The sequence below is a fragment of the Bos indicus x Bos taurus genome, chromosome 9, assembly GCF_003369695.1.
Source record: "Bos indicus x Bos taurus breed Angus x Brahman F1 hybrid chromosome 9, Bos_hybrid_MaternalHap_v2.0, whole genome shotgun sequence".
NCBI lineage: Eukaryota > Metazoa > Chordata > Mammalia > Artiodactyla > Bovidae > Bos > Bos indicus x Bos taurus.
Window position 1 is genome coordinate 80,174,607 of NC_040084.1, and position 269,200 is coordinate 80,443,806.

Consider the following 269,200-nt stretch of genomic DNA (forward strand, 5'->3'; position numbering starts at 1 on the left):
GAGTGTGTCATTTAGTTTGCTGATTGAGGACCAGGGTCTAGTTGACCCTGGTCAACTTGTCTGCCATCTTGGACCCATTTGATCCTAATCAGTTTATGTTGTGTCCTTGGGCTATGTTCTTCTCTCAAAACTTGTGCCCTGCCCCTTTCCCTCCTGTTTCAAAACTAGCACTAATGTGTTGGAATTTGGAGGAGAGGCCTTTGGGAGGTGATTAGGTCAGGAATCTCTCCCTGGTGGTCTACTGGTTTGAATTCAGTGCTCTCACGGCTATGGCCCAGGTTTGATTCCCAGTCAGGAAAGCCTTTCTTCTTTCTCTGCCCCTGCCACCTACTGATCTTCCCAGCGTGACCATACCACCCTTTAGCTTCCCTGGGGTGCAACCATACCATCGTCTAACTTCCCTGGTGGCTCAGACAGTAAAGAATCTGCATGCAACTCAGGAGACTAGAGTTCAATCCCTGGGTTGGGAAGATCCCCTGGAGAAGGAGATGGCACCCACTCTAGAATCCTTGGCTGGAGAATTTCATGGACAGAGGAGCTTGGAGGGCTATAATCTATGGGGTCACAAAGAGTTGGACATGACTGAGTGACAAACACTTTCACTTTCACTTAAATCAGAAAGGCAGAATCTTCATGAATGGAATTTTTTTCCTGCTGTTCTTAATCTCCACTTATAGTCTGGGTAATGACTATGAAACTAGTTGAAGGCCATCCTCTCAGGAGGCAGGAGGGAAAGGCACCATTACAGCCAGAAGACTGAGCTCATCCCTAAAGTGTGAGGCAAAGGGAGATTATAGGAATCCTGATGAGATGGTTGGATGGTATCATAGGACATGAGTTTGAGTAAACTCTAGGACATGGTGAAGGACAGGGAAGCCTGACCTGCTGCAGTCCATGGGGTTGCAAAGAGTCAGACACAACTGAGCAACTGATCAACAACTTATGTCAGTGGACTGGTCCATTGAACAGAAGAGAGAGCCAGAAGCCCCAGATGACGAGGACAAGGATCCTGTTCTCCTGGCCCTCCACTCCTGAAACATGGGCAGACACAGCTCTAAAAGGTGCCTCATGGGCCGAGCTTCCCCAGGGCATTAAATCACAAGTACAGCTTCTGCAGTTGAAGCTGTATTTTGTCACTGGGTCTTGGAATATCCTGGATGTCAGGGAAACTCCCAACACCTTCTCAGCCAAGAGCAACAAAATGTTCCACTGCTCTTGAACTTCTTGAAACCCTAAGTGCATAGGGTGGTTACCTTCCCAGATGACAGGTCCTCTTTTGTCAAGTTATTTTATCCAGCTTTCAACCAGGTTCCTTCCAGGATTTATTTTCTCTACTCATACAGTATTATGGACTGAATGTTTGTGTTTTCCTTAAAGTTCATGTGACAAAACACTAACTCCAATGTGATGGTATGTGCAAATGGATCCTTTAGGAGATAATTAGGTTTAGATGAAGTCATGAGGGTAGGGCTCTCATGATGGGATTAGTGACTTCTGTAAGAAGAGGAGGAGACACCAGAGATCTTTGTCTACTGTGTATTGACAGTGAGAAGACAGCCTCTGCAAGCCAAGGAGAGGGTTCTCACCAGGAACAGAATCAGTTGGAACCTTGATCTTGGACTTCCTAGCCTCCAGAAGTATGAGAAATAAGTATCTTTGGTTTGACCACTCAGTCTATGATATTCAATTATAGCGCCCCAAGCAGACTAATGGCTTCCCCGGTGGCTCAGCAGTAAAACTTCCACCTGCAATGCAGGAGCAGCAGGACACTTAGGTTTGATCCCTGGGTCGGAAAGATCGCCTGGAGCAGGAAATGGCAACCCGCTCCAGTATTCTTGCTTGGAGAATCCCAGGGACAAAGAAGCCTGGGGGGCTACAGTCCATGGGGTGTCAAAGAGTCAGATACGACTGAAGCGACTGAGCACACAAGTACAAACGGACTAATATATACAGTTACAGAAGTAGGTCAGGTAACTCTTGACAATATGTTGGTATCTGTTACATTCCTTTTATTTTCACAGATCCATTGAAAATTCTTTTGAGACTAGAAAGAGATATGTGAAGAGCTCTCGAAAGATTCCCTCAGCTCTTAGAAATCAATGCTCTAAGCACTGTGAGGACTGGTTTGGGTGAGCTCATGCTCACTAATTTTTCTGGTTCAGAGAGTATATAAGAGGATCTTTGAGAACTAAGCAGAAAAGAATTGTACCAAACTGGATTAACTGGGGCTCCTCAAGTGAGGGCAAGCCCAGAACACCTGCCAACAGTTAAAGATTGTGACCTACAGTCATTGTAACAAATTGCATAAGACTGATTTGGCAGAATTCCAAGTAACACCTCACTGAGAACTGCTACCAGGAAATTGCTTAACAAAATGCCAAAAAAAGTGGCTGTGAGTTGCAAGTTGCAGTCTCTTTCCTCCAATGTAAGAAATTTATTTTTTATTCCCATACGTGTGTCCTATCTTGGATTTAGAGGTTCAATTTTTGATCTGTTTGGTAGAATTCTCTCAGAATAAATGTTAAAATCCTTTGCCTCGTATATAAACATATCACCTCCTGAGCAAGGGCATTGAGGGGAGCATGCAAGGAACAGGCTATAATGGGAAAACAAGTATGAACTCACATTCCCACAGACTTTGCAGTTTTAAAACAATTGGCTTTAAGTTTTGTGTTGTTTCCTTTGCCTTAACTTCCTCCTCATATCAGTAAACCCGAATCAGGGTTCTCAAGTGATGGAAGGTCAACATGTCAGCATCTATTTGACACCCAAAGAATCTCTCTTGATGTTTTTGTGGTGAGTCCATCCTGGACCTTAGTGTTTCCGGAAGCAGAGGAGATCAGCAGCCACACAGAACATCAGGGGGCATAATGATGCACAGGCTGTGCATGAAGCATCTTTAATAAATCATCTGCACTGAGTTTCCTGTTCCCGTAGTGCAGGAAGTACTGGTTCCACAGGCCCCTGTGCACTCAGAGATAAGGCAGGTTCCGCACTACTCAGGATTTTAGAAAGACCATTGGAATTTTGCACGAGAAGAGGAGTAGGCGGTCCTAAACCTACCAGACAAGAAGTCGTTCTTCAGATGTCATCACCCACTGGAACTCCCTATCAGGACTTGGGAAACATGGATAGCTGGGATTCCTCCCCGGGCTTGTGGTGTGTTTGTATAGATAACTGACATGGATGTGCCTATCTGGCCATTGCTGTGGAATTTCATTCATGGGAGCAATGCCCACACTAAATGAAGCAGATCAAACTGTGTTTGGTTTATTCTGCAGATAAGAAAGCAGGCTTAGATTTGACAGCTCAGCGTCTAGTTAGAGGATCAAATGAATCAGTAGATAAATTATTAATCATTTTTCTTTCTGTGACTTGAAACACATTCCCACCCTGAAGCGAGGAAGGATATAAGCAATAAGGTAAAGCATGATGATAAGAGTTGGAATGACTGCATTCTGGGAACCCTTTTTTTTTTTTGGAGAGTTATTGTGGGGGCAGGGCTGGGAGGATGGGTGGGGACAGGACTGAATACCTACATTATGAGAAGATGACACGAAACGTCTCAAATGGGATATTCAGAAAGTTAAACTGCCTCTATAACAACGTTCAATAAATATAAAAGCAGAAAATGGGGGTTAAACATATCATAAAGCATGCAATGATGAGTTCACTTTAGAAACTGTATGTTTGTCAATGTGGCTTGAAGGGAAACACAAGAAATGAAAGTAGCTATATTCTTGGAGGATAGTGGGTCCCACAGGACTGTCATACTCAGGAGACACAACTGTTGAAACAGTGGACAATGCAACTTCTGCTTTCTTTGCAATCTCTTTGGATTGTACACCGAGTGTGTTCTGATGTTATGGAATCATTTAGCAATCTGCTGTACAACATTATACCAAGATACAACAATACTGTGTTGTTGTTCACTTAAATTTCTGAAGATGGTAAATCTCATGTTAAGTGCTGTCCTCTGTCCATGGGGTTCTCCAAGCAAAAATACTGGAGTGGGTTGCCATGCCTCCTTCAGGGGATCTTCCCAATCCAGGGATCAAACCCCCACCTCTTACATCTCCTGCATTGGCAAATGGGTTCTTTACCACTACCACATAAAATTAATTAAAAAAAAAAAATAAATTGAAGGAATACCTGGGAAGCAGGCTGGTTTTCTTGCTTTGCTTCTGGAACTTGTTCATATTGGGAATATCAGCATATTTCCCTCAGCCACACAGCGCCCCACTCCAGGATTCCTGTATCCCAAACACTTCCCTGAAGTGGGTAAAGGAGGTATTTAAATGTTAGCTTTTTAAAAATATTTTCCCACTGATAGACTCAAGGTTTGAGGGGCCTTCTTTGGTCATAGAGATGTGTTCTCACTTCTGCATCCTGTATGGATATACTAATAAAGGCTATTTTTCTACTCTTTAAGTGTCAAATCAATGCTGCTGAGCCAATTAAATCATATCCACAGCTGAGATTAAATCTCTCAGAGTAATGCATGGTTTCTTTCCATTTCTCGGCTGCTACAGTGTGTCCTTACAGCACAACCTATACCTTTGGAATAAGTCTGGGGTTTCTCTGGTGGCTCAGTGGTAAAGAATCCTCCTGCCAATGCAGGAGACACAGGCTTGATCCTTGATCCGGGAAGATCCCACATGCTGTGGAACAACTAAGCCCATGTCCCAACTACTGATCCTGTCATCTGAAGCCCGGGAGCCACAACTACTGAAGTCCGTGTGCCCATGCTCTGCAACAAGGGAAACCACCACATTGAGAAGACTGCGTACTGCAACGAAGAGTAGCTACTGCTTGCGACAACTAGAGAAAACCTGCACAGCAATGAAGACCCAGCACAGCCAAACATAAATAAATAAATAATTTTTAAAAATATGTTTGACTACTCCTCCCTAAACCTAGTCCAAGTCGCCATCATTCGTCCCCTGAACTGCTACAATGGCTCCTAATTGGTCTCCCTGCTTCCACACTTGCCCTGGAGGATAGTCTATGGAGTTGTCTGCAGAAACATACAAAGATATTTTGACCTCTTATTATTACCCTGCTAAAGGCAGGAGAGACCTTGAGAAAATGGATATCTGGAGATTTTGATGTGAACTTGTGATTTCTAAAATGTGTTCATGTTTGAATATATGTATGTATTGTATGCATGCATGGATTTGGACAAATACACACATTTCCTGGTTCTATCTGCTGAAAGAACCTTGGGAGCAATGACACTCCCAGTAGCAAAATGATCACATTTCCCAGCTAGAACCTGACTTCTGATACCACCTCCATGCAAAGGAATCAGGGATCTCAGAGAAATGATTGTTTACTGGGCTGGGCAAGGGAAATTCAAGATACAAGTTTTCTCTTTACATGAAAGATTAAGGAAATGTTGCCTCAAAAGTGACAAAGACTTGTCACAAGAACAAAGTGAAAAATTTGAAGGAACTTTCCCTGGGACAATTTGAGAAATAGTAAAATAATTCAGAGCTGTGATTAACCATAAACCATTAAACAATAGGAATCCACAAGTCCGTACTGATGATAAATCATGAATCAAGGAATAAAGGAGAAGGGGAGTTTTACTAACAGTAGAATGCTGTAAATGTATGATGAGTTCTAGAAATGGAAAACCGTCATTTTGAAAACATTGCAGTAAAAAGAAATTCAGACAAGGATCATCAGATCAGAGATCAGATCAGTCGCTCAATCATGTCCAACTCTTTGCGACCCCATGAATTGCAGCACTCCAGGCCTCCCTATCCATCACCAACCCCCGGAGTTCACTCAGACTCATGTCCATCGAGTCAGTGATGCCATCCAGCCATCTCATCCTCTGGCCTCCCCTTCTCCTCCTGCCCCCAATCCCTCCCAGCATCAGAGTCTTTTCCAATGAGTCAACTCTTCGCATGAGGTAGCCAAAGTACTGGAATTTCAGCTTTAGCATCATTCCTTCCAAAGAAATCCCAGGGCTGATGTCCTTCAGAACGGACTGGTTGAATCTCCTTTCAGTCCAAGGGACTCTCAAGAGTCTTCTCCAACACCACAGTTTAAAAGCATCAATTCTTTGGCACTCAGCCTTCTTCACAGTCCAACTCTCACATCCATACATGACCACAGGAAGAACCGTAGCCTTGACTAGACGAACATTTGTTGGCAAAGTAATGTCTCTGCTCTTGAATATGCTATCTAGTTTTGTCATAACTTTCCTTCCAAGGAGTAAGCGTCTTTTAATTTCGTGGCTGCAGTCACCATCTGCAGTGATTTTGGAGCCCCAAAAAATAGAGTCTGACACTGTTTCCACTGTTTCCCCATCTATTTCCCATGAAGTGATGGGACCGGATGCCATGATCTTCGTTTTCTGAATGTTGGGCTTTAAGCCCACTTTTTCACTCTCCACTTTCACCTTCATCAAGAGGCTTTTGAGTTCCTCTTCACTTTCTGCCATAAGGGTGGTGTCATCTGCATATCTGAGGTTATTGATATTTCTCCTGGCAATCTTGATTCCAGCTTGTGTTTCTTCCAGCCCAGTGTTTCTCATGATGTACTCTGCATATAAGTTAAATAAACAGGGTGACAATATACAGCCTTGACGAACTCCTTTTCCTATTTGGAACCAGTCTGTTGTTCCATGTCTAGTTCTAACTGTTGCTTCCTGACCTGCATACAAATTTCTCAAGAGGCAGATCAGGTGGTCTGGTATTCCCATCTCTTCCAGAATTTTCCACAGTTTATTGTGATCCACACAGTCAAAGGCTTTGGCATAGTCAATAAAGCAGAAATAGATGTTTTTCTGGAACTCTCTTGCTTTTTCCATGATCCAGCAGATGTTGGCAATTTGATCTCTGGTTCCTCTGCCTTTTCTAAAATCAGCTGGAACATCAGGAAGTTCGTGGTTCGCATATTGCTGAAGCCTGGCTTGGAGAATTTTGAGCATTACTTTACTAGTGTGTGAGATGAGTGCAATTGTGTGGTAGTTTGAGCATTCTTTGGCATTGCCTTTCTTTGGGATTGGAATGAAAACTGACCTTTTCTAGTCCTGTGGCCACTGCTGAGTTTTCCAGATTTGCTGGCATATTGAGTGTAGCACTTTCACAGCATCATCTTTCAGGATTTGGAATAGCTCAACTGGAATTCTATCACCTCCACTAGCTTTGTTCATAGTGATGCTTTCTAAGGCCCTCTTGACTTCACATTCCAGGATGTCTCCTCTAGGTCAGTGATCACACCATCGTGATTATCTGGGTCATGAAGATCTTTTTTGTACAGTTCTTCTGTGTATTCTTGCCATCTCTTCTTAATATCTTCTGCTTCTGTTAGGTCCATACCATTTCTGTCCTTTATCGAGCTCATCTTTGCATGAAATGTTCCTTTCGTATCTCTGATTTTCTTGAAGAGATCTCTAGTCTTTCCCATTCTGTTGTTTTCCTCTATTTCTTTGCATTGATCGTTGAAGAAGGCTTTCTTATCTCTTCTTGCTGGTCTTGGAACTCTGCATTCAGATGTTTATATCTTTTCTTTTCTCCTTTGCTTTTCGCTTCTCTTCTTTTCACAGCTATTTGTAAGGCCTCCCCAGACAGCCATTTTGCTTTCTTGCATTTCTTTTCCATGGGGATGGTCTTGATCCCTGTCTCCTGTACAATGTCACGAACCTCATTCCATAGTTCATCAGGCACTCTATCTATCAGATCTAGGCCCTTAAATCTACTTCTCACTTCCACTGTATAATCATAAGGGATTTGATTTAGGTCATACCTGAATGGTCTAGTGGTTTTCCCTACTTTCTTCAATTTCAGTCTGAATTTGGCAATAAGGAGTTCATGGTCTGAGCCACAGTCAGCTCCTGGTCTTGTTTTTGCTGACTGTATAGAGCTTCTCCATCTTTGGCTGCAAAGAATATAATCAATCTGATTTTGGTGTTGACCATCTGGTGATGTTCATGTATAGAGTCTTCTCTTGTGTTGTTGGAAGAGGGTGTTTGTTATGACCAGTGCATTTTCTTGGCAAAACTCTATTAGTCTTTGCCCTGCTTCATTCCGTATTCCAAGGCCAAATTTGCCTGTTACTCCAGGTGTTTCTTGACTTCCTACTTTTGCGTTCCAGTCCCCTATAATGAAAAGGGCATCTTTTTTGAGTGTTAGTTCTAAAAGGTCTTGTAGGTTTTCATAGAACCATTCAACTTCAGCTTCTTCAGCACTACTGGTTGGGGCATAGACTTGGATTACTGTGATATTGTTTGCCTTGGAAATGAACAGAGATCATTCTGGATCACCAAGAAAGGATAAATCTAGGGAATAAATTTTGATAAGGATACACCCATGGCTGATTCATGTCAGTGTATGGCAAAACCCAATAAATATTGTAAAGTTTTTAGCCTGCAGTTAAAATAAATAAATTAAAATTTTTTAAAGGATCAGTATATCTGCATGATTGCTTATTAATAGCAGTGAGAAAATGTAACTATACAATGGAAAACTGTATAACACCTTGACTGAGTGATTAAAATTAATATCATGAACAAGGCAGATGGACATTGAGTATCTTTAAATAGGATATTCTGAGAAGAGCCAGCATCCGTTCTGTGACATTCCTGCCAAGAATGCTTAACCTGAATATAATAATGAGGAAATGTTAGACAAACCTCAAAATGGGGATTGATCTATTAAAAAAGGGTGGTTGGGGTAGGGATGAGAACACAGGTTGGGAGAATGCCTGCTTCAAACCTGTCAGTAGTCATAAAAGCAGAACAAAGGCTGAAGAAGTATTACAAATCAAAGGAATTAAGATGTAAAAACTGAGTACATATGTGATCCTAGACTAGATCCTGTATTGGAGGAGAAAATATGCAATAAGATGTTATCACTGACTTTACTAATGCAATTGGAATACAGATGGTAGTTAGGATAAATGTACTATATTAATGCTAAACTTTACTTAAGTTGATAACTATTTTGTGTTCAGTTCAGTTGCTCAAGTCATGTCTGATTCTTTGCGACCCCATGGACTGCAGCACGCCAGGCCTCCCTGTCCATCACCAACTCCCGGAGTTTACTCAAACTCATGTCTATTGAGTCAGTGATGCCATCCAACCATCTCATCCTCTTGTCATCCTTTTTCCTCCCGCCTTCAATCTTTCCCAGCATCAGGGTCTTTTCTGTACGGAGAATTAGTCAAGATTCTTCAGAGAAAAAAACTAATAGGAGATACCTGGCTGATAGATTGATAGATAGACAAGGAATTTATTCACGCAATTATGAAAGCTGGCAATTCCCAAGAGCAAGTCAGCAAGCTGAAAACCCAGAAGAGCTGATGGGGTAGTTCCAATCCAAAGGTTTAAGACCCGGGAAGAACTAACAGTTCAGTTTGAGTCTGAAAGCAGGAAAATGTTTGTTTAAAGTCCATCAGGCAGGAAAAATCTCTCTTACTCTGGGGAGAGTCAGCCATTTTCTTTTCTATAGCGGCCTTAACTGATTGGATGAGGCCCTCCAACACTAGAGAGGGCCATTTGCTTTATGCCATCTATTGACTTAAATATTAATCTCATGCAAAGCACTCTCACAGAAACACCCAGAATCATGTTTGATCAAATATCTGAGCACCCCATGACTGAGTCAAGTTGACACCTAAAATTAGTCCTCACAACAGGGAATAGCCGTTTTGTTGGGAATACACATTGCAGCATTCTAGAGCCATGATGTATGAAATTTTCTCTCAAATACTTCAAATAAAAAATGTTTTTGAGAAGAAGAGAGATAATCAATAATAAAGGAAGGAAATTGAGCAAAATGTCAATAATAAATGAGTGAAATGCATATTCCTTGAACTTCTTAACCTAAATTTCCTGTAAATTTGAAATTGTGTCCAAAATAGTTTCCCCTGCACTCAGGATGAATCTTACTTTCCTCACTTGGCCTGCTGGGCAGGAAGCCGCTCCTAGAAGCTCCTAGAGGAGTCCAAGTCAGAAAGAGAAGAATATTGCCTATTAACTCATATGTATGGAATCTAGAAAATGGCACAGAAAAACCTCTTTGCAGGGCAGGAATAGAGATGCAGACATAGAGAACTGACTTGTGGACACAGTGGGGGAAAGAGAAGATGGGGCGAATTGAGAGAGAAGCACTGAAACATATATACATTGCCATGTGTAAAATCAATAGCTAGTAAGAAGCTGCTGTAGGGAGCTCAGCTCAGTACTGTGATGAGCTTAGAGGGGTGGGATGGGGTGGGGTGGAAGGAGGTTCAAGAGGGCGGGGATATATGTAGACATATAGCTGATTCACATTGTTGTACAGCAGAAGTTATTGTAAACTCATTGTAAAGCAATCATCCTCCAATTTAAAAAAAATTTTAATAAAAAAAAAAGTTCAAGTGCATTCTTTCCACAGAACTCACACTTGCACACTTTTCACATGGCCACGCCCTCTCATGGCTCAGGTGTTTTTATCAGATGTCACTTCCTCAGCGTTCCTCTTCCTGAAGGAGCCCATCTTCAGTCATGTTGCTCTATTTCACTTTTCTCTCGGAACCGAACCATGGTTACTTACTCCTTTACTTGTTTATTACACCTCACTGGGACATACATTTGAGAAGGGCAGTGGCCTCGTACATCCGTTTATTCCTCTAACTCTGATATCTAAAACACTGCCCAGCATATGGTAAATTATGTGTAAGTTATATGCCTAGCATATGGTAACTGTTCCTAAAAAAGTTTTGCGTAAATGGATAAATGTTTAAGTCCCTATAGCACCCAAAGCTTTAAAAGTAAAATTCTTAACTTATTAGTGATTTGCTTTTCATTCATATTACATAGGCTTTTCTAGTTTGTGACAAGAATTTCAATGGTAAATATTACAATGTTACAGATGAGTATCAAATATAGATTGTTATAACAGAGAAGTTAAGAGCAATTCTAGTGGATAAAGAGAAAGATTTTTAAAGTTATTCTTTCCATCCAAAAATTAAATTAGGCTGACCTAATTAATGTAAAAAATCCAATAGGTATAGTAGTAGTAAGAAAACCTCTTGGTAACAGGTCCTTCAATTCCAAATATCTAGTTTAATACCTGGAAACTAGTAAAGTGCCGATAAATTTTTAACAATGCCAGAAATAACCTGTCAATAGTTCATAGACAGATCGCTCCAGGGAAACTGGAGAGAAGGGGCTGATGTCGCACCTTCGAACATTAAAACAGGTCCTTTATTTTTCACCGGAAAAAGAGCTCATGATTGTCAGAGGTAAGGTCTCTTCAGAGGAGTAGAAATATCGTTAGAAATAACAATGACAGCATTTGCCTCAGGATAGGTACCAACTTTTAACATTTTGATTTAGTTTGGGAGGGTTTGGGGTTTTTTTCCATACCTATGGTTCGATGATGACTCATACTTCTCAAGAAGCCGTGTGTTTCTGTAGAAGGCACTCCCTCCATACATTCCCTAGGGTTAGATCAGATCAGATCAGATCAGTCGCTCAGTCGTGTCCGACTCTTTGCGACCCCATGAATCGCAGCACGCCAGGTCTCCCTGTCCATCACCAACTCCTGGAGTTCACTCAGACTCACGTCCATTGAGTCAGTGATGCCATCCAGCGATCTCATCCTCTGGCGTCCCCTTCTCCTCCTGCCCCCAATCCCTCCCAGCATCAGGGTCTTTTCCAATGAGTCAACTCTTCGATGAGGTGGCCAAAGTACTGGAGTTTCAGCTTTAGCATCATTCCTTCCAAAGAAATCCCAGGGCTGATGTCCTTTAGAATGGACTGGTTGGATCTCCTTGCAGTCCAAGGGACTCTCAAGAGTCTTCTCCAACACCACAGTTCAAAAGCATCAATTCTTCTGCGTTCAGCCTTCTTCACAGTCCAACTCTCACATCCATACATGACCACAGGAAAAACCATAGCCTTGACTAGACGAACCTTTGTTGGCAAAGTAATGTCTCTGCTCTTGAATATGCTATCTAGGTTGGTCATAACTTTCCTTCCAAGGAGTAAGCGTCTTTTAATTTCATGGCTGCAGTCACCATCTGTAGTGATTTTGGAGCCCCAAAAAATAAAGTCTGACACTGTTTCCACTGTTTCCCCATCTATTTCCCATGAAGTGATGGGACTGGATGCCATGATGTTCATTTTCTGAATGTTGAGCTTTAAGCCAACTTTTTCACTCTCCACTTTCACTTTCATCAAGAGGCTTTTGAGTTCCTCTTCATTTTCTGCCATAAGGGTGCTGTCATCTGCATATCTGAGGTTATTGATATTTCTCCTGGCAATCTTGATTCCAGCTTGTGCTTCTTCCAGTCCAGCGTTTCTCATGATGTACTCTGCATATAAGTTAAATAATAGGGTGACAATATACAGCCTTGACGAACTCCTTTTCCTATTTGGAACCAGTCTGTTGTTCCATGTCTAGTTCTAACTGTTGCTTCCTGACCTGCATACATATTTCTCAGGAGGCAGGTCAGGTGGTCTGGTATTCCCATCTCTTTCAGAATTTTCCACAGTTTATTGTGATCCACACAGTCAAAGGCTTTGGCATAGTCAATAAAACAGAAATAGATGTTTTTCTGGAACTCTCTTGCTTTTTCCATGATCCAGCAGATGTTGGCAATTTGATCTCTGGTTCCTCTGCCTTTCTAAAACCAGCTTGAACATCAGGAAGTTCACGGTTCACATATTGCTGAAGCCTGGCTTGGAGAATTTTGAGTATTACTTTACTAGTGTGTGAGATGAGTGCAATTGTGCGGTAGTTTGAGCACTCTTTGGCATTGACATTCTTTGGGATTGGAATGAAAACTGACCTTTTCCAGTCCTGTGGCCACTGCTGAGTTTTCCAGATTTGCTGGCATGTTGAGTGTAGCACTTTCACAGCATCATCTTTCAGGATTTGGAATAGCTCAACTGGAATTCCATCACCTCCACTAGCTTTGTTCATAGTGATGCTTTCTAAGGCCCACTTGACTTCACATTCCAGGATGTCTGGCTTTAGGTCAGTGATCACACCATCATGATTATCTGGGTCATGAAGATCTTTTTTGTACAGTTCTTCTGTGTATTCTTGCCATCTCTTCTTAATATCTTCTGCTTCTGTTAGGTCCATACCATTTCTGTCCTTTATCGAGCTCATCTTTGCATGAAATGTTCCTTTCGTATCTCTGATTTTCTTGAAGAGATCTCTAGTCTTTCCCATTCTGTTGTTTTCCTCTATTTCTTTGCATTGATCGTTGAAGAAGGCTTTCTTATCTCTTCTTGCTGGTCTTGGAACTCTGCATTCAGATGTTTATATCTTTTCTTTTCTCCTTTGCTTTTCGCTTCTCTTCTTTTCACAGCTATTTGTAAGGCCTCCCCAGACAGCCATTTTGCTTTCTTGCATTTCTTTTCCATGGGGATGGTCTTGATCCCTGTCTCCTGTACAATGTCACGAACCTCATTCCATAGTTCATCAGGCACTCTATCTATCAGATCTAGGCCCTTAAATCTACTTCTCACTTCCACTGTATAATCATAAGGGATTTGATTTAGGTCATACCTGAATGGTCTAGTGGTTTTCCCTACTTTCTTCAATTTCAGTCTGAATTTGGCAATAAGGAGTTCATGGTCTGAGCCACAGTCAGCTCCTGGTCTTGTTTTTGCTGACTGTATAGAGCTTCTCCATCTTTGGCTGCAAAGAATATAATCAATCTGATTTTGGTGTTGACCATCTGGTGATGTCCATGTATAGAGTCTTCTCTTGTGTTGTTGGAAGAGGGTGTTTGTTATGACCAGTGCATTTTCTTGGCAAAACTCTATTAGTCTTTGCCCTGCTTCATTCCATATTCCAAGGCCAAATTTGCCTGTTACTCCAGGTGTTTCTTGACTTCCTACTTTTGCGTTCCAGTCTCCTATAATGAAAAGGACGCTATTATAACAAAATCCTCTTCTACCCATCAAAAATAAAAGCCAAATTCCAATTTCAGCATGGTTTAATTAGCAGGCTGTAAGTCGTTTCAGTACTGAAAGCATGCACTCTGTTGTGTAGTGAGCACCTCGTGATGAGTCAATTTGCACCTTCTCACGAGTCTTCACATGGCAGTAGTTGTACCAATATAAAGGGGTTCTCACCGTTTTTACAAAAAGTCTAGACTTTTCCAAGTTCCACGCATTTAGGTAAAAGTGTAGCTTCTGGGAGGTCTTCTTTAGTTTCTATGTCCTGCATATTTCACTCCCCTGCTCCTCACTTTGCAGCATCCCATACTGTCTCCATGGCAAGGACAACATTTACTTACCTGTAACTAAGCTATTTCATAGTTAGTTTTAAAACTTGAAATTATCATTGGATCATGATTTTGTGAGGAAACAAATATACTAATCTTAGTCTCTTCAATAATGGGATGTCTAACATTTCCTAAGCTTAAGAAAACACTGAATTGTCAAGCTAATCTTTCTTTTTTTAAAAAATTATGATATAATTTGTATGTAGTAAAACTTGCCTTTTTAATGTATAAAAACATGAATTTTAACAAATGTATGTATTAATAGTTGTTTAACTATTACCATAAACAATGGGCTTCCTAGGTGGCACAGTGGTAAAGAATCTACCTGCCAATGCAGGAGATTCAAGAGACAAAGTTTCGATCCCTGGGTCCAGAAGATTCCCTGCAATCGGAAATGGCAACCATTTCCAGTATTCTTGCTTGGAAAATTCCACGATCAGAGGAGCCTGGCAGGCTACAGTCCATAAGGTCACAACAGATTGAATGCAACTGAGATAGTGAGCACCAGCAGCACCACAATAAAGATATAGAACCATTCAATTACCTCCAAAAACTCCTTCATGACCCTTTGAAATTAGGTCTTCCCTTCACTCCTAGCTCTGGGCAACCGTTGATCAAATCTAGTCTTTGTACTGATATATGAATACATTCAGGCTTCCCCTATGGCTGTAAAGAATCCGCCTGCAATGCAGTAGCTGCATGAAACATGGGTTTGATCCCTGGGTCAGAAAGATTCCCTGGAGGAGGGAATGGCAACCCACTCCAGTATTCTTGCCTGGAGAATCCCCATGGACAGAGGAGCCTGGCGGGCTCCAGTCCACGGGGTCGCAAAGAGTTAGATATGACTGAGCAACTTAGCACACACTCACGCATGAACACATACATCATACCTCACTCTTTCACCCTAACAGAAGTAAGACTTTATTAGAAGGAATTCAAGGGTCAAAATGAAATTTCATCTGCAGAAAGTGAGAAAAGGCAAGTTATGTTCTCATCATATGTTATGTTTATTTTCTCTCTATTCTCAATATGCAGAACTCAGTTAATAAAAAAAAGGATAATTTATATGTCATGATAGATAAGCAAAAAAAAAAAAACCATTTTGGTGCCCGTGGTGAGCAAATGTCATTTCCATAACAGTATCTAAATTATTAATTAGCTTATATTAACCTTCTGAAGTGATTGATACTAATTAAGAAACCATTCTCTTAATCAGGGATATGAAAATGGTCTCAATTTGAGTCCTGACTAATTGCTAGTAGCTGCCAAGAATTGTAGGTTACAAAGAATTCTGAGGCTTAATAGGAAATTTTAATATGAAACATCTAAGTCTTAGAGATTATTAAACATTATAGATATATTATCTTAATCCTACCAAGAAGCCCAGGAGAATGTTCCTATTGTTATCCCTATGCCATGAGAGGGGAAACTGAGTTTAGAGCGATTAAATAACTTAAGTTCTAACAGGGGAGAAGTGATGAAGGTGGGATTTGAATCCATTTAGTCAAATTCCAAAGGTTAATATTTATCAACTTTGCCACTTTGCACCCAAGAAATTAATCACAGAATGCATGTGTATGTCTGGAAGATCATACATTTTTCTAAGGAAGTGAATCTGGAATGAAATTTGAAGTATGTATTGAACAGAGATAGAGGGGAAGCCACAGAACAAGGAATAGCTTTAGGGGCAGAAAGTAGAGCAGGTGCAAAGGCCCAGTAGGTGGAGGAACAAGGAACAGTGGGGAAACTGATGTGCCAGTCTGCCTGAGCGGAGCCCAGGGGAAGAGACCAGACGAGGGGTCTGCACACTAGGGCACTGCGGCAGTGAGAAGGAACTTGACCTTCCTTCCAAGGGCATTGGGAAACTCCTGCATCATTTTAAGCTGTCTGGTGGTACAACATAGGCTTTCAGAAGGTCACTCTGCCTGTGGGAGAAAGGCTTATTCACATGGGTAAGAGAGATGGAAGAGCATTGCAAGCCATCCAGTTCAAGACAGAGGCTGTGTTAACTAGGTCTTTTCACTTTCTATATTCTGATACTTGGGCATCTGGTGCTGGTTGACCTGGGGGATTGCCCTTCCCAGGACTAGTTAATCCCTGGAGATTGTCAACAACTGGCCTTCAAGCATAGCTTTATATGAAAACCAAACTGTTCAGAGCCAATGCCCCAAATTGCCTTTTTTTTTTTTTTTTTTTAAAATCAAGCTCTTACAGTCTGGGCCAGTATCCACTTACCCTAGTCACCCCAAGGCCAGGTACCATACAACCAGACAACCCCAGGGCCCACTGAGATTCTGCAACTAGCTAATCCTAAACTTGCTAACCCTGCTTTGCCCATTCCTTCCAGTGGAAATCACAATAAAGGCTTCTACCATGTTCTATCCTCTCTCCTTTGCCTCCTGACAAACCCTGGAGCTTCCCTGTGTGGCCTCCCCATGCAGTGGTATGCCCCTCTTCTATGAGTATAGCAAGCTAATCTTTTCTGGCAATTGTCTCCTGATCCTTTGGCCTTGCTGAACCTTAGTAACAGTAAAACTACATTTTAAAACAGTGGCATATTAGAGAAGAGGACACATCTGAAAGTATTACCGATCAATTGGACATTGATGTGATTGATTGTATATTCCAAACAGTAGATGTCAAGAAGGAAATCAAGATTTCTCACCTGCAGGCAGAGAGAAATAATAGTAAATGCTTACACAGCATTTGTGTTATTCCAGGCCCTGTTCATTCAATTCTCTTTAAAATTTTATTATTCCCATTTTGCACAAGCTGAATCAGAGACATAGAGAAGTTATGTAATCTGCGGTGGCAGAGACTAGCCAACTAATATCCATCTCCTCTCTTTTGCTTCCTGGTTAGGCAGCTGGGCTACATTTTTCAGCCCCTTTTGAGGCTAGGTGTGGCCAAGTGTCTGAGTTCTGGCTGTGAGAGCATGGCTGTGGAATGGTGCACAGCACTTCTGGGCCTGGCTCATTAAATTCTCCCATGTACCATCCATCCTTATTGTGTAATGAGCGGGCTCTGGAAGCTTCCTGTTGAAGATGGTGAAGCCATAAGTTAGATGGCGCTTTGGGCCCTAAATCGAGGAACAACAGACTTTTTCTGTAAAATACCAAAAAGTGAATACCTTTGAGGACCAAGAAGCACATAACTGCAGATATTATGTAGCTATTTATGTCTACAAACACTTAAAATGTGGTAATTTAAAAACATGATTTACTCATGCTGATGTATGGCAGAGGCCAACACAAAATATTGTGAAGCAATTTTCCTTCAGTCTAAAATAAATAAGATTGGAAAAAAAGAAAGGAAAATGTAAGAACTATTCTTAGCTAATTGGTTGTACAAAACATGTGCAGCAGGCCAAATTCAGTCACAGACCTTAGTTTACCTAGCTTACCCTAAATCGTTGCTTAAAGGAAAACCACTTACTAATCTGGAAAACTTGCTATGAGTTTAAAATAGACTACTTGTGCATGCAGCCCCTGAAACTTAGGGGCTGTTTGTTCCAGCAGTTATCCTCCCATAACTTATCCAAGGCCACAGAACTAGGAAGTAGCAAAGCACAGATTTGAACTTGCTGACATTGCTGCCTCTTGAGAAAAAGGACAAGCCTGACTACTGACATCCATCAAGAACTGGAAAGGAGCTGAGGAGACTCACATGCTTCATACTGTCAACCCTGTTCTAAATCCTGAGTCAGACAGAAATGCACAGAGACAAGCAGTAAGAGTTATATGTTACACAACTGTGCCTTGAAAACCCACCACAGGCTTCCCTGGTGGCTTAGATGGTAAAGGATCTGCCTGCAATGCAAGGGACCAGAGTTGGATCCCTGGGGCAAGAAGATCCCATGGAGAAGGGAATGGCAACCCACTCCAATATTCTTGCCTAGAGAATTCCATGGACAGAGAAGCCTTGTGGGCTATAGTTCATCACAAAGAGTCAGAAGTAACTAACATTTTCACTTTTCACCCAATTTAACAGAGATCTTGCTTGATGGTGGCAAGGATGATGGCTTGTTTCTATTCCTTCTAAGAGTAGGACTAATATTTTGAATCTCACAAATACCCCGCAAGTGCTGTTTCTTCAAACTCCGACTCTCTCCCTGCCACCTTCTCAGGAGGGTCCCTCAGTACAGAGCCTACCAAATCTGGAAGCAATGCTATACTTTTCTTGGGAGGAGGTGAGATGGCAAGAAGTATAAGGGTTGGCTTTGGGGCCTTCTATACTTTCCAAGGTTTACATTCCTTAGAGATTTTTGACACCTTATTTAATATGACTAAAAAAAAATAATAAATTTTTTTTCCTGGAACTTTACAGAAAATAAAAATGAAAAGGGAGCATTCTGGTATAATTTATCCTAAACATGTCCATGTCCAAAATGTTGAATGGTGCATAGTGGACCTAAACATTTGGCAAGTCTTCCTGGTATAAGTTTGGAAAGAAAGAAACAGGCATTCCAAAATACCACTCCTGCTCATTCTTGCCATCTTTCTCCACCAAGCAGGATTTGTTTACACTGGAGTTTATAGTTACCGGTTGGCCTCAAAATAGATATTTTAATTCTGAGATCTCGCTCATGGATAAAGAATGCAAAAAGGAGGTTTCTGTGGTGATGTTTGCATTTTAAAATTAAGGGTGCAGTTAATTAATCTCTCCTGTCCATCTCGGGAAAAAGAGAATGATTAATATGAAAAAAGAGGTTGTTAGAAAAGAGTTAATAAATATTTATTTTGGAATCTTCCTTAGACTCTGCTTTTTCCTTAGACACTGCTTTTTTTTTTCCCTTAGACTTTTACTTTCAAAGATGAAAGACGTTATTTTTTTTTTATCCTGGACCCCCAATGTTATAAAGAGAAACAAATGATGATCTATATTTGTTCTATTTGTGAATTCTCCATTATTGGTTCTTGTGGTTTGGTTCTCTTACACCAAACTCTAGAAATGCAATATACAGTAAATTGTCTTATATAATGCAACCAGAATTAGTAGTTGATTGCTTGATTTTAAAAAGTCAAAGGAGTACATGACTGATGCTGAGATGTTCTCTCATTAGTCATCGCCAGGCCAGGATGCTTGGGGCTGGTGCACTGGGATGACCCAGAGGGATGGTATGGGGAGGGAGGAGTGAGGAGGGTTCAGGATGGGGAACACATGTATACCTGTGGCGGATTCATTTTGATATATGGCAAAGCCAATACAATATTGTAAAGTTAAAAAATAAAATTAAATTAAATTAAAAAGTCAAAGGATTATAAAAGTTAATAATTACACCTTTAAATATTTCCTTTTAACTTAGTTAAAAACACTCATACATTTATCTTCTTTTAGCATATGGAAATGTACCATCTTTCTTTTGAGTATGAGTCTGTTGTTGTAAATCTAATCAGGTAGCTTAAATAAAACCCAACCATAATAAACTAAAATTCCAACTTTATTTAAAGAGGAGTGAGAATTCAAAGACATTCAAGAATCAGTTGGAGGGCAGAATCATTTTTAGTTTTTATTTTCTTTTTTGACTCTTTTATAGTTGTATCAACCACATATAATTCAATGACAAATTTTAGTGACTCATCTTTATTAAATCTTTCTAAAGCATTTAACTTTGTCGTCGTAAGTACTCTCCCTTTTTGTACTCATACTTCATAGTTTTATGGACATTTAAATTATGCAACTTCAATAATCCACAAAACTTGCATAAACTGGTTTGGGATTAAATTCAACCGCATGTAATTCAACTGGTAACAGCAAAAATGCTCAGATATATCGGGAACAGCTTTGAGCATTCAGCTTGGTTTGTGAAGAGAGTAAAGAAATGTTACTTTTATGATTTTATAGGTAGAAGTCAATTTGAAGACCTTTGAATATGTATGTAAAGTACTGTTTGCATGTTTGTAAATTTTACAAATCTATGTTATCACACTGAATAAACATAGTAATAGGGAGACTGTATGGGTGACAATAATGTGATAGATATAGTAGTGATCTTGGTGTCTAACTTGGATTTGAACTTCATCATTTTAGTAACAGCAGACATAAAGTAGTAAAAAAGTAGTTACTGGCATCTTTTTTTTTTTTTCAGGACTATAATTTTTTATTTTTGTCTTCACCTCGTAGCTTGTGGAATCTTAGTTCCTTGACTAGGGATCTAACCTGGGCCCTTGGCAGTGAAACTGCAGAGTGCAATCCACTGGATCACCAGGGAATTTCCTGGCATCACTTAAGTAGTAGTAATCTTCCTACCACACTATGGGTGAATTTATGTGTCAGCAACTATAATCAGAATAGACTTCTAGAAACTGTCAAATGCTTTGAAAAATCATTTCAGATATAAAGCTCAAAATGTTTGATTCTGTGATATTGAGGATGAGAATTTTAGAATAAATATGTACATTTCTGTCTGATGAATTTCTATTTATTTCCCCCAGCTTCAAACAGACCAGTGGTTCTTAATTGGGGCAGTATCACACGCATAAACACCCAGAGCCTTTTAGGAATATATGAAGACTTGTCCATTACTGCTATAATTGCAGGATATCATGACTGCAGTGTAACACTGACATTTAGTAGACCAGCTTCTGGGACGCTGAGGTCCCAGCAGTGTGTAGGACAGTTCTGGACAACTTGCTAATGTTCCTCCAGAGGAGATACTCATTTTTTTTTCTTTATCCCAGAGGAGACATTCATGAAAGTGAAAGATCTATTTAGATTTATGATTTATATGAATCTAGAATCTGTTTTATTTTAAAGACAAACTGGGGATGGAATAGATCTTTAATAAGTCGTTTCTGCTATAAGAAGTGTTTCTAAAAATCATCATGCTATGCAAAATCATGCCAAAAAACACAGGGCTTATGAGAAAAATGCAGTTAGGGACACTATACTCAACACATAAATAAAAAGATGGAATCCCAATAAAAATAGCAGCATAGTTTTATACATGGTAAATGGTTAAGAAATATACAAGAACTACAATAAGTACTGGGGGGAAGAAGCCCCTAAAGTTCACTAGTGGAAGTGGGTAACAGAGGAGTCCATCTTTGTGAGTAATTGTGAGGTGGTGGAGGGTTATCTGAAACTGGATGGAAAGCCATAGCCCCATTCACTACGTGTCCAGGTGTGATGAAATGAAGTAGCTGATCTGTGTCTGGTGTGTTAAGTTGCATGTGTGTGTACTCCTGAACATGGATCATTCAGAAGAAGTGCACTTCTCTGGGTCTGCCCAGTGTTTCTCGCAGAAAATGTCCTGCATAATCAGCAAATGTATTATGTTTAGATTGTTCCTTAATATATCAACTGCTTTGGAACAAATTTGAAAGCAAATGTTAGAGGAGAACTATGACTTGTTCTAGGAAGGCAGCTACCATCAAGAAAAATGTTGGTTTTGTTTTGTTTGGAATTTTCCAAGATTTGTTCACCATTTCAGAACATCATATCCTTTGGGCAATAAGAGTTGTGGTCCGTGAACTCCCAACACGATGCACTGGTATGAGCCTGCATTGGCAGCTGTCATATTCCTGGTGATCTGTGTAGAGGTGCAGGTACCAAACAACGTCATTAGATCTTCTACTGTAACCTTTAACTGGAATAAAGAGCATTTATCTAGTGAATAAAGTAAGAAAATTGCCTTAGAGATTACATTTCTGTCATTTCTCCCTTTACATATGGCTAGAATATTATATTGAAAAATTTGAAATGTTATGTAAAGGCCAATTATGTTATATAAAAGGGGCATGATAAAACATGTATCAGGAAACGAGAGTGGCACTGGGTTTAATAGCACTGTGGACCCCTGATATAGAGAAACTTTAAAAAATAAAAAAGAAAGGGAAGGTGGCATATTTAGAGTATCCATGAATAGATGAGAGGATTAAATGGGATATTCTTGAACATATGATAGGTTTAAATAAATGGTTGGTGGTATCATTACTATTTTTGATACCGTATTAGAAGACCCACATATCCAGTCACTCCTTGAATCTTTCCTTATGGATGCCCCACAGGGACCCCAAACTCAGGAGACCAGGGTCACCAAACTCGGTAACTGCCCATTACTCCCCCAAACCTGCTCCCATCTGGATTTAGCCTTGTAGTGAAAAGGCGTCATGTTTAACCCAGTAGTAGCCAGCTAGCCATGGAGCATTATATGTGACTCTTCTCTTTTCTGAGAGGCCTATATCCAATAAACTCCCTTTCCCATAAATTCTAGTCCCTCTGCATATTTCAAACCTATCTGTTTTTCTCTATCCTGACTACCACCACAGTATTTCAGGCTACCCTCATCTCCTATGGAAATAGCCTCCGAGCTAAGCTCAGTTTCCTCTCTTACCTCCTCAGATCTCTCCTTTCTTCACCATCATCCAAGAGAAACACAACAAGACATATATGCAATTTTCAATTTTCTGGACCAACATTTAGAAAAGGAAATGTGAGCCATCAATTTTAATAACAATTTATTTAACTTACGATATCCAAATGCTAATCATGTCAACTGTAAAAGACATGTGGCCTCCTCCTTTTGCCATGTCTTCAAAGTCTGGCATGTACTTTATATTTATAGCACTTATCACTTTGGACCAGCCACATCTCAAGTACAATTTGAGACGATGTTATGCTGTGCTATGAGACTCAGTATATACTCTCTGGTAACCAGGTCTGACAATGTGACTGGGCTTGAGTTGAACTGGGAAATACACTACAGTCCATCCCTTTACACCTTGGAGAAGGAAATGGGAACACACTCCAGTGTTCTTGCCTGAAAAATCCCATGGACAAAGGAGCCTGGTGGGGTACAGTTCATGGGGTCGCAAAGAGTCGGACAAGACTGACCAACTGAGCACATCCTTTTACAAATAGGGTTCCATAAGAAGAGTAAGTCCTGATGCCCTAAGACATCCTATGTCATGAATTAACTTCTCTCCTATGAGAGTCCTCAAACTTCCTCTTTCTAGCTCTCCAAACACATACACCTTGAGGGATTTCATCCAGTTAAGGCTCAGCTACCATTAAGTGACAAGAAGGGACAAATCAGCCTCCAGTTTGGGCCTTTCTTGAGACACATTCCTTATGAACTGTAGTGGGAAGCTCATTTCCTTACCTGCTTCTCCAAATATAGTATAAATCCAGGCTTTTTCTTGGTTAGCAAGACCACCTCTTTCCACTGCCCTGGTTAAAACTCTTTAGGTCATCTTTAGGTCCTCCATCTCTCTCTCCCCCGACAGCAAATCAGTCACTAGTTATGATCAATTCCTTTTCATTAAGCAAAACTGTCCCACCTCTACTGGAATGTAAACTTCATGAAGGCAAGGACCTGCTGTGTTTTGCATAGTACCGTGCACCTAGCACACAGAACAGTGTCCCAGTGGCCATGGTGAAGTTTATCTATTGAATAAGTCAATAAATTGTTAGGATGAGACCTGGGACCTGGGACTGTTTGCTCCAGTGCTTGCACCTAAGCAAACGTCTCCTTGAGCGATGAAATACAATGAAGTTATAAAGGACTAAAAATAGACAGTTGGGACAAATTATGGAGAACAAGGTGCAGAAAGACCAAGAAGCCCAATGATCACTTCTGAAGAGCTGGGACAAAAGCAGGGATTTGGGAGCCAAAGCAGAGTACTGGGCATACCCTCTGTACATGACCACGGAAAGGGTGGGCAAACCAACTAAGCCACCACTCCAGCCCGCCCCCTGGACCCACACCTACCCTCGCCTCGTACAAGGTACCAGCTTGCTCCCTCCCAGCAAGCGGACAAGCACAGGCACCTGCTGGTTCTTCTCACTTCTCTGTGCTGCAGCAGGCGTCCCCAGTGAAACCTTGCCAGGATTTCTTGTCTGAACTCAGCAATTTCTATTGATTAAGAAGGCCAAGAACCCTGGTTGGTAATGCTCCAGGACCACCTCTGCAAAGAAGCCTGCTCCATCCCTCCTTCCATTCTCAGCAGGGTGGTTGCTCCTTTGTGATTGCAAAATACATCAAATGTACCATTATTTTAGCACTAATAGCATACTGCACACATTTATTCACATATCATTTCTCTATTTGGTCTCCTTGATGGCAGGAATACTCTTATCCACCCTAAATGCGCATTATAGCACCCAGTTCATAGTAGGGATTCAAAAACTGTTTTATGAGCAAGTGAATACATGCAATGAATCAGAGGAAGAAGCAGAGCATTTGATTTGACCTGGGATCACACACACACACACACACATAAGTGAGGAGTAAAACACACAAATCACCCTATGCAATTAAATGTTTCAAGGATTCTTCTCTGTGAGAGATGGATATTAGGCTGGCCATGGTGGCCTTTAAATCACCTTTGTAAAACATAGTTTTAAAGAGACAGCCTGGCTTATAAAACATCATAGGTAAGTTGTAAATCCGCCAATTTGAGATTTCTGGAATTGGAAATACTCATAGATTTTTACCTTTAATGAGCTACTTCCATTATTTAAGATTCTACTCTTTTGTAATAAAAGAACTGTGATTTGTGGATATTATATGGTGTATTGGTTTCAGTTGGCTTTTACCTTCAGTCATTTCAGCAAAAATCAGGAGGCTTCCCGGGTAGTAGAATTTCAGACATGTATGCATGCTGAGAGGGAAGCAGAGGGGAAATGATGATTTGATTTCTTCACGACTCTTTTCAGACACCCATTGCCATGTCCAGGTTCTAAGGACTCCATTTCTAGAACTCACACTGTGCTGACCACTCTCTGTTCTAATCAGGTGACATGCTGAAGCCAACGACTGCCTTCTCACTTGTTCAAGGCATTCATACTCTGCGCAGCCTGGGATGGGCAGAGCCTAGGAGTGAAAAGCACAGATGGCATGTTGGTAGCATCAACATTTCTCCAGCAACAAAATTGGGAAATCAAAATGTCAAACAACACATAAAAACTAGACACCTCAAGCATGTAATCGTATATTTATTTCTCTTTTTAAAGAACACTCCTTAATGTAATTCAATATACAAACTTGGTTTCACAGAATTATAATCCACTATATAGCACAAAGATAACCCAGATTGTGTGTGTGTGTGTGTGTGTGTGTGTGCGCGCACACACGTGTTTGTGTGTGCCCACGTATTGTACCCCTTCCCTTCCTTCCACTCTTCGGAACCTACAAACAAAGGCTCTGCCCATCGTCAACGCTAACCAAAGCCCATTCTGAATGTTATATACAAAAGACAGCATCCTCCCACAAGTTCTTTCCCCTGGTAAGCTTCTTTTCCATTCCCCCTGAGATAGCCAGGGGTCTGACACTCTTCCCTTCTGCAGTAGGGTCAAGTGGCTTCCCCCAGAGCTGATGTCAACCCTGTTACCGTGCAGACTGGCTGACGGGAAAGGCTGGGGAGCAGGTCCCCACGCCCTTCCCCGCTTCCACACCCACCTCTCAGTCCAAGCGCGACCCCTCCGTAGTAGCCTTAGTTCCAGTCACCATCTCGTGCAGCAAGAACCAAGGAGATTGTTAAGCCCAGGTCTTCTCCACGGGCAGCGCACAGCACTGCCTGCCAAGCCACCGGGCCGGCCGATAACCAAGCTCAACACAGTCCCGTGTGCTTTGTCACTTTAATTTTTAAAGACACCCTAGCATAGGTCTGTGGCAACCTAGTGTCCAACTGAGTTACATAAAATTGTACCAGTGATGCACTTGTACATATTTACATGGGGCGGAATGTTTTCCCATATTTTTAGTTGAGTATATAGATCAACATGTTCACATAAGACCAAATACTTTTAATATTATTTATAACTGATTTATAAAGCTTTGAAAAAACTCACAATAGCACATTGTTTACTTTAATGCTTTACGGTACTATCAGTTTAAAATCACAATCAGCACTTAAGTTATAGTCAATCCAGCAAACAAGAGACAAAAAAATTTACAAGAGTTAAGAACTGACTGATACATCCTTTATCTTTTTTTTTTTTAACTAATGCATAAGTGCAGAATAAGATACTCTAGTTTAAATATCTTGTTTACAATATACATTTTTTGTTCTAGTTACGCAACAGTAAACCCCATGCTTCACATAGAAAAGCAATCCACAACATTAAGAAAAAATGTACAATTTATGAAACAAAGTAAATAAATATTAGTATTACAGAATCAGAGCTGTACATAAAAGCTGTTCAGTTTTAATCATATAAAAATATGTTTTAGTGCAACCTCACATATATATTGATGCTGTTTTGCTTTACATCATTTAGATCCAAGTGTCCAAAAAAGGAAAGAAATTACATTTATTACAAAGCAGATACACAAATTCTAAAATATGTACAAATTACTGCTAAAAAATGCTTATAAGAATATAAGCAAAGTAAAGAAAAGGCACAAACATCTGTACAATTTTAAAAGTACCAGACCCAATAGGTTAATTTCAAATTTTGTTTTGGTCAGGCTCATGATGACTTGTTAATTTACCTAATTCTTTTGATATAACAAAAGTATATATAATAGCAAACTACCAGTAACTTAGGACAGGCATGCTATAAACTTGATTACCTCTATTTCTAGAAAAACGAAAACAAAAACAAATGGGAAAATGTGGAAATGAAAGTCTCCATGCATCTTAGATCAATGTAGTTGACTCTTTTCTGAAGCCGGTTCCTTGCCTGCCTCTGTGCTTGAAGGTAATTCCTTGCTCTCTTGAAAGCCTGACTGTTGGTCATCCAGACAACTCTTGCTGTAAAACGTGGAGTGGGCGAATGCAGTCTGGGATGTACCAAAATTGTCCTTCTCGCCATCATGCAAGTCAGGGTGGGAAGCTGAGGTACAGGGCTGACCTGGCTCAGGTCCACTAAAGTGTCTAATGCTAGCCTGTGCACTTTCCAAGGGTTTCTGATGAGGCGCCTGCCCCCGAGCTGACTGATCTGCCCCAAGCAGAGCGGCCTCTTCTGTGGCAATCCGGAGGGAGGCGATGGCTTTTGTGCAAGTCTGTATGTTTTCCTCCTGTTCCCGCTCTGTGGCATTCAGGCTGTCTTCTGAAGTGCTCTGTTTCATCAGGAGCCGCGGAGAGGAGGGCGTGCTAGGTGGACCAGATGACTGGGGAGCGTAAGGCGACCGCTTCCCGTGCTGCTTCGAGACTGCGTAGGGATCCTTGGCGAAGGAGTCCCCTGAGGCTCCCCTCTTCTCCTCGGAGCCCTCCATTGGCAGAGGCAATGTGGGTGGAGGGTGTAAACCGGAAAGGGCCGGCGGTATGGAGTGAACCATTTGGATCCCACCAACTGGCACCATGGGGATAGGAGCTCGCACTTGTTGCTGAGAGTGGAGTGGAAGATGACTGAAGACATAGTCATTAGGACCCTCAGGGAAAAGGCTGGAGCCTGGATGTTCATAAGCACCTTCTTGGTCTCCATAGAGACTGAAGTAAGGAACCTGAGGTAATCCTCTTCTTAAATTCTGCATCGGGGAAACAGAGAGACAACACTTAGGACCCAGCATGCCTCACGTTTAGGTCAAGCTGTTTCATTCATTCACTCACTCACTCACTCATTCCTTTAAAACACGTGAAGACTCCCTAATCTTTCTATCACTCTTTGATTTCTCAAGACAAAAGAGGTTTGCTCCGCAGTCTTTTAGGATTCTTGAATGAAGCAGGTAGGTCTGTGAAAGTTGCTTTTGTTGTTAAACAGGAATGTGATAAAACCTGCAGTGTGTTTTCCACTAGGTACAGAGACATGGTCCAGCTCTGGTGTTTTTTTTTTGTAAGACAGAATGAAAAGAAAATAATGGATAATTACCAGAAAAACTTTACTGAGCCAAAAAACACTAATAACAAGTTTTTAAATCCAAAAGAAAGTTAAACGATTACCATCTGTTTATATACTGGGCAGATTTTTAATATTTTTCTTAAGTGTTGATGAATATAAATGGAGTGACAAGCTTGAAAATTAGCTCTCTTTTTTTTCTTTTTTAGTCTTTTACAGAACAGATGACAAAATGGTGGTGATACACAAACTGGTCCCTCCAATGTGCAAGACACTGCTCTAAAGAAATAGATTTCTGCTCAGGAGGCATCGAGGCAGAAGATCAGCACCAGCATCTCCATCAAACCGTAATTCAAGGCCAGATTTTATATGAAAACTATGCATCAAAGTAGTTAATGTTAAGTATTTCAAATAGTTATAATTTATAATAGACTATGTGGCTGGGAACCAGAAATAACTGTATTTTAATTTTTCTGTGTTATTATTTCCACTTAAAAATCTTCTTGGCAATTAATAAATTAGGACATTTAAGGTTTTGGGCCAGAAATCCAGATTTCATGGTCCCAGTCCTGAAAACGGAGAACCCATTTTGTATAATTGTTTCTATAGCAAAACCTACCCTAACTGTGAGATTATCGGGTTTAAATGAGATGACGAAGCTTCAATTAATTGAGATTCATCCTTTTAATGCATGCATGGTTAGTCACTCAGTCATGTCTGACTCTTTGTGACCCCATGGACTGTACCCCGCTAGGCTCCTCTGTTCATGGGATTCTCTAAGCAAGAATACTAGAGTGGGTTGCCATTTCCTTCTCCAGAGGATCTTCCCAACCCAGGTATTGAACCCGTGTCTCCTGCATTGCAGGCAGATTCTTTACCACTGTGCCATCATTCTAAGAATGTTTCAGGTCAAAAATGCAAGGTGTGCTCTATACCATTAATGATTCATCCAGTTCTAATTAGATTGTGAGACCAGGTTAGGAATGATAAATTATCCATCATTTCTGCTACTCTGTACCATTCTTGGCCCTTACCCTGTTCTAGGCTTCACCTTATTCAAGCCAAAAACAAATGACTTGTGCTGAAAGTGCAGGAGAAATCATGTAAACATCAATCCTCATAAGCTAAGGACCTCATAAGCTAGGTAAGGGGAGAATTCTGTGGTATGAGAAAGAAATCATTAAATACGACTAAAAAAATCCCTCTTGCATTTATCTGCTCTGGTTTAAAAAAGGCATGTTTACATGTTACTAGGTAAGGTGGAAGATCATAATGCCTACAATAACCACCTGTGAATGTAACCAAATCAATCTTCTTTGGATCACAACGATCACAGATGTAAAGTTTGAAATAAAACATAGTTTGGCTCTTTTTCCATCTTGCCTCTGGTTGCTATTCTGTGATGTCCACGGTATATACCTAATCAGAATGGGGGTTTCTGAGGCAGCCAAAGACAGAGCTGTCCTATTTCATAAGATCTCTGACTCAAGTCCAACAAAGCGAGTGATGAAGTGTCCTCTAAAAATAGGATGTATTCAATCTGTTCAAAAGCCAATAGAATTTTGTGTTAAGAATACAAGTGTTATATTCAGACTTTTACTGACCAGACATTAAATGATTACAACCACAGAAGCAAGTGTACAATTCCTATCATGTAACCACTTCCATGGCTCCGGATACTGCCAAACCTTTCACATACTCTTTGTCCTCAGACTCACCCCTTCTTCACCTTCCAAATAACTCTCCAAAAGATTTTTCTACTCAAATTTTTACTTCATTTGCAACCTTATCTTGTTTTACAATTTGAGCCTTACCATTTTAATATGAATAAACTCCCATCTTACTTAAAAATCTTGACACAGAAATATGAATAATGAATGCCTGTGTGGGTTGTGCTAAGTGTATGCATATGTGTGTGTATATCTATCTGTATCCTATGTACCAAATATTTACCCCAACTCATCTTTTCAACAGTGTCAGTAGGTCCTCTGGAAGCAAAGGATAAGAAGGAGGTAGAGGTACAGGAGTTCCGGCTGGGGTTGGTGATGGGGGAGCAGGGATATAAGGTATGTGGCGCTAACAGGGAGAGGAAGCAGGGGGTCAGCTGGAACTGATCCAGGCTCAGCCACTGATAGAGGCTGCAGGGGAGAACGTGGCCTTGGCTTGAAAACGGAGGTCTATCCTGAAGGTTCGAACATCAGGAGGCTGTTAGCTCACTACATTCCTTACAGCTGAATGGTAAGTTCCTTCAAGGACAGAAGTCTACTTGGCCCACCTCCCTGGCTGCCACAAACAGATGAAAAAACTGCCCAAGAGGTTAAGTGACTTGCCCAAGACCACACAGAGAGCAAGGGCTGGAACCAAGTCATGGCGCTTGTTCTAGACAGTGTCCACGGATGCTCTGCACTGAGGACCAGGACGCACTTTCTTTGTCTCCTCGCTATTTATCTACCAAAACTTTAAAAGTGGAAAAGGAACAATTCTTGTTTAAAAAGGATGAGGCCAGAAACCATACAATTTTTCCACCATCATCACTGAGCCACATATGATTAAACCCTCAAAAAATATTTACTCTACGAATGAATAAAAGACTTTTCTCTCTTCCTCTTCCTTCCTTTCTTCCTTCTGTCCTTCTTCCCTCCCTCCTTTCTTCCCTCTCTTTATTTCTTCTTTGCTTTTCTCTTTATCTATCCATCCATCTACCTATCTACCTACCTACCTAGCATCTATTTTAAAATGAAAATTAACCAAAGGACACTAGAGCAGAAATAGAAGGGTTCTAGAATCTCAGTGACTGCATATCATCTCCTCCAAACTTGCTCCCTGGAACCTACCACTACAGGCTGAAGCAGATAACGAGTGTGCCATGCTTGGCTACCAGGTCCTTTCAATGCCAGAGTAACTGCCCTGTGAGCGCTTGGTCAATGTTAAACCACAGGTATTGCTAACAGAATTTCTATCAAAAATAATTATCTTTAGGGTTATTCCAATTTAATACGTTCATACATAAGACGGCTGGATAGCATCATCTGCTCAATGAACATGAGAGTCCGAGCAAACTCTGGGAGATAGTGAAGGACAGGGAAACCTGGCATGCTGCAATCCATGGGGTCACAGAGAGCTGGACACGACTTAGTGACTGAAGAAGAACAACATACATTCTTCAGAGAGAGGGAAGCACTCATCTACTACAGCAGTCAGGAGAAGTACTCCTTAAAGGATCACTGATTCTTTTTCACAATGAGAATCTTGTCCATACATCATAGAAAGACAAAAATTCTCTGCTGCCCCTCAAAAACAGAGTGCTAAAGCATCAAATGGGAAGCATCAGAGACCAAGCGTCCCTGCTTAAGGAAGGATTCCAAGGGCTATTCTTTCCTATCACATGAGCAAAGTAGCATGTTAAGAACTGTCTACAGAGAATTAAACTGGGTAATAGAGCAAAAGCTCAACACTTGGGCTTCATAAATGGTAAAGTTCAACAATTTTGTTAAATATCCAGGTGAACTGGTATGAAAAAAAAATACAAATTCAATCACTAATAAAACCAATCTCTTTTCAACAACAACTTTCTGGGCAGAGATCCAAAAATTAGATGAAGTCTTTAAGTCCACTTCTTTGCTTCCTTTGCCCAAAGTGACTGTGAGTTGCTATTATTTTTTAATAACAATACTGTGTTGGCACCAAAGCATTATTTTTTATGCCTACAGATGACTGGATATACTCCAACATCTCCCAAATATCAGAGTTTTGACCCACTAGGCCAATTAGAATGGGGGAGCCTCAGCTCACACACTCCACAGCACCATTGGGTCTAACCAGAGATCAAACTGGCAATATCCATTCGATCATAGAAAAAACAAGGGAATTCCAGAAAAACATCTACTTCTGCTTCATTGACTATGCTAAAGCCTTGACCGTGTGGATGGCAACAAACTGTGGACAATTCTTCAAGAGATGGGAGTACCAGGCCACCTTACCTGCCTCCTGAGAAATCTGTATGCAGATTAAGAAGCAACAGTTAGAACCGGACATGGAACAATGGACTTGTTTAAGTTGGGAAAAGAGTACATCAAGGCTGTAATTATTACTCTGCTTATTTAACGTATATGCAGAGTACATCATGTGAAATGCCAGGCTGGATGAATCACAGGCTGGAATCAAGATTGCCAGGAGAAATATCACCAGTCTCAAATATGCACATGACACCACCTTAATGACAGAAAGCAAAGAGGAACTAAAGAGCCTCTTGATGAAGGTGAAAGAGGAGAGTGAAAAAGCTGGCTTAATACTCAACATTAAGAAAACTAAGGTCATGGCATCCAGTCCCATCACTTCATGGCAAATAGATGGGGAAAAAATGGCAACAGTGACAGACTTTATTTTTGTGGGCTCCAAAATCACCGTGGATGGTGACTGCAGTTATGAAATTAAAAGACGCTTGCTCCTTGGAAGAAAAGCCATGACAAACCTAGACAGATTACTAAAAAGCAGGGACATCACTTTGTCAACAAAGGTTCATCTAGTCAAATCTATGGTTTCTCAAGTAGTCATGTACAGATGTGAGAGGTGAACCATATAGAAGGCTGAGCACCAAAGAACTGATGCTTTTGAACTGTGGTGCCCGAGAAGACTCTTGAGAGTCCCTTGGACTGCAAGGAGATCAAAGCAGTCAATGAAATCAACCCTGAATATTCACTGGAGGGACTGATACTGAAGCCAAAGCTCCAATCCTTTGGCCACCTGTTGCAAAGAGCTGACTCATTGGAAAAGACCCTGATGCTGGGAACAGCTAAGGGCAGGAGGAGAAGGGGACGACAGAGAATGACATGGCATCATCAACTCAATGGACATGAGTCTGAGCAAACTCTGGAGATAGTGAAGGACAGGGAAGCCTGGTGTGCTGCAATCCATGGGGTCACAAAGAGTCAGACACGACTTAGTGACTGAACAACAAATACCAGAAAAAGCATTTTCCACCCCAGATGTGGTATTCTGGTATGAAAGTGACTTCTCACTCTATCCTTCAATAGCATGAACTTCAGAAGAGCCCTCCTTACTACTTGGTACCACTAAGACTCAAAAACCTGAGGAAATGCCCCGCTTTTTCTTAGCTGGCTAATTTATTAGCTCAGCAGCGAAGTTATGTCTTGATTGCTATGCATGTTTCTACAGTCATTGTACCCTGAGGCTATGCTGGTGGCAGGCTTGTAAAGAGGGGCTTGGGGCTGGGGAGTAGAATGCAGCAGGGAGTTTTCCTAAAGCTCAAAATGTGAATCTAAGCATCTAATTCAGGATGGTGAAAAGAAGATGAGAGAGGGGAAGCTGATCACTAGGGCCGTGATAAGACGGCAGAGCTGACAGCTGGTAGTCTTCCTTGGCTGTGAAGGGCAGTGACGACCCACATGATGGAAATCCAGAGCAAAGAGAGAATGGCCACGAATAGAGCCCAGGAAACAAAAAGCACATTTAAAGTAGCCAAACTCCAAAGGTATCCTTCCTCTGTCTACGCTAGGTATGCTAGGTGCCTGCTTCTTTCGTTTTTTTTTTTTTTTTTTTCACACAAGTTGAAAAAGACATCAAGATCTATCATGTTGGTGAAGTGAGGCAGGGCTGATCCTCTTCTATGGATGTGCATTAAGCCTTACTGCCCACATTTCATTCATGATTGCTACTGTTGTTATCTTAATCTATAATGAGGGCGTCCACAGAAATCTCCTCTGATGCTTTCTCCCTTACCTCTTCCGACTGCCCACTTTGTGAGCTCACAATATCACTGAACAAGGGCTCTTGGTAACAGGAGGTGGTGGGACCAGCAAGAAAAGCAGGCATGTTCATGCCTTTCATTTATACCACAGGGTTCACTCTCCCCTTTCCTGGTCCCTTACTGGTTTCACACATCCACTCACTATCAGCAAAGTAATTAGTTTATTTAAAATTTTTTTTTGATTGAAAGTCAATGCTAATGCCTGAATCAGAATTTTCACCTGGTAGAGAGTTAGATAAATGATACCTAAATATCCCTCAGACTGTCTGTCTAGGCAGTCATGTCATTCCAAAGACTTTTTACCTTTTCCACTCATGCCAAGGTTTCAACTCCTGCCTATATATAATGAGTTAAGCTTAGAAAGCATTCGGAAAGATCTCACCTGTCATTACCAGATTGAAATGCTCTTCTCTGATGCAATACTACACTTGGGGTAACGCCATAGCCATGTGATTGACAATAGCATGTGATAAAAATGCCTTCCTGCTATTTTCAGTAACCAAGTTCACTCCTCCCCATGAGAGATACCCATGTCATAATAAATTTCACACCAGTGTGTCATCAAGAGGCTCCAATGAGCTTGGGCTTATATATTAGAAAGAGAAAACTAAGGATACTTACAGGAGGCCCCAATACAATTGGCTCTGCTTGCAAATACTGCCCCATGGACAACGGTGGGTTGTGGTATAAAGCCCTTCTGGGAGATGGTGCTCTTATGGTGGTCATGTATCTTCTCTCTCTCCTGGGAGAGAGGTCCCTCCTGGCCATGATTTCTTTCCCAGGTGACACTGGCCTCCTTGGGGACAGATGCCTTCTTGGCGAAACATCTCTCTGTGACATCTCTCTTCTCAAGGCAGCTTCCTTTCTTGGTGAAAGATGTCGCATGGGTGACAGATCTCTCCTAGGTGACAAATGTCTTCTGGGTGACAAATCCCCTTTGGGTATCAGACACCTCTTTGGTGAATTATCTCGACAGGGTGAAGAATCATATCCTGGAGAGGAATGGCGGCTGGAGGGTGAGAAGTCCCGTGGGGAGGAGCCCGGCTCTGAAGACAGCATGCAGTCTTCATCCATACAACTGGGGATGTCTAACCTGTCTTTGTCTGGTTCTGAGTCTGTACTTTTGCTCTGGAATAACCTCTGGTATTCTGTCATCTGAGTATCTTCACATGAGTCACTTGGTGTCATCAGCTGAGTAACCTGAATACTTGGCAACGTAACCAAATAGCTGATCAATGAAGAATGCCCCAGGGAGCTATCGGAAGGAACCCCGTGGGGCACAGCGCCAACATTCACCGGCAAGGAGGAGAATCTAGGAGGCTGGGGACTGGTGCTTCTTGATCTTGTTTTTGGTGTCAAATCTCCTTGGTCATCAAAGTCTTCATCATCTTCGTCGTCATCGTCATTATCATCTCCATCTTCACCATCCGATTCTTCAGCATCTGAGAACTGATGATCAGTTGAAATGCTGGACATGCTGTGCTTCTCACTTGCCTTGTGCAAATCTTCCATTGTTTCTGAAGCAATTGAACAAAGAGAGTGAACATCAAGATTCAAACAAGAAGGTTAGAAGCTCATTCAGATGCCATCTCTTTGCAAAAGCTTTCCTCAATCCTCTAGCCCCTAGAGGTGGTCATCTCTGAACTCCTATAACATGAGCACTTACCTCTGTGACACTGGTTGGTTCTTATCTTTTTATGTAGCTATCTGGTTTCATTCCCACCTACAATATGGCCTCCAGAGTAGGAACTTTTAGCTCAGGCATCACACCACTCATAGAAAACCCTCAATAAGTAGATACATAATGTTGTTAATGATGATATTAGAGGAAAAAGAAAAGCAAGAACCTGTCTCTACAAGTCAGGAAGTCCAGCTGATTCCCAGATTTTCTACTGAGGTTATTGGTGGACATTTTTTTTCTACTAGATTTCCTCTTGATCAAAAAAATAAGACATTAAAATGCTTTGCAAATTTCCCAAAAAGTATCATCATAAGATTTAAATCACCATTACAACTTAAATGCAATTAGATTTCCTTTATGGTTCTGTTCTAATAATGATAAAATTATTTTCACAGTAAGGCATTTCTACTTCTTCAGCCAAAACTGAAATGCATTTCTTTTAAGTCTCAAGCAATTCAATGCGTCAGACTTCTCTTCTCTGTTTAGTATTTAGTAAAATGAAACGTGATCAGTTTTTTTTTTTTAATACCTATATTTATTTTACCACCTTGGCCGCAAAGCTCCAGCATGCACAGTAAAGAGGTCAGTCAACTCAAGTGTGAATACCTGCTTCCTCGGTTTCGGTGTCATCGACTGATGTCATTGAGACTCCCAACTCCAGGCATTTCTTCATGTGTGCTTTAGATTTCATATGCTTCGTTAGGTTTCCTAGAAAATACAGCCAAAAAAAAAAAAAAAAGAGCAATTAATTGGTTACCAAAATGTGATGACTGCTCCAAAATTCAGTGTGAAATGAACTAACTTGAGATAACACAAATTTGTTCCCACCCCCTGCTCCTTGCCTCAAACTTAAGAGGAACAATTTGGCTTCTGAAGATATGAACCCCCTGACAGCTTCAGCCCATTCTCAGGCTGTCTTTGTTCTAGACCTGTGGAAGTCTAGGCTCATATTATTTCAAGTGTAGACTCAAGTATGACTGAGAATCCCAGGCTTTTCTGGCTGAGAGAGGACCTAATACCTTTGGCCCAATTGGGTCTGCCTTCTTGGGCTCCACATCAAGAGGGTGACGCAAGCTGGGTCACACATCTCTGAGCAATTTCAGAATAAACTATTGTAATCAACATAGTCCCTGGACCCCAGACCTTCTGTCATCAATCAGATACAGATTAAACTGGCAGGATGCTCACGTGTCAGAAGAAAAAATTAACGCAAACTGATGTTGGGGCCAATCCTGTAAATAAATTCAAAGATCCAAACAAATATTTAGCTAACTACTTATTGGGAACATTAATCTTAGTATTTAGCTTCTATCTATCTGACATATATCAACAGAGTTTATGACAGCAACTTCTAAAGTTCCAGAGCAGCAAAATTCCTTTCTTATTTACCTTGAAACTCCCACTGTTCTAAGAACAAAGAATGTATTATGATGGTGATACAGCTTCCCAGGTTGCTAGTGATAAAGAACATGCCTGCCAATGCAGGAGCCATAACAGACTCGGGTTTGATCCCTGAGTGGGAAAGATCCCCTGGAGTAGGAAATGGCAACCCACACCAATATTTTTGCCTGGAAGATCCCATGAACAGAGGAGCCTGGTGGGCTACAGTCCATTGGGTTTGGCTACAGTCCAAACACGACTGAAGCGACACAGCACAAGCCCAAACTCTTGCATCTTCCATACACAGATACTTATATATGCTGCTGCTGCTAAGTCGCTTCAGTCATGTCCCACTCTGTGCGACCCCATGGATGGAAGCCCACCGGGCTACCCTGTCCCTGGGATTCTCCAGGCAAGAACACTGGAGTGGGTTGCCATTTCCTTCTCCAATGCACGAAAGTGAAAAGTGAAAGGGAAGTTGCTCAGTCGTGTCCGAGTCTTAGCGACCCCATGGACTACAGCCTACCAGGCTCCTCCATCCATGGGATTTTCCAAGCAAGAGTACTGGAGTCAGGTGCCATTGCCTTCTCCGATAGTTATATATAACTGTCCCTTATGTATAGTATAAATGGTATAGTATAATGCCCTCTGTATCTGTAGGTTCAGAGTTCATAGATAAGGAGGGCTGATTGTATAATTATACATGTACCTAATTACGTATGTATGTGTGTTTCTATGTGTGCATGCTCAGTCGCTAAATTGTGTTCAACTCTTTGCAACCCCATGAATTGCAGCCCTTCAAGCTCCTCTGTCCACGAGATTTCCCAGGCAAAAATACTGGAGTGGGTTGCCATGTTCTCCTCCAGGGGATCTTCCCAAACCAGGGATTGAACCCAGGTCTTCCACATTGCAGGGGAATTCTTTACAATCTGAGCCACCAGGGAAGCCCCCAAAATACTGGAGTGTGTAGCCTATCCCCTCTCCAGGGGAACTTCCTGACCCAGGAATCAAACTGGGGTCTCCTGCATTACAGGCAGATTCTTTACCAGCTGAGCTACACGGAAAGCCCATTCCACATCATATATATAACTAATCAAAAGAAATTCAGGAACTAATTCAGCTATAAGGGCCCTGTTATCTTTGTTCTTTGACACTGCTTTAGTCACAGAGCAGCAAATGCTTTAAGAGTAGGCTCACTGAATCCAGGCAGAAACTCCAGCCTGCTAAAATAGTTTGTTCTTCTTGCAGGAGTTTTTGGCTTACTATTAATGTAATACATGAGCCACAACTCTAAACTGGGGCATGGTTGTTTATTATTTTGTTTATATTACTTTATTTTTTAATTAGGGGAAGTGAAGTCACTTAGTTGTGTCTGACTCTTTGCGACCCTATGGACTGTAGCCCCCCAGGCTCCTCTGTCCATGGGTTTTTCCAGGCAAGAATACTGGAGTGGGTCGCCATTTCCTTCTCCAGGGAATTTTCCTGACCCCAGGGATTGAACTCGGGTCTCCTGCATTTTAGGCAAACTCTTTACCATCTGAGCCACCAAGGAATCCTTAACATGTGGCTTATTGCTTATATACCTACAAATGTAACGTGCTATTTTTGTAACTCCAAACATGGAAATATTTCTTGGCCCATATTGCTCTTACATACCAAAAAATTATACCTCTAATTTTTCTAAAGATCTCAAAAATTCTTATGGGCAAATTATCATGAGTTTCCGTGGTAGTTCAGCTGGTTAAGAATCCACTTGCAATGGAGGAGAACCTGATTCGATTCCTGGGTAGGGAGGTTCTCCTGGAGAAGGGATAGGTTACCCACTCCAGTATTCTTGGGCTTCCCTGGTGGCTCAGATGGTAAAGACTCCACCTGTAATGAGGAAGACCTGGGTTGGGAAGATCCCCCGGAGGAGGGCATGGCACCCCACTCCAGTATTCTTGCTTGGAGAATCGCCATGGACAAAAGAGTCTGGTGGGCTACAGTCCATGGGGTCACAAAGAGTTGGACACGACTAAGCACAGCACATGATTATCAAGAATTTAAAAATCTGTAAATTAATAGAAATCATCTGCTTCTGTAAGGGTGCAAATAATCTGTGTATGTGGATAGATGTGGAAGTTAGTTAAGTCCAGATAGTTTATTTAGATCTTCATATGTGTTTCTTCTCTTATATTTTTCTTTCTTCCTGTTTCAAGTAAGCACTCAGGCTTTGGGCTCTCATCCTCAGGGTAGGTTTATAGTTAGAAATCTGGCTCAGAAATGACCCTGCCCTGACTTTAGCTTATTGAAGTCTTGAACGTCTGAAGAATTAGAGCAAAGAGAAAGCAGCAAAATGGCAGGAAAGGGTGTCTGGAGAAGTGACACAGGCAAAGAGGAGGTACCAGTCCTGCAAGAGCACTCTGATTCTGTACTCAGATGATATGACAAGAGGCAGTTGGCTGGAAGTGAACATCGGCAAGGGGTTTCCCAGGATGACTTGCTCTTTTCAAGATCCTAAGACATTTGTATTTTTCCAAAGGGTGACAAGGAAACTCCGATAATTATCAAGAATAAATTATTTTCTGCTAAAACTCCAAGACAATAGCTCAGAGCCAAATATAGCATGATAGAAATATCTAGCCATGTGACATTTCCTCAGGTACAGTTTCAGGAGGCTATACCCAGTCAACTCACACGGCCAGGAAATATCAGTTGTAATGACCGGTGGATCAGCTTTATTTCTTAAAACCAAAGTTTATATATTTTTATGTCCTAGGGAGTCTCTTACTGAAGTTCTACATAAAAGGCTTGATTGTGCAAAAGTGGATGGTGTTTAAAGGACCTCATATTTATCTCCTTTGAAATGCAAATGAACATTCCCTCCCCCTTTTTGTGGCTTCAAAGAGGCATAATTATAATATAAATATCTTTTTAATAAAGAAAAAACAGATATGCTCAGAGGCAACACATTTACATTTCTGACAAACCAATAAAGACAATTTAGGATTTGGGGTATAAAAGAAAGTAGGTACACATTTCCCTACCAAAGATAGTTTTACTTGATATTTATTTTTCTTGATGGGTAGTGGAGCAGATTAATTAGTATGCAAATTAAAGTTAAAACATCAGAAAATGTTTGTGTAAGGTTAGTGGCGGGGTGTCTATAGGGTTCCATTAGTACTTCTACGTGTGTGCATGAGTGTGTGTATACTCAGTCATGTCTGGCTCTGCGACCCCATGGACTGTAGCCCACCAGGCCTCTCTGTCCATGGGATTTTCCTGGCAAGAATACTAAAGTGGGATACCATTTCCTCCTCCAGGGATCTTCCCGATCTGGGGATTGAACCCATGTCTCCTGCATACTTTGACAGTAAGTAGTAAAATATACTTCTATAGAAGTCAAATCATCTCTATTCCACAACTATTTGTATTCTGAAAACACTGAGTTTATGAATATTTTCATAATTTTACAAAATGATAGAAATATAACTGAAGCAACATTTTTGTATAAAATATTTTCAGGTAAGACTATCTGTTAAAAACAGACTTATTTTTTAAAGACAGAATATCATTTCAAGGCAAGTCTTAGTTTTATGAGATTAATAGCTGTGGCCTGAGAGTAAGAAATTGTCTCTGAGCTCATAAATACACAGAACACAAGCGATCAAATTTCTATACATAATTAATGCAAGTGTGGATGGAGAGGCCCACCCGGGACTCTGTGGGTCTCTACATTATTAATAATCTTGAAACTGACCATGGGCACATGTTTTCTTCCCAGCTGCTGCCTTGCTTTTCTAATGCCCCGGAATGGGTTGTCTCCCTGCAGAATTTCAATACTGGTGCAAAGATTCTCTAGACCACATAACATTTCCAACAAGAAGTAATAGCTATGCAGGCAATTCTTAGCCACTTCCTTCGAGACTACTAGCCTGGACCTAAGTCTATAGCTCTTACTTCAGTCATAAAAGGAGCCTCATTGTCTCATACATCCTCAGACCACTTACAGAAAGAAAACACATTTCATGAGTGTCACAGTTTCACAAAGAAAACCACCTAATTGTCTATGACAGTTACAAAACGGTATTCAGAATCTGGAACCGCCAGTAAAAAAAAGTTTTCCCTCTTAAAAAAAAAAAAAAATCAGACCTGTACCTTTTGTTTTGAAGGCGAAGTTACATAACTTGCATACATAAGGCCGGACATCAGTATGCGTGCGGATATGCTTTTTGAGCATGCTCGGTTTCTTACAGCGAATCCCACATTCTTCACAAATGTACTTTCCACGTCCACGTCCTCTGACATATACATAATCTTCATTTGATTTATATCTGTTAAAAGAGGGAAAATCCAGTGTGTTTCCAAATACTTTACATGATTCCAAATACTAACATGTTTCCAAATACATGTTATATATAAAATCAAAAGCTAATCACTTGCAAGACAAAATTTTAGATGGGTCTTTTACAATTATTCAACTTTATTTCTACAGAGCCAGTGAAATCTACACAGTACTTGAAAGAACTTGGTAACAGATTAGGCATTGTAAACAAAAGGGAATTTTTTTCTATGTGGAGTTCAAAATGGAGTTGGCTCTTCCATGAAATGTGCCTATATGGACTCTGTATAGAAGTTCAAATGGGCTTATATAAGCCGCAAAGAGTTGCAGCACTGTGCGCCTTACTGCTTCCAGATTTGGATACCAAGAAACATCCAAAAAGTTATACTAGCATACTTAAACCATCACATATCACTTGTTAACATTACATCATCTAAGATGTGCATTCACAACACATATACTCCTCTAAATTGCTAGAATAAATATAACTGATTATAGAATTCTTCACTGCAAGTTTCTACTCTATTTTTACAATCCTGGCACGAGAGTCAGAAATTTCTAGCTTACACAGGCTGAGCTGAGCTCACCAACTGTTGCCTGCAGATTTGATCTGTTCTTCCCAAGGACCGTAATTCTGTACTGAAGTGAAGTCTAAATTTCAAGTGGCTTCTGGAAGGTACTGTTACATAATGAAAACTAGAGATTCTATTTTTCAATCAAATTTGCCTTTGTTTCTGGAAGGGTTTATAGAGAGGTTTGAAAGGATGTCTGAGGTCATCCAATTTAATTAAATCAGTAAGATGAACAAAGTCTTAGGTATTCACTGTAATAATCCTTGGAAGAAACCTACCCAGTGATCACCATTGGTCACATTTTTTTTCAGAATTTAAGGAAAGATGACCCATCATAGCGTATAGCAGCATTCTACTGAATAACTCAGTGAACACAATTATCTCTTAAATCTCAGGCTAGAATTATGGGTCTACTGCCAAAGATATTTCTTTTGAGGATTCTTTTTATAACTTCCAAAGGTAGAGTGACCTACAAACACCCTAACTCAGTGTGGGCTGACTTAAAGGCCTTAGATTTAGTTTTTTGTTTGTTTGTTTTTAAATATTCTAAGAGCATTGCAAACTTCTCTATTTTGTTCCAGCTAATCCATTATCAGAAATAAAATTCACTTCTATTCGTCCAAACCACTGAAGGATTTTTAAGATAGAAAATCCATCCTATCAGCTCTGCTATGGATACTATTTGATCTTAACATTATCTATTTTTCAGTCAGTATCAATCCAGGTGAGAATTAAGTAGTCAAAAATATGAATAGTCAATTTTATGTACTTTTTAGTCCTTTAAATCTTTCCCCGTTTACAAAGAATTTCCAAAGTCAACTTTTTCTTCAAAACTAATTTGAAATTTATCTTTTATCTCATTGTCTTTTGTGATAAAGCAGAAAGGAACCTAAAGTTGCACAATATGTCACCTTTTAATACCAATATTCTCTGCCCCAAACTGGATGAAACTACCTAAGGACTACACAATAAAACAAATAATTTCATAGACAGCAATTCTTCTTCAGGGAAAGGTACTTCAAGCTTTCTGTGGTGCATCATTGTACTTTATGGAAAATGCATTTTATTTTCAAATAATACTATTTTAAATTCCTTAGCTGATTAACTTGCTTCCAGAATGAAAATTAAGTTCTGTATAAAATATAAATGTATTAGAAAAATCTGTACAAATAAAATATTTACCCTTCAAAAGTTTTACAGACCCATAAATCTACTTGATACAAGAATTAATGGATTTTTGAAAAAATATGGCAACCTACTCTAGTATCCTTGCCTAAGAAATCCCATGGACAGAGGTGCCTGGTGGGCTACAGTCCATGGGGTCACAAAGAGCTGGACATGACTTAGCAACTAAACAACAACAGCAATGAAATTATTAGGTCTATGTATTAGACAATACAGGAAACATATACACTTACAAATTTGGTCAGTAATTTTTTTTTTGGAAGTTATCACTTTGCAATGGCAAAATAAGAGGTTTTAACACATTTCTTGGAATAAACAACTGGTCACCACCAGGCAGAAGTTGGATCACAGATTAAGGAATGAATGAGATATATAGCCCATAAAGAGACAATGAAAGGAAGAGGAAATGAAATATTGGCACAGTCCTTTTGGATCATCAAAACACAGTAATAAAATGTTACATATGCTTTTCATTTGCATCTTTTGTTAGTGGAGAGGAGCTCCCCAAAGCACGCAGACCTGTGAAGGTCTCGCTTATCTAGCACAAGTGCACTGCTCTGAAGAAGACTGCTAGACACAAGGGTTGACTCAGTCACAGGAACTTCTTGGTCTCTGAGGAAAGATATTGTCTCTGTTTCTCTTGTTTGTGTTAAAAGATGAGGAATGTCCCAACAATACTGAGACAAGCTTCATGACGACAAACAATTGTGGCTTCAGTGGTGACATTACTCAGGCATCCACCCAAAGGGGGCCAACCCTCTGAGGGAACCAGCTTCCATAATCTATCTCCAAATGGTAAATCTATGTGAGAAACTGATATCTTGTATTACCAAGGCCGGCTGCGACGGACCATGCAGAAGCATGGCCGAGAGGAGCTACCCCACACCCGAGGTCAGGGGCAGCGGCTGAGAGCGCCAGGCTGCAACCACGCAGGAGCGGCCAAGAGGGGCTACCCCATGCCTGAGGTCAGGGGTGGCGGCCAAGAGGAGCAACCCCAAGTCCAAGGAGCTGCGGCTGTGCAGGTGCAGGAGGGCTGAGAGGAGCTACTCCACGTTGAAGGTCAGGAGGGGCGGCTATGAGGAGATGCCCCTCATCCAAGGTAAGGAGAAGCCGTGAACAGATACCCTACGTCCAAGGTAAGAGAAACCCAAATAAATGGTAGGGTTTATGAGAGGGCATCAGAGGGCAAACACACTGAAACCATAATCACAGAAAACTAGTCAATCTAATCACACTAGGACCACAGCCTTGTCTAACTCAATGAAACTAAGCCATGCCAGTGGGGCAACCCAAGACAGGCAGGTCATGGTGGAGAGGTCTGACAGAATGTGGTCCACTGGAGAAGGGAATGGCAAACCACTTCAGTATTCTTGCCTTGAGAACCCCATGAACACTATGAAAAGGCAAAATGATAGGACACTGAAAGAGAAACTCCCCAGGTCAGTAGGTGCCCAATATGCTACTGGAGATCAGTGGAGAAATAACTCCAGAAAGAATGAAGGGATGGAGCCAAAGCAAAAAGAATACCCAGCTGTGGATGTGACTGGTGATAGAAGCAAGGTCCGATGCTGTAAAGAGCAATATTGCATAGGAACCTGGAATGTCAGGTCCATGAATCAAGGTAAATTGGAAGTGGTCAAACAGGAGATGGCAAGAGTGAACGTCGACATTCTAGGAATCAGCAAACTAAAATGGACTGAAATGGGTGAATTTAACTCAAATGACCATTATATCTACTACTGCGGGCAGGAATCCCTTAGAAGAAATGGAGCAGCCATCATGGTCAACAAAAAAGTCCAAAATGCAGTACTTGGATGCAATCTCAAAAATAACAGAATGATCTCTGTTCGTTTCCAAGGCAAACCATTCAATATCACAGTAATCCAAGTCTATGCCCCAACCAGTAACACTGAAGAAGCTGAAGTTGAACGGTTCTATGAAGACTTACAAGACCTTTTAGAACTAACACCCAAAAAAGATGTCCTTTTCATTATAGGGGACTGGAATGCAAAAGTAGGAAGTCAAGAAACACCTGGGGTAACAGGCAAATTTGGTCTTGGAGTACAGAATGAAGCAGGGCAGAGGCTAATAGAGTTTTGCCAAGAGAACACACTGGTCATAGCAAACACCCTCTTCCAACAACACAAGAGAAGACTCTACACATGGACATCACCACATGGTCAACACCGAAATCAGACTGATCATATTCTTTACAGCCAAAGATGGAGAAGCTCTATACAGTCAGCAAAAACAAGACCGGGAGCTGACTGTGGCTCAGATCATGAACTCCTTATTGCCAAATTCAGACTTAAATTGAAGAAAGTAGGGAAAACCACTAGACCATTCAGGTATGACCTAAATCAAATCCCTTCTAATTATACAGTGGAAGTGAGAAATAGATTTAAGGGCCTAGATCTGATAGATAGAGTGCCTGATGAGCTATGGAGAGAGGTTTGTGACATTGTACAGGAGACAGGGATCAAGACCATCCCCATGGAAAAGAAATGAAAAAAAGCAAAATGGCTGTCTGGGGAGGCCTTACAAATAGCTGTGAAAAGAAGAGAAGAGAAAAGCAAAGGAGAAAAGGAAAGGTATAAGCATCTGAATGCAGAGTTCCAAAGAATAGCAAGGAGAGATAAGAAAGCCTTCCTCAGTGATCAATGCAAAGAAATAGAGGAAAACAACAGAATAGGAAAGACTAGAGATCTCTTCAAGAAAATTAGAGATACCAAGGGAACATTTCATGCAAAGATGGGCTCGATAAAGGACAGAAATGGTATGGACCTAACAGAAGCAAAAGATATTAAGAAGAGGTGGCAAGAATACACAGAAGAACTGTACAAAAAAGACCTTCATGACCAAGATAATCACGATGGTGTGATCACTGACCTAGAGCCAGACATCCTGGAATGTGAAGTCAAGTGGGCCTTCAAAGCTAGTGGAGGTGATGGAATTCCAGTTGAGCTATTTCAAATCCTGAAAGATGATGCTGTGAAAGTGCTGCACTCAATATGCCAGCAAATTTGGAAAACTCAGCAGTGGCCACAGGACTGGAAAAGGTCAGTTTTCATAACGATCCCAAAGAAAGGCAATGCCAAAGAATGCTCAAACTACAGCACAATTGCACTCATCTCACACGCTAGTAAAGTAATGCTCAAAATTCTCCAAGCCAGGCTTCAGCAGTATGTGAACCGTGAACTTCCAGATGTTCAAGCTGGTTTTAGATCAAATTGCCAACATTTGCTGGATCATGGAAAAAGCAAGAGAGTTCCAGAAAAACATCTATTTCTGTTTTATTGACTATGCCAAAGCCTTTGATTGTGTGGATCACAAAAAATGTGGAAAATTCTGAAAAAGATGGGAATACCAGACCACCTGACCGGCCTCTTGAGAAACCTATATGCAGGTCAGGAAGAAACAGTTAGAACTGGACATGGAACAACAGACTGGTTTCAAATAGGAAAAGGAGTTCGTCAAGGCTGTATATTGTCCTCCTGCTTATTTAACTTATATGCAGAGTACATCATGAGAAACACTGGGCTGGAAGAAGCACAAGCTGGAATCAAGATTTCCGGGAGAAATATCAATAGCCTCAGATATGCAGATGACACCACCCTTATGGCAGAAAGCGAAGAGGAACTCAAAATCCTCTTGGTGAAAGTGAAAGAGGAGAGTGAAAAAGTTGGCTTAAAGCTCAACATTCAGAAAACGAAGATCATGGCATCTGGTCCCATCACTTCATGGGAAATAGATGGGGAAACAGTGGAAACAGTGTCAGACTTTATTTTTTTGGGCTCCAAAATCACTACAGATGGTGACTGCAGCCATGAAATTAAAAGACGCTTACTCCTTGGAAGGAAACTTATGACCAACCTAGATAGCATATGCAAAAGCAAAGACATTACTTTGCCAACAAATGTTCGTCTAGTCAAGGCTATGGTTTTTCCAGTGGTCATGTATGGGTGTGAGAGTTGGGCTGTGAAGAAAGCTGAGTGCCAAAGAATCGATGCTTTTGAACTGTGGTGTTGGAGAAGACTCTTGAGAGTCCCATGGACTGCAAGGAGATCCAACCAGTCCATTCTGAAGGAGAACAGCCCTGGGATTTCTTTGGAAGGAATGATGCTAAAGCTGAAACTCCAGTACTTTGGCCACCTCATGCGAAGAGTTGCCTCATTGGAAAAGACTCTGATACTGGGAGGGATTGGGGGGCAGGAGCAGAAGGGGATGACAGAGGATGAGATGGCTGGATGGCATCACCGACTCGATGGACATGAGTTTGAGTGAACTCCGGGAGTTGGTGATGGCCCGGAGGCCTGGTGTGCTGTGATTCATGGGATCGCAGAGAGTCAGACACGACTGAGGGACTGAACTGAACTAACAATTTAGAGTCAAACAGATAACATACTTTGTCCTTTAAATATAATTAGAATAAATTCATGCTCATGGAAAGTTGTAAATTAGATCTGTTGTAGAGATAAGGTAATTACATCACAATCCCCAAATGTGGTTGATGTCCTTTAAATTTTTAAAATTTTAAAGCAAATATCTGGGCTTTTTCTCCAATGTGACTGGATTGAAGATACTTTTCTATCCAAATCTAAAACTTCACATTACACACATGTGTAATTTTTCTTAACTAGCTAGATAACAAAGTCATTGAACCTTATCATTTGAGTTTCTGCAACTCAGAATTCTTAAAAAGAAATTCCTAAAGACAGAGAAACTATCACAGATCAGAGGAGGCTGGGGAAACATGACAACTAAAAGCAAGACGGTGCTCTGGCTTGGGTCCTGGAAGAGAAAGAGGGCAGTGCAGGAACTGGTGAAATCCCATACATCTGGAGTTCAGGTAATAATAAAAGCAATAAAACCAACTAGATTCCAAGTGCACACGAGTGTGCAAGATTTCATTTTTGCAATGCAAAATAAAAATATGTCCATTAGTAACACAAGTGCTTGTAAAAATAATACTAAAGAATGAACAAACTTAGATGACATCAAAAGTCCAGCAATTTAAATTAGAGGTATGAAAATTTAAGGCAGAGGTTTAAACCATATACAATAAGACATTTTTATTAAAAGCAAGTCATGAAAGCATGGGCATAAACTCATTATCTGTTACCAAACAGACTTCAGAAATGTGTATAGAAAAAGAATTTGCTTTATGCTTCAGACCAGAGGAGATATGATATTTTCCACACAGACACTCAGGACCATTAACTCTGATGTCTAATAGAATAGTTGACATTTGCACTTATGTTTCCTTACCCTCCTTCAAAGATTTTAATTCGAATAGGCTCAGTTTGCTTGGATCCAATATCCTTATCTCCATGAATATCTCCTTTCCCTCTTTCCTTTAGGATACTTCCCACTAGTTTCCTTTCTAGTTTGCTGCCAAATAAAAAGGTCGCATCAGGTTTCATCTGCAGGAAAAAGAGAGAATCATTTTGTATGCATTCCCTAAAACAGAGAGGAAGCCCACATATTCCACTCTTTCATGGTCTCTGAAAATTAACCTAAATTCCATACTAAAAGGCCATAGGGTGGCTACATAAAAGAAGGGACAAGGGGGATAAAATCAAAAAAGAATGACAGTTTCTACAGAATAAATTCAACATTCTTTTAAAAACAAGACCCCATTAGCACATATACTGTGCAACACTAATAAGAATGTTAAAAACAAGTGCTGTATTTTGGAAGTAGCAAGTCAAGCAATCTCTATGCATTTCAAAAATATTCTCAAAAGTTATTAAAAAGAAATGGTAACTGAAATATACTGTATATTTTATAGATTTTATATTTATAAATCCTCCATTTACTTTTTTATTAGCATAAATTCCAAAATTTCCCTTATTAATATTTTTATAATTTTACATGTAAGGCAATAATTGTTCATGCAGAAGCAAACCCACTAATCCTTGGAAAAATGAGTTGAGAGAAAAAAATATGTATTATAAATATAAAATAAATTATAGTAAAAAGTATAGTCAATGGGAACAACTCCTTCCCCAGAAGTTTGCAGAGTTCAGTTCTGACATCCTGCAGTCTCCTTTGTTGACTGAAAAAAGATGCATAACATGAGAGTTGTGAGTTGAGTTTAATTTGAGGCAAAATGAGAAAGAGTTGACTCGTTGGAAACGATTCTGATGCTGGGAGGGATTGAGGGCAGAAGGAGAAGGGGAAGACAGAGAATGAGATGGCTGGATGGCATCACTGACTCGATGGACATGAGTCTGAGTGAACTCCGGGAGTTGGTGATGGACAGGGAGGCCTGGCGTGCTGCGATTCATGGGGTGACAGAGAGTCAGACACGACTGAGCAACTGAACTGACTGACTGACTGAGAACTGCAACCTGGGAGACAGCACTTTAGATAGCCCTGAGAAACTGCTCCAAAGAGTTAGTGTATGTGTGTGTTAGTTGCTCAGTTGTGTCCAACTCTTTGTGAACCCATGGACTGTAGCCCACCAGGCCTCTTTGTCCATGGCATTCTCCAGGCAAGAATATAGGAGTGGGTTGCCATTCCCTTCTCCAGGGGATCTTTGGCCCAGGGATCAAACCCGGGTCTCCTGCATTGCAGGTGATTCTTTACTGCCTGAGACACCAGGGAAGCCCCAGTGGTAGTGGGGGAAGGTCAATATATGAGATTTTGGTGAAGGGGGAGTTCAGTGCCATCAAACACTCTTCTTACAAAAGGTTTTCTGCCAGTCACGAGGAGCTGATGTCACTATGAAGGGATTTAGTACTTTTCTAGAAATGAGGAGATGCAAGGATTGGAAACTACTCATTGGCAAAGACCCTGATACCAGGAAAGATTGAAGGCCGGAGAAGGGGGCGACAGAGGATGAGACGGTTGGATAGCATCACTGAGTCAATGGACAAGTTTAAGCAAACTCCAGGAGATAGTGAAGGTCAGGGAAGCCTGGTGTGCTACAGTCCATGGAGTTGCAGAGAATTGGACACAACTGAGTGACTGAACAATAAGGACTGGAATCATGGAATCAGTTCCTGAAAAATATCTAACTATGTAAAGACCTGTTCCACCAGTTTCCCTGGAGTATAGAGTGCTTCACTCTCTACCCTGAATACCCTTCAGGGCATGTCGAAGGTCAACAGCTACAGAAGCACAGGTTCAGATGCAATCTCCGCAGAGGCAGATGGTAAATGCCCTTGGCAAGCACCAATTTGTAACTGACACCTTCCCGATCTTTCCTCTCTAGTGCTCACTCCTTGTTCTATGTCCTCATTTCACAATTTCCTGAATTCCTCACATCACCAAAAAGTTGATTTCCTAGGTCACTAACCCAGGTCGTTTGGAAGGGGGAGGAACTCTAAGGAATTAGCCCCTGAGGTGGGATTTCACAGCACCTAGCCGGAGAGATGCTTTGTGCTTGGGACAGTCCTAAGACCCTCATAACTAAGTTCACGTCAGTGGTTAAGGCCTGTCTACGGAGGATTCTGCCCACCTTGGCCTTCACTTTACTTGTATCTTTTTGGTCGTACATTCTTTACTACGTTATTCTGCTCAGCAATCAAATCCACAACACAGAACACTTTCAGAAACAAAGTTTGTTACCTGAGCAAACTGCTTCCAAGCACTTGACGATGTCAGTTTGCCAGTTCCAGGCCGGTGCATCGCAGCCAGAGTATAAATTTCTGCAGTGATTTTTTGCTTGGACCTCAGAAGAGCCAGTGTGGTCTTGGTGTTCAATCCGGATGGGTTTGGGTTACAGGAACTAATGCACCATGAAGCATAAACCGAGGATTTGAAGGTGGCCTGCTGCACATAATTGGGTTTTGTATAATTCAAGAAGCACCAACTCACAGTTGTTGTTGTCCGCAGACTGGGGAACTGAAGAATCTGCTGGAAATCTACCATGTCCGTGAAAAGAAGAGTTGAATTCGCCACTTTCCCACTTGGGCCTGAGGCCCTGTGGACCAGCACACCAGCAGGCAGCTTCTGGCCCTTTCCTTGCTCTTCGAGCTGACTGTCCCCAGGTGGTAAGGAGGAGGTCTGAGGGCTCATGCTCATATCAGAGGCTGTCTCATCAATGTCCAACTCATCTGAGGACTCTTTGCTTTCTGACTGCCCACTGGATGACTTCTGTCCCAGGGGGGAAGCTCGGGAGCCTGGCATGACAGGCTCCCTTGAGGGCACACTGGAAGAGGGATGGTCTTGAGATGAGGAGGGGGACAGCGAGGAGAAGGAAGATGACCCTGACGCCAAGCCATCCTTTGGCTCAGAAGCACAGCCCTGTCGAACCAGCTGGGGTTTCTGGGGGCGGGAGAGATCCTTCTTGATGTCTGAGTTGGTCAGCTCCACGGCGCTGAGCTCCTCCACGATCTGTCCATACATCTTTTCTTCCTTGACTCGTTTCTGCTGCTTTGTTTCCATGAAGAGTTCTAAGCTGCTGGCTGGAGAAAGCATACGTTTGCTGCCTCCCAGGGTGGCCACGCTGTCAGAGGTGGAAGGTAAACATAAGGGGATTGAGGACTCCAAGCCAAGGGGTAAAGTCTGAGGTACTTTCCAGATGGGGTATTTTTCCAAGCCTGCATGCTGCCCCAACACCTGGGCGATGTTAAATCCTATCCCTTGCATGGCCGCGTTGGTTACCAGGGTTCTTTGGGTCACATTCTCATCGACTTTGCATATGACAATGGCAGGGCTGTTCTGCCCAAGCATCTGAGAAATGCTTGTGTACATGACACTCCCATAGGATGGGACGTGCGTCTGGATCCTAACAGGAACCACCGTTCCCGGCAAGGACTGCAAGGGCCCAGCGCTCGCTGAGGCGAAATCTTCCTGAAGAACCTGCTCAGAGGGAGTATCCGTTGACTTGGTGCTCTCCCCAGAGGGAAACTTTGGAAGGAGGTTCTTTGAGGGTAGCCCTGATGTTCCTGAATAACCACCTGGGTAGGTTTGATCTTTCGTGTGTGCGTAATCAGCGGATTTCTTTCCAGTGTGTTCGGCCAAGGGCTCCAAGGGGTAGCTGGGGTGAACTTCTGCCTGGAAAGAAGGCTTGCCATAGCTCTTCGGAGCGTGCTGAGCAAGGGGATGGGGAAAGTGCGCCTGCCACCAGGGGGGCTGCTGGGCTGGTAAGTGAACCATACAGACGGTAGGATACTGGAACTGAAACAAGGCGCTCTGGATTGGAGAAAACGGGAGAGCCTCCTGATTGGGAAACAAATGTGACTGTTCAGACAAGTGCTTGCTTGCAATATAGGATGTCGGTTGTATCAAGGGATTTCTCAGAGATTCCTGACTATCCAGGTGCAGGATCTGCTGCTGGGCCAGGTGGAGGGGGCCTGAGCTCAGCTGGGGGCAGGGACCCACGACTTGCTTCCCTGGGTCCTCCGCCGGGAGGGGAGGGAGCACGGAGCATGCGTTGTGGGGCCACGTGGACCTGAGGCTGGCGTGTAGATGCTCCAGCTGCTCCTGCTTGACACCCAGATCCACGCCGGCCTCCCCCTGGGAGATCTCGGGAGAGCCGCTGAAGGACGCCTGGCGCACCAGAAAGCACTTCTTCCTCTCCCGGGATGGGGACAGCGCAGAGGCGGCCGACGCCCCGGCTGCGGGCGCGTGGGACAGGTTCCCATAATCAAATGACTTGCTCCGAATTTCTGGGACCTCCGTGGGGTGAGGACAAGGCATCTGCTCAGATGAGCAGCGTCGCATCTCCTTTTGGTGATGGTGGTGGCCGGGGACTGACAGTGAGTAGGAACCGGCGGGGACGGTCAAGAACTCCGAATGCTTTCCGAACTCATCCGGCTTGGAAGCCACAAGCTTCATGGTCTCCTCTCGATCGAAAGACATGGAGAAGCTGGAGCTGTGGGACAGGTTACTCTCTTGACTGGGGCTGCGGGAGAGGCCGGTGCCCGTGGACTCGAAGCTGGATTCCCCGGAGGAGTGCTCCATGTCCGCGAGTCGCAGACGCTTCTTTTTGGGCGGCAGCTTCTCGGCCGGGAGCTGGGAGAGGGTCTCACTTCTCTGGGGCCACTGGAACTCCTCCACCGGCTTTTCTGGCTCTTTGCTCTGCGTTTCCTTCTCTTTCTCCGGCTTGTCCGGCTCCTCGGTCACACGGATCTCCGGCACCTGGATGTTGTGCTGGCGCACCAGCCGGGGCGGCGCGTGGTAGGGCGGCGGCGGCGGCGGGACTTGCGGCGCGGGGGACGGTTTCCCTGTGCCCTCTGCGCCCTCCCCGGGCGGGGCCCACTCCGGGCTCACCGGGGCTTCGGAGATCTCGCTGTCGCACGTCTCGGAGGGTGATGAGGCTTTCTCCTGGGCGCTGGCCGCGAGTTCAGCGGACTCTGACCGCTCGAAGGAATTGGGGCGGCTCAGCGAGTTGGTGTGCTGAATCACAGAAATCACATTTCCAGGAGGCTTCCTGCCCGCTCCATCCGATTGCTTGTCCGGATCAGCCGACAAGGGTGACTCCTCCAACCCGAGAGAGGGACTCCCAGATTGCAGCGGGGGTCGACACAGGTCAAAGCGCTCAGAGTGCCCATGAGAAGGGTTTTCCTGTCCAGCCAGGCCAAACCCACTCCTCGCGCCTTCCTGCATCTGCAGCTTGGACTCGTAATCTGCAGTCGCGATGCCCAAGGGCGTGCTGCTGCAGATCATGGGGGTGTCCTCCTCGTCCCCCACGCTCTTTTCTTTCCGGCGTTTTCGAGTTTCGCAAGTGGTTCCAAACATGGTTGGCACGCCCTGGGATGGGGCCGAGGGATCCATGAAATACTCCCCGCCATGTTTTAAGGGGCTGATGCAGGAAGCATCCCTGTAGCTTTGCTTCATCGTCTCAGAGTCCTCCCACTTCTTATAGGGTTTGCGGCAGACGTCATAGTCATAGCCGACCCTGTCCCCAGGAATCAATTTCTTTTCCTTCAAAGATGGACCTGTGATGCTTTTGGACATCCTGCCATGGTGGTCTCCTTCCAGGTGCCCCTCCTGGACTGAAGGCAGCTCAAAAGCCGCTTGTCTCCTTAACATGCGCTGAGGTGGTATGCCTACTGTTCCTGGGTAGAACACATCATCCGAACCAGTCATCCGCTCATCAAATGAGTGACTTCCTCTCAAAGAAGGAGGAAGACTTAAGTTAGTTGCTGAAGAAGTTGGCATTGAGTTGCTTCGAATAAGGGGTGAAGAGTCAACTGGAGCTTCAAGGAGAACTGGGTTGCTGCCTTGGAAATTGGCTGGATAAAGTTTTCCTTCATTCCTGATAGACGATGGAATCGTCTGGGATTGTCTTGACTCACTGTTGAATTTGGTGGATTTTAGCATGCCTGTCTGACTGGGGTCAATTTCCGCCTTGCTTGGGATCAGCTGTGAAACAGGATCTTCAAACATCTTGACATCTAACCTGGTGTTGACGTGAGGTAATGAGTCCATGGTGCCCTTCCTACCCATCGTGGCGCGCTCCTGACTTGTGGTTGTAACACTGAGTGTATTTCTCGGACTAAGCCGACAGTATTTTCCAAAGATGATTTCTTCATAAGACTTCGCGTTTGTGTTTGGAGGGCTGATCTGCTGCTCTGCACTTTCTGAGCGGGAAAAGTAACCAGAGTCAGTGCTTCCTTTACTGTGCGGGCTCAGAAGGTTCAGAGATGGCTCAGAATCTTGTCCTTTTTTCTCTGACAGTCTTAGTGCAAGTTTCTGTTTAACTGTGTGAGAGTCATCGGCCTTAGTACTTAAAGTCGGATTTGGTAACATATCAGAGCCAATATACTGAGAGCTTTCATTAGGTAAAGGAATTCCGCTTTTGGGGATAATCAAAATCGGCACCTTCATTGGACCTCCCAGCGATTCTTCCAATGACCCGTGATAGCCACCTCTGCTGGCCATTTCCAATGGAATGGGTGGGCCAGGACTCATTTTGTCAGAAGCCTCGACAAACAAAGAACTCTCCTCATCTGTGTCTGTACTCTGTTCACCGTCCGAATGTATTTCTGCTTCTACATCAATAAAACCGGCCTCTAGATCCAATTTTGATACAGCTGACTCTGTGAAAGGGACTAATCCTGCCTTAATTGCATGGGCATGTGACTTCCTGTGCTTGTACAAATTGCTCTTCGTCTTAAAAGAGAAACCACAAGGTATACATGGATATGGCCGCTCACCGGTATGGGACCTGATGTGTTTTTTCAGTACGCTGGGTTTGGCACATGCCCTGCTGCAGTAAGGGCAAATGTACTTGCCGGGCTTTTTGGGTTTGTGCTCTTTTTTGTGAGCATCTTCGGACTGTTCGATACTTTTCTGGGAGTATTGGCTATAAGCAGGGTTCAGACTTGAAATCTTTTTTCTAGGATAACCACCACTGTGGCTGTGTATAGGAAAGGAAAATAGGTCCTCAGAGGCAACAGATGGCAAAGGGCCAGGGAAAAGCCACGGAGGGCCTTCGAGGCTCTGGTGTGGCTTGTTGCTGTGCATGACCCCCTGTGGCAATGAGTGCTGAGGAAAAGAGAGTGAATGTTGGCATGAATAAGGACTTGGACGGTGTGGTGGGTATTGCTTCTCTGTCACTTGCTGGACCACTTCACTAGGTGAGGCCAGTTTCCCAGAACCAAAGAGTTGTGCTGATGCTGTGTTTCCGATATGCTCAGGATCAATTTGTGGTTGCCGCTGTCCTTCTTGACTGCCAAAAGTGCTCATCTTAATAACAGCCGATTGTTCCTGTCTCCATCTACCTGATGCTTTATCAGTTTCTCCAGACCTTGAGGTAGCTTTTTGTCCTAGAGCTGTGTCCCCAGTGTCCATTTTGTCACACAAGGTCTCAAGTGCTAGTTTGCTTGAAAGCCGTGCAGACTCATGGAGTGTCTTCAAACTGTCCCTTTCAAAGCTTGCTTCCTTCCATGTTCCAGGGTGTCTGCAAACTTGCTGAGTTCTCCTTCTCTTTAGAACCTTCCACACCCACCCCGTAGTCTGTGGGCATTTGATGGTAATGTCCTTGGACCGGGGCTATAACACAGTTCTCTCCATTGTAGAAATGTCCATCCAAAAGTTAAGTGCAAATCTATAAAGATTTCTTATGGCATTTGAATATTTTCAACTAGGATGAAATTGGGATGATTAATAGTCTAGGAGAAATTTTGCCCATCAACTAGAGCAAAGTTCAACCGTCAGTTTCACTAAGACAAAATGGTCTGAAAGAAAACAGAATAAAACACAAAGAGATTGTCAATAACAGATATCAAGTAAGAAACTAAAACCAACCCTAAATATACAGCCTGAAATTAGATACAGTGAAAATATGTTTATTCCAAGAAATCCTTCTTATATCTGTTACACTAATTCCACAATTAAAGGTTATTAATTACAAATTTAATATAAGCATAAATCTCCTAACTTTTGGTCACCCTTTTAAACCCTCCTTAATCTTGATAAAATAAGAGCATTTAAAGGAAAACTTTTGATATGTACTTATAAAATCATAAAAATTTTAAAAGTCTTCATTAAAATAAATTTAGAGCTGTTGCTAACCAAGTTTTATGACTTACATGCTAAGTGTACTACATATTTCTCTATTTAGATTTGTTAAATGTATAATATGATATAATTTACAAGTATATAATACAATGTTAACATAAAATGTTATATGTATTATATATAATGTTAACATAAAATATAAGTATATTTTATAGCTTAAAAACATTGATTAGACTAAGGCTGGCTGCAAGAATTAAAGATTGTCACAGAGCTTTGGAAAAGGCAGAAAAGTGCATCTAAATAAAATAGTTATAAAATCTTCATAATATGGATGACAAAATATATTTTGGGGAAAGTTAAAAAATATAATGTTTACCTGAATGGTTTAGAGTTCTCATGGGCATGATTGTCTTGTCGCTTCCTGGGTAGAAAATAAATACAGTTAGGAAATATTGTTCCATTAAGCTACAATACTGCCGATTACAAATGTCAATTTAAAATTCATTATATGTAGATCTCACAATGTTATGAGATGTAAGGAGATGGCAAGAGTGAACACCGACATTTTAGGAATCAGTGAACTAAAATGGATGGGAATTGGCAAATTTAATTCAGATCACCATTATATCTATTACTGTGGGCAAGAATTCCATAGAAGAAATGGAGTAGCCCTCATAGTCAACAAGAGTCCAAAATGCAGTTCAGTTCAGTTCAGTCACTCAGTCGTGTACAACTCTCCATGACACTATGGACTGCAGCATGCCAGGCCTCCCTGTCTATCGCCAATTCCCAGAGTTTACTCAAACTCATGTCCATCAAGTCGGTGATGACATCCAGCCATCTTTCCCGGCATCAGGGTCTTTTCAAATGAGTCAGTTCTTCGCATCAGGTGGCCAATGTATTGGAGTTACAGCTTCAGCATCAGTCTTTCCAATGAATATTCAGGACTGATTTCCTTTAGGATGGACTGGTTGTATCTCCTTGCAGTCCAAAGGACTCTCAAGAGTCTTCTCCAACACCACAGTTCAAAAGCATCAATTCTTCGGTGCTCAGCTTTCTTTAGAGTCCAACTCTCATATCCATACTGCTACTGGAAAAACCATAGCTTTGACTAGACGGACCTTTGTTGGCAAAGTAATGTCTCTGCAGTCTTAAAATGAAAGAATGATCTTGGTTCATTTCTAAGGTAAACCATTTGATATCATAGTAATCGAAGTCTATGCCCAACCACTAACGCCAAAGAAGCTGAAGTTGAACAGTTCTATGAAGAGACCTCTTGAGAAATTTGTATGCAGGTCAGGAAGCAACAGTTAGAACTAGACATGGAACAACAGACTGGTTCCAAATAGGAAAAGGAGTTCGTCAAGGCTGTATATTGTCACCCTGTTTATTTAACTTCTATGCAGAGTACATCAGGAGAAACGCTGGACTGGAAGAAACACAAGCTGGAATCAAGATTGTCGGGAGAAATATCAATAACCTCAGATATGCAGATGACACCACCCTTATGGCAGAAAGTGAAGAGGAACTCAAAAGCCTCTTGATGAAAGTGGAAGTAGAGAGTGAAAAAGTGGGCTTAAAACTCAACATTCAGAAAATGAAGATCATGGCATCCAGTACCACCCCTTCATGGGAAATAGATGGGGAAACAGTGGAAACAGTGTCAGACTTTATTTTTTTGGGCTCCAAAATCACTGCAGATGGTGACTGCAGCCATGAAATTAAAAGATGCTTACTCCTTGGAAGGAAAGTTATGACCAACCTAGATAGCATATTCAAAAGCAGAGACATTATGTTGCCAACAAAGGTTCGTCTAGTCAAGGCTATGGTTTTTCCTGTGGTCATGTATGGATGTGAGAGTTGGACTGTGAAGAAGGCTGAGCACCGAAGAATTGATGCTTTTGAACTGTGGTGTTGGAGAAGACTCTTGAGAGTCCCTTGGACTGCAAGGAGATCCAACCAGTCCATTCTGAAGGAGAACAGCCCTGGGATTTCTTTGGAAGGAATGATGCTAAAGCTGAAACTCCAGTACTTTGGCCACCTCATGCGAAGAGTTGACTCATTGGAAAAGACTCTGATGCTGGGAGGGATTGGGGGCAAGAGGAGAAGGGGACGACAGAGGATGAGATGACTGGATGGCATCATTGACTCGATGGACGTGAGTCTGAGTGAACTCCGGGAGTTGGTATGGACAGGGAGGCCTGGCGTGCTGCGATTCATGGGGTCGCAAAGAGTCGGACACGACTGAGCGACTGATCTGATCTGATCTGATCTAGAAGGTTATAAGACCTTCTAGAACTAACACCAAAAAAAAAAAAAAAATGTCTTTTTCATCATAGTGGACTGGAATGCAAAAGTAGGAAGTCAGGAGATACCTGGAGTAAGGCAAGTTTGGCCTTGGAGTACAAAATGAAGCAGGGCAAAGGCTAACAGAGTTCTGCCAAAAGAACACATTGGTCATAGCAAACATCCTCTTGCAACAACACAATAGACAACTTTACACATGAACATCATCAGATGTTCAATACCGATATAAGACTGATTATATTCTTTACAGTTGAAGATGAAGAAGCTCTATAAGTTAGCAAAAACAAGACTGGGAGTTTACTGTGGCTCAGATCATGAACTCCTTATTGCAAAATGCAGACTTAACTGAAGAAAGTAGAGAAAACCACGAAGTCATTCAAGTGTGACTTAAATCAAATCCCTTACAATTATACAGTGAAAGTGCCAAACAGATTCAAGGGATTAGATCTGATCAACAGAGTGCCTGAAGAACTATGGATGGAGGTTCAAAACATTGTACAGGAGGTGGTAATCAAAACCATCCCCAGGAAAAAGAAATGCTAAAAAGGCAAAATGGTTGTCTGAGGAGACCTTACAAATAGCTGAGAAAGGAAGAGAAGTGAAAGGCAAAGGAGAAAAGGAAAGATATACCCATCTGAATGCAGAGTTCCAAAGAATAGTAAGGAGAGATAAGAAAGCCTTCCTAAGTGATCAATGCAAAGAAATAGAAGAAAACAATAAAATGGGAAAGACTAGAGATCTCTCAAGAAAATCAGAGATACCAAGGGATTATTTCATGTGAAGATGGACACAATAGCGGACAGAAACAGTACAGATCTAACAGAAGCAGAAGATATTAAGAAGAAGTGGTAAGAATACACAGAAGAACTATACAAAAAATATCTTAATGACCCAGATAACCACAATGGTTTGATTACTCACCTAGAGCCAGACATTCTGGACTACAAAGTCAAGTGGGCCTTAGGAAGCATCACTATGAACAAAGCTAGTGATGGAATTCCAGCTGAGCTATTTCAAGTCCTAAATGATGATGCTGTGAAAATGCTGCACTCAATATGCCAGCAAATTTGGAAAACTCAGCAGTGGTCACAGAACTGGAAAAGCTGTTTTCATTCCAATCCCAAAGAAATGCAATGCCAAAAAATGTTCAAACTACCACACAATTGCACTCGTTTCACATGCTAGCAAGGTCATGCTCAAAATCCTCCAAGCTAGGCCTCAACAGTACATGAACTCAGAATTTCCAGATGTACAAGCTGGATTTAGAAAAGGCAGAGGAACCAGAGATCAAATTGCCAACATCTGTTGGATCATAAAAAAAAAGCAAGAGAGTTCCAGAAAAACATCTACTTCTGCTTCATTAACTACGCTTATTCCTTTGACTGTGTGGATCACAGAAAACTGTGGAAAATTTTTAAAGAGATGGGAATACCAGACCACCTTATCTGCCTCCTGAGAAACCTGTATGCAGCTCAAGAAGCAACATTAGGAACCTGACATGGAATAACAGACTGGTTCCAAATTGGGAACAGGGTATATAAAGACTGTATATTATCATCCTGTTTATTTAACTTATATGCAGAGTACATCATATGGAATGCCAGGCTGTCTGAAGCATAAGCTTGAATCAAGATTGCCGGGAGAAATATCAGTGACCTCAGATATGCAGATGATACCACCCTTATGGCAGAAAGTGAAGAGAAACTAAAGAGCTTTTTGATGAAAGTGAAAGAGGAGAGTAAAAAAGTTGGCTTAAAACTCAACACTCAAAAAACGAAGATCATGGCATCTGGTCTTATCACTTCATGGCATATAGATGGGGAAACAATGGAAACACTGACAAACTTTATTTTCTTGGGCTCCAAAATCAATGTGTGACTGCAGCCATGAAATTAAAAGATGCTTGCTCCTTGAAAGAAAGGCTATGACAAACCTAGTCAGCATATTAAAAAGCAGAGACATTACTTTGCTGGCAAAAGTCTGTAGAGTCAAATCTATGGTTTTCCCAGTAGTCATGTACTGATGTGAGAGTTGGACCATAAAGAAAGCTGAGCATGGAAGAATTGATGCCTTTGAACTGTGGTGTTGGAGAAGACTCTTGAGAATCCCTTGGACAGGAAGGAGATCAAACCAGTCAATCCTAAAGGAACTCAACCCTGAATGAAAAATCACTGGAAGGACTGATGCTGAAGCTGAAGCTTCAATACTCTTGCCACCTGATGGGAAGGGCCTACTCATTGGAAAAGACCCTGCTGCTGGGAAAAACTGAAGGCAGGAGGAAAAGGGAATGACGGGATGAGATGGTTGAATAGCATCACCAACTCAATGGACACGAGTTTGAGCAAACTCTGGGCGATGCTGAAGGACAGGGAAACCTGGTGTGGTGCAGTCCATGGGGTCACAAAGAGTTGGACATGACTGAGCGACTGAACAGCAAACACCACCATATTATGTGCTCTAAAAAATACAGCAAGTAACTGCTTTAGAAAACACTAAAGTAGTAAACATAATATTGATTGTCACTATGCCTAAGGATAACTCAAGGAGAAAAAAATTTTTTAAACTTCAGTCATATTTTCTAAAATATAAGATTAACATATTAAAACATCTTAGACTTTTGACAGAAAGGCTTGGCTTTAATTCCTTAGATAATAAAAAGTTAAGAGTGGGTTTTTAAAATTTAACCTGTAGATTTTAAAATTTTTTAAATAAATATCCTTTTTAGGAAATTTGCATGACAGCAAGGTGAAAAAGTCTTCCAGATGACTATAAATGGCTCAGGAAAACTTGACGACTTAGAAACTATTAGATATTAAGTGAATACTCAGTTTCCATAAGGGAATGGCCAATGTAGTACACAAAGAATTTTGAGAACTTCAATGTTCAATTGTATCAATTATGATGATATCTGATGTGTTTCCTTAATAGGCAATATAGCAGTATTTATAGTAGAAAGGAAGCTCATATTCTTTGGTCCAGGAATTCCATTTCTTGAAATGTGTCCTTACAGATGTACACAAGAGCACAAAGATGTGTGTACAAGGATTACTTAGGTCAATTAAGGCTCAGTCAGAAGACTCAGCCACTTAAAGAAAATTAAGTGTATCTATAAGTACTAATATAAAAGCTCATCCAGAAGGTAGTAACATTGGATGTAAAATAGTTTATTGGGCCCTAGAATGTATTTTATAATCCCATTTGTGTAAAAGAGAAACAGGCAATAAACAGAAAATTTCTGTAAGGATGCCAAACAGCTTTTATGTTAGTTAAATCACAGAAGTGGAGCCAGGGAGTCAAAAGAAGGGACAAAGGAAGGGATTTCTACCTTTAACCTTATGACTTCTGGTAATCTTTATTTTTCTTTATTTCTTTTTTTTTTTTTTACCATGAGTATGTCCAATGCAGGAGACATAAGAGACTTGGGTTCGATTCCTGATTTGGGAAGATCCCCTGGAGGAGGGCTTAGCAACCCACTCCGGTGTTCTTTCCCAGAGAATGTCCATGGATAGAGAGGCCTGGCAGCTACAGTCCATGGGGGTCACAGAGTCAGACACGACTGAAGTGATTTAGCATGTACTCATGGATGTTCACATTTTAAATAAAATATTTGTTAAAAAAGATGCCACTGTGTAAATGTACTGTAATTTCCCAAACTAAAACTCAAACACTGATTTTCTATCCATGGAGTTCTCCAGGCAAGAGTACTGGAGTGGGTTGCCATCCCCTTCTCCAGAGGATCTTCCTGACCCAGGGATCGAACCCAGGTCTCCTGCATTGGAGGCAGATTCTTTACCATCTGAGCCACCAGGGAAGCTCTCAAACACTGATTTTATTTCCATGACCAATTTGGTCCCTAATATAGCACGCTACTGTGAGATAATAGGTATACTTGGAAAAGGGGGAAAAACATGGAATAAATAAATCTTTTGGATGAGAAATCAGAAGCCCCCAGGTATCTGAAGCAAGATATCTGTAATCAAGAAGTCCTTCTGGGGACTCCACCAGTGGCCCAATGGTTAAGACTGTCTTCCATACTTAGGATCAGAACCAGAATCAAATCCACGTTTGGCTGACTGCCAAGCATAAGGGGTTCTCACCTTCCCAACCAGCATCCCCTACTCCCAGCTCAACTGTTAAGTTTTATTACAATGTAAAATAAAACATGGGCTTCCCTGGTGGCTCAGTGGTAAAGAATCTGTCTGCCAATGCAGGAGATGTGGGTTTGACCCCTGGGAGAGGAAGATCCCCTTGAGAAGGAAATGGTAACCCACTGCAGGATTCTTGCCTGGGAAATCCCAGGTACAGAGAAGCCACCAGACTCAGTCCATGGGGTCGAAAAAAGAGTCAGACACAACTTAGCAACTGAACATAAGAGAAAAAATACATCTGCAATAACGCTTTCTTCTAAGTATTTTCACTTGACTCTGATACTTCCAGTGCTTGAATTTTTCATAGTCCTGAGAAAATATATGAGTTCTGTATGGATTTCAAACAAATCCACAATTTAAACAATGTTAAAATCTGTATATTGAAGTATTAATGAAGACAGCCCCTTGTGAGACCATGATTAAGTCTCATGACATACAACTGTTTGACTTTGTTCCTTGAAAAGCATTACTTTTAAGAAAGTATTAATAAGAACCTCACAAGTGAAAATTAGGCATATGGTCACTTGCCACTTCTCAGTTTTCACAGAATATATAATTTTGCTTAAAACATGGACTTGAAGTTAAACACATACATAAAATTTTATGAAAAACAGGACTGGGATACTATATTTAATAATTAAATACAATATAGTATTTTTGTGTAGCAATGAAACAATAACTTTTAAAATCAGATTTAACTTTTGTGGTTTACAGTAAAGAATTACATTTATCATGGGAAATATATGGGGAAACAGTGGAAACAGTGTCAGACTTTATTTTTAGGGGCTCCAAAATCACTGCAGATGTTGGCTGCAGCCATGAAATTAAAAGATGCTTACTCCTTGGAAGGAAAGTTATGACCAACCTAGATAGCATATTCAAAAGCAGAGACATTACTTTGCTAATAAAGGTCTGTCTAGTCAAGGCTATGGCTTTTCCTGTGGTCATGTATGGATGTGAGAGTTGGACTGTGAAGAAGGCTGAGCGCCAAAGAATTGATGATTTTGAACTGTGGTGTTGGAGAAGACTCTTGAGAGTCCCTTGGACTGCAAGGAGATCCAACCAGTCCCTTCTGAAGGAGATCAGCCCTGGGATTTCTTTGGAAGGAATGATGCTAAAGCTGAAACTCCAGTACTTTGGCCACCTCATGCAAAGAGCTGACTCATTGGAAAAGACCCTGATGCTGGAAAAGACCCTGATGCTGGGAAAGATTGAGGGCAGGAGGAGAAGAGGACGACAGAGGATGAGATGGTTGGATGGCATCACCGATTCAATGGACATGGGTTTGGGTGGACTCTGGGAGTTGGTGATGGACAGGGAGGCCTGGCGTGCTGCGATTCATGGGGTCGCAAAGAGTCGGACACGACTGAGCGACTGAACTGAACTGAATTGAAATCTTAAACTAGCTATATACAATTCTTATCCACTAAGGACATATAAAAATAAAAGCACCAAATAAAATTCAAGGAAACGTAATAATATTTTTCTATTAAAGAACAGACCAGAAGATGAAGAAAAGTGATTTACACAAAATTCAAAAGTAGATCAGAAATAATACATTAATGGTCAGAAAAATATTATCTGGAATAGTTATTTAATTATCGATGGGTTTAAATTTTAAAGGACAAATCAGAAAAAGTCACACCTACTTTTTATTTTTAAAAAACAATCTTGCTGATACTAATAGAAGAACATCCTATATTCCAATAGCATTTATTATTCAGAAAATGTTTTAAAAATCACAACTTTGATCCCAGTAAAAAACACATTGACTCAATTATGTAAATAGCTTCAGTCAGGAAAGTTAGTTGCTCAGTCATGTCTGACTCTTTGTGATCCATGGGCTATAGCCCACAAGGCTCCTCTGTCCACAGAATTCTCCAGGCATAAATACTGGAGTAGGTTGCCATGTCCTATTCCAGGGGATCTTCCCCCAGGGGTCGAACCTGGGTCTCCGGCACCGCAGGCAGATTCTTTACCACTGAGCCACCAGACTTCCCTGAATCAGTCAGGAAAACCTCCTCCTTTTAAATTTCTAAGGTAAACCCACCCAAGATGTCTTACCATTTTATCATAAATTAGATAAACCTAGTATCATTCTCCCTACTTCTGTCCAAGAAGAGGTTCTGTCCTTCTGCCTGAACTGAAGATCCCAGTAGGACTTGGGACATCTTCTGGTCTACATTCCTTTGAACTATAATGTCTAACTTTTCACTTCAGTTACAAGCTTATTAGGGACTATTACACAATTTTGTGTAATTAGACTATTATTAGGGAACTGGAAATCACTCCTATTTCACATGTACTGTTTACATGAGATTTTAAACATATATGAGGATATAACTCTCTAACCCATCCTTGGACAGCCTTCAACTAACTGCTATCCATAAAACCACTTTCCTTCTTGGAGTTTCTGAGGCACATTGAAAGGTAGATGGGAGAAAACAGGAGTGACGGATCCTTTGGGAATTTACTGATCCTATTCATGAATCATTTGGACTCTTTTCGTTAATCTCTTGTCTTCGATCGCTTTGTCTTGGAGACTGAAAAAATTCTGCAGTGCAAATGGTTTGCACCATAGATCTATTCCTGGGCATACATGGCACGTCTTTCTGGACTTCAAAGTCTCTTTGCTGCTCTCCTGAACTTACACTTAGGAAAATAAATTCACTTGAAAATCCATAAGGCTTTCAAAGTTTAATAATGACATTTGTCTTTTTTTGGTGATACTTTTAAAGGATACTTTTACTTAGCCATCTACTTCTACCAACAATGGTAGAAATTCTTGAGCTTGTGTTGTATTAATTAAATGTATGAAAATTCTTATAAGATAGAGAAATATCTTCTTTGTATCTCAGAATATTATTATAAACCATCAAATGTATCATTGTATATATCTGTAATTTTAGTATAATTTTCTCAATAGAAATCTACTTTGAGCTTTGAAGATCAGTAGTAATATAGTTAATTATAGCTACATTACTTCTCAATGATTGTATAGATGGATTTCATTTTTCAAATTCTCTAATTATGTGTTAAAAGTATATCTCCAATTTCCCCAATCAATTGATGTGTTAAAAATGCAATATTAGAGCAATCCTCACATGGAAAGAAAATAGCTGGTTATCATTTCGTTCTCTGAGGTTTCTTTTTATGGTAACCAAACCCACGCAAATTCACTTTTGGCACCCACTGCCAACAAAGGAACAGTATTCCAAACACAGCTTCACATTCACATTGAAATTTTTCCCTCATGCCTTTGAGTGCTCTGAAAGGAGTAGGATAATTTGCAGGAGGATATGACTTTGGGGTTTCCTGTGGATAGTGCTCTAGCCCATAGGAGTCCTTCGGTTAGTAAAGAAAGACAGGCATTGTCTTGCAGGCTCCGTGCATTTTTCTGAGTGGAGTAATATTGAAAAAGACACTACCTTCTGCATGCTGTCTCAGTGGTAACAGAACTAAAGTAATTGAGCAAAAGAAAAGAAAATGATATTACTTGGAAGAGTTGCCATTTTTCTAAAAGTGTGCCCACTCCTTTGGCCATGCTTCAGTCCCACTCAAATAAATTTGGCACCCAGTAAAATAATTTCCTCAGACAGGCCCTGAGAGGAAAGGCACAGAAACAGCCTCCCGTGTAGACCTCCACAGAGGTCTCTTCAGGATAACAGCTGGGTGGGATTGGCAGCCGGGCAGCCCAGCTCTGTAGACGAATAAAGGCCTACAGTACCCAGGGTTGTCAATCTGGGATCTTTTGCTTAGAAAAACAGTATCTTAGAAAAAAACTTTACCTCAGGAAATTAATCATTACTTGAGTGGTGGCAAAAGTCAAGTGAGCATTAAATAATAACATCCTAAATAATAATGGTATAAAATGACAGGTCATAAACACTACTTCTCTACTTCCAATATTTTAATAATAGAACATTTTTTAAAAACTAAAATGGTGACTTGGTCTTTTTTGAGGCATTGTTGGAATTACACTTGTAAATAAAACAGATGTCTTCTGATAATAATTACTGGACAAAAATTTAGAGGCCATTTCCATGTATTTGCTTTCAAAATGTCATAGATCAACTGCAAAATAGTTTAAGAAATACACGAGCATCTCAGAGCACTGCTGCTTTAACACAGACGGACCCACAAGTCATACCACCTATGAGTACCGGATGAAGGAAAAAAGGATCTACCGAAAAACCAAGAGCAGTGCCAGAGTCCAGCTGAATACAGACTTATTTCCACAGGATGATTAAAAAAGGGCACCTTTCTGAGAGCCAAATTCATTATAAATGCTTCTTTTATTAGTCAAAATTCCCATCACAACCTTAGTTCTCCTTAAAAGGAGCAAGTAGCCAATATGAGGAAGGTACTGTATACTATATAAAACCTTGCCAAGCACTTAAGAGAACTTCTGGAGAAAAAGTAAAGAGATTGAGATGATCACCATCTAGTTTGACATACATTAAAATTTAACTGGACATTTCAAACCTAATGGAAAACTGAACAGTATTTTTTGCATGTTGGTTACAATGACTGCAGACAGTTGTACAGTTTGCATATCTGTCCAAAGTTTTTATGACTTAGGACTACAGCTTACTAATTTTAATATTTTGTCATAAGCTTTTTGCAAATTTTTTACAATTGTGATTTTGCTCTCCTGGTGGAATGTTTTCATATTCTATAACAAAAGTTATTAGGTTTTACTATGCAGAATTTTGTATGAAAATAAATTCTGCCAGAAAGAAATTCTCTTAAATGAAGCTGCTTCAATTAAGCAAATTATAATTAAAACTGGGCTATTATGAAAAACAAAACAAAACCTTCACTCACTAAATAGCATATACATTGTTTCTTCCCAGACTGGATGATAGTCAATTCACATATGGGTGGATGCACAGTAAGTTAAAAGTTCTCTTCAAGTTAAATGTAAAACTCATAGAATAAAATAATAAATGTCAGCTATTAACCTGTTATCCTCATATCAAAAAAGTGCATCACAGCCGTCTTTGCTTTCAACGATGCCAACTCCCTCCACAGGAACACATGCACAACTTCTGGGAATCTAAAAAATAAACAATAAGATCTTTTAAAAATGATGAACCTTGTAGTCAATTTAACCGACACACTACTCATAGAAATGCTCTCCTTGAGAAAAGAAAATTTGGAACTGGATCCTTCAAGACTTTTTTTCTTTCAAGAAAAAATTTCCTGTCTTTTCACATCTTTTGAATAAGTTCTTGCATTAAAAGAGAATATTCTGTTACAGTAAACGTGGAAGCAACGTGGAAAATAATGCTAGAATTAAATCAATGTATTGGAACTAGAAATTATGCCACTGCAATCCATGATACAAATCTGACTTAAAGCTGATTCCCACTAAACTTCTTTGGTGCATCAGCAACTAAACTCCCCAGGATGAAGACTCAGATAACCTCATAGAAAATTCTTTTCTATAGTTTATTTCAGCAATGTTATGTTCCATGCTAAAATTAATTTCTGAAATAGGAAGCCAAAACCAACCAAAGTTAAATCCTGAGACATAACAAACTCTGGAAAGTAACGAAGAAAGGAACCTTCTCATACTTAGAATTAATTTATTCAAGCCTGATCCAAAAAAAATGCATAGAAGATCAGTCAAAGTACATAATCCAAATAGATTAATCAGTCACCATCTTCAGATGGTTTATCTCCCAGTATAAAAGGCCCATATAAAATAGTACTACATATCTATAGATATCCACTGTATATTTGTTCATTTTTAAAAACATTGCTCTTTCTTCCAGACAAGTTATGTCTCATAGAAAGGACTAAAGCATCAAGACATGAGAGTTAAAATGTGCCTTAATCCAGTACCATTTCATGTGACTGTTCAAAATGCTTAAAGGAAGCAGTTAGCTTTAATTTTCTCCTCCTCTTTGCATATCACTTCAGGACACCCTGTGCACTTTGCAACATGAATCATTATAAGCACGTAGGCCCACTCGGTTCCTCAAAAGACACAAAAGGTGCAAAAATAGCTTCTGCAATTGAAGCAAGAACCACGTCAGCAGCCAGATGAATGTGGGTGGTCAGATAAGATTCTGTTGCTGCAAAGGGCAAATTATTAAGCGAATGCTAGATTTATTTTCTTTCTAAACTTTGTTCTTGCCTCAAATCAACCATTTTCTGGCACTTAAATGACTCTTGACAAGCTCCACCATTTTCAAAATTGAAAGCTTCATCAAAGCCAAACAGCATGACTGATTAAACACTGAGGGAATAGTGATGGGGTCCTTAAAGATATATATGTATGTATGTATGTCTATGTATGCTGCTACTGCTAAGTTGCTTCAGTCGTGTCTGACTCTGTGCGACCCCATAGATGGCAGCCCACCAGGCTCCCCCATCCCTGGGATTCTCCAGGCAAGAACACTGGAGTAGGTTGCCATTTCCTTCTCCAAATGTATATGTATATATACATATAAAATAAGGCTACCCTACTGGCTTAGAAGGTAAAGAATCTGCTGGCAATATGGGAGATCCAGTTAATCCCTGGGTTGGGAAGATCCCTTGAAGAAGGGGATGGCTACCCAGTCCAGTATTCTTGCTTGGAGAATTCCACGGACAGAGGAGCCTGGTGGGCTAGAGTCCATGGGATCACAAGGAGTCAGACACTGTTGAGGGACTAACACTTTCACTTTCTTCATATTAAATTATAGTATATATATAAGGTATAATTTTATATGTGTATGTATATATATATATATATATATATATATATATATATATATGTGCTTTTGAACTGTGGTGTTGAAGAAGGCTCTTGAGAGCCCCTTGGACAGCAAGGAGATCCAACCAGTCAATCCTAAAGGAAATCAACCCTGAATATTCATTGGAAGGACTGATGCTGAAGCTGAAGCTCCAGTATTTGACCACCTGATGCGAAGAGCTGACTCATTGGAAAAGACCCTGAAGTTGGAAAAGATTGAAGACAGGAGGAGAAGGGGACAACAGAGAATGAGATGGTTGGCTGGCATCATCAACTCAATGGACAAGAGTTTGAGCAAACTCCGGGAGATAGTGAAGGACAGGGTAGCCTGGTGTGCTGCAGTTCACCAAGTCACAAAAATTTGGACATGACTTAGCAACTGAGCAACAACAACAACAATATTATAGCTTCTATAATTATACATATATATTTATATATTTAAACCATATCCATAGTAACAAACCAAAGAGCACCTCTTTTGAAAAGAAAATCAAGTTCAAGTGCTAAAGAAAAACAAAATTGTACACTGGCAATACGACCTAAGCTAAAGCACGGCATCTCTCAGATAAAAAATAATAAATCACTGAGCTATTCACACTCTGAGACGAACTCATCCAAGATAGAAACAGGCCAAGATTCTACAGATACAGCTATTTACAGGGAACAACAACTTGTGGCATCCAGGGACTTCCTGTGATTGGCGACCCCATGGCCACTGAACTAAAAGTTAAAAGACAAAAGGAGAACTTCAGCCTCAGAACGCTGGCACTGACACCCACTCCTTCCAGCTATCTGGCAGCTGCACACAAGCACCCAACCATCCCCTAACCCAGAAAGCGTCATTCCCACCAAGAGCTTCCACAGGCGAAAGGGAGCATGTGAGTCCTCCAGACCAGATGTGTCAGGGGCAGTGTTCCCAGTTCTGACCCTGCTTTTCCAGTCTGACTCTCCAGGACTATGGCCACGGGAAACAGGAAACAGTCGTCTCATGATATGCACATGTAACTGGAATGTTAGATGATAGAAGATTGCTTTTTTCACTCATTAAGAAGGTTTGAAAATTGTTTCTATCATATGAAACTGCTACGTGTGCCCTCGTCAATGATTGGTTTGCCCTTAAAGAACAAAAAACAGTGGTCATAATATTGTACTGCTATTTTACCTCACAGAAACTTCCAAGTAATTAGTGTGATTTTAAAACAAAGATCTAAATGATAATAACATGAAAGATAGGACACCAAGTTTGGAGATTTTGCGCAAATCGCTTTGTTGCAATTGGAATCAGTAATGGCCTCTACAAGGGAGGCAATTGTTGTTACTATTAAAATAGAGACATAGAGATAACCATCTCAGAAATTTGTTTTTGCTTTAATTTTAATTGAGTTTTTGTGCCTCAGTATCTTCTTTGAAATAAAAGAAAAATATTTCCTCAAACAGTTCCTGAAAATGTAGTATTACAACTTATGCTTGTATTTCCTAGAAATCAGCAGTTCACACAGTATATTTTGTAAACAATGGAATAAAGTAAAGAGAGATTTTTCATTTTTTAAGCTTTACTTCTAGGTTATTGGATTCATAAGAAACCACTCTGCAATGAAACATTAATATTCAATAAAACTAACAAGTTTTCAGAAAATTGTGTTCACAGATCTTGTTAAATATCCCCAAGTTATTTAAAATTCCTTCCTAAATATGAGGCAAAATTATCTTTCACGTTACTAACAAAGTAAAGACTGATTTTTCATCGTTTATAGGCCTACAGAAGAGTTCCTTAAAAATATTTTCCAAACCTCCGTCGCCTACTTGTAACAAACACTTGGAAAATTTGAACATTATTGTTTCTAATCCAGTGGTTTCTCAGACTGTTTTTAGAAAAAAATCATCCTTGACATTAGATATTTATTCTTGGAAGCTTACAGGTTATTATTACTAAGCTAAGTGAGGGTCATGTTGAGCTATGATTAGATAGGTAGGCAGGTATTAGATAGATAGACAGACATGGAGACGTATGTAAAATGTCCATTCCTGGTAAGATTCTTTAGTATTTCATTTCTCTATTCTTCCAAATTATTTTAAGACAAGTTATGGATTAATAGTTTACTATGGTTAGCACTTCATTGGCAAACTTCTCATGCATATACAAATGTTATCAACCTTTTTTCTGAGGTTAAACACATACACACTAGATCATAATTTTAGTAGAAGAGCCAATAAAATATACCAGTTACACTTTAGATGAGCGCTGTCACAATTAAAAACAATTATTATGTGCTTCAACTCTATGGAAGAAGTGGCAAATAGGACCTGGAAACAAGATATGATCCTTATATTGCTTGGTTAAAAGAAATGTTTAAAAGAAGGAATACCACTCTTCATATATTCAGTCGTAGAAAAGAGATACATACCTCTTTTATTTTATAGAAGGGAGTAGAAGAGATTCAAAAGTAGTAGGTAAAGACGGGAGGAGGGTACTGAAAGATAAATGTATGCTTAAATACTTTATCAGAGTGTACCAAAAGTGTACCAGAAGCAGCAGCTTCTCCTTGCTACAAAAAAGAACTTTGAATGGGGCCACTGTTCCACTCGGAGTGTCTAGAGGGGCAAAGTAAGAGGCACCTGGGGGGGTGGTAGAGAAGATAGTTAAAGGCTGGGAAGACTCACTCACACACACACACACACACACTCACACACAGAGATAAGTCTGATTACAAGCTCATATTTTTAGAAACAGTTATGATATGAAGCTAAAGGTTGGAACTGGGTTCAGAATGTAAAGACAAAAAAGGGATAAAGAGTAGGAACAGGAAAGAGTGCTAATTTGGGAGCAGGGGACAATTCATTGCTGGGACGACTACACAGAAGGCTTTGAAAAGTGAAAAGTGTGTCTAAAAAAGGGGAGTTTTCACAAAAGGAGGATGGGACAAACAGTCAAAATTCGATTACTCTGCCATTGTGTTTAGGGGGCTGGTTCTGGAAACTGCTGGCGAAAATGATCTGAGAGTGCCACTTCTCGGCAGGTTGTCAGTGCTGGAGCGTAGGAAAGATACAAAACAAAAGCATTGTGTGAATCAGAACTACTAAAAACACAAAAGAGTAAGTACCTGTGAATTCATGCTTATAACTTAAGCCTCCTTAATTAGGGTTTCTGGACTATTTCTGTGACACTTTTAGACATTTATAGAATGTCTATACTCATCAGAAAATGAACTAAGTTTACAAAATACATAAATGAAAAAGCAAACTTATAGAGCCTAGAAGGGAAACATTTGTGAAGAAGTAAGTGCTGCAAAATGTTTTAGGTGCTTTGACAAAAATATAAGCACAGTACTGGGCACAGCACAAAAGAGGAAATGGCCAATCCTATCAAGACAAGCACAAAAGGCTTGAGAGACACAATGATACTAAGTCTTTAAAGAAAACTATAGGTGCTAATGGGCTTTGCTGGTGGCTCAGACGGTAAACGGAGAAGGCAATGGCACCCCATTCCAGTACTCTTGCCTGGAAAATTCCACGGACGGAGGAGCCTGGAAGGCTGCAGTCCATGGGGTCGCTGAGGGTCGGACACGACTGAGTGACTTCACTTTCACTTTTCACTTTCATGCATTGGAGAAGGAAAGGGCAACCCACTCCAGTGTTCTTGCCTGGAGAATCCCAGGGACGGGGGAGCCTGGTGAGCTGCCGTCTATGGGGTTGCACAGAGTTGGACACGACTGAAGTGACTTAGCAGCAGCAGCAGACAGTAAAGAATCTGCCTGTGATGCAGGAGACCCAGGTTCAATCTCTGGGCCAGGAAGATCCCCCAGAGAATAGAATGGCAACCCACTCCAGCATTCTTGCCTGGGAAATCCCATGGACAGAGAAGCCTGGCGGGCTACAATTCATGGGGTGGCAAAGAATCCGACATGACTGAGCAACTAAACACACACACACACACACACACACAGAGTAATATGGGACTTCCCAGAGGCCTCAGGGGAAGAATCTGCCTGTCAATGCAGGAGACTCAACAGATGTGGATTCAGTCCCCTGGTCGGGAAGATCCCTTGGAGAAGGAAATGACAACCCAGTCCAGTATTTTTGCCTGGAGAACCCCATGGACAGAGGTGCATGGTAGGCTACAGTCCCTGGGGTCACAAAGAGTTGGACACAACTGAGCATGTATGAATGCTAACATACAAAAACTTGCAGTTTCCAGTGTTAGATTTAGAGATAAATAATCAGATTAAATAAAAACATAAGGCTCTATCATTCCTGTTTCTCTCTAGTTTCATCTATTTGATTTTACTGTGGTCAAAGTCTGGTTCATGGGGAAGCTTAGGGAATAAGGTATATGTTCTAGTTAATACAATCTTATGGTTAGGTAAAGACCACAGAGAAATAATTTTTGTTTTAACATCTGCTAGTGGTTATTTTCCAAAGTACATTAGCCTTCTCCTTGAGTTAATTACAGTCTCCTGAACATAATTTAATCTTTCTTTGATGATTCAGGATAGTATAGTGTTCTCTGGTCCTTACTCTGCATCTGGGCTATGATTGTCTGGTGTTGGCAATGCAAACTTCTCCCCCACATGTATTCTTAAATACATGTCAAGTTTTCCAAGATCAGGGTTGTAACTGAGATTTTTCTTTTTTCTTGACCACATATTTGACATCAGACTAACTTATTTTAGGAGCAAATACATAACCATTCACTTCTATCACCATTATTTGTTGAGCTTATTCTAAATCATATAGGGAGTATTTAGTAAAGTGAAAGATTTTAGAAATCATCGACTCTCTCAGCCAAATAACAGAGGGAAAAAAGGCTGAGAACCAGAGAAGTTAAAATACTTGCTTAAGGACTCATAGGTCATTATGATGACCTGGACTATGTATAGTTTAGGTCTTCAACCATTCAAGTCAACTATTTTCCACTATCCATATTACTATCTTATTACAAGTTTATTAACCTGACCCCACTGCAGAAATTGATTAAATGAAAAAAGGAATAAAAATGAGGAATAAATAATATTGAACTTAAAATGAGCAATGACATTTACTACCCATACCTTAAAGTTAATAAGTCAAATGAACAGAAAATTACAGTAGCTAAAAACCAATGTTTCATTAAACTGTTTATCAATTTTTATCCAATAGCAAGAACAGCTCATTAATTGACAGTTAACGGAGGTAAGTCCTTTGGTTCATAAAACCGAAATTCCACTACCAGAGCCTATAGAAATACAGGACCCCACCTTCACAGGTACCACTTCGCTTGCAGAATGCTCTTTGCTGCTTTGTTTTAGCAAAAGGGCATGGCCAATTAGATGTTCTGTATTAATTAAATATTTTTTGCTTTCTCATATGTGATATTTTTATATTTATATTCTCACTTTAAGTTTTCTTTCTCTTCTTTTCAATTCCCTCTATTCTATCCCTTAATAATATTATGGCAGGTAAATAACTACGGCTTAACAAGTTATTGTAAATATTTATTCTTTAACTAAATACTTGAAGGATAAAGCCAAAGGAGGACTATTTGACTAGTGTACTCTAATGAGAAGTATGACATAACAAAATCATACCTCCAAGGTATTGTTTTCTCCAGTCTCATCTTTTACAGAACTTACATTTACTATTTGGTTACAATTTTGGTATATCTAAATAAGGTCATAACTCTTTCTCTAAATCTCCTTTTACTCCTGGATGTGCAAAGATTAGCATAAAAAAAAGCCAATTTTAATTTTGGATTCTGTAAACAAAGAGAACAGAGAAATAGAGTGGTAAAATATGCATTATATTCATAAGTATGCATAAACAAGCTGACCTTGCCTGAAGGAAAATCTCTCTCTTAGGGAAGAGCCTCCCACATCAATGGAAATAATACCCAAAGTAATGAAAGCACAGCTGAAAACTTGAACGGCATTGCAAAATTTCATGCTACAACTGATTCTCAGATGTAATGAATAAAACTGTTTTCAGTCTCCATATTCTAGGTCCGCACACAATAAAGATCCTTCAAGAAGAAATCAAGGCAAAGCCTATGGCATATCTTACAATCTAATCAGATGAGCCCTATTCAGTTAGTAACTGAGCTGCTGAAATAATCAATTCTGTCTCTCTTGAAAATTTTTACAGTCAGTGGGGAAATGGGGACTCATGTGCCAGTGTAAAGGTACACAACCTCAAACCTTGATTCCACACTGTCCAAGGACTGATTAGGCAAACAGAAAAAACAACAACAGGGTACAACCCTCAAGAGTTTGGAATTAGACATAAAGTTAGGAAATGACAAATAATCTGAATATCAGCTATTATCAGAGCTTAACAAAGTATATGATCAAGAAGGGTTTGAACAACCAAGTATGGCAACAGTGGTAAGTGGTTCAAATGGAAGTCATGCTTTATCCAAGTGAAGTGTGCATAGTTGCTCAGTTGTGTCTGACTCTTTGCAATCCTATGGACTGTAGCCTGCCGGGCTTCTCTGTCCATGGAATTTTTCAGGCAAGAATACTGGAGTGGGGTTGCCGTTTCTTTCTCCAGGCGATTTTCTGGACCCAAGGATCGAACTCGGGCCTCCAGCATTGTGGGCAGACTCTTTACCGTCTGAGCCACCAGGGAATCCCTTATCCAAGTGAGGTAACAAGAAAAGCTTTATAATCACTTCTGCTATGTAGTTATTCAGGTACTACCCTGGCACTTTGATAATCTCTGGGTGGCATTCATATTTTCAGCCTCATCCTGGAATATGTCATCACCTGCAAAGTTTAAGGCTAGAAAAATGTTCAAGTTTCAAGCAGGTGCCTATAATATCCTAATAGACAAACTCTGTCAGGTAATTCCAGAATTTCATCTATTGGTTCATTCACTCAATCATATGATACATTTTCCAAAGCATATATATCCTAATGTGATGACATAAAATAGTATTGAAAATCAAATTTCATATGAGGTTTGAATCTCGCTATTATTGTCTCATTTATCTATTAACTTATATCAATTTCAAAGACATCGGGTATGAATTCAAAATAATGTACACATGTGGAATTCAAAGACAGATAAGAATCCTTCTTTCAAAGAGCTTGCTGTCTAGTGTGTAAGAAAACCATATAAACAAGTTGTAAAAGCTACACAGGCATAAAATGGCCTTATGGGAGTACAGAAACAAGACACGGATTGGGCATGCAGCAATTAGGAAACACTCTCTTACGTCTTAAAAGAATGCTAGGATTTGGCAAGTACAGATGCAGAGAAAAGGCATTTAATATGTACACATCATTATGCATTAGAGAAGACCAGGGGATGTTGAAGAAAGAGCTGGTCTGACTAGAACACTTGGCACATCGAGACAATGGACGTGAGGCTGAGAAGGAAAGGTCGTGAGGGATGGTAAGGGAACTCTGGTAGAAGTGACTGACATCAGAAGTTCCAAGCAGACTACCCCAAACCCAGAGACACTACAGAAAGTTCACACATATTTCACCTCTTTCCATCTCTTCCTGGACAAACTACAAATGTGTAACCTGAAAAAGAATCAATTTTGAGAAGTTTGTACGATAAAGAAGACTTGAAGCTAAAGGGAAAAAGAAGTGATAAGAGAATTAGGGAATAAACTCTTGGAAAAGTGGGAAAGAAAAGGGAACTCAAAGGCATCGATTAAAAGATCAGTTTTGGAAGAAAGAATGAAAACTTTTGTTTTATTTATTTATTCTATATTTATTTGATTGCACCAAGCAGCATGCAGGATCTTCCCCAATCAGAGATGGAACCCATGTACCCTGCATTGGGAATATGGAGCCTTAACCACCTCCACGGAAGTCCAACTTTTCTGAATTAGACTGGAGGAAAAGAAGAAATAATGAAGCAAATCAACATTTTAGATAAAAAAGAAACCGAGAATTTTCCTTAAGATGTTCTTAACTCACTCAGAAAAGTAGAATGCTGGTCATCTGACGGGCATGAAGGAGCTAGAAATCGTTGAGGGGCTTAAAGAGTTTAAACAGCTATTTTCCCTGAGTAATTAATCACTTGACAATCTTAAGAACACTGTTTCTTATTAGGCTATTTAAAAAGAGTACTTTGCACCAAAATGTACACAAAACTTATCTAAGTTGATCAGTTCAGTTTAGTCGCTCAGTCGTGTCAGACTCTTTGCAACCCTACGGACTGCAGCACGCCAGGCCTCCCTGTCATCACCAACTTCTGGAGCTTGCTCAAATTCAGGTCCATCGAGTTGGTGATGCCATCCGACCATCTCATCCTCTGTTGTCCCCTTTTTCTCCCGCCTTCGATCTTTCCCAGCATCAGGGTCTTTTCCAATGAGTCAGTTCTTCACATCAGGTGGCCAAAGTATTGGATAAATATATCTAAATACTATATCAAATAAAATATGAAAATTTCTTTTATTTTTCAGGAAAACTCTAAAGATGATGAACTATTTAAGACATTATCTATGAATGCTATGCTAAGTCACTTCAGTCGTGTCCGACTCTGTGCGACCCCATGGACAGCAGCCCATTAGGCTCCCCCGTCCCTGGGATTCTCCAGGCAAGAACACTGGAGTGGGTTGCCATTTCCTTCTCCAGTGCATGAAAGTGAAAAGTGAAAGTGAAGTCACTCAGTTGTGTCTGACTCTTAGCGACCCCATGGATTGCAGCCTAACAAGCTCCTCCGTCCATGGGATTTTCCAGGCAAGAGTACTGGAGTGGGGTGCCATTGACTTCTCCATTATCTATGAATAGTAGATCTAAAACAATCTTTAAAAATTTATATATTTCTTATCTTTTCTTTAAAAGAATAGCTGTGGAGATCTTTTACTATAAACATGAAAACTTATCTATTTTGATTTTAGAAATGCTGAGTTTAAAAGACTAAACTATTAGTTAATATCTATGATATAGATTCCTTACCTTATTGAATTAACTATATATATTCAACCACAATGAAATATATTAAGAGTTAAAAAGTCATTTGAATGTCCCACAGGACATGGGACAGTAGCTGGCAGAGTAGAAAGTCAATAGATATTTGTCAGTTGAGTGAATGGAGGAATAAATAAATGTGAATAAGCGAATGAAATAATGAATGACTGTGAATATACCACATGTGTGTGCCCAGCACCTGAGAAAACACTCTTCTTGCTTACTGAATAAAAAAGAGCTTCATAGACTCTCAGACATAGAACACAGATGGGATCTTGGTTAGTCTACCACCATATCCAATAATTGAGGACACAGAAACCCTTCAGGACTAAGTGACAGACCTAAGTGGACTTCGGGAAAGTTGAGCATTCCAAAACCCCAAAAAGGGTTAGTTTTTGAATTTCTGGCACTTTTTCATCTACTAACCACAAAGAGAAATTTTTTGCAAATGTTGCAAGGTGCAGAGAAGTTAGATGTTATTTAAAAGTTTAGGTAGAAAAAAAGTTAACAGAAATGTGTATTTTTTTTAACCAAATAATTTTAAACATCTAATCACCTTATCGTTTGTTAAGAATCTCATCTCAATACAGTAACTAAAGTAAGTAAGAGTTAGGCTTAAATCTCTTTAACTGAAATGTAAACAATAAAATATTAATTTAACATGGTTTCTCCAATTTCTCACTCTTTCTTTCCTGCCTCCGTACTGATTGGAGTGGTCATTTTAATTGCTAAAGACCTGTGAAGTCTGATGCTGATTCTATCATACGTACATGCTCAGTCATGTCAGACTCTGCGAGTCAATGGCCTGTAGCCCGCTAGGCTCCTCAGTCCATGTAATTTTTCAGGCAAGAATACTGGGTTGCCATTTCCTTCTCCAGGGGATCCTCCTGACCCAGGGAACAAATCCTGCATCGGCAGGAGGATTCTTCACCACTGTGACACCTGGGAAGCTCTAATTCTATGTATATGTATGCCAAACATATAGATGTGAAAAGCACTGAAAACCAGGGGAAAAGAAAGGTCATGCCTGGATTAGAACCTGAAGCATGTTAGGATGAGAGAGAAAATGTGCAAATGAAAAGAATACTGCATTTTAATTCAGGAAATTCACACCCCTGCCTTAGTTCTAGGGCTCCCCAGGTGGTACAGTGGTAAAGAATCTGTCTGCCAAGCTGGAGAGGCAAGAGATGGAGGTCAGGGATCTAAATCTTGTAACTGCATAATATCGGACAATTTATTTAACCTTTGTGATACTTCTTTCTTCTGTGAGAAAATGAAAACAATAATTCCTCCCAATCAAGGTTGTTGTATCCAGGTGTCTGTCACAGTAGGTACTCAATAAATTGATTTTTGAAAGATAATAAGATTAAGGGGGAATCCTGTGAGGAAGAGAATATAATAGATAATGATATCAAATCTCGTAATTCTATATATCACTACCTAAAGCAGAATATTGCAATAGTCATGCTGTGCTTCAGCCCATTAACGTTAAGGATATATTTATTGATGGCCTGAATATTCATTTCTTATGGTATTGTTAGTGATTGAGATGATTTTTGTCAGTGTTTTAATCAATTTATCAAAAAAAAGTGATGATGATCCTATGCCATGTTTTGGTTTAGGTAACAAATTTAGGTACAAGTCAGTGGTAAGAAAAATATGTATTGCATGCTACTATGGACAAAGCAAGGTGTCTATTTCAGTTCATTTAGCAATTAAAAGGGAGCTGTGCAGTTTACAATATTTAATTGTCTTTTTAAAGTGAGGACATATCAGAGATATGTATGTGGTATCAATATCAAGGAGAATTTTGTTTTTCCTAAAAACTGGCTGTATAGATTACATTGTAAGCTATTTAGTGTCCCTTTTTAAGTTGACTGCTAGAAAGCTAACATCTACATTTGGGGCCTTTCTCTAGGAAGTCTCTAGGCTTTGTTTACATGTATTTTGATCATTAACATCATTTCTAGCTTCAAGGACTAGTCCTACCTTTGTTTCCTATTGGCTCATGCTCACACTCACTAATTTATACACATATACACCTCAATAATGAGGACTATTACAGAAGACTTAATAAATGTAGCTGGGAACTGTTTCCAAAATTAAATCTATTTGTATATTTCAATAGTGTTTGGGCAGCACAACTCTGAAAGCTAACTGGTTCCAGGAACATAAAAAGTAATGTGGAAACTCCCCAAATATTTTTCTTTCCTACAGCCTCCAACTGTATTGATTCCAAGAAAAGAAAGGATTTCATAAATACAACTGAAAAGGTACATATAACACAACTCAAGAAAAACATTAATTGTTTTTCCTTCTCTAAGAAATTGCATATGAATAATATGGAAATAATATGGTCAAATTATATTATCTTTGAGACATGGTCAAATTTCCAGCTACTGTCAAGGCTCAGCAGCAGACGTGGTAAATGCATCTGACATATTCTTGGACACAGATAACTTACACTGGCAGATCCTACACGCAGATCCTGTGCAGAGTATTCAAAGGGTTGGATGAATGTTTTTTATTTGCTGAACATCCATAGGGTATAAAATCAGATTTGAACACATGTACTTTAACAAGTTTAGAATCCATTTGATCAGAAAGCATTTCAAGTCTCAAATCAACTTCTACTTTAAAGGTAAAAGCATCATCTATCATAAATGTTACTAAAATTCTAAACAATGAGTTAGAATCCCAAAGCCATTTTCAGTGAGGATTTGATTAGCCCATCATACGTGATTTAATTTTCTCTTTGTTTTCAAATAAATCCAAATGCTGGAGAATGTGTATTTGTAGCCATAATTTTGGGTTTCAGTCAACATTGACTAGTATCCAATATGGGCATATTAGCTTGATTTCTATATTGTTCACACCTATATAAATAATTTGAGGAACACAATTTAAACAATGCAGCCAGCAATAAGTCACCCTGAAAAAAATTAGAATAAGTTTTTAAAATATGCTTTGGTTTCAGCTTTAAAGCAGTTTGCCAAAATCTGCAGACCCATGAATGGTCTTCATCATACACTATTCACTGACTTCACATATACTAAAGTTATTTGGAATCTCACTTTCATTTTCTCTGATATTTCACTGAAGGGAAAATAATTTGTTTAGAAATCTTATTAAGGATTCTTCCTTAGCACAGATTCTCATAAAACAAACAAAAGTAGAGAAAAATAAGCAAAAACAATTAAGCAAATAGATATACAAAGATTACAAAATTAAATATTTTATCATATTGTCTCATTTATCAGGCTTTCTCTGATTTCATTAAGGGCCTTTAGACTAGGTGCCAGAACTAATTTTATTGCAGCATCTGCTCTTTGGTTTTAACATGGGTATACAAGTAGATTATAATATTTTTTTTAATTGATAACTAGCAATATAGAGAAGAAAATGTTTTAATAATGCCTTGAGTATGTGTTATTATTTTCTTTTTCACAGCTTACCATTTCATCTTCATAATATCCTTATAATGTGAGAAAAGCATGTGGAAATAGAGGCTCAGAAAGGTTAAGTAGTTGTCAAAGCAATCTCTCCAAGATTACACAATCAAATCAGTGAGGAGTGACCTGGCTTCCTCTCTCCTAGAATAAGGCTATTTCCGTGGACCAGAGAGGATGCTATAAGCCAGCTTTAAGAAAGGTTTTTAGAAAGCGTGTATGGGATTCATGGGCAGGAGACACAGGTTGAAGATGCCCTCTGTCATGGACTGACATTGGGTGTGGTTCCTTTACCTTCTCTGAGCTTGAATTTCCTCATATATAAAATGGAAATATAAGTCAATTTGTACTGCAAAAAAATAACAAGATAAAACGGGAATTATTAAAGTGCTGGCCCTATTTATATACCACTCAGTTGGTGAGCCCAAAATTGAGGTGACAAGACATGTCAATTGACATGTCAATTTTAAGTCACCAAATAGTGTGTGTGTGTGTGTTAGTTGCTCAGTCGTGTCCAACTCTCTACGACTCCATGGAAAATGCCCGCCATGGGATTTCCCAGACAAGAACACTGGAGTGGGCAGCCATTCCCTCCTCCAGGGGATCTTCCCAACCCAGGGATTGATCCCAGGTCTCCCACATTGGAGGCAGATTCCTTACCATTTGAGCCACCAGATACTCAAAGACCAAACCAAATTTATTGGTAAAGAAACAAAAAGAGAAGGAATTAAAAGGCTTGAGCCTTAACTAATACTGCCTATTTCCCTGAAGGCCCTGAGCAAGTTCTGTCAGCCCACAGTAATGCATCAGAAGGCTTTCTACACAATAATGTGACTACTCTGCGGTTAAGAAAGACCAGCCAAAGCCTTCTGTACACATCCACCGGCAAGAAATTTACACTCATTGTATGCATTGGTGGGAAATCTTTTTAGTATCCACCCAATGTGAGTTTCCATGACAAGGACCTGCAAAGGCCAGGAAGGCTTCACACACGTGAGTCCTGCCGGGCGGCAGTGGGAAGATGTGTCCATGGAGGGAGGGTGACTGTTTGTCTAGTGCAGGCCCTGCAACATCTTCACCCCAGAAACTAAAAACGGCATAATTTCATCTGTGCCTGGCACAGTCTACAGGAAGCATCAACCTTTAGTTTAGTAAATGGGAAGGGACACATGAAAAAAGCAAATATCAGCATCACTGGTGTTCTTAACCGTAGGGACCACTGATACCCTTAAAAGCCCTTCAGGAGGTACATCTGCTTAGTGATGCCTCGTCCATAAAAATGACAGGGCCCTGCACTTGAAGACACATGGCCTATTCACCCTTGATGCTTTTCTATATTTGGACCATGACCCTTTTGACTATCATGGTCCTTTCTCTTCATATTTGTTACAATAAAATCCATTTTTCAGAACCTAGAAATGAGTGAACAGGAGGGCAGAACCAGTATAATAAATAAGCCTGTGCAAAACCTTATTTTATTACCTCCTCCCATGACCTGTTTCATAAAATAGATCTTCCTTTCTTTTCTCCTCATGGAGAAAGGGGCACAGAGAATGGAACTCTTTACTCACAAGAAAAAAAGTAAGAGAAAAGAAACAATATAGCCATAGTACTCAGAACCAAAAAACACAAGTACATCATATGGAAAATATTTATAAATATTGCCTCCTCACCAAGGGTTGGCTATAAATGGAGGGTTTCCGTATTCTTGTCAGCTTATTTTCTCTGACAAAAACATCTCAAAGAAAAGTTCAAATGACTGTATTGCAATGTGGTCTAATTTCCATGAGATATAAGGTTAGGGTGTAAAATAGCTATACTTAATAGTTTTGGATGGGAAATATGTATTTTTATTTTTATTGGGCATTAGTTAAACTTGACCTACACAAGTGAACCCAAATCAAAATAAAATATTTAGTTCTACATTGTTTCACAGCCCTTTCCTTCATGGGACAAAGAAAATAGGTGTAACTCATCAAAAGCGATAAATGTGAAATACTTTCTTCAAGGAGACAGCAATTAGGAAATTTAAGCGAAAATTGGCACACATCATTTAGACAGTGAAGGGAGGCAATGTCATCCAAAATTGCAAACAAAGAGCTATTCTTCTGGAATAACAGTTTTCCTGCTGTGTACATATGTGGTTGGTATGCAAATGTCATGTACACACATCTCTAAAATCCTTCCCTTTGTTTCTAATGTGGTGATACTATGTCAAGAAAAGTATTATAAGTAATTATGAATTGAGCTTCTAGGTAATAGCAGGTAGTGCCTGTCAAACATAAAAGAAGATTTTCATCCTGAAAAGCCACACGAAATTATCTCCTCCTTTGATTTGTGCGGTGAGGAGAGGAAGTCAGGAATCTCTTCTGTCATTGACACTACCATGAAGGGAGTGAGCCCAGTGACAAATCTGATACACACAGGAGGCTCATTCAAAAAAATCCCAACAGAAGAAACCATATCCTGGAGGCTTCGCACGTCTCTGGATCAAGCCTAGCCTGAAAGCACACGACCCCTGAACGACTGGGGACTGTGAGTCAATAATGTGTCCATTTTTGCTGTAAAGAATTTGAGTGAGGTTCTCTGTCCCTTGCTATCAAAGGAATCACCACACAAATAGTATGATTAAAACACATGGGCTCCTGTTTCTTACTTCCTAGATCTACCTGCCTGCCCATGAAGAAGGCATGATGCCAAGGAAGGTTGTAGTCTTTCACCTGGGTTGCAATTTTCTGCCCAACTCATTCTCTCAAAATAAGAAGTACTGAGCTGACTGAGCTGCTTGTATGTTTTGGAAATTAATACTTTGTCAGTTGTTTCGCTATTATTTTCTCTCATTCTGAGGGTTGTCTTTTCACCGTGTTTATAGTTTCCTTTGCTGTGTAAAAGCTTTTAAGTTTAATTAGGTCTCACTTGTTTATTTTTGTTTTTATTTCCATTACTCTTGGAGGTGGGTCATAGAGGATTGTGCTGTGATTTATATCATAGAGTGTTCTGCCTATGTTTTCCTCTAAGAGTTTTACAGTTTCTGATCTTACATTTGGGTCTTTAATCCATTTCGAGTTATCAAAATGGGTCAGAATGGACATCATCAAAAAAAAATCTACAAACAATAAATGCTGGAGAGGATGTGGAGAAAAGGGAACCATCTTAAACCGTTAGTGGGAATGTAAATTGATACAGCCACTATGGAAGACGGTATGGAGATTCCTTAAAAAACTAGGACTAAAACTACCATATGATCCAACAATCCCAATACTGGGCATATACCCTGAGAGAACCGTAACTTAAAAAGACACATGTACCCCAAAGTACACAGCACAACTATTTAGAATAACTAGGACACGGAAGCAACCTAGATATCCATAAGCAGACAAACAGATAAAGAAGTTGTGGTATACATATATACACACAATGCAATATTACTCAGCCATAAATAGGAATGCATCTGAGTTAGTGCTAATGAAGTGGATGAACTTAGAGCCTATTATACACAGTGAAGTTAAGTCAGAAAGAGAAAAACAAATATCGTATATTAACACACACATATGGAATCTAGAAAGATGGTATTGATGAAGCTATGTGGAGGGCAGCAATGGAGATGCAGACAGAGAGAACAGACTTCTGGATATGGGGAGGGGGGAAGGAGAGGGTGGGACGAATGGAGAGAGTAGCATGGAAACATAAATATTGCCGTATGTAAAATAGATAGCCAGTGGGAATCTGCTGTCTGACTCAGGAATTCAAACCTGGCCTCTGTGACAACCCAGAGGGGTGAGATGGAGTGGGAGGTGGGAGGGAGATTCAGGACAAAAAAAAAAGAAGTAATTCTGCTCCTGAGCTCAACGTCACAGGTGACTCCATGAAGACAGCACTGGCATGATGAAGTCCAAGGATTCTGGAGAACTGGGTCACAATTGTAACACACCCACCAGCTACAAGACCTTGATTCAATTACTAATGCTCCTAACATCTGTTTCTTCATGTGAAATGGGGTTAACAGTAGTCCTTACATGAGAAGATTGTTGTGAATATTAAATGAGATACCACATATAAAACTCCCAGACAATATCTGAAACTTATGAACATTCGTAAAGTACTGGCATTCTTAATGATATACTAGCAGAGTTGAATTTCCTGCAGCTGTAAATATAGGCAGACATTCTATTTATAAAAGTAGACACTTGATTTTTATTATTTGAGGTATATGAATAACAAGGGTATCAAATTCGCTGAAAATGCTTATTTAATTTTGCCTGTACCCAGCCTCTTGAGAATATATTGTCTCAGTGCAAGTAAATATTCAAAAGGCAAACTTTTAAAAATTGTATTTCATAAAGTAAAGCTCATTAAGTAGAAAACCAATGCTGTAATAATTTCTGTTTCTCTCTCTCTCACACACACACACGGAAGAAGGGCTAGCCATCAAATGTAGTTCATTTCTTGGCTTGTCACAGGCAAACCATTCAGGCCCTCAATTCTGACCATGAGGGACATCTAAGTATTCCTGAAAAACAAATGTGGATATGCATCTTGTCAGTTTCAAAGAGAGCCATTCCTTCACAAGAAGCTAAAACACTAAGGAAACGGGGACAGAGAGAATCATCTTTTCATAGAAAAACTGGATGTGCATATTGCTATTCATTGTTTCCTCTAGTCCTATAGAATTGATATGATATGCAGCTAGCTTCTGTGCATGCAACCTGAAACTGTAATGAAAGTTCCAGGTGGTGAAGGAACAAACTAGTTATGTCAGAAAGCAGTGAGGGGCTTCCCAGGTGGTACAGTGGTAAAGAATCCACTTGCCAATGTAGTGGACGTGGATTAGATCCCTGATCCGAGAAGATCCCACATGCCACGGAGCAACTAAGCCTGTGCACCAGAACTACTGAGCCTGTGCTCCAGAACATGGGAACTGCAACTACCGAGCCCCCATCACAACTGCTGGAGCCCGCACGCCCTAGGGCCCACGCTCTGAACAAGAGCAACCATGGCAATGAGAAGCCCAAGCACACAACTTGAGAGCGGACCCCGCTTGCTGCAACTAGAGAAAAGCCCGCAGAGCAACAAAGACCCAGCATAGACAAAAATAAAATAAATCAATAAAATTAGTTTGAAAGAAAAAAGCAGGGAGACCTTTGTGAACTGAGATCCAGTTAGGGGAAGCAAATAGTCCTTGTGCGGGCTGGCCTCTGACAGTGACCCAGCACCACTGAGTAGTTGGAATCTATCCGATTCAACTTATACCTCAAAATCCACATATCACTGAACACCAGTGAATAATGAATTCTCTTCAAATGCAGGTCACATGGCTAAAGTCTCTCCCACCCACCCCACCCCCATCCCTGTATGTTTCAAACCATATTGTTGCCCAAAAACCTCCATCAGAAATTAGATTCAGCAGCACATATTTCCCCTTAACTTTAGACTCAGTGCTTGGGTTGCAGCACAGCTGGGTGGCAGCAAAAACCCCTGAAAACGTCTGCATTTGACTGGTGAGAAAAAACCCTGTTAAAGCTCACAAACAGCTGAGGCATGAAGCCGAGGAGCGAGAGCATCACCGCGCTCAGCTGCTGAAGTGTGGCTCTATTACTGCATTTTGAGATACTTATCAACATTCAATTAACATCCATGATATGATATTAGTCACTGTTAACACTTATTAAGCACCTCTGTGCAAAGTGCAGAATTCAAGTTTAATAAAGTAGGACTCTGACTGCCAGATGGCATCTTCATTTGATTTATGCTTCTCGGCGAGAATCTGCTTCCATTCCAAGTGAATCGCCTCAAGTTTCAAAGTATTTGCCCTTCAGTTTTATATATGACCAATATGCTGAGGAACACGAAACGCATGGCTGATTAGCATGAGTAAATGTATATATGAAAATTTACAAAAGAACACATTTCCCACTTAGGATATCTAGTTGATGAGAAAGATTTCAATTTGTTGAAGGAGATTAACATTTGAAACCAGAAGATAAAACTCTTAGTAATGGCTTCCTTTTAGTATCTTGAGGGATGATGAGCAGAAGAAAGGTGGCGGGGGCGGGGGGGTGGGGATTGGGAAGATCTAGGAGGAAGACGTATGGAAAGTATTAACGTCGATGGAAATAAAGAACTGATTCTCTTTGCTGAAACTGGAAATATCCTTGTTTAGAATGGAGTGTTTCTCCCTGCGAACAACAGGCAATGTAAATGGTTCTAGACGGCAGCCCTGGAAGCATCTCCACTCTATTCTTTGCTGCTTCTTGGTGTTAATGGGTGAATGCTGGCTTTGCTTGACAAAGACTGGTTAGATAATGACGATCGTGTAGCAACCGCTGCATTTTGAACAGATCAAGGAAGGCAGGAGCCTCCTCCATGCACAGCACAGAGAACACCGTGCACTTAAGAGTCTGCATGGGGAAGGGGGGCCAGGATGGCTCATCCAGCTGTTCAGCCTGTTCCGCCACTCCGTTTCCATGCTTCGCAGATAGCAGATCTGAATGGAGAGCGTCTTCCCTGAGGCCTCCCAGCGTATGGATGAGGTCGAGTAGTGGCCAGTATCAAAAACAACAGGAACAAGGGGTACAGAGAGGCACAGGTGTAGTTTAGAGGTCTCACGATAACATGAAAAGAATCCTGGATTAAAGCAAGCAGCTGTACACTTTATAATATCCAAATTCATTGAATTTTCATGAAAACACTGAAACACAACATTTTTACAGTTGAGAATGTTAGATAAGGCCAAAGATCACCCAGATGGTAAAGACCAGGCACAGGATTTTAAGCTAATTCTCTTTTTCTCTAGAACCCCAAACATTTCCACTCATTCATGGCACCTTTCAGCCCATGAATTCAGCTCTCCTGCTTATGTGTCCTCAGATAAATCACTTAAAATCAATGGGCCTTAATTTTCCCACCTATAAAATGGACACCATAATTCCCACCCTGCTGCCTTCCTTAGCATTTTAAAAACTATATGAATCTGTACATTTGAAAGCAATGATAAAAATCATTGGAAGACATGAGAGTTAAATTCATGGCGCTTCTCAGTCATAGTTTAGTAGATAACCCCATCACAGGCCTTCCGTGTCATGACTCAAGTTCAAACGGGATTTTGATATTTCATGGATCTAGGGACACATCTGGTTTATGCCTATTCATCTTTAAGTCTAAGGATGTCCTGTGTTTCTGAAAGTATCCCAAACCCTCCTTTGTGAGTCCCACAGGACAGACATCTACTAATGGACCATCACACCGTGCATAGTTTTGACATGTGTATCTCTCAGACTACAGTAGGAGGCCCTTGGAGGCAGGAATCCTATCTGTATTTGTTAATGTACTAAAGGAAGCTGCAACAAACAAAATCCAAAACGCAGCATGGCTCATTCACAGCAGCCATCTAAAATGAGTATCCTAACAGATGGTATGTGTGTGTCAGTCACTCAGTCATGTCCTACTCTTTGCGACCTCATGGACTGTAGCCTGCCAGGCTCTTCTGTCCATGGAATTCTCCAGGCAAGAATATTGGTATGGGCTGCCATTCCCTTCTCCAGGGGATCCTCCCGACCAGGGATTGACCCACATCTCCTGCATTGCAGGCAGATTCTTAACTGTCTGGGCCACTAGGGAAGCCCCTCACAGATGCTGCTTCCCTTCAACTCAAGAACCTAAGCTCCTTCAACCTTACGATTTGCCATCTGAAGCAAAGACTCTAGGGCCACCATGATTATCTGCCTTAAGCTGGCAAAGGAAGGAAAACAGAGGGTTAACCTATAGGAGGGTTTATGAGTCAGGCATGGATGTAGCACCCAGCACTTCCTCCCACATTCCATTCACCAGAACTCAGCCACGTGGCTCCTCTAACTACACGAGAGGCTGGGAAATCAAGCCTAACTGTGAGCCCTGGAAGAACAGGACCCAGGTTTGGAGAAGGGCCAGTCACTCTCTGCTACACTCATACTAGAATCTTCAGAGATGCTTCCTCATGTATGAATGACACACTCAAGCAAAGCCCAAAGTTCCCCAAATCAGAATTACCTCATGAGAAGGAGATATTACAAAGAGGAGAGAATCATAAACAGAGACAAAATTTACTAGCGATACATTAAGAAAAGATAGAACGTGACAGTCTACTTGTTGTGATAGAGTCTACTTACTGCAGAATTTTACATTTTTATAATACTTTGAGGTAAGGTCCTGTCATGTTTCTATAGTTAAGCTGGACTTTACATCATAAAACACTGACATTACTGCTTTTAACTGGTCTTAAAATCAGCTGAGTTTAGAAGTTGACCAAAAGCACAGATGAAAAAGATACTTAAATTTTTTTGTTTTCATTTAAGTAAAGTTACTAAGAACAGCAAGAATGACTGCGTGGTCTTTTAAAGGCATCATAGAAAACTCTGTAGTACATAAAGTACTTTTTAAAAGTCTATTTGACCAAGTCAAAATCGCTAGTACATTTAACTTTCACTAAAAGAAATCTATCAAGTATAAGTTTAAGCTCCAATAGGAAACTAGGTGTATATTCCAGCACTGCATCACCCCCGGGAACTTTCAGGTGATGAAAGGCTATGGGCGATGCCAATCCAGAGGATCCCTTTACTTTAGTGGAATTTGCCTCACCACACAAGCTCTCAAAATAGGTTTATTTCTGCTATTTTTATGACTGTATTTTAACAGAAAAATGACATAGGTTCTGTAGATGCTGGAGAAATAATTACAATTGCATAGACAAGGCATATAATTAGTTGAAGAGGGTAAAAAAAGACTTCACCTACACTACATGGGCACAAAGAGTGAGGATTAGCTGGGGAACACCTGCCGTCTGTATCTTGCACAGCTGTAACCAATCCTGAGGCAAAAACAACAACAACTACACACACACACGCATGGACACACACACACACACACACACACACACACACACACACACACGGTAACAACTAACTCAGAACACGAAGAGAAGATAGCCTTCTGCACTGAAAGTAAACTCAGTGGTCACCTTTAACCCATGGGTGTGAAGGAAATTTCAGAACATGGAGCAAAAGGAGGAGGGAAAACTGTGAAGTAATTCTTCCTTTTCTATAATCAAGGCCAAGTACACTTGCCTAATTCACAGAGTAGAAACCTCTCTTCTGGGTGCCCTGGGTGTGGGAATATTGCCTCTTCATGCACCCACAGTCCTCAGGGAAGACAGGCTAGAAGAACTGGGAAAGGAGCCAAATTCTCTCATTTCCATATAAACCTTTGTTGAACTCCAAAGCGTTTCAACTTCTAAGCCAAAGGAGCTCTTAAGCATGAACATCAAAAGCTATTTTTACCTGTTTTCACAATCTCCTTTAATTATTTTATGAAGCTTGCAAATAAGTACAATGATACAATACAGCAAACTCCAGTTCAAACATTACAGAAGCATGATACCAGTTTACTTTTACCCAAATGTATAAATTCTAATGGGAAGAATTTGCTCACAGCTTCAGTAGCCACATCTTATTGGGAAAGAGCTCAAACAAATTGGGAATAATTACAAATGAATACTACACATGGCTAGCCTCATTCACTGTTAGAAAAAATTGCATCAGTATTGAACCAGATCTACTGTCCCACAAAGACTGGGGTTTGGGGGCACTTCTCTGGAGGTGTAGTGGTTAACAGTCCACACTTCCATTTCAGGGGGTTTGATCCCTGGTCTGGTTGTGGAACTAAGATTCCACATGCTAAATGTGTCTTGATCAGAAGAGTAAAAAAGAAAGAAAAAAAAAAAGATTGGGGTTTTGGAGGGTATGTACAACAATATGTTCACACTCTCCTGTTCTAGCCTGACATCCCAGGATACATTTTAGAATATCAGGGTTCACAATTCTAGTCCCTTTGGGGCCAAGCAGATATTGAAAATGAGCAGGGTGTCCTGGTGAAGACAAGAGGAGGTGTAGTGTCCAATAATCAGCTGAAGAATGAAGGTGAATTTCAGGTGAATTTCACTTGAGTGGACTGAACATGTGTTTCCCCTACACCCTTAGAATCCATATGTTGAAATCCTAACCCCCAGTGGGATAGCTTTAGGAGGTGGAGGCTTTGAAAGGTACGGTCATGAGGATGTAGTTCTCCTGCTGGGATTAATGCCCTTAGAAGATGAGACACATGGATGCTTGCATCCTCTCTCTCCCCATCATGTGAGGATACTGAGAAGATGGCCATTGTAAGCCAGGAAGATGGTCTTCACTGAGAACTTGACAATGCTGGCACCCTAATCCTGAACTTTCCATCACCTCCATAACTATGAGAAATAAAAGTCTCGTGTGTATACCAGCCTATAGTATTTCTGTTATAGCAGCCCACGATGATTAAGACAGATGGCCAATGGAAAAAGAGCAAAGCTGACGTTCTTTTAAGAAAATAGGGCAATCTAATAAGGACATGTGTCTGTGTATAAGGCCATTTCACCTCAGCCTGGAGAAAGGTTGAAAGAATCAGTACAGGAAAAGTGTTAGATTAGTATTTTAAACAGATTTTTAAGAAGATGAATGGGAGGATGTCAGTCCTTTACATTTGACTCCATAGGGTATGACCACTAAAATTTCAGCCCATGTCCAAAAAGCAAAAACACATACTCAGCAAATTGCTTAACACTGCACTAACAGAATCTTGTTTTGTGTAATGCTAAGTTGTGAAGTAACTTACCCTTTGAAAATGTGGACCAGGTAACTGTAAGAAGAAGGGTAATTACATGAATTCCCTTGGGACAGCAGGCATCTTTAGAGAAACAAAGAACCAGAGGAGTGAGACGAACATGGCCCATGACCCTGGGCCACTTCTCCTGGCTGCCCCAGCATAGACGGCACAAGCCTGTGCTCCCCAGGAGGGAAAGAGAAGCAACTACTGCCAACATTCCTTTGAAAGGAGCCCTCCAACTCCTCCACATTCTCTGAGATTCCAACAAGCCTCAGAGAGAATAATGGGAAAAAGTCAGATCTCTCTCCACCTAATACAAGAACCTCGTGTACCACGGAACTCACTCTTCTGCATGTTGGGAGAGAGGAGCAGAGAGGCAGAGGGACCTTGCCTTCATCTGATTTTCATCTGCTCTCTTATCAAGTAGGCAGACTCTTACAAAAATAAACCTTCCACTTTTCTTCTAGAAAAGGAGCTTATTCAGAAAACAAACAAACTCTACATGGAAACAGTTTCCAGAGAAGGTCTGAGAAGGCGCGCTGTCTCCTGACCTAAGTTTACCCTCTCATAAACTTTCTGAGCTCATATGTAGGCATACCAGAGCGCTTCAGCCTCTATATATACTGTATTCTGCCATCTGCAAAGGACCCAGAAGGAATCTGGTAGAGACTCAAGAAACTCTAACATGTGGGGTGCCAAGATCCTCACCATTCACTCGTTTATTCAACAAATATTTATTGAGAACATAACCATGTTTTGGGTGCTGTGCCTGGTGCTAGGTCTAGAGTGGGGAAACAAATAGACATGACCTCAGCCCTGGAGAAATTCTGTCTAGTGAACAGCCCTCCTACTACAGATTAGAACAACTATTCTCCACTTATATATAGCCTAATACGTCTACACCTTAGCTTACATCTTCATTTAAAAAGCAGCATTTAGATCACAGTCAGTGCCTATATGACCACAGCATGAACTGGATCACAGTAGATTTTCTCTGGTTCCACTGCACTGTCAGAACTCCCAAAGCCCTAGTATATTTGGAGAAATAAGATATGAAACGGTATGCATCCTCAAGTAGCTTACAATCTCCTTTAAGAGACACAATTATCTACGTGAAAAATAACCCAGTTGGAAAAGTACCATGGACAATTCAAACATGCAAATATTCCATAAATAGGGTGTCCATAAAATGTATAATCCAAACCATCACCACAAAAGAGGGTACTTTTAATACGTGAGACCAGGTTTTCTTTGGCAAACCAGAACCTAAGGTCACTTTTTCATAAATCCCTTCTTGGCCAGTGAATTCTGCAATTTAAAAATCACATTTATTTCCTTCTCAAAGAAATATTTATGGAATATTTGCTGTATTCAAAGCACTATGACATTCTCTTGTAAAGGCAGGCTTTGGAGAGGAATTCACAAAGATAAGTAAGACACAACATGACCTCAGAACTTACTCTGAGAGGAGAGATGCAAAAACTGCTAACACATTCTGAAAGACATACCACATGACAGATGCTAAGCTTTGCACATATATTATCACATTTAATCATCAAAACAATTCTCAGAGGTAGGTGGTGTTAATCCCATTTTATAGATGATGTTTATACTGTTTAAGTAACTCGTCCAGGGTCACACAGGTTGTAAATAAGGAGCTGGCACTGGAAATAGGTACATCCCAATGCAATGTCCCAGCTCTTAGACTATGTCAAGTGTATGCTAAGCACTTCAGTTGTGTCTAACTCTATGTGACCCCATGGACTGTAGCCCGCCAGGCTCCTCTCTCCCAGGGATTCTCTAGTCAAGAATACTGGAGTGGGTCCTCCAGAGTATCTTCCCGACCCAGGTATCAAAGCTGCCTCTCTTATGCCTCCCACATTGACAGGTGGGTTCTTTACCACCAGCGCCACCTGGGAAGCCCTATGAACAAGCAGTACATGAAAAATCCATGGGAAGTACAAATATACTTATGGCTGGAATAATTATGAATGGCTAAATGAAGGAGAGTGATATTAGACACGGACCTTGAAGAGTTAGAAGGATTTTAAAGGCAGAGATTAGAGGGGAGGGCAGCCCAGGGACATGAGACAATGAACTAACAGCCTGCTGCTGGTGGGCAAAGTACTTGGCTAGTACTTTGCAGTTGTGTATAGAGGAATTGAGAGTGGGAAGGCTAGAAAGGTCAACTGAGGCTGATATCGCCTTCATGTTTAATTTAAGCAAATATGAAACTCAGTTTGCATGCCCAGAGTACACTCCATATTTAATTTGCATTGAGGGCAACCTGTGTATCCAGATATAGATATCTTGTAGGCAGAGTGCCTCATGAGGCTGAACTGAGGGGACAGCTAGAAGGAAAACAAGCAGACACACATTTCATCCAAAGACAAGTAGGGGGCTAACTCTGGGCTGAATGCAGTCCTGGGAAGTCCTTGTAAGTTGAAATAATATAAATCAAATCTCATTTTTTCCATAAAAACAATGTTATAACAAGAGTGACATTTCCCCTTAATGTTAAAATTAAAAGCATCCCAATTCTAACATATTCTCCCCTCACAAATTAAATTGTTTCCGCAGCAACAATTTGAAGTTTCAAAAATTATTAATTTAAAATCAACATTAATATGGCTCTACTTATTACATTATTTTTTTTTTCTTCTGAACAGCTATCATTATCTTAAATTTAAGATTTGGTAAAAATTTAAGAATTCTTAAAACATATTATGCCTAGTAAATAAAACTTACTGATTCCAAAAAAGAAAAAGAAATCAGAAAAAGTATCCTAAATACTATTAGTAATACTACAGAAGACAGAGGTCTATAGTTGGAAATTAATTTACATTAGAGGTAATCAAGGTCATGGCCTTCTACTTCTCCTTCAGGATACCACTCTGGCACCATGTCTTCCTTGAAGCCTTTCTGAGAACACTCTCTCCACCACACTCCCCACCAGATTCTAGGTCCGCCTCTCCGTGCTCCCCAGGCACATGCGCACACACCATCAGAAGCAAGGCTGCACACCACTGTGTAACTGCTGCCCCCTGTGTCTCTCCACTCGGCAGAGGCAGAGGCTTTGCTCATCTCTATAACCCACTGTCCCGAGAACAGGATCTGACACACACTGGGCACTCAATAAAAGTTTCTTAATAATATTCTATTTTAGAAATATTTAGTTAATGTTCTGATTTTTTATCTACCAAGTATACTCACTACTGTGAACGAGCCTGGGATATGTTGCTTAATCTCTTAGAGTAGTAAAACTTAGCCCAACATCAGCTCTGCTTCTTACTAGGGATGTGGTCTTGCACAAATCACTTATACTTCTGAGTTGATGCCTGCATGTCTCCCAAGGGGATAACAGTACCCACCTGGTAGGCTCTAGTGAGGACTAGAGTTTTTGTACATAAGTCACCTAACAGAGTTCCCAGCAATTGGATAGTATTCAAGAATGACAGCAATTGTAAGTACCACATCAAAAGGGCAGGTGAAAATAAATGTTATTTTTTCAGTGAATATATAAAAATTCCTTTCTATAAATCCCATGCAGACACAGTCCATATCTTTGGGGCTATGAATTATTTGCCATGTTTCTAATAAGAATCTTGATTCAACTGACAAAGAAAATATAATAGAATCTATAGAGGCGGCATTGAGTTGACAGAAAAACGTGAAAGACATGGCACAAGAAGTCAGGTTATAAGGCCTGTCTTTAATCTGATTTCTATGTCACAGTTTGCCAAGGAGAATTAAAACAAAAAAAAATCAGTGGGGAGGAAAGAGGATGTTTTCTCAACATTAAATATTTAAAGTAGATCGATAAGGGCACTTCATATCAGGAATTCTTCATCAGTCTTCCAAACATTAAATATGTAAGTGGTTCACATGTAGGCCATATTGAGAAAAAACAACGTGGAAATGTATTTCTGAAACAGTCTCCAAAGAAAAGAATCCAGTGTCTAGCTTCCTGTGTAAACAAATGTCATCACATTCAAAGAACAGTACATCAGGAAGTTCTCTGGAAGATGTCTCTATTTTCGTGTGTGTGAGCGTGTGTGTGTATGAGAGAGAGAGAGAGAGAGAGATCTGACAGTCTGACAGCATTCCACCGCAAAATGACCTCAGAAGCACTATAAGACGAATCATGAAAAATGCAACACATCTAAACTCTCTTCCACTGTAGATGAAGAGAGGTTACTGAAAGCAAAATGATCACTTAAGATCAATTTAAGAAACCTGGCTTCTTACAAACAGGAGTAAGTAGGTGAATTGGTCCAAACCATGCTATTTACATCTTCTAAACCCTATCATTTTGTGCAATGGCTAAAATTTCATTCCTGTCACAAATCTTTCTTCTCCTCCCCTGCCACACAATGTGGCTACTTTTAAGGACGTCAGGTTGGCAATAAGGAGAAGAAAGAGACATTATTTTGAAATCTCACAAATTCACAACTGGACTTAAATCACACAATTTTTAGTTTATTTTAAAATGGATCAAAGGTTTCAAAAGGAATAGCCAATAGTACTTTTGCCTTGTGCTATGAAAACACCTCCTAACACATTCTCCAACACAGATTTCACAGTCTTAACTCCCTATGTTAGGTGCGTATGTTGGGTTAAATTACTTGAATTTAGCAATTATCTAACAGTACCTTGAATTCTTCAGGCTGATGAATATTATATAAATGAGTAAATAATAACTAAAATAGGCCTTGACTAAACCTCAGATCAACATGATGTAGTAGGAACTGGATTTATTCTCCTGCCTGTAAAGCACTGTAAAGATAAACAATAAATATATGATGATAGGGTTTTCCAGGTGGTGGTAGTGGTAAAGAACCCGCCTGCCAATGCAGGTAAATGTAAAGAGACATGGGTTCGACCCCTGGGTTGGGAAGATCCCCTAGAGGAGGGCATGGCAACCCACTCCAGTGTTCTTGCCTGGAGAATGCCATGGAGAGAGGAGCCTGGTGGGCTACAGTCCATAGGGTTGCAAAGAGTCAGACACGACTAAGCAACTTACCATGCTCGCACATATGATGATAGCCTCAAAGAAACTGAACAACTGGCTACAAAGGACAGTGATCCTTGAGAGAAAGCAGACAAGTGAGAGGAGCCCTAAAATTGCCCCAGATGACACCTTGGAGAACATTTTCACCATGTCAGGAAGGGAAACTCAGAGACCAGTCGTCTCCCTGAAGTGCAAGGAACCTAAGTGTTCAGGGATGACAGAGCATGATGAGGACAGCACTGGACAGACAGAACTTGGAAGACCTGTACATAAAGTGCTCAGGTGAATACTGACTAGCATAGGCATATGAGGAAACCACCCACAGTCAGGAGAAAAACCACTGAAAGTATCAGAGACAACAGTGCCCAGCACTCACAAAGGGCCAAGGAGAGTGCCCGTTTCCAACAGCCAGGGTGGGCAGCCTCATAATTTACAAGGCATCAGTTAGAGTATTAAGAAGGGTCTTGCTTTAGTAGGAGGAAAAAAATTAAACCTAAGCTACACACTGCCTTGGTTACCTAACAAAGCTTAAAAGCAAGATCTGAAAAAATAAAACTATTGTCAAGCATCTTAACTACATCTAATAATAATAATAATAAAAACCTCAAGGATATTTTTAGGAATACAAAAGTCTTTGGTACCCACAAGGTAAAATTTTAGCATCCAATCAAAAATTACCAAGTCTGCAAAGAAACAGATAAATCTGACCCATAAAAAGCCAAAAAATTAATGAATCAAAACTGACCCAGAAATGACACAGATGGCAGAATTAGTAGAAAGGCCATTAGAAGTTATTTTAACTATATTCCCTATGTTCAAGAAACTAGAGTTAAGAATGAATATGTGAAGTGGAAGCAATATGGAAGATATATTTTAAAAGGCCCAATTTGAACCTCTAGACAGGACCATCTCAAACCTGAAAGGGAAAATACACTGGGTGGCAGATTAGACATTCCAGAAGAAAGGGATAGTGAACTTGAAGACACGGTAATAGAAACTATCCAAAATGAAAGAGAGAGACAAAATACTCAGCCCTACTCAAAGTCCACAATTCTAAAAGTGTGTCTGAGAGTTAAATGAGGGCAGTTGTCTTGAGGCTGAGACAAAATTCACTATATAGTTGAAGATCTATTTAACACTGTGAAAAGAAAGGTATTTTGCCTATTGATAAAAGTATTTGACATTACGACTTGTCTCACTTTATAACCTTTCTGTTGATGGTTATACCCACTTTTAATAAGACCTGCCATTGTTACCAAACCTTAAATGAGGACTATCAAAACTTATAAATAACTTTACAGTTTTAAATAACTTGACTTTACCAGCTACATGTATATTAGCATACATGGTGATAATAAAAATTCATGGGCAGGCCACTATTTTTTCATAATTGCAGACAATTATATTAATCCAGTCAAAATTGTTGGGAGAGTTTATTTCACTTGAAAGATTAATGTTGTTTTTCTGGTCTAATTTCTAACTGATCATCTTTTGGTTCATCTACCTCTCCTAGTTTTTGTTGTTGAATCTTCTGGATTCTGAAAATATTCACATTCATGGTTTCATTATGCTCTACACATGGGTAATATACATATTTCATGAATTTTTCTTAAATTTGTCCCTCTAGTGTAATATAAATATTATATTGTTAAACCATTTAAATGCAATAAAATTTATAAACTACAAGACATTTAAATCTGGATGCCCCATCATCAGTTCAGATATTTTATAACCGAAAACTTTTTCAGCTTCTCTTCACAACCTTTCCTTTATTACTTTACAGACTGCTTACCAGGCCATGGTGGTTACTAGAAATATAATGATAAATAAGACACAACCTTCATGGGAAATAGATGGGGAGACAGTGGAAACAGTGTCAGACTTTATTTTTGGGGGCTCCAAAATCACTGCAGATGGTGACTGCAGCCATGAAATTAAAAGATGCTTACTCCTTGGAAGGAAAGTTATGACCAACCTAGATAGCATATTCAAAAGCAGAGACATTACTTTGCCAACAAAGGTCCATCTAGTCAAGGCTATGGTTTTTCCTGTGGTCATGTATGGATGTGAGAGTTGGACTGTGAAGAAAGCTGAGCTCTGAAGAATTGATGCTTTTGAACTGTGGTGTTGGAGAAGACTCTTGAGAGTCCCTTGGACTGCAAGGAGATCCAACCAGTCCATTCTAAGGGAGATCAGTCCTGGGTGTTCATTGGAAGGACTGATGCTGAAGCTGAAACTCCAATACTTTGGCCACCTGATACAAAGAGTTGACTCATTGGAAAAGACCCTGATGCTGGGGGGGGATTGGGAGCAGGAGGAGACGGGGACGACAGAGGATGAGATGGCTGGATGGCATCACCGACTCGATGGACATGAGTTTGAGTGAACTCCGGGAGTTGGTGATGGACAGCGAGGCCTGGAGTGCTGCGATTCATGGGGTCGCGAAGAGTCGGACACGACTGAGCGACTGAACTGAACTGAACTGAACTGAGGATGCAACCTTTGGAGAGTTTATGGTCTAGGGTCAGATGGGTGAAAAATAATCTTATACCATATGTTTCAAGGATGGAGAAAGCACAATGGGAGCAGAAGTGAGAAGGTGAATAACTGTGCTGGGGGTGACAAAAGAGGGAAAGGGAAAGGGGGAGTGAGAAAAAACTCCACAACCCAGGCAACCTTTATATCTAGAAGTATCTATGGACATGGAGAGAAAATAGCAACTGTAAATGCATAGAAGCAAGAAGAAACAAGGTATATTCTGGGAATGAATAAATTTGGGTATTACTGAAGTATTATCAATTTCATGAGGTTTTATAGTGAGATGAGAGAAATGATATAGGAATTACAGAGTTGGTTGAGATAATCAAGCACCTTTATGATATGGTAAGATTTTGAACTTTATCTTAAAGCAGAAGGAAGATTTCTTTTTTACAAACATAGCATTGGAAGCAGCGTAGAGGGTGTAAGGGAGGTGGGTGGGGCTGAAGGCCTGGACCCTAGCCAAGAGGCTCTTGTAAGAGCTCAAAGACATACCCTGTGGAATTGAATGGGGGCAGAGGTAGGGGGCATTCATCAAAGAGATATTTAGGAAGAAGAATCAGCAGAATTTGTGCACTGTGTTATGTGTACAAAAGCTCAGTACCTTTTAAAATTCTTAGAAGTATATTGAATTCTTGCTATAGGCATGACTTCATATTAGACCACAGAAGAGATTTTTTTTTACACTGTCAAATTTTATACAAGTTTAGAAGCTCACTCAAGAGACAAGACATGCAGGTTAAAAGTTAAATTCGAGCTTTAAATGTCAATTAACTGCCACTGCATTTACAATGGGCTTCCCAGGTGGCTCCAGTGGTAAAGAATCTGACTGCCAATGCAGGAAACCAGGAGACGTGGGTTCAATCCCTGGGTTGGGAAGAGCACCTGGAGGAGAAAATGCAAACCTACTCCACTATTCTTGCCTGGAAAATTCCATGGACAGGGGGGCCTGGCAGGCTACAGCCCATGGGACTTATAATAGTTCTATATAAGCTTAGCAGAAGAGCGACTGCTATGAGCTAGTGTTGGGAAAGAAATATTTATGCAGCTGGTAGAAGTTAAGTAAGGGCTTGAAAATTCTGACAGGCAGAGACAAGGCTTTCCAGGAGGTGAAAATGCTTCAGTAAAGGAATGGTGTGCATCTCACAAGTGCCAAGAATTCATGGCCAATGATTTATTAGCAAAATCTTCAACTGTATTTGCTCCCAATTCAGTCCATAGCCAACAAACATTTTACTTCCCTATAGTCTAAATTCAACTCTTTATCTATATCTCATGGGCTTCCCTGGTGGCTCAGATGGTAAAGAATCTGCCTGCAATGTGGGGGACCTGGGTTTGATCCCTGAGTTGGGAAGATCCCCTGGAGGAGGGTATAGCAACCCACTCTAGTATTCTTGCCTGGAGAATCCCCATGGACAGAGGAGCCTGCTGGGCTACAGTGCACGGGTTGTAAAGAGTCAAACATGACTGAGAGACTTAGCATAGCTTATCTATATCTCACAGGCACAAGCCTCTGCTCGTATTCTGTGTCAGCTACAACAACCTCTTCATTCCTCAACTCAGCACCACTGGCAGGCACCTCTATGGATCCTCAGTTCCATTTCTGAAGTTCCTTCCATTGGGCCTGATTTTCATCTATTTACCCTAGCCAGTGTTCTACCCACAGTTTTGTAGTACTCTAAAGGTTAGGACTAGTCTGAGTGAACTCCGGGAGTTGGTGATGGACAGGGAGGCCTGGCGTGCTGCGATTCATGGGGTTGCAAAGAGTCAGACACGACTGAGCGACTGAACTGAACTGAAGCGTTCTTTCTTTGCATCAAAACCCTTCCCCAGACCACCAGACATCACCCTCTACTTCCAGCATTTTTCCTTCTCCCCTCTCAACTCTCTTCTCCTTCTCCATCCTAAGTCATTGCTGTCTTTCCACACTGGTGTGCTCTAAGACTTCCAGCAGCCAACTAGGCACTGCTCTCTTCCAAGCCTCCCAGGGCTCATGAAGTCATTCTTTATGCCCAAGGCTCTAAATCATAGTTTACTGCTTGGAAACCATTCATCACATATAGAAAGAACGAAGCTGACTACTAATGAGTTGTTCAAGTATTAAGACAATGTGGTTTGATATAAATTTTTTTAGGTTGTCTTTAATATATTTGTAACAGTTGCAGGATATACGTGTGTGTGTGTGTGTGTGTGTGTTTACAGAGAGAGAGAGAGAAATGGGAGCGATGGGAGTTGACAAATGATCAGCTCCTCAAAGAGCAGGACATTTTTGTTCAATTTGAATTGAAAAGCATTAGGAAGGGCATGTGAGGACTTAATCCAAAGAAAGTCAAATCAGATGTCCTTCAAGCTATTGTTCAACCCCAATCCTAAATAATAAAGTTTGAATAAACAAATAAACTTCTAAAACTAAGGCTTTGGGAGCCCACATTTTCTTCTGAGAGTCAGATAATGTGTAAGAAATACATTTGAGTAATGTCATAACATCTCTTTTTCCCCAATCACCTGGTGATTGACTTGATTGAACACTCTGGCTCTGGTTTAGAATACACTCTGGAGGTAGCCAAAACTGGAAAAGACATACTCTCCATTCAAGGTTCTGTTCTCTCACTAAATTTCACTTCAGCTGTACATGGATCATTTGACCTCTCTTCTGTGATGACTAGCAGTCACATAAGCATGATATAATTATAAGCCCAAGTCCAAATTATTTTATTTCTAATTAGCATTATATTATTACTACTAATCAGAGGATGAGATGGCTAGATGGCATCGCTGACTCGATGGACGTGAGTCTCAGTGAACTCCAGGAGTTGGTGATGGACAGGGAGGCCTGGCCTGCTGCAATTCATGGGGTCGCAAAGAGTCGGAGACGACTGAGCGACTGATCTGATCTGATCTGATCTGATTACTACTAATGTAATAAATAGGGAATGCTTTTGTGTCTTAAGCACTAGGCTGGACGCAGCATGCACAGACATAAAACAACGCTAATAAGACAGAAGAGTCTCAAAACACACATCTTTAGCTGTAACCAGTGAATGACGACACAATTTTAAGAGTAACGAGATTTACAAAGCACTAGAGAAACACTGAGGGGAAAAGTGAAAAAAAAATCTGCCTTCAGAAATTGCAAAGAGACGCATAACAAAGTGGCATTTAAGCTACCTCTCAGAGGAGGAAGGAAAGAAGAAGAGGGGAGGGATACATATTGAAAATGGACTATTTGTTATCCCTGTTGCCACCATTTTAGAGATGACGAAACAGAGGCAGGATACCTCAGGTCACTTGCTAATATGTCACCCATGTATGCTAAGTCGCTTCAGTCATGTCTGATTCTTCGCAACCCTATGGATCACCAGGCTCCTCTGTCCATGGGATTCTTCAGGCAAGAATACTGGAGTGGGTTGCCATGCCCTCCTCCAGGGCATCTTCCTGACCCAGGGATTGAACCGGCATCTCTTATGTTTCCCTCATTGGCAGGCAGGCTCTTTACCACTAGCGCCACCTGGGAATATGTCACCCCTCAGGCTTCAAAGCCAGCTTTGTAGTTCTGTTCAATGTATGCACTCCTTTCCAAAGACAAGGAAACACTTTCCAGGTGGAAACAGAAAAGAATTATTACTGCTACAGTTAAAATTTCTTAAAAAGTGCCTCTTATAAAATCTTTACTTGAAATGAATAAACATTTTCACTATATTTTTCTATCTGTCCATAAAAAGCTTTATAAAACTAGAACTAAAAAAAAAAAAAAATCCTGGCATCCAAGCTCACTTAAGATAGCTGTGAAACTTTAAAAATTGTATGTAAAATGTTGTGAATATATGCATTTTTCTGGGAGAACGTGTCAGGAGGTTTTTTCAGAGTCCTAAAGAGATCTGTGAACCTCTCCCCGCAAAAGGTTAAGAACCTCAGATTCATAGAGCATTTTGCAAGGCTTTTTAATGTTTTCCAAAGAGGAAAATATATAGGTAAAATCTAGTTTCATATATTAAGAAATGCATTTCACATATAGTAGAATATTAATACAGTTTATTAATAATGTAACAACTTGAAAATGAGACATGAAGCCACCCTTGCCCATGTTTCTAATAGCTACTCAGGATGTTAACAGTGAAAGGATCATTGAGAAAGCTAATTTCCTTTTCATCATGTTTGTTAAGTGTTTACTCTAATTCACATCCTGTGTGACCCTATGGGAAATTTTTTAACTAATACTGGGGAAAATCCCATAGGGTTACACAGGATGTGAACTGGGCTCATACTGAAGTACCTTTGGCTTGAAAAATAAAATTAGATAGGTGAGTTTCACTTTCTGTTTGTCATAAGTTCCACTTTCTGGTTCCCAAAGTTTAGATACAGAGTCTATCTGGGTTTTTGAAGTGGCAGCTCAAGAAAATCCCCAAATCCCGACTCTCTGTTTTCAGGAATGGCAGAACTAAAGCGTTTCTGCAGAAAATGCAAATGGGTTGGTCATGCCCACCAAGGAGCGCCTGGTGGAGCAGCCATGGAGAGCTCCTCCATACCTGTGCTCAGAGAGTTCAGCTGCCGTTTTCCATTTCCTGTGGAGAACACACATCATACCACTTCCCCTATAGAAAAAAGAAAGCAGCCCAGCTTAATTGCTGATGGAAACACTGTCATACTTTCCACTGGCCAAGCTTGAAACCATTACTGATCTAACCTTCATTAATTTTTCCACAACAATTTGCAGAAATGTCAGGAAGCAGCTGCATGAAAACTGATTAATTGTCCTTATCACCGCTATTTCGCCAGGCTATATATATATACCTTTTTTTTCCCAGTTTAAAAATAAGATTTGGGATTTTTCTGTTTGGATTCGTACTGATGGTGGTATATCTTAGTCTGAAGAGCCCAGATCTATTTTTGACACTTCCAATGGCCCAACATTTTCAAATCTGGAGGAGACCCCATAAAATCTGAAAGCATCCAAGGAGGAAAACATTGCTTCCTGCTGATTACTCAGTTATATCTGTTTAAACAGAAGTTAATGAATTCGAATCTTAGAGCAACACTGCATTTATTAGTCAATCACAGAAACTAAAATTCACTTCCAAAATGCGAGTTAGAAAATCAAGTGCCCTTTTTCTATTTTTTTCATTTTCTCCCCTCCCTCATCATTTTAGCTTAAGCTATACCATCTGTCTCAATCTACCAAATAATGTGCTGTGCATGGCTGGCAAAAACAAGCGGAACAGTATACCTCATAACCCCAAGTATGCAACCAGTGAGCATCTATAAAAGTGGTACACAACGGAATCTGGCCATCTGGGGATAACTGGTTACAGCAAGCTCAGTTTCTCAGCCAACACTCAGATTTGCAGACGTTTAACTAGCTGGCAAAACATCAACTAGTGTTCAAGAAGAGAAACACTAACAAACAATTTTTTTTTTTTCAAAATACAAGAATTCAGATACAAATTTTCAAAGGTGTATTTGCCAATGTTGCTGACGAGAGGGCTACAAAAGCAAAGATCAAAGCACTGACAACATCCTTGAAAAGGAGACGAAGTCAATCCAAATTAAGCATTTTGTAGCACTGCTAAACCTTCTGAGTATGAATGTGTTTTTCCTTCTCCATATTGCCCGAATACGTACAAGCAAGTGATTAAAGCCGAATGGACTTGGAACCAAATGACACGGTACCTTTCAGAGACAGCTCGGAGAAACTGGAAAGAGTCCCTCCTAGAACTGCATCAAAATAACCCCAAACCAAGGGAACAGAGATTGGGCAGTGGTGGTGTGGGGCACTGGGATAGCAACTGGACACGCGGCCCAGCAGCCCAGATCAGGGGCTCTGGACCCAGAAAACCTCTTTCGAATTCCGTCTCCAACTCTTAGTAGACAGATAGATAACTTCAGGCAAGTTACCTAACCTTCCCGTGCCTTCGTTTTCCCATTTGTCGAACAGGGATAATGATAATAACATTATAATAGGTAAGAGAATAATACAGTGCTAAGAAATGGCACTAGGAAGTGAAACATAAATATTAGTAGTTAAATCTCTATTTCTCTGTTGATATTTCAGCCTTATGCTAGTCTAAAAGAGGAAGAAGCTATGTGACAAGAGTTCCTCAATTAATTTAACAAAGCCCACTGGGTTGGACGAAAGATTTCCCTTGCTGGGGGGTGGATATCAACATTGCCTGAAATACCACCACTAAAATGGGGTCAATCAATCAGGATTAAATTTTCTATTCTTTCTGTTGACTTGCTCAGGTGTCTCGGGACAACATACTTTGTCATGATGTGGGCCGCAGGGCCAAGCAGGGCCAAGCTCAGCTGGAGATGACCACCACCTGCAGGCCTGGAAGTCAGAGGTGAGGGGAAGGCCACCACAGAACAGGGAAGAACAGGGAAAGAAGGAAGCCGACTTGGCCTCCATCATAATAAAAGGGCTTGCTGAATAAGACTAAGGCATTCATTCCCCTGGCACCAAGATGGGGATGGAGCTGCCAGGGGGCCACACACAACAGGAAGGACACTACTTTTAATTCCTGTTCCAGGTAACCGTAAGTAACTCACTACCCTCTCCAAGGCAGTAAAACAGGAGATTCTATCTAGATCAGAACTTCTCAACCTTCTCATCACCATGAACCCCTTGGACAACCTGATGAAGCCTGGGGATCCCTCCTAACATGGTGTTTCCAACTACGTCAAATAAAATACACAGAGCTATAAAGGAAACCAACTGAAATGAAATTCAACTACCTCAAAAAATTTTAAACACATCTGTTGACAGTAATATATGTGACTATTAAAAATCAGAAACAGGATACAGTGCAGGATAATATTCACCATCATTTTGAGTAGTCACAATTATAAAGATACTGTGAGATATTATCTACAAAGTAAGGTGACATGAAAATATCTGTGACTTCTACTGGTGACAAAGTCACAGAAACTGCTAACATTACTGTCTGTTGCCTACATTAATAATGGAGGGAGTGCCAACATTCCACTGGATGTTTGTGAAAATAAAGTTTTAATTCTTTTCTCAACCAAATTTCTCAGATCCTCTCAATTCTATTTGTGGTTAAGGTTCCCAATCTAGGTAAATAATAAATCCCTTCATCATTCCAATGACCTAGGATCAATGATTTAATTGTTTCCCTAGCTCCCTTCGGCAGCTTGGGGTCACAAAAAGTCTGACACAACTGAGCAGGCACAACAGGAGCTAGCTCCCTCCACAGCGCATATTCACAAAATGAAAATGGAACTATCCTATCCAAATGTGTGGAGAAAACGGATTTAAGGGATGGAAGTGTCTCTCCCCATCCTTATGGAAGTGAAGGGTGCACTTACTGACTTGGAAATGAGCTGCCCAAACACTTCCAGACCCTCGCAGCCTACAGGCATATACAGATGAAGGGGCACCAACACCAATTAACCACAGCTCCTTTTCCAGCCCCACTTGCTCATAAAGGACCTCCAGTCCCCTCGAAAAGTCCCAACCAAGTATTTCTAGGATGCCAGCAAGGAGGACTTACAAAAGCCCACGGGGAGTCTGACAGCAAGTCACAACAGCATCTGCTACGCCTTCCTCCACCGGCTCCCCCTAGTGTCCTCAGGAAGAAGGCGCTCTGCTGTCTAGTGCCCCTCAAGAGGATGCTAATGCCCAGATACAATAGCAGAGTCCACACCTTAAGGCAGGAGGAGTTCCTGCCTTGGGTTCCATGCCTCAGAAAGCCCCCATACCACAAATACACAAAAGAAATGTGCTAACAACTATATGGGTGCCTCTGTCACTGGCATCCAGTTGTCTTATAGCCTTAAACACCCCAGCTCCTGACTACAGCTGTTTTAGGCCCAGGAAATGCCTTTTCCTTATGTTGTGCCCAATCTCTGTGCTCCAATCTATAATCAAAGGAGTTCAAATGCCCTGAAGATTTGTGAGCTGTGACACTGCAAACTGTGGGGTTAGACAAAGTCAATCTGCTTAACTTTATAAAGCCTGAAACAATGAAAGTAAGCAACCTTTTATTAAGCATGACCCATATAAAATTCACTAACAGGGTATTACAAATTCATTATTTGATGAGGATTTAATTACTATTCAAAACAGCAAGGAGGAGCCAGAAAATTATTCTCACCAAATCCACAACTTAAACTGGTCAGATAAAATCCCTGCAAATTCACATTCTTGACAAATAAAGAATCACTGACTCATTTAAGAAGAAGCATGTGGGCATCCATTTGAACTCCTGCCCTGGAGGCCTCACAAGTATTGGTGGCAATAGCCGAATCCTAGGTTGTGTGTACTTATGTCCAAACCAAGCCTGGCTTCTAATCAACTCTCCCTCAAGATTGTCATGAAAGCAAGCCACCCATGAAGGGTTTTTGCCTTCCAACTCTTCTTTAGAATCTCACAGAATATTATTTTAAACAGAGGAAGACTTTTAGAGGTTTTGCAGATGTACATGAATATGCAATTATATTATATATATATAAATTAAGAGGGTGGGTAGTGGAATAAGGGAAGATTGAATTACTTGCACAAGATACATAGTCTATGAGACCCCAAGAACCTCGACAGTTTCTTGACATTTCAACCAATGAATTTTCCAACCAATCACTGTTCCCTACCTACCACAGTTATATGTACGTGTGTGCTCAGTCACTCAGTCATGTCTGACTAGATGCGACCCCATGGACCATAGCTTGCCAAGTTCCTCTGTCCATGGGACTTTCCTGGCAAGAGCACCGGAATGGATTGCCATGTGCTCCTCCAAGGGATCTTACCAACCCAGGGATTGAACCTGCATCTCTAGTGTCTCTGGCATTGGCAGGCGGATTCTTTACCACTAGTGCCACCTGGGAAGCCCCTACTACAGTTTAACTATCCACATACTGTTTATGTGTTACCATGTAACATTAGTATTATTAAATTCAGAAATCACTCATTAAGGTTTTGATAATGTTACAAAATAAGACTTAGATATCACAGAGTTACCAAGAGTCATCCTTCTCATAAGTTATGTATATTATTACTAAATGTACAAACTCAAAGATATCTATTTATAATAGACATTACAAAATTTATACAGAACATTTCCAAACATAATTCTCTAAGATTTCTAAAAGAGGGTTTAAGTGATAATGATATTATGGGTAAAAAGATTTTAAAATGTGTGCTTCAGAAAAATGTTAACTAATTACATCTGTTCTGAAGAATAATTCACAGTGCCAACCTTAAAATGGAATTAATTTATTTCAATTTAAATTTTTATCAGATATCCAAACTGTATCAAACATATGTATGTAAAATGGGGCACATTAAAAATGTGATTATAATCCTAGCAATGTTTAAAATAAAATAATATGTATATCTTCAATTAAAGATTAAGTTTTCTTTGTCCACTGGCTCATCTCTAAATTCTAAGTAAAATCACAAAAAAAGTGAACAAATATTATTTCTCACATACTGTATAAGACAATCTTATTTGTGTCAAAAAATACAAATATAAAATATCTGATATGGAAAATTTTTAATATCTGTAGCTAATTGTAAAATAAAATGTCTTATCATAAAATTCTTAAGGATAAATTTCCATTAGGTATATGTTTAAACAGCTTAAGAATAAAAGCTTAGATGAGGGCCCTGAAGAACTCTTCTATTGTAACTAGCATAATATTTCTTTTTTTTCCATATAACAGATATTTATTGAGTATCAACTCTGCACCAGGTACATATTTATCTTTCTAATTCTTTTAATGTTCTTTTTTTTTTTTAATATAGCAGAAAATTTCTTGATAACTAAGTATTTTAAGTCTTGTTCCTGCCACTGGCAAAAGTTCACAGCACATAAACTTAAAAGCACGCATACAATTCTAGATAATTTGAAAAGAAGACATCCCTTTTACCTGTAGATGATCAAAGAGAATTTTATAATTAATTAATCAATAATTTATTAAAATGATGCTATTATGTATTTCCTGACCAGATGGCAGTTTTCCATCCACTTACAACAACCTAGAGTGTGACATGTAATTCTTCACTCTCTATTAATACTATATTTTCCAGTTAAAAACATTTATTTTACTTGCATTTATTGAAATGGAAAATATCAGTCACTGATCAACATCCTTCCATCCCTATCCTGGATGAATGAATAAATGAGTGAATGAATGAATGATCTAGGTACACACATCAGACTAGTTCCTGTCTTCTCCATGGCCACAGATTTAGAAAACAGTATAGGCAGGCATAAATGCATACTATTTAGAAAATAATACCAAAGTGAGATTGTTTTCTCTCTCTCTAGAATAAAAAAAGTCCACTTAAACATTTTATTTTTGTCAATAAATACTCCCAAATTTGGGTTAGTGCATTCTTTATGTATAATAAAACTTTCAAGTTAACATAGTTTAATTACAATATTTTAGTATCTCTGCAAAAATCTATGTTAATGTTAATCAACTGCAAAAACCCAAAATTTTGTTTTGACATAATAAAAAATTGCTGCCACTTATAATGAAAATTATTGCCATTTATGAAAATATGACACACATATATTTTTTATTTTACTTGAAAACAAAAGAACTCAAGATTAAGAGTTCTGGGACAAAAGTGCCATAGGTTTCTTAGTTCACTTTAAATTTTTGACCATTTAATAGAGTTAAAACATGGCACCATGTTATATCTGACCTCAAAACATGAATATATGCTGAAAATGAAGGTCTTGTTTTCTTATGCATCACCAAGCTGATAATAAAACAAGTCCTGCCAGACACAAACCTATTAGCTACAGTTGCCAGTTGGAAAAAGAGCAGAAAATTATTAAAATGAGGCAAGGAGGGGTAATTAAAAAAAGTAAAAAGAGAAAGAATTAGCTGGCAAGGAACATATCACTAACATTCTCAGGTTTACTGTGCCCTAGGAGACCAGTCTAAGTCAGACTTAATGACTGCTGGTTGTAAAGATCTTGTCATGTTTCAGAAGGTAGATAGTGACCCTATGTTTGGAGGAATTTCCTGAGGACATTTCTATGGCGACACAAAAAAGCTTATTGACCCTATCTAGCCCAAGGCTTTTGATAAGACAGAGGAAAAGCAGCCTGATTAATCATCCTGCTGACTGAATTCTTAAGGAAAAGAAATTCCAATTTTCCTGTTCTCCTGATGAGAACACACGACAGTTTCTCTAGAAGTTCTGACAAGTCCCATAACCATTAATCGAATAGAGCTGGACTACTGTACTGTAGCAAGTTGAACCCATTTTAGGATTTACAATGGCAGAAAGTCAGCTTTGAGCGGTAAAATCAGGAGTATATAATACTCACCTCATAAATGTACTTCTATCAAGCTGTGGGATTCCCTAGTAGCACAGACAGTAAAGCATCCGCCTGCAATGCAGGAGAGCCAGGTTTGATCCCTGGGTTGGGAAGATCCCCTGAAGAAGGAAATGGCAACCTGCTCCAGTATGCTTGCCTGGAGAATGTCATGGACAGAGGTGCCTGGCGGGCTATAGTCCATGGGGTCGGTCACAAAGAGTCGGACACGACTGAGTGACTAACACACACTAATATTAATAAAACAGGGAAACCTACTTCTATTGGCTAGTTTCCCATAAGAAGGATGTACTGTATTTAAAATGTTACATTTTTCCCCCCTCTACTCAGTTACATTTCCCAGCATTCAGCTCAAGACAGGATAGAAGTTGGTAAACGTTTATTGATAGAGTGATCAAGTGGGTAATGGATAAATGAATGAATGAATGATAATTAACACACACCGTTTGACGGGTGAAGAAGCAATTGCTTCTTGCTCCAGTCTCCTACTCCTTTTAAATTCCCTCCTTTCGTTCCTCTCAAATTACAGGATGGCCTGATACAATTTAAAATTCCCCTCTGTAGTAATATGAGTGCCTCTGCGAAAATTCTTTTATTGTGTTCAATTTACTGTACTAATTGATTTTTTAAAACTCCACTAAACATAACCTTGACACAATGTTATCCCTTCACATTCTATAGTAATGTGTTACTCCTTTAATTTTTTCTCTATCACTGTTCCTAAATGCTGTCCCCATTACCTCCTGCTAGATGACTACATTCCTGCCCTGTTTTCTCAGGGTGAATGTGACACAACCTGCCTGTAAGTGACGGTATGTTTTGTCTGTTTACTGGCACATGAATATCTTGAAGGACAGGAAAAGAACTGGTGTGTGTGCGTATGTGTCTCTGTGAGCGTGCACTTCCCTGGATTGTTCTCTGTCGAAATCTCCTTCCACTTGGGAAAAGCGCCAAGGAGAGCCCGAGGACTTCCCTGACCTTGAGCCAAGGGTGTGGCAAATGCGTGCACCCTAACCAGCTGGGTGCTTAAAGGGAAGGGGTGGGAAGAAGGAAGTGAGCAAGGGAGGCTGGGAGTCAGTGTTGAAATCTCCGACCTGTGAGAAAATCATCTAGGAATCCAAGACGCTTGCAATATACAATTAGCAAAGACTTCTCAGGAGTAGGTGGCTCAGATGGTAAGCAATCTGCCTGCAGTGTGGGAGACCCAGGTTCCATCCCTGCGTCGGGAAGCTCGCCTGGAGAAGGGGATGGCAACCCACTCCAGTATTCTTGCCTGGAGAATCCCATGGACAGAGGAGCCTGGCCGGCTGTAGTCCGTGGGGTCACAAAGGGTCAAAACCACTGAGCAACTAAACCGCTCAGGACTAACACATTCTCAAGGGGGTATCTCGAAGACCACCTGGTGCAATCAGATCTACTGTTTCTGTAAACTTGACCCGTCAAGGATAAATCACTGAGGAAAGTTCAGTCTAGAGTTTACTTCTGTCTTCAAGATTGCTGTTGATGTTCAGTTGCTCAGTCATGTCCAACTCTTTGAGAGCCTATGGACAGCAGCATGCCAGGCTTCCCTGTCCTTTGCTTTCTCCTGGAATTTGCTCAAACTCATGTCCATTGAGTCAGTGATACTATCTAACCATCTCTTCCTCTGCTGTTCCCTTCTCCTCTTGCCCTCAATCTTTCCCGGCTTCAGAGTCTTTTCCAGAGTCAGCTCTTCCCATCAGGTGGCCAAAGTACTGGGGCTTCAAGACTAGGAATAACCTTCAGAATATTTCCTTCCCTACTCAACTGAGTTAGCCGCTCAGTCATGTCCGACTCTTTGTGAGACCATGGACTGTATGTAGCGCATCAGACTCTTCTGTCCATGGAATTCTCCAGGCAAGAATACTGGAGTGGGTAGCCACTTCCTTCTCCAGGGGATCTTCCCAACCCACAGACTGAACCCAGGTATCCTGCATTGCAAGCGGATTCTGTACCATCTGAGCCACCAGGCTAATCTCTATCCAACTGAAACCTCTTCAAAAAACCACTCCTAATCCTGAAATTGCTGAATGCAGGGGCCCTTCCTTAGATAACATTGTTACCGCTCTGCAGTACTGTGAGCACTGTGGAACCACTCCTTAAACACAGAGCTCCCAGCTCAGAATCTGACATACCAGGGGCAATAAGAGCTCCTCTGTCTGTAAGGTTCTTCCCCCTCAGCTTCTTTGATACTTGTCTCACTTAGTTTTTCCCACTATGTTTCTGAGACCTAAAATAGTTTGGATTCCTCTATCTGATCTTCCAGGCCCAAGTGTCCTCTCCCCTAGATGTTTCTCCACTTTTCCAGCATCAAAATTAACACAAGCACCACTCTCTCATATCTCCTGTGATCATACTAATCATGATCTGCTTTGGATTTTAGTTGAGTACATTTATCTCCCCAATCAAATTTTCAGCCATTCAGAGACAGCAGCTTTCTCATTTTCCTTAGTACACAACTCTAGCACGGAGTACAACGTCTTGCATATGACTCTGGTTTTCCACAGATGTTGACTGGATTCAAAAACTGCCTAAAGTTGTTGAATGGAATTTTTAACTCTTTCCTCTTTTCTACCCGTCATGTAGGCAATCATGTGCGAAACCTATAGACAAATAATTGTACCATCTCTCCCATCTGGGCCCTCCTTTGTATTCTTATTACCACCAACTTAGTTCAGAAATTTATTACCTCTCATGGAGACAATTCCAATGGCTCTTTAACTTGTTGACCTCCAAGTTTTCTAAGTCTTACCTATGAGGTGAGGTATATTTCAAAAATATAATCCAATCACATCATTCCTTAGCTCAAAAGTGGTTCCTTAATGTCTACCAAACTGATGTGCTAATTACTCATTGAAAGCCTTCTATACTCTCTAAATCTCTAGGTATCTCTCTTTCCTCTTCTTTCATGTCTCTTCACTTACCAATGTTGTGTTCCAAACACACCAAGTTACTTTTCATTCCAATGACATCCACATTAAACATCCCAACTTTTTGCCTATGTCATTATAATTCTCTCCATCTGTCAAAACCTTGCCCATCTTAAAAGCCTTCCTCAGGGAACACTTCTTGATCTCCAAACTCTTCCCTCCCTGTTCCCATGAGAAAATGCATGTGATTTCTTTCTCCCCTGAATTTGCAACAAATTTTATTTATATATTTCTGAGGTTGCTACTTAAGCCTTCTTATATCCAAGTCATGTATTTACTAATCTTGTCCCTCTTTTAGGTGTATAAACAATTTAAAGACTAAAATGAAGACTTACTCATCATTGTAGTCCTCCAACCACCAGAACACTAAATTGCATATGGCAGAAATGCCATAAATATTCATTGAATTTAACCGAATTAAAGCTCTTATAAATAGCCAAAAAAGTTCAGGTTCCATGTAAGAAGGATGGAGGCTCAAGCCAACTTAGTGTTGGCGTCTGTTATGATTGGTGTTCTCAAAATTTCCACTTAAGGCTGATGACAGGCTCAAGCTCTGCTACAGTCAATGAATAATTTATTTGTGCAAAAAACATTCTGTTAATGGAAATCTTTTTATGGCTCAAGATCTAAAATATATTTACTGCCCTTTGGTTATTAAATGTTTGCTTTAATCATTAGTACACAAGGTAATGACAAATTATAATTACAGGATCATTATATGCTTTTAAACTGATTGAATCAAGAATATCTCTGCTGAAATTCAGAAACTCCTCAGTGGATGGGGATGGGAGTGTATTACACTGGGACCAGCTGGCTCTCTGCTACCGCCAAATTTAAGAGCCTAAGGATGTTATTGTTAGAAATACCACCAATTGAGAGAACAACTTTTGATTCGAATGGCTAATACACACTGATTTGAATGGTTAATACACTTCTTCGAGTTTAGTGCTCAAGTAAAAATGCCCCTGTTTCCCTGAACTAGAGTGTCTCAGTTGAATGCCTCAAGCAAAGGGAAGAGGAAGTGCCTGTGTTTTTGCATTCCCTTGATTTTCCAGCCTGCACGAAAGTGTTTCTTTGCTGAGCTATTTCAGCAAGTCGTAAGGTGACAATGTTCATGCTTGTCAAAAGGAGAGGACAACTATATTTTTCCCAAAAGTTTTTATTTTAGGAGGCTGAAAGGTACACTTCTGGCTGCTGTGAGTACTCGGACAAGTACACATGTTCCTGGAGAGATGAATTTGTGGGGGATTTTGGCAGGGGTAAGGTTGAGAAAACCTAAAATCATCCTCAGCTCTTGGGAAATATTTAAGGAGCTGGAAGAACAGCAAAAAGAGGAAGAAAACTCAAGTCTTCCAATGATTTCCTGTTTCCAGCTATAAATCCTCGTGGGAAAAAAAAAGTCGAGTAGTAGAAAGTACATGTTTTTATCTACTTTTATCTCAAACTCAACTGGTACACAAATTCATCATCCTACAGCCCAAGCCAGCTTCTGGATTCACTTCCCTTTTTCTATTAAAAATCCTATTGAAACTCAAAGCCCAGTGTCATCACTGACAGCTTCTTCCTGCTCCCCGCCCCCGGAAGCACATGTGCACGCACACACACACACACACACCTCCTACATCCAATCAGGCAGCCCTATATGGGCCTGCTGCACATCCTCTCTCATCTTGTCTGTGTCCTGTCCACCCGTTGATTTACAATATTGCTGTCACTGCAATTCAGGCCCTCAACACCCATCTGACCCTCCACTGCACAAAGTCAGATCAAAGGTGCTTTGGTACAACTGTCACATTTTCATAGGTCAGGTCTAGGCACTGTGCCCTTGGGCATTGGGTGTATGGACTCCAGGGACAATTCTCAGAAGCAGTCACTTGTGGAGGCATCAGCAGAGTCTTAAAGGAAATACTTTGAGCTGAAAGTAGCCACAAAGGCATGAGGATGCAGAACCAAGAAGTGAGAAGCTAAAGAAAAGACTGGAGGAAGTTAAGTCAGAATTCCAGCACAGGGTAGTATAGCCATGATAGATGGAGTGTAATCTATAAAAATAAAAACACTGAATCACTATGCTGTACACCCAAAACGAAGGCAATATTGTAAATCAACTATACTTTGATACAATAAAAAAGAAAGAATTCCTTGAACTTGGGATTTAAGTGTTCACTAAGGTTTTCTTAACAGTGCTTTCATCTGTGATGTACGTGTGGGAGGCGAGGGAAAGGGCATAACAGGAGGTGACAGCTTCTTGTGTGAATTAATGTTAAGTGCCGCCTAAGAGGCTTTCAGGGACTCTTGCACCCACTCACCCCACCCTCACCTCTACCCCCACGCCATCCAACACAACCCAGCCTGATTCAGTTTCCTAAAGTGCAGCTCTGATGACATCACTCTGGCTAAAAAATTTTCAGGGACTTCCCAGCAACGCAGGCCAAGTTAAATGCACATCCTTAGTGCTAAGCCTGTGACAGCTATGCTCCACATTCACAGCACAGCTACACCTGTACCTTCTAGGAAGCCTCCAAACAGAGCCCACTGTTATTTTATCTCATTAAGTCTTTGCAGAGATCAATTATTTTTGTTCTCATGGTCAAGACAGGGACAATAAAATACCTTTGTAGGAGAATGTATGGAGTTTTGTTTTGTTTGTGGCTGGAGGGGGGGGTTGTTATTTTACTTCAAGACAAATTTTTTGCATTTGCAAAGATCACCTACAAAGCAGATAAATCTGTTCATGGCTCTCTGCTCAGGGGCTTTCCTGGTGTCTCATATGGTAAAGAATGTGCCTGAAATGAGGGAGACCCAGGTTCGATCCCTGGCTGGGGAAGATCCCCTGGAGAAGGGGCATGGCAACCCACTCCAGTATTCTTGCCTGGAGAATTATATGACAGAGGAGTCTGGCAAGCTATAGTCCATGGTGTCGCAAAGAGTCAGACACGACTGAGCAACTCATACACACAAAGACTTGCTGATTCATCTCCCTACTATGATTAAAATTAAATCTGTGCCCAGGTACCAATTTGAAGCTCCCAAAATGAATCTTAGATGAAAGCTCATAATCAAATGTTTTCATTAAATTCAACACTTATTTATGGAATATCTACTACTTGTTTTTCAACCACTATTTTTTAAGGCTGAAGAGGACACCAATGAAATAAAGATGCAGTCTTTGCCTTCAAGCAGCTTACAGAGTGGCAGGTGTGATAAAAGTCCTACAGGTATCACTTTACTAAAAAGCACAAACACAAAAATATATACAAAAACATGACAGGAGAAAAATACAAAGTATTAATGGGACTCCAGGGTTTCTCAGCTGGTTCAGCGGTAAAGAATCTGCCTGAAATGCAGGAGAATTAGGAGATGCAGTTTCAATCCCTGGGTTGGGAAGATCCCTTAGAGAAGGAAATGGCAACCCACTCCAATATTCTTGCCTGGGAAACCCCATGAACAGAGGAGCCTGACTGGCTGCAGTCCATGGGGTAGCAAAAGAGTAGGACACCACTGAATGATTAAACAACAACAGCAAGGCGTTTCAGAGAGAAGAGATAAAGCATGACGACCTCCCTCGTGGGTGATGCTCTCCAATATCCAATCTAGTAATTCACAGTGAAAACTATAACTGCCAAAAGACCAGAATTCCAAAAGCCATTCTTGATCTACAAGGATGTTGCCTGGAGTCTATGAGATTCTCAGAGCAAGGGAGTGATTGGTGAATTTCACAGTATCATCAAGGAAGTAAAGGTGCATTGCCTTCAAGATTCCTTAAAACTGTGAGATATGGTTCTTCCCCCAACCTCCATATGGCATCTACTCACATGTTTCATGCTAAAGAGAATATACAGATGATATCAACAAATCTCTGGTATTTGAACACTCCCAGCACACAGCACAGCACCGTCAACCAGACTGGTGACCTGGCATCGAATGACATGCCGTCTGAAGTTGGGAGAACCAGGGTTGAATCCTGCTTTTATGACTCACAAATGCTGTGACTTGGAGCAAACCATTCCACTGTAACCCCCAGAGCCTCCGTTTCCTCACACACAAAATTAAATGTAAGTAGTAGCCACACAATAGTTCTTGATTTAAGTGAGATCATCCAATGTGGAAGCCACTGGCAAACTGTAAAGCATTACACAAATAATTATTCAGGCCATCCTAGAAACAAGGCATATGACTACTCAGTTCCATTGTGCAGGTTCTCTGTGGCCAATACAAGAGAAGGGGTCCTGCCACACACAGCCATCCTACACTGCAAGTTAAAGGAAGGGGCAGAAAGGAGAGGCAGGAGGGAGTACCATGAAACAAGAGAAAATGAGAGAAAATCAGTCAAGTCTTTCAAATGGCTACAGAATGTTCGAGGAACAAAATGTGCTCTGCTCAGAATACTGGTTTAATTAATCTTGCTGATGATGAATAAATGAAGGGTAAGGGACTGAATGTATGAATGAATCTAGGCATAGTCCAGTGACGTGCTTGAAAAACAAAGCAGGAAGACTGAAATTTTATACAAGAGGTTAAAAATAATTTTGAAAAAGTGAAATTCTGTAGCCCGAGAAGCTAACAGTAATGAGCTCCACTCACACAGACTGTAATGACCAAACAAACCACAGTCTGTGGAAGAGTTTATAAGGCCATAGGTTTCATATCGGTTTAGTAAAACTCTCTTCAGCTAACTTAAAACATAAAGGACCCAACAGAACTGTAAGCACCTGAAAAACCTATAAAAATGGCTCCATTTAAAGTAAATATTCTGAAGGCCACAACACATTGAAGTTCATCAGGTCTGCTCTGAATTATATGTAATAGCAGGAAAAGCTGTATCAAACCATAGAGAACAGAGTGCAAACCTTATTTGAAACCTCATCAAATCTTTATGTATATGCATGCATGCTCAGCCATGTACGACTCTCTGCGACCCCATCGACTGTAGCCAACCAGGCTCCTCTGTCCGTGGAATTTTCCAGGCAAGAATACTGGCGTGGGTTGCCATTTCCCACTCCAAAGGATCATTCCAATCCAGGGATCGAACCCAGGTCTCCTGCATTGCAGGCAGATTCTTTACCATCTGAGCCACCAGGAAAAATGTGTCTAAATAAAATGGATTAAAAATCTTCCGTTTTATTTTCCATATTGGTATAAGTAATGACAAAAATAACTATAAAAACATATAAAGGAGCAGATGGATGGATGAAAACTGAGTCTGGGGAAATCAGAAAATACAGCAATTTCTACAGGAAATAGAATTACATAGTTTGGATTTTCTAATTCAAAGTAAGATTTTGATAACTTCTGACTCTTAAAATTACTATCATAACTGTAGAATTCTCAACAAATTAATTACTTCTCTGAAATCCGATTTCCAAAAATGAATATAGAATCCTTTATTCTTACTTTTCAGAGATGAAGCAGCTATAGCGAAAAACCTGACTCTGCAGAACATACTTGGTGAATGCTAACAATTTTCACCCTCCGTCTTATCTTTCCTTAGCGTAAAGAAGACATACTACTTACATAATTCTGAAATAATTGCATTCAATGCAATGAGAGCATATAACTCTGTGCACCTGATTTAAAGGTCTATATAGTCCAGCTACTAGTACCTGAAAATGAATAAGGTCAAGATCGGTCAAAAGCACTGGCTTCTTGAAGGCTTCTTGAATGGCAGGATGTGAAAAGTCACATTATTATAAAGTAATCTGTATTTATTATCTTTTTACAAAAAATATCATAAAAGGAAGACCATCCTAATGATGACAGTTTTCTTTTTTTATCATGTAAAATTTTATCATGCAAACTTTCCCTTTTTATTTACCCTGTTTTCTATTACTAGCAATTTTGAGTGGGGGAAAATGGACACATTTAAAAAATTTATTATTTGAAAAAAAAAAAAATCCTTGCTTGAGTCAATGGACAAGACCAGGCTCACAGATAAAGTGATTTACAGCTTGCTGATAATGTCATATATGGCATGAAAAAAGCTGACTGGTTTCATATGCTGTGCTTCTTACCAAAACAAGCATTTGTTTTTATGGAGTATTTCAACAAGTATTTGGTTTAATGGAGAAGAAGTACTCATCTCTGTGAGCTATGTCCACAATGACAGGCTAAAGAATCAGTCATGTGATTAATAAAATACAATTACTGTTACGTTTAAACCATGATTGTGACTTAACCACCGTGAATCACCATTGTTATTATTACTACTAGTTACTGAGTCTCTACCACCTGCCAAGAGTTTAATCCTCCTGTAACCTTACGAATTAAGTTGTGTCCTTATGTAACTCAAAAGAAAAATCATTTTAAAATGCAGTGACTGACTTAACCAAAGATCTGACTTAACCAAAGGTGCTCAGAATTCACAGTGAAATAAGCAGGAAGGCCAACGTCCATTCTCACGAGGCACTTACAGAACAGTTTCCTAAACATAATTTAAATTAGGTCCCACCAACCAAATTTAACTGTTATACTCTGGGGTACTTTGGGAATAACTGTATAAGTCAATCCTTGTGAGCAGATGGAAAATGAAATGTGGCAGACAAAGACATTTAAGTGAGTAGTTCAGAGTATCAATTTTCATCTTCCATTATGGCTACTGAAGAAATTAAGGTTTTGCTTTTGAAACTTCTTTACCATTTCTCTTCCTGATGGGTTTTTCATCTGCTTAGCTGTTGTTGTTGTTGTTGTTCAGTGACTAAGTTGTGTCCGACTCTTGGTGACCCCATGGATGGCAGTACGCTAGGCTCCCCTGTCCTCCACAATCTCCCAGAGTTTGCTCAAATTCATGTCCACTGAGTTACCCTAAAAAATTTCCCAAAAGTACCATGTGCCCATAACAGTAAAAACTTGGTCACAGATGAATCTTGGGTCCATGAACCCATTCAAGCCACATGAAAAGGTTCCCTGGGTTTCCACACTTAACATCTCTGCACTCACTGGATGCTCAAAAGCTATTCAAACAAATCAAGTTCCAGGGAAGTTGCCAAAGGAAAATTATTCTAGACAAAGCTAAAGCAATTGTTAGCAATGCATAATCCGTATTCGACAGTATCCCTGAAACACCCCCGACCCATCACGTCTGAAGATGCCCACAGGTAAAGCAGACACTGTTAGTTTGGTTTTGAAGTCTGTTCCCTGAATGGTTAGACACTTTCTTCTCATTTACCATCATTCATCAGATTTTTAAATACCTTCAGTTTATCCAGAGGAAAATTAAGTACCAGGCTGCACAATTTAGAATCATGAATAAAACATAGAATTTCAGAAAGTCAAATCTTGTGACCTGGACTAGGAATACAAAATTTTTTCCCTGTTTTCTGTTACTGTATAGAGAGTAAGCATTTGCCCAGTTAAAACAAAAATTACCAAACCCTAAAACCAGTATTGTTTAGATTTCTGACTTTAAAAATCTGTTTGACAGAGCAGGCTTTACTACACTGACATCTTAACAGTAACCAAAGTCCTGTTCCCGCTAAATTTTGGCTTGGCAGCCCCAAAATTTGCTAAAAGCCTAAACTTCCTGGTTAAGAATTCTGTACCTTAAGAGCATTCTGAAGTGACACAGTGCAATAAGGAAGCTGGATTAAGTAAGTCCTTCAGATTGCTATTCTTATCACAGAAACCAAGCCTTCTGCAAAACGAGAATAAGGAGAGTTACTAATTTTCTCAGGGGCTTCCCAGGTGGTGCTGTAGTAAAGAATCTGCCTGCCAATGCAGAAGACACAGGTTCAATCCCTGGGTCGGGAAAATGTTCCTTGTAGCAGGGGACCCCAACCACCCTCCCTGTACCCCTGGGCCACACAGCAGAGGTGTGTGGAGGGCAGGCAGGTGAGCGAAGCTTCGTCTGTATTTACAGCTGCTCCCCATCACCAGCATTACTCCCTGAGGCCTGCATCCTGTCAGATAAGCAACAGTATTGAATTCTCATAGAAGCTCAAACCCTACTGCTCTTGAGTCATCCTGAAACCACCATCCCCTGTCCTCAGTCTGTAGAAACACTGTCTTCCACCAAACCAGAACGCTGGTGCCAAAAGGGTTGGGGACTGCTGCCTGATACCTTAGATTTGAATCTGATACGATACAGTACCGAATATGTCACTAAAAGTAAAATCTGATATTCTCACATTACCTCAGATTGCAACAAGCAAATAATGATTAGAACAGTAAATGAAAGGATCTGGTTTCAAACTATAAATGACAACATTTTCTAATCTTCTCATCTTTCTCATCAGGTTGGTTCTGCTGATGTGGTGAAGTTCATTTAGATAGCATCCTAGACATCTTTCACAGGTTTTGAGGGCCTCAAATTATGAGTGTCAAAATTTCACATAAAGCTTAATATCTGGCTTGAGATCATTTCAATAATTTTGAAGTCAAACCACATAGAAAGTACTTGACTCAACTTACCCAGTGGCTAAACGTTAAAGAATTGGTCAAAGAGTGTTCCAAACAAATCAATTCACTTAATTTTTCAAGTAGATCCAATTACTGTTGTCTTTTAAAAAATCCAAAGACTCCACCTATTGAGGAAAGAGAAAAAAACACAACAAAGTATAGCATTTAAACCAGAGGAGCATTATATCATCTATATATTAGTAACATGGAAATCAAAGTAAGATTATTATTATATATTCTAAGTAACTGTGCTACTTAAAACTGTAGAACAACAAAAGCATCTGGCAACTAGATTAAATTTTCCAGTTTGAAAATAAGAAGAATGTTCAGGCACAGAAAAAGCAATAAAATAATAATGTGTGAGAGCAGAAGAGTTTATTTTCAGTACTGATTGGCACACGGAAGTGATGACTATATAATGTCAGTTAGGATAAGTAAAATTAGAGATGAGGAAAGATGTAACTGACTACTTTGGAATTCTATTCATTGATTCTTATTAATTTACTGATGCAATGAAAATGTGGAGGTTGCAGTTCTTTACAGCAGGCAAGTCCTAGTTATAGGCAATCTCTCTTGAGGAATATAAATGAATATCCAGATAGATCATTTGGGAGAATTCACTAGCATAAATTTCCAAATCATTCTTAGACTGTACACCCTGTCTCCCACAGAAAGTGTTTACTAAAGACCCATAAACAGCTTAATTATGGTTCATAAGTAATATCAGTTAATTCTATTCATCTTACCCATAGATGTGTATTTTCTGAAGCTCAAATATTAACTTGCTATCTTAGCTTCAAGAGAAAGTTTGACAGAAGGCAAAGCTATATCTCAATTGATGAGAACCTAAGATAAATGGGAATCTGGGAGGCTAGGCAGAAGAGTGAGAAAATTGGACAGCTTCTGGCTACTTCTGAATCAGGTACTCCCAGGGTAGATTAAGTAACTTTAAAGTTCTAGGACATAAGACACAACTATATTCCAGTGAAAGTTAAAAACCTATTGCAAGGTCATAAATATATAAATTTTATAATGCAATTTGGAATTAACCACATACTGTCACTCCCCGAGTCCCACTACACATATTGTTAACAGAAAAATTGAGTTACCTCAGTTGTAAAAAAAAAGGTTTAAATAGATTTGTTACCCACTATTTGAAGGTAGGTGCTCCAACAAAACAAAACAAAATTGTTCCTGCTAATGGAGAAGACAAATAGTAATAATAATACTAAGTAGAAATCCCCAGTTCCCATGGGAAATGTGTTTTCACTTCCAAGACAACCAATGTCTAGATGCTAGTCTTGCTGCTATTCAAGAAATAGTTATCTAGGAAACTCATGTGGATATGGTCCTCATTAATGGTGATAAATAGCCTTAATTATTATTCTAGGGTTCTTGCCATAACTATGACGAGACAAATGTCAAATAGTTTGGTTATTTTAATTACACTGGACCATTACATTGCTTAGGTTTAGAGCACCTAAACAATGAAATGCAAAATGGTACAATGCACATAATTTTCACATTGAGTATCTAAGAGCTGTGCAATATTTTTTTGGCACTTTTCCAGGCCCTTTATGAAAGAGTTAGTTATACAAAGGTGCTTTCAAACAACGTTGAGTAGCTAGTGTCCTATCATGTCTGGGTTCTTACACGATGGTTTTGTGCTGTCATACTGTTTAGGCTAGTCGCTTTCTAGGAAAAATCTGGGGCACTGCCCATCATGATACAGAATGACTTGAAGACCCTAAGAATCCTTTCCTCATTAATGCTTCAATGTATAATGTGAAACTGACCTGTACAAGTGTCTAGATCTACCACCGCTCTGTTCATTATTTAGATGAAATATTGTTTTCTTAAATTATGTATTCATAGTTCTTGCTTCACTTCTTGCATCATTTCATGATTGGCCACCAAGCCAGAATCTTATTTAGGTTTTTCATTCACAATATAGCAAGTATGCTCTAGTTTCAAACTAACTAGGACTCTCTGAGTGGTCAGTGATTTCGAATTATTTAGGAATTTTTCAGCATGAGTGCTCCCTACCAAGCTTCAAAAGCAGTAAGTACAAAATATATTAATTATATGTATGGATGATTTAGTTAAATGATTGTCGTAATTTACACAGAAGGTACAGATATGTTGCCTGTGTAACAAGTGAGCCCCATGTTTGCAAACCACGATACAACATTCCCTAGAAATGTTCATTTCCTTAGAAATGACTAACAACTGAGAGATGATGGTTGATTCCCTATAATTCTTACACCATGCAGTAGTACCTATCTAAAATAACTTTGTAAGCTGATGAAAGCAGTTGAATCTACACCTCCTTCCATTCATTTTGTTTTTATTGCCTGCCTTAAAAGGAAAACAAGACCAAAAATAAAAAACAACCCCACCTCAGTCAGTGGTATTTGGGCTCCATCAGAAAATCTAAATACATTTGAACTTTGTATTTCTGTCAAGTATGTGGCCTAAACAATAGAGTAATTTATCATTAGCTAATATTTGATTGTGCTTGTCACCAATTGGCCTAGTTTAGTCATTTTTGTGTAATAAATCCATATATCTACAATGCTGGATTAGAGTGACTTTCTCTGGTTGAATGGTTCCCCATGTAATAGACAGGAACCATGCTCCCTGAATTGACAAGGCTACTCTAAGAACACTTCAGCTGTCCAAGCTGTTGCCACAGTGAACATAGTAAATTACTCTCTCAGGAGCATGGAAAACTACCCTTGAAGAGAATGAAGGGTACCTTGGAGTCAGTGTGTGAACTGTAATGTCTTCACAGCCCTGTGCTATGGATTAGTGGTCATGGAGATTCCTCCTTGCACTGAGGATGAGGCTGAGGCCCAGGAGGTTGCAGACACTTGTCCTGGGCCACCGCCGGGAGGGAGGTCTCCTGACTACTCTTCCACCACTTTCCCCTTTACGTCACAGAGCTTCTTTGCTTTCTGTAAGCAAAAGTTCAATAATCTTGACCAGGAGCTTCCTGAGGACCAACGACAGTAAAGACACTTCTCAATTTAGGAAGAGAAGATAATGGGTGCAAAGTGAGTGCGAATAGGCCCACAATTACCACAGGTGTCACACTACCCTCTTGAGCATAGTTATAGTCAAACGACTTCTTTGAAAACTTAATAAAAAACTGGCCAAGAAGAATAAAGAGACTGAGAATACCTTGAGACTCTTACATACCCAAGATATTTGGGCATATTTTGGCAGAGCTCCAAAATAACATTTAGAAAGCAGTGTCCTAACAGCCAGAGTTATTAGCACAGCTGCCTTACTGGGTCATAAATATTATTTTTCCTTATAAATACATAACAACATTGAAGACGTTTTCAACCAGAGAAGCACCCTTAATCCTACCATGCAAATGCAATCATATTCATTTAAAAAAAATCTAATCCAGTATTTATTTTCCCCCATGGAACCCGCTTCAGTATTCTTGCCTGGGAAATCCCATGGACAGAGGAGCCTGGAGAGCTTACCATCCATCGGGTCCCAAAAGAATTGAACAGGACTTAGCAACTAAACGGTAACAACAAAGCATATTTTCACAAAGATGCTCTCCTAACACTCTCATGCATCTCACGCATAATTACGCATTCTTTTTTTTCATTTAACATTTCATAAGCACATTCTATATTTCCACATAAGTCACAAAGTTCACATTTTCATCAGCCATATAGTATTCCATCACTTCAGTTCAGTTCAGTTGCGCAGTCGTGACCAACTGTGACCCCATGGACTGCAGCACACCAGGCTTCCCTGTTCATCACCGGATCTTGCTCAAACTCATGTCTATCGAGTAGGACATGACATCACAGTCCATAGGGTTTGCATACTTACTTAGCCATTTCCTTGATCATTCCTATGTGTGGGAGTATTTTAAATATTCTCATTTGCTTTTTTTTTAATTTTTATTTAATTTTTAACACCAAAAACATTTTGTATTGGGTTATAGTCCATTAATGATGCTGTGATAATTTCAGGTGACAGTGAAGGCACTCAGCCATACATACATCTCATTTACTTTTAGCACTAGCAACACAACGTTTCCCTTAAAACATTAACAAAAATACGATTATTAAAGCAAAGGGTATGAATATTTTATGGCCTTCATACAAAAGCCTTATGGATGTGAAGAGATTGAAATGACCTACAAAGTCACCAGCAGCATATGAGCATTCTACTTTCACCAAACTTCCTCACCGTGGCATGTGATTAATTGTTTTTGATTTATTTAATATAAAATGGCATTTCAGAGTTACTTTTCTATTTTAATGGAAATCATTATTAATCTCATATTTTAAGATAATTTTATTATTTCAACTTTAATATAAAATTTAATTCTATGCATATAATTTGATTATTTTTAAGTTCTACGTTTTATATGAATTTAAATGGTCTTCAATATAATAAATACATTAATTGTCTACAAATTGTCCTGTAAGTTTATTGTTGGATATTCACCAGTTAATATGTCTGGCGTGTATTTGGATTCTCAGTGTGAGGTATATACTCAAAGATTTTTGACAAATCCTGAGCTCCCATAATCCTGCTGACTAAGCTTGGTGTGTTATACTTTACGTATAGATTGTATTATTATGGGTTCATTTCTGGCTTCCTCAATCTGTTACCTTGATCTACATATTTAAAAGGGAATGTTTGTTCAGACCTAGCAAGTGTTATGTGATTGGCATTGAGCAATATAGTTTCCATGTGCATTATTGCATGAACTTGTGTGTGTGTGTGCATTAGGTAATTTTAATTATTGTTACTGTTCCATAGTATGTTTGAATATACAGTAGGCCTACATTCTATTCCCTAGTCTCTTTTTTTCAAATATTACTTGATATTTCCTTGTGTGAACACATATACTTGAGAAATCCTCACCTATTTTCCCAGATCATATTCTTTGGTTAAGTGCATTTTCCACCCTCTATATTCAGCCATACCCAAACAATTCTCATTAGCAGTCTGAAAAGAATTGTGTTGAATCACAAATATAAACATCTGTTCAATATTTTGTTTTCTCATGTGAAAATAAAACATAGTATATTATATGCACCTCTCCATCTACTACCTTTCAACCCTTATATTCAGTAAGCATTCACATGTCTTTTCCTGTTGTGTCTTTCCTCATTTCCACTTCACTTGCTTGGAAATATTTCATTCTCAAGTCCAGCTACTAAGCTGCATTAATTCTTCACAAAGTCCCCTGAATAATACCCTGTACGTGTAGATGAACACTGATGAAATACAAGACAAGTATTTTAAGTCCTATCTTAAATAAAACATCTTAATTGTCTCAACAAAAATGAAAATAACCTGTCTGTAAATGAGACAAGCACCACAAAATAATAGCTCCAGCAGCCACTTTATTTTCTTAGGATATTTACAGGACAAAGTCCTGAGTTCATTTAAAATGAAGCTGAATGACTGAGGTTACCAAATATCCTCCTCTTCTCCCTCCATCTTAACCAATATCTCTGATTTCTGTTCTCTGTGAAATATGTTTGGATTAAAAGGGAGAGAAAAAAAAATAGGGAAATGTAAATGACTTAAATAAAATATTTTAAATGTAAACTTGACTGAGAATAGTCCACATGTTGTTATATTAATACATCATAATTAAATCCACACATTATCTGAACCTAAACTTTCTTAAAAAGTCTTATATTTTATGAAATCTAGAACTGTAGATACTATGGTGAAAAGGGGGGAGAAGGAATGGGAGGGGAGAAGGCAGAAACATCTGTCTTGTGAAGGTAGGCAAATAAGGACAGAAGCCATTTTCCAACCACACTTAGAAAGACACACTTCGTGTCAAATCGAGTGAAAGCATGAATGATGTGCTTCTCCACTTTCCTGAAGAAAAAACACGTAGAAAATGTGGCAAATATTTAATCTGAGCCTTGTTTCCTAAAAGACTGCAAGATGCCCACAAATTTTCTTTCCCAGAGTTCAAAATAGCAAGCTGAGTGGGTGTAAGCACTTCAAGTGCAAAGTAGAAAAAAAAAAAGGTAACTAAGGAAAAGGAAGTCATACTTCTTGCTCCTCAGTTTGAGACTTTTAAAAGAGGTCCTTTAAAGGAATTTTAAAGATTTGGATCTAGCATCTGCCTGGAATCAGAACACAAATACAGTCCTGAACACGTAAATGGAGCCCTTCGGCCACTTTTAAATGGTACAGTGTCCATGTAAAGACAGTATTTACAACCTCACTGTTACAGTAAGAGCGTGCAGTTTCTATTCAGTTACAACCAGATCCCTAAATACAGCAGTGACAGAAAGGGAAAGTCAGTTGAAGGACCATGGGGGTCGCTGCCACACCCAGGAAGAGGGATCTTCTTCAAGAACAGGGCTACGAAAACTTTATGGTGCATACGAGTCACCAGGGGAGCTTGTTAAAATGCAGACCCTGATTCTACAGGTTTGGGTGGGGTCCAACTTTCTTAAAGTTCCCAGGAGATAGTGATACACTTGCCTGAGGTCTATACTTTAAGAAGCAAGGCTCTAGTCAATCACAATGGCTTACTAACTGCCAGACAACAGAAATAATAATCAACAACTACAAACGTTTGCAAGGCACCTAACAATGCGTTATGTGTTAGAGGTGATAACCAAGTGCATATGATTAGCCCTAAGCTAACCCATAAGAAAGAAAGTGAAGTTGCTCAGTCATGTCTGACTCTTTGCCACCCCATGGACTCCTGGGGTTTTCCAGCCAAGAGTACTGGAGTGGGTTGCCATTTCCTTCTCCAGGGGATCTCCCCGACCCAGGAATCAAACCCAGTTCTCCCACATTGTAGGTAGACGCTTTACCATCTGAGCCACCAGGGAAGTTCTATAAGAAACCATAAGAAACGATTAAAAAAAAATTAAGTGATAAATGCTAAAGAGTGTGGTAATGATTCTAGAACAATAGGAACTGAAAACAGGAAGAGATCAGACAGGGCTGGAATAGTGGCAAGGGGTTTCAAAGAGCCAGGTAGACTTGGTCGAGCCTGCGGTTGGGAGGATGTGGATAGAGAAAGAGCCGGGGACCAGAAAAGGACATTCTAGAAGGGAGCTATGTGCCTGGAGTTCCAATAAGAGAAAACTACATCACTTGCTTTCTAGCTGTAAATATCATCATTAGAAATTTTAACCAGAATTCATTTTCAACCAAGTTTAGGGAACTTCTGACTTTGTTTAAAATGTGTACACTTGGGATTACAATGCTGTTTTGGGACAGTAAAGCAACAGGAAATCTTGTTTTAGTCTTGAATTTTCTTCATTGACAATACCATGTGTCATTAATGACATTTGATAGGTGTAAGCCTGGTAGCACAAAGGTCTCATTTTTGTATATATATTTGGCTTCCCTGGTAGCTCACATGGTAAAGATGCAATGCAGGAGACCTGGGTTTGATCACTGGGTTGGAAGGATCCCCAGGAAAAGGGGATGGCAACCCACTCCAGCATTCTTGCCTGGAGAATTCCATGGACAGAGGCGCCTGGTGGGCTACAGTCCATTGGGTCACAAAGAGTCAGACACGACTGAGTGGCTAAACACATATTTATGTAATATATGCCTCTGATTAATCTATGTCTTTAATAATGAATGATTTTAACAGCATTAGGATAGAACTTTTCACTATAATAGAATTAATAATTTTCTGTTATTCAGAGTGTTTCCTGTTATTCAGAGCCTACTTTTATTATAAAAATAAACAATTTTTTCTCCTAGAAGATACTTTTGGATGGCACATACCCACACAACACCCCCACTTCCAGCAATATTCTTCCTTTTTCTCCCACACTGGCTGACAATGGGAAGAAAACATATCCAGAAACAGAATGAAATTATTAATGAATTATATCTGAGGGCTTTGGGTTTTTTTTTTTTCCAAAAAAATCTCCTTAAAGAGATTTTCTCACCAAGCCCCAGTAGGTCAGATATATTGATCCAACAGAAAAGGAACAGAGGATTACAAGGGTCGATATAAACATGGAAATTCGAACTCTAAACTTTTTTTACTGAAGAAAATTATAGGGAGATGAGGGTACCTGTAAGCTGCGGGAGGGAAGAAAGCATTTGAAAGAGAAACTGTCTTTTAGTCTCAAGGCAGGTCAACACTCTCATCAAGTTCCAGTTCTGTCTTTGGCACTATCAAACTTATCGTGTGTGCACGCTAAGTCACTTCAGTTGAGTCCATCTCTATGGATTGGATCCTGCCAGGCTCTTCTGTCCATGGGATTCTCCAGGCAAGAATACTTGAGTGAGTTGCCAAGCCCTCCTCCAGGGGATATTCCCAACCTAGGGATCGAACTTGCATCTCTTACATCTCCCGCATTGGCAGATAGGTTCTTTACCACTAGCAGGATGGGAAGCCCTTCAACCTTATCACCTTATCATAAAGAGTAAGAAAAGATATGTGGGCTACTTGCAAATACTACACTTCATGTGAACATTAAAAGCCGTGATTGTGGTTTAATTACAACTACTGAAAGAGGAGAGTGAAAAAGTTGGCTTAAAGCTCAACATTCAGAAAACGAAGATCATGGCATCTGGTCCCATCACTTCATGGCAAATAGATGAGGAAACAGTGGCTGACTTTATTTTTCTGGGCTCCAAAATCACTGTAGATGGTGATTGCAGCCATGAAATTAAAAGATGCTTACTCCTTGGAAGGAAAGTTATGAGCAACCTACACAGCATATTAAAAAGCAGAGATATTACTTTGTCAACAAAGGTCCATCTAGTCAAGGCTATGGTTTTTCCAGTGGTCATGTATGGATGTGAGAGTTGGACTTATACAGAAAGCTGAGCCTCAAAGAATTGATGCTTTTGAACTATGGTGTTGGAGAAGACTCTTGAGAGTCCCTTGGACTGCAAGGAGATCCAACCAGTCCATCCTAAAGATCAGTCCTGGGTGTTCTTTGGAAGGACTGATGTTGAAGCTGAAACTTCAGTACTTTGGCCACCTGATGTGAAGACTGACTCATTTAAAAAGACCCTGATGCTGGGAAAGATTGAGGGCAGGAGGAGAAGGGGACAACAGAGGATAAGATGGTTGGATGGCATCACCGACTTGATGGACATGGGTTTGGATGGACTCCGGGAGTTGGTGATGGACAGGGAGGCCTGGCGTGCTGCGGTTCATGGGGTCGTAAAGAGTCAGACATGACTGAGCGACTGAACTGAACTGACTGACTGTGCCTTCTGTTTCCATCCTATAAAACTTCCCTGTGCTTGCTGGAAGATGAAATTTAGGTAATGGATTATGGCAAAAGTTTCCAAGTTCAAAATCTGTAAACTTGAACATGGTGAGATACATTCATAACTACTGCTGTGCTAAGTAAGGCCCTGGGTGTGCTTCCTGAATCAGGAAGATGCCGTGGAGGAGGGCCTGGCAACTCAATCCAGTATTCTTGCTGGAGAATCCCATGGACCTGGTGGGCTACAGTCCACAGGGTCGCAGAGTCAGACAGGACTGAGCAACTGAGCAAGCATGCTCACACACACACACACACACACACACACATTCAGGATGCACCAGTGGTTACCTACTCCCCCAACCTAACCCACATAGGCATACACTCATAATGACAAAAAAAAAGAGATTACTATGAGACTGTTAACCATGAATGGCTGCAAAACACTAAGAAGAAGGCAAACGGACATGCCCTAATAAGATCACGAGGTTTATCTTCTACAAATCTCTTCCTCTTTCTATTCTGAACCCTTTCAGGTGTCCTCCCCTAACTAGGTCAGGGATCGTGAAAGCAGCACTCCCCATCTACTGCAAAAAAAAAAAGAGCTAATAATCTTTTTCATACTTGGCTGCTGAAAATGTAATACATTCTTACTAGAAAAAGAATTTACTTTATGAAAACAAACAAAGTACTTGGGACAGGATAAAACTTATTACAAACCAATAAATAATGGCTGGTGATGAGGTTTATTTGGGGAATGCATTTTACTAGAATAAAAGTAAGAAACCCTCCATCCCTTTGGGAGATGCTGTTATTAATACCTTGAAGACCGTGTGCAAGGTACCGTGTCCTCTAAACCACCACAAGACATGGTCTGCTCTCAGTTTTGTGAGACCATTGCTCTTTGAACCGAACTGGCCCTTCTGAAGACAGTTCCTCAGTGAGACATATCCTCGCCCTCTCCTTCTCTCTTCCCTACCCCCCACCCTCTGGTTTGGATCTGGCCTTTTGCTTAGTCATAAGACATAGCCCCGCGTTTTCTTCTCTCACATCTCTCCCTATAATGCTCTGTGTTTATGCGTCCACCTACTTTTAGAAACACCCACCCGTATTTATCAGCAGTTTTAAGAGTTAACTTTACAGCAGCACAGACTTCTAACTGCAAGCCTGCGACCACTGTGGAAAAAGGTTTGGTGAAAGAGAGATTTCCCAAGCCAGAACTGATGTCCTCACTAACCGGGCTGCCAGGCCTAGATCAAATGAAGGTCGACGCACAGTCCCCAGAGGAGGCTGTTCAACTCGTTGGGTCGGTTCCCCTGAGCCCTGCCAAGGAGGCCCTGCAGACTGACAGCCAACCTGGCAGAGCTGGTGTCTTCCCCTGGGCGGGCAGAGAGGCCCTCCCCCAAGGACAGGCACCAAGAACAGGCAGAGGCTGAGCCCAGCTGAGCGGCTGGGGGCAGCCACTTGGGGCGACACAAAGGCAGTTCCCTCTGCCTCGAGAGGCTTAGAAAGCCCTGATGATGACTTGGGCTGTCGAAATGTGTACTATGAGACAGGTCGTCCCTCCTGGCACTGTGGGTGCATGAAGCCCAGGCCAGGGCAGCAACAACAGCCTGGCCTGAGGACAGCCTGCTCCTTACATCAAAGCTGGAGGCCCTGGGAGGCTGGCGAGCAGCCAAAGACGCAAAGAGCAGCAGGGGAGTGTGTTGCCTTAGGATAATAGCAAACTGGGACAGGGTAGAGACTGTGAATTCTAAGCACCGGGGAGGTCTGCTCAGAGATTTTACCCTCTCCTGTCAGGGATGTGATTTAATTTCCTTTGAAGGAAAAAAAAAAAATGAAAGGGAGAAAAAGAAAAGAATATACATTCCCAAACCTTCTGTCTGCAAAAGCAGACACCACAATGCAAGTTAATGCACTCTGGTCCTTTTCAGCTTGCAGCCACTGTCTAAAACAATAGGGCTAAGTGAGATGTGACATTCTCCCGTCCATCGTAACAGGGCATTAAGTCGAAGGGGTAATTAAGATCATTGAAATGCAAACATCACTGTTCCATTGCTAATATCCTCCCAGATATTTCCCATCAATTCTGTTTAATTAGAGGAGCACCGCATGTTAATTATAACCTGACAGTTTTATTTATTTGACAGGACACAGCATAGAGTCTCATTTTAAGTAACAAGAATAAGAATTTACATTGAGGCTTTGAACTCTGTCACAAAGATGACTCAGCTCTCGGTCCTAGAATGTTCTACCCAGAAAAGTTGACCCAACTTGCTCCCTGGTGGCTCAGTGGTAAAGAATCTGCCTGCTAATGCAGGAGACATAAGAGACATGGGTTCAATCCCTGGGTCGGGAAGATTCCCCTGGTGGAGAGGGCCTGGCAACCCACTCCAGAATTATTGCCTGGAGAATCCCATGGACAGAGGAGCCTGGCGGTCACAAAGAGTCAGACATGACTGAAGTGACTTAGCATGCATGCATGCACACACAACATAAATGGGAGTTCATTCAGGAATTAATTATCTTCTCTCTTCCTCACTTTACTGTATAGCTTTTTGCATAAAAACATACAGAAAATAAAGTAAGAAAGAAAACTCTGGAAGGGAGTAAAGAAAAATATATCCATTACTCTCCCTTCTGTAATCTTAAAATGTGATTCCTCAGGACCAGGATAGATGCTGTGAATGAACGGAAGCCCTTCCAAGGAAGCAAGCATCACAAGGGAACATGGCACCTATGGGCCAACCAGTGACTGGGTGTCTCCGTGAGAACCCGCACTGAGTAAATCCTCCTTAGAACAGAGAGGGCCTTGTGAGCGTCCCTCCAGAGGAAATGAATACAAGTTGAGGTCACTCAACCCTAATCCACCCTGTACATCAGGGTGATCCTTCCAGCCACGCATGCTCCACTAAGGCGGTAGTTCGTCAGGGCCCAGCGAGTCACCCCTAGTGGCATGCTGGGGGTGGAATAACTTACAACTCCTTGCTCATCCGGTGTGGGGAAGGCCAAGGTACAGAGTTTTACTTGATTGCATGAAATGTAGAGCTATTTTCAGCTTCTGAATCATCGCTCTGGCTCTTTTACCAGTCCTAAAGCCATAGTACAACCCTATTCAATTTTAACTTATTTGAACAGAAGCAAACCCTTCAACTTAATCCTGAGGAACTTCAAAAAAAGATGAAACTGTGAAATGGAAGAGGGAAAAAAAAAAAAGCTAAAAGAGTTTTACAAATATTTGCAATTTAAAATGGTCACCATTGGGATGCAGTGGTTCCCTTCTATTATCTTGGAACTCAATATACAAACCCTGAACAATTAACACTTAGCAAGACTTGGGTGCCTGAAGACACAAAGCAATTTTGTTTTAGTTACACTTCTAAGACTTCGAAGAGAAACATTAAATAATGGAGATTTTTTTTTAAACTGCTAACTGATATAGGAAGAACCTTAGCTATTTCTGTAATAATTCCACTGGGATTTGTGCTGGATATTATAAAAACAGGATGTTTTGTTTGTTGTTCCTCATAAAAGACTACCAAACCAGTTATAAAGCTACAAAAGACAACAAAACGACAAATCTATGTGAAGTATTTATGAAGCCTGATGGAATTTTTATTCGTGTATTTAAAATTTTTGCTGAATGTGGGATGACCTCTGGAGACATATTTCTTGATTTTATGAATGCCAAAAGGGAAATAGTTACATAACATAATTCTGCAGTGGTCCAATATCAGAGTGCAGAGAACTTAATCTTAAATACAGAACAGTCAGAGATGAGTCTTCAATGCTAGGACCTTTTAGTTTTAAAATTAACATGGATTAACCCATTAATACCTGTCCCATTTAGATAGAAGCTGATCCCAATAATAGAAGATTCCAATAGCAAACTTTTTTTTTTAATACTCCTTTAAGGCAATGTGATAAAGCTACTGGTACTAAAGGATAATATTAGTGTATTTAGAGATGATTTTGGAGAATGCAATGGCACCCCACTCCAGTGCTCTTGCCTGGAAAATCCTGTGGATGGAGGAGCCTGGTAGGCTGTGGTCCATGGGGTCGCTAAGAGTCGGACACAACTGAGCAACTTCACTTTCACTTTTCACTTTCATGTATTGGAGAAGGAAATGGCACCCCACTCCAGTGTTCTTGCCTGGAGAATCCCAGGGATGGGGGAGCCTGGTGGGCTGCTGTCTCTGGGGTCACACAGAGTTGGACATGACTGAAGCGACTTAGCAGCAGCAGCAGCAGAGATGATTTTAAGTGGGTAGGACAAGCACACCCAGATACACAATCTTATCTGTGTGTGTATGAGGGGAAAGAAGGAGGATGCAGCAGGGTTGCTATTGTTGTTGTTCAGTTGCTAAGTCGTGTCCAACTCTTTTGCAACCACATGGATATAGCCGCCAGGCTCCTCTATCCATGGGAGTCCCCAGGCAAGAATACTGGAGGGGGTTGCCATTTACTTCTCCAAGGGATCTTCCCTTGGAGGGAACCTGAGATGGAACCCGAGTTCCTGCATTGCAGGCAGATTCTTTACTGCTCAGCCACCAGGGAAACCAGAGCAGAGGTCATCACTCTGTAAATTAAATCATGATTTTTTACTACTTCTGCCTAAGTAAACAGAAGCCTACATATCATCCCCATATCCTGACCCACATAGCTCCACTTAGAAATGAAGAGTAAGTGGAGAGGAAGTGCATCTAGGAAACAATTACACCTAAATGTTCTCCAGGCAGACAGTTGAGTTCTGCACTGTTCATTCAGAAGCCTTTTGAAATAGCTGGAAAACCCACGCAAAAAACTATACCTGCTACCAGGACTCTGTGAATGAGTCTCCATTCAAGCCAAGTCCAAATACCTGGTTGACCGTGAGTCTAGGAAGGAAATAAAGGCTTCCCTTCTCTTCTTTTAGTTCTAGGAGCCATAGCTAATCAACAAGGTTTCATTTTCTATACAACTATAAGGAAATGTCTTTTTAATATCCAGCCACTTACAAACTATTCTGCCTGGTGAAATAAAAACTGTTTCCTATTTCAGTATCTATAATTTGCAGTTTCTGTCACCTGCTAACATACTCAGCAACCATTTTCTCAGGAGCTGTCACACACCAGGCACTGTGCTACATCCGAAGGTCCACACATGTGTTTTCTGACCTCAACAAACACCTGGTGTGCAGGTAGGAGGGAAAGTGCCATAGTCCGGGTTACAGCAGCACCCACAGGAGAGTGCGGCACAGAGGTCAAAGAAGGGCTGAGCGTGAAGACACTGGAAATGGCCTGGAGTAATAGCAGAAGCTTGTCAGGCAGTCGAACAGAAAACCAGGTTTGGGAGGAAACAGTATATTTGGTTTTAGAACAAACTAGATTTGAGGTTTTGAGGTGCCTTAGGAATATTCAGATAGGGACTTTCTTGGTAGTCCAGTGGTTAAGATCCCACGCTTTCAATGCAAGGGGCACAGGTGTGATCTCTGGTCAGAGAACTAAGATCCCATATGCCACACGGAGTGGCCAGAGAGAAAAAAAAGAATTTTCAGACAGATATGTCTAAGCAGACAGCAGGATATAGAGATATAAAACCCACAAGAATATGGGAGCTGAAACTCAGTTTGGAAGACCACTAGCATCATCGGTATCTACGGTAATATGAAGCAATGGGCCTTGGGAGGTCATGGGCCAGGTTTGGGAGGAAGCAGTATATTTGGTTTTAGAACAAACTAGATTTGAGGTTTTGAGGTGCCTTAGGAATATTCAGATAGGGACTTTCTTGGTAGTCCAGTGGTTAAGATCCCATGCTTTCAATGCAAGGGGCACAGGTGTGATCTCTGGTCAGGGAACTAAGATCCCATATGCCACACAGAGTGGCCAGAGAGAAAAAAAAAGAATTTTCAGACAGATATGTCCAAGCAGACAGCAGGATATATAGATATAAAACCCACAAGAATATGGGAGCTGAAACTCAGTTTGGAAGACCACTAGCATCATCGGTATCTACGGTAATATGAAGCAATGGGCCTTGGGAGGTCATGGGCCAGGTCATGATTTGGGAAGCTATAGACACAAGAGGCCTAGGAGCTACACTCTGGGGAGAGCCACAAAGACTGGGGAGTAGAGAAGGGGTTAAGGACAGAGGTGGGCACCAGGTCACCAGCACCACAGAGCCAAGTGGAGAAACAATTACATGACAAATAGTACCAAATACAAACCAAAAAATAGAACAAATAAGTCAAAGATTTCACCAAATTTCAAAATTAAGAGGTTACTGAGATTCCTTTCTAAAGTAGGTAGTCAAAACTGTGATGCAGTTGAGAGGTAACTTGGGAGGTAGAAAATCCATTAAGATTGTTGATTTCAGCTTGCTTGTTTGTTTACTTCCAAAATGTAAAATATTTGAACATGCTTAATCTTTCAAGTTGGGAGATCTATTTAGAAGCCATAGCCCTGAAAAGAAAAAGTGTTCTAACAAGATTTTACTGAATTACACTTTAGCCACAGTGGAGAGACAGTTAAAACTTGACTGTGGGAAAGTAAAATTTCAAATTCTCAACAATTAATTAATGACTTACAATATTTTGGGGAACCAAAAGGAATCAGTAAGAAATTACACAAAACTGGGAATACCAGACCACCTGACCTGCCTCTTGAGAAACCTCTATGCAGGTCAGGAAGCAACAATTAGAACTGGACATGGAACAATGGACTGGTTCCAAATAGGAAAAGGAGTACGTCAAGGCTGTATATTGTCACCCTGCTTATTTAACTTATATGCAGAATACATCATGAGAAACACTGGGATGGAAGAAGCATAAGCTGGAATCAAGATTGCCAGGAGAAATATCAATAACCTCAGAGATGCAGATGATACCACCCTTATGGCAGAAAGTGAAGAGGAACTAAAAAGCCTCTTGATGAAAGTGAAAGAGGAGAGTGAAAAAGTTGGCTGAAAGCTCAACATTCAGAAAACTAAGATCATGGCATCTTGTCCCAGCGCTTCATGGCAAATAGATGGGGAAACAGTGGAAACAGTGTCAGACTTTATTTTCTGGGGCTCCAAAATCACTGCAGATGGTGATTGCAGCCATGAAAGTAAAAGACGCTTCGTCCTTGGAAGGAAAGTTATGACCAACCTAGATAGCATATTGAAAAGTAGAGACATTACTTTGCCAACAAAGGTCCGTCTAGTCAAGGCTATGGTTTTTCCAGTGGTCATGTGTGGATGTGAGAGTTGGACTGTGAAAAAAGCTGAGCGCCGAAGAATTGGTTGGAGAAGACTCTTGAGAGTCCCTTGGACTGCAAGGAGATCCAGCCAATCCATTCTAAAGGAGATCAGTCCTGGGTGTTCTTTGGAAGGGATGATGCTAAAGCTGAAACTCCAATACTCTGGCCACCTCATGCGAGGAGTTGACTCATTGGAAAAGACTCTGATGCTGGGAGGGATTGGGGGCAGGAGGAGAAGGGGATGACAGAGGATGAGATGGCTGGAAGGTATCACCAACTCTATGGACATGAGTTTGAGTGAACTCTGGGAGTTGGTGATGGACAGGGAGGCCTGGTGTGCTGCGATTCATGGGGTCGCAAAGAGTCGGACACAACTGAGCAACTGAACTGAATTGAACTGGAGACGTTTAAAAAGTAAAACCACTAAAAGGCAAGGGTAAACTTTGGTCATAGGATTTTTCAAGCTGAACAAAACTTTACAGATTGGATATCCACTTAAATCATTTATTTTAAAACAGATTTTAACTCCATGCAATAATACCAACTTCCACTGGGAAATATCAAAACCATATTTAAAGTATGCAAGATGAAAGAAATTGGTCATGACAAAAAGGAGGTAATTCCTAAACCTGGCAGTTTTAGGATTCAAAGTTCCCAGTGAGTGTATCAGAAGGATTTCTGAAAGGGTTCCCTCAAGGGTGCACTGACATCCCATACTCCTAGCACCTCATGACTAACTCATCCTGCTCAGAATGATGTCATGTCCCTCAGGGGTCAGTCCTCACTCTGAAAGTTACTACATGACCAAGAAATCCTGAAAAGAGTAAATAAGAATTTATACCAAGGTAAAAAACAGTAGTGTCCATGTGATGACTTGTGTTGTGGCATGACTATAACTGAAAACCCAGTTTCATTCATGTGATGAAAAAGTCAGGAAAAAAAGTTTCTTTAGAACTTTGGGAATGACTTATAAAGTCAGTTTCTGGGAAACATAAAAAATAATAGAAGCGCTTTTGTACTTCTTTTATAAGTTTAATTTATAGCTTTCCAACTCCCTCAGTCTTTATGTTTTAAATAAGAGATGATTTAAAAAAAAAATCACCCAGAGGAAGCGTCTTTATCAGGCCTGAAATAAATAAGGCCTGGTAATAGGATTTAGGCTCCCGGCAAAGACTGGGATCCACCTGCCCTCAGTCTGGCAAGATTTAGGACTGTGGTTCCTTCACATGGAAGCACACGCATACACTGAGCATTACCTTCTTTCTTTACAAGAAGCAGCAGACGGGTTTGGCAGCCTAGACTCTGTTTAGAGTCAGACTTTCATAAAAAGGAACTTACAAGTTTGGGCTCACGGCTGAAAACATTAAGAAAATAAAAGATCTAGAAATAGTAACGGAGTTTGAAACAATCATCACATAGAATGATATAAACATTTTATATCAACATTTACTGAGTCCTTGCGTCCCATCAGCGTACTATGATTCATGTGTATTTTCTCATTAAATTTTTCATGAGGCAGGCACCATTATTGCCTCCCTCAGAGAGGGCTTAAGGATCCAAAAGTTTAAGAAATGTGTCCGTGGCCCCATAGTAAACGCTGAAAATGCCTTTTTAATCTAGGGAGTCTGACTCTAAACCAACGCTCTTGAAAAGATATATATAGTGGCAACATAAAAAGTTTCTCGAGCTGAAGAAACCCAAACACCTTGTAATTGTGTGTGTATGTGTGTGCGTGCACGCGCGCTCAGTTGCTCAGTTGCATCTGACTCTTTGCAACCCCATGGATTATATCCTATATGGCTCCTCTGTCCATGGGGATTCTCTAAGCAAGAATACTGGAGTGGGTTGCCATTCCCTTCTCCAGGGGAGCTTCCCTATCCAGGGATCAAACCCAGGTCTCCTACATTTCAGGTGGATTCTTAACGGTCTGAGCCGCCAGAGAAGCCCACCTTGTAGTTACCTGCACTCAATTTTCAGTTCCACTTATGATTTTGATCTGGCAAATGGATCATAAGTGCCAAACAAAAAAAGTTTAATATATTGAACCATTCCTAATTATTCACTATCTATGTTGGGACTACTGAATCACATGGTCACAGGAGTTTCAGGGGGGTCAACCAGATCTACATATGACAATGATGGAAATGCTTTCAGGTACAGAATGAAGGTCATTACTCTAAATTTGGCAACAAAATCCAAATCTTTCTTATACAGCTCAAGAGTATTCTTTTACCCAGATCATTGTCCTAATTTACTTTGGCACTAAAAAGTGTTTATTACTATAAAGGATGACTAAAATTGATGGGTCTAGAGGACTTTATATGCCCATGTTCCACTAGATTAATTTTGGAGGGCATGCCATGCTCTCCTTCTCTAGAAAATACAATATTTCTTTGTTCTTAAAGAAAAGCCAAAATTTCTAAAAAGGAAACAAAATGTCACAGCATGACATTCTTTTCAATTTTGTTTTAACTTCATTATTGGAAAATGTCTATATTTTACTTTTCTATCAGGAAAAGAACTATGCTTTTCTTATAAAATGTTCATGGTGAATTTTTCCCCCTCATTTATTCAATTTTTCATTCAACAAAAAACTGTGTCCTCCCAAAGCCATGAAGGAACTCAGGGGCTAGTGATGGAAAGACACTGAAAACAGATTGTTGCTGGTAAATCCCTAACAAAAGGCATGCTGTGTAATCAAGACACTATGTAATAGTATTGGAATAAGGCAGTGAGTGAGTGAGAGTCGCTAAGTCACGTCCAACTCTTTGCAACCGCATGGACTATACCCTGCCAGGCTCCTCTGTCCATGGAGTTCTACAGACAAGAATACTGGAGTGGGTTGCCATTTCCTTCTCCAGGAGTAAGGCAACTCTTTCCTAAATGTACAGTATTTAAAATTGGGGATCCAAGCATCCCTCCTGTCATGATCTGAAGGCTCAAATTTAGGGGCGATTAAAACTGACACATGTCAAATCCACCACAACCATATATATATATATAAAACTTCCATATGTTCCCAGATACCCTGAATCCAACTTGAAAATCACCGGTATAGATGTTTAGAAACTTTCCCAGAGACGTCATCAGCCACCATTCTCATACTCTAGTTGCATAGATTTATCACTCAGACTCATTGGAAAAGACTCTGATGCTGGGAGGGATTGGGGGCAGGAGGAAAAGGGGACGACAGAGGATGAGATGGGTGGATGGCAGCACTGACTCGATGGACGTGAGTCTGAGTGAACTCCGGGAGTTGGTGATGGACAGGGAGGCCTGGCGTGCTGTAATTCATGGGGTCGCAAAGAGTCGGACACGACTGAGCGACTGAACTGAACTGATAACATATTAATATGTGCAACTTGACAAATTTAGAGGGAAAGTGAAAAAAGCCCATATGATTATCAGAATTGGAAGACCCTTTCAAGTCTTGGAGTCACCATATTTTACATTGGATGTTTCTTGTTCAAAATGAAAAGCATTCCCATCTTTAACAAATTTAGTGTAAACATTTATGATTTGATATAGATACAAAAAGTAAGGTCATTATTGTACTTATATTTTAATTATCCAAATTCTTCTTAGTGTAATTGCATTCCTGTAAAACATATATCTTTTTTAAATTAAACTGTTGATTTTGTATTGAGGTACAGTAGATTACGACACCACCCTTATGGCAGAAAATGAAGAGGAACTAAAAAGCGTCTTGATGAAAGTGAAGGAGGAGAGTGAAAAAGTTGGCTTAAAGCTCAACATTCAGAAAACTAAGATCATGGCATCTGGTCCCATACCTTCATGGCAAATAGATGGGGAAACAGTGGAAACAGTGTCAGATTTTATTTTGGGGGGCTCCAAAATCACTGTAGATGGTGATTGCAGCCATGAAATTAAAAGATGCTTACTCCTTGAAAGGAAAGTTATGACCAACCTAGATAGCATATTCAAAAGCAGAGACATTACTTTGCCAACAAAGGTCCATCTAGTCAAGGTTATGGTTTCTCCTGTGGTCATGTATGGATATCAGAGTTGGACTGTGAAGAAAGCTGAGCGCCGAAGAATTGATGCTTTTGAACTGTGGTGTTGGAGAAGACTCTTGAGAGTCCCTTGGACTGCAAGGAGATCCAACCAGTCCATCCTAAAGGAGATCAGTCCTGGGTGTTCACTGGAAGGACTGATGTTGAAGCTGAAACTCCAGTGCTTTGGCCACCTCATGTGAAGAGCTGACTCATTGGAAAAGACCCTGATGCTGGGAGGGATTGGGGGCAGGAGGTGAAGGGGATGACAGAGGATGAGATGGCTGGATGGCATCACCGACTTGATGGACATGGGTTTGGGTAGACTCCGGGAGTTGGTGATGGACAGGGAGGCCTGGCGTGCTGCGATTCATGGGGTCACAGAGTCAGACACGACTGGGCGACTGCACTGAACTGAACTGACAGTGGATTAACAATATTGTGATAGTTTCAGGTGAACAGTAAAGGGACTCAGCCGCACATATACATGTATCCCTTCTCCCCCAAACTGCCCTCCCATCCAGGCGGCCACATAACATTGAACAGAATTCCATGTGCTATACAGTAGGTCCTTGTTGGTTATCCATTTCAAACACAGCATTGTGTACACGTCCATCCCAAACTCCCTAACTGTCCTTTCGTCCCATCCTCCCCTCCAGGAACCATAAGTTCGTTCTCTGAGTTTCTTTCTGTTTTGTAAGTAAGTTCATTTGTACTGTTTTTCTTTAGATGCCACTCATAAAGGATGTTATCCAATATTTCTCCTTCTCTGTTTGACTTACATCACTTGGTCCAACATATATCTTTCTTTTCCATTTCTAGGCTTGCTAAGATTCTAGCTGGTTTCTTATTGATTTCCTTCAGTTAGCATCTCAACCTATAGATGAAGGTGTTCTTCTTTTCCTCTTTTGGCAAACTTTGGCAGCCTAAGTACACTTGGCAGAGGTTAGACACAAGAGCACGTCCAAATGGAATCCAAGGAGATTGCCAGATGCCTATTTTTTCCACATCAGAGAAGCAAACCCTAGCTGGCGCAGTTTGTCTGCCCGCCAAGTCTGGGACTTAGGGTGGGAAGGTTCCGTCCCGCTGGAAGGGAGAGTCTGAGCCACCTCCCCAAGGGTCTCTTTGTGGTTTGGGGGGAAGAATGTATTCAAAACAGGTGCAAGTTGGATGACTGCATCTCATCTTCCGGCCTGTCAAAGCAGTTCCACTTAAAGTAAACTGTGTTCTGAACATTTGCTTTGAAACCTAGTATTTGAAATTTGGAACGTGTCCCTTTGTAACCAGTGTCACAAACAGTGGTTGGCATTCCAGGCTAGCCTTCAAAAGTTTATATAACCTGATTGAGAAGTAGCCTAAGGCAATGTAGTAAGTGGACTCTAGGGCCTGCTCACCATGTATGGCATAGCTTCTATCAGAAAAAAATAGTCACACTGGGGACTGGCGTCCTTAGATACAAAACTGCTCCTCACTGTTCCCTACACAGGCTGTGAAAATCTAAGTAGAATGCAAAGAGGTAAATAATGAAGACCGAATAGCCAGACGTGTTCCCCAGGATCAGAGGGATGGCTCAAGGTCATCGGAAGGTCTCAGTGGCTCTAAGCTTTTACAGAGGATCCAGGGGCGGACCAGTTGCTGATGGCAACAGACGTGGCAGAAAAGTGGAAGAGAAAGGAGGACGCAGAAAATAAGTGAATCGGAAGCAAGGGCAGTCCTGAAAGGGAGCTCCCTACAATTGAGGGTGAGAGGAAGAGAAAGGGAATTCCTGCCACAGCCAGCAGGGGAAATCCCCGGGTTAGGTTGCTATTCACTGTGTCACTGACAAGGAATGTTCATTATTTTGCAATTTAACCCTCCCAGCCCTTACTTTCTTACACTGTCTTCTTAGAGTCAAGCTGTATGTTGTTCATGACAGTGTGCTTCAGTCTGGTAGATAAGCCATCCTCTTCAGACTGACTGTTAGCCTACAGAGGTTCTCAACCCTTGTACACAGAGGGGCCATGTCTTGGGTTCTTTCTGGTTATCGTGACCGGGGAGGAGTTGCTATTGTCGTCTAGTGGGTAGAAGCCAGGATGTTGGAAATAGCCTACAGTGCACAGGAGAGTCCGCTCACAGTAAGTATTATCCATACTCTGAGGTCAACAGCGCCAAAGTGGAAAAGCCCTCTAAACTTTGTGCTGCAGTAACTTTTGTTACCTGTGAACTGCACCCCTGATGTGTTTAAGCAAGTGATGCTTAACACAAATCCTGCCGACTACACTATCACTCAGACTGCAGTGTGAAGACTACGTTTCCACTAAGAGAAATTCTGCAAACACTCAACAGCGCTATTCAGCATTATGAAGCATGACATTTGTTTTTTCACTGAAGCAATTAGAGAGAAAAGAGTAAGAGAGCCAAACTTAGAGAGGACGGCAGAAAGAGTCTGGCACAAACTTGGGATAGATATCACCTGGGTCACACTGCCGTTTTCTAGAGCGGTGTTTGGTACAAGCTCCTATGTCAATGTAAACCCTGCCACCAGTGCCACATCCGGCTTCTTAGGCATTTCCAGGAATAGCAGCCGTATTCCTCCCCAACATCCGATGACAACCCAGGAGCATCAGCTACTTCCTGAAACGCTCACAGCTCCCCAGTATTAAAGTAATCATCTCCCCCAGGAAAAGCCTCACTGGGCTGTCTATGTGAAACATAATGAAAGCAGAGCCAATAATCAGGGCACAAAGAGTTCCACAACCCGGGCAAGCAACATAACCTCTTTCTGGCTCTCTCTTCAACTAAGTGAGTTTGACTTAGTCATCTCCAACCTCCCTTTCGATTCTCACCACCATGATTGTTTTCTCTCCAGATGGTAATGAGGAGAGGAGGCTGCTTCAAAGAAAAGTAGGTAAAACCACGTTGTGAAACCCTCCACCGTGAGGGCTCCAAAAGGCGGGGTGCCTGTGAACAAGAAGCAGACGAACTACCCAAACAGTAAGCAGTCCCCACAAGAGAACTCTTTTGGGCCCAAGCTTGACAGAGAGAGTCTCTGTTTATTTCAGAGCTATATTAGGAATGGGCCTTCCCAGGTGGTGCTGGTGGTAAATAACCCACCTCCCAATGCAGGAAGAGACATAGGATCGATCGCTGGGTCAGGAAGATTCCCCTGGAGGTGGGCATGGAAACCCACTCCAGTATTCTTGCCTGAAGAATCCTATGGGCAGGGGAGCCTGGCATGCTATAGTCCACAGGGTGGTAAAGAGTTGGACACGACTGAAGCGACTTAGTGTGCACGCACGTTACAGATGATGTTGGTAAGACATCAAGGGACAACCTCCACGTGTACACAGTGAAAAAGAACTAATCATTACACATTGACCTCGTCAGCCTCTGTCTCCTGCACAGATAAGTATCACCTCCGAGCACCACTTTCTCATTAGGAAGAAGAGTACAGTGTGTTTTTAACCGTGTCTTTGTCAGAACCATTGCCAATGAAAACAAAACGGGAGGGACATAGCAATAGGAATTTGAGGGCCCTTTAGTAGTTAGCAAACACATACTTTACTTCTTAATAACTTTACTTTACTTTACTTCTTTTGGTAGGCGCCCAAGTTAGTTCCAGGGAACCGCTCAGCATTGCTGCTTGATCTACTGAGCTTGTTTTCATTCACCGCTCTACTGCAAGAATGAATATGGTTTCCCCCAGTCTCTCCCCTGAGATTTCTAGTCTGTGTTTTTTTCTGTTCATATGCTTAGTGAGGCTATTTAAAGTAATAACGTCAAGGACAGATTGAGGCTCCACCAAGTATGAAAAGCAAAAGGTTATATTTCTAGTTCTCAAGATTTTTTTTTTAAATCTGAATATGAATACATAATTAAAAGTGCACCATGCTAGAGAGATAGATGAGAAGAAGAAAGAAATAAAAAGCCATTTTTCTCCCATTTCAACATGATCACAACTTCCCAGGGCTATGTTTTCCCAACTTAAAACGAGTATTTTAATATATGTTTGAAATAGGAAGCTTTTCTGATAAAGCATGTTTGTTTGCTGGGCTCGTTTGTCATCTTGTTTTTCTCAGTAAGAGCTGGTACTTTACAGAAACATCTGTCGTGTGCATTTGCGAGTTCTTGACAATGGTTGTCTCATTACTTTTGGCCACATGCTGGCAAGAGGGGAGATGGCAGCTACTCCCGCCCCATCACACTAGGAAACAGCTAGCAAGGGGTTAAAAATAGGGTGACTTTCACACCCCTCCTATTCTACCTACTGCTCCCAGGCACATCCCCCCTCCCCCACTGAGAATCCCCCTGGAGTCCTGTTACTGCCACCACCACCACCACCGAGACTGAAGCCTCGGTAGACAGTACTTTTGTGGTGAAACAAAAAGGCAGATGCAAGAGGCTGACTTCCCTTTCGTTGCAAATAACTCTGATAGGACCAGCATGCTACAAAAATCAATAGCAGTAACGATTGCCTTTTCCGGAGCAGCCTGGGCAATCAGCTGGACAGGGGGCATTGCTAAGCCCAGGCACACCGCCTGGATCAAGCACGGCAAACAAGCTTCACCGGAGAGAAGCGTGAGTAATTTACTTATTAAAGAGATAACTGTAAAGTCTGATACAAACAGACAAGCGTAAATCCTTCAACGCACAGACCAAATGCTTGACTTGGCGACCATAAAATGCAATGAGCGATCGAATCTAGGTTCCATTACTCCACTTCCAGAAGTTTAACGCCCTCCCTTTCTCCTTAAAAAGATGACATCTCCACGTGCACAAAGAAACGGCCTGCAAGGGAGTGCTCTGGTTTAGAGGGGCTCCCCGATTACACTGAACCCACACAGGAAGTGAAGGGAAACCTCAGTGCCTAGTCTGTACTAACCTAGTCTTCCGTGTACAGTGCAGATAAAGGGAATTGCTCTCTTTCAGTCTGGTTCTAAAATAATAAGTATTTCACCTTATTCCAAAGAACACAAAGCTAATCAATAAGTGCTCAAACAATCCCTTCTGTAATCATTTTTCCTGTTTCACAAATGCAGCAGCAAGCATACATTTGTGACATTCTGAGAACAAGAGACATCTCTATGACCTCAATGATTTTACTTTTTAAATTATATCTAATTGCCACCAACTAGCAAATACAAGCAAAAAATAAAGAGGTCTAAAACATTGTTAGAAAATGGGAGCTTGAGTTAACGAGCAACTTAGAAAAAAATATTATGTCACTTGCCATCCAATGTCATCTGTCAAGTTTTTAAAAAATCTAAGTATAGAGAGAATTTAAACAGTCCTGCTACAATAAGCTATTGTATGGTTCACAGGTCTGGGTCATTCACAGCTCCCGGAAATAACTGCATGGTGGCCAAATGCTCTTATTTTCTATGTTCTCACAGGCTTTCAGGACCTGTGCAAATTGTTTTCCAAGCACCATCCGGCCATAATGACCAGGTTACTACTGATAATTATGCTTGCCTGTCTATAGGTTTGTCAGCTAAAGAAATCCACAGACGGCTGTCATAATGAGCAGAAATCAACTTCTGGCACAGCTGCGCTGACCACAATGCATTAGAAAAACAACCCTCTCTGCAATAACCAGTTCTGGGCATCACTGGTTAAAAAAGACTAGTTTCCTGTTTTTCTCAAAAACTTCAGAGTGTGGGTACTGCTATTTTTTAACCCCACCCACACCTTTTCTCTTTAATTGTTGAAGATTCCGTGCTGTAAACACCTAATCATGGCATTTATATATATATATATATATATATATATATATATATATATATAAAATAGTTCCAGGTTTAATTTTAGATCACATGCACGGTTTCCAAGCCAGGGCCTCCCCTGTACCAAGGCCCACGGGTGGGAGGAGGAGCTGAGACAAAGGGTCAGGACCTAGGGAGGAAGGGAGGCACCCCTCTGGAAAGGGGATCACAGCCTAGGCTTGGGCAACACCCCAAGTTTACAGCCTTGCCCAGCACCTGGAACCTCCAGGGTGGCTGAAGACTATAGATGGAACCTGGTGGCCTGAACATGGCATAAAGCATCAAGTGTCCTGCCTGATACATCATCTCATTTATACTAAGCTGCCCTTCTTCCTCACTTTGAAACGTTCACTGCTCTCTTTCAAGGAGAGGTCTAAGTGTCTGGATGCAGCCCACACTATTACAAGAGCTGCTGTTCCTCTGCCTGATGTGCCAGGTTCCTGTTCAGTGTCACCTCCTCCCGTACCTTCTCGTCTCCCTACCTGAGTCAATCACTCTCTCTCTCTCACACACACACCCCCCATAAATGCTAGGAAGGTTGGTATATTACTCTATCTGTCCCCACACTAGGACAGAATCTTCTCAAGAGAGGTCATATTGTTTCGTCTCCCTGTAGACCGGACACCCTGAATAGTGCTTAGAAAACAGCAAGCAATTGATTAAGATTGGCTCAGAATGAATGCCCCTTTCCCTATTCATGACCTCCCCCTTCTGTGCTGGCCTCTGTGGAAACCCTCACTTATTACACTGTAGTTCCTTTCCATCCGCCTTTCTTCTAAACGCAGAGCTTCTGGAGGTGGAAACTCTGCTGAACACTAAGCACGTAGCAGGTGCTCAGAAAAACATCGGCTGAGAGTTGTTAAATGAATCACTTGTGATTGCCTACTTTGGTGCCAGCGACCACGTAGATATCGTAGAGATATTCAAAGGAGTAAAAGACAGATTTCTGTCTATAGTTTTTTCTTCTACTGATTCTGTAATTTTTGGTCATGACCAGAAAAGTCTGAGGCATCTTCACAGCCAACAGCATCCTCTCAAAGGCAAGGCAGTAAGACTTAATCCATACAAATTTGTCAAAACAAAGAGCAGAGAAAGAATTTTTTTTTTTAAGGAAGTTGAAAATAAAATGTTTATTGGTGTCCTGCTAGGCAAGAGGTTGAGGTAATATCCTTTGAAAGTCACTGAAAGGGAAAGATCCTAACCAAAATTAAAATCATTTGGGTTAAACTTCAATATAGGGAAAGTGTAAACATAGCCCTACCCCCACCCACCCTGCTTCTCCAAACTCTCCTTTTAAAACTCTCCTTTTATTCAACAAAGAGAATAAAGATCCTCTCAGACCTTCTAATTGTTCTGAACTGTAAAAGGGATAAGACAAATTCTGAGCCACAATTATGCTTAAATGTACCTCTTTTACATTTGGGATTCATTCACATGAATCCCACTGAGAAGAACCAATAGGATTAAAACTTAAATGAGCTCCTTATGTGAGGGAAACACGTACAGCACTTATCATTCGTTTCAAGATTTTAAAAAATCACAAATATGTTCACTCCTATTATACAATGTTCCGCAAGCTATCCATTACTGTCAGTACTGGCCCTGGTAGAAGGCCTTATTCCTAACAAATTTTGCAACTTGTCTAAGTAATAAATAGACTTTTTAAAATGAAGTAAATCCTCTTTAATTCCTAGGAGCTTTGTTAAACTGTGGAAAAAATAAAAGAGAAATAGAAGTCAATTAACATTTCATAGAAAACTGGATCGATTTTCCAAGAAGTTAAAAATCTACTCAGAGGGTATCTGCATCAGATAACTGGAAAACACCCCAACAGAGTCAATAACAACAAGAGACAAACAAAGGCAGCATAAGCAGCATGTGCAAATGCCGAAATGCATTCATTACGGCAAATGTTGGCTAGAATAACAAAGCCTCTCTGCTTCTGCATGTTTGGAGATAAACACCATCACTGTTGTATTATATTATGAAGCAGCAAAATCCTTCCCTATTCACTGACAGATCATGTACAATGGCCTTCCCCAGTGGTAACACTCACATGATTGATCTATAAGAAGCTATTCGCTAATAACGGTGCGCTCTAACAAATGTACTTTATGCTTGTAGTTTCTACATAGGAAAAAAAGGAAGGCCATGTCCCATGTAAACCAAATATCTAATGCAGTAACACTGATGAACTGTGAGCAACACAGTCAACCCAACAAAATTACTGTTTCTTGGAAAAAGTAGAATAGCACCTCACAAATAACAGGAATTTATAAAAAAGATACAATAACACACAAAACGTACACATTTTGCAGTCAGGCTGATGTCAAAATTTTAATATTACAAAAAACATAAGATCTGTTTTGGCTTTCTTTCCAAGTCCATAAATACCCAGGAAATTAATCCTTTTCTTCTGAACAATTTCCTGTCTTCTTAGGTTCTAAGTTGTCAGGCCCACCCTTTCAAAGTATAAATAGGTAAAATTCAGTGTATGGAGCTTCTATTTAGAAAAGGATTCCATTTCAAAGTGGACTCCTAAGAAAGAAATGGTAAGTAAGCAGGACAGACAGTGTGACAAGCCTTACTGGAGACTAGAATTTAGTCCACCTGCAAGAGCAGATGGTTATTATGGACAGCTGCAGGAAGATGCGGAGAATAGTTTGAGAGCTATTGATTTCTGTAGTGATTAAAACCACCACCACTGACAATGAAACAGCTTTTAGATTTTTATAGTGTTACTTAAAATTTTTTTCAGAAAATTTTAGGTTTATAAAGTTAAGGAAGCACATCAGTCCAGCAATCACTCTAAGACTCTGTTATCAATATTTTATATCTGGACCTTTTTCTAGCCCTAGGTTCTTTTTTCCCACTATATAAATCTTCATAACAATGAAACACTAATAATGGAAATGTGTGTGTCTAACATAATTACAAGAAAAGCGTGAAACAAATTTATGGTACTAGATTTCACATGTGAAGGACAAATGTCACTTCTTCCTCAAACAATTTCTAATCCTTTCAACAGTTAACTAGATTGAACAAAGGATTTGCTACTGTAGTAAATGAAATATAGAAACAGGACAAAAACAGATTTGGTTATATTTTTCTTATAAATGCTCTGTCCACAGCTCCATATATAAAATAGTTCCACAAAATTTAACATGAAACTTCAGAGAGCAGAATTATAAAAGGATAAATAAACTCTCAATTCTACTAGTTTTTCTTTAATATAAATTGTTTACAGGCGAAATTGTTTTTTTCTCAGCCTTGTCACTGTTCCTGATATTAACACAGACATTATTTTTATTTTAAAACCTAAGGTCTTTTTGGAAATTATGAATTAATTTCTTTAGACTATTAATGTCTATTAATGGTTATCATGTATAAAATTCTTTCTAAAATATGGCTTTCTGAAGAATGAAAAAGCATATAAGGGGCTTCCCTGGTGGCTCAGTGGTAAACACTTTGTTTGCCGGTGCAGGAAATACAGGTTCGATCCCTGGGCGGGGAAGATTCCACATGGTGCAGAGCAACTGGGCCTGTAAGTCACAACTGTGAGTCTGTGCTCTAGAGCCTGGAAACCACAGCAACTGAGCCCATGCCCCCTAAAGCCCATGCTCCACGAGAAGAGAAGCCATTACAACGAGAAGCCCGTGCAACATGACTTGAGAAAAGCCCACGAGGCAACGAAAGCCCAGCACAGCCAAAATAAATAAATAAATTAAAAGCATATAAGATACATTACAAAATACTTCTAAAGATAGTACATGGCAAATATCAAGTTATGAATCCTTCTGAAGATTTAATTGAGTTCTTAGAAGGAAAGAGGAAATAAGTTTAGAAAGTCTTTCCCCAAAGAGGTCAAGTTCAACAGTAAATGTCATGCCAGATTTAACGCACATGAAAAATGCCAAATTAAAGTTTTCACAATAACTCACATTTACCTTCATCTAACCGTGCTTTTACATGTCACACATTTTGAGGGCCTGCAATTTATCAAACTCTGGGACAAGAGCTAGGAGCTTATCAGATGCCTATCTTTCTATGGAAAAGTTCACATTCCACTGAGCATTGGTTCAAGGAATATTTATAGTCCACAGGTCCCTAAAACACATGTTTACACAAAATCTTTATTTAAATCTCATTCTTATTATTTTATGCAGTTTTTGTTCCAGTATGGAGAGATGTTTATACTGCTATAAACAAAGACTGTTTTAAAAGGATATGTATGTGTTAGCAATTTTCAAATTTAAAGTACATGATTCACCTTTGGCTCTTGCCCTGGAAAGACCACCCAGTAAGCAACCAAACCAGCAAAAGGACTGCAGGGGGGTTCCTTTCCCCTCCACTAGGTACACTGGGGATACCACTCTTGCCTTCCTCTCCCCCTAGTTACCTGCAGCCTGAAACCCAAACCGAACTCTACTGGTTCTCTCCCCCATTTTCCAGCCTACAAGAGTGTCAGCAAAGGAGCCTCCTCAATCTCTTCAACCAAGAACTCTAAGAGAGACACTGTTCCCACAAGAGTAGATCCCCAATACGTGATCCCCAATTCACTCAGATTTTTGCAGAGAAACCGATACCCAGTTTGTAACTTCTTGTTACTAATACTTCAAGTACATTACAGGTCAACTCAGCTTTTGTGACTCAGCAAAGGAATATAAATGTTATCCAAGAAAACTGTTTAGAAGTTGAGGATCTCTTATATGCACATAGAGGGGCAAAGAAACTGGAATCTTTACACATGAATCTTTACACGTGACTAATTTCTGTTTAGCCAAGAGTCGTTGGAAAACCTAGTAACTTCTAGACAGATACATTTGCTAACACATAGCTCAATTAAATGCCTTTATTGTGCTCTTGATCACCTTTTCTTAAGGATTGCCTCTTTTGGAATTATAGCCTTCAATTCAATCTCAGCCCCCCAAAATTTAAAATGAGAAGGGCAAAATTCACCACATTTACAGTCACTCACATGAATGACACCTGATCATGTTTTTCAGTATTTTCCTTTTCCTGAACACCCAAATCCCAAAAGAACAGATTCAGCCAATTCTATTACAAACTGCAATTAACTTCCCAAGGGGCTGAGATACCTGAGTTATCAATTCTCATCTCACAGAATAAATATATATACATATATATATTAAGCTAGAGCTTAGAGTTGAACAATAGACTCTTCAAAAATAGTTTCCTCCAACAAGAGTTTAATTATACCCTATTTGGTTTTGGTCTTTGTTGCTGTGGGTTTTTTTTTTTTTTTATTCCTTAATAAGAAAATGAGCATCTTAATAGTCACTATTGCTCTGGTAAAACCAAATCTCCTCTAAATGATCCCAGGTATCTAAAATACTACCATTTTTTATAATTCAAAACAGAACTGGGACCACTATATATAACCCATGAATTTAAGTTTTGTTTTCTATTATATTTCTAATTGCTTCTTCATTTAGGATGTGGGGTGGCATGTATGAATGCTACCCAGAGAATTATAAGAGAAAGCTAAGAGAAAGACATAAAATCCTAATTCATTAATAATTACCTCCCCAAAGGAATTAGGGTTATGCTACTAACTAGTGAGAATTTCAAATTATTGAACTGAGAAGAGCAGAAATAGGAAAACTTTTAAAGACTGGTATCATTCGTTTTCTCTTTCACTTGGTTCTAAATCCCTGAATAATTAATACAGCAATACTTAATAAATGCATATGAGGCTACCACCTCTCTTCTCTTACAGTTTAATTAGATGATTGACTTCAGGCATACTATAAATTATAATGACAATTTAATGACTTCTGTAATGTGCACACTTAAAAGATTTATAAACAGGAATAGAACAGCCCAGCACACTGAAAAGAGGCACACCAAACAAAACGAAGCACAACCCAGGCAGATGACAGAGGCGGTCCATTCTGGAAGAGCTGAGCCAGAGGGGTGTGTCTTGCTTCAGTGCCCGTCTGCTCTACGGCCATACGACGAGTTATGAACAACCGACACAGGCTTCTCTATAACCTCAACCGTCTTTACCCAGAAGAAGTAAGGCCTCCCATACTTGTGTGTGTATGTGTCAGCTAGGCCACTGAGCCTTCCCAAGAAGGCCTCCTCTTGGAGTGAAAAGGCACAGACCTTTGAGAGCGCCAGTTCTTGCTCTTGTTCAGTTGCTAAGTTGTGTCCGACTCTTTGCGACCCCATGGACTACAGAAAACCCTCACTACCTGCTGGAGTTTGCCCAAACTCATGTCCACTGAGTCGGCGATGCCATCCAACCATCTCATTCTCTGTCGCCCTCTTCTCCTCCTGCCCTCAAAGTTTCCCAGAAATCCTTCTTTTGTCATTAGCCACCAGTGACTTTGACAAAGGTAACCTCTCTGGGCTTCAATTTCTTCAATGTGGAAAGTAAGGAAAAATCTCTCATTTGCAGGGCAATGGTGGAAATTAAACTACATAGACAGTTGGGTGCATTGGTTAAGAGGCATGTTCTGCCTCTTATTACTGCTAGAACCTTAAGCACATTATCTAGTCTCCTTGTACCTCAGTTTCCTCATCTAGAAAGTGGAGATAAGATTAACTTTCAAAATCTTGTTGGAGAACTAAATAAGTTGGTACAGTTAGCCATCCATATCTGTAGGTTCTACACCCAGGCAGTCAACCAATGAAGGATTAATGATCAGAAAAAAAAAAATACTCCAGAAAGTTTCCAAAAGTAAAACATAAATTTGATGCGCAATGGCAACAATGTACATGGCATTTACATTGTATTTACGATTTACCTAGCATTTACAATGTACTAGGTATTGTAGGAGGAGAAGGCAATGGCACCCCACTCCAGTACTCTTGCCTGGAAAATCCCATGGACGGAGGAACCTGGTGGGCTGCAGTCCGTGGGGTTGCTAAGAGTCGGACACGACTGAGCGACTTCACTTTCACTTTTCACTTTCATGCACTGGAGAAGGAAATGGCAACCCACTCCAGTGTTCTTGCCTGGAGAATCCCAAGGACGGGGGAGCCTGGCGGGCTGCTGTCTATAGGGTCGCACAGAGTCGGACACAACTGAAGCGACTTAGCAGCAGCAGCAGCAGGTATTATACGTAATCTAGAGCTAATTGAAAGTAGAAGACTCTGTGTAGGTTATATGCAAATTCTACATCACTTTATATAAGGGACGTGAGCATCCACAAATGTTGCTATCTGCAGGGGTCCTGGAACCAAATCCCCAGGGATACCCAAAGGGTGAGTGAACACATAAAGACGCCCTCCTGGCACAGAGTGAGTACTCAGTAACTGTTAGCTATTAATAATTACCGAGCATAACCATTGGCACGTACTTCCTTTTCCCCAACCCCCAGCCACACAGAGACTTCCAGCAATAAAGAGTTCCTGAAATTCCATCTCCACTGTGAAGCTTTCTTTCAGAATTAGGTAACAGCTAAGTCCTTTATTATCTTTGTCCAATGTACAAGTATCCATATCTTGAATATGTATGTGATTACATAAACATGTGTATTCAAATCTTTGATATGAAGTATTAATATTATATGATATAGGTATTATATAATATCTAGGAGGCTGTCTTCATAAGGCACCCGTAGCCTTAGGAATCTGTCTATGCTATCAAGTACTTACAAAACATGCGGACAATCTCAAAAGCAATGTGTGTCTTGATGTTAATGAGAGCGAGGAGAACTATTGGGAGGTCTCACATGTTAAGCTGTACAAAAGGCTTTCTTTGCATCTTTAAGATAAGTCTGTCCCTTAATTGATTTGACCATATAAGGATTTTATTTTAGCCCAACAGGGTTAAAGAACAAGGAGAGATAGCCTCATATGGCTAACTGTCCCTTCCTAATGGCTAAAACATTGTTTCTCTTTCCCTTGAACTGTCTTTATTAAAAAGTAGAAAAAAAGATAAAAATCTGACTACAGTGTTTTGATGAGGATTTTCAGTTTTCTTCTCTGACCTCATGCTAAACTGGAAAATGGGAATGATGGAAGATTCAAGTGAGATCCAGTGGGTTAAGAGTAATCTTGGACAGGGCTATACTAAGTCCAGTATCCTAACCAGCTCTAGTAAAGTGTGGTATCAACATTCTTCTAATTAGCAATTGGTGTAAATATTTACTTGAATCAAAATACATTTAATTAGAAAGCACATTGCCTATGTATAGCAAAAAACAAACATTTTACTTATTTGCTATTATAGATTTTCATTTGTCCTCTTTTTAAATTTTGCATGCTATTAAATATCAAGCTTTATGTTAATAACCTTACAGAAAGGCTGTAGCCAAAATTAATGAATACCTCACATTCATGAGTATTTCCTACTGTACAAGTGAGAAAATCGTATATACTCAGTTTTTTTTTCCTTAAGCTATCAGTGGTATTTATCGCTATGGCATCCAAGTTACTATACATTTGGTCAAAGATAAAACAAATATCTGACTTTATCTGCCTTCTACAAGCCAGTTGTTATCATCACAGATTGACTGCAACAGATATGCTTTTGAAACACAGAACGTGAACACCGCATCTCTGATTCTTTCTCCACCCACTTCTGTGACAGCTTTGGTCAGCAACAGCTGCAGCTGATATATTACTCGACTTGTTTAAGAATGTGGCATAAATATAGAGATGAGATGACATAAAGCTGTGAATACTAGATATAGCTCTTTAAAAGTTTTCCTGAGCTAGTAAGAAAAAAAAAAAAAGGTACGCAATGAAAGGATTTTTATGTGCCATTAGTTACTTTATGCTTTCAGTAACTAACACATAAATAGTGGAGAAGCAGCATCCAAGAACTGCAAGACACCCTAAGGGATTTAAGGATCCCATGTGAAATTCTTGAAATTTTGTGCTAGGTCCTTTCTGTCTGTTTATGTTCTTTAGTTTTTTGGTTTTTCTGTTTTTTTTTTTTTTTTAAAGAAACTCAATAGTCTCAGGGTCATCCATGTGAATAACCCTACTTCAAGTCTCATATATTATCATCTTATACCTCTAACTGGCACAATTAGCAAGAGAAAGGAAACATGTGTCTATAATCTTAAAACTAGAAAGACATCTCGTTGCAAGACTGCTGTGTCAGTAATTTCCGTTTTCAAGAGTTACACAATGCTTAAACAATAGTTATCCTCCTGAGCCACAGTTCACTAACCTCACAGTGCGGCTGATGACTGATGAAGGGTCAAGAGGGTAGCAGACTTTGGGTGCACAACACTTCAATCCTTTATCAACGATGGCGAAAGGCCATGGAGTACAGTAACGGAACAAATATTTCCTTTACCCTGTAGTCCATTCCTTCCTCTGATTGGCTACAGCTTCAGTCCACAGTTCACAAGAACAAAACTATGCTCTATCCTTAACAAAACACATTTTAAAAAGCAGTCATGTAATTCATAGGCCAAGCAAAATGTCTCTATCCCTACGGTAGTTAATATAGTAGTTATAGGTGTATCTGCCTCCTTATGCTAAAATAGCTACTAAAAAGTCCATAAAGGGATTCCTGAAACTTAACTTCAGCACCATTTGCACAACTGCTTCACTAAGACACATGCCCATCTCTAAAGGCAATTAAGCCTTTCAGTATGTCCATGAGGAACAAACTGAATGTTCTTCTCAGAGGAAGCATTTAATATACAGCAAACTACAGTATTATTTCCTGTTATGTGAAGTTAAACCATCAAGTCACTTTTATAAATTAATTCAGAATCAAAGAGATACATCTATTTTGAAAGAAAACAAAAAGAGAATATTAATCTAAATGTCTGGAATTCTGGTAAACTGGATGTGTCATGGTAACTGAGAGTTAATAAAAAACATTTCAATGCATACTGAAAAAAAATCTTATTATAGAAGTCTGTTGCTTCTATAAATATATTATTTTCTCCTTTTTTGGTGTGATTCTGAACATCTACTCAAATGACAGAATAATGTAGATTTAGGTAAGGTAGAAGATTTCAGCATATACTGAAAACCCCAGATCAGTGGTCCTCAACTGGGGTAAGACTGCTCTCTTAGGAACGTTTGGTAATGTCTGGAGACATTTTTGATTGTCAAGACTGGGAACAGGAGACAGGATACAATCAGTGAGTGCTGGGGCTGCTGTTACACCTCCTGTAACACACAGAACAGCCTGCCCACAGCAAAGCACAGTCCAGACTCAAGTGTCAACAGCACCAAGGTTGAGAAAACCTTGGTTTAGTTGTTTAGAAAAACCAAGTTTAGTGGTTTAGAAAAGCCAAGGTCTAGTTGTTGCTTTGGAAAAAAAAAATGCACTGTTACCTACTTCTTCTCTAAAAAGTAAAGTGCATATAGACAAAAGACAATTGTATTATGGCTAATTAAAATTTTAGTGCATTAAAAAATTATTTCTTTGACAAACACATTGTACTAACTATATGAAAATTTCTTATTCAGAGTAGAAAATGATTTCATAGAAATAATGCATTCAAACATAATCCTAAAATCAATTCAATCTCTACTCATTCCATGCATAAAATAATTCTTCCAATTTTAATTTGTTCTCAATGTTTTTAAAATTTCAAATTACTATACTGAATTTTCTCTGATCATTTGATTTTTAATATGACAAATAGGACAACCAGGATAAGGAGAAAATCAAACTGTTAAAGCTGTGTTTAATCTCAGAATATCCGACCCCCCAAAGTAAAATACATATTATGTTAACAACCAACATTTTAAAATGTACAGTTGAATCAACTCACAATGGGAAGACTTACATAAATCAAACTAAGGTTTAGATTATATATATTAGTCATTTTACTTACTAATTTCAAGTTTATCAACACAGTGACCCCAAAAAGGCCTGGCTTAAATGGTATTCATACCACTAATCTCGCATCGCATGTGTCTGACCACTGAGTAGGTGTACTGTAGGTGTACTTCCTTCCCAACAAAAAAGACAGACTGACAAATTCTCCCACAGAACACTGATCCAAAATGGCCCTTCAGAGAAATGAGACACAGTCTTCACTCAAGGCCAGGAAGAGCCTGGGGTCGCTTACCACCCTCCAGCAGCAGCAGCCAGGCCAGTCCTGAACAGCAGCAGGTTAGTGCTCTGAGGGTCATGGGAGGTGCACCCCCACCGCCCCGCTGGATCTCCACCAACACCCTTCCCTTCCAATCAGCATGTGACCCACAGCTCCTCTGGGATTCAGCACCAAGGTTATCATAAACATAAACGCTTGTATACAGCAGAGAAGGACCATGTCCTGGAAGGAAGGACATCACCACCCAAGTCCAGGAGTTCTACTGTGCCCCTCTCTGGCTTCTTGTCTGGGAGCCAGTCAAGGAGTATCTCCGAGGCACGGTTTCCATTTCTGTAAAACAGGGGTTGTCGTGAGGATTGAAGGAAAGAAATGTGTTAGGAGAACTCTGCAAGGTGCCAAGCACCGTGGAGCATGTGGGCTTGTGTCCAGGAAGGGCCACCTCAGCCCCACACCTTCCTTCCTGTCCCTCCACATGCATACTCTGTTCTAACCACCCTTCCCTGGCCCTTTCTCTTCCTCTCAAGAGACAGAGCATCAGACTCAACCACAAATTCCATCAAATAGAGCCTGAAAGAGTATAAGAGACAGTACATGTCATCACTTCAACATAGAATGTTTATTTCTTTAATCTGTGATTGACTGCAAACTTTAACCCAGGCCTTTTTGGGGTCGCTGTGTTGATAAACTAGCAGTTAGTAAGTAAAATTACTAACATATATAATCTAACCCAGATGCATTATTCCAGTTAAGCTTCCCAACAGCCCTACCACGTAATGAAATTAGCCCTATTTTACAGTTTAGAAAACTCAGGCACAAAGAGATTTAAAAGCTTTCCCAGTTTTCACCCAGCTGGAAATGAAGGAACCAGGACAAGAAGCATGACAATTTAACTCGAGTCCGCACTCTTGACCGCTACCAAGAACAGTCTCTCATTTTAAGAATAGAGTGATTTATAAAATCAATGAGAGTTTTTGTATAGTAAACCTCACAGAGTGCAGATAGCCAAATAATGCACAACCGACATAAACAGACTGAATCTTTTCTCTTTACTAACCTCCCCACCACCTCTTTTCCCTGACAATCTCACACTCTCAGTCAGGACACCAACAGAACAAAGGTCCCACCAGTGAACCAAATTCTCTTAAATTCAAGCAGAAAGTAGCTTCTCCATTGAGATAGACACAATCATCTCTGACACAGCAGAAGTAAACTGCTGGTGTGTTTGGGGGACAATGCAAAGCAGTGAATACATGAAAACAGTAACAATGATAACAACAACAACAATAACAACACATGCTTACTCACAATAGCCCCCAGCTTACAGAATGCTTCCATATATATTATCTCAACAGATCTAGATCGTCCAGACATGAGGGTAGAAGATTTGCAAGAATAGGAAAGAAAAAGGCAATTCAAAGGTCAACATAACTAATAAGAGAGAACTGCTATCTTATTTTTCCAAGGCCCCTGGTTATTTCAAGGTCAAAAGTACAATTCTGGAGCTTCTGAAAGGCTGGAAAAGAATACATATCTTTTGATTTCAAGATAATTTTGAAAATTCTTATTTTTCATTTAAGGAAGACAAAACAAGGGTTTTATAAAAGTAATTTCTATGAAATTTTATATTGCAAAATTAAATTCTAAAAATACAAAATTTACCTTATGGAACACAATATGTGATAGATTCACAAACTAAAATCACAGAAACATGTATTTATAAAAGTAAAATTGAATATGCTTACATTCACACCCTTTGTGGCCCCTCCATTTTGATCTATCTCCCCAATTACTGCAAGGGCTTCCCAGGTGGCACAGTGGTAACGAATCCACCTGCCAATGCAGGAGATGCAAGAAGCATGGGTTTGATCCCTGGGACAGGAAGATACCCTGAAGAAGGAAATGGCAACCCACTCCAATATTCTTGCCTGAGAAATTCCATGGACAGAGGAGCCTGGCAGGCTACAGTCCATGGAGTTGCAAAGAGTTGGACACAATTGAGCTCATACATATAGCCCCCTCCCCACCGCCAATTATCACATCCTCTTGAATGCGTACAAATGACTACCTTGCCAGAAATGACTTACATTTGCCTGTCTCCCCCAAGCCTCCAATAGGACTTGGTACATAGTGGAAACTCAATCAAGGCACAAACTGGTTAACTGATAGAAATTAGGCATTAACTCACTGCTATAAAATAAATAGTCTTTAAAAATATATGTATGTATGGAGGCAGTAACATGGAAACTTACATTGCCATATGTAAAATAGATAGCCAATGAGAATTTGCTGTGTGACTCAGGGAACCCAAACAGAGGCTCTGTAACAACCAAGAGGGGTGGGATGGGGAGGGAGACAGGACGGAGGCTCATGAGGGAAGAGGACATAGGTATATCTATGGCTGATTCATGTTGTTGTTTGGCAGAAACCAACAAAATTCTATGAAGCAATAATCCTTCAATTTAAAAAATAAATAAATTTTTAAAAAAGAAAAATATCTTGTTGAAAGCACACAGAGAAGTAACCCTAAACTCAGCTGAAATGCAACTTTGAGCAAAAGCAAGAAAGTGTTGGTCATTCAGTCGTGTCCAACTCTTTGCAACCCCATGGACTGTACCCCTCCCCGCCAGGTTCCTTCGTCCACGGAATTCTCCAGGCAAAGGGCAGATTTAATGCGGGTGCAACAAAAATGCTCTTTTTGGATTTGACAGCTCCTAGTCATTCAGCCCAGCATTACACACAGGGAGCAGTCCTCTAAAACTACTGTGGTATCTTCTGAATCACTGCCATTACCCGAGAAAACCCCAGGAAGTGGTTTGATTGAGTAGCTGGACCAGTGTGAGGGATCAGCTGATGGGTCTCACACATACACACAAGCCAGTAACAATGGGGACATTGTGAAACCAGGAATAGCCTTCTCTTATCTTTAGTAGTTTGGGAAATCATTTCTAACCCAGTGAGTATATAACCTGGGAACAAGTCAGATGGTTAATTATTCACTGAGAGTTTAGTAATTAATCTGCTTTAGACCAAGCATGGTGGAACCTGAAAACCATAAAGATGTCCGAGATCTGGAACCATGAGTCTTTGAAATCATGTCCAAAAAGCAGCAAACTTCCCTCAACAGTTATGACCCAACCAAGAACAAAGCCCCAGTTGCAGGCAGCTGCTGGTAAAAATTAATCAAAATGAACTATGATTTCATAAAGTCTTTCAAACTGTATTTTACAATACAAAACGACGCCGTCTTATTTTGTGCAAGCAAACGGGTGGTGAAAATCACACTACTACTTGGTGAAACACCAGCTGCTGATGAATTGGGATGACAAGCCAGTGACCTCGCCAGGGTCACCACAGAGCATCACAGGATATCAATTAAAGAGAATTGACATCTTTACCTGAAAACACAAGGGAAAAGTCCAAGTCATCCTACCAAAACATAACCAAAAAGGTATTAACAAATAAAGTGAAAGTCGCTCAGTTGTGTCCAACTCTTTGTGACCCAGAATACTGTTCTCCAGTATTCTCTGGGAGAACAACATTCTCCAGGCCAGAATACTGGAGTGGGTAGCCTTTCCCTTCTCCAGGGGATCTGCCCAACTCAGGGAACAAACCCAGGTCTCCCGCATCGCAGGCAGATTCTTTACCAGCTGAGCCGCCGGGGAAGCCCAAGAATACTGGAGTGGGTAGCCTATCCAGTCTCCAGCGGATCTTCCTGACCCAGGAACTGAACTGGGGTCTCCTGCATTGCAAGTGGATTGTTTACCAACTGAGCTATCAGGGAAGACCTACCTAAACACACAGGTCTGAATGAAATAGTTCCTCTTTCCCTGAAATGGAAGTCAGCCCCTTTATGGTCAATTTTGAAGGGTTGCAGTAATATTTCATACAGCATTGTGTTTCTTTGTGCATGCTCAGTCGCTTAGTCGTGTCTGACTCTTTGTGACCTCATGGACTGTGGCCCATCAGGCTCCTCTGTCCATGTGATTTTCATGGTGATGCATAAATGTCCCATGCTACATTTTCAGTATATTACCCTGATGGTTCCTACCCTTTTTGATTGAGGTACCCTGAATCTACTGTTTCTCTATATTCTCAGTCTCCCCAGTCTCAGCTTCTGTAGGTATTAATTCCTGAGGGATCGAACTGGGTCACACCAGCAGCCACAGGACACAACCTTGCCAACATTCACATCAGCAATGCTCCCCTAAAAGGAAGAATTTGCAATGCCAATCCTAAAGCATTACATAGCAAACTTTTTTCCAGATACCACACAGCTGGGACCCAGCGTGAGGCTGCTGTGTAAGAACAACAGAATAAGATTCACCTGCCTTGAATGCTCAGCAGTACATCCAACAAGTGTTCTCTCAGTTCTCCCATGCAAAGCTGCTGCTGCTGCTGCTAAGTCACTTCAGTCGTGTCCGACTCTGTGCGACCCCACAGACAGCAGCCCACCAGGCTCCCCCGTCCCTGGGATTCTCCAGGCAAGAACACTGGAGTGGGTTGCCATTTCCTTCTCCAATGCATGAAAGTGAAAAGTGAAAGTGAAGTCGCTCAGTCGTGTCCGACTCTTAGCGACCTCATGGACAGGCTCCTCCGTCCATGGGATTTTCCAGGCAAGACTACTGGAGTGGGGTGCCATTGTCTTCTCTGCATGCAAAGCTACAGCAACCTTTTGGAAAATCCTTTGCGTTATTCACTAGAAAAAAAAAAGCTATTTGCCCCAAACAAGATATTTATAGAAGCAGACTTTTTTTCTCATCTCAACTTTTCCAAAAGAAATGGATGCCTTGAAAACAAGCCGTTTATGCAAAACAGTAAATTCTGGGATAGACTGAGAATTAATCCAATCACAGGCATTATCTAGAATAATGCTCTTCACCAATAGTTGATGTACACACTGATTACCATGGGCTACTAAGTGCTATTTATGTCATTAAAAATAAATTTAAAATACTGTCGGTGTATTTGACTGAATTGTTTGAAAACAGTTAATCCCTGAATGGAATAGATGATTACTCTTAAATTTGAGCACACATTTTCCAGCCACTCTGGATTGAGGAATTTACCATTTGTGTATGCACACCACTGTATAGTATTAGGTTCACACATGAAATGAAGAAACACGCCTGTGATTCTCCCCAGCACTAGCTCTTCCTGTCCAAGCCTATGAAATTTGAAGAACAGCCTCTAAAAAAAAATAATAAATCAACATGTTTATAAAAAGAATAGATGAGGTGCTTCCTAGTTCAGAATTTAAAAAAAAATTTTGACCAGTAATTCTTCTTCCTGCATAACAATGGTTAATATCCTTCTAAAATACTGAGTTTTCAAGGATCTGGACAACAGCAAAAAGCAAACACATTTGCACCAATCCCTGAGCAGTTAGCATGACTTCTGCATGGGATGGGAGGACACACTGTACTTAAATTTACTCACTACAAATGGTTCCCCTCCACTCAGCCATTTGCTATTAAAAGAACCAAGCTGTTCCGAAGATAAGCAGGAAGTGGATATTCAAAACGTGTAGGCGGGATATTTTCATAGAGCTCCTCTAAATTCCTAATACCTGAACAAACCAAACCAAATTAAAAACCCAGCTCAAGATTTAACCTCAGTTAATAATTAAAAAAAAAACAAAAAACCCATTTATTCCTCTTTTCAAATATATACGATTATACATTTTTTCAAAACTTTTTTTATAGTAAGATTGCTTACAAATGTTTGCAAAATTCCACCTCATCATAAGCCTGAATTTCCATTTTCAGATTTTCTTCTCCAGTTCAGACTTAAGAAAGATACACCTATTTGGTTGCTTTTTCAAAATCTCTTTTGTTTCACGTAAATTAGTAAAACAGTTCAAACATTCTTATTGTTATGAAATCAACGTTTTGGGACATGATGCCCTCATTACTGAGTTATAAGGCATGTACTGAGTATGCACCATGAGCTAGCACTGTAACGGCTGCCATGGGATCCAAAAGTTAAAGTTATAATCCCATGCTTAACAGCTAACCATGTAGTAGCAAAAGGCAAGATATGCAGACACATAACGATTACATTCCTCTCTAAAGCGTACAGACAAAAGGAGAAGAAGGGAAATCCTTAAGGAATTTGGCAGGCACAGAAGGGGGAAGGACACTGAGGAGAGAAGAGAGGGAGCAATGGCCTGAAGCCTTGAAAAAACACAGCCCATTCACAGAATGTTAAGGAGGTAAGCGGACTCCATCAGAGAACTAGAGACACGATGAGAATTAAAACTGTCTGGGGAGGACAGGTTTGGCGGTCACCTGTCCTGACACCTTCATTTAATAAATAAGAAACCGGACTTAAGGTGGTGAATGAGCCCACAAAAACTCTGAAGCAGCCACTAGGAGCTATTGGCCGGGCTCTGAGATGCAGAGGGGCTTTGGTGAAATGTCACTGACCTCATAGAGTCCAGAGTGGGGAGAGTCAAAAAAACAAACACGAAAACAATTAAATTGATCATTTCAGGTTCTGATAAGTTCTATCACAATGGTGTGCTATAAGATGCCTTGAAGAAGGAGAGAAGAAACTGCTCAAACTTGGGTCACAGATGGCCTGTCCGAAGAAGGAATGCTGGAATTGAGATTTGAACAAGGAAAAGGAGCCATAATTCAGAGGACGTGGGTTAACAGCATTCCAAGCAGGAAAAAAATAGCTAAGTGCAAGAGGAGAACAGCTTAGCAAGTTCAAGGAACAGAATGAAAGCTGAAATGTTGAGCCTGATAGGCAATGGGCAGTGTAGAGAGAGATGTGCTCAGGACGGCAGTCTTGAGGAACACAATGACAAGCTTGCATTTTAATTTTAGTCTAAGCGTAACGAAAATATACTGGAGAATCTGTGGCAAGGGAATGTGTTATATGATTTATACATAAGAGGCTACTCTAGGGAGTGTGGGGTCAGGGAAGTGAGCTAAGAGCTTTTGCAGCAGACTAGGCCAGATGCTGGGGTCTTGAACTGAGACTATGGCAGAGGAAACAGCAAGAAGACTTCTCCTTCAGCATTTATTTTGGAGAGACAGAACCAAGGGACTTGCTGCACGGAATGGGAGGCCAGATGGAAGGAGATGAATTCTGGAATTTGGGTCTGAGCATGGCAGTTCTACTTAATGAAATCGCCCGAGTACGGTGGGGGAGCAGAGCTTTGCAGACGGACATCAACGGCTGCTTTTAGACTTTCCTAACTTGGACGTGTTCATCAGACAGCCTAGGGCACATACTATGGAAATATTTAAGTTGGGAACTTAGGAGAAGACCCATTCACAGATATAAAACTTTGAAAATTACCAATGTATAGATGATATCTGAAACCATGCAACTATTGAGATCTGCTAGAGACCATAGATAAAGAAGATAAATGGACTTAAGGTAGAGCTACAGGGAACTGCAACACATAGGTGAGGGCTAGCAAAATTAACCAGATCATGTACACGATCAGTCTGAGGTGGAAGATGCCCTGGTCTCCAGCTGCTGTGTGATGAAAGCCTGCACTGCGGGGCAAGAACAGGGGTGAATGGACCACAGCTCTAAAGAACGAACAGCACCAGGGCAAGTGAGAATGACTTTCAACTGAGCGCCACTAATCAAGAGTCATTTTACTAGGTAGGAGGGAAATACTGTGTGAAATACAGAAAGGCTAAGTAGGCACTTTTGAAAAATGCTACTATAGGATATGTCACATGACAGCTCTACTTGAAAAGATGGGCATAAAGATATCTACAAAATATCCATTTTCCATATTGTGTTCTTCTTATTAAATATTATAATCAGCCTTTCAGTTTTGCAAATACTTAGAAGTCTTCCTAACCATCTTTTACCTTATTGTACATTCCTCTTGATGAAAGTGAAAGTGGAGAGTGAAAAAGTTGGCTTAAAGCTCAACATTTAGAAAATGAAGATCATGGCATCCGGTCCCATCACTTCATAGGAAATAGATGGGGAAACAGTGGAAACAGTGTCAGACTTTATTTTTCTGGGCTCCCAAATCACTGCAGATGGTGACTGCAGCCATGAAATTAAAAGACGCTTACTCCTTGGAAGGAAAGTTATGACCAACCTAGATAGCATATTCAAAAGCAGAGACATTACTTTGCCAACAAAGGTCCGTCTAGTCAAGGCTATGGTTTTTCCTGTGGTCATGTATGGATGTGAGAGTTGGACTGTGAAGAAGGCTGAGCGCTGAAGAATTGATGCTTTTGAACTGTGATGTTGGAGAAGACTCTTGAGAGTCCCTTGGACTGCAAGGAGATCCAACCAGTCCATTCTGAAGGAGATCAGTCCTGGGATTTCTTTGGAAGGAATGATGCTAAAGCTGAAACTCCAGTACTTTGGCCACCTCATGCGAAGAGTTGACTCATTGGAAAAGAATCTGATGCTGGGAGGGATTGGGGGCAGGAGGAAAAGGGAACGACAGAGGATGAGATGGCTGGATGGCATCACTGACTCGATAGACGTGAGTCTGAGTGAACTCCAGGAGTTAGTGATGGACAGGGAGGCCTGGCGTGCTGCAATTAATGGGGTCGCAAAGAGTCAGACACGATTGAGCGAACTGAACTGAACTGAACTGAACATTCCAATAGGTATACTAACAATCTCTAACAGTACATACATATCTAATTACTTTTAACCAAGAATGTCCTCTTTAATTATTCAATTTTTATTACCTGGCCAGTTAACTATAATAAAGAACCAATGAAGATTATAAGGTCACAATATAAATCAATATTTCCAATGAATACCTTAATAAATAAAACTTTAAAAAATTACCCAGATGGTAGTAACACAACATTGAGTTCAGAATTCAAATTCCATTTCAGAAATATTTCCATTCAACACCACTTAGAATTTACATACCTTGTTGGCCTCCCTAAAACGTTTTACTACCCAAGTCCAAATTGTACTTCAATCCAATATTTGCATATCATAATACCTTTGGTAAAATTAAAGAAAGTAAAGGAAAAAAATACAGAGTTTGGCAGTTGAATCCTTCGTATTCCTACCCTGTACCTTTGAAAAGTGTTAGTCACTCAGTTGCGTCCGACTCTTTGCGACCTCATACACTGTATCCCACCAGGGTCCTCTGTCCATGGAATTCTCCAGGCAAGAATATTGGGGTGGGTAGCCATTCTCTTCTCCATGGGGATCTCCTTGACCCAAGGATTGAAACCGGGTCTCCTGCATGGCAGGCAGATTCTTTACCATCTGAGTCACCTGGGAAACCACCCCATACACTTACTGGCCCCTTAACGCCAACATATGGAAAGCACTAGAAAAAGTTAAATATATATCTCAGCCTCCTGAGAAGTATACTATCATCTCAGGAAGCATGTACTATTATAAGGGGGTCAAAAATAATGAGGATTATAAAAATACTTTATTTTACAAAGTAAAGTAAAATAATAAATGTTGCTTAGTCGTGTCCGACTCTTTGCAACACCATGGACTGTAGCCTACCAGGTTCCCGCATCCATGGGATTTTCCAGGCAAGAATACTGGAGTGAGTTGCCATTTCCTTCTCCAGGAGATCTTCCCAACCCAGGGATTGAACCCAGGTCTCCCACGTTGTAGGCAGACGCTTTACCATCTGAGCCACCGGGGAAGTCTCTTTTATTTTACAAAAGAGTATTGCAACTATTCTTGCAAAGATTTTGTCATTGGAAAGATACACCCTTCATTACAGAAACCCAAGTTAAAGGATTCAGGGTCACAATTTTCAAACAGATGCCAGATTTGTGTGTGTGTGGCTTAAAGTGAAGCCCCAAGGCAATGCAACACTCTTGCAATACATTATTTAACTAATCCTTGTGCATCTATTTCCTACATCAATTTTTATAGGAGTGGAGGCAATTCTTGATATTCTAGACAATTGTCAGGCATATTTTTTATGTCATTTAAACTTCTGCTACAGTAAACTGCCTCCCCAAACTGTCAAAAACCAAATCACACTGGCTTCAGTACAGTGAGAAAATGATGGAAACAAAGTGTACTCCAAAATCACAGTAACACAGACTCATTAATCATTGCATTGCTCACAAACGATCTTGATTTTAACAAATAGTTCAAAGCACAGCTTTACCTCCTTCTGTATACAGCACTTCCCGGGAACTATTTATGTCTAAATGGTAACAAATCTATACATATTCATTAATATAACAAATAAGGAGACATTTTTAAACAAGTTTTTAGACCATTAGTTCCTCTGGGTGAAAAAGGAAAGTGTGTTTCGGCCACACCTTCTTGGAGAGAGTGTTGGTCCTGCCAGTGGTCAAAAGCCCTCCAGAAACCACTGCAAAACAAGTTTCTCCAAGTCCCAAGAGACGAGCAGGCATTGAGGGTGACATCAGGGGAGCACAGAGTGTTTTCTGTGCCTCCTCAGATGTCCTGGCAGGAGACAGACTTGTCCCAATCTAGGGGAAAATCAGCCAGGAAATGTGTCTCCGTCGACAGCTCTAGATCACAACTTCTCAGCAGTTCTCAGCAGATAGAAGAGTGACTGCAAGGAGGCCGAGGGGCCTTGGTAAAAGCACACCAACCACATCATCACCCTAAGTACAGAAATCACGGCGTTTGGAGGGAGATGGGGCTCCATGGCCAGGTGAGGCCATGGTATACTACAGAACACCTTGGACTTGAACTCAGAAGCCCCTGGTTTCTATTCCTGGCTCGGCCATTCATGAACTGTGTGACTCTGGGCATGTCTTTAACCTGTCTGATCCTCTGTTATGTCAGTTATAAATTTAGAAAGAGAGCAATATCTGTCCTGTCCACCATATGGGTTTTGTAAAAATTCAGTAAGGCTATGTATATGAAGCTCTTGGTCAATTATTAAGTCTTGTGAAAATGGACATTTCTCATTTTATGGAGGGGTGCATCCTTAAACTGCAGGCAATGGGTAGCTAGTGAAGGTTCTAGATCTTCACAGTAACCTATTAAAAATGGTATTTTAAGAAAATGAGCCTTGCAGTGGACCATGGAATGAATCACAGATAGAATCATTTGAGTTGGAGTTCCACCTAAAACTGAAGAAGGAAATGGCAACCCACCCCAGTATTCTTGCCTGGAACATCCCATGGACAGAGGAGTCTGGAAGACTCCACGGGGTCACAAAGAGTTGGACACAACTGAGCACAAACGCATGACCACCTAAACCGCTACATAGTAGACTAGGTGTGATGTGGCAAGGCCATTCTAGAGTAGTGGTGGCTGAAATATACAGTAGGAGATTTTTTTTTTTGGAAGAACACAAAGGTTGAGCATCCGGAGTAATATAGATGGGTAGTCTGTGAGTTGCCATTAAAATCAACTCGGTCACTCAACCTTTTCAGCCCTCCACTAACATCTCAGATTTAACACTTTCAAATCTTCTTTCTCCTCTATCTCAAACTCAGATCTGCACTTGCTCATGCCAGACTTGTTTCTCTAAATGTCTTTCACTTCCTTCCAAATGCTGAGGAGCCTCTTTGCCCTCATGTTGACTTCTAGCCTCTTAATCTCACCCTTGCCAGGCCATTGGACTCCAGCTATTTGGGCAATCATGGGCCACAGAGTCAGACATTTCAGTAACACTCTCTTCTCCTCACATCCCTCCATCTTCCCTCTCCTTCCTACACCTCTCCCGACCTGACTCACCCCAGAGGCTACTTTCTCTGTCTCCCCCTGGGTTATACTGAAAGATCAGCAAAAATCATTTAACAGTGCCCCTCAGGCAGAGGTCTCTGGCTTCTGATGACTTCTTTGAGGACAAGGACAATATCTGGTTCACTTCTATATCCACAGGGCCTGGTACATAGAACACCCTCCAGTATTCTTGCCTGAAGAATCCCATGGACAGAGGAGTCCATGGGGTTGCAAAGAGTAAGACACAACTGAAGCGACTTAGCCCATAGCTCAGCCACAATACACAGTGAACAAGTTTCGATAGTATTTGGAAACACTATAATCCATCTCTCCTATTAGTTTTTTTCTTGGCTTCTACCTACCCCCTTCACTGCTCCTCTTTACTAGATTCTGTTTTTCTTCCTGTCCTCCATTTAAGGCTATTTCCCTGGGAACTAAAGTCAGATCTCTTATAGTCCCGTTTTGTTCTCTATCCAACGGAGATCCATTTCCACCAACGTAGGAGAACATCAAGATATTTCAGACAATTATCCTCATTAGAACCCAAATTCAACACTCTTGCCAAGATTCCCATAACTTCAACAGCTCCAAGAGGTAAAGCCTTACCAAAAAAAAAGAAAAAAATAACAAGTGAGAAGGAACAAAGGTCAGAGAGGAATCGAACCCTCCCAGTGGGGACAGCTGAGCCTCAAGTGGGACTGACAGGCAAGCCTCTGCCACCAGACAGTCACCAATGTGTCCTACATTAATGACAAAGAAGCCTCTCTTCTCAGAGATCATTATTGCCTTTCCAAGTCCAGGCTCTCTGAGGCCCGAGGATTCTACACCTTCAGAGGCACTTGCTGCCCTTCCTTGAAGACAGTCTTCCACATAAAAGAGAAAGGTTTGCTTCGGTACTTCATTACGAATTGGGAACATGGACCCACTCCGCTTCCCTGTTTGGCCAAACCTGTAAGGACAACATAGCTTTGACTCTGACTACATCCCCAGGCAAAGTTCAGCCTGCAACTGGGTTCCATCCTGATTTCTCTTTCCCATCAATGCCAGGGCACAACTCAAAGTCACAGTCAAAACGGCAGGTTCCTCACCCATTTATTGGACAGAGCAGTTCTATAAAGTCATATATGTCTTCACCCCAATGTGTCTGCCTTCTGTTGTGAAGACCCCTCCTCTTCGTCCACCCAACTCAAACCTCAGTCACCTTTGATGAGTCCAGCACTCTGTTTGGATCAAGCATGGGACATATCCCACTTTCTTCCCATATTAGACTCAAGCTTCCGAAGACAGAGGTTTTTATCTTATAAGTTACAGTTAAAAGGCCTTTCTCATGGTTCGTACCATATACTCCTGGTCTTTCTTAAACTTATTCCCTCAGGAGGAAAATAAGTTATTTATTAGATTATGCTATGTGACCTTACGAATACCTCTCTACTCACATAAAACTAACTTAAATAACAGAAAGAAACTATTTTCAATATGACCTTACCTAGTTCACACAGGAGTTAGGCTGCAATTTTATAGAAAATGAGGCACTTGTGGGCAATTAGTTATTTAAATACCTGTAAGTCTCCATGTCAAGAATTTTTAAACCTCCAATAAAAAGTCTAAATATCTGGAAAGGGAGATATTTTTAGACAAAATTCTGCGCAAGTGAATGCTGAGAAGGTGAATGTAGATAATGATAGCAACCTGTTTAATAGGCAGCAAGAATTCCCCTACATGGGCTCTTAGAAGACATTCCTAGCCATCCCTTAATTTGGAGGCAATCAGACAGTGTCACCTAACTTTAGTGAGTTAGAAGAATGCCTTTGATGAAAATCCTTAGACCTGAGTTCCATCATTTGTATCTAAAAATATAGCATCTGGGTTCTTCCTTTTATAGCAAATAGATCTTCTTCCACACCAACTGAAAAGAGTAGAATAAAATATTTCCACAAGAAAATACATTTATCTCCATCCACCATTGTCCACAGTGATCTGCATTTACCACTGAGCTCCTTGTTCCTGCTCTACGAGCTGCCATTCAACAGGAACCTCCATCCTGCTGACTTGGGTGATGGTGCCTTGCTGTAGGCGCCTGAGGATCTCAGACAGGATCCACTCAGCAGTCACTGACGTACGCTGGCAACTTCTGTTCCAGGGAAATCAAGACAAGACATTCAAAGCTGCAAACATTGCCCTACCTAATTAACACAGTTCTGTTACCCTTGTCAGGGCTGCAGGAGGACTGGGCCGAGTGTCACCAAGCTCTCTCCTGACACCACACCTAGGAGATCTGAGCCTTCCAGCTCCTAAGCCCCAGTAGGAAAGCTTCCAATGAAGAGAGCCTGTCGCTTAGCTGCTGTCAATACAATGTGTAACTTGGGGTATAAAGCTCATCAGTTTACTAGACCTCAGGGTCCTCATCTGTAAAAATGATGACAGTAAAATACAAAGCCTTTTAAAACTTGGTAAATCATTAAGAAGAATTCATAAAACTAAGGAGTTCCTTCAATGTGATTAACATACTAAATTATATAGGTAACAAGTCAAAGAATCATTTACCGAATGAATTCTTTCTACATCCTCCCAGAATGAGCTATGTATGTAGGTCATTCAATTGTTCTCACACTTCCATTTAGGTATTATCCTAATTTTACACACTTTTGAGGGTTTCACAACATCTTTTCCTTGTGTAATATTGGAGGAACACACCTATAAGAAGGTAAAATTAAGTATCATATCACCTCAATGTTTTAGGTGGGGTTTTCGTTATTTGCATCATCCCCTTGCAACATAACAGGAAACTTAGTGAAAGGATCACATATTAACCAGAAAACCCCATCAACCGCATGGACCCAAGCCAACACACCAATCACTCCTACTGTATTCAAGTTGTTCTGATCATCCATAAGTAATAAAAGTGTTTCCATAGAAACCAAGTATACAGCAGAATCCACTCACAGTGAAGGATCTGCTTATCAAAAAGACTTCGAGGCAAGATATTGCTCTAACTTAGGTTTACACACCATCATACACTGGCATAATTAGATAGTACCCCTTTGGAATTTCACAGTCTTGTACAAAAAGCTCTACACATGGAGAGGAGAGGAGAAAATCTGGAAGAAAAGATGAACATACATAGTTATAAAAATACCAAAGTAGATTCCATGCTAAGCTCTGCCAAAAAGAGAATAATTACTGTGGACCATTAGCATGCAGCCTTGGAATTATATTCTCGTCTTCAAGCAGAAGCCATCATCAGATTATCAAAATGAGGTTAACCTTTCTAAACTCAAATAGTTCTCACACGGAATAAGCACAATGCAATCAACAGACAAGCTGCTATTTCCCTCCCACACAAACTATAATCTTTTGTGAAATATATTTTTAATGAAGAATGCATAACCCTCCTACATGTTGGTTCTTCTTTTACACTCCTCCACATAAAAGCATACATGCATTTTAAAGAGACGGAGAAGAATTTTACAGCTTCTAATAACATCCCCTGCAATGTATGGCCAAAAAAATAAAAAAATCTCAGCATCTGAATGAACAACTATCTTTTTCATATAATGCTACTTTTATAAAAGTAAAGCTAGTCACTAATAGCTCCTGGGGACAGTACAATGATATAAACAATGAATCTCATTAATATTTTAATGCTTTCTTTCTAATGAGATACATTATGGAGCCTTAACTCATTCAACTACCAATGACTCAAAATTCCTAGAGTTCTGAATTTTAATCTTTCACAAATTTCAAATTATAAAATTGCTTGTCATGAGTCACACTGCTTATCAAGAAGCAGTTTTTTGAAAGAAAAGTGGGGTTTTTTTTGTAGATGAGGTTTACAGTGGTTTTCTTTTGTCTTTCTCCTTCAGTCATCTGAATTTTCAATGTTTAAAACTGAAACAATATAACCTGACAGTTGAATACTTTTTTACCAGTAGGACAGCTATTTGGAAATGAGACTATCAAAGTAATTATGCATGTCCATATTCACTCGGTAGCATTGGATGAGATACGAAAGACAAGAATAAACATCTCTTTTTTTCCATTAGGATTTTTTTTTTACCCCACACAGCACCTGTTTCAGGCTACTAGTGTCTAGGATCTAACTCAGAATGTGATTCCTAGGAGGCCAGCTGTCAAGAAAGTAGGGACATGAATGCTCACCTTGGTAATCTGTTACATTAAGGAGATGTGGCTTCAGTTTGGGGGAAGAAAAGGGGGAATAAAAGTCGGAAAGTCAAATCAATAAATGTTATATTTCCACAATGAATATAGTCTTAAAAGATCAGAAAACCAATTTTGCATAAATGCTTAAATGACGTAATTGCATTACACTAAAAAAGTGTAATTTTGTTTAAGTGTCACTTAAAAAAAAAAGCACTGAAAGGACAGCCTGCAAACACGGGCAGACCAGCATGGGTTTGAATCCACATGTGTACCTCACTCATCTGTGCAGAACCTGGTTTTAACTCAGCAAAAGGTCTGGAACTGCTTTTACAAACAAAATAACATCATGGAGAGAAAGAGAGGGAGAGAAAAAAACAGGATGAGGAAGAGGAGGAGATGGCAAGGCAGAGAGGAGGAAAAAAGTTTAGGAGATGGACACGGTTATCCGAAAGCAAATGGAGCTGCAAAAATGCTGGTAACTTTCATTCTAGGTTCAGAAACCTTATTCACCATGTGTAAAAGAGGTAGGGAAAAGGAATGAAATCAGAAAACATTTTTGTGAATTCAGTTATAATCCATTTCCACACACATACACCAATGCACAGCTCTATTCCCCCAAAACTTGTTGATGCGAGGTGCAGGTTAACTTTTCCAAATCACCTCCAAACATTGCTAGGTGAAAGACAGCACTGGATTCCTCTGCATCACCACAAACACTGGCACACCTTTGATTCAAAGCCCCTACTTCTATCCAGGACCAGAGCAGCCCAGTGGCTCATGGATCAATCCAATCGATTGGAAAAACAAAATCTTAACTCATGAAAGAGGACTCAATGCCTTCCCCAGCCAACCCCAAGGAGTCACTGGGTGCCTCCATCAAGGGTCTGACTGTCCGCTTCCTCCAGTTCAGGAAATGCACCTTTCCCCACAGGGCACAGCCTCTGAAGGCGAGGATGAAGCAGCCGGCTGAGCCAGAATTGCCTCCGTTCACAAAAGGAATTCCCCCTCCCTTCCCCTCCTTCTCCCTCCCCTTGTTTCTCCTGTCCCTCCTCCCATCCTCCGCTTGTGAATAATATCACTGCTACCTGCCTGGATCAACACCGTGAGCCCCTGTCTTCAAGCATTCAGAGAATGTAACAGCCTGGAAATTCCTGTTGTCCGTTCGCTGAGGTCACAGATAAGCTGAACAACAGCGTGGTTCCCATCAATCATAAGCCACTCACTGATAGAATGTATGGTAGGAGACCTGATGTAAGCAAGTCACCAGAGAAAATACCCACTGATGACGCATATCCAGGCATAAAAATAGTTACAGGGCCCTCAAAGGGATTATTCAACAGCCTACATTTAGACTTTCTTACAAGAGACCTGAAGTCACTGTGCTGCAGTTAAATGGCTGGAGAGAATTTAAGTTTAAGCTTTCTCACCAGACATAACCACAAAGAGCTGGTTTAAATAAGCTCCTGCAATAACAGGCTATTTAGTCCATTTTAACACAACTTTATAAGCATTAAACAGCACCACCAACTATCTTATAAAATGCCACATAACCTCTCCTCTTAGTCACGTTCTCCTACCTATAACCATTTTTCTTTTTCTCAAAGTGTGCTCCCCAAACATTAACATTTAATTGATCCAGAGAAAAAGAACATTAGCTGCTTTCCAAATAAATGTTAGGAAAATGACACAGACTGCATTTCTGCAGTTATCTTCTTTTAAAACGTGCTTTTAAGTAGAATTAAGCTTAACTATCAGTTTCACCCAAGAAATGGACATTCTGCATACCATACTTGCAATTATATCTCTCCTGAATTGTTTGATCATTTACAGAAGTAAATCTCCCATGTATGAGATACACCTACTGCAGTATCTTACACATAGTAGGCATATTACTGTTTGCCAAAAAAGTGAATCAATCAATTGATCGATAGATGAAATGCAATATGCAAACACTTTTATTAAGTGACAAGTAAGATGTTAACTCAGACTGAAATCCTGGTGTTTTTATGAGGAGGAAAATAACTTTCTACATGTATAACAATTTTAATAGTTTTCAAATCATCTGTTCTTTTTCCTCCCACTCAAACATATGCACAGTTACCCTGCAAAGGAAGGTCTTTTCACATAGCTTTTTCCTATCAAAAAATGCTGGATTTTTGCACATTTTAATATCTGGATATCTAAAAATGTTCCCTCTCCAGTTTCATTTAAGCAACTGTGCCGACACAAGGAACCATAATGGCAACTAGATTTAACAGAACCCAAAATTCTGCCTCAGAACCTGAACACTTCCTACTTGCATGCCCTATTTGGAAGTCTTAATTACCAATCTTTCCTAATAGTGGACAGGTTTTTAATGTTACTCAGTTGATTATTAGCCACAGAACACTTCTCTGTGATAGACGGTATCTCAGTACTTAATGGCATTAACTATCCAGCCCATGCAATTGGCAAAGACCTGTGAGCAGCGTTGCTGTAACTCTGGACAAACTTAAGGGCTTAATTCTAGAGGGCAGCTCTCCAGGAATGGTAACAAGATGACATTTTTCTTCCTATACTGGTAGGTTCCACATCACTTTCGTCAAGTATGATAATACTGCTATAAATACAGGTGGAAATTATTTTTAGTACTGAGATTTCGCAAAGCATTCACGTTTCTCTCCTGTGCATATGTGTCAACAGTATGTGGCCTAGTTTACAGAACTCAGATGGAAATGTTCGCTGGTGCCCTCTAGTTGATCACCGTTAAGCAGCTTTGAAGAAACACACACATCACTCTCTTCGTAGAAGGATGGCAAAGTTCCTAATTCGTAACAGTTGAGTAGTTAACTCCTAACATAAGATGTGGGATAATGAAACATTAAATCTAGAGTCTGTTTTATTTCACAAGGTTTTATTATTCATTTTGAAAATGAATAGAGGGAAAAAACATTAAGAAAATGGGGGGAAAAAATCTAAAACACAAGCTAATGAGACACGTCTGCATTTGTCCGAGAAGAAAGAAATACTTAAAGTTAACTGACTGGAAACCAAAGATGTTTCACGAATTTTACAGAAGCTCCTGCTTTTAAGTAGCTTGAAACAAAACCAGGCACCCAGAAGTCATCAGGTTTCAGCCGGCATCGTACCTTTGACAGCCTTCTGTCATGGTGATCTATGCTGGTCAGGTCTGAATCGAGGATCCTCAGATAATTATAAAGCAATGCTGATCTCCAAAGCAGACACTGTTTCAAATTGCACAGATATGACTATCAATCCAGAGACTACAGGTTGAGTTTCAGAAGAAATTATTTCCATCAGCATTCCTGGTTTTGGTAATTCCACACCTATTAAATGTACTATCAGCAGAACAATTGATTTTTTTTAAGAAAATGGAACTTCCTTACTCTAGATTGGAACCTATGCTATCATTATAATTATTTAAACCTATGAGGTTATTTTCTGCTACAACACAATTAAACACACCACTGCTCAAAATTAAGGACTGCTAACAACCATGTTAGAGAACACTTGCTAATCTTTATCTTTTAGAAATGTCAAATAACATAATTACCCGGTCACTAAATTAAAAACAGATTATTTAATTATATAAAAAGAAGGGGGGAATAACCAAAGAAAATGTGGCAAAAACCTGCCTTTCAACAGGAGGCTCCCTAGAAGCCATGCTTAAATCCATTGTCTGTGTTACTATTGGCATCTCATGATGATAAGTACTTTTACATGTTGTGACTATTTAGAAAAATGGGAAAATACATCCCTAGTTCACTATTCTGTGCCCAGCCTAGGACAGATGTATCATATTTAGACGATAAGGTTAAGTTTTCCCTTTTCAGGTCAGTTCAGTTCAGTAGCTCAATCGTGTCCGACTCTTTGCGACCCCATGAATCACAGCATGCCAGGCCTCCCTGTCCATCGCCAACTCCCGGAGTTCACCCAAACTCATGTCCATCGACTCGGTGATGCCATCCAGCCATCTCATCCTCTGTCGTCCCCTTCTCCTCCTGCCCCCAATACTTCCCAGCATCAGGGTCTTAGTCTCAGTATTATGGCAGGATTCTGTTTGATTTTTCATTTTTTAAATTACATTCCTAAAATATGTCATTGTTTTACAGCAGCCTGAAGAAGGGAATGGCAACCCATTCCAGTATTCCATTCCAGTATTCTTGCCTAGAGAACTCCATGCACAGAGGAGCCTGGTGAGCTATAGTCCATGGGGTCACAAAGAGTAGGACCCAACTGAGTGACCAACACTTTTCCACTTGGCAAATAATACTGCTTTCTGGATATTTTATGGGCTTGTGGTCTATTAAGTCATTATCTTCACCCCTTCCCACCCTGCAGTTCATCTACTTAAGGATGCATGCTCACAGACACAAACACAAAACACGCACCACATACACAATAAACACAACACACAACACACACTCATGTACAACTTTTTCCACATAGCAAATCTCCTTTACTTTAAAGAGGCCAAATATTCACCAAGCGCCCAAATATGAGAATCATCTTTAATTGCTCCTTACCCTCAGCTTTAATCACTGAAACCTGACAATTTTACAAGTTGCTTCTCTCTCATCAACCTTCTAACGCCACCGCTATGATCTTAGTTCTAGCCATCGACATTCCTTCACTTAGTTAAATCTTACAAGATTACAAATAAATTATACAAGAAGTATCATAGGTTCTCCCTTTCCTCTCAAAACAAGGCTCTACATGATTACAGTGGAGTTTACGAAATATAAACCTGACTATGGCACTCATTGGATAGAACCCTTCAGTGGCTCCTGGATGCATCACGTGGTCTTGGGCCACAGATCATCCTCCACTGTCATAATTATTCTTTATGACCTGAACTCTCTGTTTGACTGGAACTCCCTATGGTCAGAGACATGGCTGCACTGATTGCTGTACCTCCTGCTCCCAACAGAGTGACTGCCTGGCACGCTTGCTGAACTGAAGTGGACTGAATGATAAGACAGTGCATTGAGAATGTTAACTCCTGATGTAATCCAACTAGGCTACGTAGAAAGATAGCATACTAGAGCAAAACAGCGTTCTCTTTGAAATAAAAAAAAAAAAAAAACTGGTGTCAATCCATAGCCCTATCACATCTCAGGCAATTACATAACCTCTCGAACCTTAGACTCCCAGTATAAAACATGGTGTGAGGATAAAATAAAGTAACATAGATTATGTGCCTACTGCTTATTGAGAAGGTGCTCAGTACATGGTAGCTATTATTATGTCTCAGGTAGAAATGTATACCAGAACAATTTCATTTCCAGTGTGAAATTATAGACACACATATCAGACACCAAAATTATCTGTATCAGTGACAAACACATATCTATATATCTATAATGTCCAATAGAATGGCCACCAGTCTTAGGTGGCTATTGGCACTTGGAATTTGGTTAGTGTGACTGAAGAACTGATTTTTAAATTTTAATTAATTAATTTTAATTGAAAGTAAATAGCCCTGTGAGACTAGTGGTGGTGGTTTAGTTGCTAAGTCGTGTTCGACTTTTGCAACCACACGGACTGTAGCCCACCAGGCTCCTCTGTCCATGGAATTCTCCAGGCAAGAATACTGGAATGGGTTGCCATTTCCTTCTCCAGGGGATCTTACCAACTTAGAGATCGAACCACGGTCTCCTGCATTGCAGGAGGATGCTTTACAAACTGAGCCACCAAGGAACCCCCTATGACACTAGAGGCCTACTTTACTGGACAGCAAAGATTTATTTTAACCCTGACATCAGTATTTCCCCATTTAAGGGACTGTATCCTCCCTTCCCTATTCAAATCAGTATTTACGCAAGGTTCAAGCATCTATGTCACTACTTCTTCTTCAGTTAAAGGAATCAGACATATAACAAACAGTTTTCTCCAAAGAAATTTAGTCCTGGAGTAGGAGATGATATGACAGAGTTCCACATAGAATATTCATGCTGAATGAATGACTGTATCAATGAAAGAAACCAAAGAAGAATACAGTCTACAAAATAGAACCCCCAACACAACACAAGGAGACAAGTTACAAGTACACAGAATTTGGGACCAGAAGACAGTGCTTCAAATCCCAGATCTTCCATTCACATTCCATGAGCTCTTGGGAAAATCTTTTGGCCTCTCATTCATCAGATAATGATAATAGTAATTACAACCCACAAATATTCTCTAATAATCAAATGAGATAAATCAGACATAAATATTAGAGCAAACAGTGTAACTGAGAAAGTTGTATAAACATTTAAATCTCCACCTTCTATATTATTGCAGTAGCTAATATCCTATAAATATGAGACACCAGATGTCTTGACAAACTGGGCAAATATCTATGGAAAAGAGTAATAATTAATGGTGACCACACTTTCGTTTGGAAGCTATAATAAATACTTATTAATTCATTGCAATCATTATCTATTAAGTTTTTATCTGACACCAAGGTCAGATAATGTTGAAATCTGCTTTTGAATATATGACTTATCTCCTTAATCATACCTCATGTGCTCCCTGGACAGGCTTTGTGGGCCTCAGCAATATTTGGCAATAATCAATCGTTTCTGTGCTTTACAGTTCAAGAAGTACTTTCGCATGTATTCATAAAGTAGTCTTTAAGATAACTTAAGATAGCCAGAAAGCAAAGAAGAACTAAAGAGCCTCTTGATGAAAGTGAAAGAGGAGAGTGAAAAAGTTGACTTAAAGCTCAACATTCAGAAAACGAAGATCATGGCATCTCGTCCCAGCACTTCATGGGAAATAGATGGGGAAACAGTGGAAACAGTGTCAGACTTTATTTTCTTGATCTCCAAAATCACTGCAGATAGTGACTGTAGCCATGAAATTAAAAGACGCTTACTCCTTGGAAGAAAATTTATGACCAACCTAGACAGCATATTCAAAAGCAGAGACATTACTTTGCCAACAAAGGTCCATCTAGTCAAAGCTATGGTTTTTCCAGTAGTCACGTATGGATGTGAGAGTTGAACTATAAAGAAAGCAGAGCGCCGAAGAATTGATGCTTTTGAACTGTGGTGTTGGAGAAGACTCTTGAGAGTCCCTTGGACTGCAAGGAGAACCAACCAGTCCATCCTGAAGGAAATCAGTCCTGAATATTCATTGGAAGGACTGATGCAGAAGCTGAAGCTCCAATCCTTCAGCCACCTGATTCGAAGAGTTGACTCATTTGAAAAGACTCTGATTCTGGGAAAGATTGAAGGCGGGAGGAGAAGGGGACGACAGAGGAAGCGATGGTTAGATGCCATCACTGACTCAATGGACATGAGTCTGAGTAAACTCCAGGAGTTGGTGATGGACAGGGAGGCCTGGCGTGCTGCAGTCCATGGGGTTACAAATAGTCAGAAAAGACTGAGTCACTGAACTGAACTGAAGATAGCCAGATAACTTTATTATTCCCATTTCTCAGAAAGGTAAAGTAATGGTAATGCTAGTAGGTAAAACTGTCAGGTTAATAACTTGAAGTATAGAACTTTTACTCTATGTCTGGAAACTCATGGTGCTTCAAATTTCCAAAGAAGAATCCAGATTTTTGTTAAGATCTCCCACATGAAGAATTTTAGCAAAATATTAGGTATCACATTATACATATGTCTCATCATCATATATGTGTGTGCATATAAATATATAATTTACTATTTTAAAAATATTTTTTGATGTGGACCATTTTTAAAGTCTTTATCAAATTTGTTAACAATATTGCTTCTGTTATTTTGTCACGTTCTGACTTTTTGACCACGAGTCATGTGGGATCTTAGCTCCCAACCAGAAATAGAATCTGTGCCCCCTGCATTGGAAGGTGAAGTTTTAACCATTGGACCACCAGAGAAGTCCCTATAATTTACTTTTAATTGATATCAATATAAACATATCACTGAATAGTTTTTAACCGTGTTTCCATCCACAATCATTTAGCAGAGCCTTACAATACCCTACAAAGAAGACATCCCAGGTAGGAGAATTCCTATTTCCAGGTAAGGAAATGGGGATGTGGAGAGAACTTGACTCTTTACAATGTCTATGTAGCATGATGAAGAGCAACGATATATGTACTTGGGCTGCGGGTTGAGATCTACTACCAAGCAGCTGAGTGACTTTAGGTAAGTCACCCAAATGCTCTGAGCTGCACTTTCCTTCTAGGAAAAGTAAAGACTGTGAGTCACTCACAGATACCACTTAATCTGTGACAAAATTCTATTATTCTGCAACTCAGAGAATTCAGTAGCGTGGCTGAGACAAGGCCCCAGATGGTCTAAGTCCTGGCTGGTTCTTTGTCTCATCCCATACTGTACCACCTCTGAGGACCTCTCCCTGCTTTTCACAATTAAGGAGTTTATTCCATTTGTTTGTACGTTTATCTTTATAGAGTCTTAGGCCCTGTACAATCTTTGTTTCCTGGCTTATGGACAGCCAGTAAAAACATTCCTTTCAAGAAAGGTTGGTAAGACAGACACATGCACGCACAGGGCTTCTGGAGAAAAGGGTGTGTCCTCCCACGACCTCCCTTCACTGCAGGGCCACGCTTTGGATCTGGGGATGGGAGATGCATTCCCATCTGATGGCTTTTGATGTCATTTTCATTTTTCAAAGAAACAATATAAAATTCACAGTTGATAGGAAAGACAGGCTCCTACGGACAGGTCCAGGGACAGGGTCACTTAATTGAATGCCATTTAAATGGCCCAATCAAAACCTTTCTACTATGAAGACTGGGTCACATCCAGAAGTTGGAGGTGAGGATTCCAGTGCCCAGATCCACCCAGAACTTCTCTGCTGGAATATATCAACTTCTTCCTACATCCCTGCTGAGGCAGGTGCCAGAGAAAAAAGCAACCTGACCCCCTGAAGAGTCTCTGGAGCCCAGCAGTAACCTGAGCTGCTCTAGGTTATTTTTTGCTGAGGGCTAGTGGTTCTTAAAGGGACTGCGCTCTGCATGCACATATCCAGACACAGGATGCAAATCAATGAAAAGACCAATACGACGTGCCTGTCTTCACCTAAGGTATTTGATCAGAAGTACGTTCAACTAGAAGGTATGTGAGCAAATATTTTATTGCCCTTTCAAGGGGATCAGTAGTAATGTCTTGTGATGTAACATCATTGGATTACAACGTGGGAGTGCTGAATAACAGAGAACTCCATCGGTTTAATGTAGAAAAAGAAAGCAGGCATTCCCCAAGGCTCTGTCCTCAGTGCCAAACTGCTACTTAAGAAGGGAGGGTGGGCCCTGAGATTAGAGCTGGAGATGGCTGCCAGGACTGGGCTCTCCAGTTATCATCCCCCTAAATGTTCACTACAATCCTGACAAGTATAAAAAAGTACAAAGAAAGAAAGCGGCGCTCTACGAGACTTCGGAACACACACACAAGTTATGTGATTTACGTGTTAGGTGAGTGCTTGTCTCTTCCAATAGTGTCTACCTGAATGAAGACTGTGAAAGCAAATACTCACCCAACTCATAAAACAATTCTCGTGAAACAACTAGTCCTTTCATTCTCTGTCCCACATCCCTAAACTGGCCAGGGAGGAACAGGAATAATCCAGTAACGAGGAAAGTGGGATCCAGATTGACAAGTGCACAGATTTGGAAACCTGTGACCTTGGGTATGTTAGCTACACGTATGGAGCCTCAGTGGCAATAACAGTAATACTCACATCATCAGGCTAGTTTGGAGATTAAGACACTCATAAGCGTAGTGTACTTGGACTTGCGCCTGGCACATGGAACCCTTCAGTTAAACAGTTGCTATTATTAGTTGCATTAGTATTCCTATTCAGCAAGGGTGTAATTCAAGTTGCCTTGAAATCTGGCCACGTATAATCATGAGAAAAATAACGTATCAGCTAGCTGTCGGGCAGGTAGCTTGCAGACGTAATCTCTGTTGCCCACAACTCTGCCAGGCAAGTGATGCTAACCCCTGTGCCGATGACGGACGTGAGGCTCAGAGGTTTCGTAACCAGCCTGAGTCATAACTAGTAAGTGACACAGCAGGGATTTTAACTCAGGTCTGACTTCAAAGCCTGTACTCCTTCCATCCAACTGAGAAATAGTTGGGGAGCGGCGTGGAAAGAGGAGGGGAGGATCCTCCTGGTCAGTTTTTATTCCACAGCTTGTGAACTATTCCCTTAGGTCAGCCACATAACCTCTCTGTCCCATTTCATCTTCCAGCTGTGATTTTTTTTTGGGGGGGGGGCAGGATCTGATTTTTGCAGCAAGTCACCCATCTATTATTGATCTACAGGTAATTCTACAGAGAATAATAAAGTTCTCTGTAATCCTATTAAAACTACATTATCCTAAGTGGTCGTTTCTGAGCCATTGATCTTTAGAAATCCACAAGCTCTATACAATATAAATCATGCAAAAATACAAATGCCCAACATCTCATAGTTCACAAGCATTGGCTCAATTAATCAAGATACTCAGCAAGGTGGCTACGTGCCGGTTTCTTAGGTGAAGAAAGAGAGACACAGGTTAAGTCAACTGCTCAGAGTCACATAGTCAGGAAATAGCATACTTACCACTTGAATATTGAGTTTTTCTGATGACCTATCTCTGTTCTGTCCATTTTACTATATCTGTCTCTGAAAGAATACCAGGATGATCTGCTATGCTGAGAAATACACTAAGGTATGATCTATTATTAGTATTCCCTTCTGTCCTTCATGCACTACCTTTTACTTATGCTATAAAACATAGTTTCAATTAACATCTATGCTGCTCTCCAACATAGCAAAGAGAAAACCAGTCAACAGGATAACTTCCCAAGGCTGGAGTGGCTGGGGTATAGGGTCATGTTTTACTTGTCACAATAGAATTTGAAGTGTCTTAGGGATAGGTGTTCAATAATTTCATCAACTAAAGCTCAAGATAAATATTACTTTATAAAATCCTATGTATATCCCTATTTTGAATAATCGTTTTAAAAAAATGTAGGTGCTCTGAACAAGAGAATGACAACAGATGTTGTGTTTCAGAATAACATTTGTTCAATGTCTACCACGTGGCTTGCACTGTCCTAAGTGCTGTACATTTACTAACTTATGTATTCCTGGCAACATTTCTAGAGGTAGGCACTATCAGTATCCTATGTTACAGTCAAAGAAACTAAGCCACATTAACTTGCCCAAAGGCATAAAGCTAGGTAGTTGCAGAGCAATAACTTGAACCCAGCAATTCTGGCAACCAGAGTTCAGATCTCATGTAATCTTCACAACAACCCCAGGCTCATCATCTTGGAGACTGAAGGTTGTCCTTGATGATTCACTGATAATCAGGAGAAAAACTGGCTTCCCTTGTGGCTCAGCTGGTAAAGAATCCGCCTGCAGTGTGGGAGACCTGGGTTTGATCCCTGGATTGGGAGAGTCACCTGGTGAAAGGAAAGGCTACCCACTCCAGTACTCTGCCCTGGAGAATTCCATGGACTGTATAGTCTATGGGGTTGCAAAGAGCAACACGACTGAGCGACTTTCACTTCACAGAAGAAAAATAAAAGAATCCAATTTAATTGTTTATAATAGCAATCCTGTTCTATGACCAAAATTTACCCCAAGTAATACACCCACCATATTACAATTTAAAAAGTTGTTGGAAAACTAAAATTTATTGCTACATTTTCATTTTAATACTTGAAGTTTGAATTTCTAACCAGTTTGGCTCTCCATGAACAATATCTTTTGACATTTTTTTTCCCACATAATCTTGCATACTTCACATTGCTTTCCACTTATAATCTTAAAATCATTGTGATTCTATTACCCTTTGAAACCTATCTTTTGAAACACAGAAATTTGTAGAGGGATTTCTTCAGGACTTAAATTCTTATCTCTCTTCTTGCCCTCATCAAGCTTATCATCTCTTTATCTTTTTCTGTTCTACTTTCCCTTTCTTGTTGTTTATTTTCCTTGTCACATGACTTAGGGTGTTGTCCAGTACTGTAGCCATCTTCCAAAACTAAAAACTCTTCCATAGGATTCTCAAAGTTGAGTGTGCAGACAACCGACATCATTATCTTCTTAGGTGGGTCCCCAAGTCTACATTTTCAGCAAGCTGCCCTGGTAAGTCATACACATACTGGAATACATTATAGGATTTGCACTCTGCCAATTCCTAGATATAGTCCTTCTACTGAAGCCTTTTTCATTTAGCAAAATCTCTCTGCTAGTTTTAGGAAAATGTAAACATCACTGAAACTTCAGCTAAGAGCATCATACAATATGCAGGTCAAGAAGCAACAGTTAAAACGACATGAACAACAAACTGGTTTCAAATCAGGAAAGGTGTACGTCAAGGCTGTATATTGTCACCCTGCTTATTTAATTTATATGCAGAGTACATTATGAGAAATGCTGGACTGGATGAAGCACAAGCTGGAATCAACATTGCCGGGAGAAATATCAATAACCTGATATGCAGATGACACCACACTTATGGCAGAAAGTGAAGAAGAACTAAAGAGCCTCTTGATGAAAGCGAAAGTGGAGAGTGAAAAAGTTGGCTTAAAACTCAACATTCAGAAAACGAAGATCATGGCATCTGGTCCCATCACTTCCTGGCAGATAGAAGGGGAAACAATGGAAACAGTGACAGACACTATTCTGGGGGGCTCCAAAATCACTGCAGATGGTGACTGCAGCCATGAAATTAAAAGACGCTTGCTCCTTGAAAGAAAAGCTATGACCAACCTAGACAGCATATTAAAAAGAAGAGACATTACTTTGCCAACAAAGGTCCATCTATTCAAAGCTATGGTTTTTCCAATAGTCATATATGGATGAGAGAGCTGGACGATAAAGAAAGTGGAGCACTGAAGAACTGATGCTTTTGAACTGTGGTGTTGGAGAAGACTCTTAAGAGTCCCTTGGACTGCAAGGAGATCCAAACCAGTCCATCCTAAAGGAAATCGGTCCTGAATATTCATTGGAAGGACTGATGCTGAAGCTGAAGCTCCAATCCTTTGGCCACCTGATGCGAAGAGTTGACTCACTTGAAAAGACCCTGATGCTAGGAAAGACTGAAGGTGGGAGGAGAAGGGGACAACAGAGGATGAGATGGTTGGATGGCATCACCAACTCAATGAACATGAGCTTGAGTAAACTCCAGGAGTTGATGATGGAGAGGGAAGCCTGGCGCCCTATGCTGCACTCCATGGGGTCACAAAGAGTCAGACACAACTGAGCGACTGAACTGAACTAAATGTAAATCAAAGATTTTAGCACACTCTGTTATTTACTTCAATGTGTAGCTATGAGGCAACAATACAAATGAGTGCTGAATCAAATGAGGACTCCAAATGATCCCAATGTAAGTGCTTAAGATGACATGCCCACCCTGTATGGGTGGAGATTACTGATGCAATAAGTCTTTATTTTCAGCATTTTACTTAAGTGTAAAACCTGACACTTGAGTCCCTATATTTACCCTATCTAAAATCATTTTTATTGAACCAATTAAGAACCAATGACTGGTATGGGGGGAAAACACTCAAACGAAATTTAATGAAGTTACTTAATGAAAAATATTTATTGACTAATGGTCCCAGTGGTAAACAATCTGCCTGCCAATAATGCAGGAGATGCAAGAGGGTTCAATCCCTGGGCTGGGAAGTTCCCTTGAAGAAAGAAATGGCAACCCACTCCAGTATTCTTGCCTGAGAAATCCCACAGACTAAGGAGCCTGGCGGGCTATATAGGGAATGGAGTGCAAAGAGTCAGACACAACTGAGCACACACATGCGCGCATGTGACTAGGAGCACCCACCCCCACCTTAAAGGGGGAGTCCTTGCTCAATGAGCATCTCATACACAATAATGCACTTTGCTTAATTAAGCGTTTGATCATTTTCCACAACACCTTACAAGGAGGTCAACAGGACACGTATTCTAGTCAATCTCACCACATCACCTAAGCTGTCACATTCCCACACTACTGTTTTCCAGCCTCACAGAGACCCTCAGTTCCTCAGCCCCTCCCTTCCAGGAGTTCAGGACGTCTTCTTCCCCATCCTCTCTCCTCCCAGCTCCTCCCTCTCCTCCTCCAGGCTCCTTTCACCATCCTGGCTGGATCCCACTGCGAACCCCTTTGCCCTCGCCCTTGCCAGCATCCTCTGTCACCTCGCCCTTCAGCGTGCTCAACCCCAAACCCTCCTTTGGATCATGGTCCCTTTGGGTCCTGTAGCTCCTCCTTGGGGTGGCTGAGAAACGTCAATTGCTGAGACACAGCTACTTCTGCTGAGCTTTCTGCAGGTCAGGTGAACATAATCACCTCTGAACGCAGGTCAGCTCACGCTTCCTCTAGAGGCAGCTCTAAATGTTCCCAGTTTTCTTCACTATCATCCAGTTTTTACGGACAAATGACTTTGCCTTCTCCTTCACAAAAACCCCAGAGAAAATGGAAGGTACGAACTATTCGGTGTAAGTTAGGCCACAAGGGTGGACTGTATCACATGGGGAATATAGCAAATATTTGGTAATAACTGTAAGTGGAGTACAACCTTTAAAATTGTATAGAAATAAAAATAAATAATACATTTTAAGTAAAATAATGAGTTTTTCAAGGAGAAATTTCATCCACGTATAGTTTTTCCCATAAACTTAGTAGTAGACATTCCTATCCCCTCTCCTTTTGCCCCAATCAATCCTTTCTAGAGCTGGGAGCACTCTGGCTGCTCAGGATTCTACTCAATCATTGGTCATCTTTCCTTTACATCATCCACCTTCCTCTCTCCAGTGGCTCTTTCTTGACACAAGTTCACATCTATATAAAAATGCTCTCTGGGTCTCCACCTCTATCTATCAATCTCACTTCTCCCATGTACAGCCTACAGAACAAAGCAGAGATAATAATTTGCCCTTTATTTAAGAATGGGCTTGAGTCAGGAGCTTTGCATAGATTCTCTCTTTTGTCCCTCACCAAAGGGCTTCAAGTCAATAACTACTGTCTCCATTTAAGAGACCAGGAAACTAAGGATCCCAGAGGTTATGTAAGTGAAGAAGTGAAGTAAAAGTCACTCAGTCGTGTCCGACTCTTTGCGACCCAATGGACTATACAGTCCATGGAATTCTCCAGGCCAGAATACTGGAGTGGGTAGCCTTTCCCTTCTCCAGGGGATCTTTCCAACCCAGGGATCGAACCCAGGTCTCCCGCATTGCAGGCAGATGCTTTAACTTACCTATAACTACACAGGTGATAAATCAGAGAAATACAATTGAAATTCAGGTTCTTTCTGATCCCAAAACCATTTATCCTTCCACAGACCACACATGACCATAGTCACTGCTTTTCTCAAAGGCCTGTTCATCTTCCTGTCTTTCTCTTCCTGGGCAATGCCATCACTATTTACCTTATAGTCCAGCTAGAGTCCTGAAGACTGCCTTCCCTTTCCCTCATCCTTCATGCTGGCTCAGTGACTAGCACTGTTTTCCAAGCTTGAGGGTCCATCATGTGCTCACTGTTCTGAACATCCCAGCATGAGTTCAAACCTTCAGTTTCTTTCTTTTGAAGATTACTGTGTGTGCATGCGTGCTCAGTCGCTTTAGTTGTGTCCGACTCTTTGTGACCCTATGGACTGTAGCCCGCCAGGCTCCTCAATCCATAGGATTCTCCAGGCAAGAATACTGGAGTGGGTAGCCTATCCCTCCTCCAGGGAGTCTTCTCGACCCAGGGATCAATCAAACCCGGGTCTCCTGCATTGCAGGTGGATTCTTTACCATCTGAGCTACCAGGGAAGCCTGAAGATTATTGTAACTGTCTGCAAACTATGTCTTCCAACACAAGCTTGGGTCCTTCTAATTCATTCTCATGATGCTGTCTGATGGTTCCTGGTAAAACGCAAATCTGAATGTGTCTCTCCTCCTTGCCTACAGGATAAAGCTCCAACATGGCAACATGGCATACTGTCCTTGACCTGGTCCCTGCCAAAATTTCCAGATCTTTCCCTCGCGACATCCACTTCTCCTCTTCCTAACCCTGTAGTCCAGCCATACGAAGGTTTACTTGTTGGTTTTATGTCTTTGGGTCTCCGCATGCCAGGGCTCTGTCTTCCTGGAATGCCTTTCCTTATGCTGTCTTCCAGGCAAACTGCCATTCAGCTTACAAGATGCAGCCCTGGCATTTACTCCCCTCTCAAGCCCCCTGCAGAGCTGACTGATTCCTTTTTATGTCACAGCTGGGTTTTGTGCCTTTTCTCTTATAGCCCATTTCACCACCTATTGGAATATTTTACAGTCTGCACTTTCCTTCTAGAACACTAGTTCCTCAGGAGCAGATACATGCCTGTTCTGTTTTGCATGCTTAAGCCAGCACACAAAAGTAAGTCAAAAGCAGTTGCATATGTTAGTTAATAAATTAAACTGATGTTATGTGGGTATATGTCTTTGGAGCTGCAGATCGTTTATTTTTAAGAGTAAAGCCAAAAAGAATGTTCTAGGCAGAAACAATGGGGGAGATAGAGTATTTCTTTGTATGAAGAAGTGATAAGTGTGGCCCCAAGTCTAAGCTGAAAACATTTTGCTGCCAAGTCCTCAGTCACATAAAATCCTGAGGCCTCATTCCTCCACCACAGGAGGAGAAGGTGATGACAGAGGATGAGATGGTTGGATGGCATCACCGACTCAATGGCCATGAGTTTGAGCAAACTCCAGGAGTCAGTGAAGCACAGGGAAGCCTGGCATGCTGCAGTCCATGGGGTCGCAAAGAGTCAGACACAACTGAGTGACTGAAAAGCAACAACCACCCCCACGGAGCCATCCATGATGCTGGGCTCATGATGATGTTCAGGAATGAAAGGAAAAGAGTAACGATCTGTATTGAAGAGGGTGTTACCTGGATTCCCTAATCTCTGAACCTAGTGTGGATAACCATCCAAATTCAACCTCAAATTTTAAGTGGCACAAAAATCATCTAAGGCTTATTAGAGAATATTCTCAGAGCTAACCAACAGAGAACAGAGCATTTGACTTATCCCACAGATCAGCTAAATTGAATCAAAGCAAAAATAAACATTTTCCAGACTGTTCTATCATTTCCGAAACACAGGGCAGGGACATGGACATATGATAAATAGTTCAATTGTGAAGTTACCTCTTCAAGTGACAAAACTAACCAAGAGACTGGGGCGGTTGTGGGGGGTGGGAGGGGGGGGAGGAGGGAACTGATGCAGATGAGTGTGTCTGTGAGGTATGAATGAGAGAAGGGACTTGAAGTTTCAGAGTTGAGACAGACGCCAGTAACTGTGGGCCGGGAGACTTCATGCACCGATCACTCCATGCTGCCCCTGGGTCCTCAGAAGACAGGACACCAGCGCACCAGAAAGCACCCCTCCCCACAAAGGGGGAAGCTGATTACAGCTTTCACGAGCCCCCATGTGAAGACTGTGATTCAAAGGCTTTGCCTAGAAGAGGACGGTGGACAGAAGCAGCCAAGGATCCCTAGAGACACACAGAAAAGCAATAACTCTGTCGACATTCCAAAAAGAGAAAAGGAGAGGGGCATTTCCCTTCCAGCAGCATTCTTTCATTGCCTTTTCTTGCTTCTTTTCTGAGGAGAGAAGGGAGGTGGGTGATGGCAGTGAGACCATGTAAAAGACCAGGGGGTAGCGGACACGAACTTCTATCTGGCTTCCCTGCACAAAGGCCTTATTATAAAACACACATAAAAATGTGTGGGCAAGACTTGGAGGGTTGGGCCCCGCATCCCTCCTCCCCCAAACTCACTCTCAAGCCCATGCTTTGAATGCATTTGTGTACACACACCCTCCGACAGAACAGGTTCTTCATGTTGCCATGGAGCTGAGAAATCACACTGCTTTTACACTTCCAGCAGCAGAGGTAAGAATCACTACATGATGTTAACTCTGGTTGTATTCCTGCTTTTCAGTTGTTTCTCTTCCTGTTCTCATGAACTTGATTTTTTTTTTTTTTTTTTTTAGCTTACTCTTTGTAAGATTGCTGCAATGGAAGCTGCTGGCAAACTGATGCTTCCTTTTATCAGCTCAGCATGCAGAAAGTAGAGCGCATTTGTGACTGGGAGCTTCCTCCTCCCTTCCAGCAGAGTTTATGACCTTACTGCATCTTAGGGGAGTTGATCAGAAATGCAAACTAGAAATCAACACTTATTTAGTAAATATTCTGTGAAACAAATAAAACCTCCTGTAACCAGTAGCTGTCTTTTCTGACAAGATAAATCTGATTATTTCTACTCCAATGGGTACTTCTCAATAGGCCTCAACCATCAAAATCATATGAAAAAAAATTTTGTAAATACAGATAGCCTTCTGCAAGGTCCCCTTGGGTTTCATTTCAAAGCTCAGCTATTACCTTACTGTGTAAAAGTCAAATAAAAGAATCTAAAAGAGGAACACAACATGATTTGCTAATGCAACCTCAATATTCATGCCACCCCTCCTTTTGGAGTTTTGCATCTCACAAGAAATGGTGATTTGACTTCTACAAAATCAAGTGCCAAGGAGTTCAAGAAAATCATTTTGATTTCCTACCTGGAAATCTGCTTTCGGTCCTAGTCACACATCCTCACGATCTTGAGTCTCAGTTTCTCAGGTAAGTTCGCCAATCTGCTGACAAGAAGTTTCGTGTTATGACTTCTCCTTCCACAGTGCACACATTAAGACGTAACTATGAAAGTGACCTTAAGTACTAACCAGAGCAGCAAAACCAAATCTATTGGTTTGAAGAAAGAATGTAAACACGTGGAGGTAAGAGAGGCCAAAATGTCAGGCGATGAATGTGGCACCAAGCTACGTACACGGGATATCAGATGGCTAAGCAAAATACAATTTTAAAAGTTTAAAATCAGCTTGCCAGCAACAAAATAAAGATTGGATGATAACCCCCAAAATAAAATAAATATCCATGCCTCCATACCAAAAATAAATAAATCATGTAGGTACTCCCTCCCTCCAAGCTTAATTATTCTCCCTTTAATGCGGGCTGACTTCCAATGAACAGAATATGGAAAGAGAAAAGTCATAACTTTACAGTGGAAACCCTAGCAGACTATCCCTTAACTAAGCGATCAAGGTTAGCATGACTGGTGACCAGTTATGTTGATAGGACACAACTGATAATACAATGCAACGAGGAGGGCACCTCTGCAGTCTTCCTCTCCAAACCCATCATTCCAGCCTACAAAATTTCTGGTCCAATACTCTTCGAAAATATCCATCCCTTCAGAAACAAGTGGAGTATGCCATGGTATGCTACTCTGTTATTACATATCGTATTGCATTTGTATTCTGTAGATTATATTAAATCTTTTAAAAATGAGCACCCAATTAATACCAAATGAAGTTTTCAGGAAACCCAGACAAGTCTTTAAAACCACTAACCAAGCACTCAAACGGACTAGCCTGTTTAGGTAGTCATTTTGTTTAAATAGTCATTTTCCCTTTTCTTTAATTCTAATGTTTCCACAGCACGTCAGAATGACAGCTCCAAATGCTGGAGACCTCAGGTTTTTCCTCGCCACAAATAGTATGTATATTTTTACTATGACTAGTAACAACGTGCCTGTTATTGGTGATCCTGGTAATTATTTAAATAGGCTGACTCTACATTGATCTCAATGGCACAATACTGTCGACAGTTCAATGTTAGCCAGTCACAGGGCCTCGTAAGCGCCCTAGCCAGACGCCCCAGGCTGCTTGTGGATAGGCATTCCCCAGCCTCTTGGCTCGGTGACAGCAACCGCAACAGCCCACAAGGCGGGTGGAGAACCGATGAATAAAATGATAAATATTTGTGATGAAACAGGAAGTTGGGGAGGGGGAGAGGGATGGAATATCTCAACTACTGAACTACTGAAGCTACTTTGGAAATTTAACAGTATTCCCTTGTTGTAAAACTGGGAGCAGTACACAGATAGATCTTTTCTCTCGTGTTTTCCTCTTTATTGTAAATAATTTACAAAATTACTACTGTACAATACAACATCCACCCAGGCACAGGATTTAAGACTTTGAGCCACTGAACTATAAGTGCTGTACACTGAATGAATGCTTCAAATTGTCCTTTGAAAATGATTCAAACAATGATGTGAAAATATAATTTTTTTCAGGCCAGAAAACACTTTTAATAGATTGTCCCTTACTATTGATTGAATATATAATTTAAATGATTATTTAATAAGTTCAATCTCTCATTTATGCCACTTAGTACCAACAATAGTAATAATTTACAGGCTCAGGGGCATTCTTGTCAAGAGTAAATACAAGAAATTTTGAAATAAAATAGTGCTTCATTTTATAGAGGGCTAAGACTGAGATGGGGGAGCCTGGTGGGCTGCTGTCTGTGGGGTCGCACAGAGTCGGACCCGACTGAAGCAACTTAGCAGCAGCAGCAGAAAGACTGAGATACTTCACTTGTACAGAGTCTCCATACTCAAGCAGATGATTCAAGTGATTCCCATTTTCTCACATACTGATTCTGATATCCAACACCAATTTAAAGAACAAAACAAAAGAGAGCTCAAATATGGGGGGCACACTTTGGGGCTCGCTTTTTAAAGATAGTGTTATCAACCAACAATACCTTCTTAGAGTTCACAGTATTCTCTCTTTCATCTATTCTAAGAGAGGAGTGAAAATTCCTCTCTTGCTTTCTTGCTGATTATTCCACCAAAAAAGTTAAAAAATTACCAAAACTAAAGCACATCTCTGTGACAATTTGCTACTTCAAATGGTTCTCTGAGCCTCTCTTTCACTGATTGGTCATTTTGTTACACAGTAAGGAAACAGGATGATGGCCGGCTGCTGGGGAATGAGGAGAGAAGCAAGAATGGAGCAAGACATACAAGCTTTGAAGACTAGATATAAATATAAGCACTTATATCAATACAAAATGCGAGCTTCTCGCAGTTTTTAGACTTAGAATATCAATTCGTCTGCTAGGATTTCAACTGATGTATTCGACAAGTGCCCTCAAAATGCTGAATTAGGAAATTAGAGAGATGAGTTCGAAGACACATGTTCTACTTTTGTTTTCCATCTGTTATACTGATCATTCCCAAGTATGATTTATCAATCCTTTTTATGCCAGAATATCCCTTTGATTCTCCTTAAAAATAATGTCATGGAAAACTTAGTAATTAACATTTGAAAATAATACTGGAGTCGAAGGTCACAGCGTCACATATACTTTCCTTCAATAATAGATATATATTTCTGTAAATCTATTGTTCAGCATGGGCAATGGGACAGCAAACTTAAATGAAAAAATAAAACCTATGAGAAAATACAGTAGGTGCAGGATCAGAGATGAACGTCGTATTTCATTCCAAACACTATCAGAACTGACAAAGTTCCCTTTAGTGTACTTAGATCTAAATAGTAAGTCACTATTGATATTAGTCCTATCCTGTTTGTGAATGAAAATAAGACAACCCAAAGAAACTGATCATGTGATTAAAGAGGATAAATTGCCCTTTCTTACCCCACAAAAGAAAAAGGAAGTTCCACAGTAAGAACATCTTTACCAATACTGAAAATATTAAAAATGTAAAACCAAACCTACAATATTCTGTAAGCTTAATTTATTATTCATTTGTTCTCATCTGTCAATCCTAACTTGCCTCAAACTTTATTCTCAGTCTTTCTAATTGAATTGGTTCGATTTCACATCCCGCCCCATTATTTATCAGTTAAGTAACCATGGGTAAACTGTGGTTTTCATATCTACTGACCCAGGATAAGAGTAGGCTGATATGTCATAAAGACACAACCGGCATGACTCTTTCTCCTCCATGACACATTAAAACTGACTTAATTACTGTTTTGATGATTTTGTTTGCCCATTATTATATAATACTTTTTTTGCTGTTGTTCCTATTGCCATTTTCTTAATTGTTTGGGGTTTGATTTTGTAGATCTTTTTCTTCTCTTGTATTTCTTGACTGTATAAGTCCCTTTACCATTTGTTGTAAAGCTGATTTGGTGGTACTGAATTCTCTTAACTTTTGCTTGTCTGAAAAGCTGTTGATTTCTCCATCAATTTTGAATGAGATCCTTGCTGGGTAGAGTAATCTTGGCTGTAGATTTTTCCCTTTCAGTATATATATATCCTGCCATTCCCTTCTGGCCTGCAGAGTTCCTGCAGAAAGATCAGCTGTTAAACGTGTGGGGTTTCCCTTGTATGTTACTTGTTGCTTCTCCCTTGCTACTGTTAATATTCTCTGTGTTTAATCTTTGTTAGTTTGATTATTATGTGTCTTGGCATGTTTCTCCCTGGGTTTATCCTGTATGGAACTCTTTTCGCCTCTTGGACTTGATTGACTATTTCCTTTTCCATGTTGGGGAAATTTTCAACGATAATCTCTTCAAAAATTTTCTCATACTCTTTCTTTTTCTCTTCTTCTTCTGGGACCCCTATAATTCGAATGTTGGTGTGTTTGATATTGTCCCAGAGGTCTCTGAGACTATCCTCAGTTCTTTTCATTCTTTTTACTTTATTCTGCTCTTCAGAAGTTATTTCCACCATTTTATCTTCCAGTTCACTGATTCGTTCTTCTGCTTCAGATATTATGTTATTGATTCCTTCTAGAGATTTTTAATTTCAGTAATTGTGTTGTTCATCTCTGTATGTTTGTAATTTAATTCTTCCAGGTCTTTGTTAATTGATTCCTGCATTTTCTCCATTCTGTTTTCAAGATTTTTAATCATCTTTACTGTCACTATTCTGAATTCTTTTTGAGGTAGTTTGCCTATTTCCTCTTCATTTATTTGAACTTCTGTGTTTTTAGTTTGTTCCTTCATTTGTGCAGTATTTCTCTGCTTTTTCATTATTTTTTTTTTTACACTTATTGTATTTGAGGTCTCCTTTTCCCAGGCTTCAAGGCTGAATTCTTTCTTCCTTTTGGTTTCTGCCCCTCTAAGGTTGGTGCAGTGGTTTGTGTAAGCTTCGTATAGGGTGAGATTTCTGCTAAGTTTTTTTTTGTTTGTTTTTATTATATACTACTTTTGATACAAAAATTTGTCTTCTAAAATTAATTAAAGGAAACAACCTTTCATTAGCTTTTTAAAAAACTTCCTCCTTGTATGAAATAATGGGAGATTATTGAACCTCTATTTCTAAATCAGTTGAGAAATGTACTGCTCAACTACTATCCATAAACTAAATATGTACCAGATGACTGAGATTATTTTTAAATGAATACAAGATCAATTAAACCAATGAAAAGAAAATGATGAAATGCTTTATAAATCCTAAAGTATACCCCAGATACACAATAGGATCTGAACCTCAAAAGAAGAATACTAACAACAAGGCACAATATAGATAATTAATAAGAGGCCACTGGAGGAGCCCCTGGTGGTCCAGTAGTTAGCTTTCACTGCTGAGGGTCCAGGTTCAATCACTGATTAGGGAAACGAACACCCTGCAAGTAGAGCAGTGCAGGCAAAAATTACCAAAAATTAATTAATTAATTAAAAAGTAAAAATGGAGGAAAAGTTTTTAGAGACTGATAAAGTGATTCTCACAAAGGACCAATGATCTGAAGAAACATTTCTGAAATTATATTTAAATTTTAATATTCAGACATTGGAAGAACACATCATAAATGTTCAAAAACATATGGAAAAACTGATTTCTAAACAGAGTATTTTTAAAGTGTTTTATAAATATGATACAATTTTTTGCTATTAAAATCTGAAGTTAAATGTATTTCTTTATTTACCAGTCCTTCACTATATTCAGGCCTTAAATGTAATTTTCATCTACCTCCTAAACACTCATCTGTAAATCTACATTTATCTATAGATATAAGAAATATGATTTGTTAGATCCTCTAAATATTAAAAATAAAAACTGATAAATGCCCTCTTGCTGATCATTGTATGATTCTAAAATATACATGTCTATAAGAATCCAATTGGCTTAACAGGAGACCAAGAAGCAAGATGAATAAGCAGAGAACTGCACTATTTAAAAATTATCTTTATGAGTATAATTTTTAAATAATTTTTGAAACATTCATCAAATACTAATCAGAAGTAGATAAACCAGATAAAACTAAGCTAAAATTATTAAACTTACAAAATAAAAAAAAAAAAAAATTAAATTTTAAAAATATTAGAACCAAGTATAAAATGACAAGTATTAGTATTTGTAATGTATAAAGAGTTCATAGAAATTTATTTTTAAAAAACCTAGGAAATAAGTTAGAAAATAGGACAAACCAATTCAGAAAAAGAAATATAACTAATAAAGAAGCTTCACTAATTATTAAAGAAATACAAACCAAAACAACAACACAGGCAAGACTTTCACTTTCGCACAGCTATGATGAAAATGGGAAGTGACCTGAAAATAGGGATCATGTATAATAAAAATATTCAAGTACTTCAACAAATAAAATTGTGAATATTCAGAAATAGGAGAATTTTAAGGAAACAGTGACCATTAAAATAAATCAAAATTATATGGCCATTAAAAGAGTACAGAAATGAGCAAAATGGAAAGTTTATGTTTTGAAAATAAGGGCTACATCAATATCATGATTATAACCATTTCAAATGTGTGAATTTGAGCAAAGATCAGGAACATACAAGAAAAAATTAAAAATCAGATCAACAGATTATAAAAGGTGATCAGATAGTTATGTCTTTTATTTGTGTCATAATAGTGCATGTGGGATAAAATTTAAAGCTTGACAAGAACAAAAGAACACATTAATCTAATGAGTCCCTAAATAAAATCTCCCAAATGCATCAGTCAGTACCTACCACGAGACAACGACTATTCCCCCAGACAAGTTCACCAACGGCTGGATCTCTGTACCCAAAGCAAGTCTCAAAATTTTATACAAAATGAGACCATGAAGGATCCACAGCACATGCCCTATGAGCCATTAATCCACACCCAGACCTTTAAATATTTACTATATAGCTTGTGATGTTAGGAATGGTTCACTGTTATCCTTTTAACTGTATCACATCCATTATTTCTACAGGAGTTCATGACATGCTACCAAATCACGTTGTTTGAATACAGGCAGTTCTCAACTTACAAACACCTGACTGAGGAAAACCAAAAATAAAACCAGCTGCTGCTGTCCCCGGGCTGTCGCCTTCTAACACTACCAGAGGTCTTGCTGATACTCCCAGAGAGACTCAGCTGTTGTGAAAAAAAATCTTAAGCTTCTTAGAGCATTGGAAGGGAGGAAGGGTGGAAGGAATGAGAGCAGGACTAACCAGGGAAGCCACACAAAGCTTGTGCTTACCCTCCACATGACTCGATAAACATCGGATGAATGAATGAATGAATTTCCACACCCTGCAGTTTGAGCCTGATGACTCGGCCCCTATCCTATTCCAATAGCCTGATGATAACAGCCCTCTTTCTTGGGCTCCTGATTCACGGAGCTGGAGCTAAAGAAGGGAATCGAAACCCAGTAACAAACAGCTGTGATCAACAGGTTGCCCACTAAGGCAGTTCACTGGACAGAGTCCAAGCCCAGGACCAACCCAGGAAAGTCTGCGTCCAAAAGCACAGGCAAAGAGTACGGGATTCACAGAGAGACAAGACAAGACATAAATGGTGAGAGGAAAACAGAAATTAAAAGTCCAGCAAAGGTTATTAATAATGATGCCAAATGAGCTCAAAGAAATGAAGGCTAGATGTGATAGGGAAGAAGTAAAGATGGTGTCAAAGTGAGGGTGGGCTGGTTTGGGAATAATGTTGTGGCTCCACAGAGCCCCAGTTTAATGTATGATTCACTTCACTCAGATGACCTTACAGAAGTAGGACTACTTTATACACATCTCAAGTCTAGTAACTTATCAATTCATTTCACCCTTTGCATATAGTCATCTTCTGAAATTTTAAGCCACTCCATTGCTCAAAAATCTTCCTCAGCTCCTCTTACCAACTGAATTAGAGAAATCACAGTATCGCAGAGTTTGGGATACTGTGAACTTTAACGCCTAAGATACTGTGAGTTTTAAGGCCTTTAAACTCACAGTGAAAGAGGTAAAACAACTTCACTCTTTAATGGAAGATCTACCACAAGATAGCCTAAGGAATCATATTCCTTATGATTCTCTGATCTTATCCTTGCACATTTCTTGACTCCTTGGCTTTCACTCCCAGGCACCATACTGAACGTATCCAACTCTTTGTGACCCCATGGACCATAGCTTGCCAGGCTCCTCTGTCTGTGGAATTCACCAGCCAAGAATACTGGAGTGGATTGTCATTCCCTTCTCCAGGGGATCTTCCCAACCCAGGGACTGAACCCGTGTCTACCACATGGCAGGCATATCCTTTACCATCTGAGCCACTAGGGAGGCCTGAACAACTATAGAGGGCACCATTTATATCACCGTCTATGTGAACAGTGCCCTCAAAAGTTTAAAAGTATTCAACACGTAGGCAGCCATTTGGGGTGCTCCTCCTTTCATCTGGAACACTCTCTCTGCATGGAATGCCATCTCCCAATCCCAACTTTGCTTCTAAAGATGCTAGTAGTTTTTCAAAGTCCATGTCTTCCATGAAACGTTTCCGGGTTCCCACAATTGGTTGTAATCTTTTTCTTTGCAATTTCACTTGGTTTATGTCACTTATTTATGTATATCCTGTCTTCTAGTATAATGAGTTAATTATGTACGTCTTATAACCAATCCTAGATTGTATGCATAATGTCCAAAAACGTAAATAGCACAGAATTCCCCTTTCTTTCTATACAGTCCCAAGCCTATTGTCCAAATCACAACAGGTACTTAACTACTGGCTGGGACATTTGTACGGGGTGGAGACAGATGATTCAGGAACTAGAAATGTTAGAGGAGGTAGTTTAGACTGGAAAGGAACATAGCCACAGAAAACGTGGGACTAAATTCTGATAACCTGATGCCTTCAGGCTCACTGGTCTTGAGAGGGTGCTAAGTGGCAGGATGTCACTATCAAAGTCACACTTTTCCTTATTTCAAAATTTTGCCTAAGACCAAACAGGTATTGCACTTACAAAAAAACAGAACCTCCTCCTCACCTCTAAGACAAAACTTTCCAAGAAAATGAATTCCCAATTATACACAACCAATCAAAAACACAGTTTTGAAACAAAATACAAAGTAACCCAGCACAATTTAAGCACAATTTAACCTATTTCACATAGTATCAAAAAATAATTTTCCTTCTTCATTTAACAAAAACCTACTAAAGAGCAAGTTTAAATGCAAATTTGAAACACCTGGAGAGCAGGTGTACCATTTCAGAGGGATCTAAACACAATTTTTTCTACTATATGGCGGAAAAGGCAATGGCACCCCACTCCAGTACTCTTGCCTGGAAAATCCCATGGATGGAGGAGCCTGCTAGGCTGCAGTCCATGGGGTCGCTAAGAGTCAGACACGACTGAGCGATTTCACTTTCTCTTTTCACCTTCATGCATTGGAGAAGGAAATGGCAACCCACTCCAATGTTCTTGCCTGGAGAATCCCAGGGACAGGGGAGCCTGGTGGGCAGCCATCTATGGGGTTGCACAGAGTCGGACATGACTGAAGCGACTTAGCAGCAGCAGCAGCAGCTAGTATATGGAGCCCATGTTTCTGCCTAGCACATAATATGCATTTTCTTAAATAGTATGCATGCTACCATATCTATTTTAATAGATGTGTCATGCTCCAAGGAAACCATTATGATATATCAAAGGCTGATTAGCCATATAAAATATGATGTGGCATTAACTATATAAAGAAACATCTTCAAAATGGTATATTCAGATTTCTATCTATATACAGAAATCTATCTGAATATTTCTGAAGACTTTAAAATATGTTGTGCTCATGTGGCATTGGTATAGTGTACACTGGTTGATGATTCAAAATATTTTAGTATCTATCTACATATACGAACATTTATAATCTGAGAAACCCATATGCTCAAGACAATTTAAACATGAACAGGGCAGAGGAAAGAGCCAACAATATGAAGACTGAGCTAGGGAATGAATTACTTACCAAGCATGTAGAATAAGACTTCACATACCAAACGTTTTTGAGTTTGGGGTTTTTTTTAGTATATATCTAAAAGGTTAAAAGTACTTTCAGCCAAAAAACTTTCATTGATCATTGTCATGAACACGGATCACCCAGAAAAACTATGCATTTATTTATATAGATTTACTAGAGTTATTATCATAAGTATAGATTACTATAGCAAATGTCTCTTTATACTTATAGCTACACACACACACACACACACACGGAGCCTCTCCTGTAAGACCACGAATACATTATCTGGAAATGTTGTACCAGATGGAACGAGCATGGTCTCAACCCTGGTAGAACTCAGATTCTAAGAAGAAAGATCAACAAATAGTTACTATAAACTGGGGTAACTCAGTAACGCCTTTTAAGCTACCGAGATGCATGCATTCGCTTACTCCTTCACTCTGGCTTCCCCACTGGCCTACATTCTGTTTGCCTTTTTAGATCTTCTGTCTGATTTCTATAGCTTGTCTATTTCCTTCTTCACTTTCAGGCTGTCAGCTATCACTTCTGAAATCAACGTGCCATCCTCTACTGGTGACACTCTTCTCCTTCCATCTAATGTACAGCTCCTAATCATTTCTAGAGGACTGGATCATCGAGCCGGTAAAAACTGAGACTAAAATAAGGACAAACAAGCCCCGAGTGATGGCTTAATAAGTGTTTCATATCATTGTGGCTTGATGAAATTATGGTGTTCTTTCAGATGTGATATTTCTATTATCTCACTAACCCAGGCAGACATTTGAGAAGACAGTTAAAACAAATGTTCTACCCACAAAATTTCCCACCTTTTCTCCCATGCCCTTCTAAAAAACCACAAAAACATTAAAAGCCCTCAAGAGAGAGGGGACATATGTATACCTGTGGTTGATTCATGTTGATGTATGACAGAAAGTATTGTAAAGCAATTATCCTCCAATTAAAAATAAATTTTTTAAAAACATTAAAAATCCCACATTTTTGCTTAAAAGAAATACACCTGCTGTCAGAAAAAGGTTTCTTTAAGTAGAGTACTTGGAAACGGTATTATAACACACAGACTATGTTTCCCAAAGAGTGGTCCTCAGATCACCTGCATCAAAGTTACCTGATTTGCTTCTTAAAATGCAGATTTCCTATACTCCTCCTCAGATGTACTGAATCATATTTTTAGAGCCTAAGACCTTGAACTTTTTAAAAGCACCTTAGGAGCCTGTTGAGCATGATAAAACTTGAAAGCACCAATCTAAATAATCAAAGAGTGTTTACTGAAGATGTCAGGCTGAGCCCCAAAGACTCAAGTCTTATTTCACTATCAGCTTATAGCATTTACTGAGTGCCACCCTCTGCCAAACACTGGATAAAATTAAGTTCAAAAAGTTTGAAAAATAAAGTTTAAAGGCTGTCGCTGCCCCGGAAGCTTCCATTGTAACCAGGAAGACAAAACAGACAAATGAAAATGCTTTAAAATAGGCACATGAAGCATTCAGAGGGGGAGGATGGGGGCGATGCTGCAGTCCCCTGTACGGTGGGCAAAAAGACACTGAAAGGAGCCGAGTTCAGGACTGAGCAAAGTATCGCTGAACTCCTAACGGAAGACTCCCAAGACAAGCCAGAATCAAAAAGGAGAGCTTTTCAAACGCAAATCTCTGAAGAGGTGTGGAGGTTGCCAGAGGGCATTTAAGATCAAGAAGAAAATACCTATTATCATATCTCCTGCTGCCATAGACAGAAAGAGAAATGCCTGTATGCGGGGTTATTAAAAAACCTCAGACATTGTTTGGCAAAACCTTAAAGAGGCGCTGTTATGCCCAGTTTACAGATGAGAAAACTAAGCATCAGCCAAGGCTCTTTCCAGAGCTGGTCCTTTCCTTCCATCAGCAATTCTCTGCCCCGCCTGACACCGCCCCAAGTACAAAAGTCATTAATTCATTATGTCCTTCAAAACAGCAAGCCAGTCAACACATTATATCTCTCCCTCCCTCCATTTCAAAAAGCCAGCCAAAAAAATGTGTGTGCACCTGTGTGCGTATGGCCATATATGAGCATACATGTATGCACAAGTGTGTGTGTGACTAATTTAACTAACCACTCATTTTTCTTAATAGTCATTATATTTTGGCATCCTCAAAGATACTCCAGCAGCACTAGCATTTATGACAAATTATACTGAAAATAAAGTCTCTTTGATTTGTGATCAAAATAACCACCCCAAATCACCATACTGGGTCAGTGATACACATCTTTCCACTGGCTATATTCTCCAATATGACAACCACAGGTGACTGTTTAACATTAACAGTAATTAAATTAAACACTCAGTCCCTCAGGTACTCCAAAGCCACACAGAGTTAGTAGCTACCCTATGGTCGGTGCGGATACAGGGCTTTTCCATCATTGCAGAGTTCAATTGGATACAACTGTCCTAGGGAACCAAGCCTCCCAAAAATACAACTACACATCTCAATATAAACAACAACTGTCATTTACCTCTATTTCTAAACCTATGATGACACCAGTGATCAAATGTGTTCCCTTCCACTAAGCCTGTCTAAGTCCCTTGAGTAGAAACACACAGCTTCCTCCTCAGACATCTCAACTCCTTTTGCTCATCACACTTCTCTTTTCATGGCTGTTTTCATCACAACCTGATAGTTATATGCACACCATCCTCCCTACAGCAAGCCCCTCCAGACCAATGGTTGTCATGTGAGCACTCTCACTACCTAATTCAGTAACAGTTCCATAAATACAAGGTATATTCTTAATTAAAAGATTACTAGGTAGAATATCGGCTCCCCAGGTAGTTCAGTGGTAAATAACCCGCCTGCCAGTGTAAGAGCCCTGAGTTCCATCCCTGGGTCGAGAAGAGCCCCCTGGAGAAGGAAATGGCAACCCGCTCCAGTGTTCCTGCCTGGGAAATCCTATGAACAGAGGAACCTGGCAGGCTATAGTCTATGGAGTCACAAAGAGCCAGACACAACTCAGCAAATAAACAAGGTAGAACATGATACTGATGGAAACATCCAGAGAATAACAATATAGATATGAAAGGAAGAAAGAAAGAAGTCCAAAGCACAGTAAGGTTTTGTAATCACTACCAAGAGGTAACTGCTTAGATGGAAACGCTGCTTGTGTCACATGTTTAGAAGGAGAAGAATGAGATTCTTTTAGGAGTAGGTCCAAAAATGTCCTTCGCTGACATACATCAGAGGAGGACTGGGCTATCTGACACCTACCCTATGACAGTGTCATCAGTCAGCATACAGAGACTGGCCCCAAGCCCTGTGCTGGGGCACAAAGCCAGTGCTCCTGGTGATCAGTGGGAATCAGACGGTTAGCTCAGGAGAAGCTTCTTCAGGAAAGTTTGTATCACTCTGATTCTCATTCATGCAATTACAACGTCCTCAAACACTCAAGCCTTGGGATTCACATGAGGACCCCTTCTTTCACTCTGAGAACTTTCTCTGGACCAGTGAAGGCAAATTTCCTTCATGGTATCATTTGGATAGTTTCAAAGTATACAGCGTATGAACAACATTAGCAGACGAGATGGTTGGATGGCATGACAATGGACCTGAGTTTGAGCAAGCTCCAGGAGATGGTGAAGGACAGGGAAGAACGGCGTGCTGCAGTCCAGGGGTCGCAGAGTCAGACACGACTAAGCAACCGAAAACAACAACAGATGAAAAACAGCATCTGATATTTTTGAAAACTCTGTTGGCAAAGGGGAAACCCATGTATCAGGGCACACTGGATACGTCTATGAAGACAGAAAAATTACAAAGGAAGAGAAAAGTCACTCCATTTGTACTGCAGCACTCAGGGCTTTATTTGGCCAACTTGAATGCAGCTTCCCTTTCTTCAGTAAGCTCAGGGACACTTTCCCACAAGCCATGGAAGCTAGAGGTACCCTCGAGGCCACCTTAGGCCCGAGGAAAGGTAACTTCACAGGAAATGAAAGTAGGCAGAAGGGGGAGAGCATGAGTGATGACAGTCGAAGAGATTTGAGATAAGCGCTGGAAGGGGGCGCTGAGGTGGCCCGTAGAGGAAACGAAACTTCAAACCCGCGGAGACGCATCATTTTCCACAAGAAAGTCACCCACTCTTGCCCCAACCTCACCTTCAACCCTGGCCCCACTGCTCACCATGATGGCCTTTCTTCATTGTTCACGTTTTAGGTGGATGAAAAGGGCCAACCAAAAAAAAAAAAACTCCGCGTCTAATGCTTGACTAATCAAATCACCAGCGGCAAGTTGCTCCTCTGCAAACACCTTTCCTGTCACAGCATCCCCCAAACTTGGTCAGACTGGGGCCCTGAAACACAACCAGGCTCTCAGCTTAGAAACTAAGACACTGGGGAGGTGCTTAGACTCTGTGATCACAGCACAGGCAACGGAGCAAGATGGCACAGCCCCCTGCATTAGAATCCGGGGTCACTGCGTATCCGTGTATAACCCCGGGCAAGCTATTTACCTTCTCGGTGCCTCCATTTCCTCAGCTGTCAACTAACAATGATCACCACATGCCAACCAATTTGATATCCACCAAATTCTCGGTCATTTCAACATATTTGAAACATTTCACGATTTCAACATTTCTGAAACCTGACTGTAGTCTTACTTATCATTAAGAGCATATTTCAGTTAACTGGAGGCTCTGTTGTTCTTTCTTCAGTTCAGTTCAGTTCAGTTCAGTCGCTCAGTCGTGTCCGACTCTTTGCAACCCCATGAATCGCAGCACGCCAGGCCTCCCTGTCCATTACCAACTCCCGGAGTTAACTCAGACTCACGTCCATCGAGTCAGTGATGCCATCCAGCCATCTCATTCTCTGACGTCCCCTTCTCCTCCTGCCCCCAATCCCTCCCAGCATCAGAGTCTTTTCCAATGAGTCAACTCTTCCAATCAGGTGGCCAAAGTACTGGAGTTTCAGCTTTAGCATCATTCCTTCCAAAGAAATCCCAGGGCTGATCTCCTTCAGAAGGGACTGGTTGGATCTCCTTGCAGTCCAAGGGACTCTCAAGAGTCTTCTCCAACACCACAGTTCAAAAGCATCAATTCTTCGGCGCTCAGCCTTCTTCACAGTCCAACTCTCACATCCATACATGACCACAGGAAAAACCACAGCCTTGACTAGATGGACCTTTGTTGGCAAAGTAATGTCTCTGCTTTTCAATATGCTATCTAGGTTGGTCATAACTTTCCTTCCAAGGAGTAAGCATCTTTTAATTTCATGGCTGCCGTCACCATCTGCAGTGATTTGGGAGCCCCCCAAAATAAAGTCTGACACTGTTTCCACTGTTTCCCCATCTATTTCCCATGAAGTGATGGGACCAGATGCCATGATCTTCGTTTTCTGAATGTTGAGCTTTAAGCCAACTTTTTCACTCTCCACTTTCACTTTCATCAAGAGGCTTTTGAGTTCCTCTTCACTTTCTACCCATGTTCTTTCTTAGAGGTACATTAAATGCCATCTTACAAGTAATGGCACCTTAATGTCTATGAAGTACTGTAGAACCTAATTCATAGAGTTTTGGTAAAGTTTCAATCCTTAAATGTGGTTCGAGTATTGAGAATAGTGCTTGGTCTTGAGTAAGGTGTACAATTATTATTAGTTATGATTATTAAATTCATGACTCTAGAAATGGATGCAGTCATAAGATAAAATCCTATTATTAACCAAAACTATGTGTTAGAATGATGGTTAATGCAGAGGTGTTGGAAGGGATGGTGAAATACCTCATTAAAATCTGATTTATCCCCAGCCCTTGGCTTCCCAGGTGGCTCAGTGGTAAAGAATTCGCCTGCCAATGCAGGAGATGCAGGAGGTGCAAGTTCAATGCCTAGGTCAGGCAAATCCCCTGGAGGAAGAAATGGCAACCCACTCTAGTATTCTTGCCAGGAAAATCCCATGGACAGAGGAACCTGGTGGGCTAGAGTCCACGGGGTTGCAAAGACTCGGACACAACTGAGCGACTGAACAGGCAGGCACTTGGCACTGTGCCTGGCACATAGTAAGTTCTCTCGGTAAGTATTAATAGCTGTTGACTAAAGCAACTGAAAGTACAACCCAGCCTTATTCATGCCACAAGACTCCCTGAAACACACAAAACATCCAATACAGTTTATAGGAAGGGAAACAGCTAGGTGCATGGCTCTTCAATGCTATGTTATTATAACAGATCCCTACTTCTTAAAGGCTGGGGACATTTTTCCAAATCAAGATTTTGTGCAGATTTTGTCCCCAATAATTCTCTCCCAGATTTTCTCAACTGTCCACAAATATAAATCCTAAACCCCATCTGTCAAGGCGCACCTTAAATTTCATTTTTCTAAGACGCTTTCCCCATCTTATCCCCTGTTCTTTCTATTCCCACCCTCACATCACCTCAGCTACCGTATTCACTTTACTTGGACCTCACTGGACAGAATAATACGACCTGTACCAAAATATTATGTAAGAAAGGGCACTCTGTCTTGATGGTCACTGGCTTACCTATAGGGTCTTACATGGGGTCCCTACGTTCGTATCTGAATTGCTACCCCTCCCCCCCAAAAAAGATGTTGAAGCTCGAACCCCAGGATCTCAGAATGCAACCATACTTGGAAACAGAGTTGTTACATATATAATTAGTTAAGATGAGTTGATAATGGAGTAGAGTGGGACCCTAATCCAGTATGACTAGTGGTCTTATGAGAAGATGCCATTTGAAGACACAGAGGCACTGAGAGAACATCATGTGAGTGATGCATCTAACCAGCCAAGGACCCACAAGAACAGGAGGCCTGGACCAGAAGCTAGGAGAGAGGCATGGACCAGATTCTTCCTCTTGGACCTCAGAAGGAACCAATCCCGTTCACACTTTGACTTCAGACTTCTAACATGCAGAGCTGTGAGAAAATAAATCCCTGCTATTTTCAGGCACCTAGTTTGTGCCACTTCACTAACATTCAGGAAACTAACATCTCTCCTCATTTAAGAGGCTGTGACACTGGGGTCTCTTCACTGCTGTCTTTCTACTTTGACCAGCCCTTTCTAATCTTCTCTGTGGGTTTGTCCTCTGGTCTCAGGTCTTTAAAAGTTGGCGTTTCTCAGGGGGTGGTCCCAGGACTTGTTTTCTTACTAAATGTCCTCCTTTATATCCTCTCATCTACCCCAATTCAATTACAGTCTACCTGCTGATGGCTCCCAAATTTCTGTCTCCTATCCTCTCCTTTGTATCTACATATTCAACTGGCTACTTACAAGTCCACTTAGATAACTCAAAGCCATTTTAAACTCAACAAATCCCAAAACTAAAGTCATGGCTCCCTCAAACCAGGCTCTTCTCATGCCAATGGATGGCAACTCTGCTCCTTCAGGCGCAAGGGCCTCACACAGGATTCATTCTTGTCTATTTCCCCTCCTTCATTCTCCATATCCAAACTACCATCAGATCTATTTCTCCCCAGGGAAATTTCTCAAATCTCCCCACTTGTCCCCATTCTCCATCTTCATCATTCCACTGTAGTACATTAATCCAGTGTAACAACACACTCCCTAGATTACTGCAATAGCCTGTTAACTAGTTCCAGGTCCATTCATGGTGTCCTCCAGTTTGTTCTGCAGCAGACTGAGTAATATTCATAAAGCAAATCTGACCCTTTCATCTTCGTGCTCAAACACCCTCTAAGGCTTTCCATTCCATTCATCTTAGGATAAAGACCAATATCTTAAACTAAGGCTCTGCATACAATGGCCCCACCAACTCTCCCAGCTTCACCTGCCCTGCTCTTGAAGGTGCTCCAGCCATGGCAGTGCTTCATTGATTCTGAGGGGACCCTTGGTCCCAGCCATCACAGGGCCAACGTGCAAGCAGCTCCCTCTACCTGCTGGTGATGGTTCAGTCGCTAAGTCATGTCCGACTCTTCCGACCCCATGGACTGTAGCCCACCGAGGCTCCTCTCTCCATAGGACTTTCTAGGCAAGAATACTGGAGAGGGTTGCCATTTCCTTCTCCAGGGTCTTCCAGACCCAGGAATCGAACCTGAGTCTCTTGCATTGCAGGCGGACTCCTGCACTGCAGGCGGATTCTTCACCGAATGAGCTATAACCCGTGAACTTCCTTCACTTAGTAAATGTCTCCTCATCAGTCACTCTGGGCTCAACACACCCCACCTTCAGAAGATCATTCCTTGACTTTGCCCAAAAGACAAAGCTGCCCCATTCTCCTCTCTCCTCACACCTTACTCATCTACAGCGTAGCACTTAAGCATAGTATATAATTATAGATCCATATGAATACTGGATTAATATGGATGGGTGTCCCCCACAAAGGTTGAAACCATGCCTTTCTTATTCCTGCTGTACTTCCAGCTCTTAGAACACTGTCTGGCATATAACAGACACTCAAAAATATTGGCTAAATAACAAACAGTAAACAAACATGATATATGTGTTGAAAGAAGCTACTGTATTTTAATTGTCTAACATATATTAATGCAAATTCTTTCTTCATATACAGTGTTTTTTAATTTTCTAAAACTTCTATTCTAACATAGTGGACATACAAAAATATGGGCAATAGTTTAGGTAAACTAGATTTCAAACATATTTCTTCTAATGTCAGAGAAGGCAATGGCACCCCACTTCAGTACTCTTGGCTTGGAAAATCCCATGGACGGAGGAGCCTGGTGGGCTGCAGTCCATGGGGTCGCTAAGAGTCGGACACAACTGAGCGACTTCACTTTCACTTTTCACTTTCATGCACTGGAGAAGGAAATGGCAACCCACTCCAGTGTTCTAATATGCTATTGTTAACACTTAGGCTGCCATAAACAATGATTAATATATGTCACTAAAAATTTCACCTCTAATTAGCTGTTAACTTCTTTCGTATGCTTATTCTAATTGTCCACATATGAGTAAGTGAAAGTAACGGTTCTGTCTGTGAAATACTCTAAGTTTTGCAACCAATTTCTTTCTTCTCCAGGATTATTGATCTATTTTATATGAAAAATAAAATATGCTTAATAATAGAAAAATAAAGTGCTGATGTTACATTGCCAAAATGAGTGACTTATCACTCCAGCCCTATTAAAACATTTTCCTCAAAATTTCCTGAGTGCATGCCTTGATGTGGTGCTGAGAAGGGACAGCAAATGCCAGCTGAAATGGCTTCCATGTAACAGTCACCCACAGCAGATGGCAACAAGTATGAATGCGTGTGAACTCCAAACTGACAAATTTCACTCTTGTTAACAGTGATGATAAAAGAGAATGTAACATATCTTTTCTAAACGATGGGGAAATGTTAGTAATTCAGATTTTACTTCATTTAGTGGGAGTCTTAGATACAATTTCTAGTGATATGTGTACCCAACAGCAGCCTCAAACCTTGCCCACGACTGTACAAAGGACAATGCTAAGCAATATCCCCCAAATAATCATATCTGCACATCAAATAAATTCTGTTTCTCAAACAGCTTCATGCACATTCTGAAAACCATACTATTCTTCTATAATTTTAGCAAGAACACTGATAGTACTGAAATGAAACTACCACAATAGTCTCTCTCCTCCCCTTTTCAATACCTTCTTCTTTCAACCCCCTCTGCCCTCCTCTTCACCTTCCTATTTATTTCTTCTCTTAAGCAAACTCAGAATTAAAACTGCAACAGTACTGAGAGTTTTCACAGATGCAAATCCTACTTCCCACTAGCTACATCCTCCTGGGTCTTACCCTACCTGATCCTCTTATCTTTGGATTCAGTTTTGAATTTAGATGCTACTTAAAAAACAAACTACTAAAGCATTAACAGAGTCAATGCCTCCCTAGGACAATAGCATTTGGGCATTCGGCATTGCCTTTCAACTCTGCAGGCCTATAGCTGTTTCAGAATCGTCTCCTCAAGATTCATGCCCATGAGGTCATGCCCAGCTGACCTCTTTGGAACATGATACCATGAAGCACAGCTGTAAAAATAGAACACTCTATAAGAAGTCCTTATTCACCAATAAACACAATGTTCCTTCAATTTTAGAGAACTAACACCTTCTTATATTGTAAGTATGGGGGAAATAAATGAATGAAAGAGCCTTAACCTACAAAAATGTTTTTTCCCACGACCAAGCGATGTAAAAACAAACTGACACATACAGGTTGCAGTAATTTTGAAAACGATGACGGCATAAGAGCAGTTTAACTGAGACAGCCTGAAGTCTCAGATTAAGTCATTCCTACCATGATTTAAAAATATATATATAAATATCTGTAGTTAACACATTCATGTGTTTCTTCAGGGTATATAATTCCTTACATACTATTTTACTTTTAAGTCATACAATTTAGATTGCTTTATTTTTAAAACATGTTCTTCTGCTTTGATTGAAATGTCTTTGTTAACTCCAAGTCACTGATCTATCCCAAATTCTACCTAGTTTAATGACATTTTCACTCACTCACACTGGATTTCTTAATTCTAGTGTATTTGCAATATTTAAAAAAAATTTAAGTCTATAAAAACACAAGCAAAAAGAACTCTCAAACATTATAAAGTAAATCAGCTCAACTCTTTTTTTTTTCATGACGAAAGATCTAAATAAAGTAAATAAAAGGAAAAGTAGAAAAATAATAGTATTAAATGCACTTTGTGTGAAATATATAAACATCCTCTATCCTCTTCCTGATGACAGTGCTTTGATTCACCCATATCAGAGCTTTATGTTTTAAGAGTTGATTCATAATTGTGCTTTAAAAAATCAAAAAGTGAATCTTTCTAGAGTCTCATCGGTGAGGTCAGGAATGTACTTTATTAGTGGCAGCTCAAATCAGGAACTGTCTACAAATACCTCCTAAGTAAATCTAGGTCCACAGTAATCTCACAATCTCACATACAGGTCTTTTTTTTTAAGTCACACTGCTCTTAATAAAGCACATGTTATAATGCAGTTTATAGGATGGATAAGTTTATTACTCTTCTATTCAAAGACCCAAATTTATAAATTTCCTCTTATTTGCCTTCTATGAATAACTCCATGTTCAAACCTATTAAGTTTTAGAAAATAAAACACAATATCCATCATCTATGCGAGGACAGTAAAGGTACATTTTTAAATATTGATAATCAGATTTAGTGTAAAAAACAATACCTTGCCATACTCCTCACTCTGTTCCTTTCATATTTTAGAATGACTATTCTTAAGATTAATAACATCGATAAATGTATGCCAGCTCCACACTGGTCAGTAATGTTAAAGAGGAAAGAATCTTGGTCCTCAGTGGAGGCAGAAATGTCTGAAGGAATTATCTATTCACAGATGAAATCACAGGAGTTAAAAAAACCCGTGCATGCTAAGTCGCTTCAGTCGTGTCCAACTCTTTGCGACCCCATTGACTGTAGCCCGCCAAGGCGCCTCTGTCCGTGGGATTCACCAGGCAAGAATACTGGAGTGGGCTGCCATGCTCTCCTGCAGACAAAAAAAAACCCTCTACGTGTTCTTTATTCTAGATAAAAATCAGAGACCTTTCAAACACATTTTTATATCTTTAAACATAAACTTTTAAAAAGTATTCCTATAGTAGGAGATTAAGTTTCATCCTGTGAAACTATTCTGTTCACTGTAAAGACACAGTAGGCAAATTTTCTGTTGGGTCCTGCAAATGCTTTCCTTTCACACTCATTTCATCTCCAAAAGTAAGAATGATAGACCATTTTGCATAACTGCTACATAAGGTCAGAGAACTACAGCTAAAAAGAAAGTCACAAACATAAGAATAATGTCCCTTCTGTCACATTCTGCTACTTATTTGTCACATCGTTATCTTGGTATCTCCAGAGTCCTGACTTCCAAAGCTCAGGGCACTCGGAGCTGGCCTGAGGCCAGGGGCTCACAGCACCACCACTTCCCGGGGAGTTCCAGTCTTGCACGACCCAGATAGCATGATCACGTTTTGGATTACCACCACTAACAAACTGAGACACACCGCCCCCCCTGCCTCCCCAAGACCCAACACCAGAAGGAGAACTCATTTGGCTATTCCCCAACTACCAAGAAACAAATTCCCAAGTACATCTTAAACTTCCAAGACTTTACCAGACAGATTATTGTTTGAAATAATGAAAGAATAAACTTCCCTTAGAAAAAGAAAAGAAACTTACCACTAACAGGAAGAAAGACTTTTTAGTCAGATTGACTAACCTAAATAAAAGTAATTATCAATCTATCCTTTTCAGTAATTCATTCATTCATTCACCCATGTATCCAGCAAATTGTGCAACGAGCCACAGTAAGGAAGCAGGAGGGGTAGTCATGATAAAGGGGTGTGTCTGAGGTTTGAATTCAGACTGTCTGCTAAACAGAAGCTCCAAAGCACACCACTTTGTGACCTTGGATAAGATATTTAATCTCTCTGTCCTTCAGTTGTATCGCCTATAAAATGATGAGACTAAAAGCCCTGCCTAACTAAAAGAGATAAAGATATATAGAAATAGATTAAATTAATTAATACATAGAAAAGTGCCTAGAAAAGTGCCTGGCATTCAATATTTTTATTTTTTAGTTACCAATACGAACTAAAAACATGATTAGATTCTAAAGTTAGAATGATAAACAGGCTCTATTGCCCTCTCCCAGCTGAAATGACAATGGAGTGGGGCCATGAATTAACTATGAGCTTGTGGTTTATCCTAATTTGAAAACATTAGAGAAAAAAAGATTGTAAAACTTCTTTTGGTAATTCAAGGATTTAATCCTCTTTAAGTCAGAAACTTCTGTGTCTAATTTAAATGTCTCCCCTACACTCACCAATACTAGGGGCTTAAATAGTCATTCACGCTACAGAGCAAATGACAGACAAAAATAAACACCAGCCATCTCGTAGTTATTAAATCACTTTTGAGTTTTTATTTTCCTTTGAGTGTCCACAGCCTTTGGTACTGACACTCTCTCTCTCTTTGGGGAAAGCCTGGCTCCTACAATGAGATTTTTCTGGTTGCTCTCCTGTATCTCTGGTCCATATTTTCATGGCCTGGCTCAGTTTACCATGTTTTACATGGTCTCCCAATTGTCCTTTAAACTCCAGCCACACTAAACTATTTGGGATTCCCCACACTCCCCCATGCATTCTCAAACCCTCCCCACACTGTTCTAGTGACCTACTGACCCCCGGAAGAGCAGCTGAGAGAATAGTCCCTGCACCCCTGCCCCAAGGACAGCTTAGGGCTCCTTCTAGACTTTATCACCCTCTACTTCCTTCTATTTTTACATTCATTCCACAATATCCTCATCCTTAGATTATAAGTCAGTTCCCTCAGAGATCAGGATGTCTTTGAGGGTATCAATGTAAGCTTTCAGTTATTATTTGATAATATTGTAAATAACATTAAATAAACAAGGAAATAAGTAGACTTTTTAAAATTTCCTCCTGTAGACCAAGTACTTTACATATATTAATTCACTTAATCTTAGAACAACATTTGAAATCCATTTTAGGAATTATCCTTGTTGTACAGGTGAGGAAAACTGAGGCTAAGAAACGTGAGGCAACTTGCCCAAAGTCATACAAACAGAAAGTCACTGAGGCAACATTCAAACCCAGACAGCCCAGCTCTGAAACCCCCACTCCTGATCATGCTCTATACTGCCTCTTTTCCAGCCATAAATCTGATTAAGCAACAGAACCGGCTCTCAACAAAAATGATGCAATTTACATCCCTGGAGAGCTTTAAATATAGATTGTTTTTGTTAAGACCAACTTGCTTCTGGAGGCAAAGGAAGGACGAGATGACCACAGCCTGTTCCTCCCACTATCATGTACCTTCTTCCATTATTTTATATACTCATTCATACTCTGCCAGAGAACAAAGAAACACCTTTTAATATAAACTCTGCCCAATATCTAACATACTGAGTATTATCAATAAATCAATACTCATGAATAATTGCATCATTGATAATAGGGACAAATAATTAAAAGTTAATAGTTGGGACATCTCTGGCAGTACAGTGATAGAGACTCTGCACTTCCAATGCAGCAGGCACAGGTTCGATGCCTGGTCAGGGAACTAAGATCTTACATGTCATGTGGTGTGGCCAAAAAATAATAATAATAATAAATAAAAATAAATAAAACTACACAAAGAGCTACTTTCAAAACAATAAAAAACAACAGAAAGCTGAGTTAAAAAAAAACACAAATCAAAAAATAGCTGAGACTATAAAGAAAAGAATAAAATACAGAGATGATACTACCTATTATATTTCCCATTATGTGAGCTTCAATTTCCACATTCTATCAGAAATTTTACTTAGCTCAACCCCACCAGGAGGTTATATTGAACACCTTGGAGAAGACATTTTTTTTAATGTTCTAGTTGAGATACTTTATTGGATGGAATCCAGTCTGTTTTTCATTCTCTGCACCTCAGACAGACAGGGAAACTAAAATTCACCATCAAGCCAATGCTTTCAGGATTAAAATATCTAAATTTCCAAATCCTGTAGTCAAGTCACTCATTTTGTCATAAATATTTATAAGCACCAAGATCAGCTACATAATTTGCAAAGCCCAATGCAAAACAAAACTACAAGGTTCCTTGTTCAAAAAGTAAGAATTTTAAGACAACAGAGTGTTAAACTAAGCCGGGGGCCTGGGGACTGCACAGATCACATGCCTACGTACAAAGTTGGTCCTCTGGAGCCCATAGAGTCTATGCTGGGCACCATCCTAGGCACTGAAAGTAAAGCCATGGGCTTCTAATCCACAATTCCCATTTCCAGAAAGGTTCAAACCCAACATCAAAGATCCTATTAGGCAATGAATGGTCAAAGAGAAATTATGTTTAAGAGCTCAGAGAATCTTTGGATCTCAAACCGGTATGTAGCGCCTTAGCGTTAAGTGCTAATAGTGAGTGATAGTCACTCAGTTGTGTCCAACTCTTTGCGGACCCCCACGGACTGCTCTGTCCATGGAATTCTCCAGGCAAGAATACTGGAGTGGGTTGCTATTTCCTTTTCCATAAGGGCTAATAAAAATGGTCCAAATTCAAGTGGACTGATCTTTTGCTTCACTAAATGTCTTCTTTTGTAAATCAGTAGTCAATAAGCATTTTTAAAAAAATGATTCTCCTTAGATGGAAAAGGAAAGCTGCAAATGATTAGAACAGTAAACAAAGCACGCAGGAAGACAGTATTGCTTAAACATCATGCTTCTTTCAACGTTTTTCAACTTCCTAAATGCCTATTGTGCATCTACTCTATGTTTTTAATTCATTGAAAGAAAATCAAATACTGTCTCATATTTGCTGAATTCAAACCACTGAATAAAAAGAGGACTCTGAAATTATGACCCAGGGACAGGAGACAGTGTCTAAAACATGACAGGTAGAGATAGCATCTTAGTATCTTCACTGGGCACCCATGCCTTGGGCATCTGCCCTGACTGGGGCACTGCTCTAGGCCTTGAGGAAATCAGCGGGGACAAGACAAACTCTGCCCTGGCTGGTGAAACTCACTGGGCAAAGCATACAGTACAAAACCAATTATTTTAAAAATACTTTTCAAGCTATTTCAAATCATGATTCTGAGATATAATGGATCGCATTTAGTCTAGGATATTCCTCCAAGAAGCACAACCTTCTCAGCTGAGAAACAATTTATTCTTCTACCCACCCTACTCAGAATTATAGTTTTCGTTACTATACAGACACAAAATTCTTCTGCCACAAAAAAAGTAGAATGTATCCCCCAAAGTATATCTATTTATAACTCCTATATGAATCAAGTTTTACATCTGTATCAGAATCACAGATGACGTGTTGATTTGATGTGTTGATATAAAAATTCAGATTCTATGTACAGTCCATATGAATTCTTCACACAGTGGTTTTTAGAAAACAGCAGGCTAACCTCTGTGTTGTTACAGGATTTAATTAATGTGTCTAAGGTTCCGACTTAGCACCTCCAGTGAGATGCTGAATAAAAACTGAGGATTATTTTTAATACAGATCTGGAGTAATTGATCCTTATATTAATAGTGCTAAATAAATACATTCATAATACCAGTGTTGTAAATGGCCAAGCTGGGTTTTAAAGCTGTTAAATCTTATTATAAAGTAAATAAGCATGGTGAAGGAAACCCAACTATATTGTGGCCACAAAAGTTTGAGACCAATTTCCAGTTTAACAGTTGTCTTTGTTATATCAAAATTTTCTTCTGTGTAATTTTATTATTGGGGAGAGAAGGGAAAAAGAATCATATAAAAAAACCAATCTTGCATTAATGTATTGCTTTTCAGTTTTACAAGACACTTTCTCTCACACCATCTCGTTTGCCCCTTGAATCCATTTAGTTATTGAGAGTAAATTTTAATGGAGTCCACTCTCTTTGGCATAATACTGAACAGTCACAAGTTCTCTGTTCTTAACTTCTAACTTTATTTCCTTTACAGAGTCATTGAAAATATCTGTACAAATATTTTTGCACATCTCACCACCAAATAAGAGTGCTATGAAAACAACTTGAATGAGGTTCACATGGTAAAAAGACAGGGTATTTATGTTATATTCCGTCAAAGCAACAAGCTATCTAAAAAAGATATAATGTTGCAATCTACCGCTCTTCTTCCAAGGGTACTCAAATACTCTGCAGTTTCCTTATTGCATAAATCAGCTGAAAGCATCCCAAGGGAAATGACATTGTACTATATACACATCTAATGACCCCATGGGGACTTCTTTTACAGGAAAATATTCAGGCAATAATTATAAAAGCATAGGTCAGTCATTAGCCTTGTGAGTCAGTTTAACTTAAACATGTTAACAGTGTATGTCCCCATTTAGAGTGATTTTCTACGTTTACTGTGAACTACTAAATCATATTTTCATCTGTTAAATCCTTTCTCTGTCAAGTCTTTGATATAAGAAACCTAAGCAGACCTCCCAGTGAACTCTGGCATTTTGGCTGTAGAGCCAAAAGAACAATCTTCCATTACAAAGCCTATTCATGAGTCAAGCAGAGAAGTAATCTCAATGATGACTACCCGGCTGATATTACCCTTCTTTATCATGCTCATTAGTATATAAAACACATTTAAATTCATGTTACTAAATAACAGACTATTAATACTAAACATAGATTCTAAAGTGTAACTTGAAAGATCATTAATGCAAAGTAAAACACGTGCTATTTAAAAAGTTGGATTTGCTTGGATTCAACTTTTTAAACTGAAGAAAAACAGTGGGGGGGTGCGGGGAGGGGAACAAGCATCTATTATTTGAGCATTGTAAACCCAGGGACACAGTACTGTTTCCAAATTCACAAGATGATAAGCATTTTTTCAAACAAGATTTCACTACCTACAAAACAACGATTAAAATCTTGAATACTGAGTTGTCTTGTAAGGACAGGATGCTCGTGCTTTGCACTGAACAGTCGCATCTTTGCTTCCACAACAAAGTAAACAGGTGACAGTTAGAAGGAGGGTGAAAGGAGAGGTTTCCTGTAGGGCTTCGTGAAAAGAGAGTTGGTACAGTCTGTCAAGCGATGAACAAGTCGGCTCAGGCCCTCTGCAGCCAGCATTATTCAGCACTCTGCGCCGCAAGGCTTCGGGTCGGTGGGTCCACAGGGCTTCTCTGTGATGCAAGCGCCGTGATCTCCCCAAGGCCAGTGATGCCCGACCTCCCCGCCCTTCTAGCACAACGGAGTCCCCCGGCAGGCTCCTCAGAGGGAGCCTTGGCAAAAGTCAGTGTCTTCTCAGGGCGCCCCAGAAACTAGGTCTGGGCCGGCGCGGCGGGAGCACGAGCCCCACTTTTCTCTGGGCAGGAAGGGGGGAGGCTGAGAGCATTTCCTGTTGTGCAGCTGAAGCCGGCGGAGACGTCACGGCATTCACCCTCTCTCGGCTGTCAGCGACCCGGGGCCCAGGGTTCAGCCCCTTCCCGGGCGAGTGGCCCGGGGCTCCCCGGCGCTGGAGGGACCCCCGATTCCGGGGGTCGCCGCGAGGATCCGCTCTTCCGCTTGCCCGGGTCAGCCTGGCCGACCCGGCCGCCGCTCCTACTCCGGCTTCTTCCCCGGGGTGAGGGGAAAGGCCTGGATTTCCAGGTGTCAGAGGAAGCACTTTCCTAGGGCAAGTTTCTTTGCTTAATTTTTAACGTAATTTCCCCCAAGATGACTCTTTTTCTCCCCTAGGTTTATTTTTAAACAATCAAAAGTGAAAAAGCATTTCAGTCTTGTTGAGATTATGCTTTCTCCTTTGCCATCTCCTGTCGGTGGACTCCTTAGCTGTCAGATATAAGAGGAAAAAGGACATTTCTCTCCAGCATAGCTCCAGTGAGGACAAAGGGGGCAAGAAGACACTCCTTAGACGTTTCTAAAAGCCTATTCTATACATTTTCATTATTAAAACACCCACTGCACAACATTAAAGTCATTTTACTTATTTGGTCCTAATTTAACATATCTCAAATGTTTAATATTTTAAAAACTCAGAGTCTCTTAGGAATCAGTCTTGTACATATCCAGTTTAATGGCACTGGATTTTGGCCAGAATGTTTTAAAATTGAAATTACCCATTCATATAAAAATAACGGTGATTTTTTTAAAGTTTCCTTTATTTTAAATTTCCAGCCTTCCATTTAGTTAAGAAACCATAAACCAGACTATAACCATGTGTAATTCTAGAGAAGCAGTGGCTTAAGGTTAATAAGGGTTAAAAATGAGACCATAACGTACTGTATAATCATTTTTTAAATAAAAACTAAATGAGCTTAAGAAATTATAGATTCTGTTCTTCTCCTGGTGAATCAAAGTTCCAGATGTTACATTGTGCCGCTGTCTCTAACAACTGAACTAAGCAGTGGCTCACAAAAAGACATGAAATTTACATATTTAGGGCTTTACATGGGCTTTGGGTGACAGTGACATGTCAACATAGGTTCGTTGATTGTAACAAATGTACCACTCTATGCAAGATTTTAACAGTGGAAGAGGCTTACTAGGGGTGGGGATGGGAGGTGGGGAGGGGGAAGAGGTAGGTAGAAACCAAGGGGATATGTGGACATCTCTCTTCCAGTCAATTTTGATGTGAACATAAAAGTGCTCTTAAAAAATAAAGTCTGCTTTTAACTCTAGGTTGCTAAAAGAATCATGATATTTAAAATATGCAGTGCATTGTAACCTATGGATTCACAAGTAAATGCACCTGAAGAACTATAAAGAAATCATCATCTTGAAGCTTTGAAGAAGTTCATCATTCAGGTCTACCTCTCCTTGATAAAGAAGTTACTTTGGGGTGTGGTAGGGGGGTAGCACTGTGTAGCTGGCTCCAGGATCTTAGTTCTCAGATCACAAACTGAACATAAGCCCAAGGCACTGAGAGCCCGGAGTCTAACCACTGCATGCCAGGGGAACTCCCAGAAGTTACATTTTTTTTTTAATTTACTAATTTTTAAATTTTTTTCTTTTTTTTACATTTTAAACATATATAAAAGACTTCACAATCGGGTAAATACTTCTTGTCCTCTCCCAGCATTTACTACCTAAGGGCAGTATTTAAGGTAACCTTGGCTTCCACTCCAAGTGATCCAAAGCCCCTGAGAACCTCTGTTGTTTTTTTCCTAAACTTCTGAATAACACAATGGGATATTTTATCATGTAATAACATGAAACTAGCATAGTTTGTTAAGGTTAACATTTGTGCTCAGTCCTATCTGACTAGCCTGCCAGGCTCCTCTGTCCATGGGATTTTCCAGGCAAGAATACTGGAGTGGCTACTACTTCTTCCTCCAGGAGAAATTCCTGACCCAGGCATCGAACCCACATCTCTCAAGTCTCCTGAGTCGACAGGTGGATTCTTTATCACTGAACCACCTGGGAAGGCAGGCGTTATTAACATTTACTTCACATATATCCCTGTCCCCATCTTATCAAGAAATCAGCTCAGAAAACACAGGACTAACATACATGTGTGAACCTCAAATGGACTCCTTCCAATCTGTTTGAAAAAAAACAGCAGCCTTCCCATCCCATACTCCTAACTCCAGACTAAAACAACCCCTTCTGTACTACATACGATGCTCTGGGCTAGCTTAGTAGCCACACCTCTGCAGTACAAGTGTTGGGAAGGGCCTGGGAAATAATCCCATCCTACCACTTTATTCACTTAGTCTGAACACAGCAACTTTTAAACAACTTCCCTTGGCTTCCCAAGTTCTGTCAAAGGATTCTTGATTGTAAAAGTGATTCCGAATGTGTTCAATTCTAGGAAATGCTGCTGTGATTGTCTGTCTCCTGGGTGATTCTTGTGTTTTTGATTAGAACATACTTTTACTTATTCCTTCAAATCATCTGTCGGTGGTATATAATTAACACTCCACAAGCTGCAAATGACTGCCCAAATACTGTCTAAGCTTACTGAAGATTTTATTCAAAGTTCATGCTCTCTGGTTTATATTTAATTGCTGATGATGGCACTTGGAGAGAACAAAAGAAGGATGACTAAAAACTATTCTGTTTTATAATCCTAATTACAGAATAGAGGAAATCAGTATTACTGTAAATTAGTATATATGCAGAGTACATCATGAGAAATGCTGGGCTGGAAGAAGCACAAGCTGGAATCAAGATTGCTGGGAGAAATATCAATAACCTCAGATATGCAGATGACACTACCCTTATGGCAGAAAATGAAGAGGAACTAAAGATCCTCTTGATGAAAGTGAAAGAGGAGAGTGAAAAAGTAGGCTTAAAGCTCAACATTCAGAAAACTAAGATCATGGCATCTGGTCCTGTCACTTCATGGCAAATAGATGGGGAAACAGTGGAAACAGTGTCAGACTTTACTTTTTGGGGCTCCAAAATCACTGCAGATGGTGATTGCAGCCATGAAATTAAAAGACGCTTACTCCTTGGAAGAAAAGTTATGACCAACCTAGACAGCATATTCAAAAGCAGAGATATTACTTTGCCAACAAAGGTCTGTCTAGTCAAGGCTATGGTTTTTCCAGTGGTCATGTATGGATGTGAGAGTTGGACTGTGAAGAAAGCTGAGCACCAAAGAATTGATGCTTTTGAACTGTGGTGCTGGAGAAGACTCTTGAGAGTCCCTTGGATTGCAAGGAGATCCAACCAGCCCATCCTAAAGGAGATCAGTCCTAGATGTTCATTGGAAGAACTGATGCTGAAGCTGGAAGTCCAATACTTTGGCCACCTCATGCGAAGAGTTGACTCATTGGAAAAGACTCTAATGCTGGGAGGGATGGGGGCAGGAGGAGAAGGGGAAGACAGAGGATGAGATGGCATCACTGACTTGATGGACATGAGTTTGGGTGAACTCTGGGAGTTGGTGATGGACAGGGAGGCCTGGCATGCTGTGATTCATGGGGTTGCAAAGAGTCCGACACTACTGAGTGACTGAACTGAACTGAACTGATAATATGAAGACCAGTATGAGAGCAGAAACATAAGTCAACTTGTGAATAAACATAATTGAAAATATAAATCATCATAATAAACTATGAATTCTTCAGGTTCCTGGTGCTATATTCAAATGCATCTCTTTTATATTATGAAAGAGAACAAGTAAACTGTGAGGATGAAAGGATGTTTTGCAGGATAGCCTATTTTAGACTTTCTCTTTAACAAGTGCTGGAAAAAAATTTAAATGCTCCAATTTTGTGCTTTGAAGTATGTTATGAGAGTGCATGATTCCAACTTAATAAAACGTATTATCACTTCATTCAACAGAAAGAATAGAGACTTGAATTTCCCCAAGTTATTCTTTTAAAGACTCATTATTTTATTCAGGATTGGTTTCCCTTAGACGCTCAGTGACAATATGAGAGTCGTAGTGAGTTACGGTAGTAATTATCTGGGTCTCCATGTTTCTGAGATCCCAATTCACTACCACAAAAGGCTCCGCATTCTCTTAAGACTCTGACTAGTCTTTGATGTAACTTGACTGTGAAAGACTGGTGTGCCTCACAAGCTGGCATCTCTAAAAATACTCAAGCCTCCTAAGTTTGTATTCTTCTCTCATAATATCCAATATTGAGTCTTTCTTCTGAAATGAGCATCTGCCAGTCATTTGCTGTGTTTCCAGAAAACCGGCTCCTAAGAAATGCCATGACCAGATCATCAGGACACTCTTCCTTCTCTGGTCATGTCCTATTTCATGACACACTGTTGGGCTGCATGGTTCCTCCAAAGCCAGAACTTTCCCAGGTCACAGTCCAGCTCAGAATGAAGTACCTAAGTATAGTTCAATAGGGATGACAGACAGCTCACCGAGTGAATGGGAAACTACAGGAATAAATGGAGAACTGCATTTACACACACACACATACACACGTGCAAATATGAATAAACTTTTCATGAAAAAACCTACCTACTTCCATGCTTCACAGTCTGGTTCCAGTCAAACCGTTTTTCTATTTCCACTTTTCCAAGTCCCATGATTTATTTTTCTTACAAACCACTTCCCAAATTATAAACTTCTTTTTATCAAATGGTCCTCAGCACAAATCATGAGTGTCTTGATATCTCGGAGGCTGGATCACCATACAAAGGGCAACTGCACCTGTCACTGAGGCAGGCCCTGACCTCCAGGTGCTTCATTCTCTCTAGACCAGCGGTCCCTAAAACTTTGGCCCCAGGGCTGGATGGTTTTAGGATGACTCAAGTGCATTACATTTATTGTGCACTTTATTTCTATTATTATTCCCTGGGGCCTCCCTGGTGACTCAGACAGTAAAAAACCTGCCTGCAATGCAGGAGACAGGGGTTTGATCCCTGGGTCAGGAATATCCCCTGGAGAAGGAAATGGCAACCCACTCCAGTGTTCTTGCTTAGAGAGCTCCATGGACCGAGGAGCCTTGCAGGCTACAGTCCATGGGGTCGAAAAGAGTCGGACACTACTTAGCAACTAACACACACATTTCTATTATTATTAACATCAGCTCCACCTCTGATCATCAGGCATTAGATCCCAGACCTTAGAGCATTAGGGACCCCTGCTCTAGACGACCACAAGAGGAAGCACTGTCACCTCATACCCTTTAGGCTCTGGGTAAAAGTCAGTGTCTTCTTCCAATGGAAACATATTTATGTATAGCACTCAAGTGCTTAAGAACACCCCCTCCTTTTCCACCCTCTGTCTATATTTAATATTTCAGAATTGGCCCTCAATAAAGTCTAAATAATAGCAAGTGCCCCCATGGCCTACCATCAAGCGTTTTATTGAGACATCAGCGTTCCCACATGCACTAAAGTGAGATTAAAAATTAATGAACTGCACAAATTATTTTATTACGATACGGTATTTTTTATTCTCTCCTAGTTCTTCACAACGTCCTGTGTACTTCTCCAGAGACTAAAAGTGCGCTTAGAGTTAAATCTAAAATAGGCTACTTTCCACAGTGGTTATAACCAGGGTTGCAAGGTCAAACTGCCCACTGAGGAAATGATAGCCTTTGTTTTGGTAACTTATTAACTTTCAGTTATTGTCTCATACATCGCTTCTGCATAAAGGGCCTCTTGTGCTATGAAATATGCCCACCATCTAGGTACCTATCTTCTCTCCTATTTATTAGGTGGATTAATAAGCAATCATGCAGGCAAATTAAAAGAAGAGAGTTTTCTCACGGACACTAAAGACCATCCAGACCTAAAGTAAGAATATTTTTCCAAATTGTGATTAAGATGCAACAGAACTCATTCAGTTGCTATCTAAATAACATTCTTACAAGTAAGACACCTGCATGGAAGTATCTCCCAACATTTTATATCCCCACTTTTAACTAACAATACATAAGTTGAAGGAAAAAAATTTTTTTATGTTAAAGTGGTCTCCATTTGCGCTAAACTTAGTGTATGGCATGTCATTCGTATGGCCAAAAAGTGGGAAGTAGAAAAGTTTTGAATAACTGGCACAGGTGTGAATAACAGTGCGTCCACTAGCAATATATTTGCTTTACTTTTATGATTAAAGTCATTATCCTAGAGATTTCTGGGTTCCTGGGACAAAGACAGCAATAATAATATGCTAATTCAAAGTCAATACACCTCCTATGCAAAATACACACACTTCACACTAATTATAAATGCAACAGGATTTTCTGCATAGAAGTTTTCACAGACACGCCTTTCAACTGTTCCATCTAACTGTGTTTGCATGGAAATGCCCAGACCAGGGACCAAGGTCTCCACGTGTTACAGATGTGTACCATCCTCTCTCTACTGTTTTCGGTTCACAATCTTTACGCTGAAATACAAATCCTCACAAGGTGTATCCCAACCTTTCGAACTTTTTCACTAACATTCAATTCATATGCATTTTGTGCTCTCCTCAAATCAGACGCTTCTCTGAAAGCACCCTTGACACTTTTCAGGCTGTGTGCTAAGTCGCTTCAGTCATGTCCCACTCTGCTAACCTATGGACTGTAGCCTGCCACTCTCCTCTGTCCATGGGATTCTCCAGGCAAGAATACTGGAGTGGGTTGCCATGCCCTCCTTCAGGGTATCTTCATGACCCAGGGACTGAACCCATGTCTCTTATGTCTCCTACATCGGCAGGCGGGTTCTTTACCACTAGCACCACCTGGGAAGCCACCTCTTCAGGTTGGCACCTATCAAAATCAAGGCCCACCTAAAGCACCTCATTCTCATAGGAAACTCTCTCGATATCCCCACCCAAGGGTGATGTTGCACCTTAATATTTCATATATTCCTGACGTGATCTCAACCTGCTTTTTTTAAATTTTTTGTGATAAATATTTTATTTTTAACATTATTTTATTTTTTATTGGACTATAGTTGCTCCACAATGTTGTGTTAGCTTCTGCTATACCGAAAAGTGAATCAGCTATACATAAACACCCTGTTTTTTGGGTTTTCCTCCCACTTAGGTCACCAGAGAGCACTGAGTTGAGTTCCCTGTGCTTACAGCAGGTTCTTATTAGTTATCTCTTTTATACATAGTAGTGTATATATGTCAATCCCAATCTTCCAATCCATTCCACCTCCCCTTCCCCTCTTGGTATCCATATGTTTGTCCTCTTGTCTGTGTCTCTATTTCTGCTTTGCAAATAAGTTCATCTATACCGTTTTCCTCGGAGAAGGCAATGGCACCCCACTCCAGTACTCTTGCCTGGAAAATCCCATTGATGGAGGAGCCTGGTAGGCTGAAGTCCATGGGGTCGCTAAGGGTCAGACACAACTGAGCAACTTCACTTTCACTTTTCACTTTCATGCATTGGAGAAGGAACTGGCAACCCACTCCAGTGTTCTTGCCTGGAGAATCCTAGGGACGAGGGAGCCTGGTGGGCTGCCGTCTATGAGGTCGCACAGAGTCGGACACGACTGAAGTGATTTAGCAGCAGCAACAGCATACCATTTTTCTAAATTCCATATATATGCACAACCTGTTTCTTTTAATTATAGCTTCCTTTGCATAGTTATTTTCCTTAATATAGAAAACTACAAAAGTTTTGATGATGCCTCACAAGGGCAGAAGAAAACTTTTGGCAGTAAGGACTATGTTCATGTCACTATCTTGATTGTCGTGACAGTCCCACAGTGTAAACAGTTTCAAATCATGCCCCATAGGGTTAACAGAACTGGTGACTAACAGAAGAAAGTCTTGAGCTTGTCTTAAAGAACAGCAGGTAAAGGATCCGCTTGTTAAAAACCCCTCTACTTCTAACCTGCCTTCACTGACCGAGCTTACCTTAATCATTATTTTTTAATTTATTTCACTTAAAAAAAGTTTTGATGATGAGAATAGTCCGTCTTCTTTATATTTTATATACTATTTATATTTTATTTCATATTCCCATACATTTTACACATACGAGTATCTCCATAATCATCTATGTTAAAATAGATTTGTATTATATTATTGGACATTCCAGCTCTCTTCCAGTTGTAAGCCTCAAAAAGCATGTCTAGACCTTGTCTGTAAAATGTTTCTAAACCAGCTGGCAAGAGGATATATTCTGAAGAGTAACTGGAGGTAAGTAATTTTTTTGAGGATTCATAAAAAAATAATAGCCTGAAGTAGATTTCAGACACGAACAGCCTGATCCCTAAAGAAATTAATAAAATAAAAAATGAAAACTACATAATAAGAGGTCTAATTGAAGGAACCAGGAATATTTAGCCTGGAGAAAAGAATACTTAGGGTGAACATGATTGCTATCTTTAAATAATGATATGATTGTCATGCAAGTCGATGAGCAAACTTGCTCTGGACAGCGGCAGAAGGCTCAATTGATGAACTGAAGTGTCCAAGAGTGGACAGGCCTCCCTGAGAAAGGAAGAGTTGTGTGTGTAGAGTGAATGCAAGCAGTCCTTGGTGATTTGTCCTGAGTGATTGCTCCTCACTCAGTTGGGGATTAAATGATGCCTCCAATGGTTTTCTCTAAGCCTGAAATTCAGCGAAAAACTTCACACTACAAAGTGTTCTGTCATCCCTGGACAAATCAATACATCAGACCCTACCCTTAAGGATAATCAGCATAATTCAAATTAAGACACTTTAAAGGATGCCCTAAAAAAGTCATCACTGCAGTGTTACACATTGTACCAGAGTGACAGGAAGAGGCAAAATTACCCACAAAATGCTAAACTAGTACTGGAGGTGCAGCTTGTTCACACCCAAGAGCTGACCTGTCTGGAAACTAGCACTAGGAGAGGTTCCTTTGAACAAGGAAGCAGGCCATCTGCAAATTCCAAAAGAGTCTCAGAAATCCATTTCCCCACGCCTAACCCGCTCACTGCCTCACTTTTCAGAAACACTTACATGCCAGACATAAGAACAGTAGTTTGATTTACACAACAGTGTGGCATATTGTAAAAATCTTTTATGAAACATAAACCAAAACCAGTTGGCTTAAAGGAGATGTCAACCATTAAATATATTGTTAGACACTGTTTGCTTTTGTAAGAAGGGTTAAAATAATCACAGCAAGCTTCAAAGCCAGGAAAACTTGTTATTAATTTCAAAATGTCTTCTCTTTGCTTCTCATTGCTCCCATTCTACATAAGGAAAAGGAAGAATATAGGAAAAGAAAGACAAATTATCAGGATAATGTCCTCACAATCTAAGCTCCTGGGATTACTAGCTAGAATGTACAATTCTTCCAAATCTGTTACTAATATTTAGCATAACTATTCTCAGACGACATTAGGTTTGACATTAGTAAATTCTCACCAAACATGGACAAAAATCAACTGATGACGGAACGAATTTGAGTTTATGGATTAAAAATCTAACCTCCACATAGTATCCAGTTTTTTGCTATATTCTATACTGCCGGGTGATTTATTTTTAAAGGTCATTTTGAGTACTCTCAGCCACCTGGCCCATTTTAAAAGCTACACTTGATTAAATTTGGGCAACAAGTTCATTGCAGTATCACTGAGGTCATCTGAACAAGTAAACAGACTATAAATTCAAAAACAAATGAATTTGGATTCCTTTTCTTTTGCTTGACATGGGTATAACTATCTCAAAATTTTGGTACACATGCTCATCTGTGACCCGTCCAAAATTTAGATGCATTAGGGATATGACACTAAGCTGTGGAGCTGCTGACCATTATCTTTCTGAAAACAATTACATATGCCTGTAATAAATTGCATCAATAGCAGTCAATTATCTCAAGAACACTCTACTAACCCTTGTCACAAATGTATTGCTGTGCACCAGATTTTTTTCCCCCAACAATTGAATTATTCTCGAAACTTAGTATTGCTTCACATCCTAAAAATAGCCACTCCAGTTCTCTTGTGTTACCCTGCTCTGTTCCCAGGAGGTAGGGCAGTGCTATAAACAACGCTTCATTTTTTACAGATGAAGAAACAATGAAATGTAACGGAGGTACAGCCACTTGGCCTGAATCATTTTGAAAATCAATAATGAGGCAAGCAATGAACTAGTGGGGTCAGGATTTACCGTCAGCCCTCCTGGTGTCCTCTGCAACCCTGGTGTGAGCTCTAATGAGCACATCCTCACAACATGGGCACAAAAGAAATGTGAAATCCTCATTTTACCCCCCAGATTTCTATCTCTCCCAACACAACCTTGACACATTGCAAATACATTGAATGACAAGAAAATTAATTGAATGTTTCCAACCCTGGATTCTTTTTTCCCTCGATTAGAGAAATGGGGATTGTTGGAAATGGAAGCATCAGGAGAAAAAATAATAATAATAAAGCCTGATAACTGTTCCATGGATAAAAGAGAAGCTGAACTTCCCATGACCTGTCCATCAAGTGCCGGGGCCAGCCGTTAGGACTGTCCCATGGGGCGCCGCTGAGTTGCAAAGACAGATTTCCTCACTCGCTTCAAGTGAAAAGAAAAGACTCACCCCCAGCTTCTTCATTTTTCTCTGCCTGCATAGGGCAAGGGTCTTCAGTGGAGAAAAGGCGCATCCTCCCTCTTTTCTGCCTAATTCATCCAAGCAGGCCCACCAAGACCCAAGTCTTTCTCAAGCCCCACCGCCCTGAGCCATGACCACCTCCATACAACTTTCCTCCTCAGAGCACCCTAACAAAATATGGCCGAAGAAAACTGTTCTGCAGAGAGGAATCCGGGTTCGACGCTAAACTTCTCTATCCAACCGCAGGAAAAAAACTACCTCAAGATGACTCCATCTGTTCCCTTGCTATAAAAATAAGCGGGAAGTGCAGAACCCGAGAAGAGGCTGACTATGGCTGCAAGAAGTGTCTGTGACTGCTGCATGGAGAAGTGAGGGAGCTGTTTCCTGGAGGACTTAAAAAAAAAAACTGAAGAAACAGTTAAGGGTGAGCAGATTGATGTGCCTGTGGGAGCAAGATTTCATCCCTCATGTGGTTCTGATGACGCCTTTGCTTACAGTGGGTCAAAGGTCTGTTCTCACCAGGCAAACAGTAAGCGTCTTTGAGAATTAGGACTTCAAGCATTCACCAAGTATCGACTGTGCACCTGCTGCACACCACGCCTTGTGTCTACCACGCTTTCGTGAAAGCGGAAACCATCCTCACCCATTAGAAATTTCATAAGAAAAATCACGTTAAAAATGAAAAATTTATTTAAGCAAGACTTAAAATACATTTAAAAAATTCATTTAAACAAAATAAAAACAAAATTAAAAATCCAAATATTATTTGTCGTAATCACTTTAACAAACTGATCAATGTGTTTTACAATAGTTATGTGTCATTTGTAAACCATTTTTTCCTCCATCCCATTAAAAAAAAAAAAAATAGCCAGGACGTGATTCTGTAAGTATGAAGGGTTGTAATGCTAAAGAGGAATTTTTTAAAGAGCTAGTGTTATAATATTTAGTTATTTACAAACAGTACTTCTTTAAAAACTACCTTACTGTGAAAAACATTTCTAGCAGCTACCTTACTAGAAATACAAATACGTGTGTGTGTGTGTGTGTGTGTGTGAAAAGTGAAAGTGAAAGTCCCTCAGTTGTGTCCGAATCTTTGTGACCCCATGGACTATATATAGTCCATGGAATTCGCCAGGCCAGAATACTGGACTGGGTAGCCTTTCCCTTCTCTGGGGGATCATCCCAACTCAGGGATTGAACCCAGGTCTCCCACATTGCAGGTGGATTCTTTACCAGCTGAACCACAAAGAAAGCCCAAGAATATCAGAGTGGGTAGTCTAGCCCTTCTCCAGCGGATCTTCCCGACCCAGGAACTGAACCAGGGTCTCCTGCATTGCAGGCAGATTCTTTACCAACTGAGCTATCAGGGAAGCCGTGTGTGTATATATATATATATAAAATGGGATGTTTTCATTACTGATTTAGTAAGATTTTACAATGTTTCTTTAACTGTTATTTGGATGGAGTGACTCAATATAAAAGCAGAGATTCCTAAAAACATTAGAAAGTAGTACAATGGCCGAATACCATAAAAAGTTTCTAAATTAGTCCACTAGAATATAAACACCATGAGGACAGGAATTTTTTTTTTTTACTATTTTGTTCACTGATGAATCCCCAGTATACAGTACAGCACTTTTTCCAGAGTAGGTGCCTAATAAATTTTTGTTGAATTAATAAATGTTTGTTTAAAAGTCAGCAGTCTCATAAACACTTTAGCTGGTCTCCTAAGAAAGCCCAAGGCCCCAGGAGTAAACACTGGTTCTCTGGCTCTTGCAATTTACGGAGAAGTTCAAGTTGGGTAATTCTGGCCCCAAAGGCTATTTTTAGATCAAAAACTCAAGAAGGATGATACACAGAGAACCACATAATTTAGTCCACTTCACTAGTGTAGCACTGGCTGAGTTAAAGGAGAAATATCCCAAATTTTAATTGCTATTTCCATTTGTTAATTATGAAGAAACAAGTGTCTTCTGACATCACTTCTTAAACCATTTCAATCAAAGTCTAAGAATTTTATTGTCTTTTCTTTTGATCTAACCCCTTCTTTGAAGAAGGAAATGGCAACCCACTCCGGTATTCTTGCCTGCAAAATCCCATGGATGGAGGAGTCCGGGAGGCTACAGTTCACGGGGTCGCAGAGTCAGATGAGCAACTAACACATACCCCTTCTTAACAATAATCTTGCTTGCGTGTGTGCATGCTCAGTCACTAATTTGTGTCTGACTCTTTGAGACCCCGTGGACTGCAGCCCCCCTAGGTTTCCTCTGTTCATGGGATTATTCAGGTAAGAATACTGGAATGGATTGCCATTTCCTCCTCTAGGGGATCTTTCCAAATCAGGGATCAAACCTGTGTCTCCTGTATTAGCAGGAGGATTCTTTACCATTGAGCCACCTGGAAAGCCCCAATCATAGCTACGAGGTATCAAGTGTTTACTGTGTATTGTGGAGAAGGGAATGGCAATCGGCTCCAATATTCTTGCCTGGGGAATTCCATAGACAGAGGAGCCTGGTGGGCTATAGTCCATGGGGTCACAAAGAGTTGGACAGGACTGAGCGACTAACACTTCCACTTTCATTGATACCAGTGTCCACATTCTCATAAAAATTTCCCAATGACCCTTAAACAGAGATTACCATTCTCATTTTGTAATTGCAAAGAGATTAGCTGGCCTTCCTAAATTCCCCGAGCTGGTCGTGGAACTGGAATTCACCCAGGTCTGAAGTGAAGTGAAGTGAAAGTCGCTCGATCGTGTCCGACTCTTTGAGACCCCATGGACTATAAAGTCCATGGAATTCTCCAGAATACTGTAGAGCGGAGCTTTTCCCTTCTCCAGGGGATGGTCCCAGCCCAGGGATTGAACTCAGGTCTCCCACATTGCAAGTGGATTCTTTACCAGCTGAGCCACAAGGATAGCTGCCCTCAAACCAGGTTCTTAACCCCTAGGCTACCTGGGTATCCCACTGGCAGATGTGTATAAACTACTGGGGAGAACAATGCAATAAAGAGACAAAATGGTTGATGATTTCTTTAAATTTTTGAAATAATTTTGATGTGCAAACACTAGCTTATGTGGTGTGGAATGGTGAAAAGACCACAGGTTGTTGGAGCCAAACGGCCCTGAGTTCAGATCCAGCTTCACCACCAACTATCAGAGCATCCTTGCAAAACCACTTACCCTTTCTGAGTCTCGGTTTCGTTAAGTGTAACCATGAGGAGTGTGCCTGCATTGAAGCCTGCACAGAGTAAGTGTTCTTAAAAACCTAAATTCCCTTCCTTCTAACGGATTTGCTAAATTGGCACTGGGCTGATTTTTTTAAGTGTTTGGTTCATCCTTGTAATACCATAATTACAGAATATAATGACACTGCATTCTCTATAACTACAAAGAATTTATAAACTGATAAAATATGAGTTGGAAGAGCCTTTAGAAGCCATCTGTTTCCATCTTTTCCATTTCCAAATCAAGTCCAGAGTATAAAATGACCCATTTCCAAGTTTTTACAAAAAGTTAATTGCAAAGACACAACTAGACTTTAAGTCCTCTGCCCCGGCTCCCACTAACCCCCCAGTTTTTGCCTCACATTACACAGGCATGGCAATGCATGTAATTTTCAGACAATTAAGCAGTATAAAATAACCTCAGTTTAATTGCATCCAATTAACAAACCAAATTAGTGTTTCATATGTACACTATTAAACTAGTTGTCTGGCTTCCAAAAGAAATAAAACACTGTTTCAAATGAATCTAGCATTTTAGTGAACAAAGCTACTTACAATTTAAATTACCTTTCCTATAATCTTCTTTATATGGAATTAGACCTAATCTCCATTTTAAAAGAAATACTCTCTGCAACTATCAGGATGAGAATTACTACACTGCATTCTAAGTATCAAATTTTCCTTCTCACTGTACACATATGATTTTCTAAGATTAGGGTGTTTGTGCAGTTGCATGCCCATACACATATGCATGCCTACAGATCCCCAAGCAAATACAAATGAGGGTGTGTCTACATTTACTTATTGCCTAGTTTCAAAAGTCCCATCTTTCTGTTGAGCTTCTGAAATGTAGTGAATCTGCCATAGTGCAAATAATAAGTTTCAGAGACCTCCTGCTTTCTTTTTCAGAGAAAATAAAACCACCAAATAAATCTGTCAAGAAAAAAAAACAAAAAAAAAAACACTGCTTTTCAAACACACTGCACTAGGCTACCTGTCCAGTATTGCTGTGAATTAGGTATAAAAGTTATCAATGAAAAAGCAGTATTTTAGGGTTTCCCTGGTGGCTCAGTGGCAAGGAGTCCTCCTGCCAATGCGGGAGACACGGGTTTGATCCCTGGTCCAGGAAGATCCCACATGCTGCAGAGCACCTAAGCCCATGTGCCATGTGCTACAATTACTGAGCTTGTGTTCTAGAGCCCAGGAGCCGCAACTACTGAGCCCTCGCACCCAAGAGCAAAAAGAGAAGCCATCTCAATGAGAAGCCCACACACCATAACTAGAAAGTAGCCCCTACTCACAACTAGTGAAAAATCTATGCAGCAAAGAATACAGCCAAAAAATAAATAAATAAAATTTAAAAGCAGTATTCTAACGAACCATGAAATGAATCATCTATTTATTTCTTAAATACTTATACCTAAAAACATAAATAGTTTGTAATTCTCAGTTATAACCATTTTCATAAGTTGGTGAACTTTAACTATTAGTATTTATGAGTATTTTCTGGAGCAAAAAGTTTTACAGGAGGTTAAAATAATAATGCAGTGCTGTATTTAAAATGTAGTTCAAACTGACAATCTGTCATACCTATTGGGTCATTTTTATCAAAATATTTTAATCACTCTTGTTACTATTTTACAAGGTGCTTTTCAGATGTCCATTAACAGGATGACAGAATCATATTGTTAGGCAGTAGTGTCAATCTTTGTTACTTCTCTTTGGACCATTACAACAATTTTACTGCCTCTCAGCTACCAAGATATCCATCCCATATACCCTTACCATCTTTCTAAAACATATACATCATAGTATCACTCCTCTGCTCAAAAACCTAAGTGAAATCCAGCTCAGAAGGGCTGTAGAGCCCCACAGATCTGGAACCAATGTGTCTTTCCAGGCTCACCTTATTCTTTTTCCCCCAGTACTTTAACTCTGCCCCGGAACTCCAGATCAAATTATGCTGGGCCTTTCCCTTCCCCTTTTGTTTACTGAAATCCTACCCAATTTTCCAAGGCCCCAGTTAAAAATCATATCCTCCCAAAAATATTTTCTAATCTTTCCTGCTGGGGGAAAATAAAAAAAGTGCTTCCATTCATACATTGCTTTCACTTGTAAGCTTAATAAAGTTTACTTAGAAACCATCTGTCTTCTCTAGACTGTACAATTCTTGCAGTCAGGGATCTTTGTCTTTCTATTTCTCAGTTATTCATTCTGATCTCCAGTATGACTCCATAGACCAAGCTTGGAATATCTCCAAATACTGACTCTTTCTACCACCTAAATAAAAATTTTTACATTATATAAATTTTAAAACAGGAAGCAAATAATTAAATGATACAGCTGACAAAAGGGAACATGAGTCCAAGACTACATAAAAGAATGTTGTATTTTAAGAACCTCTTTGCCTTCATATTCTCTTGTAAGTATTACACTGACCACTCATCACACAGAAAGCAAAAAAAAAAAAAAATCAGATCCAAATTTCTCCAAAATTTCTAAAGTTTGCAAACATGTAGAAAAATTACCTGGGAAAATGAATGTTTTAGTAGCTATTTAAAATCATAGTAGATCCAGCTCATGCAGAGCTCTAAAGATTAATCGGTTACTTCACACAGTGACCTTGTAAAGACTTTTGAATTTGCAGTTATTCATTAACTGAATCAATGATGCCAGCCAATTAGTTAACTGGAGCCCCAAACAAGTATATTTTAAAACAAACTACTTATTCCTTAAAAAAAAAAAAATCTGTTAGTTTTCATACAACTAACCCCCTCAAACTGAAGTCAGCATATAAAATTATAACAAATTTCCAGGAGAGTCATTTATATGGAGGTACTATGAAAAGACACAGGTTACACACAAGCCTTCTCCAGGTTCTAGGCCCTGCCTCCCAAATTCCCTCTCCAATGAAAGTCTCTAACATGGCCAATGGTAGGTTCATCATATGCCTGGATTTGCCAAGGACAGTCTCTATTTATGCCAAGAAGGACAATCATTCATGTAGTCAACCTGCCCACATATTCTGAACTCATCTTGCATTACCTCTCCTGTTACCCGCCCTCCAGCCCCACTGGCCTGCTTCTAACTCATCAAAACACTGTATATCCCCCAACCTCGGTTCATTTGCATTGTTCCTTCATTGAAGGATATTTCCCTCTCCCCATCTATCTTTTTCTCCTCTTATTTGTTCTGCAGTCTCAGCTCAAGTATCACCTCCTCAGAGAGATCGCCTCCTCACTCCCAGACAGGGATGACAGACCTCTTGTTACACATTCCTTTATGTTTCTTCCATAGCACTTATAACAGACCTAATGATTAGGACCGGTCAGCCCCAACAGATCAAGCTCCTTTTGTGATCTGGTTCATCATCATACCTTTGGTATCCAGCACAAGGTCTGACTCCTAGTATATACTTGTTGAATGAATGGATGAATAAGTTGCAACTGATCAAGACAACCAGGGCACCTGTCATAATACTGTCATAATACTCTAAAGAAAGGGCTAGGATTTTAAGTGAATGACAAGGCAAAACACTGGAGGGCCCTGAATACTTCCTGACTTTACATCCAACCATCTTGTTACCAAAGGAGCAGGTCAAACCCCACCTGCTTTCTGCCCAGAACTGTCTTCAGGCACACAAACATCACTTTCATTGCTTCTTTCCAAAGCTACAAATTTGGAGCCTAATCCTTCATTCATTGCTTCTCTCCAAAGCAAGCAGTTTCCTCAAATACATCAAATGGTTAGATTCCAAATTTGTAGCTGTTAGGAAATCTAAAGTTATGGACACTTGTAAGATCACATGACAGTTAATACATGTCACATGTCAAGTGATGGGCAATGAAAGTATATGTTAAGATTAGTGGCTCATTATTTGACCCAGAACAATAAATGACACAAATTATCAAGCAGTTCTGATTCTATTCTAAATGTAGTGGTTAAAACAGTATAGTCCTAGGTCTATATTAATGCTAGTATCCATGATCTACCTCAGAAACCAAAGATTTCACAGATCAAGTAAGCTGTGTCCTCCCCCTGTACACAAAGACCTGGTGTTGCTTCACAGCAATAGATGAAATGCTGAAATATTTTTCCAAATTACTTAGAGCTATCTCATAGCTACAAATACTGATCTATAACCTCCCTTTTTATTAACTTTGTCATAAACAGCATATAGAAAGCAATGCTTTTGATTGTGATCAAATACCAGGAACAAGCAGAAAATTACATGACTTACACAATTTCCTTCAAATAAGCACAATATTATTTCCATAAAGTTTCCCATTTTCCCTCCATCCTCTATGTTCATCCACAGCTTCGAACATTAAGAAGACTGACTCACTGACTTAAGATTCACTGCAGTTTTACTCAAGATTAATGAAGACTCTGCCTCTGTGGTTACAGCAAAGCCATACACATGGTCTGTTCCTTATGAAATCTGAAGTCTGCTGAGTTGACTTAGCAAACTACCTCTGCTCCTTTTTCTAATATCATTTGAAAAGGCACAATATTTACATACCAAGTTTTAGCCAAACTATGGATTCACAATGAATTAATATATAAATACATTAACCAGAAGCATATCACTGGAAGCTTCAGGTGGAAATTTAAATTGTGAACCATTTCTCCACCTACAGGACCTACAGAGAGTACTGCTGAGGCTGGCTATGAACCCAAATGTGAAAATCATGTTTAACAGACATAGGTAATTAGTTGGATGCACAACCATCCATCCAGTTGATCTTAGCCACTTTCCCCTTATTATAATATTTACCACATCAGGTTATCAATATTCCCCATCCTAATGGATTACACTTTCCTCGCTAAATAACATTTTCTATAGGTCTTTAAAACTTTTTTTCCTATGTTGAAGCTTTCTGATTAATTTCAGCTAAGTACTAATAATTCAAAAATCTAAAACCAACACAGAAAGAGTACATGTAATTTGTAGCTGCTACTGCTGAAATAAACCCTGCTTAAAAAAAAAAATTGGCAAATTCTTAAAGATTCTTCATTTTGATTGAATCAGCATAAAAGATTCAGCCTGATTTTCTGAATAGTGACAAAGCGCCAAAACCTCAAGCAGACACATGTACCATTATTCCACAAGGAACACCTGCAAACATGTTGCTTCTGTTTTGTTTTCATAGTAACAAGAACATTTATCAACACATCTCACGTAAAAGGAGCCTGATCAATCAAAAGATTTTGCTGGCTAATCTTTCAAGGTAGTCAAATAATATGATCTCATTACGTGATAATATACACAGTAAATTCACTTTTATGTTCCATGTTTAAGAGACATATAAACACGTTTTATCTACTCTAATGGTATCTTTCCAAAGACTGCTGCAAGGATCTAACCAGTTGAAAATCAGTTACATCTTAATTTGTAGCATCATTAATATATTATCATGCCCCAAATTACACCCAAATTAATTTCACATTGGTTTAATCATAAATGCCCTTATATAAATAAAAGCAGTCTCTAATAAAGTCAACTACATAAAATACAATCACCATCACAGAAATATAGGTGCCAACAAGCAGATTTTGTTTTGTACCTGACCGATGTTCATAGCAAGAAACTCAGACAATTTTCTAACAGCTTCACCACTGTAATACAACATTTTCCTATATTTAAGAAATATACTGCATTTCAAACCTAGTGGTCAAAAGGGATTATGACACTTGAAGCACACTGTCATTAAGGAGATACAGGTAAATCCCTTTCACCTTAAAATAAAAATGCAGTTTTCATCTGGTACCATGACTTCTTAGTGTTCCACAGGAACACTGTGGAACAGTTTTTGTCTGAATAATGAAAATGATATCCTTTCTACTCAGGTGGAGGGCATTTCTGTCTTGATAAATTATTTGGCCTATATCCTAAAAATCAAAACCAGTCTATTTATTATACAATCTTCTTGGGTAAATTTTTGCTTTGGCACTGTTATATGGAGAATAAGCACAAGACATTCACAAATTCTAATATATATGTGCTATATATATGATATATGTAATATATATTTAAGTACATATAACACATAGGTGCAAATATTTTAAATAACTTGATTTCCTCAAAGACAAACAGCACCAAACATTACTACATCACTAGAGAAAACGTTTCTAATAAAGTTAAACTGTTTTTTTCTAGGAGGACAGATCATAGCAAACTTAATTAAAATGGATCTTATTAATATTTCAAGTAATTTCTGGGCTTGATTAGGCACTACAAAAGAAACAACTGTACTGAAGAGAAAAATCAATAGCCCTTGACCAGGGCTCTGGGTATGCTAGAAAAACACAGTTCTCTCCTGCCTGACCCAGGTCTAGCCTTTGGGGGTGGGGGAAGAGTACCAATAACAATTTGGAAGTCAACTGAATTATTTTTAACACGGCAAAAAAAGGAAGGAGGAAAATCAGTTCAAATTTTCCATTATAATGAAAGTACCGGAAACAAGCCTTTTTATGTTCATTTTAGGCCCAAGTAACTGTGCAGAGAATAGGGCTTTTGCAATGTCAGTTGCACACTCTGCTTCCTGTGCGAATTCTCAACCATTACAGGTGTCCTAAACCCTCCAGTGAAACCGATCTACTATCAAGGGAGTCCTGCGGTCCCCTCGAAGCCATCCCTACTGCCCCCTACCCCGCACGTATGACTGCCCATTTCCTGCGAGCGTCTCTATTAAGGACCCTCTCTCTTTGCACTCCTGCGGTTAAAGTACCCACTTTTCCTTGGCGTGGCATGTAAAAGCTTTCCCATTAGAGAGGACTAGTTCCTGCAGTCCTTTCTACTTAGATGCTTTCAAGTCAGAGAGGAGCCACTTGAAGAAAACCCTCCTCCCCCTCTCCTTTCCCCCCACCGGAGCCACGTCCCTGAAGGACAACACCAAGGGACACTTCCTGACCTTCTACCCCTTCGCCCGATTTCGGCTGGGAGGGCTGGGGTCGCATTTTCTCGTGTCCTCTGCTGCACTGGATGTGTTATGTAAGACGGACAGGACGCGGGAGGCACATGCGTATAAAGCGCACGGATCTGTGATAACAGCTGGGGTGGCAGAGCAGATCTGGAGTCTCCCCCACCAAATACGACAGACACCACACACACACACACACACACACACACACACACACACACACACACACATCACCTCCCCCCCCCCGCCGCCCCCCCCCCCACCCCCAGCAGTGTTTTCCTGTCTCGCCCCTACCAGAACCAGACGCACAGAAAGGAAAGGCGGGGGGAGGGGTGAAGGGAGGTGAGAGAGGAGGAGGAGCGGCCGCACGTCTGCTTTGATAGCAGCCGGCAGAGCCGCCGCGGCAGAGAGCCCCTCGTTAACCCCCTTCCTGTGGCTGCACCACGTCATGGAACATTCCCGGAACGGGCCAACGTTCCACCCACTTCAGGGAACAGACATAAAGGCGCAGACCCAGCTCCCCACAGTGCACAGCCCAAACACACATGTCCCTTTCCCGGTCCCCCGGCAGACGCACAGACGAACACGCATGCAAGACGCCCCCACCGGTCTTCGCGCGCCCCCGGCCAGCCCGCCGCGCCGGGAGCCACTCTGCGGTCGGTGCACCCGCAAGGCGAGGGCGCCTCCGCCTGAACCTTCCATCGAGACAGTCCCCTCCTTCCTCGCTTCCTTCCTTCTCTCCTTCCTTCCTTCCTTCCTTCCCCGCTGGGGAGGAGAAAGGAGTCGCCGAAATGCCAACAGCCGGCTCCTCCGCTGCGCTCGCTCGGCCGCAGGCCGGCGGCCCGGCCCTCGCGCCGCCCGCCCCCGGCCCCGGCCCGCGCCGCGCGGCCCCCTCCCCCGTTACCTGACGACGGGCGGCCGGCGGCCGCGGCAGCCGCAGCGGTGGCCCGGCGGTGCGCGCCGGTGCACGTCCCTCATTAGTAACCAGGCACATTCCTGCCTCCAGCGCTCCCGCGCCGCCCCCTCCCCCCAGGACATTACGCAAAGCAGCCTCCCCTCATCTGCATAGATCCTCGGCCAGGGTATTCCCCGCATTTCCCAACGCGCCGGACCCCCCTCCCGAGGTCTCCCCCATCCCCGCCCCCTCCGACCCTCACCCTCCGGACGCCGGTCCCGAGCCGGGGGCGCGCGCCGGGAGGGGCCAGAGGGGTCCGGCGGAGGCGATTACGGTGTAAAGTGAAACAAGCTCCCAATGCTAAAGAAGGCAGGAAAAAACACCGCGCCGAGGCCACTTACCGAGCCGAGGGACCTAGATTCCCGCCGCTCTGCTCGCCCGAACGGTCGGTCCGCCCTCCACGCACCCCGAGGCTGCACCCAGCACCCCCAAAAGTCGAGACGTGTAGGAATATGGTTAAGGAGCCAGGAGACCCTCCAAGTTGCTCCGGGCTCCCGGGAACCTCAACGTCCAAGACACAACTTGGCCAAGACTTGTGCCACAGTCACCGGAGATGTTTCTGCGGAGACCCTCCTCGGGCGGGCAGAGACAGCGCTCAGCGGCGCCCCGCTCGCCTCCTCTCCACCCCCTCACCTCCAGCCCGCCTCCGGCCGGCCGCCCGCCCCCGGGCCGCTAGCCCCTCGGGCGGCTGTCAGCTCCCGGCCGCCGCCGGGTGACAGGGGCGGGTGGAGGGCGCGACGCGGCGGCCCGAGCCCGAGCGGGCGAGGGGGATCCTCGCAGCAGCAGCAGAGGCGGCCGCTCACCTGGAAAGTCACCGCTGAGAAGGAGGAGGAGGAGGAGGACGGAGAGAAGGAGGAGGAAGAGGAGGGAGAGGAGGAGGGGGAGGAAACCCCCCTGGTGCCCTTGTTCTCGCTGCCGCGGCGGCCGCTCCTCGCCAAGGCTGAGCGTGTCTGGTGGGGGGTGTCTGGTAGCATTTCCTTAAGGACAGAGGGAGGGCGGGTGCGGAGGGAGGGAAGCGATCCCGACCGCCTGCCCAGGCTCCTCTGTCCTTTTATTTATTTTTCTGACACTGTACGGAGATGGGCCCGGGGCAGGGGCCACCGGGCTCGGGAGGGAGCCGCGAGGCCCGGGCCGCAGCCGTCTGCGTGCGGGAGCCGCAGCGGCCGCCTCCCCTCCCGGTCTGTGGACGCACCGGGTTATTCCTGGCAGCGCCTCCCCGAACAGAAGTTACTAGGAGGAGTGCGCGGCGAGGGCGGGCGGGGGGGGAGAGGCGGAGAGAGGGAGGGAGGAAGAGGGAGAGACTCAGCCAGCGACGTCATCGGATCCCCCAGCGCGTCCCAGGGAGGGAGGCTGAACCAGAAAAACCAGTCTGGAGCCGGCGAGCGGAGTGGGTTGAGCGGCTCGCGGGGCGACGGGGCAGGGAGGCGACCGCTAGGGCAGGGCCGGGCCCCCGCGCGGCCGCTCCGGGCGGGAAGACCGCGGCCGCGCTCTTGCTCGCTTGGATCGGGGATCTCCCCCGGAGGGCTGGTCTCTACTTGTCATGCAGAAAAAAAACTTGGGCGTCTCTGGGAGCCTGAGAATTTCCTTTAGGGATGTGGAAACCTCCTCTCCCCACCCCCATCTTCCCTATTTCCCAGATGCTGGTTCCCGGTCTTGAACACGCACGGGATTTACAGAATAATGAGTATTGTCTTGGACGATTCTGGCCGGTTCCATCCTCTGATCCCTTTCCCTCACCCCGCCTCTGCTACTCACATTTCTGTTATCGGTCAAGAAAAACAAAATCAGACTGTAGCTGCTGGCTGCGTTTCTGGAGCTTAGCAAAATGTATTAGTAGCACTTTCCTTGCCCGCCCGCCCCCACCCCCCGCGGAAGCACGAACTTTTCAGGCGCCCGAAATGCCCCAACTGCCTTCCCTGAGGTCACTCACCAGGGCGCCCTGGGCGCACCCAGTTCGGGGAACGCGGCCCGCCCCGCCGGGGTATTCAAATCGGCTGGGGCAGCGGCGCAGGGAGCAGCTGGCGGCTTCCTGGTGGGCCGAGCTGGGACCTGGGGCGAGCGGCCGCCCCTAGCCTGCGCGAGTCCCTTCCTCGGAAGGGACGCGAGTGAAATCACACGCAGCTCAAGGAGAGCGGGGCCGGGGGCGGGGGAATCCCAGGCGAGTAGGCGCCGGGGCGCTGGGCTTCCTCCCCGGCCCGGCGACACCCTGGGAGACACCGGGGCTCCCTCGAGCCGCTAGCCTGCTCGTGTGGACTCATGTACATCCTCGAGGGGGAGGTTCCCTGGAGGCCGCGGCGGCTGGAGAGCCGCGAGAGGCCGTCGGGCCGGGCGGATGCCCCGAGCGCCTCCTCCGGGTGGTCTCCGGACCCGGCGGGGACCGCGCACAGCCCCTCCTGGGCGGCCGAGCAGAGCCGAGTGCCCGGGCGCCGCGGGCCCCAGCCGCCCTCCCCACCCCGCGGCCGCGCCGCCGCCCTGCCCCGGGCGGAGTAAACAAGAGACGCGCAAGATTTGACCTGGCGCGACCCGGATTTCTGGCCGGGGTTCCCCCTGAGCAGGTGACTCCGTGGGAGGGGTGGAAATTAGTCTCTGGAATTCCGGGCCAAATACATTCACTGTGGTTCAGCTTTTAAGGCAGGTATTTCACCGACAACTGCGGACTGTTTTGCGTCTCAAGTTTCAGATTTCGCGGAAAGGGACCAAATGTCAAGGCATATCAAATATTCCCTTCCCTTTTCATTAAAAGAGAGTGCATTAATAGGACAGCCCCTTTAATGACTGCAAGCACTGCCGGTTTCGTTTTTGTTTTGTTTTGTTTTTCTTTTCGACGTATAATCAGTGCATTTCTGAGGTTCCGGTGCAAGGACGACATAGCCCTGAAGGCCGCTTCTGCACCGTCAAGCGGTAATACATTTTTTTATCGATATTTTTTTAAAGGAGAAAAATCTGAACGATTTGTAAAAAGTTTCACTGTGTCCTTTGAAAATGAGTTCATTTAAATTCAGGGCCTACTTCCACTGAAGCGGCTTCTCCTTTCATTGTATAAGTTCTTTAACGTTCTGCCTTTCTTGACTTAACTTGAAGCACCTAATAAAAACTCCCGATCATCATTTTCTCTTAAATGTATGCCATTGCATTTTTAGACATCCGTTTAATACGCAAAACATGATTTTTGAAAATATTTTTCACTGTCAAACCCACTTGCTACATACTCCCAGAACCCATTTTATTTAATTGCTTAATAGAGATTAAGCAGTTTCTTTAAGAATCCAAATTTCTTTCACACACAACAGCAGCTGCCCAAGCTCCCAGAAGCTAAGCAAGGAAAGTAGCAAGCAGTGTTTTGCGTCACAAGAATAAATGTTAGTTGAAATCTTAAAAGTCTGTTTTAAAGGACTAGATTAAATGGTATAATGTGAATATTAGAATACTTAGGTAATTAGTTTACTTTTTTTAAAGCAAATACACATGAGTTTTGATGACCTAAGTGGACCCCTAAAGATAGTCTTTAGTCAAACTTTTGTCCCCAAATCATCAGACACTAAAGATGATAGCCTGAACTGAGTTGAAGCACAAGTAAAAATACTTATGAATATGTGTACACTGGGTGACATCCCCTCTGGTAGGAAGAATCACTGTCTTCAAGTAAAAGCATCCCTGTCTCCAGCCGCTAATGCTAAGACATGTCTGTCTAGTTACTTCTATTTAAGGGCAATATGGCAACAGAAAAAGTCCTCTCCCCAGAGAACTTCAAAGTCAAAACCAAAACTGGCCTTGGTAAACTGTGCACTCAGCCCTGAGAAGTGCTATAGTAAGTGAGGTTGGCTAGGGCAGAGCTTGACCCTGCCTGGACACCCACATGGAGCATCACAACAAGGTAGGAACTTTCTTTTCATTCCTTGTCTTTCTTCTTACTTCTCAGGTTCAAAGGAAAGGAAAATCTGGTAATCTGGATTATGAGATATTAAGAAAGTAAAATAATGCCGCATGGCAGTAGGGTATTTTTTTCGAGTCAGAAATCACTTCAAACTGAAAGCGTGTTTTTTTTTTTTTTTTTTTTAAACTTTCACTGCACTGGTTCTTAGTTGCAGCACGTGGGATCTAGTTCCCCAACCAGGGATCAAACCTGGACCACCTGCATTAGGAGCAAAAGGTCTTAACCACTGGACCACCAGGGAAGTCCCTAAAAGCACTTCATTCAAAAAATATTTATTGAGTGCCTACTGTGTGCTGAAGACACTTAGGATCAGTGAACGCACGAAATATCTCTGCTCTCCTGGAACTTGTATTTTAGTGAGGGGGAAAGGAGATGGAAGAGGAACAGGATATAAAACAGCCCTAACATATAAACGGTGGAGAACTTTGGAAGATAAAATTACAAATTAATTACAAAGAATTACAAAGAAAAACAAAAATAGGGTAAAGGGTGGGGTAAGAGGTGTCATGTTTCAGTATTAAATAGGAAGACCAGAATGGGACTCACTGAGAAGTGACATTTCTGCTGAGGCTTGAAAAGGAAATGATTTGGCAGTGGACATATCTGGAGTAAAGAACTTTTCAGGTAGAGGGACCAGCTAAGATTAAGTTCTAAGACCGGAGCAGGCCTGGCGTGTTTGTGGACCTTAAGAGAAACAGTGTGACAGGAACAGAATGTAACTGCCTGTGAATTAAATAGCCTCCCAGGCCACTGTAGGGACTTTTCTCATTCAGGAAAAAAAAAAAAAGCTTGACAAAGGGCAGATTTATTGTGTTACCACCCAATCCCACTTAATCTGAAAATTTGTGGGCCAGGAATCTGCATTTTAATAAGTTTTTGATCCTTATCCATTCTAAATCTCAAGAGGTACTGCCACAGAGCACAGTGACTGATACACCCAGTCAGGTAGGAACTGGGTACCAAGAGCCATTGTACATAAAGCTTCCAGAATCAGGCAAGGCCGTGTTGTTAATCAGGACTCTTGCAGTTGGCAAGTTGCAATCCTCAACTCAAACTAGCTTAATAAAAGGGACTTCATTGATTCACCCAACCAGAATATCAAGGACTAAATTCCAGTGGGACCCTGAGGCTCAGATGATATTACCCTGGTTCAGTCATTTCCCCTCTCTCAGCTCTTGGTGTCTCTCTGTTCATTTCCCTCTTCAGACCAGCATTCTGCGGTGTGCTGGCTGTAGTCCCAAGTGACTGTTTTCCTAGGTTAGCAACTGCAGTAGGAAAAGACCTTCCCAGATAGCTCAGGCAGGCCTACTAGTCAAGTCCTTGCACCAGAACCAATCATTGACCACAGTTTCTGGAAGGGTACTATGCATTTCGGGTCCATGCTGCTAGGAAGACTGACTTCTTCATTCTTGAGAGCACTCAGGAAATATGTACATCTGGTCTTTTTCCTAAGAAGACGAGTTCAGTGGCCTCTCATGGAAAACCTTCTTAATAAAGTACAAAAACTCAGATTAGGAAACAGTCAGTACCGGGATTACTGAAATCCTAATGCACCTTAGATATAGAGACACAGAGGCTTAACAATACCTCACTAATAATTTACCTACATCACATTGGTGCTCGGTTGCTCCGTCGTGTCCAGCTCTTTGCAGCCCCATGGGCTGTAACCTGCCAGGCTCCTCTGTCCATGGAATTCTCCAGGCAAGAATACTGGAGTGGATTGCCATTCTCTTCTCCAGGGGATCTTCCTAACCGGGGGATCAAACCACATCTCTTGTGTCTCCTATGTTGGCAGGAGGATTCTTTCCCACTGGCGCCACCTGGGAAATGCACATTAGCCCTTTCCCATTCTACTCTTTTCCATTAGCTCCTGCCACTCCAAAATAAATTATAACTGAAATTCTTTCACTCAACAGACATTACTTGGGGTAAAGTCTTTGCATCTATCAAAATCTTCCATTACAAGCCAGATACAAGTAGTGAGCTCTTACTATCCTAAGCTCTTAATAGGTTATTAACTTCTTATGAGAGATTTATTTATTAAATTGCCTTTCCAAAGTGACAGCTAGCTCAGGACTCAGACTGATTTATCTTGATAAAGCATAAGATGGGGATGATATGAGGAGGGGGATAAGACAAAGAGGTCAAAGCTTGGGCAGGATTGCTATGGGGGAAAGGGTGGAGAAATAGGAAATGAGAGACAGGCAAAACAAAATGAGGTCTTCGGTACCCACTGAGGATGCCTCTGCTCAGGGTCTGTGAAGGGGGCGCCATGATGATCTGGGCTTCTCAGGCAGGAGGGAAGGGGGTGGTTCCAGCAGTCTAGAGTGTAGGTCCCCCTCTGACCTTGAGCTCAGGGGAGACTTGCCTTCCCTCTCCAAGCCTCTACTTCCTCATCCGAACAACAAGGAGATCGCCTTCTAACCACAGATTCTGACAGTTCTGAACTCCTGACAATCCAGTAGGGCCTGAAGGGAGGGAACAAGAGGGGAGGGCAGCAGAAAGGAAAAAATAGAGGAGAGAGCCTATCAAGGACCATTGCATTCTTCGAAAGCTCGCGAGTAGTTTCTTAGGAGAAAACCTCAATTTCCAATTCTAAGGAAATGGACATATTTGGGAGGATGGATAAATAATGGGTAAGGATGAGGGGACAGAGATTTGGGGTTAAACCTATGCATAAATTCATTGTACTGTATGCCCAGATATGAGAAGAACTGTTTCCCATTATCAGCCTTAAGATGTGTTAGGGAAAAAAAGCATTTTTCTTGAATTTATCCAGTGAAGTCTTTTGTTGTTTGTTGTTGTTCAGTCACTCAGTTGTGTCCACCTCTTTGGGACCCCGAGGACTGTAGCCCGCCAGGCTCCTCTGTCCACAGGGTTTTCCAGGCAAGAATACTGGAGTGGGTCACCATTTCCTCCTCCAGGGGATCTGTCCCACTAGGGATTGAACCCACATCTCCTGCATTGGCAGACAGATTCTTTACCACTGAGCCACCAGGGAAGTGCAGTGAAGCCTTTTATTGATACCTAAATCCTTATACTTTGGCGATTTCTGAAAATAATGACTTGACCCACTCCTAATCTATCTGCTGATCAGATCTAGCTCTCTTTTTTATAGTTTGGACTCTGAGTTAAGAGGAGAAATAGAAGTCAAGCTGTCACAAACCTTGTGTAGTAACTCAGGCCCTTATCTAGAAATTTTATGTAAAATACGGTTAAAAAGCATTATGTCAAAGAGGATATGTGCTAGTAGAGGATATTATCTGATACCCAAAGGAGAATACTCCCAAATTACATAGATGTGCAGCAAAGGGATTCACCAAGCTGTTGGTTTGATCACAGTACAGTACACAGGGTACCCACTGGTCTCACGCAACCATCAATATGCCTGATGAACTCAAACCATGGAGAGAAGTGTGTCATAGCAATACATTTTGTGTAAGGGAAAGAAGAAATCCAGGATTGTTTAGAAAGATTTCCACAAGAGAAAATTAAAATCATTTTTTAAATATTTTGTATCTAAGAGGATTGATTCAATTATTTGAAAAGTCTGTGTATATAGGTAAGACCATTCTCATTGATTTTTCATATGGTATAGCAGTATTACAAAGCTAATTATTTGGTTTCTATCTTTTAAAAAAAATTTTATGGAGGAGTATTTATTTAGTATGTCATTTTCCATTGACATTCTTACCTATGTACATGAATATGTCAGAAGGCTCTGTCCCAGCAAACTGACATACTCCATGTCCCCATAGTGCCTCTCATTTTATCTGCCATTGTTTTCTAATCATTTCTCCTCATCTAGACTACGGAATCCTCAATTAGTTGAGACTGCGTGAACTATGCATTGGGGTGAATAAATACAATGAATTTTAAAGTTAGGGTTTTATCCCTGCCTTCTTACTTTTCCTGGCCGCTGCGTACAAGCCATGGCACAGCCTTAGCTAAATAAAATCTCATATAATGACACAGACAGGGTCAGATTTAAAACAGATCTACATTAAAAAGAACTGTATGTGCTTTGGGGAAGCAGCTTGTTCAGATGTGGATCTTAGATCTGTTCTTTAAGGCAATTATTACTTTCCATCAATTAAAGATTTTGTGCTGGATATTAGGCATGCCTGACAAAGTACCAGGGTTACTGAACACCATGCACATAGACTAGACCTTGAAGGATACAACAGCCAGTATTATTTTAAATTTAGGTACACAAAATGAACAAATTGTGTGATTGCTTTTTGCATATATACATTATATGCTGTGCTTAGTCACTTAGTCATGTCCAACTCTTTGCAACCCCATGGACTTTAGCCTGTCAGGCTCTTCTGTCCACAGAATTCTCCAGGTCAGAATACTGGAGTGGGTAGCTGTTCCCTTCTCCAGAGGATCTTCCCAACCCCACGTCTCCTGCACTGTAGGTGGATTCTTTACTGTCTTGAGTCACCAGGGAAGCCCAGTATATATGTATATGTGGGTCTAGATAGATAGATAGATATGTGTGCTCAGTTGCTTAAGTCATGTTTGACTCTTTGCGACCCTATGGACTGTAGCCCACCAGGTTCCTCTGTCCATGGAATTTCTAAGGCAAGAATATTGGAGTAGGTTGCCATTTCCTTCTCCAGAAGATCTTCCCAACCCAGGGATGGAATCCATGTCTCCTGTGTCTCTTGAATTGGCAGGCTGCTTCTATACCACTAAGCCACCTGGGAAGCCCATATAGGTATGTACATATGTGTAACCATTACCCTGACCAAAATGGAAAATATTTTTAACACTCCAAGATGCTCCGTTATGACTCTTCCCAGTAAATGTACCCCTGAAGTAATCAGCATTCTAACTTCCATCTCCATAGATTAGATTTTGAGCAAAGACATCTATCATCTATCCATCTATCTATGTTTTTTGTTCCAAAAATTAATTATTGAGTGCCCATGTGGTACGCAATGTTTGGTAGCTGGAGACACAGGAATAAACAAAGCAGGTGAGGCCTCTAGGCTCTGTGGGGCTCACATTCTGGTTGGGGAACTGATCATAGGCAAATTAACAAGATAGTCCAAATCATGAAAAAAGTCATGAAAAATGGATCAAGGTAATTGATAAACAGTAGATAGGTAAGGTTGAGAAGTGTTGGATGGGGGTGGGGAGTATCTGCCCAGGTAACATTTGGGCTAAGAACTGACCGAAGAGCAGGGAAAGAGAGCCCCAGGAAGAGGGAACTGAAACTGTAGAATCCCTAAGTCAAGAAGCAGCTCAGTACTAAGAGGAACTGAAAAGCCAAGTGTGGCTGGACTTGAGAGGTAGGGAGTCGGGGAGAAAGTCCTGAGAAATAATGTAAGAGAAGCAACCAGGAGCCAGAGTAACATGCCTTTATGGGGTAAGTAACTGGAACAAGGAGAGAGACCTTGGAGTTAAAAAATATGTATCTGATATACTCTATTAATTAACTTCAAAAACTTTTCCCATAAAGAGCCTTCAGTAAATAAGTAGTGGCTGCTAGAGATGACTTGCAACTGGATGGCAGGTCAGTGAGAAAATAATTCCAAAGCAGAGGACTTTGTGAAAGCGTAATTATACATGTTGAATGTAACAAAGGAAAATAGTTTTTAAGGTAGCAAATCCTAAAGAGAATTTGGATAATGTGGGTGCTGTTCTTCACATTTTTCTATGGCTAATTAGAGAGAACTGGGAAACACACAATGCTGCCCACCGCCCTGCCAACCCATTATGGACACTTCTAATTTCAGATAAATGAAGCCCTTGGTTACCACCTCCAGCTTGTCTCAGAACATGCATTGTGTTATCAGAGTAGATGAGTAAAAATAATAGCCTTCTGAATATCTATTAAGGGTAGCTTTCTCTTATTCAGTCAGTTCAGTTCAGTCGCTCAGTCGTGTCTGACTCTTTGCAACCCCATGAATCGCAGCATGCCAGGCCTCCCTGTCCATCACCAACTCTCAGAGTTCACTCAAACTCAAGTCCATTGAGTTGGTGATGCCATCCAGCCATCTCATCCTCTGTCGTCCCCTTCTCCTCCTGCCCCCAATCCCTCCCAGCATCAGGGTCTTTTCCAGTGAGTCAGTTCTTCACCTGAGGTGGCCAAAGTATTGGAGTTTCAGCTTCAGCATCAGTCCTTCCAATGAACACCCAGGACCGATCTCCTTTAGAATGGGCTGCTTGGATCACCTTACAGTCCAAGGGACTTGCAAGAGTCTTCTCCAACACCACAGTTCAAAAGGATTAATTCTTCAGTGCTCAACTTTCTTCACAGTCCAACTCTCACATCCATACATGATCACTGGAAAAACCATAGCCTTGACTAGATGGACCTTTTTTGGCAAAGTAATGTCTCTGCTTTTTAATATGCTATCTAGATTTCTCTTATTAGGGGATACTTAAGTTCAAATCACGTCTCCATGTTAATGAAGCAACTCCCAAATTCACTTTGCTCTTAAAAATCTAAGTTTTCCATTTTTCCCCTTTACACAGAAAAATGTGATATTTGGCTAAGTAGCTTAGAAAACCAACATTTTCATATGCATTTAATTATAAAAAGTAAGTGATTATGTAAAATCTCAGGTATATATATATATGTGTGTATGCATATACACACGCACATGTATATCTTCTCTTTAGCAAACAATATATATTTCTCATTTTAAAAAGCATTTCTAATATTTTCTTATCCAACTATGTAGAAACAGATATATACTAAAAACAAATAGCCACTTATCACCTTTAAAACATCCCTTTTTAACCATGATGTTACTAAAAAGCCAAAACTGTGACATATACATGATGGGAAACATTAAATTTCATGGTCAGGGTGAAATTTGAGGATGGAAAAAAATCAAGATAACTTACATTTGAGTTGAAGTTCTCTGTAAGACATTTCATCACGGGGTTCATTTATATAAGTATTAATAACAGTATTGGGAAAATGTACTCCCAAAAAAGCCTAAATGAAAGCAGAAATTAAGAAAATTTGCATGATTTTAAATATCAAAATGTCTGAAAGCATGAAGCTATATGATTGAATTTTCCATGATTATGGAGATTTTGTTTTATGTGGAACAAACTGAAAGGTTCTTCCTGATTCTGGTGCTTCCGAACTTAGGAGAGAGGCTGGCACCTAACATCTCTGAGAGCAAATTCTCCTGCAAAATTGGGACAATAGTATTTATTTCAGTGTTACTGCAACAGGTACGTGGCATGCAACAAGCACTTACTATGTGCTGGTTATTTGTATAAATATCTGTGGCTTGGACACTAAATTTTTATATGACTCTGAGCAAGACAGTAATCTCTGGGTCTAAGTATTCTTGTTTATAAACTGAGAGTTGAACAATATGAGCCCTAAGTTTCCTTTTAATTCTGATATTTGATGATTCTTATTATCTATATGGTATCAGTTTCCTCATATTTGTAATGGGCATGCTAAGAGCACCTCCCTCATAGAATTTTTGAGAGGATAAAATAAATTGACAGGTAGAAATTCTTAGAACATTGCCTGGCACATACATGTTAGCCATGATGGTGATAATGATGATAATAATTCCACTGGTAAAGAGTGTGGTAGTTCTAAAACATTTAGTGTCTGGTTGACTATATGATCTCTTCTTTCCAGAGTAAGTGCCAGATTTACTAAGATTTTATCCACTAAAGGTTCTTCAAAACTAAACTTATTTGCTTCTCAGTAAAAAATTGGTAGAGATTTCCCAGGACAGATACCCTGATCTGCTAACATCTTCATTTTTTTTCATCTAGTAACAATGTTTTAAAAAATTAATTGATTCACTTATCACCACCCTCTCTTTTTGTGAGTCTGAAAATGGGTACTTTTTGTGTGTACTTTTGTTATAAAAAACTTTATCACCAAAATTCTACACTTATTGTCAGAGCTCAGTAAATTTACTTGGAGAGTTTCCTCTTCAAATTATTTTAAATAAAACATAATTTCATCAAATAACTCAAGCATGCTAACATTTCATTGGCACTTGAAGAAGAGTTTGGATTTATCCTGAACTGTGATTTGCATAGGTCATTTCCTCAGTCGCCCTAACCTTTTTGTGAAAAGCTGCACACAATTAAATAAGCCGGTTCAGGCAAATGAACCGGTGAATGCATTATAAATAGCAACCAAAATTATACTTCAGATGTTAACTGGTTTGTCCTGATTTAATAATGAATTGCATCATTTGACAAATGGGATAAGGCCTTCACCTTTAGCTTTCTGATACAAACTTCTAATAGTTGAAATATATTATTACCATCTGGTGTCTGGCCTCTGAGATGCCCCGGTGATGTCTGCCTCATTGTAAGTAGTCAGGGCTTGTCTGCCAAAAAAGCTCTCTGCTAAGAGTCTTGATTGGCAGGCCCAGTGAGGAGGCTAAGAACCCACTGAACCATGTAGACACAGTTCAAACTCTGTAGAAGTTTCCTCTAGTTCCAGGCAGACTCATTTTCTTAGCTTGTGTTGCAAAGAAACTATCACTATCAAAGCTGTTTTTATTTTTAATCTCAATCTTGAAGGATGCAGTTCCTACACTTTTTAAGAATATTTGGGCCTCTTTTAAGCTATTAGGCACTGTTTACAAGATGGTCATCATTTTAATGCTTTTCATCCTCAGCTAAAATTGAGGCTGAAGCTCAGAGTGCTGTATAGCCTAGGGTTTTAACTCAATGAAGCCCATGAATCTGGCTGTTCTTTATTGTTCTTCATATTGTCCTAGGTTCTGGGAAAAGGCTAGATGAATCTTACTGCTTTCAAGAAACTTGAGGGAGGAAGGACAGAGTGAACACACACAGTGCTTACATACCTGCTCAGTCACTTTAGTCGTGTCTCTTTGCGACGCTATGGAGTGTAGCCTGCCAGGCTCCTCTGTCCATGGGATTCTCTAGGCAATAATACTGTAGTGGGTTGTCATTTCCCACTCCAAAGGATCTTACTGACCCACAGAGCAAATCGTGTCTCCTGTGTTTCCTGCATTGCAGGCAGATTCTGTACCCACTGAGCCACCTGGGAAGCCATACACAGAACCATAGCCAGTTACACAGGTAAACGTGAAAGTGCTAAGCATGATGGTACATATTATCAGTGCAATCAGTTATCTGGTACGTATAAAAGAACATTTAAGAAGGTAAAATTTAGGAAAACAATTAGAAATGAAAGGCAAATAGCAAGCTAGCTAGTGCCTCTAGAGTTGAAAACTTGGTTTGAGTACTATCTATCTTAGTAGGTTTGACTAATGTGGAAATGGCAAGCCTGGGAAAAACAGGAGTTTCCAAGGCTAGTGTCTGCAGCATTCATTAATAGATGTATCCAAAAGATAATTGATATTAAGTCTTAGTTGGTCTATGTGGAGGCTGAGATGGAGGAAAGTTAAATAGTCTTCCCGTGATCACCCAGTCATCAGGTAAGAGCAGAGATTCAAGTCCAGGGCTAAGGGCTCTAAAGTTATGCCCCAGACTCCTCACAAATGCATTTAGTAACCACATCCCACCTTTGCTTGACCCTACAGAGATGACTGTACATTTGAGAGTGAAAGAAGCTATGTATAAATAAATCTTGGCGAGTGGCATGAACCAAGACAGTCCAGGGTCAACTGGGAGGTTTGGTCACCTTTCTCTCTTCTTTCTCCCACTCCAGTCATCTACCAGACACCCAGTGTTTCTGGTCAGGTGCTGAGTTCTTGCTCTAAATTGATTAAAGTCTTACAATTCTAGGAAGTCTTCCATTTTCAGTGAGCCCTCAGAGAAACAGTTTCAATCAAATAAACCACTAACAGTGGAATTTCAAGTAGTCAGGTACCAGATAAGGGAAACTATTTCAAAACAACAGTATTTTCCTGACATCTGTCAGATCACATCTTTCCTATAACACTCAGCCTGCTTGGTGTTTAAGCACTATTGATCAGCTGCATACTAGATGTATTGATGGAATTTGCAGGTAAAAACTGTAAATTAACAAGGTAGAAATGAAAGGTGTTCTGCCCAAAATCCTTCAGTTCAGTCGCTCAGTCGTGTCCGACTCCTTGTGACCCCATAAATCGCAGCACGCCAGGCCTCCCTGTCCATCACCAACTCCTGGAGTTCACTCAGACTCACGTCCATCGAGTCAGTGATGTCATCCAGCCATCTCATCCTCTGTCGTCCCCTTCTCCTCCTGCCCCCAATACCTCCCAGCATCAGAGTCTTTTCCAATGAGTCAACTCTTCGAATGAGGTGGCCAAAGTACTGGAGTTTCAGCTTCAGCATCATTCCTCCCAAAGAAATCCCAGGGCTGATGTCCTTCAGAATGGACTAGTCGGATCTCCTCGCAGTCCAAGGGACTCTCAAGAGTCTTCTCCAATACCACAGTTCAAAAGCATCAATTCTTCGGCACTCAGCCTTCTTCACAGTCCAACTCTCACATCCATACATGACCACAGGAAAAACCATAGCCTTGACTAGTCAAGGCTATGGTTTTTCCTGTGTTGGCAAAGTAATGTCTCTGCTTTTGAATATGCTATGTAGGTTGGTCATAACTTTCCTTCCAAGGAGTAAGCGTCTTTTAATTTCATGGCTACAGTCACCATCTGCAGTGATTTTGGAGCCCCCCAAAATAAACTCTGACACTGTTTCCACTGTTTCCCCATCTATTTCCCATGAAGTGATGGGACCAGATGCCATGATCTTCGTTTTCTGAATGTTGAGTTTTAAGCTAACTTTTTCACTCTCCTCTTTCACTTTCATCAAGAGGCTTTTGAGTTCCTCTTCACTTTCTGCCATAAGGGTGGTGTCATCTGCATATCTGAGGTTATTGATATTTCTCCCGGCAATCTTGATTCCAGCTTGTGTTTCTTCCAGTCCATCATCTCTCATGATGTACTCTGCATATAAGTTAAATAAACAGGGTGACAATATACAGCCTTGACGAACTCCTTTTCCTATTTGGAACCAGTCTGTTGTTCCATGTCCAGTTCTAACTGCTGCTTCCTGACCTGCATACAAATTTCTCAAGAGGCAGGTCAGGTGGTCTGGTATTCCTATCTCTTTTAGAATTTTCCACAGTTTATTGTGATCCACACAGTCAAAGGCTTTGGCATAGTTAATAAAGCAGAAATAGATGTTTTTCTGGAACTCTCTTGCTTTTTCCATGATCCAGCAGATGTTGGCAGTTTGATCTCTGATTCCTCTGCCTTTTCTAAAACCAGCTTGAACATCAGGAAGTTCATGGTTCACATATTGCTGAAGCCCAAGATCCTTAGCACTAGCCAAACCTTAGAGTTTCATATCCAGTTCAGAGCTCATCAACAAAAGGAAAAATATGGAAATTTGGAGAGCATTCAAAAGAGACTAAAACAAAATTATACATACGTTTAAATGTTTGTGTGTTTAGTTGCTCAGTTGTGTCTGACTCTTTGCAACCCCATGGACTGTAGCCCACAAGGTTCCTTCTGTACATGGCATTTTCCCAGCAAGAATACTGCAGCGGGTTGCCATATCCTACTCCATGGGATCAAAGCTACCAAAATGTAATGTGTTTCAATAAAAAGGTATATGTCCCCCAATTCAGCCAAGTTCACAGGTGTCCAATAGATGCAGAGAGGTACAGACTATCAAATGCCTGGGTGGTACTTGTATAAAATTTAAGTTAAAACTCATTTTCATCCCAAGAATGTGTGACATCTAAATTAATATTATACCTGTTTTGCTTTTATTTTAGGTTGTTGGCCATTTTCAATTTCACTTTTATTTGCAAAGGAAAAAGAGAAAAGTCTACAAGGAAAATTAGTGGAAAAAAGGCAAAGAAGGGAGGGGATAAAATAAATACTGAAGAAGGAAATGGGAATAGGGAAAAACACAAACACATAGAAACTTAAAAATACTCCAGTTAGGCTCAGGGAACCAGCACCCTTGGTAGCAAGTGTTATTAAACATCAGAATGGGTTGCTAAGGGAGGTGAGGGAATCTCCCTTTCCCAGAAGTCTTTAAAAATAGGATCACATCTGGTGGGAATGGAATAATGGTACTGCCTGACTGCACAGCTTCTCAAGCAAACCCAGAGGCTGGTAATTCTACCGTTTCTATTTCTGATTGTTGAGAAGTAACAAATAACTTCAGTCCACCTATCATACTGGGACTTACAATGTCTATCGTTTTAATTGTGTTACAAAATTGTTTTCTTTGGGTTTTTCCATGCAAAACTAGATAACTAAATTATTCAGTGTATAGCTGAATTTGGGCTTCCCTGAGAGCTCAGCAGGTAAAGAATCTGCTCACAATGCAGGAGACACAGGAGATTCAGGTTTGATCTCTGGATAAGGAAGATCCACTGGAGAAGGAAATGAGAACCTACTCCAGTATCCTTGCCTGAAAAATCCCACGTACAGAGGAGCCTGGCAGGCTACAGTCCACAGGGTTGCCAAGAGTCAGACACAACTGAGGACACATACACACACGTAACATATAGCTGAACCTATAGCAAAGGCTCAAACCTTACTTACCTATTTGTAATACTTTCCCCAAACATTACAAAACCAGAAAGGTACTGAGTTTATGTCCTTACAAAGAAGTTAGGGATAAGACAATGTACAGAATCCTGTATTCAATTTTTAATTTTAACTGGGTAGTACTTGGGGGGTGGGTGAAGTTGTAGGAGGGCTGGATTGAATAAACCTAATTAGAATTTCAGTCTTTCAGGCCAGTATTTCAAGAAGTGAAAGGATATTTGTTCCTTGGAGAGAGTGTGGGTTGGGATCTGATATATCTGCAGCGCCCCCTCCATCCCTGATATTTTGCTTTATACTAAGCTACCAGATTATGTGCCCTGTTGCATTAAGTTGCACATATATTTGTTATGCTCCTACTTTTTATCAGGCACTGTGCCAGGAATACAAGGAGAAACAGATCACAGCCCATGACCTTGAATAACACAGTCTAAAAACAGCAGTTGAGCCCAGGTGTGGTGGGGAGTTCTGCTAGTGTAATTTTGAATCTGCATTTTAAGACAAAGAATCCATAATTACAAATACAAAATTAAGAATGAAAGTGAATATTTATTTCAGAGAGAAAAGAAGCCACAACAAATTACAAGTCTTAAAATTCCAAAAAATTCCAGAACCATCTCAAAATCTAGGGGAAAAAACTGTTTTTAATTAACTGTGTGGTTCATATCTGTAATTCTATTTGTCTTTCATATTGGTTGCATATTGTTGACCACGACAAGAATTTTGTTATATCATTTCCCATCAAAAGAATAGAATAATAGTTCCTCTGGTATGCACTCCTCTAATAATCTTGATCAAAATTTGTTTACTTTCTGGTTCACAACTTAGTCATAATTAAAAGTAAATTTTCAGAATTGTTGTCAAGTAGAGAAAAACCTCAATCAAGTTTCCTTCTTACATAAACTGTAAGAGCTGTAAGATTTCAAGGCACTGCAAATTTTCCTATAAATGAATAATTTTAAATACTCTTCCAGTTGATGATACTTGTGAATCAGCTAGTCATTCGTGTCCTTTTTGTAATGGTATATTGTAAATTTGATTTTGACTCCATCAATGCCAGTATTATGTATTTAATTGGAAAGACATTTAAATATTTTTCCAATGAGTTCAAGTGATTCACTCCTCTTCAGTCCTTAGATTTTCAAAGAATAAAGAGCTTGTTTAAAACCTGTCTCTTCTTAAAAATTGTTACTCTTTCTATTATCCAAAAAATGTTTTTGTTATAATTTATTTCTTGATGACAAGAGAATTTTTATTGATTTTATTACTCAGTTTTATTTAATAGTCCATTAATTTTCATCTGGATTTTTTTTCTCAGTGCTTTAATAAATTAATTCATAGGTGACCAAAGAAGTACTCTTTCTGTATGTCCATATCAAAAGTCATTGATTTCTCAGATTTTTTTAATTGAAAATTTCCAAAACATCAAATTTCAGGTAGAATGAAGTATTTATTCTTTTTCATCTGTTTGAATAAACTTTTTGCACCTTGTTTGTATTTATATTTCTCTTCTAGGCTTTTGAAATTTTATTTTAGTGTTGTTATATTGTAATGAGCCACACTGCAAGACTTGAGCAGCTTTTCTATGAGCAAACAGTGTTGTTACTCTTAGACTTTTGAAATAAATATTCTGGTTTGCATTTTTAAAAAATAGAAGTATAATTACCATTCAGTAGAATGCACAGATCATAGTGTTTAACTCAGTGAGTTTTCAATAAACCCACGTAACCACCACCTAAAACAGGAGGAAGGATATATCCACCATCCCAGGAAATTCCCTTTGTCTCTTTCCCATCAATTTTCCCTTCCCCATTCACCCTGACACCCAGAGCAATCATTTTCTGATTTCTGTCACCATAATATATGTTGCCTGTTCTTGGACTTTATATAAATGGGGTATGTGTCTGTCTTACTTTGTTCAGCGTAGTGATTCTGAGAATCAGCCACGTTGTTGTATGTCTTGGTAATTTGCTCTGTTTTATGACTGACTATGATTCCATGTATGGATGTGAGAGTTGGACTATGAAGAAGGCTAAGCACGGAAGAATTGATGCTTTTGAATCCTGGTGTTGAAGAAGACTCTTGAGAGTCCCTTGGACTGCAAGGAGATCCAACAAGTCCATTCTGAAGGAGATCAGCCCTGGGATTTCTTTGGAAGGAATGATGCTAAAGCTGAAACTCCAGTTCTTTGGCCACCTCATGCGAAAAGTTGACTCATTGGAAAAGACTCTGATGCTGGGAGGGATTGGGGGCAGGAGGACAAGGGGACGACAGAGGATGAGATGGCTGGATGGCATCACTGACTCGATGGACGTGAGTCTGAGTGAACCCCGGGAGTTGGTTATGGACAGGGAGGCCTGGCGTGCTGCGACTCATGGGGTCGCAAAGAGTCGGACACAACTGAGCGACTGATCTGATCTGATCTGATGATTCCATTACATAAACATACCGCAATGTGTTTATTCATTCTCCCATCAACAGACATTTGAGTTGCGGCTGCGCCGGGCGCGCTGTAGCACGGCCGAGAGGAGCCACCCTACATCCGAGGTCAGGGGCAGAAGCCAGGAGGACCCCATGCCCGAAGGGCGGCGGCTAAGAGGAGTTACCCTACGTCCAAGGCCAAGGGGCGGCCGGAAGGAGCAACCCACGCTCGAGGCCAGGGGTAGCGACGAGAGGAGTTACCCGGAGCCCTGGCTGTGCGGGCACAGGAGGGCCTAGAGGACCTATCCCATACTGAAGGTCAGGAAGGGCGGCGGTGAGGAAATACCCCTCGTCCAAGGTAAGGAGCAATGGCTGCGCTTTGCTGGAGCAGCAGTGAAGAGATACCCCACGCCCAAGGTAAGAGAAACCCAAGTAAGACGGTAGGTGTTGCAAGAGGGCATCAGAGGGCAAACACACTGAAACCATACTCACAGAAAACTAGTCAATCTAATCATACTAGGACCACAGCCTTGTCTAACTCAATGAAACTAAGCCATGCCAGTGGGGCAACCCAAGACAGGCAGGTCATGGTGGAGAGATTTGACAGAATGTGGTTCACTGGAGAAGGGAATGGCAAACCACTTCAGTACTCTTGCCTTGAGAACCCCATGAACACTATGAAAAGGCAAAATGATAGGATACTGAAAGAGAAACTCCCCAGGTCAGTAGGTGCCCAATATGCTACTGGAGATCAGTGGAGAAATAACTCCAGAAAGAATGAAGGGATGGAGCCAAAGCAAAAAGAATACCCAGTTGTGGATGTGACTGGTGATAGAAGCAAGGTCCGATGCTGTAAAGAGCAATATTGCATAGGAACCTGGAATGTCAGGTCCATGAATCAAGGCAAATTGGAAGTGGTCAAACAAGAGATGGCAAGAGTGAATGTCGACATTCTAGGAATCAGCAAACTGAAATGGACTGGAATGGGTGAATTTAACTCAGATGACCATTGTATCTACTACTGCGGGCAGGAATCCCTCAGAAGAAATGGAGTGGCCATCATGGTCAACAAAAGAGTCCGAAATGCAGTACTTGGATGCAATCTCAAAAACGACAGAATGATCTCTGTTCGTTTCAAGGCAAACCATTCAATATCACAGTAATCCAAGTCTATGCCCCAACCAGTAACGCTGAAGAAGCTGAAGTTGAACGGTTCTATGAAGACCTACAAGACCTTTTAGAACTAACACCCAAAAAAGATGTCTTTTTCATTAAAGGGGACTGGAATGCAAAAGTAGGAAGTCAAAAAACACCTAGGGTAACAGGCAAATTTGGCCTTGGAATACGGAATGAAGCAGGGCAAAGACTAATAGAGTTTTGCCAAGAAAATGCACTGGTCATAACAAACACCCTCTTCCAACAACACAAGAGAAGACTCTATACATGGACATCACCAGATGGTCAACACCAAAATCAGATTGATTATATTCTTTGCAGCCAAAGATGGAGAAGCTCTATACAGTCAGCAAAAACAAGACCAGGAGCTGACTGTGGCTCAGACCATGAACTCCTTATTGCCAAATTCAGACTGAAATTGAAGAAAGTAGGGAAAACCACTAGACCATTCAGGTATGACCTAAATCAAATCCCTTCTGATTATACAGTGGAAGTGAGAAATAGATTTAAGGGGCCTAGATCTGATAGATAGAGTGCCTGATGAACTATGGAATGAGGTTCGTGACATTGTACAGGAGACAGGGATCAAGACCATCCCCATGGAAAAGAAATGCAAAAAAGCAAAATGGCTGTCTGAGGAGGCCTTACAAATAGCCTTGAAAAGAGGAGAAGCGAAGGGCAAAGGAGAAAGGGAAAGATAAAAACATCTGAATGCAGAGTTCCAAAGAATAGCAAGAAGAGATAAGAAAGCCGCCTTCAGCGATCAATGCAAAGAAATAGAGGAAAACAACAGAATGGGAAAAACTAGGGATCTCTTCAAGAAAATCAGAGATACCAAAGGAACATTTCATGCAAAGATGGGCTCGATAAAGGACAGAAATGGTATGGACCTAACAGAAGCAGAAGATATTAAGAAGAGATGGGAAGAATACACAGAAGAACTGTACAAAAAAGATCTTCATGACCCAGATAATCACGATGGTGTGGTCATTCACCTAGAGCCAGACATCCTGGAATGTGAAGTCAAGTGGGCCTTAGAAAGCATCACTACAAACAAAGCTAGTGGAAGTGATGGAATTCCAGTTGAGCTATTCCAAATCCTGAAAGATGATGCTATGAAAGTGCTGCACTCAATATGCCAGCAAATTTGGAAAACTCAGCAGTGGCCACAGGACTGGAAAAGGTCAGTTTTCATTCCAATCCCAAAGAAAGGCAATGCCAAAGAATGCTCAAACTACCACACAATTGCACTCATCTCACACGCTAGTAAAGTAATGCTCAAAATACTCCAAGCCAGGCTTCAGCAATATGTGAACCGTGAACTTCCTGATGTTCAAGCTGGTTTTAGAAAAGGCAGAGGAACCAGAGATCAAATTGCCAACATCTGCTGGATCATGGAAAAAGCAAGAGAGTTCCAGAAAAACATCTATTTCTGCTTTATTAACTATGCCAAAGCCTTTGACTGTGTGGATCACAATAAACTGTGGAAAATTCTAAAAGAGATGGGAATACCAGACCACCTGATCTGCCTCTTGAGAAATTTGTATGCAGGTCAGGAAGCAACAGTTAGAACTGGACATGGAACAACAGACTGGTTCCAAATAGGAAAAGGAGTTCATCAAGGCTGTATATTGTCACCCTGCTTATTTAACTTATATGCAGAGTACATCATGAGAGATGCTGGGCTGGAAGAAGCACAAGCTGGAATCAAGATTGCCGGGAGAAATATCAATAACCTCAGATATGCAGATGACACCACCCTTATGGCAGAAAGTGAAGAGGAACTAAAAAGCCTCTTGATGAAAGTGAAAGAGGAGAGTGAAAAAGTGGGCTTAAAGCTCAACATTCAGAAAACTAAGATCATGGCATTTGGTCCCATCACTTCATGGGAAATAGATAGGGAAACAGTGTCAGACTTTATTTTTCTGGGCTCCAAAATCACTACAGATGGTGACTGCAGCCATGAAATTAAAAGACGCTTACTCCTTGGCAGGAAAGTTATGACCAACCTAGATAGCATATTCAAAAGCAGAGACATTACTTTGCCAACAAAGGTCCATCTAGTCAAGGCTATGGTTTTTCCTGTGGTCATGTATGGATGTGAGAGTTGGACTGTGAAGAAGGCTGAGTGCCGAAGAATTGATGCTTTTGAACTGTGATGTTGGAGAAGACTCTTGAGAGTCCCTTGGACTGCAAGGAGATCCAACAAGTCCATTCTGAAGGAGATCAGCCCTGGGATTTCTTTGGAAGGAATGATGCTGAAGCTGAAACTCCAGTACTTTGGCCACCTCACGAGAAGAGTTGACTCACTGGAAAAGACCCTGATGCTGGGAGGGATTGGGGGCAGGAGGACAAGGGGACGACAGAGGATGAGATGGCTGGATGGCATCACTGACTCGATGGACGTGAGTCTGAGTGAACTCCGGGAGTTGGTGATAGACAGGGAGGCCTGGCCTGCTGTGATTCATGGGGTCGCAAAGAGTCGGACACGGCTGAGCGACTGATCTGATCTGATCTGATCTGATGAATAAGGTTGCCTTGAACAGTCTTGTACAAGTGTTTGTGTGGACATAATATATTGTTTTCCTTTCTCTTGAGTAAATACGTGAGAGTAGAATTGCTGGGTCACAGGATCGAAGCCTATTTAACTTTATTAGAAACACGCATATGTGTTTAAATTATTCCATCTGGAAGGAAAACACAAAAACAAAACATTAGTTGCTGCACGGTACAAGGCAGTCAGTGATTTGGGGTTCTGTAAAGGCAATTAATCCTCCACCTAAACGACCTCTCTGGCTTCTCACCACCATCATTCACTGGTCCAGCCATGCAGAACAACTTGCTGTTCCATGAGTAGGTGACTTAGTATCTTCTTTGTAATTCTGCCTACAAGATACTTCCTCTGGATGGCTGCTCTTCTTTTCTTTATCTGCCCTATCTATCCTCAAAGATGAGAATTATTTTCGTCCCTGGAAGGCCTTTATATCACCCTTCTTTAGTCCCCCACAATCTCTCTCTAAGCTGAGTGAAGGGTCCCTCCTTGGTGCTCATATAAAAACCCGTGTTTCCCTCTGTAAGTGGAAAACTCGATTATTTATCAATGACAAACCTGGACAGCATATTAAAAAACAAAGACATTGCTTTGCCAACAAAAGCCCATCTAGTCAAAGCTATGGTTTTTCCAGTGGTGAGATATGGATGTGAGAATTGGACTATAAAAAAGGCTGAGAGTCAAAGAATTGATGCTTTTGAATTGTGTGCCAGAGAAGACTCTTTGAGAGTCTCTTGAACTGCAAGAAGATCAAACCAGTCAATTCTAAAGGAAATCAACCCTGAGTATTCATTTGAAGGAGTGATACTAAACCTCTAATACTTTGGCCACCTGATGTGAAGAACAGACTCATTGGAAAAGACCCTGATGCTAGGAAAGATTGAAAGCAAAAAGAGAAGAGGGTGGCAGAGGATGAGATGGTTAGATAGTGTCACCAACTCAATGAATATGAACTTGAGCAAACTCCAGAAAATAGTAGAGGGCAGGTAAGGCTGGTGTGCTGCAGTCATGGGGTCGTGAAGAGTGGAACACAACTTAATGACTGAACAACAGCAACAATTTATCTGTCTCCACCACTGGACTATAAGCTCCCCAAGGATAGAGTCTTGATCACAGTCAGAATCTAACATCCAGCAAAGTTTTTCACTCAGAGTATGTGCGGTTGTCACTCAGTCATCTCCAACTCTTTGCTTCCTCATGGACTGAAGCCTGTCAGGCTCCTCTGTCCATGGAATTCTCCAGGCATGAATACTGGAGTGGGTTGCCATTTCCTTTTCCAGGAGATCTTCCTGATCCAGGGATTGAACCCAGGTCTCCTGCACTGCAGGCAGATTCTTTACCATCTGAGTGCTGCTGCTACTGCTAAGTCGCTTCAGTCGTGTCCGACTCTGCGACCCCATAGACGGCAGCCCACTAGGCTCCTCTGTCCCTGGGATTCTCCAGGCAAGAGTACTGGAGTGGGTTGCCATTGCCTTGTCCAGTGCATGAAAGTGAAAAGTGAAAGTGAAGTCACTCAGTCGTGCCCAACTCTTGGCGACCCCATGGACTGCAGCCTACCAGGCTCCTCTCTCCATGGGATTTTCCAGGCAAGAGTACTGAAGTGGGGTGCCATTGCCTTCTCCGAGTAGTGCTCAGCAAATGTTAGTTGAATCAGTGAATAAGTTCTTGAACAGGTTTCATGTGGTTGTTGGGGATGGAGAAGTTTCTTTATACCTGTGTGATATTCAGGTAGAAATAGATAGTTGACAATATAAGTTTGGAGTGGAGGTGGGTGAAGTATAGATAATATGAACACTCATTGCTCTAGTAGGTAAGAGTTGAAACCTTCAAACTGGATGAACTCACCTGAGGACAGGTGCCATTTTTAAAAGTAGCTGAAAATGAGATGAGAGGGCCAAATTGTAGTAGGTTGTGGAATAAATGGGAAGAGAGAAGACACATGCAAACTGTGTGGACAACTAACTCAAAAAATTTGGTGGTGAGATTTTCTCTCTCTCTCTTTTTTTTAATATTTTATTTATTTGACTGCACTGGGTCTTAGTTGCAACATGCAGGGTCTTTCCTTGTGGTGCACAGCCTTCTCTCTAGTTGTGGTGTGTGGCCTTATGGCCTGCGGTGTTTAGGATCTTAATTTCCCCACTAGGGATCAAACTCACATGTGCTGCATTGGAAGGAGGATTCTTAACCACTGGACCACCAGGGAAGTCCCCGTGCTTAGATGTTGAGTAAAGCAGGTAAAAGAATATCCTAACAAGTAAATGAGATTGGATAGTATTATGCTGTTTTCATCTTTGTTTTATTTGTTCAAAAAAGAAAAGCCGATTGAGCCTATTTTCAAATTGAGGGACCAGAGTCATTGGAGAGATATTATTCTGAAAGTGTGAAAGTGTTAGTCACGCAGTCATGTCCGACATTTTGCAACCCCATGGACTGTAACCCACCAGGCTCCTCTGTCCATGGAATTCTCCAGGCAAGAATACTGGAGTGGGTTGCCATTCCCTTCCCCAGGGGATCTTCCCCACCCAGGGATCGAACCCAGGTCTCTCACATTGCAGGCAGATTCTTTACCATCTGAGCCATTGAAATATGATAGCAAATGATAAAAATTAGTTTGTATAAAGTTTTTACTGAGGTCTCACACCTTAAATCATGACTTGGGTTTTATCTTCTATCCGCTGCTGCTGCTGCTGCTGCATCACTTTAGTCATGTCCGACTCTGTGTGACCCCAGAGACGGCAGCCCACCAGGCTCCTCTGTCCCTGGGATTCTCCAGGCAAGAACACTGGAGTGGGTTGCCATTTCCTTCTCCAATGCATGAAAGTGAAAAGTGAAAGTGAAGTCGCTCAGTCATGTCCGACTCTTATCGACCCCATGGACTGCAGCCTACCAGGCTCCTCCGTCCATGGGATTTTCCAGGCAAGAGTACTGGAGTGGAGTGCCACTGCCTTCTCCGATCTTCTATCCTAGGTGACCATATTTTCATTCCAAGGCATTGATTAAGATTGGAGGTCAAAAGTATTAGGGTGGCTTCAAGCAGAAGCCTTTGTCCATAATGAGTGGAACTCAGTGAAGACTGTGTGAGAGGCTATCCATCAGGAACTCCATGAGCTTGCTCTACTGCGAGCTTGTATTAGAGCCCTAATAATACTAAGAGACCATTGCATAATGGATCCTAGATAATGACATTTTGGAGCTAGAAATAAGCTGAGACTATCTTGCCCATTATGGTCCGGTCTTTATTTATTGGTCAGGACACAGCTTAGATGTCATATCTTCTGGGAATTCTTCCTCAGGATGTGAATAAAGTGAAAGTTGCTCAGTCGTGTCCAACTCTTTGCGACACCATGGTCTTTATGGTCCCTGGGATTCTCTAGACCAGAATAGTGGAGTGGGTAGCCTTTCCCTTCTCCAGGGGATCTGCCCAACTCAGAGAACAAACCCAGGTCTTCCTCATTGCAGGCGCTTTCTTTA

General features: G+C 40.8%; 1 protein-coding gene across 5 annotated transcripts; it reads right to left on the reverse strand.

The window, feature by feature from the left end:
• Positions 1 to 25,162: 25,162 nt before the first annotated feature.
• HIVEP2 (human immunodeficiency virus type I enhancer binding protein 2) lies at positions 25,163 to 243,580 on the reverse strand. Of its 5 annotated transcripts, none has more exons than XM_027551730.1 (11): positions 243,498 to 243,580; positions 194,208 to 194,282; positions 122,715 to 122,827; positions 67,711 to 67,805; positions 56,668 to 56,712; positions 50,448 to 56,008; positions 48,141 to 48,295; positions 40,932 to 41,107; positions 36,021 to 36,122; positions 34,355 to 35,250; positions 25,163 to 27,658 (listed from the first exon to the last, which is right to left on the reverse strand). In XM_027551730.1, exons 6-11 carry the CDS (start codon positions 55,620 to 55,622, stop codon positions 26,834 to 26,836), a joined length of 7,329 nt encoding a protein of 2,442 aa, XP_027407531.1. In that variant the 5' UTR covers positions 55,623 to 56,008; positions 56,668 to 56,712; positions 67,711 to 67,805; positions 122,715 to 122,827; positions 194,208 to 194,282; positions 243,498 to 243,580; the 3' UTR covers positions 25,163 to 26,833. The 5 variants fall into 5 exon arrangements, with proteins under 5 accessions (XP_027407531.1, XP_027407533.1, XP_027407534.1 ...); XM_027551732.1 differs by lacking the exon at positions 243,498 to 243,580 and adding an exon at positions 242,808 to 243,022 and having other exon boundaries at positions 25,808 to 27,658; XM_027551733.1 differs by lacking the exon at positions 243,498 to 243,580 and adding an exon at positions 242,193 to 242,380 and having other exon boundaries at positions 25,808 to 27,658.
• Between the last annotated feature and the right edge of the window lie 25,620 nt (positions 243,581 to 269,200).

Coding starts and splice junctions, on each gene's coding strand:
- HIVEP2 (XM_027551730.1), bottom strand. CDS start 55,622: ATGGACACTGGGGACACAGCTCTAGGACAAAAAGCTACCTCAAGGTCT. Junction 48,296..50,447: donor CTTGGAAGCAGTTTGCTCAG/GTAACAAACTTT, acceptor TTTTTCCTGCAG/ATGAAACCTGATGCGACCTT. Junction 27,659..34,354: donor CAATTGTATTGGGGCCTCCT/GTAAGTATCCTT, acceptor TCCCCGATGCAG/AATTTAAGAAGAGGATTACC.